This window comes from Argentina anserina, chromosome 4, assembly GCF_933775445.1.
Source record: "Argentina anserina chromosome 4, drPotAnse1.1, whole genome shotgun sequence".
NCBI classification, from domain to species: domain Eukaryota; kingdom Viridiplantae; phylum Streptophyta; class Magnoliopsida; order Rosales; family Rosaceae; genus Argentina; species Argentina anserina.
The window spans coordinates 14,714,980-14,987,757 of NC_065875.1; the positions used below are offsets into that span (position 1 = coordinate 14,714,980).

At 38.3% G+C, this 272,778-nt stretch overlaps 22 protein-coding genes and 3 pseudogenes across 32 annotated transcripts; 16 read left to right on the plus strand and 9 right to left on the minus strand.

Moving 5' to 3' along the window:
* The first annotated feature begins 410 nt into the window (after positions 1-410).
* On the plus strand, positions 411-20,677 carry LOC126792239 (endo-1,3;1,4-beta-D-glucanase-like). Its single transcript, XM_050518702.1, has 9 exons — positions 411-437; positions 522-681; positions 2,200-2,221; positions 2,768-2,900; positions 3,782-3,872; positions 4,061-4,150; positions 4,306-4,397; positions 13,546-13,554; positions 20,502-20,677. Exons 1-9 carry the CDS (start codon positions 411-413, stop codon positions 20,640-20,642), a joined length of 765 nt encoding a protein of 254 aa, XP_050374659.1. The 3' UTR covers positions 20,643-20,677.
* Positions 8,053-8,708, plus strand: LOC126790690 (uncharacterized; annotated as a pseudogene).
* A 547-nt stretch (positions 20,678-21,224) lies between the features above and the next one.
* LOC126790318 (endo-1,3;1,4-beta-D-glucanase-like) lies at positions 21,225-23,685 on the plus strand. Its single transcript, XM_050516509.1, has 7 exons — positions 21,225-21,433; positions 21,581-21,602; positions 22,159-22,297; positions 22,635-22,725; positions 22,827-22,919; positions 23,077-23,177; positions 23,430-23,685. Exons 1-7 carry the CDS (start codon positions 21,286-21,288, stop codon positions 23,568-23,570), a joined length of 735 nt encoding a protein of 244 aa, XP_050372466.1. The 5' UTR covers positions 21,225-21,285; the 3' UTR covers positions 23,571-23,685.
* Positions 23,686-24,093: 408 nt separating this feature from the next.
* Positions 24,094-27,418, plus strand: LOC126791106 (pentatricopeptide repeat-containing protein At5g19020, mitochondrial). Its single transcript, XM_050517510.1, has one exon. It carries the CDS (start codon positions 24,186-24,188, stop codon positions 26,250-26,252), a length of 2,067 nt encoding a protein of 688 aa, XP_050373467.1. The 5' UTR covers positions 24,094-24,185; the 3' UTR covers positions 26,253-27,418.
* Positions 27,419-51,727: 24,309 nt separating this feature from the next.
* LOC126790114 (mitogen-activated protein kinase 16) lies at positions 51,728-57,440 on the plus strand. Its single transcript, XM_050516252.1, has 10 exons — positions 51,728-52,352; positions 53,208-53,613; positions 53,753-53,880; positions 53,986-54,045; positions 54,769-54,918; positions 55,061-55,216; positions 55,325-55,536; positions 56,188-56,289; positions 56,419-56,576; positions 56,729-57,440. Exons 1-10 carry the CDS (start codon positions 52,329-52,331, stop codon positions 57,016-57,018), a joined length of 1,686 nt encoding a protein of 561 aa, XP_050372209.1. The 5' UTR covers positions 51,728-52,328; the 3' UTR covers positions 57,019-57,440.
* A 31,020-nt stretch (positions 57,441-88,460) lies between these two features.
* Positions 88,461-93,475, minus strand: LOC126792930 (BTB/POZ and MATH domain-containing protein 1). Its single transcript, XM_050519450.1, has 4 exons — positions 92,826-93,475; positions 91,884-92,232; positions 90,436-90,721; positions 88,461-88,905 (listed from the first exon to the last, which is right to left on the minus strand). Exons 1-4 carry the CDS (start codon positions 93,245-93,247, stop codon positions 88,724-88,726), a joined length of 1,239 nt encoding a protein of 412 aa, XP_050375407.1. The 5' UTR covers positions 93,248-93,475; the 3' UTR covers positions 88,461-88,723.
* Positions 93,476-98,356: 4,881 nt separating this feature from the next.
* Positions 98,357-101,416, plus strand: LOC126791022 (uncharacterized). Its single transcript, XM_050517413.1, has 2 exons — positions 98,357-100,549; positions 100,782-101,416. The coding sequence occupies exons 1-2, from the start codon at positions 98,453-98,455 to the stop codon at positions 101,202-101,204; spliced, it is 2,520 nt and encodes an 839-aa protein (XP_050373370.1). The 5' UTR covers positions 98,357-98,452; the 3' UTR covers positions 101,205-101,416.
* Positions 101,417-117,106: 15,690 nt separating this feature from the next.
* Positions 117,107-124,834, minus strand: LOC126790284 (uncharacterized). Of its 3 annotated transcripts, XM_050516464.1 has the most exons (16): positions 124,695-124,825; positions 124,513-124,600; positions 124,035-124,116; positions 123,711-123,814; positions 122,838-122,964; positions 121,858-121,952; positions 120,132-120,255; positions 119,909-119,989; positions 119,503-119,601; positions 119,094-119,252; positions 118,937-119,000; positions 118,762-118,835; positions 118,455-118,499; positions 118,015-118,182; positions 117,721-117,919; positions 117,107-117,636 (listed from the first exon to the last, which is right to left on the minus strand). In XM_050516464.1, the coding sequence occupies exons 2-16, from the start codon at positions 124,548-124,550 to the stop codon at positions 117,404-117,406; spliced, it is 1,692 nt and encodes a 563-aa protein (XP_050372421.1). In that variant the 5' UTR covers positions 124,551-124,600; positions 124,695-124,825; the 3' UTR covers positions 117,107-117,403. The 3 variants fall into 3 exon arrangements, with proteins under 3 accessions (XP_050372421.1, XP_050372420.1, XP_050372419.1); XM_050516463.1 differs by having other exon boundaries at positions 117,107-117,919; positions 124,513-124,576; positions 124,695-124,834; XM_050516462.1 differs by having other exon boundaries at positions 117,108-117,919; positions 124,695-124,824.
* Positions 124,835-135,331: 10,497 nt separating this feature from the next.
* On the plus strand, positions 135,332-140,311 carry LOC126792600 (glutamine synthetase leaf isozyme, chloroplastic). 3 transcript variants are annotated; one of them, XM_050519007.1, is made up of 14 exons: positions 135,332-135,422; positions 136,653-136,919; positions 137,148-137,187; positions 137,283-137,386; positions 137,474-137,522; positions 137,649-137,755; positions 137,895-137,982; positions 138,111-138,239; positions 138,323-138,397; positions 138,647-138,700; positions 138,789-138,826; positions 138,915-139,074; positions 139,208-139,268; positions 139,920-140,311. In XM_050519007.1, exons 2-14 carry the CDS (start codon positions 136,669-136,671, stop codon positions 140,057-140,059), a joined length of 1,296 nt encoding a protein of 431 aa, XP_050374964.1. In that variant the 5' UTR covers positions 135,332-135,422; positions 136,653-136,668; the 3' UTR covers positions 140,060-140,311. The 3 variants fall into 3 exon arrangements, with proteins under 3 accessions (XP_050374964.1, XP_050374965.1, XP_050374966.1); XM_050519008.1 differs by having other exon boundaries at positions 135,401-135,522; XM_050519009.1 differs by lacking the exon at positions 135,332-135,422 and adding an exon at positions 136,397-136,419.
* Positions 140,312-140,655: 344 nt separating this feature from the next.
* On the plus strand, positions 140,656-142,020 carry LOC126791774 (membrane protein PM19L). The gene is made up of 4 exons (XM_050518247.1): positions 140,656-140,961; positions 141,048-141,267; positions 141,348-141,393; positions 141,749-142,020. The coding sequence occupies exons 1-4, from the start codon at positions 140,832-140,834 to the stop codon at positions 141,869-141,871; spliced, it is 519 nt and encodes a 172-aa protein (XP_050374204.1). The 5' UTR covers positions 140,656-140,831; the 3' UTR covers positions 141,872-142,020.
* Positions 142,021-142,399: 379 nt separating this feature from the next.
* LOC126790603 (protein ABCI12, chloroplastic) lies at positions 142,400-146,358 on the plus strand. Of its 4 annotated transcripts, none has more exons than XM_050516911.1 (8): positions 142,400-142,790; positions 143,595-143,711; positions 143,863-144,099; positions 144,351-144,515; positions 144,630-144,705; positions 145,279-145,343; positions 145,640-145,811; positions 145,893-146,358. In XM_050516911.1, exons 1-7 carry the CDS (start codon positions 142,446-142,448, stop codon positions 145,790-145,792), a joined length of 1,158 nt encoding a protein of 385 aa, XP_050372868.1. In that variant the 5' UTR covers positions 142,400-142,445; the 3' UTR covers positions 145,793-145,811; positions 145,893-146,358. The 4 variants fall into 4 exon arrangements, with proteins under 4 accessions (XP_050372868.1, XP_050372869.1, XP_050372867.1 ...); XM_050516912.1 differs by having other exon boundaries at positions 145,904-146,358; XM_050516910.1 differs by having other exon boundaries at positions 145,640-146,358.
* Positions 146,359-152,026: 5,668 nt separating this feature from the next.
* Positions 152,027-153,655, minus strand: LOC126792240 (60S ribosomal protein L5-like; annotated as a pseudogene).
* Positions 153,656-154,444: 789 nt separating this feature from the next.
* On the plus strand, positions 154,445-156,437 carry LOC126792241 (uncharacterized). Its single transcript, XM_050518703.1, has 3 exons — positions 154,445-155,742; positions 155,846-155,984; positions 156,064-156,437. Exons 1-3 carry the CDS (start codon positions 154,582-154,584, stop codon positions 156,435-156,437), a joined length of 1,674 nt encoding a protein of 557 aa, XP_050374660.1. The 5' UTR covers positions 154,445-154,581.
* An 11,429-nt stretch (positions 156,438-167,866) lies between these two features.
* Positions 167,867-169,803, minus strand: LOC126791369 (pentatricopeptide repeat-containing protein At5g18950). The gene has a single exon (XM_050517815.1). It carries the CDS (start codon positions 169,565-169,567, stop codon positions 168,311-168,313), a length of 1,257 nt encoding a protein of 418 aa, XP_050373772.1. The 5' UTR covers positions 169,568-169,803; the 3' UTR covers positions 167,867-168,310.
* Positions 169,804-172,985: 3,182 nt separating this feature from the next.
* On the plus strand, positions 172,986-178,168 carry LOC126790502 (protein FAR1-RELATED SEQUENCE 7). Of its 3 annotated transcripts, none has more exons than XR_007671739.1 (3): positions 172,986-173,278; positions 174,202-176,787; positions 176,870-178,168. XR_007671739.1 is itself a non-coding variant. In XM_050516754.1 (2 exons), the coding sequence occupies exons 1-2, from the start codon at positions 173,241-173,243 to the stop codon at positions 176,528-176,530; spliced, it is 2,367 nt and encodes a 788-aa protein (XP_050372711.1). In that variant the 5' UTR covers positions 172,986-173,240; the 3' UTR covers positions 176,531-178,168. The 3 variants fall into 3 exon arrangements, 1 of the variants encoding a protein (XP_050372711.1); XR_007671738.1 differs by having other exon boundaries at positions 174,202-177,233; positions 177,875-178,166; XM_050516754.1 differs by having other exon boundaries at positions 174,202-178,168.
* Positions 178,169-179,519: 1,351 nt separating this feature from the next.
* LOC126790738 (BI1-like protein) lies at positions 179,520-181,545 on the plus strand. Its single transcript, XM_050517082.1, has 4 exons — positions 179,520-179,868; positions 180,356-180,469; positions 180,660-180,817; positions 180,934-181,545. The coding sequence occupies exons 1-4, from the start codon at positions 179,589-179,591 to the stop codon at positions 181,138-181,140; spliced, it is 759 nt and encodes a 252-aa protein (XP_050373039.1). The 5' UTR covers positions 179,520-179,588; the 3' UTR covers positions 181,141-181,545.
* A 10,611-nt stretch (positions 181,546-192,156) lies between these two features.
* On the minus strand, positions 192,157-193,926 carry LOC126790831 (protein DOS2). The gene has a single exon (XM_050517182.1). It carries the CDS (start codon positions 193,788-193,790, stop codon positions 192,624-192,626), a length of 1,167 nt encoding a protein of 388 aa, XP_050373139.1. The 5' UTR covers positions 193,791-193,926; the 3' UTR covers positions 192,157-192,623.
* A 673-nt stretch (positions 193,927-194,599) lies between these two features.
* Positions 194,600-198,415, minus strand: LOC126790117 (uncharacterized). Its single transcript, XM_050516256.1, has 11 exons — positions 198,177-198,415; positions 197,814-197,978; positions 197,612-197,730; positions 196,923-196,997; positions 196,399-196,492; positions 196,240-196,299; positions 195,867-195,932; positions 195,676-195,774; positions 195,381-195,425; positions 195,096-195,198; positions 194,600-194,976 (listed from the first exon to the last, which is right to left on the minus strand). Exons 1-11 carry the CDS (start codon positions 198,297-198,299, stop codon positions 194,888-194,890), a joined length of 1,038 nt encoding a protein of 345 aa, XP_050372213.1. The 5' UTR covers positions 198,300-198,415; the 3' UTR covers positions 194,600-194,887.
* A 2,730-nt stretch (positions 198,416-201,145) lies between these two features.
* LOC126789964 (F-box/LRR-repeat protein 4) lies at positions 201,146-205,911 on the plus strand. Of its 2 annotated transcripts, XM_050516064.1 has the most exons (8): positions 201,150-201,513; positions 201,611-201,832; positions 201,992-202,398; positions 202,661-202,846; positions 203,233-203,425; positions 204,709-204,785; positions 204,976-205,126; positions 205,446-205,908. In XM_050516064.1, exons 1-8 carry the CDS (start codon positions 201,232-201,234, stop codon positions 205,674-205,676), a joined length of 1,749 nt encoding a protein of 582 aa, XP_050372021.1. In that variant the 5' UTR covers positions 201,150-201,231; the 3' UTR covers positions 205,677-205,908. The 2 variants fall into 2 exon arrangements, with proteins under 2 accessions (XP_050372022.1, XP_050372021.1); XM_050516065.1 differs by lacking the exon at positions 202,661-202,846 and having other exon boundaries at positions 201,146-201,513; positions 205,446-205,911.
* Positions 205,912-206,655: 744 nt separating this feature from the next.
* LOC126789965 (squalene monooxygenase SE1-like) lies at positions 206,656-209,573 on the minus strand. The gene is made up of 8 exons (XM_050516066.1): positions 209,237-209,573; positions 208,759-208,870; positions 208,469-208,646; positions 208,199-208,367; positions 207,868-208,086; positions 207,505-207,780; positions 207,135-207,413; positions 206,656-207,024 (listed from the first exon to the last, which is right to left on the minus strand). Exons 1-8 carry the CDS (start codon positions 209,480-209,482, stop codon positions 206,920-206,922), a joined length of 1,584 nt encoding a protein of 527 aa, XP_050372023.1. The 5' UTR covers positions 209,483-209,573; the 3' UTR covers positions 206,656-206,919.
* Positions 209,574-210,377: 804 nt separating this feature from the next.
* On the plus strand, positions 210,378-213,276 carry LOC126792843 (squalene monooxygenase SE1-like). Its single transcript, XM_050519320.1, has 8 exons — positions 210,378-210,657; positions 211,031-211,142; positions 211,248-211,425; positions 211,562-211,730; positions 211,842-212,060; positions 212,148-212,423; positions 212,518-212,796; positions 212,911-213,276. The coding sequence occupies exons 1-8, from the start codon at positions 210,412-210,414 to the stop codon at positions 213,013-213,015; spliced, it is 1,584 nt and encodes a 527-aa protein (XP_050375277.1). The 5' UTR covers positions 210,378-210,411; the 3' UTR covers positions 213,016-213,276.
* A 6,630-nt stretch (positions 213,277-219,906) lies between these two features.
* On the minus strand, positions 219,907-220,834 carry LOC126792242 (1-aminocyclopropane-1-carboxylate oxidase homolog 12-like; annotated as a pseudogene).
* Positions 220,835-220,937: 103 nt separating this feature from the next.
* Positions 220,938-221,487, plus strand: LOC126792243 (uncharacterized). Its single transcript, XM_050518704.1, has 2 exons — positions 220,938-221,291; positions 221,443-221,487. Exons 1-2 carry the CDS (start codon positions 220,938-220,940, stop codon positions 221,485-221,487), a joined length of 399 nt encoding a protein of 132 aa, XP_050374661.1.
* A 20,082-nt stretch (positions 221,488-241,569) lies between these two features.
* LOC126791458 (AP-5 complex subunit mu) lies at positions 241,570-246,136 on the plus strand. The gene is made up of 8 exons (XM_050517911.1): positions 241,570-241,685; positions 241,938-242,075; positions 242,522-242,848; positions 243,268-243,560; positions 243,694-244,589; positions 244,773-244,829; positions 245,233-245,280; positions 245,693-246,136. Exons 1-8 carry the CDS (start codon positions 241,618-241,620, stop codon positions 245,765-245,767), a joined length of 1,902 nt encoding a protein of 633 aa, XP_050373868.1. The 5' UTR covers positions 241,570-241,617; the 3' UTR covers positions 245,768-246,136.
* Positions 246,137-246,374: 238 nt separating this feature from the next.
* LOC126791460 (probable galacturonosyltransferase-like 4) lies at positions 246,375-247,428 on the minus strand. Its single transcript, XM_050517914.1, is given in 2 exon segments — positions 246,375-246,648; positions 246,650-247,428. Coding segments are annotated over 2 exon segments (1,038 nt in total). The 5' UTR covers positions 247,414-247,428.
* Positions 247,429-272,778: the final 25,350 nt, after the last annotated feature.

Sequence of the window (272,778 nt, forward strand, 5' to 3'; positions counted from 1 at the left end):
TCCTTTATGATATATTAGTGTTGTTTTCGGTTTATTGTAAATTTCGACGGTCAGACGAGGTCCGAATTGGATGAAATTTTAACAGGGTCACTAAATACATATACCAATCCTATCGGCTGGTGTTGATCGATCCCGAGATTTTTCATTGATATACTTGCTTCATAATGCGATAGTTTTATTTTAAGTCTAATAAAATATGTATGTATAATATTTTATTATTTGGTGGGCTTTTACGGGCCGGTCCTTGCTGGCTTTTGGCAGACCGGGCCCACGGGCTGGGCTGGGTTTCACCTCTCTAATCTAAGCTCGGCCCTCTACCTACAGAAGAGGGCTTTCTCGCGCGCCGGGTCGAGTAAAAGCCCATCGGGTTTGCGGGCCTTCGCGGGATTTTCAGATCTGCGGGCTAAATGATGAGGCCTAAACGACTTCTCGTCCTCGTTTGAAGCGCAGATATATATTAGTCCTCTTCTTAAACTTGTGTTCATCGTTTAGTACTTCAGTATTGTTGTTTGTGATGAGAGAAAGACATAAGACATGTCAGGCCTCAATGCTGCTCGAACCCACCGACCCTGAACCCAACCAGTGGATTCGGCCGTGTTGAGAAGTTCGGTGGTCTCAATTCGTACCTCACTGGCTCTCCTAACTCCAAGCTTGCCGTTGTTCTTGTCTGTGACATTTTTGGTACTCACCCACCACTTAAATTTTCAATCTTTTTTCATTTGGTCTAGTTTTTTGCCTTTTTAGTTGACTATGTGATTTGGGTTCTATTCAACTATTCCTTAGAGCATCTCCCACGATAGGGTATAAAAGCCATAATTAGCTTGTAACCTGCACCCCCCATAGGCCATATACGCTGATTCCAACAAATAAAAATGGTCTTCCGTCAAAGGGAGGTAAAATTTGGCTACTCAATTTCTTAGGGTATATAGTTGGCCCCATTGTAATTATGATTTTGATTTTGATTTTGTATTATATTTTAGCATGTGGCAAATAGTTATTTTGTTATATAAATGTATTATTTATAATATCTTTAATTATAAAAATTATTATACAACAATGAGCTCATTGTGACGTTTCATATTAGTCTAATATTTGATATGTTTATAATTTTGTACTTAAATACTTTTTTTTAATGATGTATACTCATGTGTTATTGGTCAAGTAAATAAACTAATTTATTGATAATCTCGCCAAAATCATACTTGAAAATAAATTCCAAACTGAGAAAAAGAGTACTAGGAAATGAAATACAAGAACATAAACAACAACATAAAATTAACATAAACATAAACTAATATTCTAGTATATTAGCATTAGTTCTATCGTAACCATTATTTTTCTTGAATCGGCCACTCTGATTGACCTCATGGACAGATTCACCACTATTTGTTCCAAATTTTGGCGGCAAAGTTTGATTCTTCAAACATGTTTTTCTCAAACAACTCTTTTATCATAATTATATTATTTAAACTAGCTATTATTACTTTTTATTTTCAAAATAAAATTAGCCGTTTTCAGCCATTATAATGTGTGTGTCATATATATATTGTATATGCATACATAGTTAAAACGTTAAACTAGCCGTTGGTACCAAAATTAAAACTTTTAGCCTATAAAATTTGGCTTACGGTGGGAATGCTGATTTTTAGTGATAGGCTAAAATAGTATCTTAAAGGGATTATGCTGTTTTTTGTAGGCTAAAAATTTATGACGATAGCCTACGTGGGAGATGCTCTTACAGTGAATTGATGGCTTTTGTGTGCCTTTGCCTATTTGGTTTGGTGGGTTGCTTATGTCGTTATGTATGAAAAGAATCGATACTAAACAATTACGTTTTTCTTTTGCTTGTTTTCTTTTGGTGTGAAAATCAATTGATATAGCCTTGTAGTGTTTAGGGTTTAGCCTTGTAGTGTTTTGGCCGTGAAATGAGTATTTGCAACTGCTCTGTGACGTAAACTCTAGTCTGCAATATATAGCCCTGTGTCCCCTGTTCTTTCTTCTTTCTTGTTGCATGTTTTCGTGATCCTAGTTTGATTCCACTAGGAAATTTGAAATTAGGAAAGGAGCATGTAGTGGTATGAATTCATAACAATTAATAATTCGATTGTTTGAACTTTCGGTGGGTACTTTGTAATTGTTTTGCTCTTAATCCTCTTATATATACCACTTTTTAATATTGCATGTTCATTTGCCTTGCAGGGTATGAAGCTCCAATCTTGAGGTATTATTTATCCTCTTAACTTCACTCCAGTAGCTTTTAATTTATTTTTGGCCATGGTGTGATAGATAAGTAATCTAATTGTCTTAAGATCAAACAATTTTATGTTGTATATTTCTAATATCAAGTCTGGGCTCAAACACTCACTGCTGAAATTTAATGACTTGATAGATTCTTTGAATAAATTACTCAAAGCTACTATCTTTCAGGAAAAAGAATAGGTTATAAAATAGTTATATATAAGCTGAAACTTAGTTCCGGCCAATAGCTCGGGATTGTCTATTCTCTTTCAGGTTGGTTTGTTTTATGGCTTTTCCTCCTTCCTTGGAAAATCCCCACTATCTTGTGTTTACACGCTCTTTATATTATGATTTATGACAGGGTAGTTCATCCTTTGTTTCCATTCCAACAATTAATATATCTTCTAGAACAGTTGTATTATTTAGCTGAACTACTGTACAGTTTTCAATTGTGCTCACATCATTTTTGTAGGAAAGATGCATGTTGTATCATGTGCCCTTAATTAATCACACCTGTTCTTTTTTGTAGGAAGCTTGCAGATAAAATTGCAGCTGCTGGCTTTTTTGCTGTCGTCCCTGACTTTTTTTATGCAGATCCTTATGTACCTGCAGCTGATGGATCGTTCGACTCTCTACCTGCTTGGCTGAAAGTTCATGGAACGGTATAGTATTTTCTTTTATTATGATATGGAATTATGGATGTATAAGTTTGTTTATTAATTTTTTTTAATGAGATCACAAGTGTTTCTGTGGGCATATTGAATCGACATAATTTTTTTTTATACTTTTCGGGACTCTCATGCTGGGCTGTTGAAGTTGATGTTTGTTTGGTAGCTTGGTAGTCCCATTCATTTGTTTTAAACTTTGTATGTTTAGTGTGGGGGTGAGTATAAGAAACGGAAATCCCGATCCCGTTCCGAAATTTAAAGGAGCGGGACAAGACGGAGGTCTAAAAACGTTCGTCCCGTCCCGATCCCGTCCCGTTTTATAATAGTGGGATGAGACGTGAGACGAATAATTTTTATCCCACTTCGTCCCGTCTCGTCCCACTTTTAATGAAAACTTAAAAATTCTTATATATTTGTATCAAAATGAAATTAATTTATGTTCTTAATAACTCCAAAATTATATCAACTCAAATAATAATGGTAAATTATAATATTTTGAACATAATATGCATTTTTTTGTTAAAATTTCATTATTAAATGTTATTTTGTTAATGCAAAAGTAAAAATATAGGTTTTTATTTAACTTTATAAGAAAGTTGAATTTGTCCCGTCCCGATCCCGTCCCAACCGGGATTAATCCCGAGTGAGATGTTTTCTTAAAAACTTTCATCTCGTCCCGATTTAAAAGAGTGAGACGGGACGTGGGATGAGCCTCGTCTCGTCCTATCCCGTGCCCACCCCTAGTATATTACCTGCTGGGTTGTTTGGGCCGATTGTGAAAATGGTTAAATTTGAGGACACATTGGTATATAGAAGTTGAGGCATTGTTGCAGTTGTCAATTGATTTACTTTAAGCTGGTGTTCTATATTTATAGGAGAAGGGATTCGAAGATGTCAAAGTTGTTATTGAAGCTCTACAAAATAAAGGCGTTTCTGCAGTCGGTGCTGTGGGCTTCTGTTGGGGAGGTGAGTTAATGTTTCCTTCCCTAAAAAACGGGATCGTACAAGGCTCATATTTTGGATGGGATTTTGGAGAGGGGGGGGGGGGGGTGTTCAAATCTAGACAGTATTACTTTCACAATCTCACTACAAAAGTTCGACCAATATGGCAAATATTGTTTCTGTTTCGTTGAATTGTTTTGTCCTGTTTTCAGCTAAGGTTGTAGTTGAACTTTCAAAGGGTGACTCTGTACAAGCTGCTGTTCTGGCTCATCCCTCATTTGTCACTGTGGATGATATCAAGGGTAAGGGCTCTATTCAATAAACATGAAATATCTGCCTAATCAGTAATATTATTCTCTTCATATTGGAAAAGAAGAATGTATGTTCCAATTCCCGAAGTGAAATAATTAAAGATTACTAAATCTCTGTTTCTTGATTTTATTCCTGGAACTTTTAGCTGTCAAGGTTCCAATTTCTATACTTGGAGCTGAGATTGATCGGATGTCCTCGCCTGAAGTCGTGAATCAATTTGAAGAGGCTTTGGCATATGTAGGGTAGAACGAGAATCTAGAAACAAATAAAAATACAGATACGTGTACGAATAAAATGTAATTTATTGAAATATCTGCCTAATCAGTAATATTATTTTCTTCATATTGGAAAAGAAGAATGTATGTTCCAATTCCCGAAGTGAAATAATTAAAGATTACTAAATCTCTGTTTCTTGATTTATTCCTGGAACTTTTAGCTGTCAAGGTTCCAATTTCTATACTTTGAGCTGAGATTGATCGGATGTCCCCGCCTGAAGTCGTGATTCAATTTGAAGAGGCTTTGGCATATGGTAGGGTAGAACGAGAATCTAGAAACAAATAAAAATACAGATACGTGTACGAATAAAATGTAATTTATTGATAATCAAGCGTGAGGTTACAATCTTTGTGAACTCCTCTGATTCTATCTTCGTATATAATTTGACTCAAGGGTGACGTACACTTGATCTTGAGAATTTTGAGTTTTGGATTTGGATTTGATGAAGAACGAGCAATTTGATAGCTTGATGATTCTTCGTGGACTTGAATTTGAATTTAGATTTAATGAAGAACGAACAATTTAGTAGCTTGATGATTCTTCGTGGACTTAAGAGATTTTGAGATTTCTCGAGAGTGATCTCACTCTCTCTTGTGTTGAAGTCGAAATATGGGTCATTCTCTTGAGCTCCAGTACCTCTTCTCTTACTCGAGTGATTTTCTCTCTTTTTCTCAAGTCTCATTATCTTCATGTTAGAAGGGGTATTTATAGTATTAAGGCTTCTATTTTATAAAATATTTTAATGACACTAAAATAATAATATTTATTTAATTCTATAATTAAATCAATATGTATTTTCTGATTAATTTAAAAATTAGTTATTCTCATAACTAAATTAAGTATAAAATAATTGATTTAATTATATCCGTTAAGAAATTTATTAATTTAATCAAATATCCGATTACCATTTCGAATCGTCAATGATATTCAATTTCCGATTTAAGTCGGAATCACGTAGCTTCGATTATGATCATCTATTTATATGCTGACACGAGTTTTATTCAGATTCGTAGTAACTTTGTTGACTTTTGGGCCACGTATGCAATTTTATCGGGTTCTTGGTTGATTTAATCATTTAATGAATATGATTTACTTCATTAAATTTCATGTGTCTACAAATGCCCATACTTCAAGCATGTTGTAGACATGTTGTCGTCACGTGCCGAAAGCGCAGCTTGAAATATGCACTTTGAATTAGAGAATTTGTAGAGCTAGCTTCCGAGGCTCCGCAAATTTTGTAGTAATCTTTCTCTATGATTTCTGAGATTTAGTTCGATACAAAGGAAAATTATTGACATCTCCATCAATTTATTTTATTTGTAAAAAAAAAAATGTTTCCAACCCCTCTACAATTCAATTGGTTTTCTTCTTTTCTTTTCTTTTTTGGTGACTGGGAATCACTAGAAACATTTTTATTGGTCTCTCTAGATTTGTCTGGTTTTGAATGTTTTTCTCGTTTATTTTGTCTTTATTTTTTGTTGTTGTGAATCATATTTTTGTTTTCTTTCTCGTCATTGTCTGCATTACGATCTTGTTTAACTGATGCTTTCTCTTGCAAGCTTTTATAAGAAGGTGACCGTGACAAGATGCTCATGGCAGAGACTCTGGTACCTTTATGTTTTTTTTACCTTCATGGCAGACACCCAAACGGGGCATCTGGTATGGTTCAGTAGGTTGGGTTTCCATTCCAATATTTTAAGTTCACCTCCACTATCTCCTCAATCATAACTCTACTTTTGGTAGCACGTGAAGGCTGATACATGTCAAGATCACTATCATCGATCTCATAGTCATCACAACCATCATCTAATGAATCTTTTTTTTTTTTTTGTATATTTAGTGGGAGCAATCTGCTCTGGTTCAACCCCATTGTGGTCCGACGGTGTAGAGCGTTTGTCCCCGTTACCACTGTAGTGCTACAGTGGTGCGGTGAAGATTCTTTTTTACCGTAAATGGGGGAGGTCGGTTTGCGCGTGCCCGGTTTGAAGTTATTACTATTAAGATGGATCAAAATCAGAAGGGGATCTGCATAATGAGAGGCATGTCATCCACTAGAAATTCTATGATTGATCGTATTCGCCGAGTTCTTCAGGCTCATTAGCTGCTTCATCTCTCAAACTTGTCTTGATTTTTTTGTGGTCTTTCTGAATGAAAGAGTCGCCTTTCTTCTTTCGATATGTTCGACGGAGAAACAATTTGTAGATAATACTAGGAGTTCCCGCTTTCAAGGTCAAATTCTCTCAATTGGATTCCCAGATTTGGACATAGGTATGTATGTCTCTCCATAAATGTATTCTCTATATTGTTCTGATATTGCTTCACCTCGTTTCATTGCAATCATCGTATGCCTTTGTCTCACTAGTGATCTCTTACATTAGTATCAAGTATCTCACTCTTTGTTTCTCAATTTTGTTTCTGTCAATCTCACAATAGGTGTGATTCTCTGGCTTTTTTTAGTTGGAAAAGTAGCGAGGAATGAGTATTAAGTATCAGTTTGATTAAAAGACATGACTTTATCGATAGAAATCAATGGGTTTTTGGGTTGCACACCAAGTGTTCGATGAAATGCCACAGTCAATGCCTCAACACAATTCTAGACCCTCAAGTTTCATTTCGGTATTAAATTGTTCGGCTTTAGATGATATGGTAGTGTCATTTCCTACATGGTTCTTTCAGCGGTTGAAGCTAAGCAAAGAGGTAGTAAAGAGAGTTTTGAGGGGAGGACTGAGATTTTCGTGTTGTGATGATGGGTTTTGTCGTAGGATTTGGATTGGGTGAAGGAGGAGTTTTGTCGTTAGTTTGATTCGCGTTGTTGTTGTTCGTTTTAGTTTTTGGTTTTCCTTTAGCAGTTTGCAAAAGTTTGGAATGGTTTGGGATTTGTGAGTGACTTTGATATTTGAAGTTGTGTTATGTTTCGAAGATATTGTCCTCTTGTTTTTTTATGGGGTTTTGTTTTATTCATTTGAAATTGGTCTTGTGAATGTTTGATGTCTATCAATGTGTTGTGAAATAAAATTTTGATGTTTTCATTTCTTGTTGATTTTCATATATGAGTTTCACATTTGAAATCTTTGACTAGTATATGAGGAAGCATCTGCTTAGTGAACTTTGTTTTATTCTCTCCTTACACTTATTGAGAGTTTAGATTGCCTGTTGAGTTTGATTATATCTTTTAGTTTTGGTGATTCAATTTATAGTTAATGTTACTTTATCTATTTTTTTGGTGAAGGAAGTTTTTTCTTGTTTTATAACTCTATTGTTTTCAGTTTGATTCACAAAATTTTTATTGGGGTTGGTTATGTTTGTTATGCAATAAGACACATAATTCATTTTGTGTTAGGAAGATATATGGGGATTTTGGGAATTTGGGGTGGGGTAATTTTCTGGAATTTCTCAAGTTGGAGTTTTGGTAGATGTTGATTTTGTTTTGGATTTAATTTGATGAAGGTCTGTTGGGTTCTGATTCTTTTTTTATCTGAGATAATAACTGTAACTTAACAATGATTTTATTTGGGTTATTTCCTTCTTTTTTCTGAATGGATTGAAATTATGAAAGAATTAGCTCTGCATTGAAAGCTGAAAGTTTTTTTTCTTTGAATTATAGAGGCAAAGTGAGATGGCAAGTCTAAAGAGCATTTTGAGTGCGGTAGTTAATACTGGGGTAACTGAGGCGGGGCAAGGTTATTCGGGCATATGCTCAACCCCACATATTTGAAGTCTGCGCATAAGATTCTGCGTAAGAAGCTGATTGAGCTTGGACCAGTGGTACTCACATGACATCCATAAAGATGACCCCTAGTCATGGAAGTTGAGGAAAAAGAGTATGCTCTCTTGCTCATTTCATATGCTCTATTATCTATCTATTTGCTTATGTTTCATCCTCGTATAAAATTACAAAGGAACATTGTAAAATTTCATTATTAATGGCAATGCATTGTAGAAGGATGAGAATAATACATCATCACTACATTCGAGTTACAGAATAAGAGGAAGCACAATAATAGTTAGGTTATAGTTTAATGTCTTATCACTTTCATGGGTTTGCTCTATAAAGAAGAGTCAGCCTTTTGATTCTGCAACTAACTTTATATTAAGAAATCGTTTTCCTCTCTTTTTTTCCCCTCTAATTTGAATTGAATTGCTCATTTGCTTATAGTCCTGATTCTCCACTTGCTTCTCCACAGGCACACCAACAAGCAAGAAATATTAAAGCGTCGAGGAAAATGACCACCCAAGAAGGGTCAAGGAAAGCGTTCCAAACGCAAGAGCTAGTATCTTGACATGTTGAAGTTGGTTCTTGAATGGTGTTTGAAATTATAAATGAAAAAGAAAATACCACACTACAATTATTTAGAACACTTCGGCCTAAATCTTTGCCACACAAGGATTGTAGTAGTCAATCAATCATCATACAATACAATATGCACTATCAATTGTAGCCCGATGAAGAATCATTTTTACAGTAAAAGATGGGGGAGGTCGATTTGCTCGTTAAACAGTCAAACCAATCCATGCAAGTTAATGTCATCTCCAAAATTTTAAATGATAAGTTAATTCAATCAAAGTTGATGTAAACGCCTATGCTTAATTTGCTGCATGAATGGGTATATGGTAAACAGAGAACTCAATCCCATAGATAATCAAGCACACATATTCATGGTTTCCCTTTCCCAGCTACAATTGAAAGGTTAATTTGAAGTGCTCTTCCAAAATAAAGATCAAAAATAGGATAAAGTAGAAAACAAGCCCATGATTGAGGGATGAAGTTGAATCTTAACACCAGAAACCAAGTTATTTCAGATCAAATTCGAGAATTGAAGACACCCAAATATAAAAGCAAGCCAAAAACAATGTATTATTACATTAAAATTCTACTAAAATATGATGTTCTTGCAATACATTAAGTACAAGTAGATCCATTAGCTACATCACCAAAAACATACATCAACAATTCCCTACTTATAGACAACAAACAAGTACCAAATTATCTACAGAAATCACAGTAAAATCCAGCAACTCACTAAATCAAAGCCCCAAATTTCAGTTCTCCACAAAGCAAATCATAATAAAGCGTCAATTCTACAGGTCACCAAAAATAATAGAGCATCGAGATAGTAGCGTTATCGCTGACGCAAGAGAAAAGCAAAGACCAAGAATTGACCAAGAATTGACCAAGCACCATCTTTAAGAAGCTGAAACCTCCAGGAAGGTCATTGGAGTCAGAGCTGTAGTCAATGTTCTTGTACTTCTTGGTCGTATTCGGAACAGAATCCCCCATTGGCGTCACTGCCTCGCTTGCATACCAATCAGCTTATAGATGAAGACCTAAGGCAGCCCTTCAATATGGAGGTGCCCCAATAGCCCCTTGAGGTAGAGCTCCGCATAATTCGGGTCTCAGTAACGAAGACCGGAATGTCCTCCTATTCGGTGACGGCCATGGCGGAGATGACGACGTCAATCATCATGTTGAAAAGGTTCCAGTAGCGGACGCGGGTAGCCATGTTGTCGTGGGAGATGAAGGGGTGGTCCTGGAAAAGAGGAAACCCGATCAGAATCTCGCTCCGGAGGCGGTAGACGTTGTAGGGGTAGACGTTGATGAAGAAGGAGGAATTGGTGTCGCGCAAGAACTGAAGGACTGAAGGAGAGGACATACTACTGTCTGGAGCTGCGCGACGGAGGGAGCGAACGACATCTTGATGGCGTTGACGAAGGAGAAGGCGGTGGATCACGACACCGACGAACACATTTTCATTTTTGTCAATGAGCAATCAGTTTCGACTTTTGATTGCCCGTAAACATACCAACTTAGAAAACTTACCTTCCTCTGATAGTTTACCCCTCCATATATTTAACCTTAATTACTGATTCAACGAAACAAAAATTCAACAGTAACTAACGATCTAAACCGTTAATTGGATCTGTCTGAACGAATAAATTGGTGACACCTGTCCTCGACAGGGTTGGACCAGAGTGGTCTGGGACCATTCCAGAACGCTTCCGAAACGTGATAGCAAACACTTGATTCAAAGGTAAACCGTCATACCCAACATAGTCGACAACATTATAAGATTATGTGAAACGATGACACAAACTTTTCCCATCACATCAAAACAAAGACACCAAGCATCTTCCAATGGCTTGATACAAGGGTGAGACACAGCTGGGATGATCAGGCAATTTCCTGTATATCACTTTTGAACCTGAGGCTGCACCGAGGGGGCTTGCTGCTGTGCTTGGCCTTGCACTTTAGGAGGAATTTTTGCAGCCATAGCACGTAATTGGTTTGCAATCTCAGTGAAATTTAGTCTCTCATATGGCTCAGCTGCCCAACATCTCTCTCTGTCTCTTTCATTTTGATGAATGAGTCTCTCTGCAACATGATTCTCGGATATCTCTGGCATTCTAGTTCCATCTGAAATACCAAGTTTATCTTTAACTTTTTATGTGTCTTTCTCCTTATCCTTCTTTTTCTCTCCGTTATTTCTTGGAGGCAAGGGCCTACCTCTTTATATAGTGAGCATGCTACGTCATTGAGTTTCATAGAAACCTTGGGGTATTTGATATGGCTTGAGACACGGAACAAGAATTGTTGTTCTTATCAGGAGAATCCCCACATATGAGTTACAATCAAACTCTATTATTCGATAAACTTGACTGTGCAGTGGTGTGTGCTTACATGCATTCCTTCTTTCTTTCCCTTTACGCATCACATTCACCATGTTGGCTTTCAAGAGTTTCAAGAACGTAAACGACCTAATCGCTTGATTGCTCTCAATTTATAGACTTCACAGCACTCAATAAAAGTGTTTTAGGCTTTTCGCATCACATTTAACATGACGGCTTTCAGACGTTTCAAGGACGGGACGATAACTATCCTCGACGATGTTGAAGATGAGCAACATGATGGCACCACCTTAACTGTATATCCCTATCTTACTGGGCTATTCGCTTTTAAAGCTCCATTCTATGGCAGCTCAACTCCCGTCTCGCAATGGACTTACGTAGTGAATCGCCAAGTAGCCCGCTTCCAACCGCCCAAGTCAGGCAATGAGGAGTTAAGTTCAGATGTTTTGATGCTGAAGTCTGTATATCGTGACAAAGACACTCCTAAAGTGTCATTCAAGTTTCTCAACGACTCTATATCCAACAACTCTGTGTGATTGGGTGCGTTTCGAACTACCGGCGGCATTACCTATACATAGTGTGTAGAAGATGTTTTAAGCTGAAAGAAAGACCACATCAAGAAGACGGGCCTCTATCGAGCAGTGTTTGTGTCATTATTCAGCTATGATCGTGTTGTTCCCGTTGTGCGAACTTTTTGTGAATATTGGTGCCCTGCTACAAATACTATGCACACATCGCAAGGGGAGATGTCTATATCTCTTTTGAACCTTGAGCATATTGGGGTTTGCCTATCCTTGGAAAGTTTTATGACGAAGTCGTTCCACCCATTGATGAGTTTTATGCAAAGAGTAAAGAAATGGAACTTCTCATCCCAAAAAACTGTAGTTATTTGTTTCTTGCTTACCATAGAGTGTGCAAGAGAGAGCGTAGCAACGTGAAGATAACTACATGGATACAATATTGGTATAAAGACCAGATGAGATACAAGAGACCTCCCACCAAGAGTACACGAAACAAGAGGGACGCGTTCGCTAGTACTCACAATCCATCTGGCGCCATTCCAGGGATTCGCCAGCAAACTCCAGAAGACCACTCACCATTCGAAGATCTAGGCGTAGAAGAAGCAAGCATGAAATCTGTTTACCTCTTTGCCTTTTATGCGTGTTGGCTTTGTTTCTTTGTATTCTCGAAGAATAATGCAGGTTTTATTCGTCTGGAAGTTTTTAAGATCGTTCACATAATGTCCCGAGGTCGAAACTACTATCTGGCGGTTCCCGTATTGGCGAATATATATCAGGGTTTGAATGCCATATTTGTCTCTAATGATCTAGGAAGTCGTCCAAATGCGCTTCATTTTCATTACTTGTATGGGTGGTTGGGTGAGTATTTCGACATCCATTTCTTCTCTCGACATCCAGAAAGCTTCAGGCCCTCGATGGTCCATATTTCAGGGGAATTTTCAGCAAAACATTTCGAGGATGGGCAGACTCGTGCCTTGTTTACTGCTTGTGATGATGTGCAGATGGAACGATTTCCAAAGTTCCAAGTGTGTGCAAACTGATCGTTGACACCAACGGAGCCCCTCCCTCGGATTCTGCCTATCTCATTAGTCTTCGCTCCGGATTTGTGTCCTTACGGCAACATAGTTGGGGAGTAGTCGAATCCTATAGCCATCAACGATTCAGCCGACAATTAGGATATGTTCAAGGTGTTCCCGGAGGTTCCCAAGGAGATCGTCGAACTGTAACTTTGGCTCGAACATACTCGTTTTGGGATAGTTTGACGAAGCTTGGCACAAAGGGTGAGGCAATCCTGCCTATGAAAAGCGACATCATGAAGTTTATGGTGGTTCAAAGTTCATCACCATGCGTTGAAGAAGCCTATGAAGATAACCATTGTGAATTTGCCACAACAAGAGCCTGCAAAAGCTAAAGGAGATGACCGTGCGACAACTCTGCTTCAAATTTTGGTTTCCGCTAAAGCTTTGCCCCCGGTTGATAACTATCAGGTTCCACCTCCTCCAGTTTTGGAAGAAATCAGAGATTCATCCGATTTTCGCCCCAAATCGAAGGAGAAGGTTGCTACATCCAGAAGGCATAGCGGAAGCAGCAGTAATACCCATAGTGACGTGCACTTCAAACGTCAAAAGAGGGATGATGCTGATCTTGGCTCTATTTACTACAATCTCAATACCAATTTCGATCTTGACGGCAATTTTCTTGGGGATGTTCCTGGTCCTTCAACACTCGTGCCCGCGCATGTTGAGGTATTCACTTAAATTTTTTTTGTTTTTGTATTTATTATTTTTCTTTTGTACTTGTTCCATTTTGTTATGTTGAATGTATCATATCCAACAGTTCACTAATTGCCGACCTGATCCAATTTTGTTCCTCATAGCTTGAAGATATTGATTATTTCGATGAAATCTGCTCAGGTGACGACATTCAATTTCATTTTGAGGAGTTCGCAGCTAACACTCTCCCAGAAAAAAGAAGTACGTCAATAGGAGAGTGAACCACAATCAGTTGACCATAGAGGTACACGCGAACATATTTATATATTATTTTCCTGTATTTCTTCAATAATTTATGCTCATATATGCAGGTTTGTACATGGCGACGAGAAGTACAAAGCCTTCAGAAAGAACAATATTTCTTGTAGCTTCTGTGTGCGATATTGAGATAGTGGATACAAGTAAATGGATCCGCGATATCCATATGCGAGTAGCTGCGAAAGTTTGTGCAAAGATAGAAGGCTTGATAGCGACGTATTCTCTGAAGATGATTCTTGCCGGGAAGAATGAGCTTGATATGTTGACGAATGAGCTTAGCAAATACGAAGTCGACCCATCAACAATAAAAAATAAATTGGAGCAGTTGATGACAAGCGCTACCCTGTATGACTCGGCAGGACTTGCATGCACTCACAAATGTGTCATGGGCACAAGTGCCCAAAAACTGACCGAGATAGAGTCTGAAATCACGATAGCCCAAGAAATTCGACAAAGATCAACGTCAGTCTATGTTGAGTCCCTTGAGAGCTTGAAGAAAGAATAGCAGAAGCTAGAGCAGGCGTTGGACTCGCTAGATGCAGACATTTTTCTTCACGATGCAAGACTCGTTGATCTAGAACAGAAGAAGTGTCAAATCCGAGAGATTCCAGAACTGACTGCGACAGAAATTGAAGAGACAAAGAAGTGGATAGCTATTTTTGAAGAACATCGTATTAGCTTTAAGGGTTTAACCTGGATGTGATAGCTGGCTTGAATGATCAATACTTGTTTTTTTTTTCAGTCATCTTGTAATAAGTCGATTTTGAAATTCAACTTACTATCAGTGAAATAAGAATTTGCTTTATCATTTGACGGACAAACCCTGATTTTATTTTATTTTATTTTATTTTGATGTGACTGAACTTAAGATTGTTATTCTCAAACTGCCTACGTATCCTTCTAAAGAATGAATCAAGTCATCACGTAGTTCAAAGGTTTCTTTGTTTTTTTTTCTTTTTGGTGCCTTGTGTAGTTTATACTCATGCAAGCGTGGATCATACTTTGACGTTTTCAAGCATTGTACTTCTTCAAGAATTTGTCGTTAATGGGACCGATCCTCAAACCGTCTTCCGCTACAATTTTGTAAGCTCCATTGGTGTATACTTCTCTAACGACGTAAGGACTATCCCACTTTGACTTGAATTTAGGATTGGTCTTGTGCGTCATAATGATGGGTCTTTGAACAACAAAAACTAAATTATCAACTTGAAATGACCATGGTCGAACACCTTTGTTGAAGGCGTGTGACAACTGAGCTTGATAGCATTCCAGGTGTTGTTGTGCATCAAGCCTTTTCTCGTCCAAAGCTTCTAACTCTTAAAGGCGCAACTTGACATTTTCCTCATTTGTGAGACCTTCTTGCAAAGCGATTCTCAATGACAGAATTTCTTTCTCTATTGGTAACACAGCTTCGGCACCATAGACGAGAGAATAAGGTGTAGTATTTGTGGCTATCTGATACGTCGTTCTATAAGCCCAGAGAGCTTTGCCCAATTTCTCATGTCAATCCCTCTACTTCTTGCTGACAGTTTTCTTCAGAATGTTATAAATCGTTTTATTGAATGCTTCTGCTAAACCATTTGCCGGAACGTTGCTCAACTTTTCTATTGCAGTATTCGAGAAATACTTGGCGTTGTCTGTGATGATGCATCGTGGTATACCATAGCGTTGTATAATGTTTCCCGTAATGAAGTCCACAACATTTTGTTTCTTGATTTCTTTGAGCGGTATCTCCTCTGCCCACTTTGAGAAGGAATCCGTGCCTGCCAAAATGTACATATGACCAGCCGATGATTTCAAAGTGATGGTTCCGATTGCATCCACTCCCCAGACATCGAATGGGTGCGAAGCAATTGTCGGATGCAACGGCTCAGGTGGCTGATGAATGAAGTTGGCATGAAACTGACAAGCTTGGCAATTATGCGCATACTCCATACAATCCTTGACCATGGTGGGCCAATAATACCCCAGTCATCTTACTTGAAAATGTAACTTTGGTCCTGACCGATGTGCTCCACACACTCCAGAATGAAACTCTTCCATGGCTTTGATCGCTTCATCTTTTCCCAAGCATCGTAGGAGTACTCCGTCAAATGACCTATGATATAAAGTTTCTTTGTAGTAGAGGAAGCGCGGTGCTCACCGCTTAATGCTCCACTTTTGCTTCGAATCTTCAGGAAGCTTGTTGTGCTCAAGATACTCGATACAAGTATGCCTCCAATCTTCAACATGAATGGTGTAAACTGACACTACATGAGAACTGGCACACTGGAGTGAAGGCTTTGTTGTCACGACCCACCTTTGGCAAATTAGGATGTCCAAAATTTCATCTCCAAACAATGGCAAAGTCGCCGCCAAGTTTGCCAATGCGTCTGCCATTTGATTTTCTTTCCGTGGCACATGTATGAGTGTAACATTATCAAAGCCCTTCAAGAGTTGTGTGGCGAGTTGGAAATAAGGTACTAAATCTTCCTTCTTGACCTCGTAATTAGTGAGCAGTTGATTAATCACCAACTTCGAGTCTCCAAACACTTCGAGACTTTGGATTTCAATTTCTAACGATGTTTGCAATCCCATGATCAACGCTTGGTACTCTGAGACATTGTTGGAGCACAGTTCCCCAAGAGTGAAAGAATAAGGCAATATCTGTTTTTGTGGAGAGACAAATATAACATCAGCCCATGCTCTGTCTGCCCTAGATGAGCCATCGAAAAACATTTTCCAAGTAAGAAGGACCTCTGCAAGTAAGACTTCCTCGTCCGGAACATAGAGAAAGACCAGAAATGCATGACTGGTTTTTCTTTCCGCAGACGATGTTGCCGCTTCAGATGAGACTTTTTGAGACACTTCACGATGAAGCTCAATGTCTTTTGATTTGACATCATTCTCCATAACTTTAGCGGCTTTCCCCATAGAGGGTACTCCGACTGGAAGAACTTCTTTCATTGACTCCTCATCTGTGTAGAATTTAGAATCCACAAAGTATAATTCAACTTATGTGATTGATTTGGTATCTCCTACCATGGTTTTCACACCTCCGCGATAGAACTTGAAGTATTGGTGAAAAGTGGATGGCACGATGCCATTTTCATCTACCCATGGTCGTCCAAACAACAAGTTATACGAGGTATTCGCATCGATGACATTGAACAAGGTGTTTGATTTTAGCTCTCTGATGTCCATGTCTAGTCTGATCATCCATATCGCTCTTTGTCCTCCTTAGTTGAAACCTTAGATCATGAGACGACTCCTTGATAACTCATCAACGTTGATGCCGAGTTGAGACATGGTTGACTTGGGCATTATATTTACTTCTAACCCTCCATCTATGAGCATGCGATTCAACTTCCGCTCTCGCATGTACCCTATCACAAAAACATGCAGATTATGTGGCTTAGAGCTCAATTGAAGGTCATCATCTGTGAAGTGAATGACATCACAATATGCATCACACGCGCCACATTCCTTCATGCTTGTGGAGTGCTTTCCTACGTTAATGAGAAACTCCACAAGTGCGCATCTCGTTGATTTTGGCAATTGCATCCAGTCAGAGAGGCTAAGTTGGAAAGGTAGACTCTCCAATTCTTTTAACACCTCATTTCTCTTTAACACTTCACTTGCACCTATTTCTCTTGCTTCAGACTTTTCGTCTTCTTTGGAGCTGACTTCACAACTTGTGGCCATTGAAGTGACCTTCGGTTGTTTTGAAGGCAAGTGCTCTATTGACAAGTTCCGGCGAAGAGGCTTCCATAAATATGGAACGACTTTTGTCTCAAAATGTCCTCGTCCATTCTCCTCCCGTCGTGGAGGTGATTTCTTATGACTTGGTCGGGAAATTGATGAATTTGACATCATAACTTTGCGAGTTCTTCACCGGGTGACCAATATCCATCCTTCATCATCGACATTAGAGGTAACTTGGAGGATAGGCGTGAAAGCAGGACATTCTTTGATTTCTTTGGTCTTTTTATGTTTGCACGCCTCCTTTGTGAAATGGAACAGTGCTTTCATTGGGTAAAAAGGGAATGGAACTGGCTCGAAAGATCCAAATGTTACGGTAGTGCAATTGACTTCAGCAACGTCGTCAACGTTAAGCTCAATCTTCCCTTACTTGGCGAGATTCATTATCAAATCATTGAGAACAAAACACTTCTCTATAAGGCGACTAACGAGGTGATGATATTTGCAATACTTCGGATCGTTGACATGATGCATTTCTTCTGGACGCTTGCACTCCGGAAGATCTATTATCTTGTTTTCGAGCAGATTCTCTAACATGCCCGCCACATCAGAGTCTGGAAACAGGTACGCCTTTCGCACCATATCCTTCAACGTGCGTTTACTCCTATCGTAGGTTTGAGGAGATTCCACCTTATTGAACTCCTTATCCCGCGTAGAGATCTTAACCGATGAAGTATTGATGACTATTGATTCTTTAGAAGGTTTCTTCACAACCTTGTCAAATCTTCTTCTGAAGACTTTGTCTTTTCGTTGGTCAACCAGGGACTAATTCTTCCCCTATGACTTGCCAAGCTTAGCTCTATGTCGTGGGCTCAAGTAGAAAACTCTTCAAAAGAATGAGGCTTGATTCCTTGCAAGATGTATAGCAAATCAAAGTAAATACCTTGGATGCACATTTCAACGGCTGACACCTCTGATAGTCGGTCCTTGCAATCAAGGCTAAGTAAACGCCATCGATTGATGTAGTCGACCGCGGGTTCATTCTTCCGTTGCTTCGTGCTTGTTAGCTCCATCATGTTCATCGTTTGCCTTGTACTATAGAATCGATTGAGGAACTCGCACTCCATTTGGTCCCAACTATCAACATGCTTCGGGTCTAAGTCTGTCTACCACTCAAAGTCGTTTCCCTTCAACGAGTGAACAAATTGCTTGACAAGGTGATCGTCTTCTATTCCGGCGTTACTGCAAGTCTCCACAAAGTGGGCGACGTGTTACTTTGGGTTTTCTTTACCTTCAAATTATTGGAACTTTGGTGGCTGATACCCCAGCGGCATCCTTAAGCTGTCAATCCTCGTAGTGTAATGTTTGGAGTAAGTGAGGGAGTCACGAGAAATACCTCTATATTAAGTCCGAATTGAGTTGGTGATGATGTCCTGCAATTGCTGGAGTGATAAGGAACCAAGCGAGTCGTCATTCTTCTTAGACGTTTTTCCCTTTTCATTTACTTTGCTCCTGCCAGGCGACCCTTTGGTGGAGTTCTCATCAACGTGATCTTCCAACTTGCTATAAAGTTCAGCGATTTGCACGTCATTTTCTTCAACCGTTCGGGTGAGCTTTTCAACCATCTCCGACAGATTGAAGAGTTGCTCCTCGATTGTGGATGTCCCCGTCACCAAGGCCTGTGCATTGTCACAAGAGGACTCATGCGCCATAAAATGGAAGTTATCGCCATCTTCTTTGGGACTTCCATGGTATGATGCCGTGCTTGATTCATGATCAGAGAAAACGTCTTCCAAGATATGGCCATCACCATGAACGGATAGAGGAGATTGCTCCTTTGGCTCATTTTCTTTTGACACTTGCTTCTTCCCACTATGAGAGGCATGTTCTATTGCTCCCAAGCTCTCCAAGGTGATGACTGGTTGACGAGGCTTGCTAGTAAGTGCCATAAATGTCGTGGGTTGAGCTCTAGCCACGCTCCGGGTGACAGGGGTAATCGGTTCACTCTTTGAATTGGAGAATGTTTGTTTGGATTTCTTGACCGGTTCGGCCTCTCTACTTAACCTCGCAGTTGTGGATTTGGATTTCGTTGATGGAACAGCTTGGTTGTTCATGGAAGCCATCGAACAACGAATTTGAAGATTTCTTCGGACAATGAGATGAGAGGCCAAAAAAGGTCACACCGGGTGTGCCAATTTATAGAACGAGAATCTGGAAACAAATAAAAATGTAGACACGTGTACAAATAAAATGTAATTTATTGATAATTAAGCGTGAGGTTACAATTTTTGTGAACTCCTCTGATTCTATCTCCGTATGTAATTTGGCTCAAGGGTGACGTGCACTTGATCTTGAGAATTTTGAGTTTGGATTTAGATTTGATGAAGAACGAGCAATTTAATAGCTTGATGATTCTTCGTGGACTTGAATTTGGATTTGGATTTAATGAAGAACGAGCGATTTGGTAGCTTGATGATTCTTCGTGGACTTGGGAGACTTCGGGATTTCTCGAGAGTGATCTCGTTCTCTCTTGTGTTGAAGTTGAAGTAGGGGTCATTCTCTTGAGCTCTAGTAGCTCTTCTCTTGCTCGAGTGATTTTATCTCTTTTTCTCAAGTCACTTTCTCTTCATGTTAGAATGGGTATTTATAGTGTCAAGGCTTATATTTTATAGGATATTTTAATGACACTAAAATAATAATATTTCTTTAATTGTATAATTAAATCAATATGTATTTTCTGATTAATTTAAAAATTAGTTATTCTCATAACTAAATTAAGCAGAAAATAATTGATTTAATTATAACCATTAAAGAATTTATTAATTTAATCAAATGTCCGATTACCATTTAGAATCGTCAATGACATTCAATTTCCGATTTAAGTCGGAATCACGTAGCTTCGATTACGATCATCCATTTATGTGCTGACACGAGTTTTATTCGGATCCGTACTAACTTTGTTGATTTTTGGGCCACTTGTACAATTTTATCGGGTTCTTGATCGATTTAATCATTTAATAAATATGATTTACTTCATTAAATTTCATATATCTACAAGTAGTTATCTCAATTATAACACCAATACCCGATAGGAAATAGGCTTTGGCATATGGTAGTTATCTCAATTCTTGAGATTGATATGACTGTTGGTGTATGGTGTATGGTGTGTATGGTGTATGGTGTATGGTGTATGGTGTATGGAATCACAGATCAAAAGTCATGTGAAGATATTCCCAAAAGTGTCGCATGGATGGACTGTGAGGTATGATGCTTCAAACGAAGAAGCTGTGAAGCCCGCTGAGGAGGCTCATAAAGACATGTTGGAGTGGTTTGCGAACTATGTCAAGTGAATGGTATCATCATTGTAATGTTAAAATATAATGTCAGATGATAACAGTGTGGATCTTATGGTTAAATAAGGGCTACACTAATTTATCTAGCAATGTTTGTTCGTAAATTTGTTCCTTCAGTTTAATGCGATGTTTGAATTGAGTATCTTTTCTGTCTTTTAAGTTCAGAAATTTCAGTATATATATGGAATGGAGCTAATTAGCTCCACTTTTATGGTGGATTATAGAATTTGTTTTCCTTGCAGGCTCCAACTTATGACCTCAGACTTTGATAATGAATTTTTTTTTTAAGTTACATCTTTCTCATATGATATTGGTTCTTGAACATGTCAACCAGGCAATACAAAATCGCAGAATGAACATCTTAAACTCTTTTTTCTTTTTAACATTAATCTTAAACTCCTTTAGAGCGAAAAGAATATAGAAATGGTACTTAGTAGCAAAAGTCTACCATGACGTATGAGGTGACGCACATACATATGGACTTAACTGTTGTCTGACCAAAATAGAATTCCAAAATGTCGCTGGAAGGTGTGTACTTTCCCATCATTGCTGCAGCCTGCAGGTCAAACTTTTAGTTTCCCCTATAAATAGAGAAGAGAGTTCTGTGTTGGCTCACCTCTAATTCAGACAAATAGAAAGAATGTCAGGCCCCGAGTGCTGCTCAAACCCTCCAGTCCTTAACCCAGCGAGTGGTTACGGCCATGTCGAAAAGCTTGCTGGTCTGGACTCCTATGTCACTGGTTCTCCCGAATCCAAGCTTGCCATTCTTCTCATTGCTGACATTTTTGGTACTTCCCCAACATATCAATTCTCTTCCTTTCCTTTTGTTTTACTGTCAGTACTTTTGGGTTTAAGAATTGGTGGGTGCTATTTCTTCTTTTGATTGACTTTGATGAAATCGGCTTTTGACATTTAGCCTTTGCTTTGCCATTCAGGTTATGAAGCTCCACTCTTGAGGTTTGATTCATTCCCATATCGATCTGTATTTTCTACAGAGACTTCCTTTGGTTTGTTTGGTGTGATAGAGAAATGTCTCTGAATTGGTTTTTCTTTTATTTGAACCTTGCTGATGGTGAACACTTGCTCATTAAATTTGAGCTCCCGCTCGATCACTAAATACTGAAATAGTTACACTAGATTGACTTGAATATTACAACAATTACTTCATTAGTTTCAGATGGTCTATTTGATGCAGCAACCGTCAATTTAGTTCTCTACTTGTATAGTGAGCTATACTGATGAAAAGCACCACCTGCTTTTAGCTCTGAAACCTCAGTGAAAAATGACTAGAATAGTTCATGCTTCTATCTTATATCATCAGAGAATCTAGTCAACTGTGTTTCCCCTAAACTTTAACATACATCCTTCTAGCCCAAACATCAGAAATTTGTATTTTCTTCTTTAAAGAAACATTGCGTCATTTCTTATTCAACTGTATGACTATGTGGTTTGCATGTGGCCAGAGTCATATATAACCTCAAACTAATGATACTTGCCTGCCTTCTGTCTAAAGGAAGCTTGCTGATAAAGTTGCAGCTGCTGGGTTCTTCGTTGTGGTACCAGACTTCTTTTATGGAGATGCTTTTCCTGGTGACGCTGGACCAGTTGGAAACTCTTCTGCTCTACCTATATGGTTGAAGACACATATACCGGTTGGTTCTTTTATTTGATGCATAACTCTACGTTTTTCTGTTATTGCTTATCAAATTTAAAGAACATGAACAGGTAACCCATGCGCTTCACAAAATTTTTTGATATACTAATTTAAAGTTCTAGGTCTTGTTTAAAATTGAAATGCTGTGTGATTTCAGATTTGACAGTCTGTTACTGTTGTTTAGTGTATATTGTGTTCAACTGCTATACTGCTTTCACTTCCTCTGACGATTTCTTATATGAGGCTTTGATATTTGGTGTCTAAAACAATTTTTACCCAATTGTTGATCATTTGTGAAAAAGAATTAGCTTGTAAAATCGTTTGTCTGTTGATAGATCAAAGCATGTGAAGCTTCAAAACCATTACTTGAAGCTTTAAAGAGTAAAGGTGTTTCTGCAATTGGAGCTGTGGGCTTCTGTTGGGGAGGTAAGCTCTTGCATTCTTTTTTGCCCCCTTTTTTTTTCCAGAACCTATGACATATATATCATATCACTGAATTAATGTTGAATTACATGTTCTGTATTCAGCGAAGGCTGTGGTTGAACTTGCAAAGTATGATGACTTACTCCATGCTGCTGTCTTGTGTCATCCATCATTCGTCACTGTGGACGATTTCATGTGTGAGATATCTGCCTTAGAAATTTGTACCTTGTAAAGTAATCCTCTAATTCATTATAGCCTCACTTAATTTGCATTGAAAACAAAAAAACCTGAATAGTAACACCTTGTGTTGGTGTCTTGTTCTACTTATTGATATGTTGCCGGAACTAATTTCAGTGGTGAAGGTTCCCATTTCTATACTTGGAGCTGAGATTGATCCGATTTCACCACCTGACGTCGTAAAACAATTTGAGGTGGTTCTAACTGCAAAACCTGAGGTAGGAACATCTTTTATAAAAAAAATAATAATAATAATCTTACAATAACTTCATTCAAGTTTCAATCAATGAATTTCCTGGTCCTTGTGATTGAATGTCATGGATTATAGGCAAAAGACATAACCTTCAAAAAACTAACTTGTAAGAGCTTAAAGCTGTTATGGTCCAAAGCTTGTTCTTGGTCAGGTGAAAATGCTTGGCTCCTTTGATATGATTAGTCTTAATACACTTCTTGCTCTAATGAATTCACAGATCAAAAGTCATGTGAAGATATTCCCAAAAGTTCAACACGGATGGACAGTGAGGTATGACTCTAAAGATGAGGCCGCTGAGAAGTGTGCTGCGGAGGCTCATCAAGACATATTGGATTGGTTCTTCAACCATCTCAAATGAATTGTATCATCGCTCAATATCTGTTTATTGTCACTAATAATTGGGATGGGATCAATATGGACCTTATCAAATGCTTTTGTTTACCATGATTCAATAAAATGGATGTAGTACTACTGCTCAGACTGGTATTTCTAAATCCTCATGTGGCAATATACATTACTTAGAGAAGGGTTACCTTTTTTTTATTTTATTTTTTTGCGCAAAATTTGGAGAGCAAGGTCCCAGTCGGCTTTGTATTTTCATATCATAATCCAGCTCACATAAAGCGGTCAGTTTGAACCAATAGCGATTCAGAGCGGTAAGGATGTATAAATGTGTCCGAAAAGTTAGTCAGATAAGATACTACGCACGGGAAGATAATTGTATGTTATACATTTTACGTTCAATGGTTAATAACGAATATTATTTTTTTGACCCCACTCACAAAATAATATCGACCGTCGGATTTGAGATGTATAGTAGAATTTTTCGTAGTATACTGCATTTTTCAAACGTGTACACATATTTTGGCGGTCTCAAACTTCACTGGTTTTGAACAACTTCAAACCAGACGATCAAGCTCATTGAGAAGCTTTTCTTTCTCAACTCCAATTCAAACCCTTCTCTCTTCCTCCCATGCTCACATCTCTCAGACCCAAATCCCTCTCCGCCGCTTCACCTCTCAAATGTGTCTCCACAACCCCCACCCAAAACCCCGCCGACCATCTCCGTCTCTTCTTCCACCGCCCCCACACCCACACCAACCACGAGCCCCAATTAGTCTCCCTCCTTAAATCATGCGCTTCCCTTTCGGCACTCTTCCAGGGCCAACAGCTCCACTCCCTCGTCCTCAAGTCCGGCCTCCTCTCCAACACCTTCATATACAACAGCCTCATCAGTATGTACTCCAAATGCGGCTCCATTTCTGGAGCCCAATCCCTTTTCGGGTCCCGCTCCGTGCCCGACCCGGTCTCCTCTAACATAATGCTCGCCGCGTATGTGAAATCCGGCGACTTGGGCATTGCTCGCCAGGTGTTCGATGAAATGCCTGAGAAGGGCTGTGTTTCGTATACTACTATGATCATGGGGCTGTCGAGAAATGGGCTCTGGAGAGAGGCTGTGGAGGTGTTTAGGGGTATGAGGGAAGCCGGTGTGGCGCCGAATGAGCTCACAATGGGGACGGTGATATCGATGCTGTCGCAGAGCGGTGGGATTTGGAATGTTAGAATGCTGCATTGTTTGGTGGTGAAGTTGGGGATTGATGTGAAGGTGCTTGTTGCCACGAATTTGGTGAAGGTGTATTGTGGTTGTAGGAGTGTTGGGGAGGGGAGGAGATTGTTTGATTTGATGCCCGAGAGGAATGTGGTGACGTGGAATGTCATGTTGAATGGGTACTGTAAGGCTGGTATGGTGCAGAAGGGGAGAGAGGTGTTTGAGAGGATGGATGTGAAGGATGTGGTTTCGTGGGGTACGATGATTGATGGGTACGTGCAAGTGGAGTGTTTGAGTGATGCTTTGATGATGTATCACGCAATGCTGTGTGCTGGGGTGGGTCCAAATGATGTTATGCTTGTTGACTTGGTTTCGGTGTGTGGGCGGATGGGGGCAGTTCGTGAGGGTCAGCAATTTCATGGGAGGATTGTCAGGGAGGGTTTTGACTGTTATAATTTCATGCACGCGACGATCATATGTTTTTATGCAGGTTGTGGGGAAATGATCCCTGCTCGCCTTCAGTTTGAAACGTGCATCAAGGAGCATGTAGAATCTTGGAATGCTCTCATTGCAGGATACATAAGAAATCAAATGATTGACCAAGCAAGTCAGTTGTTTGATGAAATGCCTGAAAGGGATGTTTTTTCATGGAGTTCCATGATTTCTGGTTATGCACAGAACGAAAAATCTGGACTGGCTCTGGAACTTTTCCAAAGAATGGTGTCTTGTGGGATACAACCGAATGAAATTACAATGGTAAGCATTGTATCTGCAATTGCTAGTTTAGGCGCATTGAAAGAAGGAATATGGGCGCATGAATACATATATGAAAATTCCATTCCTATGAATGACAATTTGAGTGCCGCTATCATTGATATGTATGCCAAATGTGGGAGTATCAATACTGCCTTAGAGGTTTTCTATCAAATCCAAGACAAAACCTCTTCTGTGTCACCGTGGAATGCCATTATATGTGGGTTGGCCATGCACGGACATGCGCCAAGGTCTCTTGAAATATTTTTGGAGTTGCAAAGGCGTGATATTAAGCTCAATTCAATAACCTTCATTGGAGTCCTAACTGCTTGTTGCCATGCTGGTTTGGTGGAGGCCGGGGAGATGTATTTTAAAAGCATGAAGGATGTATACCACATTCAACCAAGTATCAAGCATTATGGTTGTATGGTGGATCTACTGGGTAGAGCAGGCAGAGTGGTAGATGCTGTAAAACTGATAAGAAGCATGCCCATGAAGGCTGATGTTGTGATATGGGGCACATTATTGGCCGCATGCACAACACATGGGAATCTAGAAATAGGAGCAATGGCTGAAAAGAATTTGAAACTGATTGATCCATCTCATGGGGCAAGTACAGTTCTCAAGTCCAACCTACTTGCAGATGCAGGGATGTGGGAGGCAGCCTCTTTGGAAAGGCAACTAATGCGGAGCCGGAAACTAACAAGAGCACCAGGGCACAGTGATGTTCTTTGGTAAGGGTAGATTAAATATCAACTTTGGTTTCTTAAGCTGGCAAGAGAAATCAACTCTGTTGGATGGAAGGAACCAAATTTTTCATCCAGTCAGACTACCATCGAAGTATAAAAGAAAAATTCCAACTCTGGCGATGTATCTAGCAACTCTTGCACACATTTTCAGGAAAAGTAGTCAGGGAAGGTTGATCAGCGTACTATTGATCAAGGTTCTAAAAAACGCTAGGCGTTAATCGGGCGGACAGCTAAAAACCAGCGCCCAGAGGATTAATCGGGGATTAATCGGCCCAAAATCGAGGCCGCCAAGGATCTTCCGCCTAGGCGGTCCTAGGCGGGGATTTTTAGAACATTGCTATTGATGATGATTCTGTAGCTATTCCAAATGTGTCAGAATGGGAGACCAATTAATGTGTACTACTCTGACCTTAAATGTATTTGGCAAGAGTTATACCATAGTTGTGCAACTAACATGGATTCTGCTGCTGATGGTGATAAAGTGCGCATAAATCCTTTCCCTGGTATCAACGTGATAAAGTTCGCAGTAACGTGCTGCGCATGGATCCAAAAAGGGAAAGGTATTGCAGATTTCCTCACAATCCTCCGTGGTGTTAAATACTTAAAGGTAGACCAACCTTCTACCATCGATTCTGGATCTGACATCTTTGGCTGACTCGGGTAACTTAGGTCATACTTAAAATATTTCTGCTTCTACATGTAATAGTTCTTGGATAATTGAATCTGGTGAAACGTAGCATGACTTTTTATTCCTGTCAGTTTTATACACATTCTCCATCCTAGCAGTGTTGGAAATGCCAATGGTATCCCTTCCCCTCTTATAGGGGCAGGTTTGTGTTTGTCCCATTAACTTCTTCATTATCCTTATCATCTATATATGTTCATACTCTTTCCAATAATCTGCTGTCAATTAGTCATATCGTGAAAACCTTGACATGTTGAGTTGACATTGGTCTTGTGTATCGTAAAAGGAGATAGTTGCTGCTATAATTACTGCATTATCATGCCTCAGACCGTATAGGGATCATTATCATGTTCTCAAGTTGGTTAAAACTAGCTTGTGTATCAGTATTATTGATTTTACTATGTCTTTTACTCTCATTTCATAGTCAGAATGGGTAAGGGTCAGAAAACTTTGAATCCCTGTAGAATGGCTGTCTGATACCATAACAAGCAAGTAGCTACATTTAATGCACTGGTCTGTAATATGCATTTGGACTAGGCCAACTTTGTGAGCCTGATCCATGTTTGTTTGGTAAACTATGTGTGTCTTTTACTTTGAGCAATGCCATCTAAGTTGTGATTTGCATGCTCGGAAATTAGAATAAAATGCCATCTGTAGTAGCATTTCATTGATTCTATTTCAGTTAATTTCCAATTATTTATCTCAAGATTATCTTTTGTTACTTTATGTTAGTTTAGATACCAGTTATTTCAGTTCACTTCCAATACGTTGTCTGGTTTCATCTTTTGTTACTTAATACCTACTCCTTGTGGTTGCTTTGGGAATTCCCATTGCTAGTGGGGATGAGATTGGCTCGGTCACCGAGTTGGTGAGATTCAAGTCTTCTATCTCGGTACACTATGTCCTAAGAAAACAAGAGAGCATTTAATTGCACAAACGTTCAATTCAAGTCTAGTCTTCTATCTCAGTACATGATGTGCATGTGGAGCGCCATGTCTTATTTCTTCTGCAAAAACGTTCTCCCACTTGCCGATTTGAAGTGCCCTCGAATTGTGCCCCAGTGTGCTCCTACTTGAACTGCATCACAAACCCAAAAGAGGAATGATCTTAGAGAATTGATCTTCACATTTATATATCATATGCATTAAGTGTATTTGAATTCTCTCTTGCCTGATTCCATAGAGAAATCGGAAGTTTGATAGTGTTTCACTTGCAAGGTCATAATGCAAATAGCTGATAGTATTGCAATTACTTGGACAAAGTGTGCCTATTTTTTTATTTTAGGTGATGCTTCGGCAATCTGCACATCGTGATAGTACAGGACATGAATGACTTCAAGATTCTGTCTATGCACCTATTGCAGCCTATTTACTATCTAATATTTGGTGAGTTCTGAAATTCGCATTTTATTTTATAATGAGCTCGCTGAGGTGATTGTAAAATGTTGGCTGGCATTGTTGTATTATGCAAATACAGCAACTCTTGATCGAGATGATTGTGCCACTTTGAAGATAGTGTAATTTTCTTAAATGCCACATGTCCTATCACAAAGGGTTAATTTCATAACCATTTGAGTGAATCATTATCCTATTAATGGACTTGTATATTACACTATCTTGCTTAATCACATACAACAATCATCTCTATATATACACCTATAAAGATTTCTCCACTACTCATGGTGCTCCACTATCATGGTGCTCCACTACCCGTGATTCATGCTCATACTTCCCCTCAAGTTGGCGCATATATATCAACCATGCCCAACTTGCCAAGTGAGTCATAAAAACTTTTTTTAGATATTTCTTTTGTGAGCATATCGACAAGTTGTTCTTCTGTAGGAACAAAAGGAAAACTAATAATCTTCGCATCTAGTTTTTCCTTTATAAAGTGACGATCAACCTCCACATGTTTTGTACGATCATGTTGCACATGATTCTGTGAAATATCAATAGCTGCTTTGTTGTCACAGTACAGCTGCATCGCACATTTAGGCTTAATACCCAAATCTTGTAACAAGTTTCTAAGCCATAACAATTCACATACTCCATGAGCCATACCTCTGTACTCTGCTTCAGCACTAGATCGAGCTACCACCTTTTGTTTCTTACTCTTCCATGTAACAAGAATACCCCAAACAAAGGTAAAGTACTCTGATCTGTAATATTTACAGCCCAGTCTGCATCTGTGAAGCCACAAACCTCAAAGATATTTTTGTGATTAGAAAACATTACTCCTCTTCCTGGGGCTGACTTCAAGTACCTCAAAATCCTTACAACAGCATCCATGTGGTCCACGCTGGGATTATGCATGAACTGACTCACTACACTTACTGCATATGTAACATCTGGTCTGGTATGTGATAAATAAATCAGGCGTCCAACTAGCCTCTAGTATCGAGTTTTTTTTAGTCGGTACTTGATCTGGATACTCTGCTAACCGATGGTTTTGCTCAATAGGAGTATTAATGGGAGTGCAATCCAGCATACCGGTCTCTGTTAGTAGATCAAGGATGTACTTCCTCTGACACAGATAAATACCATCACTTCTCCGGGCTACCTCAATGCCCAAGAAGTACTTGAGTGTACCTAAGTCTTTCATCTCAAATTCTGTGGCTAGCTGTTTCTGTAATCTATCCACCTCAACAGTATCATTTCCAGTAACTACCATATCATCAACATATATAATTAGGGCTGTTACATTCCCTTGCTGATGTCTGAGAAATAATGTGTGGTCTGAATTACTCTGTATGTAGCCAATTCTCCTCATGAATTGTGAGAATCTTCCAAACCAGGCACGAGGTGACTGTTTAAGACCATACAAAGATTTTCTCAATCTGCATACATAGTTACTTGGAGAAGCGGCCACATATCCCGGCGGAAGATCCATGTACACTTCTTCTGTAAGTTCTCCATGAAGGAACGCATTCTTAACATCAAACTGTCTGAGTGGCCAGTTTAAGTTAGCAGCACAAGAGAGCAATACCCGAATAGTGTTCACCTTTGCAACAGGTGAAAATGTCTCATCATAGTCTATGCCATATGTCTGGGTGAACCCTTTTGCTACTAGGCGTGCTTTATACCGGCTCACTGACCCATCTGGATTATGCTTCACTGTAAACACCCAACTGACATCCCACAGTCTTCTTGCCATGTGATGGTGATACAAGCTCCCAAGTATTGTTCTTTTGTAATGCTTCCATCTCTTCCTCCAGTGCTTTTCTCCATTTTGGATCTCTCAATGCATCCTGCACTTTGTTAGGTACTGATACAGTAGATATTTGATTCACAAATGATTCATATGACTTAGACAATCTTTTGGTAGACATAAAGTTTACCACATGATACTTAGCTTTTGCCTGAAGGGTAGGTTCATATTTTTTTGTTGGCTGACCCCGAGTAGACCTATTTGGCAAGACATATTGTCTACTATTAGCATCACTAGTATTAGTCCCAATAGAATGACTAACCTCGTATGAGTGATCTTCCGTACCAGGAGAGTTTTGGTTAGTAGTATGAGGGCAGTTGTCTTGTCATCTTCTGGTGCTTGAATCTCTGGAGTGACTATATCGGAATCACTCGGTGGTGTTTGTATAACGGACATATCGGTAATCTCAATTGATCCGGTCATCATATCTACTAGCTTATTTGTCTCCCCCTCTCCATGATACAGCTCTTCGAAGTATGAATTCTCCCCCTAAAGAGTAGTATCGGAAGAGGGAAAATAACTCATATCCTCAAAGAAAGTTACATCCATAGTGACATAGTACTTCTTGGTAGGTGGATGATAGCACCGGTTCCCTTTCTGATGTCCGCCATACCCAATAAACACACATTTAACGGCCCGAGCATCTAACTTAGATCTCTGATGTTTTGGAAGATGGACAAAAACAACACAACCGAAAACACGGGCATGAAGATTATGAAAAGAGGGTAAGGAGATATGAGATGCAAGTACCTCATATAGAACTTTTTCCTGAAGAACACGAGAGGGAAGACGATTAATGAGGTTGGCAGAAGTGAGGACAGCATCACCCCAAAGGTATTTGGGCATATGGGCACTAAAAAGAATACATCGAGCCATGTCAAGTAAATGATGATTTTTTCTTTCAGAAACTCCATTCTGCTCAGGTGTATAAGAACACGTTGTTTGATGAACAATCTCATGTGTGTTAAGGAACTCCCGAAAAACATGATTCACATATTCCCCCCATTATCAGAACGAAGAATTCGAACTGTGGCATTATATTATGTTTTAATAGTGGCATAGAAAGTTTGGAAAGCGGGAAAAACTTCATTTTTTGTTTTGAGGAGAACAATCCATGAAAGACGGGTGCAATCATCAATAAATGACACATAATACCGCATCCCGGACACAGTAGATTCTTGGGAGGGTCTCCAAACATCAGAATGAATTAATTCGAAAGGAAGAAGATGTTTATTAGAAGTACTACGGGAATAAGTAGATCGATGACTCTTATCCAAAACACATGTCTCACAACGTAAAAGGGACTCATCCACACTAAGAAACAAAGTAGGCATAGATGATTTCATAACACTAAAAGATGGATGCCCTAAGCGACGATGCCATAACCAAACTTCACTTAGCTTGTCAGAAGTGGAGATTAAAGCGGTCCGAGATGCTGCCCCTGGTTTCGCCCCCGCATATGTCTAATCCAGATGAAACAACCGGCCCCTCAGATACCCCCGACCAATTAACTCTCCTGTGAGAAGATCCTGAAAAATCACATACATAGGAAAAAATGTCACAGAGCACTTAGCGTCAGCGTTTAATTGGGGAACATAGATCAAATGATGAGATAAGGCAGGAATATATAACACATTTTGAAGCTCTATTGTGGGAGTAATACGAACCGACCCTTTTTCTAATACGGCAAATGCCTCACCATTAGCATTAGTAACATAGGGTACTGGTGGAGGAGACAATACGGTAAAATAAGATTTGTCATAAGTCATATGTTCAGACCCACCCGAATCAATAATCCAAGTATCAAAACCAACAAAGTGAGAAATATTTAAAGCCATACCAATTTTTCCACGACCAGCTATGGAGGCAGTAGGGTTTGCTCCGCCTGCGGTATGATGATCGTGTCCAACCACACCATAGATATCGGGTTCCTGGACTAGTTGAATAGCTGCTTTCGCCTTGTGATGATGATGGGGCCTCTTAGGCCGAAGATGTGGATACAGCTTCAAACATGTCGCGCGAGCATGGTTAGTATCATGACAATAAGAACAAGGAGGGCGTGGCTGATTCCCGAAGCCTGGTGGTGGTCCTCGGTAAAGTGGAGATGAAGTGGCCTGCTGAAGAGGAGGTGTGGAAGATCTAGCACGGATAGTAAGGCTGGAAACTTCAACTTGTGCCTGATGAAGGCTTTCCTGGTGAGATTCATCCTTACGAATATATGTGAAAGCTGTAATTAAGCTAGGAGGTTCGGTTTGGCAGAGCAATTCCCCTTTCGCACTGTTATGTTTAGTATCAAGACCTTTCAGGAAATGGTGAACTCGCTCAAGCTCCTTCTCACGTTGGTACCAAACAATATCCTCCTGATGTTTGATCAAGCAAGGACGTTTCATATCAATCTCAGCCCAAATATTTCTTAGTTTGGTGAAATATTGCGCCACCGGTTGCCCATCCTGTTGCATCGCCAAAGCGGTGCACATTAACTCATGAACCTGTATGAAATCAGAGTCATTAGTATATAAGCCTTCAAGTGTCAGCCATATTGCCTGCGCAGTGTCACATGCCTCCACCAGATCAATTATCTCGTCATTCATAGCTTTCCACAAGACGGACATCACAAGACTATCATCATCGTCCCACTTAGTGTAGGCAATAATATCATCTTTGCTAGGAGCATGAGTGGCTCCGGTTACATGCCCCATCTTGTGCATACCTCGAAGATGAGCCGCCATAAGTCTCTTCCAGTTACGGAAATTGATTCCATTAAGTTTAGTACCCCCAAAGGACCCACTGTCAGAATTTTTGATAGATACTTCAAATTTCGAAACATCAGCTTCGTCTCTAGAACCCATTGAAAAAAGGAATTAAAAAAATCAGGAATTATACAGGGGAAGTACCAAAAAAGGATATAAATCTGTCTTGGGTGCACGTGCACTGTCAGTGAACCTACACTGACACAAGACAACCAATTTTGGGCTGGGTCGGAACCGGGGCGGGTCTGGTCCGGGTCGAGTCTGATCCGGGTCGGGTCTGATTCTGGCCGGGCCGAATTTTCGTTCGTTCGTGTGATGTGCCGGGCGATTTGATGTTGGGCCGGGCGGGTCGAGACTGAGCCGGGCAGATCGGATCGAAATCCGGAGCTCGGCAGCGACGACTTTGAACGGCGAAGGCAACGGCGCTGTTTGGAGAGCTTGACGCGGAGGAGGAGGGGAGTGTGACGTGACGGTGCTAGTGATGGAGGAACGAAGGGAGACCGGTGGAATCGCTGGTAGCGGCGGAGGAACGAAGGGAGACCGGCGCGAGTTTTGCAGCGGTGGAGCAGGATTGTGCCGGCGTGAGAGGTGGCGACAAGATCGGAGAGCGGCGCCCCTTGAGGAAGTACCGACTGGGCTTGCAGCGAGGATGCTCGGGGATGAGCTAGGCGGAGGATTGCTCGCTGGTGACGTCGCTGGGCCGGGATCGGCTTGTTGGTGACGTCGCTGAACCGCAAGGATTGCTCGCTGACGTCGCCGACGAGCTCCAGAGAGGGTGGCTACAAGCTTGGCTGAAGTCGCCGACGAGCTTGTACCACAAATCCGCAAAACAGAAACCCAGGAAAAACAGAGCAAAGGCTCTGATACCAAATGGACTTGTATATTACACTATCTTGCTTAATCACATACAACAATCATCTCTATATATACACCTATAGAGATTTCTCCACTACTCATGGTGCTCCACTATCATGGTGCTCCACTACCCGTTAGTGCTCCACTACCTGTGATTCATGCTCATACTATTTGCCATACGAGATAAAAAAGCTATCATGAATTACCATTTATGTGAAAATCAGATACTGATCAATATCAGATACTGATGAGTTGATTATAAGTTTTTATGTTTCTATTATGAGTGTTATCTTTGCATGTGTCTTTGTTAATCTAATAGTGAAAATTTTAATTTAAATTAGTTACAACACCATTCTTCTCAAATTAACTAATTGAAAAAAATGTCTTATGTTCCAATAGTTGCTACTTAAAGCTTATGAAGTTTTCAAACAATTGATTTTATCTTTTTAACCACTCGCTTTTAGTTGTAGGTGAACCGGCAGCTGCTTGAAGAAACTTAAGAGTGGTGGATCTTTAATTTACTTAATTTCTATAATTTATGCATATTTTAGAACAATGGTTGAAATAGATCAATCTTTTATGTGTTTAATCTTCTGTGTATTACACTTTTTATCGTTATGCTCTATGAATGAAATGTTCCTTTGTATAAAACTCCGCGGTAATCATCTTTGTAATTTTTGAACATTATATCTTATTTTCAATAGTTGTTCTATTCGGCCACTATACAAGAATCCCACTGCAACGTGCAGGCTAAAAATCTAGTTCTAATTATTTCTTGTTCATACGAGGCCAGTTGGTTCCATGAACAATTAGAGTCTGGGAGTTGTTATTAGAACTCAGATGGGAGATATTGAAGAACACCAATTATAAGGTCGTTTTCTCCTTGAACAACGAAGATTGATAACAAACGCAGAAATTTGATTAGCATTTGGAACTAAAATTATCCTCTTGAAAGTAAAGATTGGACAATACCAACAATTTTAGCGATATTGTAGAACTGCTACACTATCAAGATCCAGCAGCACTCAACTTGGACATGCTGGATCATAAACCCAAACACTTGGAATGAGTACTTTCCCAGTTCAAATAGTTCAAAGAATAAAAACTCAAAATGATATTTGAAATATCGTAAAAGGTATTTTTTGGTATCTACGAATTTTTATTACCCGAAAATGATATCTCAACCAATGCACTTTTACCAAATATGGTACCTCGGTTAGTTTCTCCGTTAAATTGATAACGTGACATGTATTTAGAGTTTTTTTTTACCAAATATAGTAAAACCTCATTAAATAATACCCGATTAATTAATAACCTCGCTAAAATAAAACTTTTTTTCGGTCTCAACTCGAAGCCAACATGCTAAATTATAATTCACTAAATTTATAAAATAATAGAAATTCGAGAATTTATATAACTAGACCCCATCGAATATATAAATTATTAGTGTCATAATTTATATAATAAATTTTAAATTTATGAGGATTTTATTAAGAATTTAGTTAATATAATCATCATTAAACAGTATAATATTTTGAACAATGTAATACATAAAAAATAGTATATTTAATAAGGTATACATAATAAATTAAACAATATAAGCAAAAACTTTTTTTCTTCGACAAAATGAAATAAAATATTTATTATACGTTGATAAATTAATAAGTTACAAATTAATTAATAAATTAATAGATTATTAATTTATTAATATATCGCTAAATTAATAAATTTTATTAATCCCGAGGCTATTAATTTATAGAGGTTTTACTGTAAGTAATAGGAAAAATAATAATTTTAAAATTAATTTTGTTATTATTGCTAAACAATATATATACTAAACCTTGTGTTATGTTTTGTGATACAATAGTTGATTTTCTTCTTAAGATTACAAATTTCATAAAAAAAATATTGTAAATAAATTTTCAAATAATATAGGTATGATTTTCAAGTCCAACAATTTTCAATCAATTTGGTGAATTTGTGAGAATTTTGGAGGAAAAGAGATAGGAAATAAAAAAAACAAATTGTGTATAGACCATTTTGTCCTTTTAAATACATGCTATGTCATCAATTGAACGGAGAAACTAACAGATGTACTATATTGGGTAACGGTGCAATAGTTCATATACCATTTTGGGTAACAAAAGTTCGTAGGTACCAAAAAATGTCTTTCACGATACTTCAGGTATCATTTTGGGTTTTTACTCTAGTTCAAATTCTTTGAATATTGGTTTAGTGGGTTCGGCTAGAATCAACCAGGGTTTACTCTAACCACCTCTGTCCCCTTGACTCTAACTGACGGTCAACGATGAACAGTAACGACGGCAAAGATTTTGCCGTTACCGCTGTATTTTCAGATTTTGGTTTTTAATGGAGAACACCGAATAACATCTGCTCATTCTCTTCTTCCAAGCCCAATAGAGTGCAACGGCGAAAGGTTTCTTTCCGATCTCACACGTCTTTACCCAAGATCCGAAAGATGAGGTCGAGACAAAGAGAAGATTTTGGGATATGATTGTTGAGAACTTTGAAGATAAACAATATCCCAACAAAACTAGATTGAATGACTTGAATCTTATGAAACAAACCTGGCTCTTTAAATAGCCTTACACATTTAACAGAAAAGCTGAAATAAAGCTGATGTTTAACTTAGGATAAGCTAACACAGAAAAAACCTATACTCTCCTCTATCAGTCCTAAAGACTATGAATTATTGAAACAGAACATGACTAAGTAAATACAACTTAGTAAACTCCTAAAAACAAGTAACAACCTTTCAATCCCTCCCCTAACCTAATTGTGGTATACAATTAGTTTAGTTCAGCTGCTTTGCAAATTCCCATCTGACTTCTAAGCTCTAGGAAAGTCTCCACCTTTAATGGATTTGTCATTAAATCAGCAATCTGCTCCTTAGTTCCACAATGTTGTAATTCAATGATCTCATCTTTGACAACCTCTCTCAGAAAGTGAAAACGCACATCAATATGCTTACTCCTTCCGTGCATGACTGGATTCTTTGACAACTTGATAGTGGAGCTGTTATCACACAAAATTATAGTCCCCTTCTTTTGTCCTAATCCAATACCTAAGGCGTTAGGGAGAAACAAACTGTGAAAAAAGAATTTGAAATTTTACCCTTCTCAAATTTCAATTCACCCCAACAGTTAGAATTGTAATTACCATATCAGCCAAACAAAAACAAAAAAAGAATTTAACCTAACAGATTTTTGTCCGTATGTGTGACCTTTTTTTTTTATGGAGAAAACGCTGACACGTAGCACAGACAAAGATGGTTAGACATATTGCTGGTTGAATTCAGAATGTGCCTAGTTTAGTAGTTTAGTTATGTATATACTCAACACAATCCTAATCCGATACAAACATAACTCAATTATTCAAGAATTGGAACTGTTTTTTTTTTAAATAGAATGACCGAGTCGTCAATATATTGAAATGTAGGAGGCCAACATAAACATGGAACACTCACCTTCTGGGCACGGAATAGAGAACCATGCGAAACAAATTAAGCCTAATTGACTCAATGTCAATAACCATGGTGTGCACCTCAAAAGTAACCATGTAACCAAATGCTCTGAATGCAAGACTACTGTCACGTCCTGTTTTCGGGAGTGTCTATCGTGGGCGTCGCTGGTTATATGAGTTTCATGCACTACTACATAAAATATTTCTATGACGTTTGGAAAATGCCATGAAAAGGCTTTATGACGTTTTTCAAACGTCATCCCAAACGACATCTATATGGGTGCCATCGTAGGGGTATCCTTCGATGACTGTAGAAAAACGTCATAAAAACTTTTAATGACAGTTACAAAACGCCATGAAATGAGTTTACCATGACGTTTTCCCAATGTCTTAAACAACATTTCCATGACGTTTTCAAAATGCCATAGAAAGATTTTCTGTGACGTTTAACGAAAGTCATCTAATGTTTTTGATGATGCTTATTAGCAGTCATAGATTATTTTATGACGTTCACAAATTGGCGTAAGGATGCTTTCCATGAAATTTAAGCAACGTCATGTTATGCTTTCATGATGTTTTTAAATTGTCATTCTCTCACATTCAATTACAATGAGAAAATGTCATAAAAGGAATTAAATTTTGTAAAAAAATTCTAATAAATAATAATTAAAAACTAATATTGATTTGATTATCAGATACAATTATATAATTCAAAATAAGTAGGCACTAACGTTGTGCTAGCTACCAATGTAATAGTTCAAAATGCATTGGCATGTCCGTGCAACCTAGCTTAATAACCAATCAACAACAAAATAGTTCAAAGTTAGCATGCATTATGCTAGCATAACCAAAAGTAAATTCTCCTACAAGTATAGCAATAGTAATACAAAGTTTATCATTTGGTGCAAGGGATAATATACTTGATTGGCCAAGCAATGGTACTTCCTAATGCTACTTCCTAATGCATCTTCCATGGTAGAGAATTCCTGAGTAAAAATCAGTAGAATTCAGCATTGGAAATGATAACTTTATTTATGGCAACTCTATAGCAATCGGGTCCAAGCTTATAACCATGTACCTTTGTTGCCGGGTCTGTTGCAGATATGTGTCATTTGGCAACAATTTCACCAATGCCCTCCCAAGTGAGCAAGTCACATTTATCATCAACACTGAAGGTGCTTCCTTGTACTGACTACACAAGAAATCAGAAAATCACACTCAGACCAAGGCCTATAAACAACATGATCAAACCTTCATACATTCAGTCATTTAGTGACAATATCAAACATAAAATCAATTGGAGGAAACTGGTTAATCTGTATAGTACATTAGCATATGCTCTACTGTCAGTTTTTTTTAACCTGAATTAGAAAAACATTGAAGGCATGCTCCATAAAGAGAAATATGAACATTATACTTCCACATTTTCAATAACAAAGATCTACAAGTAACCAAAGTGCAACAATAATAGAAGAATATACATAAATGACCTAACTATCGATACAAGAAATTGTTGTTGAAATCACTAAACAATGTCCTAATTGGCTATGCACATGTTTCTCAAATTAGGATACAACATCAATATATCGAACTTAAGTTAGTTTGTGCTAATACATAATATACAGTAAGATTACCTTAGAACCAGCAGTGTCAGGGTTAGGGTTCATATTTCCTTCACCATTCACATGTCCATCCTAGATGGTTAATGTTTAGCTAAGTTAGTATTAATCATAAACTCATTTAAAAGCAAGTTATAAAATCCACAAATAACTTACTGGTTGAGCATGAAGAGAAGTACTTGGCCGCATGAAACTTCCACCATCACAACCACCACTATGCACATTACCATTACCAATAGAAGACTGCTTCTTTAAAAAATAATCCCCAACCATTTCATAATGCATATACATGCATTATTTGATCTAAAAAAAATGTGAGAGGAAAACACTAACCAGACTGAGAATGAAATCCTGAAGTATCTTGAAACGCTGATTATTCTCCTCAAATTTAGCTTCTACTGCTTCTTTCCAAGACATGTTTTGTAGTTGAGCATCAACTTTTGAAGGTGTAACACTTGCTCCCAGACCTCTAACACGACCAGGTTTGTCCTTGCTAAGAACTTGACTCAATACATCATGCTTCACAAGAATAATCTCTTCAGTATGCAGTTGTTCCTTAAGTTTCGCTTCTATCTCAGCTTAAATAAATGAATATAGAGAAATTTTTAAAACAATAAAGTCAATCATAATAATATGAAACTTAATGTGGTCATATATTTGGTGCTTACAATTTTTTGCATCACAATAGGATTTTTGGCCTTCTTTGGCGGGTGGCCTAAACAATATATTTCTGTCCGGTTCAACTTCTTTCAAGTATTTTTTTTGTTCTTTGATGAGAACAAAGTGATATGTTAGTTTATACTTTACTACTTCACAAATCAGTCCAAATAGTCAAGAGTAAAATACAAGTGAGCTTTACTTATTGTGTTATTACTTACATGTTCATGTACCATTCTTGTATAACCTTGTCGACTTATTGTGTGATGCACTATCTGCTTAGCCCTAATCTTCATTTTCTCACTCTTTTCCTACATATAAAAACACCATCATTATTCTTTTATTTTTTTGCCTATAAAATATCACAAATACTTGACCAGATTGAGTTACCAACCATGCAGGTGAGCACCATTCTGCCACAAAGGCATCCCACTCTGTTTGTGGCACATCAGCGGGTCTAAGTAAGGCAATGAGCCGTGTACGTTTTGCCTTAGTGTATCTTGCATCTATAACTACCTTGATCGATGTCGAAAGTATATTCTTGTACGCTCTCCATAGCCTTCCCATCTGTTGTAAGATGAATGTCTTATGCATAAGTTTCACTTGAAATTGTTGCTATATCAAAAAAAAAATTAAACTATTAAATCTTCAACAATTAAGGGTATTGGAAATCATAAAAACTGATAAAAATGCATAAATCAACAGTACAAATATATGGAAGCCATCATTAACAAGAAACATGGATTATAAAATGCATAGATTACAAAAGACAGTAATGAAACATGTAATCTAAAAACATTAACAGACCACAGATATATATATATATATATATATATATATATATATATATATATATATATCAGTTCAAAAGACATCATTAACATAGATGGATTACAAAATACACAAGCTGTGGCTTTGTGTCTTAATTAATACACAAATAGATACAATATACAACAATCACAGATGTATCCTGCATAAAACCTATAGTTAAGGTTCAACACCATCATCATTGTCTACATGAAGTGCATAGGACTCTTGAGCAACAAAAGATGTAAACACACTCTCATCAAATAGTTCCATATCATAAAATCCTCTTGGTGGTGCCTTCAACACCACATACCAACTTGATTGTTCATATTCTTTAGAATAAAACACTTGTTAGGCATGCGATGCTAAAATAAATGGATCTTTTTTAGTTAAATCTTCATGAAGGTTAACTAAGGTGAATCTATCTACTTTTTCACACCAGAACCCATGTTGGCCCAATCACACTGAAAAACAGCTAGGCGTACTTGTGGAAGTCCAAAACCAAAATATCTCTAATAAGGCCATAATAAGTGCATAAGTTATCTGCTACTATATGCACACCATAATCTTGCGTAGACACATTAGTTTCCATGGTATGGAAGCGTTTCCCATTGATAATAAAACCAGAGTGCGACATTGCACAATGCCTTGGCCCTTTTACAAGGTAAAACAATGTATCATCAAGATCAACACTAGTACTTTTCCCTTCAGACCTAATTTGGAAACAATTATTGAAAAGAAATGTACTTTTAGGCTAGGCATAAAATTAACAGAAACAATAGCCTACTATAGGCGATCCATAGATTAATAGATCAAACCTGAGCTTTTAACCACTCAATAAATATTTCCAAATGCACTTTTTCTAGCATTTTGGAGTCGTTTATCAAACATTGATCATCACACTTTAACTCTTCCTTATGAGCCCTATTGAAGCATAAATCGAAGACAAAACTTTAAGAAATTTAATTTCCTAAAGCTTAGAAAATTTTCTAAACAGAGGAATATTTATTTACTTACTCAATATAAGGCACAATTTGTTCACTGTTGTTAAGAACACAGAGATACACAGCCTTGTGCATTTCATCAGTAAGTTGAATAGATCGACCCTTTAGAATTGTTGTTCTTCATTAATAAACTCATTTTCATCGACATCATTTTGTTTTCGCTTACTACTAAACATAAGATATTTACTATATCGACCACAAAACCGAATACACTCATAAGCTAGGTAATTTTCTACAATATTTCTTTATGGACATGCACGATTCTTAACATAATCTTTAAGCACCTTCATGTATCTAAAAATTTACAGAATTCAGCTCAAAGTTAACAAAAACACATAAACATCACAAGAAAACTAAAAAGAACTATAATTCAAAAATATATACCTCTCAAAAGGGTACATCCATCTATAATGCACAAGACCACATAGTTTTTCTTCTCTTCCTATGTGAATTGTAAGATGAATCATTACGTCGAAAAACGATGGAGGGAAGTACCTCTCAAACAAACACAAAGTTTCAATATTCTCATCTTCTAGCTCTTCCAATCTTCTCTTATTAAGTACTCTTTGACACAACTCACGGAAAAAGGATGACATACGATATATTGTTTTTCTAAATCCTACCGGCAAAAGCCCTTTCACAGCAACTGACAAAAGTTGTTGCATTAAGACATGATGATCATGGGACTTCAGTCCCTGAAGTTTGCAATCTTTCATCTTGACATAGTTCGCTATATTGGAGCAGTATCCATCAGGAAATCTTTGCATGTATAGCCTCCAACAAAACTTCTGAAGCTCAACTTTTGTAAAGGTATAAGGTTGTGAACTATCAATCTCATCTTTTCTTTCTTCTTTAGGAACATCATCGTCCACAAGTTCCATTAACTCTAAATCTCTACGTGATAAACCTCCAATTTTAGAATTCCCCTTCTCATCAAAGATGACTCGTAAAATAGCCACAGACACATTCTTTTCACAATGCATGACATCTGTATTATAACACAAAGGCAGTTCCCAAATATAAAACAGCAAAACAGAAAACACATCAAACACATAAATCAATATCATAGTATCTAATGATAGTTAATAGCAAGGTCAAGATCAGAACCTCCCAATATGGCAGGTCATATAACACATACTTCTTCTTAAGTATCTTAGACGGATAACCTGTTTTTTTTCTTCACTTTCCCCTTTTTTCCCCACTTATTTTTAAATCCAGCTAAAGCTGCAAGTATAGCTATCCCGGTAAAAATTTTAGGCCTCATCCTTTTCTCTACATTACTATTGAACCATTTGTGCTTTCTGCGGAATTGATGGTTCTTGGAAGAAATCGCCTATGGTCCATATAAACCGTTTTTTTTTTCGCAATTAAGAGATAACCACTGAGAGGTTATATCATGACCACATACGGGACGACCAAATTCTCCTTTTACAGCCAACCCAGATAAGTTTCCATAAGCCAGAAAATCATTAATGGTCCATAATAAGATAGCTCTAAGGTTGAACATGGCTTTACTATATGCATCATACATTTCAACACCATTCCACAACTTAACTAAATCATGTAGAAGAGGCTGTAAATATATATGATTGTCGTTCCGTGGTTGCCTAGGACCTGGAATGAGTAAGATAAGCATCAAGTTTTTAGATGACATACAAACATTTGAGGGAAGATTATATATGACTAGAATCACTGGCTAGGTACTATGTTTGGTGCTTTTTTCACTGAATGGATTGAACTCATCGGTTGCAAGTCCAAATCTCAAATTTATGGGATCAGAACCAAATGTTGGCCATTTTTTATCTACAAAACTCCATTGAACCGAGTCAACGGGATGACGCATCATGCCATCTTGACTGTGATGAAACGAGTGCCATGTTAATTGTTCTCTTATGGTTGACGAAAAAAACATTCTTTAAAGTCTAGGAATTAAGGGAAAGTATCGCAAAACTTTTGCAGGAGTTCCTTCTTCTGTATTTTTAGTACGTGGGTTTACTTTCCACCTAGAACCTTTACATTCGGGACATTTTTGCAGGTCCAAGTTGTCTCCCTTGAACAAATAGCAATCATTGATGCACGCATGTATCTTCTCATAGCCCAAATCAAAATCCTTAAGTTTCTTTTTTACTGTGTACAATGAATCAGGACATGTATTCCCTTTAGGCAACATATTCTTAAATTCTTTTAAGAAATTGTCAAACTCAACATTGGAAAGACCAAAATCAGCCTTCAACTTGTACAAGTTTAAGGTGACTGATAATTTTGTGTATTTAGGGCAACCATGGTATAAAGGAACCTCAGCTTCTAAAAAACAATTTCGGTAAAAATCATCCAAATTTGTAAAATTAGAGGTTTCACCTCCATCAGGCCTAAGCAACTGAAAATATGCATCTTCATACATCTTATGTGAATCATGCATTTAAGAATCCTCATCAATATGAAGTACTTATGCAAAGTTATTGGTCCTTATGGACCTTGCTGGTCTGGTTGGCTCACCATGACCAACCCATTCCTTATGCATATGGTCAAAGTCGTATTTGACCAAATGCAACAACAATACTTCATGATTTTGTGTACTACAATTTTAACAAACAACACAAGGACATTTGACCAAATCAAGATTTCTTGCATATTTCTTAGAGTTGAAGATAAATTCTTTGGCCTTTTCTTGGTATTCTAAACTATTTGTATCCCATGATATCCGGCTTTTATCCATTCTAGACTAAAAAAACATTACACCTAGAAAATTATGAATAGACCCATCAGAATAAAATAATCTCTAGGTAGTAGGCTAGTCATCTCATGCAAGCACTTCACAATGCTTTATTAGTAGCATAGCCTACCCAACAACTCACATCCTAGATAATTAACTAACTAACAAACAATCATGCAAACTTATAATATGTAATATACAGAACATTAGTAAATAACTAAACATTAGTAAAATATATAGACCACCATCACAAACTGTCATAGTCATCTATTTCTTGCTGAGATCAAAGCACACATACCCAACTGTAATTCAAATGGAAAGCAAAAAAGCAAAGAAGACAAATAAAAAAACAAGCACATCGCAATCAAAACACCATCCAATATAATACAGTGACAATGTAAATGTAGAAAGCCAGACATAACAAACAAAACCAACCAAAACCCAAATCAAAATACAAGAATTTTTAGAAAGGAAATGATAGAACTTACCAGGATTCTCCTACAATACTAACTAGTGATGTCACCTCTTCAGTCTCCAATTCAAACTAAATGCTCTTGTTCCTTGAAGAGAGGGAGAAAAGGAAAAAAAAGTTATTGATATGTAATATTGAATATAGGTCTCTGGACATTACCCTGGTGCAAGTTGAAATCCATACATATTGCAACAATGAAACCATTTCAGAATCAATTATCTAATGCCTAGGAATACTCAAATATAAAACTCAACTCTCTCTTAGAAATGAAATTGCTACCAATAGATGATAAAGCTCGATTACTCGACATCAATATTTAACCATGTAAGCATCATTAGTAGTATAAAGCAAGAGGGTATCGTTCACAAACCGGGGATCCAGCCAGGGCATAGAATCACAAACAATTACACGAATTCATAAAAGATATAAAGAGTTTGATATATAGGATCGGATTGAAAGATAAAAACAGAAAATAAAACATAAACTAATATATACATGTGATCAACCAACCAACACACAATACATCACCAAAACAAGGCACACAAAGCCACCGAAATTGAAATTTCATTCTCCCTAAGGTTCATGCCGAAACAAACCAAGAGCAACTAAGGTTGGATCATGCAATCTAGGCTCCTACTCGACATCCTATATGCATAGACACTTAACACATTCAACTATTGCTACTCGCCATTCATTGAAGTCTAACATATTCATCTTACCATACAACTCCAAAGCCATGCATATCAAATTCATTAAGCATGTCACCTACTTAACCCTCAATCATGCAATTTCGAAAATCATATATAAAAGAATAAACATGTTCATAGCATAAGACTTTAATCCAACAACCTAAATATCATGCTACTACTCGCATACATAACATGTAGGTATCGAAATCATTCAAAGCATGTCATGGCAGAAAACCAAAATTCATAGAATCAAAAACCAAAATCGGTATCTTCATATAACTTGAAATCAATAATTAACTTCATAGACAAAGTCGAAATAAATTAACAAAACCAAATACATAATCATCTAAGAACATAAACTAAAACACGAAATCAAAGCTAGAAGGATCATGGTTACACTTTATGATGTCATACTCGGTGTCACAAAGGAGAAACAAATCTTCTAGGTAGATGGATCTTCAAGCCGAATCCGCACTTGAAGACAAAGAATGGTGAAGGTATGATGAAATCGGTTTTATGATTTTCTGAATTTGTGAGTATGGAATTCGGTAGAGCTTTGGCTAGTAATTGCACAAGGTTGATGATGATTGAATTGTGAGACCGTGCCTCTATATATAGGAGAAAATAAACCCTTCATGTCGTCCCAATTAGGAGATGGAATCCGATTGGGAAGCTGAAATCTTCTTTCATATGGACTTTGATTCATGTACTCCAAATCCAACTTGATGTAAGAAACCAAATCCAATAGGAAAATATATATGGGTTGCACGACATCTCTCATTCTTCAACTAGGAGTAGCTATGCCAGCCTCTTCTTCTCCTTCTTCAACTTGACATGATTTCCTTGTCTCACTAGGAATGCATCACGACATCACTACTTTTTGTCCAAATAAGATTTGTCTTTCCTGAAAATAATTTGACGATTAAGGAATATGAAAGAATGAAAATAGGAAAGTAGAGTCTTAGTCGAGTAAGGAATTCTAGCTCAATAAGGAGTTTAACACTTAGCACAATTTCATCATCAAATCACTTAAAATCAACATAACCCTACTAAAACTAACAAATAACAAATATGAACCTTAAACACCTAAATAAGAAGTAACAAAGCATAAGAATATGGCGAATATACATTAAAAACGTCACACTTTGTGCTCCTATCAATAGACGATATCAAGTATCATTCCAGAGCTAAAGTAATATCAATTTTTGGAAATTAAAAAATTCAAAGCTTCTACAAGGATGCAATACTTGTAATATTACAGATCACTATTCATTACGTCAATGACAAAAACTGAACTTAAAAACAACAAAGCAATAACACTAAACCATGAATCAGCTAAAAATTACTGAAGTTAGGGTCATTCAAGACAATCAGTCCTTTTCAAGCTTGTATCCCCATATGCCCATATCTTAAGTAAAGGAACCATATACCCAGTTTAAGACAATCAGTCCTTTCAAGCTTTTATCATAATTACTTTGTACTTCAACAAATTTGGCTGACATATATTCAACAACCTCTCACTTTCAAACTCCAACAGAAAATTAAATCAAGAAACCTAGAACACAACTTTAAGCATTTTTCAAATTTTGCAAGACAAGAATATTTATAGGTACATGAGTTATGGAGGGCAGAGTCAAAACTGTGACCTCTACAACATTGGTTATAATTGCAGAATAACTCTTAGTTCAAGTCTGGTGGTGCCTCACAGGCTAAATACTACAATTGATGTTGAGTGCTACTTTCTCTTAATATTACCCCAATCAAAACTATCATATAAGATCAAACATTTCAATTCCAACTCAATTCTTATTAGGTCAATCAAAATCACCACCTCCTGACCTAAACCCTATCGATTTTCCAATCCAACAACTACAAACCCAAAAACTCTAATTCATTCATCAAATCACAAAAACTAAATACTACATATCAAAGAACTCTTCTGCAATATGATATCAACTACAAAACCATTATAAGACAAAGTCAAGAAATATAAGAAGATGGGTCTCGAAGATTACCGAACGATAGGTGATGGAGATGAGTTTTCTGGTGGAGGAAGGGGTGTGATTTTGGTGACGGAAATGGGTTTTCCGGTGGAGGAAGAGGTGAGGATTCTGGTGACGGAGATGTGTTCGCCGGAGTGAGCTGTCGTGTGGGATGATGTTGGAGTCACCGGAGGAGATTGATGAATTTTGGGAAAGGAAACAAAGAACACAGTTGAGAGAAAATGAATGAGTTTAGGGAAAAAGGAAGGAGTGTTAATTGTATTGGGATATGCAAATTGGGCTAAGGCGCCAAAGTGAAAAAAAACTCGCGGGTGTTTTAATTTTGGGTCAAAATAAGTCTAACGAAAGGAAATATCATAGCCCACTGCACTACTATGTGACGATTAAAAAATGTCATGGAATGATTTTTCATGGCGGCTAGAAAACGTGGTAATATATCTTTATCATGGTATTTCAGAAACGTCATGAAAATATTTATCATGTCAACCAGAAACCGTCATTACAATCATGACATTGAGAAAACGTCATAGTAGGACTGAGAACAACAATGACGTTTTCCAAACTGTCATAAAACTAAACCCAGATTAAGATCAATGACGTTTCATAAAAAAAATGTCATTGTAAGGTCCTTTTTATGACGTTTTAAAGCAAATGTCATAAAATTAGTGTCATTAAAGGGCATATTTGTAGTACTCATATATATGTGGGATTGCTCCAAGATTAGAAGTGTGGGAAATATATGGTTGCTCCTTCTTAGGGGTTCAGGCAGGCCGACCCGGTTAAGTTTGGGGAGTTTGTCGCTATTCGGGGACTTAACGTCGAAGAAGGGAGTAGGCCGCCCTACACACTGGTCGGGGTCTGGAGCCGATCCCATGATGAGCCCAAGGTAGGGCGAAACCAGTGCATTGCCCTGTTGGATAAGGTTGGCTCCATTGGGATGGAGTGCCGCATGGACCAAGTGTGGCAGCCGAATGGCTAGGTCCGTGACAAGTGGTATCGGAGCCGTCCCGACATCGCTGTTGTTGTGTTACCAAGCGCTCACACATATCGCCGTGTTCCCCAAGATACGGGGGGCTCTATGGGGGAGTCGAGTAGGCAGGGTGCCTCTAAGGGGAGGACTAGACGAGGGTCCGTGGCAAGTCTAGAACGAGAGATCCGGCACGAAGCTTTGTTGGGCGATCTTTGGGAACTCCTTTCGTCTCTCAGGCATCGTGGGCGTACAAGAGTTACGTGTGCCACCGTGGAGATGCCGTATACGAGGATGTACACCTTGTTTGGTGGGGGAGGATGTCACGTCCCATTTTCAGAAGTGTCTATCGTGGGCGTCGCTGGATATATGGCTGCTCCTTCCTAGGGGTTCAGGCAGGCCGACCCGGTTAAGTTTGAGGAGTTTGTCGCTAGTCAGGGACTTAACATCGAAGAAGGGAGTAGGCCGCTCTACACACTGGTCGAGGTCTGGAGCCGATCCCACGATGAGCCCAAGACAGGGCGAAACCAGTGCATTGCCCAGTTAGATAAGGTTGGCTCAATGGGGATGGAGCGTCGCATGGACCAAGTGTGACAACCGAATAGCTAAGTCCGTGACACTACGCTCACTTATTCTGAAAAAGACCATAGACCCTAAAAGGAAGGTCCAAATGCTAAGGCCCAAAGGAGGGAAACACTAGCATAACGTACCCAGGCCCACACTAGCCCAAAACCAAAATGATCAACAAGAGTGAAACCCTAAAGGCCTTCACCCTATACTTGCCGCCGCCGCCAACACAGCCTCTCGCCGCTGCCGCCTTATCAACCTCATAGAGCAACACAACATAGCCGCCGAACTCTTGCTCCACCAACAGATGGGCCTTTACTACCACCGTCAGACTCCATAAGTGCTTCACCATCGCAAAGGACCGGATTTTCTCTCGGACGAAAATCATGATCACCACTAGATTGAAGAACAACTGAAACTGTGCAAGGTCCTACGTCATCCACCTACGACCAAGCACCAACTCGAATAAAACTTTGACATGAGAAAAATCCAACCCTGTTCACCCGACCATAATCGGCAAAGCCAGTAGTGCCGGCACTGTTACCCTCAACTTTTGATGCAACCACCGTACACCTCCCACCAACCAACCTCATCCAAGTGCCGATATCAGTTGAGAATTCATAGCCATATAGCCATAGCAGAAGGAATCTGAAATCCTGATCCCAAAAAATTTCCACACTACTCCATAGCCAAAGGATGGGGAGGAAGAGGAGAAAAAAAAAATAAGGGTGACCACAACCACCCTTGTGCCTGAATCCTGTCGAATCTGTCATCATTCCATGTACCGCCGCCACTCTCCTCGCACCACCCGCCCCCAAAACAGAGAAAGAGCACTAGGGTTAAGAGAGAGAGGGACATATTCGAGAATTGGAACTCTGATTTCTACTTAACCAGAACCTCTTGTATGGGTTTAAGTCTAAAATAGAAGTGTTATAAATTAATTCGAGAATGTTAATATATTTGATTATTAGAGATTTAGTTGCAACTCGGTATTTAATAGTCACTAGCATGTACCCGCATAAATTTCCACGGATTACAGTCACTTCAAAAAAATTAGTTTTGGTTTATATACTTCATATCACCCACAATCTTCACCTGATTTTAAGTCATCTCATACTTTTTAAATTTTCACTTTTTTTTCTTAATTTTACTTTAATTTTTATAAATTTCCATATTAATTTTATTTTAATTTTCACTTTTTTAAATAACATGGTCATTTTAGAGACGTTAAAACTTTGATGAAGCTGTTGACACAAAAATCACATTTCCAATTATAATAGTGGAAATTAAAAATAAATAATTATTGTCGACTTCAAGTAATTATTGATTTGAAAAAAGAACTATATATGTGGAGGTGGTGTGTGTTTTATTCTGCCGGAGGAAATGCACAGCTGGAGGCAAAGCCGTGTATGCTCATCAATCATCATGCTGGAGCAACGAGAAACCAATTGACGCTCCCCTTGAAGCACGTGCGAAACACTCTTTGGTCGCCCGCCCTGATGTGGACCCCACACCGACACTGTCACCGCAAAAGTTGAAGCGCGTGGAATAATCGAAAGCAATCATTACCTCCATGATCTTCCGAGCCAAACTTTTCCAAACTTTCCAAGCTTCGTAAACATTAATTACAGTGCTCTACTGTATTCTTATTATTACCCGCAGTGGTAAGTTCTGGGTTTCGGAGATCCCATGTTTACAATCGTTGCTTCTCTCAGTTTCAGTTCCAGTTCTAGTTGCCAAAGTAGATAAGCTTCACATCGATCACTTGGTAGTTGGTACACAACAATACCTGATACTTTTTTTTTAAGTACTGGTTGATTGAAGTGAATCCTTTACATTTTAATGTCACTGCATTAATGTTTACCTCACTGCAGAAGTTACAATACCATCAACATCTATTAATGGTGGACAAACCAATAAATTCATCCGTGTACTGAAGGCTATGATTCGTGCACGATCATTTCTCCAAAATTTTGAGGCTAAAGTCGGTAACAGTTTGTGTGTGGGTGACATAATACTCCGAATGTATCATAATCTTTATATCAGGATTAGAATAAAACTATCGTATTATGAAGCGACAATATGAATGCAACTTTTCAGAATCGATTGACACCATCCGATGTGATCGGTATATATATTTAGTGGCCATTTTAAAATTTCATCTAATTTGGACTTCGTTTGACTGTCGAAATTTCCGGTAAACTAAAAACAACACTGATATGCATAAGGGTGGACCCATTACCAAGATGCAAATGTGAAAGCTGTTTACATATTTGAAATCACCTAATTTTTGTCACCAATATTACGTGGTCGTAATAAGGAAACTCATTTAGCAAAGTCCCGGTCAATGAGGTTTTATTATATCAAAACGATTATTTTTTAATTGACCTTAGATACAGACGGTTAAACCATGTTCAAAATGGATGAAATTTTTACAGGGTCCTTAAATATATATATGGATCACATCTATTGGTGTTGATCGACAATATTTCGAAATTAGAATTTATTTGTAACTTTTTTTAGAATGTTTTTTTAATAATTCTTTTATTATTTCAAAAATTTAAATTAGAGTATAATATTTTTTTAATATAAACTCGCAAGGCCCGGCCCGTGAAATCCCGCAAACCGCTTTAAGTGAGCGGGTTTGGATATTTATATTTTTGAAAATACTCAGTCTGACCCGACTCGTTACTTATCTAAATTTACTAAGACTCGACCCGGCCGGCCGTTGAAGAGCCCTACTGATCAAGTAAAAAAATAAATGAATCAAAAGCTTAAAGTGAATGACAAATGGGTCATTTCAAAACATACACAATTATTGTCGGATAAATTCCTACTTAAACATGAAAATTCCAGTTTGTAAATAATTGCAGATATAAAATAAATAATTTTTATTTGAAGAGCATAGTACAAAAGTGCCCACATCTCTTTCCCCTTACTACTTTCTCTGTTATTTTACTTCTCTCTGTCTTTCTCTGTCTCTGTCTTCGCTTCAAAGGCTCAAACTTGAAGTGCAAAGCTGTTCTGGGATTCTCTCTCTGAGATCCAAAACCACTCTGTTCCAATCTCAAAAATCTTCAAAACCACATCCACTTCAACTCAACTCCCAAAACTCATTACTTTCTTCTCTCAAAGATTTTATCTTTTCCCCATTATTTTATATCTATATATATTTCCTAGGAAAAGGTTTGTGATTACCGCCTTCTTAGATCCCCCAAAGCTTTGTTCTTTTCGATTTCGATTACTTTGAAGAAGTTATAGAAATCTCTCTGTGATCTGTACACTCTTTGTTTCCAGCTGAATTAGATTCCATTCCAATACAAGGACTACAGCCATTTTGTTGTCCCAAGAACTCAAAGACTCCGTTACCTGTGTGAAGTTGCTTGCCTTGTTTCAAAAGTTGGAATTGGAATTGGAATTCTGGGTTTGGATCATTGCTTGGTGATATTGAGCATCTGGGTACTTGAGTTTGTGTCAAAGTTTGATTTTTTTGGTGCTTTTTGTGATCTGGGTCTGACTGAACTCAGGGTGTTAGATGCGCCAATTGGATTGTTGCTTTGAAAGTTTTTGGATGCTTTGTTACTGAGATGCAGCCTGATCAAAGAAAAAAGGTAAAGTCAATCGATTCTGATCTCTTTCGATGCTTGTACATGGTCTCTCTTAGTGACTCCTTTTCTGTGTTATTGGATGATATGTTTTGTATGTGTAACTTGTATTGTTCTATGATAACTGGAATCAAATATGTTCCTGTTTGGTGTATATTATTATGTTTACAGTTTATTGCAGTTCTCTGATTCATTGTGTGGTGCATAATTAGTAGTGGTACCGTTGGTATTATTTCTATTGGATGGGATTGAACAGTGGGTCTTGTTCATGTCTCAGTTTTATGCCATATGCTTTGGACTTTGGGTATATTGCTGTGGCAAGGGCCCACTTTATACCTTTTCATGTAAGGCTGTTAGTGTTTGGCTCTATAGCTTAATTCATGGATCAAAACTCTCTACCTGAAGTGAAATATATGACAATGCATATATTACTTCAATACTTCAAATAGCATAACCATGTATAATAGATATGTTCGAAACTATAGAGATCTCCTGTTATGCTACTATTTTACCATATCCTGCCTGGTTACCTCGATCATAATAAGATCTTGTTGTTGCTTTGGTACTCTTCAGTCAGAATTAGGAAAGTCATCCTGAAATATAATTTGTGTCTTGGTGGGTTGTTTATTTTTTATTTTTTGAGATGCTCTTATTGGCTTTGGGCCTTGTTGTTTAATTTTCCTCTGCTTACTTTTGCAAAGTTCATAACATTAGTTATTTAAGTGCCTGAAAGTAACATAATGATAATGGAAACATGAGAGTAATAGTGGCAGAGCGACAAAATGTTTCATAATGACTTCAGACTGATGGTGTGTTTGTTTGTTTTTTTTCTTTTTTTATTTCTTTTTTCCGGTCATGCAGTCTGTGGATGTGGACTTCTTCACTGAATATGGTGAGGGGAGTAGGTATAAAATAGAGGAAGTAATTGGGAAAGGAAGTTATGGAGTTGTTTGTTCTGCATTTGATACGCATACCGGAGAAAAGGTAGCTATCAAGAAAATAAATGATATTTTTGAACATGTCTCGGATGCCACCCGCATCCTTCGCGAGATTAAACTTCTTAGGCTCCTGCGTCATCCAGACATTGTGGAGATCAAGCACATTCTATTACCTCCATCCAGAAGGGAGTTTAAAGACATATATGTTGTTTTTGAACTTATGGAGTCTGATTTACATCAGGTTATTAAAGCAAATGATGATTTGACACCAGAACATTATCAGTTCTTTCTTTATCAGCTTCTCCGAGGCATGAAGTACATACATACAGGTATTGTCTTAGTCTTACTATAACTTGGTTTCCACTTTTGAGTGCATTTATTACCATTAGTTTCTGCTCAGTTTTCTTATACTTAAACTACAATGACAATATGTTGGTTCTGAATTTTTGTCATTTATTGGTCCTCTAGCAAATGTCTTTCATAGAGATCTGAAACCCAAAAACATCTTGGCAAATGCCGACTGCAAACTCAAGATCTGTGACTTTGGTCTTGCTAGAGTAGCTTTCAATGATACACCCACTGCTATATTCTGGACAGTAAGTTTCTTCTTGAGCAGCAAATGAGTTTTATCCAATATATTATTACATTTATCTTAACTAATGGAAAATTTAATTTCACTTCTCTTTAACTTATGATTGCAGGACTATGTTGCCACGAGATGGTACAGGGCTCCCGAGTTGTGTGGATCATTTTTCTCAAAGGTGCAAGAATATTATCACTTTCACTTTCTTACATGCAGATGATGTATCTGCTTCTGTACTTTTCCATTACCTTTATATTTTTCTTGCTTGGTTTTGCAATATACTGAATTATCACATTGTAATGTTTCTTCTTCCTCTCTCTTCTCTCCAAAATTCTCTGTAAACAATTCTGTGGTGAAATTTATGATTGAAGAACACATTTTTCATCTCTCTTCTACTTACTAATTACAAGTGAGTTCCAAGCTTTTTTATTTTACTCACTCTAATACTAGATCCATTTCCATGCATGTAGCCTATGATGAACTGAGATCGTACCAAATTTCTGTTAGTGATTTCAGATTTGTACTTTGACATGTGTGAAAGTGCTTCTACATTTGTATCTATTCATTTGTTAATTGTTATTAAACAGTTTGTGCATTTATACAAGAGGTAGTAGAATAAGCTGTACCTTCCTTTTCTGTCAAAGAACTTACTCTGCCTTGTGTAAATGCATTTTCATTGGGAATGACCTTACCAACTGTGATCTGATAAGATATACCTATACATCCTATAATGATACTGGGCATTAATTTCCACAAATTTACGAAGTCAGACTGTGGTACTGGGTAGTAAAAGCCATTTTGCTCTACTGCAATGAATTACTCTATGTTCTTTGTTGTTTATGTTTTTATCCTTTTTACATCAAGTGTTTCAGTCTATTGATGTGTTTCTTTATGTTTTCAGTATACACCCGCCATAGATACATGGAGCATTGGGTGCATCTTTGCAGAGCTTTTAACTGGAAAGCCTCTTTTTCCTGGCAAAAATGTTGTCCATCAGCTGGACCTCATGACTGATTTGTTGGGAACACCATCTGCTGAAGCAATTGCCAGGGTTAGTTTTTTATAATTGGTTCCAATAATCTATCTAATATATGAATGCATGTTTATGTATATGAATGTGTGTGTTTACCCATTTCTGGCTTATTTCTTTGCATGCGATGCTGTTGTCTGAGTTGAATTTTTTTTTCAAACAGGTACGCAATGAGAAGGCTCGCAGATACTTGAGCAGTATGAGAAAGAAGAGGCAGATTCCTTTTTCTCAGAAATTCCCAAATGCAGACCCACTTGCGTTGCGTTTATTAGAAAGAATGTTAGCTTTTGAACCGAAGGATAGACCTACTGCTGAAGAGGTAACAGTCTATGCAAGTTCATGGTACCTTCTAGTATGTATCGGTTATAATAGCTTGGCCTATCTCTCTTCATTTCTTCTAAGGGTGATTATATTGTTGCTCTTTTAGGCTCTTGCTGATCCATATTTCAAGGGTTTGGCAAAAGTGGAGAGAGAACCTTCGGCTCAACCAGTTACCAAGATGGAATTTGAGTTTGAGAGGCGAAGAATAACCAAAGAAGATGTTAGAGAGCTTATTTATCGTGAGACTCTCGAGTATCACCCAAAGATGTTGAAGGAATACTTAGACGGATCAGAGCCAACAGGGTTCATGTATCCAAGGTATTCTCGTATAATTTATTTTTAGTTGAGAAATGAGAATGAGAAACATTCCTCTCATATATACAAAGTGTCATAGTTCACATTTTTTAAAATTGCCTGGCCAACTTCTGTGATTTTCAATACCAGAATTTGTATGAACCTTGTTCGGTTTGACTTTATAAACCTGTTGATGTGTTTGGACAACCGTATGACATGTTTTGAAATCTTGAAGTTATATCAATTTCATTGAGAGTAAAAATGCTGGATAGTTGAAAGTTCCATAATATGATGTCTTTGCTAAACCACTTCTGATTAGTATAAACAAGGGTGGGTACAGTCCATAACTTAGTCTATATTGTTTGGAGGTTTTCCCAGTCAGTCTGAGGAACTGTAGATGTTTATTCTCAAGCTAGGAGCTGATTGAGGAAGGGATGAGCTACAACATTGGTATCCTGAGTAGGGTTAATAAGTCAGGGGTTGCAATAGTTCTTGAGCTACAATAGTGACCTACATTAGTTTTCCCAGAATATAAAAAGCAATAGATTGTCGGTTATTTGGTATATGGGTTTGGAGTCTAGACAGTCTAATTATCCATACTTCTTATGATTCCATTGTTCCTCATAAAAAAAAGCAGCTATATCATAATTGCTAATATACTTGCTTTCATTATAGTGCTGTTGACCATTTCAAGAAGCAATTTGCTTATCTTGAGGAGCACTATGGAAATGGCACAGTTGGTGCTGCGCCTGAGAGGCAACATGCATCACTACCCAGGTATACCTTGTAGCTGGTGATTCCTGAGTATCATCTGTGGTTCTGTGAATCATGATGGTGTTTCTTGTGTATTCGATCTAGTCAACATCTAACACCGACTCTGGGTTTGACTGTACTTTGTGCTTGCAGGGCATGCGTTTCATATACCAATAACTCAGTGCAGCAACCAACAGAAGTCACAGAAGACATTGCAAGATGCTGCATCAAAGAAGTTGAGAAGCCAGTGGACAGGAACTGTGGACTCCCTTCCACAAAATTTCCAATTCAAGCTCCTCAGACCATCCAAGGTATGTAACTTAGTTTTAGTGAAGTTACTTGTTACTAGATTGGTTGTGCTTTTCTTGGTCTGAAACACTGCAGCTTCTCTACATATTGTTCACTTTGGTTTTCTTACATATGATTGTCCGGTTCTGAGTGGTTGTAACCGATTTTGATGCAGGAGCTGCAAGGCCTGGTAAAGTTGTTGGCTCAGTGTTACGTTTTAATAATTGTGGGGCAGCAGCTGCAGCAGAGACTCTTGAGCAGCGAAGAATGGTTAGGAATCCAGCTGTTCAAACTCAATATATGGGTGCTGCAGGCTCTTCATATCCTAGAAGAAATGCATCCTGTAAAAATGAGAGGGAAGATAATGAAGTGGAAGGATCAAATGGATTGCTGCCAAAGCCCCCTCAATATATTCCAAGGAAAGTTGCTGCTGCACAAAGTGGATCTGGAAGTCAGTGGTATTGACTACATGATGGGTTCACATGGTGGAATCTACTGGCCACAACTAGTGTTGGTTGGGACAGTCGTGCCACATGCTAACCAGGATTAATTCGTCACTAAATAACTTCATCGACTAAACTGATACAGTTGCTGGTTCCAGGTATTGCATATTGCCGCATCAATGGAAGAAGTTTAGCTACGAAGTGATGCTTTTACATCACTATATTTTAGTGAAGGAGTTGTCTGATCTGTCTCCCCACTTATGTTTTCTGACTTGGGGATTCAAACCAAGACATAAAGGGGCATGTGAAAATTAAATGAAGGAAATGTTCAAGTAATTATTTCTAGTCTGTCATTCTTTGCAAGCTAAGTCTGAGTTCTTCTGCACGTTATTACATCAGGCATAAGATCAGAGATGGATGTTATCACTTGCGTTATTTTCTTAATGATAAAAGGGATCTCTGCTTTTGTTCCAAGTGTTTCAAGGTCTGTGATTACTAATGCTCGTAAGTAACTAAAAGAAGAAATTGCATGAACTTGTTCACCCAAAGAATTGTACTCCTAAAGTCCTTAAACTTTTTATTGGGAAAGTAATTTTCGTATAGGTGCTTCCCTTTGCTGGTGCCTGGGTTTGTATGCTTAATTTAAGCGAGTTCCAATGTCTCTCACGCTTCTATCTTTAGATGTGTATGTACTCCTAGGTCCTCTCATGTTTCTCTCCAGCTATGAGGCAACTAATTTTAGATGTGTATGTTCCCACGACTTCTTCTGATCCTATAACGTGTGTTCAAGAAATAACATCCTGTTGATGTGCATTGCCAGAGGCTCAGTGAATTTTGAAAAGAGGTTTTGGCGAGGAGGTTTCACTGCACACATCATTCATATGTTAGTCAACGGATCGCCTCATTACACATATGCCTCAGAGCTATCATTAGGCCAACACCATATGCAGTAATACGTTCGATCTTGTTTTCGTCCAACATAACAGATGACTAGATACTGGTTAAAAGACCAGCTTTAGAAAAATAGAAATGCACAATGTTGAACCAAGGAAAAAAAATTCAAAATGCCAGCATTTGGCTTGGTACTTGACTACTATAATCATACACAACGGACAGAGGATTCACAATTATATGGTAGTAAAAGCATCATAAAACTTACATAAACTGCATGCATGTGAAAAACTCGAAAGAAACAACTATTCAAGACAACATGATATCAGTTCAGAATAAGGATAACAAGGAATTAAAACAAAAAAGTACTGTAGATAACTTATAGAGCTCCTGCCACTCGTTGCAATAACAGACTTTTTTGTCTAACCCAACAAGTATGATACACTCAAAACCCAGAAATCTACACCAAATCAACCATATTCACTTGCATATTCAAGCGTAAATCAGTACTGTAACTACTGATATCATAAGACAACAAAGCTGTGTTCAATACCTGTCACTAGTTTCCGGCCTCAATGAAAGAATTTTAATGACTTTAAACTTTCCCTTATCAAGATAACAGGTTACATTAGGATCAAGTTTAGAAACATAAGAAAATGATCTCATAACTTAAACCATGTCTTCTCAGCAAAAACAAACAAACATTTTGATCCGTTACTCGCACTGGTTTAACATGAGTTAACCTTCAAACGGGAAACAATTCAGAAACCAACAGAACAATGCACTAGATTTTATAAAGCCAAAGAACAAATAAAGGAAAGCTAAAAAATCCTTTTAGCACTTCTCACCACTAGTAACTTACAGAGTTGCAGCAGCCGAGAAGCATATCACCAACTAGTTGAAACTCATTCCTTTTAAGATAAACCTCATATCATGTTTCAACAAGACAAGGAGTTCTCCAACAAAAGCTTGATCAAAGAATAACACAGTAATATGCTTTTTTCTGCAGTATTAGATTGACTACGAAAGGAATCTTCGTTTCAAATAAATAAGTTTGTTTCTCATTGTTTAAAAAAAAATCGCACGTACTGTATTCCACCTAAGATCTTCTGCTACCTTCTATTTTTCTCAGAATACTAGGTTATAGAAACTGGCTAAAAGATAATAAATTTAACACAAAAGGAACTGCTACACAAAACTGTTGACTAAATTTCATTTCAACATGTATTAACATGATTTTAAAATCATTGAAATTTTTACAGAAATTGGCATGTTTCCGTCAAAACAAAAAAGCAAAATTTCATAATTTTGAGATTTAGTAATATTGAAAAATAAACAGTACTGGTACAACAAGATATAACAATAACATCATTTTTTTTATAAAAATAAAAAGATATAACCAATAACATTAGCCATCATAACCTGATGTATCATCTTAATAATGAGTTAGTATATTTGCATTTATTGTATCAGAAGTCGTAACTGCAATTAAGGTCTACAAACTGAAAAAGAGTTAACCTGATCTGCACCCCTGGTTGCCCCAGACAATCCACGTACACTGTCGCTTACAAGCTTCATGTTGCGCGCTCTTCCACTTCTTTAGCACATCAATCTACAATCTCTATTGCACAATTGCAGCTATAACAAGATAGATTAGGAAATAGAGTAGGAAGACGGATCTGATTGTGCTGCTTGAGAATATCATCCCTGATTTGTTGCTGCGTTGACATTGGATGAACTGATATGGCTAACACATATGACAGTAGCATCATTCTCAAAAAACATTCTCAAAAAAAAATTATATGACACTAGCATGTATATTCGATAAAAGAATAACACTATTTGAATCACCACATGACATAGGCAGGGTTTTCCTTAGAGAAAGATGCAGCAGCATGGTTATACATGCAGCAATACTCTGGATTAGATAGTTTTAAACAAGAAGCACGCAGCTTATTTTCAGGAGAGACATCAGTAATTATTAGAAGTATAAACATCCAACGTGGATTAATTTTGACTGCAATTATACGTAGATTGCGATGCACGAACAATTCAGTGATATATAGTATATATCACTGATATACATAATTAATATATGCACTGGGATCCCATCAAATGATGTGGCTGACTGTTAAACAATAATGCACATTGGTGCTTTCCTAAGGTTCTCTATAATAATCCAGATTAGTCTAGAACTAAGGATGCATGTCTAGCTAGAAAATGGACAGAATGATCTAGTACTAAGTCTCTAGAATAATCATCTAAGATATTGTAAGTTGTCTAGTATGGTCTAGACTAGTCCACAAGGTCGGTGGCAATACCGACCGACTATAAATATGTAGGTGCATCTAGTATGAGTAAGTCGGTGATGTACCTCTATAAATATGTAACAAGCTCATGTAATCAATTGAGTGTATGAGAAAGAAAGCTAATTAAGCTATATATATATTAGCCTCCTCTGTTTCTATCTCCTCTAAACCTCCTCTCGCATCATAGCTCCTAAATACATCTATCTAAGCCTACCACATATATCACACACCTCCGCACCAAATCCAAACACCATCCTTACATCCTCCTATTAAAAAAACCAACACTGACTATCTGAATAGACAACAATCTGGGATCCGATGACGCAAATAAACCATAAACTCACCACTCACCACAATAATTTCCAGGCAGCAACTTTAACCATAACAACAAAAAGGTCTGTAGTTGTTCTTAGCAATTTTTCTCAGGACTTCTGAGTGAATTGCATATTTCTGTCTTGATCACTATAGCAGCTATTGCCAATGCTTGCATCAGGTAACAATATTCAGATAAATCCTATCAACCAAGAAATATCAATACCTAGTTAGACCCCTTAAATATTGAAGGGAGTATACATCTAAAATAACTAGAAGCATAAGCAGTTACGCACAAATAGAAAACAAAGCTTCTCCAATATGAAGGAAGTGAAAAAAAAAGTGCATGTGGAACACCAGAGAACAGAAAAGGATATTGAATAACTACTGACAGCAGATGTTATAGAAAACGTACTATAGATGCTGAATAGACAATTATATATGAAGAATAATTCATCATTCAAAAAATTAAAAAAAAAAAGAATCTCAAGAAAGCAGGAAGAATCTCGTAATCTCATATCAGGAAGAAAGTTCATTCAGTTGCCACCCGAGAAAGCAGTGGCACACATGCAGCTACATATATGTAAAATAGACTAGCAAACTTAACTTTGATCTGAGACCAATTAATAAGAAAACTTAACTTTGAATTCATGCATTTCAATAACAATAACATGATTCGATCTACGGAAAAACGGAAGGACTGTAAGAGCTGATTAGCAGATCATACACTTGCGATTAAGTAAATAAGATACAATCCATTAGACCAAAATTATATTATTCATTGGTAGATAACTAGAGATCATACTCCAGGGATAGATAACGTTACTTTGCATAAGCAGTTAAAATACCGCAAACCAAACGCAAGAGATATGAAAGGCTTGTAGATGTGAATTGCACACACGAGCTAGTTTCGTCAATATCAAGTTCGTCTTCTGATCTGGAGAAAAACTAAACATAAGAGTTTAGATCGAGTTGTATGACTGCATGATGCTTAAGGAAATAACGGCACAGAAAATATACGTGATAGAAGTCATAGAACGAATATGCTGTGTGAACATGACAGTAGTCATGAAGAAAGCTAGAAACATTATAATTCATTGATTGGTAACACATATCGATACATACTCATATACAACCAAATGAGCTACACATGCACAACTCAACTGAACTAAAATCTAAATTTTAATAGTGTTCATTGGTAAGATGTTTGCTTCTGGTAAATCGTTGATCCGTATGGATGGCGCGCGGGTGTCCAGTGCTTCTTCTGTTCTATCAGCTCTCTAAGTTGAAAACGTCATCCCAATAACATAGGAGCGAGGTTCTCTGTCACATTTCCGGTTGTTGTATGGAATGAAGCCAGATAGAAGCGGGTTGTTTGGCAAGAAGGAGGACACAAATCTCATGAGGCTGCAGCCAATATGTTGCCGTCTGCAGCATGCTTCAATTGGATCATGCAGCGAATGACCTCTCTTGCCTCTAACGAATCACCGCCACCTCTTACTTCTTATTTACAACTGAACACACCAAAAATTGATTAGACAACAACAATGAATAATGAGAACCCTAGCAACGTAATTTACACAGCTTATATATTCAGAAATTTAAGTTCAGAAACATATCTAGCTACCTCTGGTAGATCATAGATTCGATGAATTAAGGCTCTACTTTGCAGGAATAACCTTCTTCTTCATCATCATTATCACCGCGTTCGGATTCTGATATCTCATGAACACCTTTCACCATATTCGGAACACTAATTAAGAAGTAGACTGGGCTCTGAGAAAGAGAAGAAGAGAGCTAGGTCGAAGGTGTGATCTTCTCGGCGTCTTGAGTGGCTCTTTTATAGGGGAAGTTCAAGGGTAAATTTGTCTGGTAAAGTCTTGAATACTGTGGCTGACTGTGGTTTTTGGCGTTGAATACGTTTCTCAATTCGAGTGGTTTTGAGAGATGCATGCCCTCGACTCCTAGAGACCGAATTATGCTCTACAGAGATTTTTTCCATCCCAGACCGGCTAAGAATATTCTACCACCACAATAATGAATCATGTAGTCAATTTTAATGAATACCACCACAATAATGAATAATGTAGTCAAATTTAATGAATATATATATATATATATATATATAAATTTAGCAGAAAATTTTAGTATACATCAATACATGCGATCCGTAATTGTCATTATTTTGTGAGTGACGTAGAAAACAATATTCATTATCAAGCGCCAGATATAAGATGTATAATATGTATTAATATAATAGACAAACCTACTAAAATGAAATTGAAATGCTTGAAATCAAAGGAATGGTATGCATGCAATGCAATAAATATATGTCGTACGCGTGCTTATTATACATACAACTGGGAAGTTAATGTTTATAATTGGTAAAGTTTTGACACCAAATCCAATCTTCTAGTACTAGAAATTTACATGTAACTGAGAAGTTAATGCTTATACACGAAAGTATATGTAAAAAAGAGAAATTTTTATATGCTACCGTAATACCACGTGACAATGCCTAGTAGTTCTCCTCACTTGTTATATTTCGACACATGAATTTATTACACTAAAATTATAATTTAGCATATTTTTATTATTTGTGAAGTGACATTCATGGGTATTATGATTTTGAATTAGGATTTTGGGTTTATAGTTTAGGGTTTAAGGTTTAGAGTTTAGAGTGTAAGGTTTAAGGTATAAGGTTTCAGGGTATCAGAGTGTAGGGTGTAAGGTTTTAGAAAGAAACCAAAAATACTCTTTGACAAAATAGCTTAAATATATATTTTTTAATTAAATTTTGCATATCAAATTGTGATTAGAATAGTAGACTACTAGGCATTGACACGTGGTGCTATGGTAGTACTAAAAAATTTCTCCCGTAAAAAGGTTATCCAACCTAGCTTTATTACATATACTTTATTGGCAATAATTTGACAGTGACAATATTATTTGCAACGTACAATCATACGTTATAAAGTTATGCAATAAATTGCAATTGTTCTAGTCGTAATTACCTAGTTAGACAAGTTAGTTGTTTGTGCTCCCCAATCTACACTCAAAGCTCGAAGCTGTCAAAGCAGCACTGTGCTGCAAATGTGCAATACATAGTGGAGCATTTTACATGATGAGCCGAATGATCGATCAACTTCTAGGCACGAAAGTCGATATTCAAACTATGGTATTGCAAAAGCGATTTCGGTTGTGTTTGGTGCAGCTGAGTCTATACAAAAAGTTATCTTATGTTGATTTTTTGGAATAAGTGGCTGATAAGTAAAGTAGCTTGACTGTTTGGTAAACTGACTTATATAAATGGTTGTTAGTGGTAGAAGCTATGATAGAGCGTTTGGTAAACTCAAATTGATTTATGTTTTTAATTTGCTAAATGACCAATTTGGACATGTAAGATAATTTTGGGTCAATTTTAGTTTAAAACAATGCTTGAATGTATGACTAATACCAAGGAGCACTATGGTTAAGGAAAGCATGTACAATTACAAGTGCATGATTAATTATTGTATATCAGTATATGTATAAAGTTTATCTCTAACTTCCTCTAGTGGTATTGTTTTTTTTTTTTTGAAATGTGGTGCTCTTTTGATTTATCTATAGAGGAAACCATATTCGCATTTTTTTTATTAATGCTCCAACAATTAGCCTGGCCTGCCCCTCTTTTCTCCATATTGTCTTCATTGCCGATGTGCAGAACCTTCTTAGCAAAATGTATGCAGAAATATTCCATGTTATCAAGGTTAACATATCCGTGACTCGGATTTGGTTGCATGAATGGCGATGTGAAAGTCGTCGAGCTTAGTTGAGAAGCATGTGACCTTTTAGGTGGATTCTCTACTCTTGTTTTTCAGTTCAATTCCTCTTCGGATCTGGTTAACTGGTATTCGAGGGTGACATAGAATGATTGGTTTGCAGTTGAAACAAGTAATGATTGAAAAAGAATGTGGATCAGTGGTAATTACTATGACTTTGTACATATACAATTTCATCGGTTCGGGCAGAACAACTAATCCTAAAAGAATTCAGAACATAATTGGTTCCTTCCTAGTTTCAGCATTGTAAAGGTCTTTCTGGTTGGAACAAACGCTGCTCTTTCGATAAAATTAGGATTTCATGACACAAACTAAATAATCTGGATTACAATGTTTATCTCCACCCGTGCTTGTTTAAGTTCCTTCAGTGAACATGAGGAGATCGGTAATATGCTGGCACAGTTGCAGGAAAGAACATATGTCTAACTCCTTCGCCCTTTATAATAGGGAATATGATGCCTGATGCACTCTGAAAATAATAAACCAAGAAATATTTGTATAAGAACTCAGTTATCAGCATAGAAAATTATAATTACAATAAGTTGTAGCATGTTCTTAACATACCAAGATCAATCTAGCATCAAGCCATATGCGTTTAGGTGAAGGGAATGGAAACATCAAGTGCCCTACGTCATATATAGCAACAACAAAGAAATGGAGAAACAAGTGTAGTGGACGGGGGTTAAGACCAGAGAGAAGAGATACTGGTCCATATGAACAGATGCCTCCAAGGCTCAAATGGATGTCTCATGTTGAATGAATCACCTAACAAAAGTGCACCAGGAGTGGGAACCAGATTAGTAGCCAGCCTTTCTCTACTGCAACCATAAAAGCACTGTATAGCTGTGGGGGAATCTGAAATACAAAACATTCAATAACTAAGAAACTATGGCAAAATAAAATAATCACAACAAATGATGTTTCTATTGGCTAGGAGATTGCTCACCCTCAAGACCCAAGTCGATCAACTTGAGATATCCCCCAGGCTGCAAAAGCTCACCAACAATTCTGTCTGGCTCACTCAAATCTCTTTCGATGACATGTACACGATGCCATTCCTGAAACAAGAAGCAAAAATATGTTCAACTGCCCAAATTAAAGATGGAACAAACAACTCAGCTACTACAGCAAAATCTAAAATCTAAACGTCTCCACTTCAGAAAATGCTTATGTATTTCACATACTCCCCCTTAAGCCTTATTAAGTATCGATCATGATAGGCTAGCAATGTTACCAAGAACTCAAACACTAAACAGAACTAGAGCTACTGATTATCATGTATAAAACTACAAGTGCATTATGGACTATGCTAATCAATCTACTACCCAACAAATACAAATCAAAAGAACAAATAATAATCAACTTTGATCCATAAATTTGTGTCAAGGGTATGTTGATTCAAGAACAACGATAATTAAAGAAATAGTAGTTGTAGTCAAATTACGCCGGCTTGAATAGCGATCACAAAAGCAGTACAACAACAATGACCAAGTCTTCCACTGAACTAAAATATTTCTCATCAAAATTCAAAGAGAGATGATAAGAGTCTGACCTTGGCAAGAGTGTAAGCAAGAGCTGCACAGGCAACTCCGAAATTATTTTAACAAGATTATTAATTAATTAACAATATTTATGAAACCGGAAAAAAATATTATTTTAACAAAATTATTAATTAATCGGATATTAATTTAACGAGGTTCTATTGTAGTTTTAGTCTAATACACTAAATTGAACTTTTCCAGGAAACCCTCAATTCAAAAGAAGATTGTCCATCTTACAAATTGCAACCTAATCTGTAGGCAAAAGTACAAAGCTAGATAGCCTGAAAAAGAAAATGGGCTGATATATATAATTAAGCTAGATCTGCTATCCAACGCAATTAAGCTGGAAGAAAAGAAGGAATTGTATTTGTCTGTCTTGGGGTGCCATATATTCTCGATCAGACACTATAGTAGTCCAAAAGGCTGCTATAGCAGCTGGGAGTAGTTTGCTCATGGAGTTAATCTAATGAGTCAAGGGCTGGTTTGGAGGACGGAGACCAGTTGTACTGCATGCTGAATTTTGCAACAACTGCTAGTCTGGCTCCATTTATTGGTAACATACAAGAATCACAAACTCACATATAACCAAATGAGCAATATAAAACACGACTGCAACAAAATTTTCCTCCGGTAAGAGGTTTGTTTCGTGTAAATCAGTTGATCCATATGCATGGCAGGGTGTCCAGTGCTTCTATATATTGTTTTCATCATCTATTAATTCTTCAGGTTGGACTTCAACCCTGCTTTAGAGATTTCTATATTCAAAGCCAAGGCCAAATGCACATTCTTAAGACCTTACACAAAAATAAACTGAGAGGAAATAAGTACAACGATCTTGAGTACATATGCAACGGTATCAATACATCCCACACATTGCAAAAGCATATTAGATTAAGGAATAAAATTATTTGAACCAGAATTACTAACCAACGACATTTGTCACATAGGTATATTTTGCCTTAGGGAAAGATGTGATGATCAGCGGCATGATTAGCTGATGATATATGCAGCAATTAGTAATGATTTCAACTACAAGAATAGTGATCTTGTTTACAGGAGAAACGTACATAGATAAGATGTACGTTGAGTATGACCATCTAAAAGAAAGATCGATGTTGACTACGTACAATATTTGTGTAGATTTTGATGCCAATTCAGTGATATAAACCTACATAATATTATACATGACTACCATTGTATAGGAGAACTGGAGAAACCATCAAGCCCTCTTAAGACTCATCTACTCAACACTAACAGTAGTTTAGTTAAATCAACTATAACTAAAATCGGCACTAAAATTGTTCTCTTGTAGTAATTAGATATTTGCTTATGGTAAATCGTTGATCCGTATGGATGGCTGGGTGTCCAGTGTTTCTATTATTCTATCAACTCCTTAATTAGGAACATCATCCTTTCAAATGTTGTTCATTAATTAATTGATTTCCCTCTCTGTTGACTGAATAACTCAGAGGTCTCCAAAAGGCATATCCAGGAGCATTCGAAAAGAGGAAGCACACGAGTTTGTGAGCAAGAAGGTGGATATACATCTCGATCATGAGCAAGGCTGAATGACCCCTTTTAGATCAGGAGGGTAAATAAATATCTGAACTAGTTGCAGGTTGGGTCATCGAAGTGTAGCCGCGACGCATTTCATCTCCGTCAAAGCCAACTCCTTCCCCAAGCACACCCTATATATCCCCGGCTCCTTCCCCTCATAATCTAAAATTGACAATGAACAAAAGAAAGAAAGAAAGAAGAAAAGGTTAGAAATCCAAAATCAGAAAATGGAGATATTGAAAGCGGAACGACTTGTGTTCGTTTATGCAATTTCTCCATCTCTCTCAAGACGTTGACAACAAAGAACGTAATCAATAATAATGAATCGTGAAAAACCCGAGTTCGGATATTCTAAAAGATTATTTCAGAATGAGATCTAGCTACCTTTGGTAGATCATTGATTCGATGCATGAGGCTATCCTTTACAAGAACCATCTTCAGCATCATCATCATGTCCGGATTCGGCTTCTGATATCTCATGGTCCATCACCATATTTGAAACACTGATAAAAAGAGACGGCGCTCTGAAGGAGAGAGCAGAAGAGAGATTGAAGCTAGGTGTGATCTTCTTGGCATCTTAGGTGGTATGCTTTTATAGGGCAAGTTCGAGGGCAAATCTGTCCGCTCAAATATTGATTTATGTGTGCGAATGTGGTTCTTTGCACTTGGATACATTTCATTTTGAGTGGTTTTCATACATACATGCACCAAGTAATTAATGCCCTAAATAGCTGCCGTTTTTAGATAAGTGGTTCACAACATTACAATTAATTGATTCTAATTAATCTCAGCCACTAGTGGTCTAAAATGAGTGTACGTATATCCCAGAATGGGAATTTGGAATGTCATAGATCCGCCCTCTTACAATAATAAAGAGATCACTTATGTCTAGTTCATTGTGATGTTTGGTGTATAACTTAACATAAATTAAATAGATTGGAATTGCCGTGCAATGTCATGTTCGCTAATTTAATTTACATGAAACTGAAAAGAGTAGGTACACGAAATATATTTATAGTTAGATACTTATGGTAAAGCATATATTGACTTCGCAATAACTCGACAATAATCGAAAATTGTTGTAGGAGAATTACTCTCCATAATCTTCTGATGTATCTTGTCCTAATAAGTATAGGTTAGTCTAGATAAAGAATGATATAATCTCTGATTCTACATGATACTTGATGTAATGCCTATATAAATACTCATTTATTAATGAATAAAGATGATGTTTCTCTATATTCTAATGCGTATTACATTTTTCTGTAACACGTGATCAGCACACAGTTTTAACCCTAAGTTTCTAGGTCTAGAACCTTAAAATTCTGAAAAATCAGAAAATCCTGAAGAAAAAAAATCCTTCTGTCGAAAAAAGTTTGCAGAAGAACACGAAAAAAAATGTGTCTTTCCTAAGGGCACCCAGAAACCTTTTCTGGGCACCCCACCCCTTCTCCGATCTGCTGGGGATTCCCTCGTCACTGATACAGCCCGGCCGCACGATGATGCGACGTCTCAGAATCGAGGCCTCCGCCTTGCAGCCTGGAGCTCCGACGTCTCCATAGCCCAGCACTGACGCCCAAAAGCTCGTCGCAAGAGGACCTTGTCGACCCAGCCCTCCGCCGCTTGTCGATGGAAACCCACGACTGGAGAGATCGACGTAGCTCAACGAAGCCTTGCTTCCCAGGAGTTGACGTTGACGACCCTCGTCGAGCCCCCCTGGCGTTGTAACTCGAGCTTGACCCGGATTCGTAGGGTTTGACCCGATCGGTCTTCTCCGACCTGACCTCAACGGAAACAGATTTTTACCTTTTCTAGTAAATCTGTGAATTGGTAAAAGAGGCATGGTAACTTTATCTCCAGGTTAAAATAGTTATTTACCTCAGCAATATGAGTTTAATTTTTACTGATTTGCTATATGGTTTATGTAACTAACCATATGACTTTGTTTTCTATGAAATCACGCAATGATACAAAATGCAATGGTGAGAGTTAATTCACTGCCTATTTGTGGAAATGTGGATTTAAGCATGATCGTGGAATCAAGCAAAAGAAACACTTATACGTTGTTTATTTGGCAAACAACCAAGTATGTTTTAATTAGTGTTGTTGCTTTCATGCAAATTTGAATTCCTCTAAATTTTGTCTTTCATTGGGGATTTCAACATCCCTTTCCTTTTCAACCCGATTCTTTCGCTTTTCGGGTGATAATAGAGATATGATTCCCCTGGTACCGAGTTTTAGGAATGGCTAGGAGTGTTGTTGTAACCATCCATAGCTGTTATGTCTAGCTATATGTTTGAAAAATTGGGACAAACATCGGTTTGCGAAGTAAATTGTCTCTTATACCAATAGTTTGTGATTGAAATTGTCACTTATACCATTGTGACAGAATATGTCACGATTTATTGAATTCAGTTACCACACTTTGGGACTTGACCTACAATTCAGTACTTGGAAGTTGTATCGGATTTTGATACTAATGAATATTCCCTTTTTTTTACCGCAACATGCACCGGAATTTGACATTTTTATGTTGAATAATAACTGATTCAATAAATCGATTATATGAAGTTCCCCCAAAAATTTACTTATCTTATTATTAATCAAGAATTTCGTATATAGCTAGGTTCCCCCTTGTAATAACCCTAAATTTTAAACATTAATTGAGTTTGATTTGAATTCTATAAAATTGTGAAATTTCATTAGAATGAATGTGTTTGGTTACGACGTTTTGAAACGAGTAACGGTTACGTTCTCGGAACGTTTAATCCAAAAAAAACGTTACGTTTCCGAACGAATTTATCGACTTTTATTCCGTCGCTCTGTTGCGAAAACTTTCTTCACGAAAGTTGTAGAGCTCGTCGTTACGAGTTCGTGGATATGTGACGCGTTCGAATCGGACGTTGAATGTAAAAGTTATTATTGACGGAAGATAGTTTCCGATTTTAAGGGGGGGTATAAAAGGACATTTTGTGAAGTAGGGTTTCTATTTTCAGAAACCCTCTTCTCTCTTCTCTCTTCTCTCTCTCTTCCGCCGCCCCCCTCTCTTCTCTTTCTCTCTTTTCTTTCTTCCTTCCCGAGCTTCCTTTCTCTCTCTCTCTCTCTCTCTCTCTCTCGGTTCTCTCTCCCCTATCGTGCTCTCTCCCCGAGTCTCTCCCTCCCACCGGTTCACTCTCACCGATTCACTCCCTCACTCTCCCACTCACCGATTTACACTCTCCCTCTCACCCGAAACCTCGCGATTCTCCGTCGCCCAAACGCTCCACCGGTGAGACCAAGGCATAGGGACTGCACCACCATCACCTCTCCTCACCCCTAGTGCCACCGGTGACAAGATCGGCGATCGAAAACCGCGATAGGCACCGCCGCTTCTCAACTGCAAGGCCGCCGGCATCTCGAGCTCTTCAACGTCGTTTTGACGATCCAAAGGTCTGATCGAGGTGAGGATTGGTATAGATGGATTGTGTGATTGGTTTGTTGTTGTTTTTGTTTGATTTGTGGCGATCGGAGGAGAGTGTGGAGGTGTTGAACACCGCCGCTTAAAGCGGCGCGTGAAGGAGCGTGTGAAGGTGTGGGGTGGCTTAGGGGCGGCCTAGGATCGGAGAGAGGAAGAGGGGATAGTTTTGGGTTGGTGGTGACATCACACGCGCCGGTTTTGGGCTCGGCGCGTGGGCCCCACGCGCCACCACGTGCGGCGGTGTGACAGTGTTTTCCGATAAGGGTATTTTGGTAAATTACTTAAATGTAAATGTAAATTTTATTTACTACGGTAAATATAATTAAATTTTACCTTCGGTAAATGTAAATATAAATTACTGTCAATAAATGTAAAAAGTAATTTGTAAAAGGTAATTAGTAAATTTTATTTACTGAGATTGTATTTACATTTAAATAGTACGTATACGTACAAAAATACGTATTAATATTTATATGTACAGAAATACGTATATAATATTTATACGTACAGAAATACGTATATAATATTTATACGTACAGAAATACGTATTAATATTTATACGCACAGAAATACGTATATAATATTTATATGTACAGAAATACGTATTAATATTTATACGTACAGAAATACGTATATAATATTTATACGTACAGAAATACGTATTAATCGTATATTTGTACAGTAAACCGTGAATAGTAACAGTGAACAGTAACACTGAACAGTAATTTCGTAAAACCGAAAATTGCTGAACAGTAACCGATTATTACTGTTTCGGCATTTAAAGGTTTACGAAACGATTCTAAATTCTTTTCTTATCTTTTCAAGGTGATCATTAAATCGAGGAAATGAATTATCATCGGGAATTGTGGAATTACGCTCGAGTCGATAAGGTGAGTAAAATCTCACATATTTACGAATCTACCCTCGCGGTGATTCAAGATTTTGCAAGAGTATTTATTAATGAATTACAACATGTATACAATTTAGTGGATTACATATATACTGTATAATGGTAATAAGTACATATATATATAATTCATTATATTATATACTGTTATTAATTCATTAGAAATGGTCATTTCGATGACGGAAGTTTGTGAATTGAGCTTGTGTGGTGAAATATGACATGTATAAGATATAGGGGACTATATATATATTGTATAAATGGTAAATAAGTACGAATATATATAGTTGCTATATAATATACTGTTATGATTTTATTGTGATTATATTGAGCATGTGATTTGAATTGTACAATATGATGTGAGATTATTGTACGTGATTTTTAACATTGAGATTTGTTAAAATGTGAATTGTCTTCGGACCTGATTTTTGGTACAATATGATGTGAGATTATTGTACGTGTTTGGCAAGTCGAAACCTAGCCTTTGGCCGGGCGAAAGTTACGATACAGTTAGAGCTCTAGTCTGTCTGCCTTAGTACTGCATGTGAGGTAACGGGTGGTTATCAGCTCATGGGTACTCAGTTTATTTGGATCTATCCAATATCAGCGGTGTATTACGAGAGGGGTAACAGATGTGTACCAGCGTTCTTGGTACCCGTATTATAAATGCATTTGGGTAACCAGAAGGGTTACTTAATTTTCTCATGAGCGTTTCATTTCATATTCTTTTGGGACAACCAGATGGGTTGTCCATTGACTCATGAGGGCATTTATATTTGTTGATTTGTGATTTTCGTATATTTTGATATGCGAATTATATTTGATTTTACTCATACGAGCTATAAGCTTACCGGGTTTGTGTTTACAATCCCGGTGCACCAATTCGATGGTGTAGGGGATAATTCCGCAGGTGCTGATTAGTGGAGGTTGAGTGACGACTACAGAGTCTCGAAGTCATTCATATCCTACTGTGGTGAGGTTTTAGCGTGGATTTGTGTGCGAGAATTTGTGTAATTTTATTTGTGAGATTTGTGAGTGATTTGTGAGGATTATTACATTTCCATTTTATGTATGGATTATAAATTTGGGTTGTAATAATTGGTTGTCTGAGTTGTATTGAGAACTCAGAATTGATCCGCTGTTACACTTTAATGATTTCAATTTATTTGAGATTATTTTGTGTTTAACGACTTTAGAATTTTGAGTTTTTTTTAAGCTCGAAATTTTGGGGTCGTTACACCCTCGCTCAGTCGATCGAGCTGATGTCTGCACTGCCACCTCTGCCCATTATAAAATAAGGGATTTCGCCCGAAACAAATAAAGATTCACGCTGGGCATACTATACTTAATTAAACCACATTAACGATAAATAAATAAAAGAAAGAAAAAGTAAGGCCATTCCATTTCCACAAAAGACCCACGCCCAAATTCCATAGCTTTGGGTCCGCTATCCCGATCATGATTTTCCTACCCCCAAAGGGAAAGCTCCTTCCCTTTTTGGGCTATTTATTAAAAAAATGAGAAGTTTGCAGGTAAGGACTAAAAGACGGGTAATCTAAGAGGAAATGAATCGAAGGGGTATTGAAAAAAAGCCATTTCTCCTAATGCTATGAATAAATCTTTTTTTGTAAAATCCCGTCTACTAATCAAATCAGTTTCTAGTCCAACACCGAAAGAAAATGACTTATAAGTTTGATCAAAGATTACTAAAAAAAATATTTAAATTTAACATTGAAATTGAAAAAGTCATGTTGAAAGCAAGATAAATTGCATGACTGTTGAAAGTTTAACAAATTATCTGCGAGTATTTTCAATATACAATGTGCATTTTCACATTGTGTTAATGATCGAGATTAGAGGATATTGTATTTACATACGGTACTCTTAATATAAATTATTTTCAATAATTAAAATTATGTCGTCTCTCATACCAGGGCACAGTGGCGGAGCTAGAAATATAACATTACTAGAGGCACACAAATAACAGTAATAATTAAAACGTAAGAACTTGAAAAATCATGTGATATTTGTGTTTGAGTTGAGAGTTAGTACGTACATGTGTCTATAATACTTTCATATTTTATGAAAAATTTTGAAATACCGAAGACAATTGTAATCATTGGCGAGCTAAATTAAATGTAACGACCCCAAAATTTCGAGTATAAAAACTCAAAATTTCAAAGTCGTTAAACACCAAATAATCTCAATGAAATCGAAATCATTTAAAATGCCACAGCGGATCATCTCTGAGTTCAAAATACAACTCAGTCAAACCGATTATTACAAACCAAATTATAATTCAACATTATAACAAATGGAAATGTATAATCCTCACAACAACCTCACAAGATAGTCACACCAAATCCTCACACAAGTTGGAGATAAATAACTTCAAGTCCTCTGAGCGGTCCGTCAATTCCCGCTAATCTATACCTGCGGAGTTATCCACTACACCATCGAATTGGTGCACCGGGATTGTAAACACAAACCCGGTAAGCTTTACAGCTCGTATGAGTAAAATGAAAATATAACTCGCATAACAATATATACGAAAATCCACAAATCAAACAAATATAAATGCACTCATGAGTCAATGGACGGCCCATCTGGTTGTCAAAAAAAAAAACGAAGCGCTCATGAGAAATTAAGCAACCCTTCTGGTTACCCAAATGCATTTATAATACGGGTACTAAAGAACGTTGGTACACATCTGTTACCCCTCTCGTAGTACACCGCCGATATTGGGCAACCACCCGCTACCGAACATCCAAAAATATGAGTACTCATGAGTAAATAACCACATGTTACCTCACATGCAGTACTCCGGCAGACAGACTAGAGCTCTAACTGTATCGTAACTTTCGCCCGGCCAAAGGCTAGGTTCCGACATGCCAATCACGTACAATAATCACACCTCATATTGTACCAAAAATCAAGTCCGAAGACAAATCAACATTTTAACAATCTCCATGTTAAAATTCACGTACAATAATCACACCTCATATTGTACAAATCAAAATCACGTACAATAATCACACCTCATATTGTACAAATCAAAATCACGTACAATAATCACACCTCATATTGTACAAATCAAAATCACATACAATAATCACACCTCATATTGTACAAATCAAAATCACATGTTCTATATATAAATCTCGTCATTAAAATGACATAATCACGATAAAATCATAACAGTATATTATATAGCAAATTATATATATATGTACATATTTACCATTTATACAATATATATATAATCCACTATATCATATACATGTCTTATTTCATAAACACGTCTAAAGACAAAAACTCATTCAAAGACAAAACTCGTCCGAAGACAAAACTCATTCGAAGACAAAACTCGTCCGAAGACAAAACGTTTTAACAAATTCCATGTTAAAATCACGTACAATAATCTCACATCATATTGTACAAAAATCAAGTCCGAAGACAAATCAACATTTTAACAAACATCATGTTAAAACCACATACAATAATCACACCTCATATTGTACAATTTAAATCACATGCTCAATATAATTCTCGTCATCGAAATGACCTATTCACAATGAATTCATAACAGTATATAATATAGCAAACTATATATATAAGTACTTATTTACTATTTATACAAATATATATATATTCCACTATATCATATACATGTCGTATTTCAATATTTAAAACTCTTGCAAAAATCTTGAAATCACCGCAAGGGTATATTCATAAATATGTGAGATTTTACTCACTTTAAAATCCGGCTGCGTCTTCCACACACTTGTGAAGAATCACCGCCACCCCCACCACACCAAAACCGCCAAGTACCTAATCATATCGAGATCACAACTCAATATCCCTTGCAGTGAAAATAATGAATAAGGTTTTTTACCCCAAATGTCGTTAAACTCGAGTTAAGACACCCAAATGTACTTAACTGAATACATTAACGTCATTAGGTGAGGGAGTGAATCGACTGAGTATCGAAACTGCTCACTGACCATAACAATTTAAACTCTGTAACGCCACTGTTTCCGTAATAATCACTCAATCGTGATAAGTACATGATAATTGGCGTTCGAATTATTCTCATGGCACTACTAAGACTCGATACCACATGTGATGACACATCGCTGCCTAAAGTTACACATCCTAGGCATTTCACAACAACTACCCATCAACAATGTAAAAAAAAAATAACTATTGATACCTTAGGCAACAACATCTTGATTGGAACTGCCATTACAAGGTGCACTCTCACTTCTACCATACAAGGCTCAATCTCCAGGGACGCACTGCTTAGCCAAAGTGACATGCAAATTCGAATCAAGTCCACCACTGCTCAAATGCACTGCTCATCCATGGTGAGGTCGAATTGGACTCCTTCACTTCCATTGGAAGTTTTATTGGGAGGGGGAGGACATCATAGACCCACTGCCACGCCGAGGAAGGCCGGAAATCAAGTCAGAAGGTTGCCATAATCGCCGAAACTCCCTGCAGCAACCAAACCGATTCCAAGGAAACATCCATTCTTCCGAGCTTCGATTCTCTCAATCCGACATGAAAATGGTGCAAGCCACCGCCACAGCAAGTCTCGCACGACGGTGAAGAAGAGAACTTGACCGGTGAAGGAGCTTGAATCGCCGGAAATGAAACCGGGTCGAAACCGGGTCGTCGGGTCACTGTCAAGCTTTTGATTCGCACCACCTGATGCGAATCGATACCAACCATCACCACGAGGCATGGCGCACAGACGAGGCGAGACGATCTGGGCTGGTCGCGCGGTCGAAGGACACCGGACGGCACCAGAAATCTCGGGTCCGGGTCGGGTCAGTCTTCAGACTTTGACTCTGAAGGAGGCGCGCGCAAGGGGAAGAAGAGGGACAAAGTGTGTTTAGCAATTAATGAAACCCTAACATAAAAGTTTCTATTTATACATCCCCATTTTCGGAAATCAAACTTCCCTTGAACGTAACTTCCTCATGCGATCTTCAAATAACACATACCACGTGTCAACGAACTCGTATTGACGAGCTCTACGACTTTCATGAAAGAGATTTTCACAAACGAGCGACGGAGTAAAAGTTGATTTTTACGTCGCGGAAACGTAACGTTTTTCTAAATAAACGTTTCGATAACGTTTCCGTTTTCGATTTACCGCTTCGCTAAGCAAACAAAATTCGTTTAAATAAATTTCACAAATTTATGAACTTAAAAACAATCCAAAATTCGCTCCGAAAAATCGGGTTATTACATTAAATCATAGGTGAGACTATGATTTCTAGAGGACCTTTAAAAAGGTTGGTTTTAAATCATTGTAAATACGGAAAATTCTATGAAAAATAACAGAAAGACGGGTGTACAAAATAATATAATTTATTTATGAATTTGTGGTTTACAATTTCTGTGGGTATTCTTTTACAGGAATGTCCTCGGATTCGATCTCTGACAATGATTTAATTCAAGGGTGATAACACTTGATCTTGAATTAAATGAATTCGATTTGAACTTCTTGTCTTGTTGACGGCTTGATTTCGGTCCAACTTGAATCACGAGCAACATCACGTGGTGAATGTTCTTCGACTTTGATAGTGGATAGGGATTGGCACGTTTGCTTGGTGTTTGTTGACCCACCACAAACTTGTTGAAGAACTTGCTTTTGTTTTGTTTCGGACTTGGAGACGACGGTCGGTCAAGGGCCTTTGAGGCTTGATGTTGATCAAGTTTGGGCCACGAGCGATGTAGCGCGGGGATTTGTACTTCGTCTGAAGTTGGTTAAGAGACTTACTATTTTGCAACTTGATGGCTCTTCGGAGTTTGACAACTTCTGGACTTGAGGTTGGTGAACAAATCGGCTACTTGGGAGCTTGTTGATTCTTCGGGAATTTGATGAATTTAGAGCTTGATTTGGTAAAGGAATCGGCTATTTGGCAGCTTGTTGATCCTTCGGCAGTTTGACGACTTCGGAACTTGATTTGTGAAGAAATCAGCTATTTAGCAGCTTGTTGATTCTTCACAGACTTGGGAGGCTTCTGAGCTTTTTAATGATTTCTTATGTTTCTCCTTCGTGTCCTCGTCTACGCCTGATCGATGTCTTCCTCGTCTTTTTCTCCTCCTATTAGCTGAAGTCCCCTTTCTTGATTTTGGAGAAGGTATTTATAGTGTCAAGGCTCCTCCACGTATGGAATGTTTTTATGACACAGAATTAATTGTATTCCCTTAATCATATAATCAGATCAATTTATATTTACTAATTAATTAAAACACAGTTATTTCCATAATTAAAATCAATTAGATTTAAACCATTGACTCAATTGTGACCATTAAGGAATTTCGTCAATTTAATTAAATGTTCGACTTCCATTTTGATGATTAATATATTTTAATTGACACCAAATTGTCGAAAACATTTAATACCTTATTTTAGTCGGAATTAACTCAATTTATGTGGTGTCACGTGTCCCTCTTGGAACGTTGTTGTCTTTGTCGACTTTCGAGCTACGTATGCAATTTTTCAGACCCGTTATTAATTTAATGAATATTATTTTTATTAAATTTTCTATGTCAACAAATGCCGTCACTTCAAGGTGCATCGTAGACGTGAGGCCGGAGGCGTAGCTTGAAGTTTAGACTTTGAATTCAAAAATTTTCCGAGCTAGCTTTTGGGGCTCCGCAACGTGTGGAGGCTTCCTCAAGTTTGTAGGAACTACTGAGTTTTGTTCGTCCCAATTTTTTAAAGAAGTGAAGCCATTTAAGATGTCTAGCTTGTAGATGGCGTGATTTGAAGTCCCGTTTGACTCCTTTTTTTTTTCTCCACAATCACCTTTATTGGAGGTGTTAACTTTGGAGCCCTTGATACCATTCGTATCACTATCTCGATGCTCCTCTTTTTCTTTTGTTTATTTTTTGAGGAATTAGAATTGGATTTGGACTTGAGATCATGATGCATGACTAGCTTCCATAAGTTTGAATAAGTGAGTGATCAACATATTGATTGAATTCCAAGAATGATAGCCTTCCATGTGAGGCCTTGAATTTTCCTTTTTTTGCAACCCACCATCTTTTTAAATTGGTAGGTGTGAATTGATAAAGCGTTCTAAGACGTCTATCATAAACCCTGCAAAATGTCATCGTTAGTATAGAATAAGCAGGGATCGTTTAGTCCGGGGAATTGAAAGGAACTCAACACTCATCATATTAATGAAATAGGGGGGGGTTTGAGATTGATTGTTTAACTACTACTGAAAAGAACATCCTAAATTAATCATATACAAGTGATCGACAACTCAACATATCAAATCTTGCACGAGATTCACTCAAGGTTATGTAAAATACGCACACAATGACTAGGGGCAGCAATTAGATTTGATATACTCTAAGTCCATCTCAATTTCAATTCTAATTAGAGCCCGAAGCGGTTCATCTAATCGTTAAGACTTCACAATTATTTAGAATCAACGAAACATCTAATCCTAAACATATGCTAAAAGGTCTAACAACACGAAGCATAAAAGTTAAACACAAAGAAACACATAGCACATAAGCACAGTGAATATGCATGACGTCACTCATCATATTTAAGCATGCAAATTCTTAGAACTATAACTGCCCTAAGTAAGTAGCAATGACTGAGACAATGAAGCGTATAACTCGATCAAAGACTACTTTAGTATATGAAATCACAACCCAAGGACAACCATGACCGTGGCAGCCTCAAGCCTTGATTTAGATGCACGAGTTCAAGGAATTAATCAAAATAAAACCTAAAGACATATCAAAACTCTACTTCCCTTAACCATAATACATGAAATCAAATCATAAACAAGAGTTTATATAATCGAAACATAAAACCAAGTAAATCTGAAATCATGTTCTTCATATATAAAACCGAAATAAATCCAAGAATCATTTAATACAAATCGTATATACTGTAGAACTAGAAATTGAAATATAAGCCATAGATGAATCACACTTTAAGAATATTGGAGTATTCGTCGAAGAGTGGTGGAATCAGTTATGGAGGAAGGGAATATGTGATGCGGTTTGTGGTGGTGGTAGATGATGCTTGTGGCTTGAATTTTCTGAAAGTATTTTGGCAAAGGTTTGGTTAGGCTTTGTGTATGAGATGTGATTCTTTTCTGTGGGAATGAGGTGCTATATATAGAGGAAAAACCCTAGGGAGGCCAGCCACAAAGTTGAAACCAAATTGGTTTAGGTTTCCTAGATTTTCTCAATTCGGCAGATCTGACCTTCGTGCATTGTTTTCATCATAATTCTGGCTAGAAAAATAGCTATTGAGGTGATTCCAATTGCATGAGAAACTAGACTTCTGTATATTTCTATCCATATAGCGCACGCTATCTGAGTCATCGTGAGCTTTCTTGGGGAATCCGTCAACGGTGGATGACGTGCACTGGCAAAATTCTGATACTGATAAGGATTGGACTTTAATTGCATATCTTCTTCCTCCTTTAATCCTTTGTTGTTTTGCACGAATTTCCTCCTTTGAATTAGGGAGGTAGCTCTCTCTCTCTTATCTCATTGGTAGCCTTCTTTGAATTAGGGAGACAACCTTCTTTGACTCCCTCTTTCTTCATTTGCTGCACCTTCATTTCCTATCCTTCTTTTCAGTTGTGCATTATCCTTCAATGACTCCTTCATGCCGTGATTCTTCATTTAATTCTCCTTTATTATCTGCAAGGGTAGCACAGAATATGACTCCTTAATTCTAGCTATATTATCTCTTCTTAAAACCTGAAAATAAGAAAAGAAATGAATAAAGACAATATAATACATTAAGATAAACTTGTACTAATCTACAATTCTTCTTAAAAAGACACATATGAAATAAATAAGCTCATTTTGATTAGTAAGTTACTAGAATAGGAAAGTTCAATTAGGAAAGTTACGTAATAAGAATTTCAGTTCAAGTGAGATTTTTCCAATTGGTACGTTTTCTAGCCCAAAAAGGACTCCTAATGCAAATAGGATTCTAACATATCACAATTGTTACAGAAACGTTGAATAATGAAGACTCATAATTCCACTAGATTTCCTAGTTCAACGGAGAATCCTACTTAAATAAGACTTGACAATTTTTAAATTTTCAGCCTATTTTAGCACCAAAATGCAACCAACGTCATCCTAGACTCCTAACTCGACTCAATGACTCGTTATTACAACAATAAAGACTAAGGAAAGTACAAATGAAGGTAAAAATATGTTAAGAACGTCGCACAAAGTGCTCCTATCATGATTGAGAGATGAAAGACTCTCTTTTGTTTCTCAATCTTCCCTTAATTGACACAATTAAGTAAGACTTACCAAACTCGTTTGATATTCTACGGATAAGAAATTTGCATTATCTTGATAATGGTCGTTTAACCAATTGAGCAAGAATGTCGGAATGTAATTCTCCATCACGATTCGGTAGAGATCCTTCAAGTATACATGGCAAGAACATTGATAAAAATTTACTTTGCAATTGGAATGTTTATGCCATAAATTTAAGTCTCCAAGCAATTAGATGCCATATGACAATATGATCTTTGATTCCCCACCGTAAATTGCTAGTCTCAACCCACTAGGAAATTGCTTTACAGAGAAAACCCTAGCATTTCAATATAAATTGAGAGCCTGGTGAAAGTTGAAGCCAGCCTCTTCATTTGGTTTCGCCGCTTCAGTCTAAACATTTTGATTCCTCACTTATTCTTCTTCTTTTGTTTGGTTGACTTTGCTATTTGTAATTTTACAGTTATAGACCCATGCATCTTTGTGTTCGGTGTAGTTCAAGTACCACCACTTGACATTGAGGAAATTGAAGTTACGGTGACACCAAGTTTAATTTTCTTGATCAAATTTCGGATATGCTCGCATGCTTTTGGTTAGCCATACTAGCCTTTCTACACGCGCTATGTGCATGCAAGAAAGTCGCGGTCGCGCGTGCGTTTTTTGTTTTGTTTTTACTCTCTTGACAATAAAAATTGTACTGCTCATACGTGTGCGAAATGATGTTATTCTAGTCCTTGTCCCTCCTACCATTATGAAGAATCACATAAGCTAAATCTCTGCCATATTAAGGTACCGGGTTGTCATGTGATCTAATATATACCAAGGATGCAAGTAGTGTATGTAAAAAGCTTCAATAACGTATGTGGAGATACAAATATGCATCCTAGTGTCTATTATGAAGTGTTTTTCAATTATTTGATAGTAACAACTTACAAAACTACCAAAAACATTATAAAACCTACAAAATTAAGCAAAAGCTTGGAACAAAACGAAAGGAAGAGTTCAGAGAGCTTGGCTACTTCTGCCTAGTGTTTTTCTCAATATTTCTTTTGGCTGATTGTCATTGTTTCAACCTCGCAACCCTATAACAAACCCTTCATATGCAGAATCTGCTCGTGACATTATTCAAAAGATTATCACTTTGTTCCAACCTAGCCTGAGAAACACAATCATTCTTCAGTGTAGTCCACTCTTTCATAAACTATTAGAAAAACAAAACTTCCATAGTTCAATACATTAACCAACAAACATTGAAGTTGAGAGAAAAAGAAACCATGTGCCCTCAAAAACTTATCGGAGAGATTATTATTTCCTTAATTGTCAAATATCATCTTTGTTGCTTCTCAACTATATTTAGTTATGTTATAGGAAGAGAAAGATACAAAATCCCTTAACGATATATGGATAGTAACAATAAATTGATTGATCACTGCAATGTATTCTGATCGGTGATTACCTTGGGAGGTTTTTACCCAATTTTTATTTGCAGACTGAGCATTTCATTTACTCCCTCATTCATCAACCACGTATATTGCATACTAAACATTTAATTATCAAAAGAAGATGAACCAAAGAAAAATTGGATAGGAATCTTACCAAAAGAAGAGGGGACCTGTTTAGTTGTCTAACGTCGTAGGCTTGTAGCCTTCCATCAATCACTTCCCCTTCCGTAATATGATTCATCCATTAAGAGGTAAACAGAAGAACAGTTGAATTAACCCCCCCCCCCCCCCCCCCCCCCCCCAAACTCAAAAGAGGTATAAATATACATTTTCAATAGGCTTATATTCTGATGGATTAGCGGTTTCTGAAAGGTTAGAGTTGTTCTATATTATGCAAATCTTCAATTGTTTGTGGGTGAACGTGGGTGAAGGCGGAAGTGAATTTCAACTCGTTCTTGTTCTACTCTCCCATTTACTTTTTTTCAGTAGTTTACTAAAGTAACCCTTGTAAAATTATTTTTCTTGAAATATAATTTATCTCTGATATGGGTATTTTAGAGAGTTTCATTTATTAGTGAAGTTGTTGTCACTAAATGAGAACTTCCCATTATAGTAGTGGAGATTTATTTTTTCTCAATAGTTTACTAAAGGAACACTTGTAAAACTATTTTTCTTGGAATATATTTTATCTCTGATATGAGTATTTTGGAAAGTTCCATTTATCAGTGAAGTTGTTGACACTAAATGAGGACTTCCCATTATAGTAGCGGAGATGCGCATGGCTGGTGATCAATACACTCGTAAGTAGCCAAGAATCTCACTTTGAACCTTTCTCATTTTTTGTTTTTGTTTCAGGTGGCACAGAATTATTTGTTGACCTTGCTACAAATTGCAGCACGGTAGAGGAGATTTGTGTTACCAGCTTTGCACAACACCATCAACCATGACCCACGTGAGGTAGGTGGATCATCATTTTTTATTTATCAAAAGCACCTTCATATTTTTTTTCAGTTGCATGAAGGAATCCTTCATCCGGCCCTTTTGAGGACTGATGAGGATTAACCGCGAGTTTGGAAGACCTCTGAATGGAGGGGATAGCTCTTCTAACACCTAGTGCTACATTCACAAGGACTCGAACCCCCGAGACCTTGATTAAGCTGCACTAGCTATTATCCACTATTGCAACAAGTGTTGGTAGATGCACCATCATATTTAATTCATGTAGCCATCATTCTTGTGTTATAATATATGTATACTTTGACCAATTTAAGTACTTCACAGCCATATGCATGCTGATGATTCAGTTGGTGACACCAGTTTTGTCCATTTTTGAATTTTTTGTTTTGTCTCCAATGACGTCGCAGCAGAGTCTTAACGCAGCAACATGGCAATATTTTTTTCAAACGCCGCAGCCGCGAGATTAATCATTAAACATGTTTATTTATGCCATGTCCAATTCTAACTTACACGTTTATTAATTGCAGGATTCCGACGACGATGGAAGGACAAGATCGACTTAAAATTTTAACTGCTCTCAATTCGTAGGCTTGACAGTACTTATTTAAAGCGTTTTAGGTTTTGTGCATCATATTCAACATTTGTGCACCACCTTCAACATTTGACATCACATTCTACATTTGCCCATCACCTTCACCATTTGACATCACATTAGGCTTTTGACATCACATTTAACATTTGTGCATTACCTTCGGCATTTGACATCACATTCGGAATTTGCGCATCACCTTCGGCATTTGAGATGCGTGTACAATATTACATTTTGAAAGTTATACTAAAATATTGCTAAGTTAAGGATAGGCTACTAGACAACCAAATGGAGCAAAATCAGCTAGACTTAGAAAAAAGAGAAAACGAAAAAAGAATGATGGGAGCTGGGTTCGAAGCCTAGACTAAATACGTGCCAAAAATATGGCTCTACCATGGTACTAAACTGGGGCACTGTTACAAATTGTGCCCAAGTCAAATACAACCTCTAAAATCAATTGGGGCATGTGACCCGGTAATGCCCTATGTCCCTCCACCTTTGCCGAGGCAGTCCATATAAGATTTTCTGAAATTCTCTCTCCTCTATCACTATATTTGTCAATTAATTTTAGCATTATAGTAGGCTTGAGTTGCTCGTATTCGGCTCGTTTTTAGTTCATTCAGCTCGAGCTTGTAAAGTTAAATGAGCCGAACTTGAGTTTAATATTAAGCTCGACCTTAAAATGAGTCGAGCTTGAACAATAATTATTCGACTCGTTTAGCTTGCGAACTATCTCGGATTCGTTAAAAGCTTGGCTCATTTATTTTAATTGAGCTTAAATTATTAACTTTGATAATATATAAGTATAATTTTTATATGAGAAATAATATTAACAATATAATATTAGTTAGAAAGAGCTAAAAGACCTCTTTCTAGAATAATTAGTTAAAAACTTGAATTCAATAATGAGTTTGATTTGTTATTTAATTTATTACAAATAAAAAAAATTGTGTGATGCTTTGACATCAGATAATGAATTTTCCTTTTAGTTTTTTAATTTTAAACTTTTAATTTCATATGATTTAAACCAGCTCGATTCAAGTTCAAGTTCGTCTAATAAAATGAGTCAACTCGAGCGCAGTTCGAGAGCTTGAACATGAAGGACAAAAATCAAACTTTAACTAGGTTTGAGTTCGATCGAAGAAAAACGAGTCAAACATAAATAAACCTAATATTCGGCTCGGCTCATTTACACCCTAATTAATAACCTCAGCATTTTTTGTCAAACTATTGGATCTATGTTTTCTCAAATTAGTGATGGCATCTGGGCTTGGAGTAGTCTATAATTACTTGCAATCAATGCAATGTCGAGCAGACGTGAATAGCCATGATGAATAATTATGATTGATTGCATGTAGGCCTCATCATTTAGCTCGCGGACCCGAAAAGTCCGCGGAGGCCCGCAAGTCCGATGGGCTTTTACCCGGCCCGGTCCGCGAGAAAGCCCGTTTCCGTGTGTAGAGGGCCGGGCTTAAATTAGAGGTGTGAAACCCGGCCCGCCAAAAGCCCGCAAGGCCCGTGAGGCCCGACCCGTAAAAGCCCGCCAAATAATAAAATATTATACATACATATTTTATTAGGTTTAGAATAAAACTATTGCATTATGAAGCAACTATATTAAGGAAACTTCTTGGGATCGATCGACACCAGTAGATATGATCAGTATATATATTTAGTGACCATGTAAAAATTTCATCCAATTTGGAACTCGTTTGACCGTCGGAATTTCCGGTAAACCGAAAACAACACTAATATGTCATAAGGGAAGACCCATTACCAAAATGCGAACACCAAAAATCGTTTGCATATCTGAAATCACCTAATTTTTATCACCGATTTTGTGTGGTTGCACCAAGGAAACCAATTTGGCAAAGCCCCGGTCAATGAGGATTTTAATATGTCAAAACGCCTTTTTCTTTGTTGACCGTAGGTACGGACGATCAAACAATATCCAAAACGGACGAAATTTTTACGGGTTTCCTAAATATATATACCGATCACATCTACTGGTGTCGATCGACCATATTTCGAACTAGAGTTATTGATCGCCGAAGCGTCTACTAATGTATCATAACCTTTATATTAGGTTTATATTAAAACTAACGCATTATGAAGCGACTATATAAAAGAAACTTGTTGGGATCGATCGACACCAGCCGATGTGATTGGTATATATATTTAGTGACCCTGTAAAAATTTCATCCAATTCGGACTTCGTTTGACCGTCAGAATTTTTGGTAAATCGAAAACACCACTATTATGCCCTAAGAGATGACCTATTACAAATATGCGAATGCTAAAAGCCGTTTGCATATATGAAATCACCTAATTTTTTTTACCTATCTTACGCGGTCGAACTAAAGAAATCTATTTGGCAAAGCCCCGGTCAATGAGGTTTAAATATGTCAAACGCATCTTTTTTAGTTGAACGTTGGTACGAACGGCCAAACCATGTCCAAAATGGATGAAATTTTTACGGGTTTCCTAAATATATATACCGATCATATCTACTAGTGTTGATCGACCATATTTTGAATTTGAGTTGTCGATTGCCGAAGTGTCCACTAATGTATTATAACCTTATATTAGGTTTATAATAAAACTATCACATTATAAAGCGACTATATGAAGGAAACTTCTCGGAATCGATCGACACCATCCGATGTGATCAATATATATATATATTTAATGATCATTTTAAAATTTCATCCAATTCAGACCTCGTTTAACCGTCGAAATTTCCGGTAAACCAAAAACAACACTAATATGCCCTAAGGGGGGAACTATTACCAAGATGCGAATGTGGAAATTTGTTTACATATTTGAAATCACCTAATTTTTGTTACCTATCGTGTGCGGTCGAACTGAAGAAATCTATTTGACAAAGCCCCGGTCAATGAGGTTTAAATATGTCAAAACGCCTCTTTTTTAGTTGACCGTTGCTACGAACGGTCAAAACCATGTCCAAAACAGACGAAATTTTTACGGGTTCCCTAAATATATATACCGATCACATCTACTGGTGTCGATCGACCATATTTTGAATTTGAGTTGTCGATCGCCGAAGTGTCCACTAATGTATTATAACCTTATATTAGGTTTATAATAAAACTATCACATTATGAAGCGACTATATGAAGGAAACTTCTCGAAATTGATCGACACCATCCGATGTGATCAATATATATATATTTAATGATCATTTTAAAATTTCATCCAATTCGGACCTCGTTTAACCGTCAGAATTTCTGGTAAACCAAAAACAACATTAATATGCCCTAAGGGGGGACCAATTACCAAGATGCGAATGTGGAAATTTGTTTACATATTTGAAATCACCTAATTTTTGTTACCTATCGTGCGCGGTCGAACTGAAGAAATCTATTTGGCAAAGCCCCGGTCAATGAGGTTTAAATATGTCAAAACGCCTTTTTTTTAGTTGACCGTTGGTACGAACGGTCAAACCATGTCCAAAACGGACGAAATTTTTACGGGTTCCCTAAATATATATACTGATCACATCTACTGGTGTCGATCGACCATATTTTGAATTGGAGTTGTCGATCGCCGAAGTATCCACTCATGCATTATAACCTTTATATTAGGTTTATAATAAAACTATCACATTATGAAGTGATTATATGAAGGAAACTTCTCGGAATCAATCGACACCATCCGATGTGATCAATATATATATATTTAGTGATCATTTTAAAAGTTCATCCAATTCGGGCATCGTTTAACTGTCGGAATTTCCGGTAAACAAAAAACAACACTAATATGCCTTAAGGGGGGACCAATTACCAAGATGCAAATGTGGAAATTTGTTTATATATTTGAAATCACCTAATTTTTTTCACCGATCGTGCGTTGTCGCAACGAGAAAACCATTTGGCAAACGAGAAAACCAAAGCCCCGGTCAATTAGATTTTATCATGTGAAAACGCCACTTTTTTTTGTTGACCGAAAATTCCGACGGTTAAACAAGGTCCGAATTGGATGAAATTTTTACACGGTCCCTAAAATATATATATCGATCACATCTATTAGTGTCGATCGACAATATTTTGAAAGTAGAATTTATTTGCGACTTTTGTTTTAGAATGTTTTTTAATAATTCTTTTATTGTTTCAAACCCTTAAATTAGAGTATTATATTGTTTTTCTAATACAAGTCCGTAAGGTCCGGCCCGTAAAAACCCGACCCACAAAAGCCCGTCTTAGGTGGGCGGAACTGGATCTTCGTATTTTTGAAAATACCCGGCCCGCCAGTTATTTAAATTTATTAAAACCCGACCCGGCCCGGACCCGTCACTCATGGGCCGAGCCCAGCCCGTTGACGAGCCCTAATTGCATGTGCATAACTTCAGTCGAACTGTCGAAGAACAATATGAAGAAATAAAAATAATTCACTGCAAAACTTGCTGTCTTTCCATCAACAACCATCGGAGGGATTACAATCAGAGGTTTAGAATACAACTGACCAAAACATACATAAAAACATTTCCATAAACTCAAGTATTACATGAAAAAGGCCCAATGAACAACTAGTTTTGAACTTTAGAGGTTATTTTCAATATGAATTAGCAGCGTTAATACAATTATAGAGGTATAAACCTTGCAAGCTCCTATGTTCTTGCAGCTTATTTCCAAATCAATACAACCTTGGCTTAACCCGCCTTCCATTCATGTCACTGCCATCTAATAAGGCCCCTTTCCCGAATCCACCAGCAATAAACGAATGCTCACCAATTCTTGCAACATACTGCAGTAATTCGGTGATGACCGAAGGACAGCTTTCCGTCAAGTACTTGTAACCATCGGTCTCGATCACAGCTGAAAAGAATTTAGCAGTATCTAGTAAATTTGTGGTTTCAAATCTCCACTAACCTACAGAAAATTTACTCAACCAACTACTTAATAACATTCAACTGCAAGTTGAAAGAGATAAAATACACGAGGATCCCAACAACAAAAGAGCTTTTCTTAAAGCCTGGCCGCTCAAATTATCACATCAAATCAGATTGATATACAGAATATTCCCAACTGCAAGGAAAGATTGTTCATATGTTTGAACATTTTAATTTATCTGATCTATCATAAATTCACACACACACACACACACACACACACACACACAGGCTACATGACCCTGGTTCGGTTCACAGTCCACACAACAGGTCTATGATAAAAAAAGCGTTTCACCATATTACAAAATTATATATATTTTTTCTTATTGGAAACACAAGCTTTTAAGGAATAAAAGAGAGAGAGAGAGAGAGAGAGAGAGAGAGAGAGAGAGAGAGAGAGAGAACCATTTAATCAAAACTTATTAAAAGGACTTATGCTAGCCTAGTTGATAGGGTTCAAAGAAAACTCCTCAGATGGCAGGCTTCATACATATTCTAGGCAAAATGATCTTATTCCAAACTGTTACAGCCTCCAATACTCTGCATGCATTGCAGACAATTAATTCAAAGAAGAAAGTCCATCTTACATACTGCAACCTAATCTGAACTTCTGAAGACGAAGTACAAAGGTGGCCTGGAAAAAGAGACTCAGCAGACATTAATACGGTCCATTAGGTACGGCAAGCTGGAGGACAACTGGGAATGGACCTGTCTTTGGGATGCTATCATCCCCAAAAACAGATTTAATGAATGCCTTTCTTTTAGACATGAACAGTCCAAAATGGTGCTCTCGCACTCGGAAAAATGTTGCCAAGGTAATGAGACAAGGGCTAGTTTGGAGGACTAGAGACCAATTGTACAGCTAGTTTGGAGGACTAGAGACCAATTGTACTTTTTAATTTTGCACTAAATATTAGTCTGACAGTAGCAACTTAGTGCAAAGTTACTCATCTAGACTCAATTACAGCCAAGTAGATTGTCATTACTTAATGGCCAAGTTTGGATATCCCTATGTTAACGATTGCCTCCCAAATGACATCACTGAAAATTTGGCAACCTTAATAGTGTTATGGGTTGTGGTTATTAATTAGTTGGTCAATTCTTTGTCAACTAAGCTCACTTAGCATTTTACAAGCTGTACCTTATCCTGCAGCTTCATTTGCAGTCAACATTAATTTAAATGTTTGATTGCTTATTAGGCTTCAAGTCTAAAGCAGACTGCTGACTACTTGTCAGGGCATTTATTTGAGCTTCCAGTAAACGGAGAAACATAGTCATTGTGTACCCCTAACACCCCCCCCCCCCAAAAAAAAAAAACCACACGGGCACAGGGACATCTAGTCTCAGACCCAAATTCAATTAAATGTTTTAACTAGATATTGTTAAAAACAAGGAACATTGAGGAATCAGCTCTATACAAATAATAGAAATGAAAATACGTTCAGAGAATAATTACCTCTTAAGTTTTCAGGCACCGCAATGAACTTGAGACATACGGCTTTCAGTTGGAAACAGTGATGCTGCTCTGCCAAGGCCAATGTTGTTGCAACATTGTTTATGGCTACATTTTCACAAAGTTTAGCCTCACACAGCACTTTAAGCCTCTCGAGGGCATAACAATCTGCTGCGGCCAGAAGATGTTGGGCCATAAGTGTCGTCTGAGCAGAAGCCCAATTTGAACTTAACCCCAGAATCTCTTCCATGTCTGGTAAAGCATCCCAGTAGATGAAGTGAAGTAGAACCTGTACATGTCCAAAGCAAACACAAAGATCAGTTTAATCACCTTGAGCTCCTCATAGTACCCTTCACCTTAATTACATCAATTACTAAATTCTGTAAGTCTGGCAATTATTCTTTTGAGCCCAAAGCACTACAATTACGATACTATTTGCTATCATCAACACTAACACTACCAAGCTTTTATATAACATTATGATTATATTATCCCCAGCTAGACTTGGATCCTCCAAAACAATGAAGCTTTTTTATTCAAATTATCCCCAACCTCAAATCCAACAAAGAAAGAATACACCTAAAAGAGCCCACCCATTGAAACTTGAAGCGACTGGAACACTCTTCATAAGAAAGAAAAGATTGTTCCTTATTTATGTAGCCAGTTTTACGAACACAAACAACATCATATATGGTTAAAACATGGAATCATAAAATGATAATGCACTAAATGTAGATTCTGAAAAACATTTGAAAAGTAATGAACCCAGAGCCACAGCTGAGTAAAGTGCTGAGTATGGGAGCAGTAAAAGCTGTCTTTCCCGATTTTGAACAAGAGAAAAAACAGGATTGTTTGTACTACGTCTTTAAAGTTTCCACAAACACAGTGACAACTCAGATGTATTCCCAATAACCAAGCTCAAACACAGTCTAAAGTTATAATCTACAAACTTGGTGTTGGTGGCAGTAATTAAGCAGACATAAATTTGTGGTCCCAAAAGTTTTAAGCCTTCGAGGTGCATGCAGAACTCAAATCAATCAGAATCAAATAAATCTTTTAAAAAAATTGAAAGTATGTCGAAATGTCTAGCTTACAAAGGAAAGTATCTTTCTTTATCCTCTGTCTGGTGCTGATTTAAAATTCCAATTTGTAGAAGAGATGGTGGTTGCCCCAATCCCACCCCAACGTGCATATATAAACTCCTAAACGTGCTAAAACGCAAACCAGACTCAATTTAGCTTAATCTAATTGTTAAAATACTAGAGCTATGCAATCATTTTCTAAATGTCCCAAACGTGCTAAAACGCAAACTAGACTCAATTTAACCCACAAAGTAATAAAACTATGAAACTGTAAGTTCTCAACTGATGCAAAAGTTATATGATTGATGACATATTCTATCCAGAAGTACAACAGAGAGAGAGAGAGAGAGAGAGAGAGAGAGAGAGAACCTTAAAAACAGGAGCCTCTATGTCTTCAACCTTTATGCAACAAGAGTTCTTATCTTTCAATGGACCAAACAGTTGTGCCCTGAACACAGGTGAGCGTGCAGCAAGCACCACTTTGTGGGCAGAAAATACTTCCTGATCAACTTCAAAACTCACATCCGTCCCCTTACCACTTTCTAAAAGCTTACCAAAATGCTGACCCATATTGGAAGGTGGTACTGATATAGCGTATGTCTTGGGTCCCTCTGTATTCGTCCTAACAACACCAACGCGACACTTAATAATCAGGCAATCATCTTTAAGATGATCTGATGTCTCTAAAAGGCTTCTCCTGAAGAACCGTTTATAACCCCTGAAAAGCACCAATAACGAGCATATTCAGTAACTATTATCACCCACAACATTCCAAACAATAATTCTATCTTACATAAACCCTAACAAGCTTAACCCCCTACAATATCTGGCAGTATCTACTGGTAACACGAAGACTAAACAGTAATCAAGTTACCAGGCATGTTCCAAAATTCAAAACTACTGCTACAGACCACACAAGAGAGGATAATTTACTCCGGAATCTTATATCTAAATTGCATTCAACAAAGCATTACGATTATTATGATCATAAATCTGTCACACAAAGATAAACAAAACTACGCCTACAACACTAATCAAAGAACTAGGTTACAAACAACATAATAGAACAAGCTCTTTCACCTCCTTACTTCCATTTAAACAAAATTTACTCCAGCATCTCTATGTTCAATTTTTATTCAAGGAAGCATTACAATTGTAAACACATACAACATTCAGTATTCAACATCTCTAAACTAATTACCATTCACTAACAACTCTCCGAAATTGGCAACCAAACTTAATCCATAAACACACACACACACACACACACACATACACAACACATTCAGATAGTAGTAAACAACACCATACCACATGCTCCCCCGGTATTTAAGCGTGTAGGGACCACTCTCGAGCCTCCTGAGAAAATGGCTATGGACCTTGTGGCGCTGCCTCTCGCTCTGATCCAAAAGCGTCAGCTCAAACAAAGCCCTCACGTCGGTGCCTTCGCTGGCCAAAGCGATGAACAGCGACACGTAATTGGCGTTATCCTCGAGGCTTTTCCCGTCGGGATAGAAGTATATGGCCCACGTGTACCCGCCGACGTTGAAGTGCTCCGACCCAACGTACTTCCCGATCCCCATTCCCTTGGTCAGCGAGTACCCGCTGATCTTGAACTCGTGGCAGCCGTTGATGGTCTCCGTGCACGACGTCGAGCACGTGGTCGGCGTCGGAAGCGGCGGCGGCGGCGACGAGGGTTTTGATTTGTCGCTGCGGACCTTGATAGTGCCCATCAATGGAGGAAAGGTTCGATTTTGAGGCTCTGGGTAGGATCAGGAGGGGCGATTGGGAATTGGGTCGGAGCGAATTGAGGGTTTGGGGGTCGGATTTGGGGTTAGGGTTTTTGATCGAATTGATGAATCGGGGGAATTTGGGTTGAATTGGGGTCAAATAATTGAGGCGGTGGGGGTGGATGACGGTTGTGATTTAAAATGGTTTTGTTATCTGAGATTGCGTGGTGGAAGATGGTGTATTTATATATAGAAGGATTTATGCCCGAGGCTTGTGGAGGTGAATGGTGTGAGAAATGTGGGTTTGGCTTATCAAATATATGTATATTTGTTTTTGTGTAAACAGCTCACGAGCTCAATTTACGTCCTATGAATTTCATATGAAGTAGGAGGACTCAATAATGCCAAGGGCTGCCGGGACTCTATTCAATTAAAGTCTCAATCTTGTGATGGGGGTTCATATGTCACGGCAATTCATAACATTCCTCAACTTGTAATACCAAAAAAAAAAATTCCTCAACTTGAACGTAGGTATCTTTTGATGCAATGTATCTTACTCTAGAGGCCACTGAGGTGGAGTCAAACAAATATGTGAAGATTTATCAAAGTGACATGGGGATCGGAGAAAAGTTTTGATATAATGTAACACAGAGAATAGCGAATCGTGTTTTAGGATAGAACACCCCTAGATAACAAACACCAAATTTTATAAATGAAAGACAAATATTAAAGATAGAAGGTCCATGGTGTGAGAAGGCAGGTAATAATAACTTCTTTAGTAGCGGTCGTCATAGAAATGGATTCTTTGTGAATCTTGTCATCGTTTTTTTGATGAAAGTGAATCGTGTCATCGTTGGTACCAGCAATAGAGGCATAGACGGCGACAATGCGAAATTGCTCTAAGGCAGGTCACTAAGTTATAAAAGTGTTACAATATTTTGGTTACAATATGTATTATGGTCGTGTAATTTGCAATAGAATAGAAGAAAATGACAAATTGGTCATATTTATCCCAAGTTTGTAGCAATTGGAAAGAGACTACTAGTGAAGCTCAAACCAAGCTTCACAAACAGTTTTTTTTTTTTTTTTGTTATTCGTCCTCTTTAAGACCATATGACAATATGACATATTTTATTTACTAGACACATGTTTGAAATAAAAATATACGAGCATGTGGGTCTGAAGTGTAGAATACTTGTGGGTTTGGTTCAAGTCATGCGAACGAGAATTGTATTCAAACTATGGCTCCCAATTTCGACATTTGCCTCATACATGTTAACTGTTTAAAATTCATAATCACAGACACGGTACGACTAGACGTTGCAATCTTGTATGCACCACATACAATTACACAATTCAACTCAGTTGTCATCTGTACGTGTGTATATAATTTTATATGCAGTGCACCGAAGACCTTCCGACTTATCAAACTCGTGAGGAGTTTCTAAATAGAAGCGAGTTGAGTAGTGATTGTCGTCCCCCCCCCCCCCCCCCTTCCCCTTCCGACTTACCAAACTCGTGAGGAGTTTCTAAATAGAAGTGAGTTTCTAAATATAGTGTAGTAGTAAATGAAGCGGATTTGATGGCCTTTCTAGGGACATTGTTAGATTACTAGATACTTTGATTTTAATTTAATGAGCTGATCTAGAGTTGCTTAGGAGATAGCACTTTGAGCGAGTTGAGTTTACGACTGTTGCACTAATATATTTGACATTTTTATTTTGACTTTTCTGTTAGTACATTTGCTTTACTATCATCGTAAACTCCATACTTAAATATCGTTTGTGAATAGATTGGGATCATGCTTTTGCATTTGTTGAAATTATTGCTTGGATGTAAATGAAGAGGGACTAGAATGGGGCTTTCGTGGGGACAGTGTTAGATTACTTAGATATGGGTAAGTATCCTGATGATCTAGTAAATAAGGTGAACTTGAGTTGTTTATGGGATGGCATTTTAGCAAGTTGAGTTTAGATTAGTACAAAAGAGGCCCTTGCAGTTAGATATTTGACATTCTTATTTGATTCTGTAATCAAGGCTGACCTGCCCTTGTTGCCTTAAAAGACTTTCGCAATCTTTTATTAGCCTGAACTGGGGAAATCTGGTTTGAACTTTTTACAGTAATTTCAGTTAGAGTCTAAAGATTAGATCATATCAGTTTTTGTTATCCTGCCTATGATGGAACCTGTTATAAATAAAAGTGTTATATTGCATATATAATTTAATAGGCTGAATTATAAATAATTATAAATCAAAAACGAAGAACACGAAAAAAAATTCAACCAAAATACCGAACGATTGATGATGGAAGAACTAGTCGAGACGTGTGTGATACCACACTGTCCTTAAGACGTTTACGCCTCCTCTACCGGTGCAAGGATGTTTGGCGCTTGTCTCCTAGGATATAACGACTAAACGATTCTAGGAAGTTGCACTACTAAATAGAACCCTCAACGAACTCGAAATGTACCTCTTTCTATCACCAGAGAAAAGCTAAGAATTTTGAGAGTGAGAGAGGATTGTGTTTCGAATGGGATAATTTTACAATGAAAGGATGGTGGCTATTTATATTGTGAGGATTTGCAATCAGCAATTAATAAGATGGCTGTTATAGAAATCAAAAGATCATAACATATATGAGTTACATATGTTACAAACATTGATTTCAATTCTGTTATAATTCTCCATAACACACAATAACTCAGTTGTTACAAAAGAAGAATTTGAAAAGTCAGAACCGAATTTTCGGAAATGCAAAAAAAATCCGCGTTCCGACCCTCAATTCGGTGTTGCATTCGTGTGTTTCCCTTGCGACCTAGGATTTTCACCCCCCCCCCCCTGCGCGTGCGTGAGAGGGTATAAGGGGGCTTACACACTTTACAATCTATATACAATGGATTCTATATAAAGTCTTTTCAACAATTCTCTTTTCCAATGTGAGACAAATACATTTCCCTCATTCTAAGTAGCCATCTTTGAGTGACAATTTCTTATTCACCCACAAACCAAATTACACAAACAAACATATGATCTTGTAGCCCTCATTATGGAGAACTCAAATCTATGTTCATCTTTGATTAATTATAAGTTTAAATTAATTTAATTAATCAATTAAAATTTGGTTTTAAATGGTTTTTCCAACCATTTTCCAACAGAACCTTCGATATCTTAGTTCTCTGGGTAAATGGTCGTTTGATTTGCTTGTCACTTGGAGAATGTAAAAAGTTGTTGGAGTGATTTTGTGTACTTTGTTGTCTCATGTAGTGATTGGAAATTGTACATTGTAATGAGATCTTGTAGGAATTTAGCAATGGTGCTGCTGCTATTGTATAAATGTTCAATAACTTTGTCAAATGAATTGGTGCTTCAAATTGTATGTGCCACATGTGTACGCTTTAGAAATTGTTATCAATTTGCAACTATTACATCCCTTCTACCTGATTACAGTTGGCAACAGGTGGAGACTAAACCAGCTGCATTTGTATCTCGTTCAGTGTATGCCCCAACACACCGGCGATTAAAATTTTGTCTGCAAGTTCCCCACTCGAGATGTAGAGTAGTAGCGAAGAGGAGAACTATTCTTTGTTCCATCTAGGTCTGTTCAAATTTTTGTATTCTAATGGCTTTTTAAGTGAAGATAAATTTGTTTATAGTTGCAATTTGTTGAATTTATGTTAGATACTGTAATATAGAATGGTCATTCTGAAAGGAAGATGCATCCTGATGAGTTTAGTCGTAGTTCAGGAATGTGTGGAGTTGGGCTTAGGAACTTCATCTCCCTATACAAAGCTTAGTTATCTTACTCTACCTATCCACCTACCCTTTCTATACGTACACCACCTAAACCAGAAGACTCGTCCAAAACCCAGCACTAAATGTTGCCTCCTTTCTTTTCCATCAACCCTAAATATATGAAGTTATGAACACATATCTTTAGACTCACTGCACTCCATGGCATATAATGTTTTTCTTTATTCCTCAATCAACTTTGAGCGTGGTTCTAACCCAACGAAGATCAGTAACCTTATTGAAACAGTTTACGCGGAATGTCGATTTCCAAACAAAAGGGAGCTTCCTATCTCTTAATCATACATGTTCTCTGAGCCAATAATTAACTAAAAGACACTGACTTCTGTTTCCTTTCTCTTTGAGAGGGATTGGATCGGATCAGACTAAACACTAATCGTACACTAAAAGTCACTGGGAAAGCTCAAGTCTTTGAAGGGATACAAGTTGGAAGGACCCAGATGAGCCTTTAGCTTGACTCAAATGAAAACCATACAAAGTAAACTCTTATTATCCATTTCTGCAAAATAAAATCACCTATTTGGCCAAAATCTCAAATGATATGCTTATTTGAGTTATTTGAAAACATGGATATAATTGAAGCCTTAACTTATAAATTTAGTCATGTATTGTATAAGAGTTTTCAACTGAGAGAACTTGGATTCTGATTAATCAATAATTGATCAAATTAGCAATGGACAAGTCACAACTCACAAGTGGTTTAATTTGATAATACAATAAAATTCAATCCTGGTCATTCATATATGTTCTAATGCAAAGGCTTAGTTGGCTAAATAGAACTTAATCCCAGCTTGATCCTATTAGAAATAAAAACCGGGAAGATATTATTAATATTAACACCAGCCCTATAAAACAGTTGATGCCAAAGTCTTCCAAGGAAAGTCTGGACAGAAGTCAATGTCTCCAAGTTATAATACAGTGCAAAATAGTTGATTATAAAGAGATCAGAAATCTTCTACATCGTTTTTTTTTTCATTTAAAGTGAATAGCAAGAGAAAGTGGGAAGAAACAACATGAACAACCAAACAAAGATTTACACTTTAGGTTAGAAAGAGGATGGGCTTTTATGTCTTTAGCTTATTCATTAAGAAATTGCTGAGTAGAAGCAAGACTGAAGGAGCAAAACCATTTCCAAACAAAACGCATAACAAACCTAAAAGGAAAGTGAGCCAAAAACATAAGCAAAATATGACGTTCACTCTTTCTTTCCTCCTCATTTCCTCACAAAAACCGTGCTCCACAAGCTACTTTTCCTCGTAGCTTATAAGGCTAATTCCCCAATCAATTTCGTTAGAGTCAAAAACACCAACAACTACATACACACAGACCCAAAATCTTACATCTATTTCCACTATTCGACTCATATTTGATTGAAAGATAGAGAGAATATTTAGCAGCAGCATGGTTCTGCATAATTCTGCAGAAGGTGAAGAAAGGAGCATTCGGATGCAGATTTCTGACCTTAAGAGGCTCAGTGAGACCGGCAGTGTTGGCAACACAATGTTTCAGCCACAAACAAGTATCGAGAATATAGAGAGCAACACTTCCGCTTCCGTTGGTCCATTAAGAAAGCCAACAGTTCGTGCACCCGAAAAGAAGTTGACCCTTTTCGCTCTACGCCTAGCAGTGCTCGAAAAAGCAGCAACCGGCCTTGGAACACTCGGTTTCATATGGGCAACGGTTGTTCTTCTTGGTGGTTTTGCCATTACTTTGGACAAAACTGACTTTTGGTTCATTACCATCATTTTGTTGATCGAAGGGACTCGGATTTTCAGCAGGAGCCATGAGCTTGAGTGGCAGCATCAAGCCACATGGTCCATCACTGATGCCGGGATCAACAGCTTTCGGGCATTGAGAATGAGCTCGAGCTTCATACTTGAGAGCATCAAGGCTTTTTTCAAGCCTGTTCTCACAGTCACGAAGAGCCAACGCAGCAGACAGATTGTAGGGACTAATGATGCAAGAACCTTGAGAGCTTTCAATGTTCAAGGAAAGACTACTCGGACTTGGACAAGCTCAGAAGTCCCTCTCCTTCCATATGCTCAATGGGTTTTTCGAGCAAGACACATCAGCAAATTGCTCTATTGGCTTCAGCTTTTATCAGCTTCAGCTTGCATTGCTCTCTCACTGATGAAGCTCATCAAGCACAACTATGGCGATGTGGAGAAAGGAGATACTGACAAGAGAAACAGACAGGCTGCTCTGAGTGTCTTCTATTCCCTGGCCTTGGCAGAAGCTTTGCTGTTTCTGACGGAGAAAACTTACTGTGAGTACAAGGTGAGCTACTGTAAACTTTTGGAAGAGGTGAACAATGAGTGTGAGTTAGGCCCTTCAGGTTTACTTTCAATTAGAAGGTTCTTCTATGATGCCTACTCAAGATGTGTCAATGGAAGCATTTTTGATGGCTTAAAGATGGACATGGTATCTTTTGGCATGGACCTATTGGGTTCAAATTCCACCGATGAGCAGCTCATTGGGGCTAAAATTCTTCGCCAATTCTCTATGAGCCCTCGGTATTCAGATGACACCTTACAGAAGATAGGGATAAATATATCAGTTATAGAGAGATTGGTTGAGATACTGAATTGGAGTGATCCAGATGAAGAAGTGATTAGACAATCGGCTGCAGAAATACTGTCAAAACTTGCTGGCAAAAAGCAGAACTCCATCCGCGTTGCTGGAATTCCTGGTGCAATGGAATCAATCTCATCTCTGCTTCAATCCAGCAGAAGCTCAAGTGGTGCATGTGATGAGATAAGTGAAAAGAAGACTCATTCTGATAATGCTAACTATGGTTTGTGGACATTCAACCATTTAGGCCTGCTTATATTGAAGAAACTTGCGCGCGATCATGATAACTCTGGCAAGATTGGGAACACAAGAGGGTTACTGCCAAAGATCATAGACTTCACACATGCTGAGGAGGTGTTGCTCAAGGCAGAAAATGTTACACCAGCTCAGCTACTGACGCTGAAGCGATCCTTGCAATTGGTGAAGAGGCTTGTGAGCACAACAGGCAACACAGGAAAGAATCTCCGCAAAGAGATTTCGGAGATAGTTTTCACAATCAGCAATATCAGAGATATCTTGAGGCATGGTGAGAAGCATCCAAACCTGCAACTATTGGGCATTGAAATCTTATCTAGTCTAGCACTGGAAGAGGAAGCAACAGAGAGGATAGGAGGAACAGGCGGAGTGCTTAAGGAGTTGTTCAACATTTTCCTTAAAAAGGACAGGGAAAGCGAGGAAATCGCAGTCACTCATAGAGATTCTAGAGAGTTAACAACTAGAGCTGGGGAAGCTCTAGCAATGCTGGTCCTGGAAAGCAAGAACAACTGTCATCGTGTCTTGAAGTTGTGTATACTGGATAGCCTTGTTGTAGCTCTTGATTCTCCATTGATTCGCATCAATGCTGCTAGAGTCTTGAGGAACTTGTGCACATACAGTGGCACAAACTGTTTCAACCAGCTCAAGGGAATCGCAAATGCAGCACCAACAGTAAGTCCTTTCTTGCTACATATCCTAGCTACTCGCTACATTACCTGACATTTTGATACATTATGACGATCCGATGTCAGTCTGAATTGGATTGATCATAAGAAAATCACGTAATTGGACACTGATTCAAATTGTTAGTCTTATAAACAGTCAAACTTCTTCTAGGTAATAAATTTTGAGCATGAAACATGTACATGTTGATAACTTATGATGCATTTGATTCACAATGCAGGTGCTCAAAGAAATCATGTCAGAGGAGCACAAACTAAAGGAAGTAATGGTTGGACTAGCTCCACATGTTTTATCATTCTTGTCTCCTGAAGAATCAAGCCTCATGTTTGAGAAAGCTGGAGTTACAGAGGCAGAAGTAGTTAATGAATTAGTTGAGATTCTGAGGAAGTATAGACATCCACGCATTAAGGTTCCAAGAATAAGGAGGTTTTCCATAGAGCTGGCAATTTGGATGATGAAAGACAAACATTCAAATATTCATATATTCAAGGAACTGGGGATCGAAAAGGAGCTTGAACATGTTTTGGAGACCACAGCCGAGCTGGAAAGCTTCAACATTTTCTCTGGTACTGTGGGAATGAGCAGGCACAATACTACAATTCATTCATTAGTAGAAACTGCTTTGGAGCTGTTAACAACTTAACGGATGAATGATGTGATAGCCAGAGCTTCATGGATTTATCATTTATGGAGATGAAGTGATCCTTTATATATGGTACAGGCCAAGTTAAACATATTCTATTTCTTTTTTAAGTTATAGATTCTTTATTCGTTGTGAAGAAAGATTCTGCTTCACTGTAAGTTGACCCAGTGTACAAAGGAATTTGATTGAATTTTTAGCAATATGAGCTATGTTTTGAGGATTTGTCGTGTTTGGTCACTGTGGCATAATACTATAACCTAATACTCATGATATCTAGATTGAAATAAAAATCAGAATAAATTAATCCATAAAATTATGGTATTCGATTTAGAATAGAAATAATCATGACAAAAACCAGTTCTTGCATAAAAATTTGACCAACTGGCTACTGATTGAGTCTATTAATTCCACAAGTTGTGTAATAACCCTCGTTTTTAAACGATATTTGATTTAATTAAATTCTATTAAGTTGTGAAGTTTGATTTAAACCGAATATGATTACTTGCAAACGTTACGAAACGGGAACGGAAACGTTCCGAGAACGTTTAATAAGAAAACGTTACGTTTCCGAACGAATTTATCGACTTTTATTTCGTCGCTCGGTTGTGAAAACTTTCTTCACGGAAGTTGTAGAGCTCGTCGATACGAGTTCGTGGATATGTGACGCGTTCGAATCGGACGTCGGAGGTAAAAGTTATTAACGTCGGAAGTTAGTTTCCGATTTGGAAACAAGTATAAATAGATAATTATGGAATTAGGGTTTCCATAATCAGAAACCCTTTCTCTCTCTTCTCTCTCATCCCGCCGCTCTCTCTCTCTCTCTCTCTCTCCTTCGGTTCTCTCTTCCTTCCCCGACTCACCCTTCCCCTTCAAGAAATTTCCCTCTAAGATCGGACGAACTCCGGCTCCGTGCTGCTCACCACCGGTCGCCACTCCACCACAAGCTCGTCTACACCCTTTCCGAAGCAATACGCGCCCTCCTTTATCGCGGTGGATCGACGCCGAGCATCCCCCTTCGAAGACTCCATCGCTGACGATCTTCCTTTCCAGGCGGTCGTGACTACGCCGCTCCTCCCTACGGCATCGCGAGGCCCATCTCACCAAAACCCCTTGCTCGCCACACCGCTCCTCACCCCGAGCCGAGCACGGCCAATCCGACGAGTTTCGGTGAATCCGAGAGATCCATTAGGTGAGATTTAAGTTTATTTGGTTGTGATGATTGATTGTTATAATTTTGGAAGCGAATTGGAGTGGTTGTGGAGAAGATCGGAGGGAGGAGGGGTATGGTGAACACCGCCGCCTTAGGCGGCGCGTGTGGGAGCGTGTAGGGGTATAAAGGCGGCGTGAGGCCGGAGAGGGGGAAGGAGGAAGAAAAGGGAGGGATTTGAGGTAGCGGTGGCGTGACACGCGCCGTGGTTAGCCTCGGCGCGTGGGCCCCACGCGCGGCCCGCCGGAGGTGGCGCGTGTGCCACACGCGCCGCCACGTGCGGCTGTGTAAAAATGTTTTACGATAGGGGTATTTTGGTAATTTACTGTGTACGGTAAATGTAAATGTAATTTTTATTTACTACGGTAAATGTAATTAAATTTTACCTTCGGTAAATGTAATTATAAATTACTTTCAGTAAATGTAAAAAGTAATTTTGTAAAAGGGTAATTTAGTAAATTTTATTTACTGAATTCGTATTTACATTTAAATCGTACGTATACGTACAGAAATACGTATTAATATTTATACGTACAGAAATACGTATTAATATTTATACGTACAGAAATACGTATTAATATTTATACGTACAGAAATACGTATATATTATTTATACATACAGAAATACGTATTATTTGAGTATTGTACAGTAACCGTGAACAGTGAACAGTAACTTCGTATAAACCAAAATTGCTGAACAGTAACCGTTTATTACTGTTTTGGCATTTAAAGGTTTACGAAACGATTCTAAATTCTTTTCTTATTCTTTTAAGGTGATCATTAATCGAGGAAAGGAATTATCATCGGGAATTGAGGATTTACGCTCGAGTCGATAAGGTGAGTAAAATCTCACTGAATTTACGAATCTACTCTCGTGGTGATTCAACATTTTGCAAGTGTGTTTATCAAATGAATTATAACATGTATATGATTTAGTGGACTACATATATATAGTATAATGGTAATAGGTACATAATATATATATAGTTCATTAAATTACGTACTGTTATTAATGCATTAAAAATAGTCATTTCGGTGACGGAAAATTGAGCATGAGTATGTGAGATTATTGTACGTTTTTCTTCAGGTGTTTATGAACCATGACATGTATAGGATATAGTGGACTATGTATATATTGTATAAATGGTAATAAATACGAATATATATAGTTTGCTATATAATATACTGTTATGATTTTATTGTGGTGATATCGTGAAAGTTTTAAAGCGTACAATATGATGTGTGATTATTGTACGTGATTTTAACATTGAGATTGTTAAAATGTGATTTGTCTTCGGACGTGATTTTTGGGTACAATATGATGTGAGATTATTGTACGTGTGTGGCAAGTCGGAACCTAGCCTTTGGCCGGGCGAAAGTTACGATACAGTTAGAGCTCTAGTCTGTCTGCCTTAGTACTGCATGCGAGGTAACAGGTGGTTATCTGCTCATGGGTACTCGGTGTATTTGGATGTTGGGTAGCGGGTGGCTATCCAATATCAACGGTGTATTACGAGAGGGGTAACAGATGTGTACCAGCGTTCTTGGTACCCGTATTATAAATGCATTGAGTAACCAGAAGGGTTACTTAATTTCCTCATGAGCTTTTTATTTCATAGTTCTTTGGGTCAACCAGATGGGCTGACCATTGGCTCATGGGGGCATTTATATTTGTTGTTTTGTGATCTTTCGTATATTTTGATATGCGAACTGTATTGTGATTTTACTCATACGAGCTATAAGCTTACCGGGTTTGTGTTTACAATCCCGGTGCACCAATTCGATGGTGTATGGGATCATTCTGCAGGTGCTGATTAGTGGGAGTTGAGTGACGACTACAGAGGCTTGAAGTCGTTCTTATCCTACTTGTGGTGAGGTTTTAGCGTGGGTTTGTGTGTGAGATGTTGTGTAATTTCATTTGTGAGATTTGTGAGTGATTTGTGAGGATCATTGCATTTCCATTTTATGTATGGATTATAAATTTGGTTTGTAATAATTGGTTGACTGAGTTGTATTGAGAACTCAGAATTGATCCGCTGTTACACTTTAATGATTTCGAGTTATTTGAGATTATTCGGTGTTAAACGACTTTAGAATTTTGAGTTTTAAAGCTCGAAAATTTGGGGTCGTTACAATAGTAGCCTTAACCAAAGTCTGACAAACAGACTCACAGATAATAGGAGCCAAACAGAATTCTAAGGCCAATAAACACGCAGCTCTCGCCGCATAAGCCTCCACCATAATAGGGGTAGAAACATGACTAACCTTCCAAACAGCTGCACCCACTACAACTGAACCAGAGTCACGCACCACCACTCCAACACACCCTGCCACCGAGAGCTATCAAAAGCACCGTCAAAATTGGCCTTAAGCCAACCGGCCGGTGGGGGTGACCACGGCTTAGGGAGACACCGGGCCCATTTTGGCTCCCTAGCAGAGCCTTCAACAAAACCATATAAGATTACACCTAATAAAACACTTGAACCGGGTTACGACACTTATCATTCAACACTCTCTGGTTTCTCTCCTTCCAAACAAACCAAATAGAGATCAGAAGAAGCGAAAAATTCCACTTGGATAATGCTTTAGAGCAGAGTTGGAACCATGCCTTAGCAGAAGTAGTAATGTCACCTAAATTAAACACACCTCTAAGCTCCTGAAACTGCTTAAAAACATTCCGAGTAAAGGAACAATCACGACTAATATGTTCAATCGTTTCATCCTCATCATCACAAAAACAACAACCCGGACCAACATACACTAATAGACTCATAAGCCACAAACCAACTTGTCACGACCCGGACCGCTCCGCCGTAACACGATATTGTTCGCTTTGGGCATAGCCCTCACGGTTTTGTTTTTGGGAGCTCAGAAGCACCTTCCCAGCGGGTCACCCATCCTGGGATTGCCCTGGGCCAAACATGCTTAACTTCGGAGTTCTCCTCTCCTCCGAAGCCATTGAGCCCCCAAAAGGCCTCGCGTTAGATAGAGGTGGGCATGTACATATAAGACGCATCACCCCCTCTCCGTTGGTCGATGTGGGATATTACAATCCACCCCCCTTGGGAGTCCGACGCCCTCGTCGGCACACTCGCACCACACGGCAGAGTGGCTCTGATACCAAATGTCACGACCCGGACCGCTCCGCCGTAACACGATATTGTTCGCTTTGGGCATAGCCCTCACGGTTTTGTTTTTGGGAGCTCAGAAGCACCTTCCCAGCGGGTCACCCATCCTGGGATTGCCCTGGGCCAAACATGCTTAACTTCGGAGTTCTCCTCTCCTCTGAAGCCATTGAGCCCCCAAAAGGCCTCGCGTTAGATAGAGGTGGGCATGTACATATAAGACGCATCACCCCCTCTCCGTTGGTCGATGTGGGATATTACAACTATAGAGTTGGAGGTTGATCAGTACGACGTTGGCATTTTAGTTAAGGATGTGAAGATGTGTCTTTCTGAGTTACAGTCCTCGTACTTTGTTCATGTGTTCCATGAGTCTAATGAGTTAGCTCATAAACTTGCTAGTGTAGCTTTATAGGAGAATGTGTACTATAGGTGTTTGGTTCATTACCTACTACCTTAGAAGGTCTTTTGACCTCACACATGTAATAGGTTGGTTCTCTTTGAAATATATCGTCCAATTCTAAAATTGAAACCACCCTCCCTACCCACAAGTATACAACAGAGCCAAAGTCAGACCAGCCTGAATTAAATAATCATATGTCCCATCAGAGTTATGTATACGAGAGCTAATAACGAAGAAAATTACACATAAACTCAAGAGGAAAGTTCACCAACAGTCCCTGAACTCATGTGGTAAGGACAGTTTGATCCCTGACCTTTAAAAAGTATCAAATAGATCCCTGAACTCTTATTCTGATATCAATAAGGTACTTCTGTTAAAACTTTTGGAATATTCCGTTAAAATATTCTTTTTATGTTAATTTTGTCATTTTGTTAAAATTTTGACGGAGCATGGTGGACCTAATTCTTAAAATTTATTTTTCTAAGAAGTTTACTAATCTTTAAATCTACCCTCTATACTCAAAGGTAAACATTTATTTTATCATCATAGCAATTATCATAGCTTCTAGACTTAGGCTTTTAGCGTTTGCTAAACTGTCTTTAAAAAAACTGCAACAAGAAAAAGAAAAATATAAAAAACTAATAACAAAATAGGAAGAACCTTCCAAGAAATACCAAAAATTATTAGGATATTATCTACAGAATACAGCGTAGAATCTACGCATCCCAAGAAAATATTGAAGTTCTTTAAGAAATTTTTGAAGAAGATCATAAACCTCTTCACATTTTGAGCATCGGTTAGATTCGCCCTAGCTGGTATCAGAGCTTGTTTCGCTCAGAAACAAGTGAAGATCAGGCTTATGCCACAAAATTGGCTCATTTTATCGAATAAAAAAGAAGTCAGACATAAAAATTACCAGTCTTTTTGTACTGAAAAAGCTACTGATAAGTGACAAATGTGCTTTCATTCAAAACATATTCAAGAAAGTCAGTACTCCATAGAATACGTTTGTAGAATATTAAATGTCCTATACGACGAACATATTCATCTCCAAAAAGAGATTGGAGTAGCAGATATTGATCCGTTAAGACCTAGCCGGATTGAATTTCTAGATTATCTATATAGAGAAAAATGCAATAACAAAGTTGCAGAACAACGCGAAAGGTTTAATCTTCGATTAGATCAATTCAAATAAATAAATTCCCAACTAACAAATAACAAAATGACAAAATTAACATAAAAAGAATATTTTAACGGAATATTCCAAAAGTTTTAACAGAAGTACCTTATTGATATCAGAATAAGAGTTCAGGGATCTATTTGATACTTTTTAAAGGTCAGGGATCAAACTGTCCTTACCACATGAGTTCAGGGACTGTTGGTGAACTTTCCTCTAAACTCAATCAACCAAGCTTAGCCCCAACTAAACTTGATCTCAGAGCCAACAAAAACTATACAAGAATAAATCAAAGAAAAGCCTCCATGTAAAGCTAATTATTTTTAACTCTTTTTTAGGTTGCATTTGAGGTTGTTGTTTGTAATTTTCTTTATCTAAACTTTAAACTCTTCTTTCAGAATTTCAGTTTTGAACGGACATTCATTTGCTAAAATGAAAAGTATGACGCCATAGAGGTTTGTATTGGGGAAGGCTCATCGCATGACATCATGTTTTGGCATCAAAAAGGAGTTTTGACCATTGGAAACTGAAAAGTTTGAGGAGTATCATGATTAATATGAAAGTTGAGGGAGTGAATCGAGAAGAGACCTAAAATTGAGGTTGTTAAACTGAATTTAGTCCTTTTTATCTAAATTCTAAACTCTAAACTCTTCCTTTAAAATTTCAGTTTTGAACGGGTATCCATTAGCCAAATTTCAAAGCATATGAGCATTATTTCAAACCCAAAACAAGAAGAAGAAAAATGTGAGATGCATGAATACCTAGAGAAAACTACGCCGGAGGAAAGCAAGGGTGTCGCAGGTGTGATTACGTCATTTTCTGAGAAATTGTTAAGGATGTTGTTGAGTGAATCAGAAGCAAGATGACGGTTTTGGATAAGAAAACTAGGTTGCTATATCATTAATTAATGTTAGTACTTAATCCATCTACAATATGTGTTGGATTAAGTGCTAACATTACATTTACTAAATTGAAACACTCCTCAGCATAAAACATTAGAAGCATTATTCTTAAGCTAGGGGAACCCAATGATTAGGTAGTTCGAGATGCCTATCGATTCGTCCATATACACCTATACGCGTAACAAAACCAAAGTTCCGTTTGGCGTGTTGGTTTGCGTGAGAATCAGTCGGTTCTTCCTTCTCACTTAGAGCTTGGTTTTTTGTCTCATGTCAACCCAATCTCCATCTAAGAGTCCCGGGGTGGACATGGGTTGAGTCAACATTTCATATGGTCTCCTAAAGATTTATAGATTCAAAGAACCAAGGAACACATTGTTACTTCTGATCGAGTGACAGTGCGTCCTATTCTTGATGGCACAAACATTGTCTCCGGCGATCGCATTCCAGATAATCCTCTCGTGCTTTCTTCTCACCACTTACGGTTTCTCATATTTCCTCTCCATCCTGCATTTCAATTCGTATGGCGCATGTTAGGCGTTGCACCCTATACAGCTTAATCTCAGCTCATATCTACTCCTTGCCGGGTGGTTAGTGATGGGTAGGAAATGAGAAGTTCTACTTGGAGTTCGTGATTTCTTAATCTGTCATCACTTTTCACACATTGCCGAATCGGACATGTTTTTCAATGTATCTCCCCATCTCCTCAAAAAAGTATTTGGGGACCGCGGGAACAATTTCCCTAGTTATAAAAAAAAACCCCCAATTAACAACATCTCAAAAGCCTTCTCAACTGGTTGGCTTCTTTCTTTGTATACCTCTTAATTAAACTCTGATAGAAGCATCAGCATTGTACTAACACCAATTTTATGCACATCATATTTTCCTCCTCTCCCAGCTCGCCATCTCTATAAAAAAAAAAAAAAGGCATCGCATGGATTAAAGAGCACGTTCTACGCAGGAAATGGTGTGTCACTCACTTTGCTTCCAAAGCCATCCTTGAGGACATTTCCAATCACACACATGAGCTATTTATTCTACTTGTTTCCAATTGTTAGCGTGATTCAAGAAGAAATCGATGTCCTGTGATTTCCTCCGTAATTTGTGGGGGGATCTGATTATATATAGAGAACAATCATATGTGTAAAACATCAAATAATCAATACAGCATTTCATTTCTCTTTTTCATTTGGCATCAGAGTCAATTTTTTCTTTTTTTTTCTGGATTTGGGTTCGTGTTCTTACCTCTTACAGTAGATCGGCGCATCCCCGTCAGGAGGAGTCTTCTTCTTCATCACCCAGCGCCTCTCTCTGCCTCCGCCTCCAAGCGCCGCTTCGACCAAGCCACATCGAGATCTCCACCGCCGGCGCGCCGCATCGAGCTCTCCACCGCACCAAGGTCCGGCTCCACCGCGCCGCCCGAGCTCTCCTTTTTACCTTTTTTTCAATCGAACAGGGGATCGGGAGAAGAAGAGGCGGAAAGGGGGTGTTTCAACCCTAAATACCCGGTTAGATTTGACCCGGACCCGACACGGCAGATCCGACCCGACCCGGCCCAAATTTGATAGGTTCATATCAGTTTTTTGGTGTTTCCGCTGTATAATCCCTTATTTTTAATTTGCTTTTTCAAATGGTTTTTGGAGACGAAGTTGAGAATTTTCAAAACAATGATGTTCTGAAATTTGAAGTATCTGTCAAGAGTTCTGACAGTGGTTCATTTGGAGGAACCAAACTCAATGGGATTAATTTCCGTAAATGGAAGAGAATTATGACAGCTCATCTTCGAGGAATGCACAAGATGGGGCATGTAACCAGAATAACTAAAGCTCCTAGTGCTGATGATATTGCTGCCTACACTAAATGGGACGACGATGATGGTCTTGTAATGTCAGTCTTGTGGAAAGCTATGAATGAAGAGATAGTTGATCTGATGGAGTCATGTGTAACGACCCCAAAATTTCGAGCTTAAAAACTCAAAATTCTAAAGTCGTTAAACACAAAATAATCTCAATAAAATCGAAATCATTTAAGTGCACAGCGGATCATCACTGAGTTATCAATACAACTCAGAAAACCAATTATTACAACCCAAATTTATAATTTACATTACGTAAGTTGGAATGTAATAATCCTCACAATCTCTTACAAAATAGTCTCACAAAATCCTCACACAAGCTGGAGGTAAATCACTTCAAGTCCTCTGAGCGGTCCGTCAATTCCCGCTAATCTACACCTGCGGAGTCATCCACTACACCATCGAATTGGTGTACCGGGATTGTAAACACAAACCCGGTAAGCTTTACAGCTCGTATGAGTAAAATCAAAATATAATTCGCATATCAAAATATACGAAAGATCACAAAACAACAAATATAAATGCCCTCATGAGTCACTCGTCAGCCCATCTGGTTGACCCAAAGAAATATGAAATAAAACGTTCATGAGGAAATTAGGTAACCCTTCTGGTTACCCAATGCATTTATAATACGGGTACCAAGAACGCTGGTACACATCTGTTACCCCTCTCGTAATACACCGTTGATATTGGATAGCCACCCGCTACCCAACATCCAAAATACACCGAGTACCCATGAGCAGATAACCACCCGTTACCTCGCATGCAGTACTAAGGCAGACAGACTAGAGCTCTAACTGTATCGTAACTTTCGTCCGGCCAAAGGCTAGGTTCCGCCTTGCCAAACACGTACAATAATCTCACATCATATTGTACCAAAAATCAGGTCCGAAGACAATTCACATTTTAACAATCTCAATGTTAAAAGTCACGTACAATAATCACACATCATATTGTACCACACATCACGTCCGAAGACAAATCACAATTTTTAACATTCTCCGTGATAAATCATGTACAATAATCCCTCATCATATTGTACGTTTTAAAACTTTCACGATATCACCACAATAAAAATCATAACAGTATATTATATAGCAAACTATATATATTCGTATTTATTACCATTTATACAATATATACATAGTCCACTATATCCTATACATGTCATATTTCATAAACACCTGAAGAATTACGTACAATATTCTCACATCATATTGTACCATTCAAATCACATACTCATGCAAAATTTTCCGTCACCGAAATGACTATTGTTAATGAATTAATAACAGTACGTAATTTAATGAACTATATATATATATGTACTTATTACCATTATACGGTATATATGTAGTCCACTAAATTATATACATGTTGTAATTCATTTGATAAACACACTTGCAAAAATGTTGAATCACCACGAGGGTAGATTCGTAATTCGGTGAGATTTTACTCACCTTATTGACTTGAGTGCAATTCCACAATTCCCGATGGAAATTCTTTTCCTCGATTTGACGATCACCTTAAAAGAATAAGAAAAGAATTTAGAATCGTTTCGTAAACCATTAAATGCCAAAACAGTAATAAACGGTTACTGTTCAGCAATTTTGGTTTATACGAAGTTACTGTTCACGGTTACTATTCACGGTTACTGTACAAATACACGATTAGTACGTATTTCTGTACGTATAAGTACTATATACGTATTTCTGTATGTATAAGTATTATATACGTATTTCTGTACGTATAAATATTAATACGTATTTCTGTTCGTATACGTACGATTTAAATGTAAATACAAATTCAGTAAATAAAATTTACTAAATTACCCTTTTACAAAATTACTTTTTACATTTACTGGAAGTAATTTATAATTACATTTACCGAAGGTAAAATTTAATTACATTTACCGTAGTAAATAAAATTTACATTTACATTTAAGTAAATTACCAAAATACCCCTATCGGAAAACGTTTTCACACCGCCGCACGTGGCGGCGCGTGTGATGTCACCACCACCCCAAAATCCTCCTCCTTTCTCCCCTCTTCCTTCCCGCAGCCACAGACCCCTCCTAAACTAACCCACGCACCCCCACGCGCCGCCTCTAGGCGGCGGTATCCCCTCCTCCCCACACACCTCCGATCTCCTCAATTCGATCCCAATTTCATCAACAATTACAATCGATCCATCAATTACAATATTTCATACCTTAAACGCAGCTAAAACCTCCGATTTGACGAAGCTCGGATCGTCGGTGAAGCTTCGATTCCTTGGGGAGGTTGGGTGCCCCTGGGTCGATAGCGGAGGGTTCTAAGGGCGGAGGTCGGCGTCGTGGAGCTCTCCCCCGTGCCCTTGCGTCGCCGAAGTGGTGCTCGATGGTGGCGCGATGGTTGCGGCCTCGGGTTGGAGCGCGGTGGCTCACAACAATCGCGAGGAGATGCGTCGACCTCGGGGTCTGCAGAGATGAGCCGTGCGGTGCTCCTACGCTAGGCGGTGAAGACCACGGCCGAACGGTGATGGAGATCGCCGGCGAGGACAGTGAGTGAGAGAGAGAGAGAGAGAGCTCGGGGAGGGAGAGAATCGCGAGGGGAGAGAGAGAAAAGGGAAAAGGGAGGCGGGGTGAAGGGTTTCCGAAAATGGAAACCCTAACCCTTAAATTTTTCCTTTTATACCCTTTTCCAGATCGGAAACTAACTTCCGTCGTTAATAACCTTTTCGTACGACGTCCGGTTCGAACGCGTCACATATCCACGAACTTGTATTGACGAGTTCTACAACTTTCGTGAAGGAAGTTTTCGCAAACGATCGACAGAATAAAAGTCGATATAAACGTTACGGAAATGTAACGTTTTTCAATTCAAACGTTTTGAGAACGTTTCCGCTTCTCGTTTAATAACGTCGCCACCAAATGCATTCATTCTAATTAAAAAAATTCGAAATTTATAGAATTCAAATCAAACTAAAATGTTTGAAATTTAGGGTTATTACATCATGTGACACTGCACAGGCAATATGGAGGACACTAGTAGGCTTATATACTAATGACTTTGATTTTATACAGGTTCATGAGTTAATGTGCACAGCTTTGGTGATGCAACCGGTGGCGCAATATTTCACCAAACTAAAAAATATTTGGGCTGAGATTGATGTGAATGTCCTTACATGATCAAGAATCAAGAGGATATTGTCTGGTACCAACAAGAAAAGGAGCTTGAGCGCGTTCATCATTTCTTGAAAGGTCTTGATGCAAAGCATAACAATGCGAAAGGGGAATTGCTCAGAAAGACCGAACCCCCTAGCCTGATTACAGCTTTTACATATATCCGAAATGATGAGTCTCACCAGGAGAGTCTTCATCAGACACAAGTTGAAGTTTCCAGCCTTACTGTTCGCGCTAGATCTCCAGCACCACCCTTTCAGCAGGCCACTTCAGCTCCTCTTCATCGGCAAGGACTACCACCCAGCTTCGGGAATCAACCCCGCCCTCCTTGCTCTTATTGTCATGATACTAACCATGCTCGTGCGACCTGCTGGAAGCTGTATCCACACCTTAGGCCTACAAGGCCCAATTATCGTCCCAAGACGAAAGCAGCTATTCAATTCATCCAGGAACCAAATATCTATGGTATGGTTGGACATGCATCATACAGCAGGAGGAGCAATGCCTACCGCATCCATCGCTGGTCGTGGTAAAATTGGTATGGCTTTAAATATCTAACTTTGTTGGTTTTGATACATGGATTATTGATTATGGTGCGTCTGATCATATGACTTATGACAAATCTTATTCTACCGTATTGTCTCCTCCACCAGTATCTTATGTTACCAATGCTAATGGTGAGGCTTTTCCTGTAATCGGGAAATGATCAGTTCGTATGACTCCCACAATAGAGCTTCATAATGTGCTATATGTCCCTGCTTTATCTCATCATTTGATATTTGTTCCCCAATTGAACACTGATGCTAAGTGTTCTGTGACATTTTTTCCTATGTATGTGATCTTTCAAGATCTTCTCACCGGGGAGTTATTTGGTCGGGAGTATCTGAGGGGTAGGTTGTTTCATCTGGATCAGACATATGCGGGGGAAAAACCAGGGGCACAGTCTCGGACCGCTTTAATCTCCACTTCTAACAAGCTAAGTGAAGTTTGGTTATGACATCGTCGCTTACGGCATCCATCTTTTAGTGTTATGAAACAATCCATGCCTACTTTGTTTATTAGTGTAGATGAGTCATCTTTACGTTGTGAGACATGTGTTTTGGGTAAGAGTCATCGATCTACTTATTCCCGTAGTCATTCTCATAAACGTTTTCTTCCTTTTGAATTAATTCATTCTGATGTTTGGGGACCCTCTAAAGAGTCTACTGTGTCAGGAATGCGGTATTATGTGTCGTTTATTTATGATTGCACCCGTCTTTTCTGGATTGTTCTCCTCAAATCTAAAGACTAAGTTTATTTTTTGAAGAGCTGTATCATGGAGAAGGGGAGACAAGTAAGCCATTAAATATGCTGACAGATTCAATTGAGATTACCAATGTGTCAGCTACACAGGCACCACCAGATAATTCCAGTGTAGTAACTCCAGAGATTCAGGTACCAGAAGATGACAACAGAACTGCCCCTCATGTCTCCCGTACTATTTTTTATACACATGACCAATGCTCTCCTGGTACGGAAGATCACTTACCTAAGGTTAGTCATTCTATTGGGACTAGTACTAGTGAGGGTAATAGTAGACAATATGTCTTGCCAGATAGGTCTACTCGGGGTCAGCCAACAAAAAAATATGAACCTACCCTTCAGGCTAAAGCTAAGTATCTTGTGGCAAATTTTATGTCTACCAAAAGATTGTCTAAGTCATATGAATCATTTGTGAATCAAATATCTACTGTATCAGTACCTAAGAAAATGCATGATGCATTGAGAGATCCTAAATGGAGGAAGGCAATGGAGGAAGAGATGGAAGCATTACAGAAGAACAATACTTGGGAGCTTGTATCTCCATCACATGGCAAAAAGACTGTAGGATGTCGTTGGGTGTTTACAGTGAAGCATAATCCTGATGGGTCAGTGAGCCGATATAAAGCACGCCTAGTATTAAAGGGGTTCACCCATACATATGGCATAGATTATTATGAAACATTTGCACTTGTTGCAAAGATAAACACTATTCGGGTATTGCTCTCTTTTGCTGCTAACTTAAACTGGCCACTTAGACAATTTGATGTTAAGAATGCATTCCTTCATGGAGAACTTACAGATTGAGAAAGTCTTTGTATGGTCTTAAACAGTCACCTCGTGCTTGGTTTGGAAGATTCTTACAATTCATGAGAAAAATTGGTTACAAATAGAGTAATTCAGACCACACATTATTTCTCAGACATCAACAAGGGAAGGTAAGAGCCCTAATTATATATGTTGATGATATGGTAGTTACTGGGAATGATAATGTTGAGGTGGGTAGATTACAGAAACAGCTAGCCACAGAGTTTGAGATGAAGGACCTAGGTACACTCAAGTACTTCTTGGGCATTGAAGTAGCCCGGGGAAGTGATGGTATCTATCTGTGTCAGAGGAAGTTATTTGAGACTATATTTCGAATATAAAACACTAAGTTATTTAAGTTATTTGAGACTTTGAGTTACTTAAACTAAAAATTTGTTATTATGTTTATTTTTTGTATAATTTATATATATATATAATTTTTATTTGACGTTTCCAAAACGTACCCGCTTCTTAAAAAAATTGAAAAAAATACTTCCGCGTTTCCAAACGTTTTCGCTTCCGCGTACCCGTACCTGATTCCGTGCAGCCTAGATATTAAGCCTAAGTGTGTTATGCAGCTGTACTGTGACAACAAAATAGCTATTGATATTTCACAGGATCATGTGTAACATGATCGTACAAAACATGTGGAGGTTGATCGTCACTTTATAAAGGAGAAGGTAGATGCGAAGATCATTAGTTTTCATTTTGTTCCTACAGAGGAGGAACTTATCGATATGCTCACAAAAGGAGTATCTAAGAAGGTCTTTTATGACTCACTTAGTGATTTCCTCTATAATTTGTGGGGGAATCTGATTATATATAGAGATAGTAAAACATCAAACAATCAATACCGCATTTCATTTCTCTTTTTCACTCCGATCACTGAACCTCAACTTAACAAGAGAAGAGCTGTTCACCCACATAGCCGAGTTAGAATATCAATTCTTACCCTCTGAATATACATCGTCGTTGTTTGCAGCAAGCCTCAAGTTTGAAAAAAAATTGAAACCCAAGAAGAGAACAACATGGACATTCGGCGTATCAAAGCACCTGAGGGAAAGTTGTGTCAGTGAAGAGTATTTCCAAATCTGGGGAGTCTGGTCTCTCCCCTGCTCCAGTTCAAGTGGAGGTTATCGGTTCGGTGAATGTCGATATGCCATCATCGGTGCCCGACAGAGTTGTGAAGGTGGATGTACCATCAGTGGCTGCCGGAGTTGGGCTTGGCATTCTTAGCGCTATGGTGATGTTCAGAGCCGGAGAGATGCTTGTGAAAGCCGTTAAGGGAGGAGGCAACTCTGCCAACCGATGATCTTGTAATCAAGCGGGGTTCATTTTTTCTATTAATTTACTATTCTAACCCTAACTTATTATATTCCATACTTTTAGATTTTTAATAAATGAAGAGTAAATTTAGTATTTTTTAGTTAGGCGGTTGTGTTTGGAAAATTGCCTTAATATATAAAGATGAGATGTCGATGATTTGTTCAAAAGAAGAAAAACACATGTCAAGGATTGAATATAAAATCCCCATGAAAGTCTACATTGTTCTTCAAGTAAACGGTGCGTTGTATTTTTATTTTCCTTCTCTAAATAGATAATTTTTGTTCCACGAGATTTTATTGCTCTTTGATAAGGTTTTTATCGGAACAACACGAAAGCACCGAACAGAATTTAGTACACATCATGGATAACAGAATTTACCGAACGGTAGGAACATACCTGAATAAAAGGTTCCAGATCTCAAGGCAGGTAGGATCATCATGGATTCATGATTGACTGATGATGCAGCAACTCTATCATTATGGATCTCACTCCAAGACACAATGTCCCAATTCAAGTAAAATAACCTCAGAAGAGGATCTTCTCCAGATGATAAACTATTGATTCTAGACAAGGTAAAACCATCCCCGATTCCTCATCATACCACGCAACAACTACGTACTTTTAACATGTTGGATTTATGGTTCGAGTATTGAAATATACATCTCACATTAGAAGCTGAGAAAGAAAGAATATATATTCATTCTCTGATATGAACACAGGATTTTAGAGAATATTAACAAAGAAATCAACTTCCGAGCACCCCTTCTAGTTTCTACTCTCTTCCTATTTTCTTTTTCTATTTTGGTTTTGCTTTCAAGTCGAGCATTTTACAAATCATGGACCCTGACACTAGTTACAAGTTACAGCTCACAAATCAATACACCAATGAACTCTAAATTGAATACGAAGAAGAAGAAAAAATATAAAAAATAGTCTTCATCCTGTCAACTGTGGTTGTTCCTAAAGAAATTGAAATCCCACCGACGCATCAAACCATCCATGACATGGCTTGCAGGGTTTTTCACAACCGTCACTGTGGCTGTTGTGTTAGCTGACATGTCGGTGTCTGATGTGCTTTGGACTTTATCTGGCACATCCTTTTGAGTTGACGGGCCAGCACTTCCCAAGTCCTTTGTGGAAGTTGAAGTTTCTGATGCAGGTTTTGTGGATGGTACAGCTGCATCAGGTATTCGCTGGTCAGGTCTACAATCATCAACCTTAACAGCCGAACTGGAAATAGAATTTGTTTTTGAGGACCCACATTGCGCACTCGAAATGGGAGTTGATGCTGCCTCTACAGGTTCTCGTTGTTCTACTGGAGACAAGGCATCATGATAGTCATCTTTTTCTGATAACTTTGAAGAATCAGGGGTATTCCCTGGTGGTTGCTCCCCTGCCTCTGGGTTCGGGTGTCTCATTTCTAAGTCTTTTAGCGACAAGAGCACTGCTTCCATGAACATCTGATAATAGGGACAATTTAGATTATATTCAAAGTAAAAAAGGATTATTATAATGTTGAATCTAGGCATTTAGCTAGGACAATTAGATGGCTCACTCTTTCTTCCTCCTCCACATCACTTGGAAAACCTGCCAAGTCATCGAGTTGGTATTCTACATATTGATCATCCCCCATTGGGGCTGGAACCTGGGGATGGCCATTTGAGAATTCAAAGCTAATCATGTCAGAAGATGACGGACAAGGATCGTGATCTGCTTTTTCATCCTGCGGAACCATGCAGTGTTAGTACTTTAAAAGTTTAAATTACATTACCATCCTAGTAAATAATCAGGTAGAGGACTAGAACTATTCAGGCAGTGATACAACACAATAATTGAGATCCACCAAGCTCACAAGATTCACACTTTTATCTTCACTTGAGCAATTTATGCACTAATCAAGCATATGCCACGTGCCAACATCAACTTATTTTGGGGAGGGAGTGGGAATTGGGGATTTGAAAATTATTAAACAAGAGAAAAAATAGCAAGAAGTACCTTAGAATGAGACTCGTCATTTTGGGATGATATACCCGAAGGGACCTATAGGGAAGAAAACACATACCAAAATTAGTCATTTAGGTGGCAACAAAGAAACTCTCTTTTCTTGTATTGTTCGCAGTTAAGCAGCCAGAATAAAAGGCAACCAGCTTTAAATGTGGCCATTTTACAAAGTGTTGAAGTGGCAGCCCATTTTCATACTGTACCACCACATCAAATAAAATAGTTTAAAGTAGAAGTCTACTTTTGTATAATGTACTATTACACATGAAAAAACCAAAATAAGAAGCAACCAGTTACTAACATCTGTTCGACTCATGGGTCTTCTTGAACGGAGTTGGCTAATGGCATCCTGTGTGCTGCCACTCGTTGCTGGTTCTGCAGGATTCAATTTTAAGGTTTCAAATAAGAAGGTTGCTAAAAAAGGATGTGGTCAAAATTGGCACTTGACAAAAAAAGAATGAGGATTTTAATCATGCCTTTAGAAGAAGCAGCTACACGTCCATGGTCATAATCAACCTCATGCATAGTTCCCCAAGCACCCTGCATGTATACCAGTCAACATTCAGTAAGTGCTCCAAATGTAGAGCCCAGTAGTTATAAATGTTCGAAACTTACAGCTACAGTTTGATTTACCTTGCCAACAGTATCATGCATGCTGTCGAAAAACGTACCCCCAACCTCATCTTCTGGGGGTTGCAAAACATTGTGGAAGAAGATGTTTATAGAATCAAAATAGAATTGAGGCCGTGGAGAGTTGTGATCTCCCTCAAACTTAATGATATTTTTATCTCCCTGAAAAAGTTCACATTGCATGACGTGCCAAATATAACATTAGATTCCTCTAAAGCAAGACAACAAACAAAGAGAGTTCATTTTGCTTAACTAACAAGCTCAATCTCAGTGTTGCTAAGGTTCGCACATACTACATTTTCAGTCGTAAAAGAAAACTGAGATTTTCAGTTTGTTTAGATTTCAATTAAAAAATATATTAAACACAACGGGTGGCCATAAGATGACTGCCAGCAAGCATATAGCCACTTACCATATACGCCTCAAATATACGATCTGAATGATGGGGTTGTATAAAATCATCATCAATGGCATGTCCAAACAAAGCTGGAACAAAACAGGAGTTTGCAGCCTACAAGAAAGGGAAAAAAGTTCAACAAATGACTTGGTGATACAGTTGTATCTGATATGTCTGAGTGAAAATAGAGTTTAGCAAGTTCAACATCAAAGTAATCAACTGTCTTTGACCAAACTGCTTGAATGCAGATGATGAATTTATTAAGCAGAACTGTAACTGTTATCCTGAGGCAACTACTTTGAATGCTGAGTCACCTATTTTTGAAGGAATTGTATATTTCAATATAGTAAAATGAACTGGCACCAGAGGAACCAGTTACTTGCATCTTTTATTACTGATCAGTACAAAAAACATTGAATACCTTAATTGTATTCAGGTTCGATATGTCAAATTTCGCCTTTTTCTGGATAGCTCTTCGCATGTATTGGATAGCAAACTTCACCTAAGAATAATAAAAAATAATAATAATTAGCGAAGCTGAAGATCATATGACAGTTACAAAAAATTGATAAACTCTGAAAGGATCTGATTTACAGGATAGGTGCTAGAGTAAGCACAATTTCCCTCTATTAGCATGTACTTACAGTGAACTTGGGTAACCGAATTTTGTAGGTGTCAACAAGTTCCATCATCAAATCAACCAAATCAGAAAATGGACTGTCAAGAACAACTCCGGCGATTGAAGGGTCCTCAGCTCCATACAGGAGACTGCAAAATTGTAAACAGTTAGTGGCAGATTAACCAAGCACAACAAGTATAGGAAAATAATTTATAAGAAAAGGAAAAGTGACCAAGATGCATAATGATAACAATATTCTAATTAAATCTGCAAAGAAAGTATTTCAGATGTTTCTACAGCATGCCAGATAGCAACTAAACAGTCAGTCACACCAAGCATGAGCATATGTATGCTTGAAAGACACTTCTGAGCAATCTCTTACTTATAATTCTCAAGTCACGTCTTGGTTACCAAGATTCAATTATTTAAGTGGAGTATGAACTTCTGTTATATTTTTTTTTGTCAATATATTCTACCCGCCATCATAATCTCATCAACTGAGCTTGCTATGATTCCCAGATAACACTTATATTATGGGAGTCATGCACACCATGGTATAATGGATAGCATATCATTTTTTCATATTATATGCCGTGTCGCATAATGGTATTAAACACGCATGTGTAATTAGACAGTTGGTTGCCGCCTTCCTCAGGTCCAACACTTGTGAGACTCTTCATCAAAGAAATGAGAAACATAAATGTCAGAGTTGCCTTCTTATTTAAGCCTTCAACAAAAGCTTCAAAAACCTTCAAAACCTAATATCCTGAACGGCTAGCTAAGAAAAAAGAGGAGTGCTGCAAATATAAAGTCATATACTGGCTTCTTTTTAAAAAAAAAGGGTAAACTAGTGGCTACAAAAGATACTTATAGAAAAACCATACGGGAGTTCCCAGCAAACTGAATCACAAAAATATAGGACTAGACCAATGTAAAACAGAAATTAAAGAGAAAGACAACAATTCACAGAACATTAAACAAAAAAGTTAAATAAATTAATTGTTTGGTTACAACATTCTCACGATCTAACATTTTTCGATCCTACAAAGGGTAAACTAGTGGCTACAAAAGATACTTATAGAAAAACCATACGGGAGTTCCCAGCAAACTGAATCACAAAAATATAGGACTAGACCAATATGAAACAGAAACTAAAGAGAAAGACAACAATTCACAGAACATTAAACAAAAAAGTTAAATAAATTAATTGTTTGGTTACAACATTCTCACAATCTAACATTTTTCGATCCTACTTGCCAGCAACCGCCAAGAGTTAAGTTCATTGGGCTATATGCCTACATGGTACTTGTAATCAAGCTTACCCACGGCTTCTTAACCGTCAGACCTTTTTATAAACTTAATCGCAAATGCTTTGTTAAATAAACAAACCACGCATCACAAAAAGGAGTGATCTCCCCCAAAAAAAGGACTGATCTTACATGTTTCATATTTGGAAGCTCCAATTATACTCAAACCTAACATTTGATTGGTGAAAACAGGACAACAATCACACTTTTTTTATGTTAGGCTTGTGAGTACCTAATTATGTCTTTAAAACTTCTTTAAAAGCAACCATTTAGATTATTTAATAAGATCAGAAGAAAATTTGTGAACTAACATTAAGCACAACTAACTACAAATTACTAATATATTGAATAACAATCCCAGTGCAAGTAGCTCTGAAAGATCTATATTGGTTCATTTAATGCATGCAAGAATAATAAAAATAATGAATATATGAATCATGATACCTAGTGACAGCACCCATTGAACGGCCCCACAGGCCAATCAAAGAGACACTTCCATCTGCTCGCAAATAGTCAACAACAGTCTTCAAGTCGTCCTTCTGATAAAGTTGTTAACAAAAAGAATGTGAGATACCAATGCAATGATCCAACATAAAAGCATGTGTGTTAAAATGTCGTGATCTTTATTGACAATGAACTTCAGTCATTTATCGTCATATAAATGGTTTTGATATATGATACTGGTAATTTATTTTGTATTAATGTCTATACTAAAGGTTGTTTAGAGAGTCTAAAAGGGGTGGTTGTTTGGTAGGGGAGCACATCACCTGTGCCCATTTTGGATGCAGGATCTACTTATTTGAGGCAAAAATTGTTTAAAGCCTTATTCAGTTCTGAGCTAAATTTTTTTTTTCTGTTTTTTCAATTGAATAAAGATTAATTACAATGTTTTGGGTCCTTGGGGGAGAACAAGGATTGTGTGTTTGATTGATTTTCTCCTATTGCGTTTTAAGTTCAAATTTTGATGGCAAATTCCTTGGTGGGTCTGTGAGGATTTGCTTGGATAAGGAAAATTTAGATCAAAAATAACCATTGGGTCAGTGTCAGCTTTTTGGTGCTGTTTTGGGTGGTCAATACAACAGCAAAACTGGTTTTTATCTTCATAGGGTCACCGGCCAAAATATCACTAAAGAAGATCTTATGAAGCAGATTGAGGGGAGTTTTTACGAAGAAGAAAGAAGCTAGATCTGAATCGTTTTCTTCTGAGCTCAATCAGTCGGAAGGAAAAAGAAAAGATTATTATTTACTTTATTTTTGAGTGAGACATAACAAAGTCAGTGGGGGGTTAGGCTAGTGGTTACGTGTCAAATTCCTATTTGTGGCACATGTTTGGCACAAGGAAAATGGGCACAGGTGATGTGCTCCCGCTTGATAGCTGTCTTAGCATTTAATGTACGTGTCTTTAATGTTGTGGGAACACTTACTTCATTCCAACCCAATGTGACGTGCTCTCCACCAGAGAGCCCAGATCCTGAGAAATCAAGAGCGAAGACTGTAATATTTGAGGGCAGCAATATAATGGCCGCTTCACTTGCATCGGCCCTGCACCCGCTGTCAATAGAACATGTCGCAGTTACTTATTTAAATTCTTTAGAACAATCAACCACAATTTAACCAGCATGGACAGAATGATGAGCAATACATGCAAAAGAGTGTAGCTATGAACTATGAATTACACTTTGTAGTATAAATACTGGTTAATATTTACTGGTTTGCAAATGGATACAGGTCACACAGTCACGCACAACAAAACAAAACAGAACATTTCATGGATGTCTGATAGGTAATGCTTTAACGAGCAGTGCATTGAATCAAAGATTTGAGCTTCGATTGTTGAGGTCGCTAATATCCATACGGATAAGTTCTGGCCGGTACCATTAATAGACAACTGGCTTGTGTATGCAAAACAGTACTTTTAGTACCAGCCACAATATGATTGTCCATTGTACATCATTTCAGAAGTAAAATTGTGGTTGGATGATTCATTCAAATTTCACACCCTATATGATATGACATTTCAAGCCTTTGAAGAGCACAAGCTTGGCACATCTAAATTGGCGCATCTAAATGTTATAGATCTACTAGTAACAATTAAGCCAGCCAGCTTTCTTAGTGAAAAACTGAATCTTATGGCATTATTAGTTAGGTAACTCCAATCCAATGGAGGCTATGGAGCAGTTAAAATTTTGAATACCTTAATTGTAATAAGAAATCACACTTCTAGAGTCAGAATGAATGCAGTTATGCATAAAATAACCATCAAAACTATCGATTTTTTGATTTTCAGATATAATCACCTGTTTCCATGACAATATATGACACAGGGCAGAGGCTTTCCTTCAGGACTAACAATTGGCATGTAATGACTACACTTGAGGACATCTCCCCGACTGTTTTTAAGCTGCAAAAGAGCCCTTCATATTTAAGTATAGTACATCGCACCATCAAGTTACAAGCAGTGAACAAAAAAAAATCAAGTTACAAGCAGACAGTATATATCAGAAAGATCAAACTTTCGGAGACAAACGGTCACAGTGGTTGCACTAAAGTGACTGAACTAATAGTACAGTTAAAAAAAACTTGAAATACCTTCATCATATACACATTACGTGAAAACCTACCTCCACATCCTTCCTTTGAAACCATTTCCGCTTGAGTATGAACTCATCATCCAGTAAATCATTTTTGGGGTCGTATTCAGCCCTGAAAACAAGAAACCCGCTCAAATTTCTAATTCTAACAGGGAAAGCAATCCAGTTTGAACAGCTTAAAGTTCAGCAAATCTTCTGCCAAGAATCCAACACATCAATTAGAAACAAAAGATTCTAACTTTCATCTAGAGAGTATGAAGCACACGATTAGCAATTGACATCTATGTGAAGTACCAATCATCATATGCTTCATACCAAAAAGAGAAAAACGGCATCAGCATATAGCTGAATTCTACTATAAGCAAAAAAGTTAAGGTATGCCCAACTAAATAAAGGGTATCATTTCTAATAGACCCAGTAAGATTCAAAACTCCAAATCCCAATTTCATCAAACAAAAAACCCATCAAGGAATTGGGACAAAGCAACAAAGGGTGTGTGATGATTCACCTGGGAGGCCGAATAATGAAGTTGATAAGTGGCTCCATGGATTCAAAACCGATCTCTCTATGAGCTGGTCTTCAACAAAATTCAACTCCTTTTAGCAATATTCCAAAACAAGAAAGCATCAACATAAAAACACATGTACAATTCTGAAAACAAAACAAAAGGAACCCAGAAAGAGAACCCACCTCAAATTGGGTAAGAACAACAAGAAACAAAGAAGAAGAAGAAGAAGAAGAAGAAGAGGGGAAAGGCTTTGTTGTTAGTTGGGTGGTTGTGGTAGAACCACGGTTGTGTTTGTGTCGTGAAAAACAAAAGAGAAGAGGAGGAAAGAGCAAAAAGGTGGTTTGTTTAAGTATTAAATTACGGGTTTGGGTTGCTTGCTTCGCTCCTTCCCTCTCTCTCTCTCTCTCTCTCTCTCTCTCTCTCTCTCTCTCTCTGCCTCTCTGGCTCTTCCCCTCGCTTTTCGCCAACCTGTTCCGCACGTGTTTTTGCCACACACACACACAACGCCGTTGGCTTTGCTTCTGATGCGATTGCGAATTTGCGATCGGGTCGGGTTGAGACGACCGATCTCTTTTCAGTTCCGTTTATGTTTTTCGGAAAAGAAGAGAATTGAACTCTAATCTTGAATTTACGACGACTCACTTTTGGATATATGTAATAACCCGATTTTTCAGAACGATGTTTGGATTGTTTAATTTATGTTAAGTGGGAAATTCGTTAAAATGAAATTTGAATCGCTTGCAAAATTACGAAACTTGAACGGAAACGTTTCAGAACGTTTAGTTAGTAAAAACGTTAAATTTTCCGCAACGTATATATCGACTTTTACTCCGTAGATCGTTTGTGAAAACTTCCTTCACAAAAGTTGTAGAGCTCGTCGATACGAGTGCGTGGACATGTGACGCGTTCGAATCGGACGTCGGACGCGAAAGTTATTAATGTCGGAAGTTCGTTCCGATTTTAGAAACTAGTATAAATAGAAAAATTTTGGGATTAGGGTTTCCATTTCTGGAAACCCTTCACCCGCCTCCCTTCACTTCTCTCTCCCCCTTTGCGATTTCTCCCCGAGCTCTCTCACCCTCAGAAAACTCCCCACCGGCGATCTCGCCGTCCAGCCCGCCGTGACGAACACCGCCCCTTCCAATCGCGTCGCACGGACTCCCTCTACAAACCCCGAGGTCGACGCATCTCCTCACGATGTCGTGAGCCTCCGCTCTCCAACCCGAGGCCGCAAGCTTCATCGCCACTATCGAGCACCACTTCGGCGACGCAAGGGCACGGAGGAGAGCATCACGACGCCGATCCTCGCCCTTGGAGCCCTCTGCTATCGACTCAGGGGCAAAACCGCACGATTTCAGTCCACCCCGAGGAATCGAAGCACCACCGACGATCCGAGCTTCTCCGGTGATAAATCGAAGTTCTAAACTTCAATTAAGGTATGATTTGATGTAATTAATGGGTTGGTTGTGATTGTTGTTGGATTTTGAATGGATTGGAGGCAGATCGGAGGAGGTGAGGAGAGTGAGGTTACCGCCGCGTTAGGCGGCGCGTGGGGGAGCGTGGGAGGAGTAGGAGGTGGTCTACTACCGTAGGAAGAAAGGAGGATGGTTTTGGGGCGGCGGTGGCGTGCTATGCGCCGGCCTTAGGCTCGGCGCGTGTGCCCCACGCGCTGCCACAGTGAGTGGCGCGTGAGCGCCACGCGCGGCCTGCCGGAGGAGGCGCGTGTACCCCACGCGCCGCCACGTGCGGCAGCACGTGAACAGTAACTCCGACACAGTAAATTGTAAAATTTTATTTTTACGTACGGTGAATGTAAAAGTAATTTACGTACAGTAAAAGTAAATTTTATTTACGTATGGTAAATGTAAATGTAAATTACCTTTAGTAAATGTAAAAAGTAATTTCGGATGGATAATTCAGTAATTATTATTTACTGAGACAGTACGTACATTTGAATAGTATTTATACGTATAAAAATATGTAAACAGTATGTAATCGTACAGAAATACGTATTGGATGTGTATTTGTACAGTAATACATGAATAGTACCCAGTGAATAGTGCTCAGTGAACAGTAAATTCGTAAAACCCAAATTTGCTTAACAGTAACCGATTATTACTGTTTTGGCATTTAAAGGTTTACGAAACGTTTCTAAATTCTTTCTTATATTTTCAAGGTGATCGATAAATCAAGAAAATGAATTATCTTAGGAAATTGTGGAATTACGCTCGAATCGATAAGGTGAGTAAAATCTCACATATTTACGAATCTACCCTTGCGGTGAATTCAAGATTTTTGCAAGAGTTTTAAATATTGAAATACGACATGTATATGATATAGTGGAATATATATATTTGTATAAATGGTAAATAAGTACTTATATATATAGTTTGCTATATTATATACTGTTATGAATTCATTGGAATTGGTCATTTCGATGACGAGAATTATATGATGAGCATGTGAATTAATTTGTACAATATGATGTGTGATTATTGTACGTGATTTTAACATGGAGATTGTTAAAATGTTGATTTGTCTTCGGACTTGATTTTTGTACAATATGATGTGAGATTATTGTACGTGTTTGGCAAGTCGGAACCTAGTCTTTGGCCGGGTGAAAGTTACGATACAGTTAGAGCTCTAGTCTGTCTGCCGGAGTACTGCATATGAGGTAACGGGTGGTTATCGGCTCATGAGTACTCATATTATTTTGGATGTTGGGTAACGGGTGGTTACCAATATCGGCGGTGTACTACGTGAGGGGTAACGGATGTGTACCAGCGTTCATTAGTACTCGTATTATAAATGTTTTTGGGTAACCAGAAGGGTTGCCCGATTTCTCATGAGCACTTTCATTTCATATATTTTTGGGACAACCAGATGGGCCGTCCATTGACTCATGAGGGCATTTATATTTGTTGATTTGTGATTTTTCGTATATATTGATATGCGAATTATATTTTTCATTTTACTCATACGAGCTATAAGCTTACCGGTTTTGTGTTTACAATCCCGGTGCACCAATTCGATAGTGTAGGGGATAATTCTGCAGGTGTTGACTAGTGGAGATTGAGAGACGACTCCGTAGTCTCAAAGTTATTCATTATCCTGCTTGTGGTGTGGTTTTCATTTTCAGAATAGTGTGTGAGAATTTGTGAGGACTTATTGGTGAGTTTTGTGAGAGATTGTGAGGATTATTACATTCCCATTTTATGTAATGCCGAATTATAAATTTAGTTTTAATAATTGGTTTTTCTGAGTTGTACTGAGAACTCAGTGATGATCCGCTGTGCATTTAAAATGATTTCGATTCGTTGAGATTGTTTTGGTGTTTAACGACTTTAAATTTTGAGTTTTTATGCTCGAAATTTTAGGGTCGTTACATTTGGTATCATAGCCACTCTGTCGTGTGGTGCGAGTGTGTCGACGAGGGCGTCGGACTCCCAAGGGGGGTGGATTGTAATAACCCACATCGGCCAATGGAGAGGGAGTGATGCGTCTTATATGTACATGCCCACCTTTATCTAACACGAGGCTTTTTAGGGGTTCAACGGCTTCGGAAGAGAGGAGAACTCCGAAGTTAAGCATGCTTGGCCCAGGGCAATCCCAGGATGGGTGACCCACTGGGAAGGTGCTTCTGAGCTCCCAAAAATAAAACCGTGAGGGCTATGCCTAAAGCGGACAATATCGTGTTACGGCGGAGCGGTTCAGGTCGTGACAATATATGTCGTTAAAAGGGCGAAGCATAAAGGTGAGGCGTTTTATCAAAACCTCAAACCTTTGAAGTTTTAAGAGGCCGAAATAAAGTCTTTCGTACTTTATAAATATTCAAATTGTAATAAAATAATAAAATAAATGTGAATAAAAATATTTCTTAATTCAAATAAATAATTAAAATACTTTAAATTCATACATTTTAAATTAACAAACGCATAAATTATATTTCTCTCCATTTAATTTTTTTTCTCCATTTATCACTAGAGCTGTTGGATACATATCCACAATAATATTAAAATTATTTCAATACGTGATATATCGTGAAAGGCGCGCCAAGGCGAGCTAAAGGCGACGTCTTTCATGTAAAAAGTCTTACAAATAGAGATTTGAGGCGAAATTGACTTGTCTTGTCTCCAGAGTCAAGACTCACCTTTTTTAAACATTGATATATGTAGATACGATACTCATCACTTATCACTACGGTTAAAACCACTTGTGTATCAAACCGACTATCTTTCAATATTTCGAATTTATAAATTATGAGAGGTTGCAATTTAATTTACCGTTGAAACTCTAAAAATGTTAATTTCTTTAAAAGATTCAAGTTCTAAATTTCTTATGGTGTGGTTCCCAAGTGTTTGTCACAATAGTGCCTTTTTAAGAATTCTATCAACTTCCTATCAAAACAAAGACAATATAAAATATATAAGATTTATGTTCTAAAATTGGTATGGTTTTGGACCTCTTAAGTTTTTCATCTTGAAATAAGGGAACTAAACAAATGCATATAGCAAAGGAGTTCCAAAGAAATGGTAAGAGACCTAAGTGAGTGGGATTTAATGGCAGCCTCTCACATATAATGGGGGATGAATAAAGTAAAATGTGTTATGATAATGACTACTAGGAAGTTGGAACCCTCATGGTGTGAGGCATCACCCTCCATACCAATTTGTTGCACCAAAATATTAAGTTTGTGTCAGCAAGCAACACAAGTACCATTTATTTTCCTTGTAGTAATGATAAATATACCACCACCCTAATTCAAAGGCATTCCCCATTTCCACGATAAACGATCTTTTCCCATATTCACAAGTAAACAATGATTTAACCCCCTTCAGTCCCTTGCCACACCCAAAAGAATTGAAGGGGATTGAAAGCATTTCCAATTCATGTTTGAATTAATTATATCAATGATAACTTGACAAGAAGTTAAGAACACGTACTAGAAGAATCTCCAATAATGTTGTAATCATATATGTATGCATGCTAGGTCCTAGTTTACATGAAAATATTTTATGATGTACAATTTTTTTTTAATGAAATCACGAGCGTTTATGCATACTAGCTTTGGCATGAAACCGTAGGGGTTTAATGAATGTAATCTCACTATTTGTACTTAAGAGTAAAATCCACTCCAACGTCATTTGAGCCTAAATCTTCACAATCGTGATCGTGGTAGTTCTCTCCTTGTCTCGTGTGGAGATAATTCTGCCAATTTTATTTTCTCATAGGTTGAGTTTTTGACTTGTGTTTCTTCAATTATTACTATCTTATCCATTCGACTTTAATTAAAGAATAAATATATCTTGATAAATCATGGGTAATTTTAGCACTTTAAAAATTTAACCATTCTAATTTTCTTATGACTTTATTAATATTAATTTTTATTGTGACTTTATTAATAGAAGATTTCCCTTTCGATTTACTATTTGGCTACAATCTTTTTTTTAGGTGTGACTGTATGATAGTACGTATGGGACAAAAGGCACATCTTCACAATCTGTCGGAGTGAATTATGCAGTTTATTGATATTATAAACATTTTTCTGATGGAGACTTGTTGATAATTGAAAGAGGAAGTAGTTAAATACCCGTCACTTGCCTTCGTATCGATCATGTTCCATTGAAGTTCATGATGTCTTCATAGCCGTCTCAAAACATTTGGAGGCCATTTGCCAGAACTTGTGGCCCTAACTTTCCGCAAGGTCTTACATAAAATATATTATTAAAAAAATTAGTTATAAAACATTATTACAAATTTCGGTTATTTTATTTTATTTAAGTCTAATTATATCTTATTTTCTCATTTATTTGACAATGTAATTGTAATATTTTTTTCTTGACAAAATATCTATTAAAAACAAACTAATAGGTGAAAAAAATATAAAAAAAGAAAGATCAAGAATAAGTAGTATATCTAGCCAACAAATTAAGAAAAAAGAATGAAGGAAATTCAAAAAAAATGATGAGGGATATTTGGACAAATGTATCTACAAATTAAAGAAAAAGATGGAAGGAAATATGCCAAAAGCATGAAAGTAAAAATATATATAAATGGGGATTAAATGCACTTAAGTGATGTGTATAATTCCTAAACTAGTGGAAGATAGAAGAAAGGGAGTGAACCTCAAATTACCAACTAAACCACTTAAAATTAATATATGTACTAAGTATATATATATATATAACTCTAAAATTTAGAGCTATGTGCCGTTGCTCTTCTTGCACACGTTAAGGAGCCGGCCCTGGTTGTCATGTGCTCATAGCAATAACTCTGGCTCATCTAACACCCCATTTGACCTAGTTGAGAAGAAGAAGAAGAAGAAGAAGAAGAAGAAGAAGAAGAAGAAGAAGAAGAAGAAGAAGAAGAAGAAGAAGAAGAAGAAGAAGAAGAAGAAGAAGAAGAAGAAGAAGAGAGGTTGTTAGTTTAGATATGTCACTTTTCTCTTCCAATGACATGTCTATGAGGTCATGGAAACTTTGACCAAACAGCTAGAGCATCATGATCACCTTCAAGACAACATAGGAACAGTTCAGATTTGCAACACTTATTTTATTATGGGTGGGCATAAACAGCTTGATCTCGTGTCTCGTTTTATTATAATAGAATGAGACATGAGACAAATCATTTCTATCTTGCTTCATTCCGTTCCGCAATTAAATAATTTTTAATCTTAACCGTTGGATATCTCATCATTACTGTTGATTTACAATTCTTAGATTTGTGATAGTACAAGATGAAGAATTAGGAGATTGCTACCTCGGCATGTGTATGCCTCCATATTCATATACCACATACTAATAAAAGATGACAAAAATATATAATTAGTCCAACAAAACATCTCAAAACATTACCATATATGCATTAATGCTACTCACATGAGCTCAAAACAATTAAGGTAGCAAATGTACAATGTCAAAACTCGCATGTATAAGGTAATACGCCATTTTAAGGCAATATATAATATATCAAAACTTTATATAAAGTTTAAGGGCAGTGAAGTGAATCAATTGATACATCCTTAATGTCACAGATTATCCTACTTGCTAGCTTGATATTTCAAAATTAAGGGTACCTTATGGAATTGCTGGGTACGTACAGTAGTACTAGCTTGATATTTTGGAAATGCATGGCACATTATGATTATGCTGAGACTCAATTTGATTAATACACACAGTGCTCACAAGTTGTTGTCAACTAATCAAACCAACAGCCACTGAAACAAATCAAACCAACAACATATATGCATTAGTAGCACTGAAACAAATCAACATCATATGCACCAGTAGCCACTGAAACAGATCAAACCAACAACACAATCCCTAACAAATCCACATTAAGGTCTCTATCTACTACCAATATTTGGGACGATTATGAAGACTTAGTCATGTGACCTTCCAAACAGTAGCATATATGCATAAGAAGTTATGTATTCTAAGGTCATGGGACAGTGGGATTAGACCCGTCTTGTCCCGATCCTAACCAAAATCAATCTCGAGTGAAATACATTCTCAAAAACCTCCATCATGTCCCGCTCTCATCCCGCTCAAAAGAGTGAAATGAGATATGAGATTAACATTTTGGGTTTTTAATGAAGTTCAGCCCCAGAAGGCAGGGTATCAGTAAGGACCCAAAAGAGGAAACCCCCAAAGAAACATGGGAGCCCAAAATTGTTCGGAGTCTGGACATGGTTATGTACTTTTGTTCAATTTATGGTTAGTATCTTTCAATGCTAGCTTCTCTTGTTAGAAGCACGTACATATGATGATAATTATGTCTATGCCTTAGAAATTACACAATCTTGTCTGCAATATTTTCATTGTATTTCCAGATTATTTGATGGTCTTAAGCAAATTTAAAAGCAATATCGTTATTGAATATTTAGGTGTGACGGTAAATGCACAACAATAAAGACCAAGTAATGTTGTTCAAAAGAAATGCCTCAGTTTTAGAAGAATGTCTAGCTTCCTTATGTCAAAAGACATTGGTTCCATTGGTGATGGTAAATCTATTCACTTTTGGACCGATGCTTGGTTTTATTCTAACGTTTTATATCATCATGCCCTTCCTCATGCTATTATCGATATTACTGCTCCGATTTGTACTTTCTGGAATGACACTGGATGGAATGAAAATCTCTTGGCAACTCTTGTCCCTGAATATGTTCTTTCTGATATTATTAATATCCCTATTGGCTATGAGGAGTGCGGCAAAGATACCAGAATATGGAGTGCTTCATCTAATGGAAAATTTTCTGTAAAATCTGCCTATAATATTGGTTTTGATTTCTCTAATGTGCAGAATTCTTTATGGAGCTCTATGTGGAATTTATGCATTCCTCCTAAAATCAAAACCTTAGGTTGGTCAATGTTGCATAAAAAATTGCTTACCAATGTCCAAAGAGCCAGGAGAGGATTCACTACTCTCAAAACATGCCTCATTTGCAATTTGAAGGATGAAACTCTGCTTCATCTCTTTCGGGACTGCCCCAGATATGCAGTCATTTGGAGTGAGTTTACTAAACCTAGTGCTATTACTAACTCCTTTCATTTAGACTGGGATAGTTGGATTTTGGCTCAACTTAAGTGTCATAGCTTAGTCCAGAGAAATGTCCAATGGTGTAGCTTGTTCATGTTTATCTGTTGGTTTATTTGGAAATGGCGAAACAAGCATGTTTTTGACCCTGATTTTCACATTCCCCTTGTTCCCAAAAGTGTTATTTGGAGTTATGTTGATGAATGGTATAATGTTGCTGCAAAGAATCATGTGGATATTGTCTACAGTTACAAATTTGTTGCTTGGACAATGCATGCTGAAAATTTCTACAAGCTTAACATTGATGGTTCCAGAATCTCTCGTGCTGGTAGGATTGGTGCAGGGGGTGTCATCAGAGATCATCATGGTAATTAGATTAATGGTTTTCAAATAAATGTTGGCACTTGTGAGATTATTGAAGCTGGAACTTGGGGTTTATTCTTTGGTCTAAAACTTGCGAATAGTCTTTATATCCACAATCTTGAGGTGGAATCTGACTCGGCTATCCTTGTTCAACTGCTCTTAAAGGATGATTTCTCTTTACACCCTCTTGGGTTGTTGTTGCAGGGGTGCAAAGCTCTCATGAAGTCCATGAATGCTACCTCTATTGTCCACATATTCAGGGAAGCAAATATGACGGCTAATTCTCTAGCTAAAAGAAGCCTTAATCATGCTCAGGATTTTGTTATTTTGACAACCCTCCAGTTCATGCTGCCTAGTTCTACATAGATGATCTTGCTGCTGTTACTAGGGCTAGGAGAGTTTCGTGCTCTAGCTAGTTTTTAGTTTTTCTTTCCGCTTTGTTTAGGCTCTTTGAGCCTCGCTTGTAACAAAAAAAAAGACATTGGTTCCATAGGTTTCTGTATCGAGAAAATAGGACAAATTAGGTAATTAAGTAAGACTGCGAGTTGTATTAAGGATCTAATTATCTTTTCTAACTATTGAGAAGTAATGATTAGACATAAAACTACCTATTTCTTTCTAGTCATTGGGATTTAGTGAATACGTACTAGTGTACCACATAACTAGTGACTGCCTAATTTAGAATCACAACTACTATAGTAGGAGATGGTCCAAGTTAGAAGAGTTCTAATTGCATAATTGTATATGATGATTTATATTCTTTGATAGCCATACACCAGAATGACCAGATAGAGATAGAAGTAGTGACTCTAAGCGGATGATCAAGCATTTCAATATATGGCACATGAAATGTGCATCTCTGATCTTCCTTCTCTGCATATGACACCTTATCTCCACTGGTCCCAAAAGCACAATAAACATGTCTTTTTCTCCAACAACCATTCCCAGGCATTTTTTTCGATAACCATTCCCAACCATTCCCAGGCATTCATTGGAGAATTAGGAATAGGATTCAAGGGGGAAAGAAAAAAGATGGCTTTAGTATCAAACATGCATCATCCAACCCAATTCAAGTCCATGCAACTAAAATACCAGTATTACATCTATGTCATCAACAGATTCAATTACCTTACTGCTTAATTTAATTAACTTTGGATTTTGAGTTGGTACCTTAGGGCAGTAGAGTCTATCAGTCAACCTCAGTAGTTTATAATTCCTTGCATTGCAAAGCAAATATTGAAGATGGCTTCTTTGACTTTCTTCCACCTGTTTCTTCACTTCTTGTGATTAAAATTAAGGTCCTAAGGTTTTAAAGTCTAAATTAAAGGGGTTTAGGGTCCGGCCTCACAGGTACACTCAGCGGCGTTAATGAGTCCATGTTAATGCTTTTTGATATTTGGGATTTTTGTTAGTAATTGAGATCTCTCTCTAACTTTATAAAAATTAATCATAATAAATTAAAAATCAAATGAATTGAAATTTTTATAATATGAACAAAATTTAGAGAATACATTGAGTTTGATACACTTATCATACATAATCTGAATGTAAAATATAACATGACATATCAGTAAAATGAAACACTTTGAACTAATTTACACATTCGGAATCAAAATGTTAGATCAAAACACAAATTAGTAAAATTACTCTTACTTGATAACCCAACTTTGATGTTATATTTATTCTTATAAGTAACTTAATTTCATTGTATGGAGCTGGGGAAGAAAGAATAGAAAAATATTGCCAACCTTATATCTCAAATATACTAATCCAAACTTCTCTTGGAGTCTCCTAAGGGTCCAAAAACTATTTTCCTCCACTCATCCACACCCCTATCTGCTAAGGAAAAGGCAACAAATCTGATGCCCATCAACCACTATTTTATATAAAAACCTCACACAACTTACCTCATCTAGTTTCTCTCTCACTCTACAAAGCACATCCAAACTCCCCAACTGAAGTCGCAGAACCAACCCAGTTCCATCCAAGTTCAGCCATTTTTGCACCTTCAGGTCAGTTTTTGTGCTGGTGCCACCCCTCTCCATCATTTGCCTCTGTAAACTTGTATGGGAGAAACAGTAAATGAATGCTGGGTTAGTTATCAGTTCAGTTGTAAGTAACAATGTCTGACCAAATTAGCTACATTCTTGCCTGAATCTGATAGTGGTGTTTAAACATTAAAGTTCGAGTCTTTGACACATGGATGATTCATAACTACTATATTTTCTTTTTCTGTGTTTGCTTGTTCTTTCTTTGAAATGCCAAAATCGGCAACTTTAACTACCCGACTTCTTTGAGAAATAAAAAACTTCTGTTTTGCCATTTTGGTGCTACACTGCTATGGCTTTAGGGGGTGGATCATGACTACATAAATTGTAGTTGAGATAATACTATGATTACACCATTGGAATATAGAACTATTGGTTGAGAAACACTATACCATATCACTTTCGGATCAGTCATTTTTATGTAAATAACGGAGTTCTGTACGTCATTTTCCTCTCAAAGGCCTTTTTGAGGTTTTTGTTTTTTAGATCTTTATCTTTTTACTGCTAGTAATACAAATTTATGACATACCAGTTATTAGTTACCATGTCAACTTTCCCTCATTTTTGTCCTAATGGTTCTTTAACTTATCCTAAACAATTCTGATATCCAAAATATGCTGTTAGTCTTCTGCTAAGCAATGCGTACCAAATTGTACACTATAATTGCATATGTACATGTATTTGTCAACCACAAAGAGAATAATTTCTAGAAAAGAAGTCATGTGTATACAAACAAGGGCTCAACATTGGGTTGACAATAGCAAGAATAGATGATTTAGTAGTCATTACTCAAAAAAGACAAAAAAAACTACATTGATCGATGAAATCAATTTCACACGCTTGCATATAAGTATACAATTCAAAAACTCTTGGTATATTACATTATTACATAAATTAGAGATTAATTTATAAGACAGAGGTAAACCAATCACTCAGTGTGTAGGCTACAGCAGAAGTTTTAGTAAGTGAACAAAATGGTTTTTTTAGTTTTGCTTAATTACTTATCTCATCTGTGATTTTCAATGTTGGAGTTTCTGTGGGTGATAAGATTCCCTCTACTTTCAAAACCTTTGTCAGTGGTTGTAAATTGGAGCGAGTTATTGGACATACACCAGATTAGATCGGAGTGTTTAACAGACACTTGGAATTTGGCTGAATTCTGACCCCAATACTATGTCTTTCTATGTTTCTCAGTGAGGTGTAGGCCAAAATGGCACAGATTTTGGCACCAACTTCACAATGGCAGATGAGAATTACAAAGAGCTCAATCCCTTCTAGCCCTATGACAGGAAAGATGTGGAGTTCTCTAGTGTTGAAACAGAATAAGAGAGGAGTTGTTAAAAGCTCCAAGTTCAGAGTTTCTGCGTCCCAGTATTCAGACTATACCATAAACAGGGTCGAGGATTTACTAAATTTGGACATTACTCCATACTCAGACAAGATTATTGCCGAGTACATTTGGTATATCTCTTCTTCTTCTAACATCTGATAACAATAATAAAGTTTTTAGCTGATTTCTCACTGGATTGAATCTGGAGTTTGAATATTAAGCATGAAATTTAGCTAAGTTAGGCAACTTATTTCATAGAAGTTATATATCATGGTAAGGAGTGACACTTGCATTTTGTTCCTACAAGTTTACCACCAAAATGTTGTCTTGATCATATGATTCATATCATATTGAAACAGGATCGGAGGGTCTGGTATTGATGTGCGTAGCAAGTCAAGGGTATGATGAATGTTAATATATACCTTCAATAGTATATATAAAAAAGTTATGTCTACTCTTGTTCTAATGTATTTTTTTTGTTTTCAAACTTTCAGACGATATCAAAGCCTGTTGAACATCCTTCTGAGCTTCCAAAGTGGAACTATGATGGATCAAGTACCGGACAGGCACCCGGTGAAGACAGTGAAGTGATCTTATAGTAAGATCCTTATTACAGATTTACGTATATATTTGATTGTACCTCCCCATTCTTTCACGAACTTGACTTTTAGCTTCTATTTCCCAGTCCTCAAGCGATATTCAAGGACCCTTTTCGTGGTGGCAACAATATATTGGTATGCATCATACTAATACTTAGATACATTAATATTACATTGTAAGCTGATATCTTAAAATATATAGGTATTACAGAACATCGTCAACCAAAATTTTATATATATCATTCCATGTGTTTTATATAGGTAATTTGTGACTCATACACGCCCCAAGGCGAGCCTATCCCAACAAACAAACGGCACAAGGCCGCTCAGGTTTTCAGCAACCAGAAGGTTATAGATGAAGTTCCATGGTAATTTTTTTTAAAGCTTTTGTCTTACTTCCAAGTTCCATAACGATTTTAGTCTGGTAGCTGATATCAACTGGAAATAGCCTCGTCTGCAAATTTCATATATGAATTGATAAATTACTGATCTTGACACTCTTCTCAGGTATGGGATTGAGCAAGAGTACACATTACTTCAATCCACTGTGAAATGGCCTTTGGGTTGGCCAGTCGGAGGTTATCCAGGTCCTCAGGTTGTTATTCAATTCGATCTTATGCCTGTTCAGCTCACATGTTCATGTTTTTAGTAACTGCTAGTGTCCAAAAAGAGATAATTAACATGCATATGTACTGACCAACAATGCAATTTTGTTTATCTTAGGGTCCCTATTACTGTGGTGCTGGTGCAGACAAGTCGTTTGGCCGTGACATTTCAGATGCTCATTACAAGGCTTGCCTATATGCTGGAATTAACATCAGTGGAACCAATGGGGAAGTTATGCCTGGCCAGGTATACGTCTTGCCATCTCTCTTGATTTCTGAATTCAATTATCTTAACCTGTTTTGTCAGTAATAGTTCTTATCATCATGCAGTGGGAGTATCAAGTTGGTCCTAGTGTGGGAATTGAAGCTGGAGACCATATCTGGGCTTCAAGATACATTCTTGAGGTAACTCATCTCTCCCATCTATTATTAACCATGTATAGTTTAAAATTCAATAAAGAAAGAGAACAATGGTCTAGAATGATCTCCACCAGATGCAGTCTGTTGATTTATTTGTACAAATTGCACTCGTCCTAAACTTGATGCCAGAGTTGCAACTGAATAGTATCTTTGAACTGGTATTGCTTGGGTGCTTTCTGCCATTTACTCAGCTATTGTGTGTGTTGTTTTTCTTTTGTTGCCTTGCCATTACAGAGGATAACTGAACAAGCTGGTGTTGTACTCAGTCTTGATCCAAAACCAATAGAGGTAATATAGCTTTTGAGTTCTCCTATGTACCTAGGTTACTGTATATATACATGGATGAATGAATCAAACCTCCAATTTTCATTGATAGGGTGACTGGAATGGTGCTGGATGCCACACCAATTACAGGTATTTGGACAACACAACATCATCAAATCAAAGTATGTTCAATTGGAAAATGTCCTACATAATGTCTTATTATAATTGCCTTTTACAGTACAAAGAGCATGAGGGAAGAAGGAGGCTTTGAAGTTATTAAAAAGGCAATATTGAATCTGTCTCTTCGCCACACAGAGCATATTAGTGCCTATGGGGAAGGAAATGAAAGAAGATTGACAGGATTGCATGAAACACAGAACATCAATAAATTTTCTTGGGTATGCATAAATTTGGTGTTTTTTTTATAAATTTTTTATCTCTTTTTATTTTATATAATGACCTTTTGATTGAGGAGCAGAAATGGTGTCCTTTGTTAGCTTGCTAATAAGTACCTCTCACTTAATATGATAGGGAGTGGCTAATCGCGGTGCCTCAATCCGTGTTGGTCGTGACACTGAGAAGGAAGGAAAAGGTATGACTTTCAGCAACATGTTTTAAACATTTTCAAAGATGTCTTATACATCATGTAAGTGTTCTTTAAAATTTCTAGAATTATTTCTTGGATTCAGTTCCCTTGACAACGAGTACGTTGTTGCACCAAATTTAAGATTAGACCATTCATTCTAAACAAAAAGTCCATAAAGATTGAAAAAAAAGTTTTTAATTCTTTCATCAATGCCACATAATGCATGATCTTGGATTATATGCATGAATTTTCGGTGCTTGCTTGGATCAGTCCTAGTCCTTCATTTCAATTCCAACAGAGGTGGTACATGGTTCTGCATAATGAATTTTCCGTTTGCCCTTGCATCTTGGATTTGTAATGAAGGACTGGGGATTATTCCAACTGATAAAGTGATATGAGGTTCACATCCAAAACCAATTGGCAATAGATGGAGTGACCCAAACCCTTATAAACCCACAGGCTAGGTCTCATTTTCCCATGTGAGATGTATACTCTCAACACCAACCATAATTAAGCTTCATGAAAAAGAAAAACATTTTATACGTGTATGGGGTACTCGTATGGAATTCACATGCTCTAAAGATAAACAAGCTCAACTGCAATTTGTACATGACTGGATTGCTGAGTATTTTTGATATTGCTTCACTGTTGTATTAGGTTATCTGGAGGACCGCCGTCCAGCTTCAAACATGGACCCTTACACTGTGACCGCACTGCTGGCAGAAACTACACTATTGTGGGAGCCAACACTTGAGGCTGAAGCTCTTGCTGCTCAAAAACTGGCATTGAATGTCTGAGTGACCAAAGTTGAAAGTAATTCATGGGGCCTAAAGTACTGTTTCAATTGGAATAATGCTAAGTGAAAGGAAGTGCTTTCTCTCTATCTTTAAATGCTTTGAGGAGATCCTCTGTAAATAAAGGTCTCATTTCAATGGTCCTTTCATGCTTAGAATGGTTTTCTCATATTGAGAGAACCTTGTAGATTGATCGGATAGCCGTAATGAATTATGAGACAGTTCATTGGAAATTTCAGTTGGCATATGAACTCTATTGCATTGTTGACAGGATGATCCTGACATTTTGTTGACTGTTTTTTCTTTATGAGCTAGCTTCACTTTGATCATTTCTTTACTAAGACTAGGGAGAAATGTGGAAGAAATGAGAATCAAGTTATTCTATTACAGGAAGAATGTGAAAAAGAGATTTCAATTACTCATTTGCTTTGTGTAAAGAAATTTCTAAAAAAAGATAAGGGAAACTTTATTCTTTGTTTAGTGTGTTTAGCAGGCCAACTTTATTCCAGTGAAATGCTTGCCTTGCAAAAACTGATATATATGAAGAAAGAACCCAAATTTCTTCTATGATTTATAATAGACGAGGATTCTTTGCCCTTCTATGAGACAATTCCAATGATGAAAAGAAATGTAGAGCCATTTCTTTGAATAAGCTAACGCTTTAAAACGAGCAAGAAAACATCCATCAAACTTCTTGATTGTAAACATTTCTCTCCTCTGGAAGCTTGACAGTATTCAGTTTTCTTCTACCTATCTCCAAGCTTAATCTATAGCCATGGCTACTGGTGGAGGGCCAAAACCAGCAGCCTATGTTCTCTTATTTGTTAATCTTGTTCTCTTCTTCATTGTGACTGTCATAGCTGCATGGGCTATGAACCATGGGATGGAAAGGTCTCGTGAAACAGGTAACCTTGACTCTCTACATTTGACAAGATAACGAATTGCACATCAAGGTTCTAACCCTTTTTGGCCTATTTGTTGCATAATGCAGCATCTGTTTTGTCCATACCATTGCGCATTTTTCCGATATACTTTCCTATGGGAAATATGGCCACCGGTTTCTTTGTGATCTTCTCCCTCATTGCCGGTGTTGTTGGAATTGCCACCTCTCTTACCGGACTTCATAACGTTTTCCAGTGGGATGTCCCCAGTTTACACACAGCTGCTGCCTCGTCTCTTGTGTCTTGGTGCCTCACTCTTCTTGCCATGGGGTAATTTATGAAGTTTCTACCTTTTGTTTTCCTCTGGTCTTTTTTTTGTCTGACTAAATTCTTAAATGTTTCTGTTTCAGATTGGCGTGTAAAGAGATTGAACTTGGTTGGACAAGTGGGAACTTGGTAAGATCTTGTTCTTTCCTTTTTATTTTCCATTTTGTGAAACTCTGAATATAGCTCATGTTTTGAACCTACAACCAATTCAAACCATGGCTTATACTATTCTCCAAAGTGCCAAACTATATCAGACAAAAGGAAGATGAATATGTTTGAAATCAAACATACAAGCATACTATACGATGTTAAGGTTCGTGACAATGTGTGCATGCTGAAGCAAACTGCTTACATATTTAAGTGTCAAAATCCATTGCCATATTTGGAGAAGTATTGTAGTTCAACCACTGATTTCTTAAAACAAACTTCACATTATTTGCATGAAGTGATTAACTACCTACGGTCTTATTTTATTGATACACAGCGAACTTTGGAGATCATGACAATAATTGTGAGTGCAACTCAATTGTTTTCGACCTGTGCCATCCAAGCTGCAGTTGAAGAGGCTATTGCAGAAGAAATTGATCGGACTAGAGGAAGATATTAATCCCCAGTGCCCATCGTCGTTATCTACATAGTACTTGATTAATTAATGTGTTATTGTTAATTATATCCGTCCATACTTGCAGAATGTGTAACTTTTCAAATATTTATAATAAACATGCTGGAGACTTTTACAAATACCTGAAATACAATAAGTAAGCAATTTGTACAAATATGTTTTCAACTAGGCACCAACTAATAACAAAGAGTCATACTTGAATGATGACTATATTTGCTTTCAAGCAGAGGTAATCTATTAGAAAGATCAATAAATATATAACAACATCTAACACATTCTGTTTTCGGAAGACATATCAAACGACACTTAGTTTCACCGTATCTCTAAATGTCAATGACTATTTGATGAAAGAATGACTTAAAGTTATTTGCATTATTCTTACTCAATCCAACTGTCATAAGGATTCCATTGAAATCCAAGCTTATATAATTAAAAATTACAAAACGAGATAAATAGATATATATCTGTGTCACATTTGTGTGTATATCATTACGTTCCCGCCAGTTGGGAGAACAGAACAAAACAACAGAGAATCATTCATTCTTGGTGAGCTTAAGGTATGAGCTTCATACATCGCTCCATCGCAACTGTAACATTTCCCTATTTCCCATTAAACCCTTCTCCCAAAACCCCAACCTACTTCACTCCCCTACCTTCTCTCCCCAACAAAAACCACAAACCCCTTATTTCTGCAAACCCTAATTCCAGCCTCCGCTTCCGCATTAGAGCTTCCGCCGCCGCCGACAGTAACCAGACGCCGTGGTGGGTGAATCTGGTGCCGGCCCAAGGTTTGGGAGCCGATAAAGTTTTCAGATTGATTTCCGGCGCCACCGCTAGCCCCATTGGCCAGTACGTGTCGGAACCTGTCACTTTTCTTCATTCTCTCGACCCCAGAGTCAAATTGGTATGCTCAATTTTTATGGGTTGTGATTGTATTTTGGCGGGCTTGCTTCAATTTTGGTTTAGGTTTTGGTGATTTTGGTGCTGTAGAAAAGAGAAAGGAGCTGTTGTTTTACATTTTAAGGTTTTGTATGCATAGACAGTTGTCTCAAATTTAAAACTTTTCTGTGGGGTTCAGAAATAGTAAGGAAAATCCAGTAGTATATACTTGTTTTGAGAAATGAATTAATTCTTAAGAAAGTGAAGTTATTGTTTTCATGTTTTGGTGAAGTTGAGATAGAGTTACTGAACGTTTTAATGGCTTCCTTAGCATCCTAGCTTTCGGTTGAGCGATGAACTTGGTGAAGTTTAAGGAGGTCTTATTATCGTTATTATTTGAATACAGTGATGTCTTATTAGCATGTTGCAGGTGTTGCGTATAATTTAAGATGATAGAGTTACATTGGTTCTTCCCTATACCACTTCAGATTACCAAAGATAAGTTATTTTTTGATTTGCTGACACTCAGACCTTGGGGTCCTTCTCTGTTAAACTATACAGTGACTTATTATTAGGTAGAACATCAAACTAAAGAAAATTGTCAGTTGAGCTAATATAAAGTTATTGCAATCCCTTGATAGTGATAAGGTCATGCATGCTAGAAAATTTGTCTGTTCTTGAATGCTATTTATTCCGAGTTGTGACATTTCCTTTTAGGTACACTTGCTTGGCAAGAATTTTATTTAAATTGTATGCATCTTTACTTTGTATATTCTGTTATATTACACTTTAAATAAAGTATTGATATCCTGTCATCTTAATCGTTAAGGTATGGCTTTTGGCTCTAGTTGTTTTACCAGCGAGGTCACACATAATACTTCGTTTTGGATTGGTTATTTACCTGGCCATTTTGTCTATATGGGTTTTGCCGAGGTATGCGTGGATGGTAAGTAACTAAGCACCATCATTGGATCAGGATCTAATTCTGATTTAGTCTAACTTTCATTTGAATTATATTGATAGGGCCATGGTATCTCTTTTTGATATTTATGAATAAACAGTCTTATTCTAACGCAGTAAATTTTTCTTGGTTGCAGGATCAATTGGGAAGAGTCTCTTTAATTTCTGGACTTTTATTCATTATGTTGGGGCTGGGTGCAGATGGCGCTCCGTCCCTTGTTCAATTAAGAACCCCTCCTCCTGCAATCACAGGACTATCAAATCTTCCTACTTCTCTGGCAGGATACTCATATCTAATATTTAAGCTAGGGCCAATACAGTTTACACGGAAGGGCTTGTCTGTAGCAAGCACAGCTGCTTGTTTAACCTTCACAGTAAGTTGTTTCTATGGCACATTGTTTTGCCTTTCATTTATTAAGGACATTCGTAGATGCTGATTGATATATTAAAATGGCCTTTGCTATGTAGCATATAGCAAAACAATAGGTGGAGTGGTGGCATGTATATTGTTATTTTAATCATACAATTCAGCAGAAGCTTGTTGATACCAGATACATATGTAGTTATTTAAATCGGATAGGAGCTTTTGATTATTCTGAGAACTAGGGCTTACTTTTCGTGAAAGGTTTTCCAAAGTGCGAGCCTTTGCCTAACAACCACAACCCCTGAAGAACTTGCTTTTGCCTTGCGGTGGTTTATGCTCCCTTTGACAAACCTTGGAGTTCCAGTGGCTGAAATTATTCTTACACTCATGCTTTCATTGAGGTTCATCAGTCTAGTGTTTGATGAGGTATGATAATTGGCAGTCTTTATTTTAATCTATTAGGTGATTTGAATTTTTTGGTAGAATACACTCAATTGGTATATCCCTGTCTCCAATATACTTGCAACAATTTGTTGGCAGGTCCGTAATGTTGCGTTGGGGATTGTATCTCGCAGGGTAGACTGGGAACAGTTAACAATGGTGGAGACAATCGATGGTAAGCCTCTATTGCATTTGTATGGGGAGATTTTCCTGTTCGTTTATTCTTACTTCATGAATTCAGCAATAAAAATAATTTCAGAGCTAGGGTCCTTCTAACTGGAATAGTTTCCGCTGGCTCAATTTCATCAGTAAGTTTATGCTAGACTGCCGGTACATCTTACAAGCGCTTTCTCGTCTTTTTATTTTATTTTTTATAATTAAACATGCAAATAGTGGCATATATCAAAATTTATTTAGCTCCTTAGTCTGAAACCTTTTATTCAATTTACTGTGTGTTCTGTTAGATATGTGTCATTTAGTTACACCATATTAGAAGTTCTAATCACATTTGTTGGAAAGCTTTGTGGAAATATTGCTGTTCTGTTGGTAAGATGCTCAAAAGCATCTGAATCTGCTATTACATCCTGTAATTAAGGTGTTGTGTTAATTTGGCATTGAAGTTATGATGTAATTTCATTATGAAGACGGTTCCATCTATTTTATTAAGCTTATCTTTATGAATTCATCATATCTTCTTTTTATTGGATAAGATTCTTCTGTATGATTCGCTTCTGTTCTCATTTTGCAGTTTTCTTTGCCTTCTTCCGTAGGATCTTCAAAAATATTTTTAGCCACGCAGAGCAGATTTCTCAGGTTTGTTCCTCGTTTTCTCTCTTCCCAATAATCTGATCTAGCAATTTGTATATGTTGTTTGAAGTGTCCCCAAGTCCCCCAACCGCGTCCAATAAAAGCATCAAGTTTGCTGTATGTTACATGCTAGTATGCAAATTGCTTTTTAAAAAAAAGATGTTCGTACTGTGGTCCTTATGAATAATCACTATGATGACAAGGGTTGAACTTGCTTTGCTTTGACGGGTGTCATACCAATAAATTAGCAGAGGACAAAGCCATTCCAGCTTAACACCTTTTCCATGTTTGTGGCTTTTTAGGCAATGATTGCAAGAGGTTTCAGAGGGGACTGCAACACACATAAAATGTACTTGTTATCAGATCCATCCATTGGCATAGCAGATGTTGTTTCATTGCTCTGCCTGGTTGGTATTATAGGTACTGCGGTTTGGTCGGACTATTTTCTTGTTTGATAAGCAGTGCAATTCCTGGGTAAAACTTCTTTCGTCCCTCTTTTTGGTGTATGACAATTCCCGAGAATATTGCTTCACACTTTTGCCCTGGCTGAACAAGCTTATTGACAGGGACATAGAAAAAATGTATATGATATGGTTCCATAAACCTGTTCAAGTCGTCTGTTGTAGAAACTCTGTTGAAGGCATTTAATCTTTGCTACCTAATGGGAGATGATTAGTCATCCATTAGAAATTCCTGCAAAGAAGTATGAGAGGTGCTACCTAGCTTGACTGTAGTGAAAGCCAAGAATGCTACACCAAAAAGATTGGAGACATGGCTGTATTCTTGACCTCTAGCGTTCAGGCTATGCTGGCTAATGCAGAACAAGCCTCCCCAATAACAGTGGGGTCGTCGATAGTTGAAGCGATTACTGTACTTGGTAAAGGAAGATGAACATTTGGAACTATAATTCTGGCAATCTTAGAAAAGACTGAATCTCTCTCGCTCAACATAAGGAGTTGAGGAAGAGTGTACCATGGCATTCTCTATCATTATTGTTTCATACTGTTATCACACTACTACACTAGCTAAGAATTTATCTCGATATATGGAAGTAGTCCAATAACTCTTCCGCACATAAACTTGAAACACATTGATATGTTCGAGTCCTATATATAGGCTCCCATTAGAAATCAAGCCATCAAGGGGATTTGATCAGTGTGAGAATAAAGCAAGGTTGTATACCCAAGCATAGCTGATGTAAGAGAAGATGGAGACATCACGGAATCGGATGTGCTTCCTGCGGCTGGAGCTAGAATTAATACTCCAGCTCTTGCACTCCGTATACCACCGCCACCTATACCACCGCCACCTATACCACCGCCACCCCATTTGCCATAACTTCCGCCTTTGGCAACCGCTGAGGTGACAATCGTGAACAACAAAAATAGCACCTTCCAAAGCATCATAACGAAAATTTGAGGCCTGAAACATTTGTAACAGTCGTTGAATCTAAGTACAGAGACGAACACAGATTTCTAGCTAACCAATCTTAACACAGCTGAAAGAAAAATTAAACTAAGAAAACATTACAACTTGGAGTAAGCAAGCTTTTCTCTTTTCTGTTCTCATTATTCTGAGAACTTGCATAGCCACCTTCACCTTATGTACCTGTTGCGAGTACAAATCCGGGGGTTTTGTTCACGTAGTTTGTATTCAACCTCTAGTTCGTTCAACCTGCACAAAACCGGGGTTAAGGTCAAAGGCCAGTGGTGTGCCGGCCTACGACTCTCCGAAGCTTAAGTTAGAATCCGGAGCAACTTAAGTTCGTAGGTTAAGGACTTAGGAATACATTACCATTTTTAAGAGGTTTCTGGTTGTTTTTATAGGCGCATTGGGGAAAGCGTTGCTTCCTTTTCATTGGGGAAAGCGCCTGAGCTAGGGCGGGGTGGCCTACCCTGCCAGCTCAGTGCCTCGCCTTGCTGTGTTGACTCCGGCTAGCCTGGCGGCCGGAATGAGAGGGAATCCTACCGGGAATTACCCCGTCCAAGGAGAGGTGTTAACAGTACCTATTAGCCTTAATGTTTCGGAACATCTTGTGGAGCTATTCCACCATGACAAGAGCCTGAGACTTGTAGATGGATTATATCTACATATGCTAATGCTACTCGAACAGTCTCAAATAAGTTTTCAGTTTTTAAATGTACTAGATACGCATCAGCTACTGCCATTACCAAACAATAGAAATTAGAGCTTATAAGCAACGTACTCTGATAAAACTAAAATGCAGACATAATTCGATCTATAAATTACTAGCAAGCGTAACGTGATATTTGTTTTGCAATGCATTCGAGAACATAAATTGCAACAAATCCAAAGACTGAAGCATATACAGAAAACGTAAAAAAGGCACAGAGAAGTGACCTAATAAGGTTTGATTTTCTTTCTAAACCTTTGAATCTTGAATAAATTGCATGAACGTGCGAAGGAACGACATTATATAAATGCCACGGATGGATTTGGTTTAGGGACGAATGACAACGTAGAGAGAGATCTGGCTCTTATCTTTTGATATATTAGATTCAAAGAAATGGAGAAGGTTCTCTGTTGCATGCATGTACAAAACTAGAATTGTACATATGACAAGCATCTCGATCGTATACAATTATTTGGCAAAAGCCCCAGTTAGATAGGTTCCCATTTGACATGAAATAAAACACGATTAATTTCGCCCTAATATTGTGTTCTTCGCCCTAAAAATAAACACGCTGAAGATTACATAGAAGGAGAATTACATGGACACCTAGAATATAAGAAATACAATCTACTACAAAAATTAAACAAAATCCTGAAAGCACAGTGATCGACTTCTGAAACAATGGGGATTTGATCACGCAAAGTATTGCAAGGTCATGTTACAAAGCACCGCTACTACTGAAGCAAGAGCGCCTGAGGACGTCAAAGTTTGGGATGCACTACTAATTTGTCCATTAAAGAAACCATCGATACAAGCATCTGTTCTTGTGAACATGACGATCAACATGAACAATCCGAACATGACTTTTGCTACAGTTGAAGAAAGCTGACGAGGCATGGTGGAGACTAAAATGGTGAAATCCAAGGGGTGAAGCTCTTGATCAGGACTTGGAAGTCGGAGAAGGCCGGAGAGATTGTATTCTTGTAAGGGTGTTGAGAGGGATCGGAGTGAAGAAATCGGAAAAAGGAAGGTTTTGCTTTCATAACATATATAGTAGAGTTGCTCCACTTAGGCCTCATCATTTAGCCCGCGGATCCGATAAGCACACAGAGACCTACAAACCCGATGAGCTTTTATCCAGTCCGACCCGCGAGAAAGCCCATCAAAGCCCACTTCTGTGGGTAGAGGACCGAGCTTAGTTTTGAGGTGTGAAACTTGGCCATGCCGTAAACCCGCCAAGTAATAAAATATTACATACATATTCTATTAGGTTTAGAATAAAACTATCGCATTATGAAACAACTATATGAAGAAAACTTCTCGGAATCGATTGACATCAACCCATATGATTGGTATATATATTTAGTAATTTTGTAAAAATTTCATCCAATTCGGACCTTGTCTGACCGTCAGAATTTCCGATAAACCTAAAACAACATTAATATGCCATAAGGGATGACCCATTACCAAGATGCGAACGTGATATGAGTACTTTGTGCGACGTTCTTAACATGTTTTTACCTCCATTTGTAGTTTGCTTAGCCCTTATTGTTGTATTATTGAGTCATTAAGTCGTAGTAAGAGTCTTTGGCGGTATATGATGCATTTTTGTGCTTACATGAGTTAAAAACGCAGAATTAGTCTAGAGTCCCATTTGACGAAGACCCAGTCAATGAGGTTTTAATATGTTAAAATACCTGTTTATTTGTTTACCGTAGGTACGAATGGTTAAACTATGTCCAAAACGGACGAAATTTTTAGGGGATCCCTAAATATATACACTGATCACATCTGCTGGTGTTGATCGACCATATTTCGAACTGGAGTTGTCCATCGCCGAAGTGTCCACTAATGTATCATAACATGTATATTAGGTTTAGAATAAAACTATCGCATTATGAAGCGACTATATGAAAGAAACTTACCCGGGATCGATCGACACCAGCCGATGTGATCGGTATTTAGTGATCTTGTAACAATTTCAGCCAATTTAGACCTTGTTTCACCATTGGAATTTCCGGTAAACCAAAAAATATGCCCTAAGGGAAGACCTATTACCAAGATGTGAACACTGAAAACCGTTTGCATATCTGAAATCACCTAAATTTTTGTCACCGATCGTGCACGAACACAACGAGGAAACCCATTTGGTAAAGTCTCGGTCAATGAGATTTTATTATATCAAAACGCTTCTTTTTTTTATTGTTGACCGTAGGAATAGACGGTCAAACCATGTCCAAAACGGACAAAATTTTTACGAGTTCCCTAAATATATATACTGATCACATCTGCTGGTGTCGATCGACCATATTTTGAACTGGAGTTGTCGATTACCGAAGTATTTACTAATGTATCATAACCTTTTATATTAGGTTTAGAATAAAAGTATCGCATTATGAAACGACTATATGAAGCAAACTTTTTGGGATTGATTGACACCAGCCGATGTGATCAGTATATATATTTAGTGACCAAGTAAAAATTTCATTAAATTCAGATCTCGTTTGACCGTCAGAATTTCCAGTAAATAAAAAACACCACTAATATGCCCTAAGAGAAGACCCATTACGAAGAGGCGAACACTGAAAACTGTTTGCATATCTAAAATCACTAGTTTTTGTCACCGATCATGCGTGGTCGCACCAAGGAAACCCATTTGGCAAAGTCTCAGTCAATAGAGGTTAAAATATGTCAAAACGCCTATTGTTTGGTTGACCGTAGGTCCGGACGGTCAAACTAATACTCAATAGGTAAATGACTAACATAAGGACCATAGATGATCGTGAATGATTACTATACAAGTGAACTGTAACTTGTTACATTAACACGAGAAGTAACTGATGCCATGGAGTGGGCGTGGGTATTCAAAGAAGAAGAAAAAAGTTCCAAAGTGAAAATTGTGTGGGATTAGACAGTCTCAAGTGTCCCAACTTCTGACTGGAAAAAATAGTGTCACTCCCTTGGTAGAGAGCTAGTTTCCATTATTCAGGAGTTTTACTTGAAACGCACAATGTAAGAATCATCTAATTCAAAGAAGAATGACTGTAGAACGCGAATCTGAAAACCAATAAGAGAATGCAGACACGTGTACAAATAAATGTAATTTATTGAATATCAAGCGCGGGGTTACAATCTTTGGTGAACTCCTCTGATTCTATCTCCGTATGTGATTTGGCTCAAGGGTGACATGCACTTGATCTTGAGGATTTGAGTTTGATTTGGATTTGATTTGATGAAGAACGAGCGATTTAGCCGCTTGATGATTCTTCGTAGACTTGAGGTTGGATTTGGATTTGATGAAGAACGAGCGATTTGGTGGCTTTTTTTTCATCTCTCTCCACAACTCTCTGTCTTCTCTATATATCTCTCTCTCATCTAGATTTTCCTGATATCACTTCCCCATATTTCTGACACATATTAGATTGATTGATGTTATTCATCTTTAACCGCTTAACGAAATAAATAAGAAGATGAGACGACAAGAAGAGTCTCAAGACATTGATTGATGAAATAGAGGTAGAGAAGGAATCACCCTTCCAATTTGGAAGTCAACGCTTCCGCCGCGCTTCCAATTTGGAAGCCAACGCTTCCGTCGCGCTTCCAATTTGGAAGCCAACGCTTCCGCCGTGCTTCCAAACCCACATTTTTCGGAATCGCGCTTCCGTCGCGCTTCCCCGCGCTTCCGAGCGCTTCCGCTCCCGCTTCCGCTTCCGAAGCGGGAATCGGTCGTCCAACCAAGCTTCCGTGCTATGTAAGTATTTATAGTGTCAAGGTTTCTATTTTGTAGAATATTTTAATGACACTAAAATAATAAATTCTTTAATTGTATAATTAAACCAATATGTATTTTCCGATTAATTTAAAATTAGTTATTCTCATAACTAAATTAAACAGAAAATAATTGATTTAATTATGACCGTTAAGAAATTAATTAATTTAATCAAATGTCTGATTACCATTTCGAATCGTCAATGACATTCAATTTTCTGATGCAATTCGGAATCACGTAGCTTCGATTACGATCATCCGTTTATGTGCTGACACGAATTTTATTCATATCCACACTAACTTGGTTGACTTTTGGCCACGTGTGCAATTTTGTCGGGCTCTTGGTTAATTTAATTTTTTTTTAACGAATATAATTTACTTCATTAAATTTCATGTGTCTACAAATGCCCTCACTTCAAGTTGCGCTGCAGGTATGTCGTCATCACGTACCGAAGACGTAGCTTGAAGTATGCATTTTGATTTGAAAAATTTGTGGAACTACTTTTCGAGACTCCGCGGATTTTACAGTAATTTTTTTTACCTCCACTTTTATCATAGGATGTGACAACAAATATTCCTTCATTGTGAGCTTGATTAACATCTTTTTTCCTCTTTTTTTATTCCTTCTTAAAGGTGGGCAATGATGAAGACCAACCGGTGGGATTAGAATACATGCGCATTTTTCTCTATATATATTTAGTAGTTGCGCTTTTCTAGCATCCCATCCTTCCGGCATTTTTTGTGACCTTTGCCTTTTGCCCGAGAAATGTGTTCACTGTTCAGAACATGACCAATTAAAGGACCAAAAGAAATGTTTGCCATGATATCATGATATAGATGTTCGATCTATTATATTCCCACCCATGAGAAATGTGTCCCGTATGTAATGTATGTGTTCAGAACAGGACGAAAGGACCAAAAGAGATGTTTGCCATGATATCATGATATAGATATTTGATATCACATGCTATTAACTTCCACATGCTATCATGTTTCATGCAATCACCTTTTCTGTCTCAAAGTGGGAATATAATGTCGGCAGGAAAGGGGTGATCCAGTTTCTTCTTTAACTTGGAAATGATTCAAACCCAGCATCCCATCGTGATCTCTGACAGCTTGAATTGCTTCCCACCTCACATCATTCGCCTTGTGGGGCTTGTACATGTTATTGCTCAAACTACTGGAGCTGCTCTCATCACTAACATCACTTCCAGTGCTGCCTCTATATATACTGGTCTTTCTTCTCTTCATAAGCATCCTGCTCGGTACTAACTCCTTTCATCTTCATGCAGTTATCATTGAGCAGCTGGCCAGGATCTTCGGGAAGCATATATCTCCTCTCCCCGTGAATTGCGGACTGTTGTTGCTGCTGGCGCATGTTTGGTGATCCACTCGAAGGTAGGTTGGGCTGTAGAAGAAGGTTGAACCCTAGCTTTCTTAACTGCCCCCACTAGTTGCACTGTTGTTACACTCGGAGCTGGATCGTCACTGTGGTGGATGCATGCACTTTCTTGTAAACCTCTTCGATATTATCAGCTTCAATTCCCTTCTTAATATATTCACTGAAATGACAAATGAGTCTGATACTTTTCTGGTTCATCCTCCATCAAAGTCCTCATATATGCAGCAACATGGCCACCATAGGTATATTTGCGATGGACCTCAGCATCAAGCTGCTTGTTGTCCTTGGAGAAACCAGCAAACCCCTTCTCACTGTGTGGAATATCAAACCACCATCCAAAGCTCCCAAGGCACCAAAAACACGATTTCCAGTAGTTGTCCTAATTAAACCAACATCAAGAAGAGCACGGAATGGTCTTCTACTCTCAGTTGGCTCAACAGAGAAATCCTCACTTGTAGCCTTGACATTACCTTCATAGAGAAGGCCAGTGCAGTACGGGGAATACCTGTAGCATAGTTTGTGAGGCCAACTTCAAGTCCAGTGTGGCAGCTCATGAGCATAGGCTGATGCAAGGGACCAAATCGCCAGAGGGAGTGAGTAGAGACACAGCTATGATAATCAATCAATGAATCATTGATTAATCGAGTGTGGTCATGCTTTCATGCAATTAGTTTTTTTTTCCAAGACTGACTTTTGACTTTTGATATTTTTGTCTCACTTTGACTTGTTTTTTTTGCTGACTTTGACTTTTGATTTTTTTTACTGATCCGATTTTAACTTTTGAAATTTTTTGGACTGATTTTGATTTTTTTTTGAATGATACTGACTTTTTTTAAGGATTTTGACAACAATTCGAGCGCCGCGGTCAATCAAACCAACCGACTCCTTTCGAAACGCATTGATTTCTGACGGATTTGAAGAACGTAAACGACCTAATCGCTTGAATGCTCTCAATTCATAAACTTGACGGCAGTCAACAAAAGCGGATTAGGCTTTACGTATCACATTCACCATGGTGGCTTTCAAGAGTTTGAAGAACAGGACGATCACTATCCTCGACGATATTGAAGATCAGCAACAAGAAGGCACCACTTTAACCGTATATCCCTCTCTTACTGGGCCATTCGCTTTAAAAACTCCATCCTATGGCAGTTCCATTCCCGTCTCGCAGTGGACTCACGCAGTGAACCGTCAAGTAGCCAGCTTTCGACCGTCTAAGTTAGGCAATGAGGAGTTAAGTTCAGACGTTTTGATGCTGAAGTCTGCACATTGTGACGAAGAGGCTCCCTCGGTGTCATTCAAGCTTCTCAACGACTCTATATCCAACAACTCTGCGCGATGGGGTACCTTTCGAACTACCGGCGATTTTACCTACACAGAGTGCTACTGGGAGTGGGTAGAGGACGTTTTAAGCCGAAACAAAGACCTCATCAAGAAAACGGGCCTCTATCGAGCAGTGTTTGCGTCATTGTTCAGCTATGATCGTTTTCCTCCTGTCGTGCGAGCTTTTTGTGAGTATTGGTGTCCTGCTACAAATACTCTGCACACATCGCAAGGGGAGATGTTTATATCTCTCTGGGATCTTGAGCATATTGGAGGCTTGCCTATCATTGGAAGGTTTTATGATGAAGTTGTTCCGCCCATTGCCGAGTTTTCTGCAAAGAGTAAAGAAGGGGTGCTTCTCATCCCAAAAAGCTGTCGTTATTTGTTCCTTGCTTACCATAGATTGTGCGCAAGAGGGAGCGTGGCGATGTGAAGATAGCTACATGGATACGGTACAAAGGCGAGATGAGATACAAGAGGCCTCCTACCAAGAATACACGAAATAAGAGGGACGCGCCCACTAATACTTACGATCCATCGGGCGTCATTCCGGGGATTCGCCGGCAAACTCCGGAAGATCTTTTACCATTCGAGACTTAAGCGTAGAAGAAGCAAGCATGGAATCTGTTTACCTCTCTGCCTTTTATGTGTGCTGGCTTTGTTTATTCGTATTCCGGAAGACTGATCCAGGTTTTATTCGTCCGGGAGTTTTTAAGATCGCTCACAAAATGGCGCGAGGTCAACAATACTGTCTGCCAGTTCCCGTATTGGCGAATATATATCAGGGTTTAAATGCCATATCCGTCTCAAGTGATCCAGGAAGTTGTCCAACTGTGCTCCCTTTTCATTACCTGTATGAGTGGTTGGGCGAGTATTTCAGCACTCATTTCTTCTCTCGACATCCAGAAAACTTCAGGCCTTTAATGGTTCATATTTCAGGGGAATTGTCGGCAAGAAATTTTAATGATGAACGGGCCCGTGCCTTGTTTACCGCTTGTGATAATGTTCGAATGAGACGATTTGCCAGAGTTTCAAGTGCGCGCAAACTGATCGTTGACACTCACGGAGCCCTTCCTTCAGATTCCGCCTATCTCATTAGCCTTTGCTCTGGATTTGTGTCCCTACGGCAAGATAGTTGGCGAGTAGTCGAACCCTATAACCCTCAGCGATTCAGTCGACAATTCGGATATGTTCAGGGTGTTCCCGGAGATTTCCAAAGAGATAGTCGATCCATACCTTTGACTCGGACATACTCGTTTTGGGATAGCTTGACGAAGCTTGGCACAAAAGGTGAGGTAATTTTGCCTATGAAAAGTGACATCACCAAGTTTATGGTTACTCAGGACTACATCGAATGGTGGTTCAAAGTTCATCACTCTGCGTTGAAGAGGCCTATGAAAATAACCATTGTAAATTTGCCACAACAAGAGCCTCCAAAGGCTAAAGGAGACGATCGTGCGACAACTCCTCTCCAGATTTTGGTTTCCGCCGAAGCTTTGCCCCCGGTTGATAACTATCAGATTCCACCTCCTCCAGTTTTGGAAGGAATCAGAGATTCAGCAGATTTCTGTCCCAAGTCGAAGGAGAAGGTTGCTACATCCAGAAGGCATAGTAGAAGCAGCAGTAGTACCCATAGTGACGTGCACTTCAAACGTCGAAAAAGGGGTGACGATGATCTCAGACCTATTTACTTCAATCCTAATGCCGACTTTGATCTTGGCGGAAACTTTCTTGGGGATGTTCCTGGTCCTTCAAAACTCGTGCATGCGCATGTTGAGGTATTTAATTTGTTGTATTTGCTTTTGTGCTCGTCCCTTTTAGCTATGTATCATATTCAACAGTTCACTTATTCCTAACTTGATCCAATTTTGTTCCTCCCAGCTTGAAGATATCGGTTATTTTGATGAAGTCTGCTCAGGTGACGGCGTTCAATTTCCTTTTGAGGAGTGTGCAGCTAACATTTTCCCAGAAAAGGACATACGTCGAAATGAGAGTGAACCACAGCCAGTTGACCAGAGAGGTACACACAAATTTGTTTATATATTATTTTCCCGTATTTCTTCAATAATTTATGCTCATTTTCATTCTCATATACACAGGTTTGTCCATAGCGACGGGAAGTACAAAGCCTTCAGAAAAAGCAATATTTCCTGAAGTTTCTGTGTGCGATATTGAGGTAGTGGACACAAGTCAATGGCTCTGCAATATCCGCATGCGAGCAGCTGTAGAATTTTGTGCAAAGATAGAAGGCGTGATAGCGACGTATTCTCTGAAAATGATTATTGCGGGGAGGAATGAGCTTGATATGTTGACCAATGAACTTGGAAAATATGGAGTCGACCCATCAGCAATAAAAAACAAATTGGAGCAGTTGATGACAAGCGCTACCCTATATGACTCGGTAAGGCTTTGCATGTGCTCACAAATGTGCCATGGGCACAAGCGCCCAAAAATTGGTGGAGACAGAGTCTGAAATCACGACAGCCCAAGAAATTCGACAAAATAGTTTTGATCAGCGTCAGTCTACACTTGAGTCCCTTGAGAACTTAAAGAAGGAACAACAGAAGCTGGAGTAGACGTTGGACTTGCTAGATGCAGACCTTTTTCTTCACGATGCAAGACTTGCTAATCTAAAACAGAAGAAGTGTCAAATCTGAGAGATTCCAGAACTGACCGCAGCAGAGATTGAAGAGGCAAAGAAGTTGCGAGCCAATTTTGAAGAACATCGTAGGAGCTTCAAGGGTTTGACCTGGATATGATAACTGACTTGAATGATCAGGACTTGGTCTCTCTTTTTTTTCAATCATCTTGTAATCAATCGATTTTGCAATTCAACTTATTGTCGGTGAAATAAGAATTTGTTTTATGATTGGCAGACAAAACCCTTTTTTTATGTGTCTGAACTTAAGATTGTTATTCTCAAGCTGCCTACGTATCCTTTTAAAGAAGAAATCAAGTCATCACGTAGTTCAAAGATTTTTTTTTGTTGTCTTATGCAGTTTAGGCTCGTGTAGACTTGGAGCATTTTTTTTGTTTTTTTTGGTGTCATATGCAGTTTATGCTCGTGCGGACTTAGAGCATTTTCTTTTGTTTTAAAGCATAATACTTCTTCAAGAACTTCCCGTTGATGGGACCGATCCTCAAACCATCTTCCGCCACAATTTTGTAAGCTCCATTGGTGTAAACTTCTCTGACGACGTAAGGACCATCCCACTTTGACTTGAATTTGGAGCTAGACTTGTGCGTCATAATGATGGGTCTTCGAACAACAAGGACTAAATCATCAACTTGAAATGACCTTGGTCGAACACCTTTGTTGAAGGCGTGTGACATCCGAGCTTGGTAGCATTCCAGATGTTGTTGTGCGTCAAGCCTCTTCTCGTCCAAAGCTTCTAACTCTTGCAGGCGCAACTTGACATTTTCTTCATTTGTGAGACCTTCTTGCAAAGCGATTCTCAATGACGGGATTTGTTTCTCTAATGGTAACACGGCTTCGACACCATAGACGAGAGAATAAGGTGTAGCATTTGTGGCTGTCCGATACGTCGTTCTGTAAGCCCAGAGAGCTTCGCCTAATTTCTCATGCCAATCCCTCTGCTTCTTGCTGACAGTTTTCTTCAAAATGTTACATAGCGTTTTATTGAATGCTTCTGCCAATCCATTCGCCGGGGCGTTATACATCGAAGAGAAGTGAAGTCTGAAGTGAAATTTCTTACTCAAATTTTCTGTTGCTGTATTCGAGAAGTACTTGGCGTTGTCCGTGATGATGCATCGCGGTATACCATAGCGTTGTATAATGCTCCCAGAAATGAAGTCCACAACATTTTCTTTCTTTATTTCTTTCAGCGGTATCGCTTTTGCCCACTTTGAGAATGAATCTGTGGCTGGTAGAATGTACATATGACCAGCCGATGATTTCGGAGTGATGGGTCCGATTGCATCCATTCCCCAGACATCGAACGGGTGCGAAGCAATTGTCGGATGCAACGGCTCAGGTGGCTGATGAATGAAGTTGGCATGAAACTGACAAGCTTGGCATTTTTGTGCATACTCCATACAATCCTTGACCATGGCAGGCCAATAATACCCTAGTCGTCTTACTTGGAAATGTAACTTTGGCCCTGACTGATGTGCTCCACACACTCCAGAATGAACCTCTTCCATGACTTTCACCGCTTCATCCTTTCCCAAGCATCGAAGGAGTACTCCGTCAAACGACCTCCGATATAAAGTTTCTTTGTAGTAGAGGAAGCGCGGTGCTCGTCGCTTGATGCTCCACTTTTGCTTCGAATCTTCGGGAAGCTTGTTGTGCTCAAGATAGTCGATAAAAGGATGCCTCCAGTCTTCAACATCAATGGTGTGAACTGACACTACATGAGAACTGGCACACTGGAGTGAAGGTTTTGTTGTCACGACCCACCTTTGGCAAATTGGGATGTCCAAAATTTTGTCTCCAGACAATGCCAAGGTCGCCGCCAAGTTTGCCAATGCGTCTGCCATTTGATTTTCTTTCCGTGGCACATATATGAGTGTAACATTATCAAAGCCCTTCAAGAGTTGTGTGGCAAGTTGGAAATAAGGTACCAAATCTTCCTTCTTGACCTCGTAATTAGTGAGCAGTTGATCAATCACCAACTTCGAGTCTCCATATACTTCGAGACTTTGGATTTCAATTTCTAACGTTGTTTGTAATCCCATGATCAAGGCTTGGTACTCTGCGACATTGTTGGAACACAATTCCCCAAGAGTGAAAGAATAACGCAATATCTGCTTTTGTGGAGAGACAAAGATAACTCCAGCCCCTGCTCCGTCTGCCCTAGATGAGCCATCGAAAAACATCTTCCAAGTAGGGAGGACCTCTGCAAGGAAGACTTCCTCATCCGGGAATTCATCTGAGATTTTCCAATCCGCTGGAATAGGGTGGTCTGCCAGGAAGTCAGCCAGCGCCTGTCCTTTCACTGCTTTAGCGGGCACATATACGATGTCGTATTGGTTCAATAATAATGCCCACTTAGCCATGCGCCCGGTTAGAACTGGTTTAGATAATATGAACTTAACTGGATCGGCTCGCGCCACCAAGTGTATTGTGTAAGCTTGCATGGAATGCCTCAACTTTTGAATGGCGAAGACGAGTGCAAGACACATCTTCTCTATCGGTGGATAATTTAGCTCAGGTCCAGTGAGAGTCCGACTTAAGTAGTACAAGTCTTTTTCCTTTTTGACTTCATTTTCTTGGGCAAGAAGGGCCCCAAGTGATCTCTCTTGAGCCGCGATGTAAAAGATAAGAGGATTCCCGGCGATAGGTGCACCCAACACCGGAGGATTCGCCAAGTATTTCTTTATGCTCTCAAAGGCATTGCGACAAGCTTCATCCCATACAAATGGAACATCTTTTTTCATGAGTCGACTGAATGGTTGGCAGCGGCCCGCCAGGTTCGATATGAACCGTCTGATGAAGGCAAGTCGTCCTTGGAGGCTTTTCAACTCGCGCAAATTTCTTGGCTCTGGCATTTCCTAGATGGCTTTAATTTTGGATTGGTCTACCTCGATGCCTCGGTGCTTCATGATGAATCCAAGAAATTTTCCAGAACTGACGCCGAATGCACATTTCAAAGGATTCATTTTTAACTGGTACTTGCGTAACCTGTCAAACACTCTTCGTAGATCTTGCAGGTGATCACTTATTTTCTTTGTTTTGACAACCAAATCATCAACATAGCATTTTACATACTTGTGCAGCATGTCACCGAAAATTTTCTGCATAGCGCGTTGATACGTTGCACCGGCATTTTTAAACCCGAATGGCATGACCTTATAGCAATAAATTCCTTTGGGAGTTCGGAATGCAGTGAGTTCCTCATCCTCTAATGCCATCTTTATCTGATTGTAACCTGATGATTCGTCCATGAATGACAAAACCTCATGCCCTGTTGTCGCATCCACCATGAGCTCTATGATTGGTAGAGGGAAATCATCTTTTGGACATGCCTCATTTAGGTCACGAAAATCTACACAAACGCGGGTTTGTCCATTCTTCTTCTTGACAGGAACAATGTTTGCGATCCACTTCGGATATTGAACCTCTCTAATGAAGCCTGCGGCAATCAACTTATCAACTTCTGCTTCAATTTGAGGAGTAAGCTCTGTTCGAAAGCGTCTTTGTGTTTGCTTGGTTGGCCGAGCCTCCGGTTTGACAGCAAGTTGATGAACTGCTACCTTTGGATCCAGGCCAGGCATTTCTTTGTACGTCCAAGCAAGACATCTTTGTACTCGAGCAACAGATCAAGATATTCTTTTTCTTCTTCGGAACTTAAAGACGCACTCACAAAAATAGGTCTTGGATCTTCCTCTGTTCCCAAGTTAATCTTCTTAAGTTCGTCCATAGTGGCTTGCCCCCCGTCTTCAAGTTCTGGAGGAGCTTCGTCTACTTCAATTTCAAAATCTTCATGATCGTCTTCCTCTACGGCATCTGCTTCTGCCACTGTGACATGATAAGAGGTTTGGACAATGTCATCATCACCATCATTATCGAGGTTGCTATCTCTTTTTTGGGCGGTGAATATGATGGTATGTTGCTTCACTTTGAGTTGATCCGTGGAATCCACTTCCAACACATAATCCCTCTTCATGCGTGACGGGATAAGACTTCGGATTTCCTTGCTCTCCGCTTGACCACAAGTCGTCTTCCTCTTGCATATCTGTCGTTCCTCAGGTGCTTGGATCCTTTCCAACGCAGGCTTTCGCGGAATGAGGTTTGACTTTTTCTTATCTTTGTCTGAACTTGACATCCTTTTGAATACGGAAGGTCGAGTGGTTGTACTACCGATGCGATTGAAGAGTGAACCTCTACTTGCTGTCATGTTCACACGGTCAAGAACCGAAACCCTTGTGATTGATCCTTCAATACGTTCAGATGTTGCTCTTCGGGAATTTGGACGAATGCGATCGAACGATGAAATGGGGGGAGTTGACTGAACCTCTTGACTCTTCTCTTCAACTACCTCGATACTGATATGTTGCACATTGGCTCACTGCACCCTTCTTCTTCCTGAAATTCTGATTGGCTTGCTCGAAGTGAAACCGAGACCAGCTTTAGAAGAATCAATTGTTGCCCCTTGCTCTCTTAACTTCTTTTGTGACTCATCGAGCTCATGCGTCATCTTTGCTGCAGCTTGGTCGTCCTTTTTGCTTGATGAACCAAAGTTGTAACCAGCCTTTTCTAACAGCTTGTATGCGTTAGGATCGAACCCTTCACTTGTTCTTTTCTTGGGCAGCGATCTATGTTCCGTCTTACCTTGAATTGGTTTGACAAACCCCTTTAATGGTTGTTTTGTGGGATTTCGGTTACTCACCTTTATTAATGGCAATGTTGACTCCTCCTTCAACAATTTCACATCATCCTCTTCTAATTCTCGTGGGCACTCTTGTGACTTTGTCCCCACAAATGGAGATTCCCCCTCCCTTCTTCTAGACTTCGGAACATAGCGAAGGACCCGAAATGCATGGCTGGCTTTTATTTCTGTAGACGACGTTGCCACTTCAGATGAGACTTTTTGTGACACTTCACCATGAAGCTCAATGTCTTTTGATTTGACATCATTCTCCCTAACTTTAGCGTCTTTCCCCGTGGAAAGTACTCCGACCGGAAGGACCTCTTTCATTGATTCCTCATCTGTGTAGAATTTAGAATCCGCAAAGTATGATTCGGCTTCTGTGAAAGGTTTGGTATCTCCTACCACGGTTTTCACACCTCCGCGATAGAAATTGAAGCATTGATGCAAAGTGGATGGCACGATGCCATTTTCATGTACCCATGGCCGTCCCAACAACAAGTTGTACGAGGTCTTGGCATCGATGACATGAAACAAGGTGTTTGATTTTAGCTCTCCAATGTACATGTCTAGTCTGATCATCCCTATCGCTCTTTGTCCTCCTTGGTTGAAACCTTGGATCATGAGACGACTCCTTGATAATTCATCAACATTGATGCCGAGTTGAGACATGTTTGACTTGGGCATGATATTTACTGTTGATCCTCCGTCTATGAGCATGCGATTCAACTTCCGCTCTCGCATGTACCTTGTCACAAAAAGAGGCCGATTATGTGGCTTAGAGCCCAATTGGAGGTCATCATCCGTGAAGTGAATGGTATCACAATATGCATCACACACGCCACATTCCTTTATGCTTGTGGAGTGTTTTCCCACGTCGATAAGCAACTCCACAAGTGCGCATCTCGTTGATTTTGGCAATTGTATTAAGTCAGAGAGGCTAAGTTAGAAAAGTAGACTCTCCAATTGTTTCAACACCTCATTCTTCTTTAACACTTGACTTGCACCTGTTTCTCTTGCTTCACGCTTCTCGTCTTCTTTGGAGCTAACTTCACAACTTGTGGCCATTGAAGTGACATTCGGTTGTTTTGTTGGCAAGTGTTCTTTTGACAAGTTCCGGCGAAGAGGCTTCCACAAATATAGAACAACTTTCCTCTCAAAACGTCCTCGTCCGTTCTCCACCCGTCGTGGAGGTGATTTCTTATGGCTTGGTTGGGCGATCGGTGAATTTAACATCATACCTTTGCGAGTTATTCTTCGGGTGACCAATATCCATCCTTCATCATCGGCATTAGAGGCAACTTGAAGGGTAGGCGTGGAAGCATGACATTCTTTAACTTCTTTGGTCTTCTTATGTTCACGCGCCTCCTTTATGAAACAGAACGGTGTTTTCATCGGGTGAAAAGGGAGTGGAACCGGCTCGAACGACCGGAATGTTACGGTAGTGCAATTGACTTCAGCAATGTCGCCAACGTCCTGCTCAATCTTCCCTTGCTTGGCGAGGTTCATTATCAAATCTTTGAGAACAAAGCATTTCTCTATAGGGTGACTAACGAGGCGATGATATTTGCAATACTTCGGATCATTGACTTGATGCATTTCTTCTGGGCGTTTGCACTCCGGAAGCTCTATTATCTTGTTTTTGAGCAGATCCTCTAACATGCCCGCCACATCAGAGTCTGGGAACGGGTACGTCTTTCGCTCCATCTCCTTTAACGTGCGTTTACTCCTATCGTAGGTTCGAGGAGGTTCCACCTTATTGAACTCTTTCTTATCCCGCATAGAGATCTTAACCGGTGCAGTATTGATGACCATTGATTCTTTGGAAGGCTTCTTCACAACCTTGTCAAATCTGCTTCCGAATGCTTTGTCTTTTCATTGGTCGACCAGGGTTTCATTCTTTCCCTTATGACTTGCCAAGCTTAGCTCCATGTCGTGGGCTCGAGTAGCCAACTCTTCGAAAGAACGAGGCTTGATTCCTTGCAAGATGTATAGCAAATCAAAGTGCATGCCTTAGATGCACATTTCAACGGCTGACACCTCTGACAATCGATCCTTGCAATCAAGGCTAAGTGTGCGCCATCTATTGATGTAGCCGATCCCGGGTTCATCCTTCCGTTGCTTCGTGTTAGTTAGTTTCATCATGCTCACCGTCCGCCTTGTACTATAGAATCGATTAAGGAACTCGCGCTCCATTTGGTCCCAACTGTCAACATACTCCGGCTCTAAGTCTGTATACCACTCGAAGGCATTTCCTTTCAACGAGCGAACAAACTGCTTGACAAGGTGATCGCCTTCTGTCCCGGCGTTACTGCAAGTTTCCACAAAGTGGGCGACGTGTTGCTTTGGGTTCCCTTTACCTTCAAATTGTTGGAAATTTGGTGGCTGATACCCCAACGACATCCTTAAGCTGTCGATCCTCTTCGTGTAAGGTTTGGAGTAAGTGAGGGAGTCACGAGAAGGACCTCCATATTGAGCCCGAATGGAGTTGGTGATGATGTCTTGCAATTGCTGGAGTGATAAGGAACCAAGCGAGTCGCCATCGTTCTTGGACGTTTCTCCCTTTTCATTTACTTTGCTCTTGCCAGGTGACCCTTTGGTGGAGTTCTCATCATTGTGATCTTCCAACTTGCTATAGAGCTCAGCGATTTGCACATCCTTTTCTTCAATCGTTCGGGTGAGCTTTTCAACCATCTCCAACAGATTGGAGAGTTGCTCCTCGACTGTGGATGCCCCCGTCACCAAGACCTGCGCATTGTCAGAAGAGGATTCATGTGTCATAGAATGAAAGTTATCGCCATTTTCTTTGGGACTTCCATGGTATGATGTTGTGCTTGATTCGTCATCAGAGAAAGCGCCTTCCAGGATAGGGCCATCACCATGAACGGATAGAGGAGATTGCTCCTTTCGCTCGTTCTCCTTTGACACTTGCTTCTTCCCACTTTGAGAGGCATGCTTTATTGCTCCCAAGCTCTCCAAGGTGATGACTGGTTGACGAGGCTTGCTAGCAAGTGCCAGAAATGTTGTGGGTTTAGCTCTAGCCACGCTCCGGGTGACAAGGGCAATCGGTTCACTCTTTGATTTGGAGGATGTTTGCTTGGACTTCTTGATCAGCCCGGCCTCTCCGTTTGACCTCGCGGTTGTGGACTTCGATTTATTCGTTGGAACGGCTTGGTTGTTCTTGGAAGACATTGCACAAACGGATTTGAAGATTTCTTCGGAGAAGGAGATGAGAGGCCAAAAATGTCCCACCGGGTGTGCCAATTTGTAGAACGCGAATCTGAAAACCAATAAGAGAATGCAGACACGTGTACAAATAAATGTAATTTATTGAATATCAAGCGCGGGGTTACAATCTTTGGTGAACTCCTCTGATTCTATCTCCGTATGTGATTTGGCTCAAGGGTGACATGCACTTGATCTTGAGGATTTGAGTTTGATTTGGATTTGATTTGATGAAGAACGAGCGATTTGGCCGCTTGATGATTCTTCGTAGACTTGAGGTTGGATTTGGATTTGATGAAGAACGAGCGATTTGGTGGCTTGACGATTCTTCGTGGATTTGATGATCTTCGTAGACTTGAGAGACTTCGGGATTTGTCGAGAGTGATTCTTGCTCAAGTGATTTCTCTCCTTCTTCTCCAAGTCTAAAATCCCCCTCTCTTCATGTTGAAGGGGTGTATTTATAGTGTCAAGGTTTCTATGTTGTAGAATATTTTAATGACACAAAAATAATAAATTCTTTAATTGTATAATTAAATCAATATGTATTTTCCGATTAATTTAAAATTAGTTATTCTCATAATTAAATTAAACAGAAAATAATTGATTTAATTATGACCGTTAAGAAATTTATTAATTTAATCAAATATCTGATTACCATTACGAATCGTCAGACATTCAATTTTCTGATGCAATTCAGAATCACGTAGCTTCGATTACGATCATCCGTTTATGTGATGACACGAATTTTTTTCAGATCCACACTAACTTGGTTGACTTTTGGCCACGTGTGCAATTTTGCCGGGCTCTTGGTCAATTTAATTTTTTTTAACGAAGATAATTTACTTCATTAAATTTCATGTGTCTACAATGACAAGGTAAACAGGTGAAACGAATTGACCCAAAATTTGGGTCAAAACATTGTAAACTATCGACGAAGCAACTAACGGAAATAGTTTGAAAAGAAGATCAACTAAATCAGAAAAGAAGAACCTTCAAATAGTAATATTACAATCCAAAATAACATGGCTCTGGTTAAAAATGAAAGCAATAAACAAAAAGAAATTCTCCACTACCCCAAACTCTTTTGAACAAAATTCAAAGTGACCTGCAAACAGAAGTCCAGTGAGCAAAAAGCACGCTCTGTGAGTGACAAACAAGAGCACAGTGACCAGGGTATCAACAAATAACAACTCAAAAGCTGAAGAATAACAAAACTAATTCACGGCAAGGATTCACATCATAACCATCATGTAGTCATGTTCCACCCTCTAAATTGAACACCTTGCAATCTCAGTCAACAAACCCCTACTGCATCCTGTTAACTAATACATATGAGAATTGCCACCGCAAAACTCATTAGCTAATCGGGCTACCACAGCCCCATGATCGTGCCACCATTCACGGTCACATCACAATACTAACGTGCACATTGCCGGTACCACATTCCTACCTGCTAGAGGATTCCAAATATATATAATGGTAGTGCTCCCATTGTACAAATCGGGAAATCACACTAGACAAATCACGTTGAAGCAATCAAATAAACTCTACCGAGTAGAAACCAAAGGCATGTTTAGAAATCTAGGCACATCTAGAAGCTACACAGGATTCACAATTTTTCCACAAATATGAAAAGAAAAGAAAGAAAAGCAGGGTTCAGCAACAACTGACTTGATCCAACTGTCAGATCAGATGGAAAATAACATGATGGAAACTAACCCAAATCAAGATTCATAATTGAATTATCCAGATAATATAAGGTAACATCACAATTTACACAACCTGCTAATAACAACAGAATAATAGACAAAAACTGAAAATCAAGAAAAGAAACAGAAGTTCACAACATAGTAAGTCACTCACTATTACACCCCATTCCGCTGCTGCACAACAACAATCAGAGTCAACTCAGCCCATTCTCTGCTTCTCAAAACCAAATTCCATCATAAAGGGATCACTCCAGAACTCCTCGTAGAAAATCTCAGCTGCCCTCCCTCCCTCCCAAAACCAAAATCTATTCTCATCTCTTCCCAAAAGACATGACCATAATTTGAAAATAAATAAATATGTATCTATACTCTAATAACCAGAACCCACTTTGTCAACCAAAATGAGTGTGAAATCACATAAATAACCTTAGACCATAGGGTAGTTCAAAACATTTTTTTAATATATAAAGGCTATAACAGTAATTAATAAAATGATATGTACAAATATAAATTGAAAAGAAAAAAAAAACTGAAAAACTGGTGGATAACTTCCCCATAACTTCCCACAATCCCACATCATATTTTTCCTCCACTAAAATGAAACAAAAAATTAAAGAAGACTCCTACACATGCGATGTGTGTGTATATTATATATACAACAGAATTTAAACCTGACAAGACTATCTCAAAGATAATAACAGTAAGCTTCATAATCCAGGGCGAGATGTCACAAACAGACTCCTAAGATGAATGCATAAAACAGATGACAACAAATCTTACAATCAAAATAATAAAACACTAAATCTCGGTTTAACAAAGCCAAAAAAAAACCAGAAATATTTGAAGTGTTCATGATTAGATTCAAGAAAGAGTAGTGTCCAAATCACTCTGAATTTGACTCCCAGGGAGTTGCATATAACCATAATAGTCACATTTCACATGATACCGTATGAACCTATACACACAAGTACAAAGTTTAAGTTTCTTCAGAGCTTCAGATAATCAAATCTCATTTTATAAATGGAACAGTAGTTGATGATGTTCTCAGGGAGGAGATTGAAATTGAACCAGTTTAATGGGCTCTCCATGGAATCAACTTGTCAACATTGCTTCAAACATAACTGATCATACCCTAAACATGACAGTTCTCTGAACACTTATCAGTTGGATTAAACAACAGAACGAAGCAAAATGTTGCAGAAGACCCCAGATAGAGTGATACGTAAATCACCATATTTTGTAAATAGAATTTCATAAGAATATAAATACATTTGTGTTAAGCATTCTAAACAGTAAGAGTGTTCTTGAAAGATATTAAGTGCAGACACCAAAACCAAAGTGATAAATTTGAAGAAAATCCTAATTCAAATAACATGTTAGAATCTGTATGAAGCTTAATAAAACAGACAAAAAAAGAATCTGACAAGTCTTCTTGAAGAATTACGGGACACTTTAACTCTGCAGCTCATCAATTTCGCATGATTTTCAACCATTGCACAGGATATCATATATAAAAATGGGAATGCAATGCAGTAGATGACTGACTATGGTCATAGAAATACTGAAAGAAAACCAAACATCCTTTTTGCAATTCTCACTACTATTAAGTTACATGAGTTGCATGGAACATATATCAAACAGGCAGCTACAATATCAGTTCCTTTTAAGATATTCCCTAGACATGATTCAACAAAATGGGCATCCCTTGAGCGAAGCTTATTGACAGAAGTATAAAATACAACTTAAGTAAACATGAAGTCCAAACCAAGTAAAGACTTATCCAACCTATCTTTCTGTGACAGACAACAAAGAAATTTCAAAAAGGTTATTTGCTTTGTTTTTTGCTTATGCTAACTTTGCAACCAACCAATTCATTCTGTTAGCAACATTTCCTTGATTGCACAATCCACTAATTATAATCAAGAGTTTTGGAAACTTAACTCTTCATTACATTCTACACACTTTTTGCTTCTTTTCTACTCTTCCCGCCTGGCAAAGTGCTTCAATAAGTGGGGCATAAGATCGAGTTGATGACTGTAAGCACCTCACCTTCTTTGCATAAATCTCGGATTAGAGTTTTGTCACTGATACAAATCCCATGAATCAACTGTGGTTTCTTCATCACATGTCTCCTTGTGAATGATCTTGGTCTGTTCTAAATTTTCACTCATACAAATCCCATGAATCATGGTATTAGTAGTGTACTTGTCTGGACGATATCCTTTATCACCCATCTCCTTGTACAAGATCCAGGCCTCTTCTATATAACCACTTTTACAAAACCCATGAATCATGGTACTGTAAGTGTCCTCGTTTGGACCAAGTCCCTTATCTATCATCTCAAACCATAGCTTCCTAGCATCTCCTACCCAGTTCATCGAACAAAGACCACCAATCATGGTTGTGTACATGGAAATATCAGGAGCATAGCCTCTACTCTTTAGATCATTAAAAATCCGAAAAGCCTCAGACCGCCTTTGATTCTCACACAACCAACGGATAATCTTCCGATAAGTATCATTATCCGGGGCACAGTTCATTGCTATCATCACATGGAGGAGTTCAGACATTTTAGTATACCCCCTCACCTTACAAAACTCTGATATCAACCTGTCAAAAGTAGCTTTATCAGGGACTACTCCATCTTCCACAACCTGACGAAGCAGCGCATAACCTTTCAAAACCTCATTATCATCACAAAACCCTCTAACTAAACACCCAACAGTCTCAACATCAGCTACAACACCATACTCCATCATTTCTTGATACAGCTTCCAAACCATATCTGTCCTCTTAGCCTTAATGCACCCGGACAATGCCGCATTCCAAGTACTAATCGAAGGGCACACTCCGGCCTCTATCAACCTCTCAAACACCTCACCACCATCCTCAACTCTCCCAGCCTCCCACAGACACCTTGCATAACTCTCCAAGGCAACCGGCTCCGGCTCAAACCGGGTTTTCTCAAGGAAAACTTGAGCTGCCATGCAGGCATTGCCCTCCACCAGAGCATTGAAAACGGCACTACATGAAATGGAGTCAGGGGAAAAGTGTTCCTGAGAGCTCAACCACAAGAAGAACCGAACTGAGAGGAGCACACTGCTCTGCTGATTCAAGACCTCACGAATAAGCTTAGGATCAGAGAAGTTAAGAGAAGGGTACTCGGAGGACAGAGTGGTCTCCCATCTGGGTTTTGTTCTAATGATGTTACAAATCTGTTGAGCAACTTGTGTGGAAGAATCAGAGTCTTTTGTGGTGGTTTCTACGGAAAAGTATCGGATTTGGGTGGTGGGTTTTTGACGGAGGAATGATAGGATTGAAGATGAAGCTCTACCCATTGAGACTATATGGTTGTTAAATCTAGTTAATAGAGTTTCAGAGTTAATTGAACGAACGGTGGAAAGAAAGAGGTTGAAAGATTGAAGATTTACTCACAGTTTGATCGAGTTTAAGGTCTGGCGGTCGGGAAGCGAATCGGAGAGTTGAATTCTGAAACGAGGTTCCCTGCTACTCCGACGACACTGACACTTTGGATTGAGTTTGAGTTTGGTGGTCGTTTCGGCGAGTCCTTGGGTTTTGCTGGTAATCTGGGCAGGGTTAAAAAGTACTGGATGACTGGTAATTTTCAAAAAAAAAAAGTAAATATTGTGGCTTCTAAATTTCATCTACACTAGCCTAATACTCAGAGGTGGTGAGATCATAGTCTGACAGTTTACTTCAATTGGTGTTGAGATCATGGTTTGGCAGTCAATGGCGGAACCTGAAAATTAATCTCGGATGAGCCAATTTTTTTGTCGGAGGGACAATTTATACTAAACATATCACTAACTATGTAATTAAAACCTAATTAAGGGGATAATTAATTTTCGCCGGAGGGGCCGTGGCCCTCTCTGGCCTCCAAAGAGATCCGCTACTGCTGGCAGTTCCTTTCAATTATGGAGATTGTGGGTGAACAAGTCGGCAACCGATAAAAAAAATTATTTTTTTGTTTATTCTTTTTCAAATTATACTTTTATCCCTCATAAGAATATACCTACATATGGTAATTAATAAACTCTAGGCAAATTAAACAATTCAAAAATTTAACTATTTGATTTTTTAAACTTCTCTTTTAACTTTATTAATAGAAAATATAAGGGCAAATAACTTCAAAAATCGTATGAAAACATATGCAATTATTAGTCACAAATATAATTGAGGATTATTTTGAAGAATGTGATTATCACCATATCAATCGAAATAGCTAAGTGATGTGCTACTTGGTTTGGTTGCTTGTATAAGATAATGAAATTATAAAGTCATAATGTTCCAAGACAAGTTCTCATTATAAATTGAATCAGTTGCACACTTTGATATTTAGAAGACCGTATAATAAAATGATTACATCCTCCTGTCGTATGGTATTTATGGAGTTAAAACACGTGTTCTCTAAGAGGCAGCTTTCAATTTTTAATTTTTTTTGTCAACATCATTTTAATTTGTTCAAGAGTGAAACATTTTGTTATATCGGCTTACCTTATATACTTCTCTCCTAAAAGTATAAACATTAGACTAGTAGAATTACTACCACATACTCATGATGCTATCTAAATATCGTTTTAAGATAAATATATGGTTGCGTCTATTGTCACCCTATTGTCTTATTTGTTCACTTCACAATCATATTTAAACTCAAATATTACATCTTTACTCTTATAAAAAAATCATAAATATTGTAAAATTACACGATTAAAATAATATCAAATTGAAATGAATATCTCTTACATTTTTCTTTTAATTTGTCCAACTGTCCAATGTTATTTTCTCTATTCAAATTTCTTTTACAACCTCTTCTTTTTTATATAACTTTCATTCTTTTTGCTTGATGTTTTCGAACTATATATATATATATATATATACACACACGGCTCGGATCAGAAGCGAATGTCTATAAAGTTGCAAAAGTGCGGACTTCCATCTTCACAGCCTTGATCAGTGTAGATGGCGGCAATGTTGTTGTCGACGCGGAACCAAAACTTCATTAGAGCCTCTTCTTGCTGCATGGACTTATCGGTGAAGACTTCAAACTCAACCTTGATGGTGCTTGAGGTTTCAGGAGAGCTTGCCGCTCATACATTCGACTCCGATCATGTGAGCCTTCATCTTGATGTGAACGTCGTTTGGGATGTCCAAACTCTTCATCTAGTAACCCCATGCTGCCATCAAACACTTGATCGAGACCTAAGTAGCATGGACACGCTGCATTGATCATGTATCGCGTATCCGACACGGACACGCGTGGACACGCTAAAATACAATCGGACACGCGAATTCAATTTCGGACACGCCTAGAACACACGAATTCAACTTCGGACACTGATGTATCCGCAGAGGACACGGCTTGTTATCCTTGCGTCTTCTCTATCAGAAACTCAGAATCGCTATGCCGACAAGTTTGACCCTCGACCTCCGACCTCCAACTTCGACTCCACCCCCGTCGTTGCCGAGTCTCTTTCACCACCGCCAACACCAATCTCATCAAGTTAAGTCTCTCTCTTCTTTCTCTTTCTAATTTCTACCTTACTTGAATCAAATGCCGATTTATGGATCTGGGTTAATTTGGTGTTGAGGAATGAAGAAACGATGGTGGTGAGGTCGATTTGGGATCTTGTTGGTGAGGTTGATGTGGGATCTAGATGAGGCCGAAAAGGGATTTGGTGTTGAGGAATGAAGAAATGATGGTGGTGAGGTTGATCTTGGATCTTGTTGGTAAGGTCGATCTGGGATCTTATTGGTGAGGTTGATGTGGGATCTGCTGGATAAAAGATTAAGAAATTGACTTCAGTAAAAATAATTATTAAAGTTTGACCACATATTATATGCTTCATTCTTACGTAAAAAGTATAGAGAATTATATCATTTATATGCAATGGCTCCTTGTATATACCTATGACATATTAATAAGTGTAGCACAATTTTTTTAATTATTAAATATATCTAAATATTAAAAATAATAGTTAATTAACGTGTCCACCACGTGTCCGTGTCCAAAAAAATTTGATTTGCCGTGTCCTCGTATCTTATTGTGTCGAATACGGACACTTGTATCCGTATCCGTGCTACTTAGATTGAGACTATGAAAATAGATGTCCACATTTTTGCATATGTGCGGACGTCCTCTCCTTAACGGCCCTTTATATATATATGGTGACAATATTGAAGATTAAGAACAAAGACCTTAATTAGAATATGCATGAAAATGGTACCAAACGGTCATATGACTAGCTGTTGGAGGTGTTGCATGTGTTTAATACTAAAATTTAAATAATTATTTAATATTATTTATTGTTAAATATGTTTTATTTTATTATAATTTTTTAATTTCAAGGATAGAAATGAAATATTTAAGTTGAAATATGATTGTAGGGTGAACATAGAAAACTGTGGGGTGACAATAGCCGTACCCTAAATATATTTCATAATTTTAGTGCGAGCTATAAGTCTATAACAGTGAAAACACCCTATAGTAAAGGTTGCAACATATTCCTTATTTTCTAGGTACAAAGACTGTCATTTCCTACAAGCATTTCACTCTACATTTTAAACATTATCTCATATTCTTTGATAAAATAAAAATAAAAATAAAAAACATTATCTCATACTCGAATTTTGACATAAACAAAATTGAAACAACAATGGATCAATGAAGAAAGATATATTTAAAAAAAATTGGTGGTGATGTCAGTGTACCCTTTATGGGATCCAAATTACAATCAACAGTGGTCAACCTCGATCAATTTAACACCCAACATGAACAAGAGAGCAGAGCAGCAGAAGAGAAGAGCCAAATAGGAAACATAGTGGTGAAACAAAATTTGCAGCATATCCCAAAATCAAATCTTTGTGATTTCATCATTCTTATTACTCAGATTAGATTCTACCCCCATTGATTTCCCGCCAAAAATGTAATAGAAATCCCCCGTCTAAGCGTCGCCGGCAACCGCCAGTGTTCTCTGTTCTGCATCTACGCCCATGGAATCCAGCTCCGCCCACTTCACAGATAGGAGAAGGTGAGTTAAGGATACCCACAAGCTTAAATTAATAGTCAAGTCTTTATCTTGTTAGTTTTGAATTGATTATGAATCGTTGTTAGTTCTAGTGAAAGACATGAGCTTCTTGTATTCCAAATTATGTGTCTTTGGTTTTCTGCTTTTTGGGTCTTGTTCCGTTTTTAATACTATGCTGTATTCCTGTCATGTCATGGTGTTTGTTTGCTGTAGAAAATGGGGGACAATTATGACAGATTGATATGGAAGTTATTTTTTGTTCTCACAGTTTTCGTAATCACTGTAATTGTTAACTTTGATATTTTCATTGAAATTTGTTGTGGATTGTTGATTAGATGGTTACTATGGTTGACCTTCAATTCACCATTCCCAGCAGAATCATATTAAAGAGAGAAACCAACGTGTTTCGGAATTGCTTTTCTGTGAATGTAATACCAAATTTAATTGTTTCTCCTGAGAGAAGTCCTTGCGTAGGAGACAGTGTAGTTGCAAACTTTCATACTATAGATTTCTAATCCTTGTGATCATTAGACAAACTTTGATCATTAAGAAGTATATAGGTATCTTACTCTTTCAAAAGTAATGAAATTTCATCTTAGGGAGCGGGCAAGCTAATATAAGTCAACTTTATTTATATATAAGATTTGTGCAACTGATTTTATACAGAGTAACAGGTAGCTTAAGGTTTGGTTGGTGCTATAGCCTGTACCGACCAAAAAGGGAAGTTAGGAGAAATATATGGCCGGGAGTTAGAAAAGTTTTCACCAAACCACAGAATCTGCCCTAGTTCAAATATACTTTTCAGTTGCCATATGGGTTTCAAAGAACTTTAGGCTGAGTACAATTATTATTATGTATGAAACCAAGCTAGCAACAGACACTGAGCTTGAAGTGATTTTCTGTTGTTTTGTTTTGTGTGGACACAGCTCGGATACTGATTCTAAGATTGAAGAATGCGTGAACAATGCATACCCTCTAAGAATGTTGATGCCTGTGATGAATGTTGCTAGCACAGATAATGGAGAGTCGATTCTTGAACCATATGTGGGGTTAGCTTTTGATTCAGCAGACGGTGCGCGTGAGTTTTATACTATTTATGCTGCAAGAATGGGATTTAAAGTTCGGATTGGTCAGTTGTATCGGTCAAGAACAGATGGTTCAGTATCTGCTCGGAGATTTGTTTGCTCCAAGGAGGGATTTCAGACTAGTACACGGACAGGCTGTGCAGCATTGATAAGGGTGCAAAGACGCGATTCTGGGAAGTGGGTTATAGACCTTTTCCTGAAGAATCACAATCATGATCTTGGACCTACAGAGGGAAACCATTCTCTAATTTCCCAGCAGAAGATTCTGATAGCTAAACCTGATGGAGTGTTCCAAAGGCCAAGAAGCAAGTTGATTGAGGAAGTTGAGGATGGACGACCTTGCCCATCTGGTGAAATTACTGCCAAACGCTCTAAACTGAATGGGGATGCCAAACTGAATGGGGATGAAATGCATTGCGAAATTGAATTATCTGCAGGTCGAGAGTTCAATTCAGCCAACGAAGCATACCAATTTTATCATGCATATGCAGAAAACTCTGGATTCAGGATCAGGATTGGTCAACTGTTTCGTTCAAAGGTTGATGGATCAATTACTTCCCGACGTTTTGTATGCTCAAGGGAAGGTTTTCAGCACCCATCAAGAGTTGGATGTGGAGCTTTTATGAGGATTAAGAGACACGAATCTGGAAGGTGGGTGGTGGATCGTCTTGAAAAACAGCATAACCATGAGCATGAGTCTCGGCAGGAAGTTCAAAAGAAAAATCTTTCTGCTTCAAAAAAGTTCATAGAGGAGGAGAATGGCGGGCTGGATGATGAAGATATTGTTGACATAAACAATGAGAACCTTGTTAACAGACGTCGAGACAATCACATTGGAAGCGACTGGTACAGTGTGCTATTCGAATATTTTCAAACCAAACAAGCTGAAGATGCAGGATTCTTTTATGCAGTAGAAGTAGATAATGGTACTTGCATGAGTATTTTCTGGGCTGATGGGAGGTCTAGATTTTCATGCACTCAGTTTGGTGATGCCATAGTTTTTGACACCTCATATCGTAAAAGTATATATTTGGTTCCATTTGCCACTTTCATTGGAATCAACCACAACAGGCAACCGGTGCTTCTTGCTTGTGCCCTAATAGCTGATGAATCTGAAAAGTCTTTCACTTGGTTGTTTCAAACATGGCTCAATGCAATGTCAGGGTGCCGTCCTCGGTCAATAATAGCGGATCAAGATAATTTTATCCAGCAAGCCATCATCCAGGTCTTTCCAGGAGCCCATCATCGTTTCTCCATGTGGCAGATAAAGGCAAAAGAATGTGAACATCTAAGTTTGGTGCACAGTTATTTTCAATTTGAATATGAAAAATGCATCAATCAGTCTCAAACAACTGATGAATTTGATACAGCATGGAATGCACTCATCTGCAGGTATGGGTTGAAGGACAATACTTGGTTGAAAGGCATGTATGACAAGCGTGAATGTTGGGTCCCTTTATACTTAAGAGCTATATTCTTTGCTGGCATCCCCTTGAATGGAAAAATAGAATCATTCTTTGGTACACGTCTGAATGGGCAAACACCACTTATGGAGTTTGTTCCACGATATGAAAAAGGTCTTGAACGACGTCGTGAAGAAGAACTAAAAGAGAATTTTAACTGTTCCATCTTGAATGCCTACTTGCAGACAAAAGAACCAGTAGAAGAACAATGCAGAAGGCTGTATACACTGAACATCTTCAGGATATTTCAGAAAGAACTTCTACAATCCTTTAGTTACCTAGGATTTAAGATTTATGAAGAAGTGGATATTGTAAGGTATTTGGTCCGCAAATGTGGGAATGGCGATGATGACAAATCCACAGTCACCATAAGTGCATCCAATCACAATGTGAGGTGTAGCTGTCAAATGTTTGAATTTGAAGGTGTACTCTGTCGTCATGTGTTGAGAGTCTTTCAAATAATGGAGATTAAGGAAGTTCCATCTCACTATATCTTATGCCGCTGGAGAAAAAATGCTGAATATGGCCTGCCTTCTTATTCTGAATCAGGTGGCAACCCTCAAGAAGTTAATGCCTCAATAATATGGAGTTTGAGGGAAGAAGCCTGTAAATACATAGACGCCGGGGCAACATCTCTTGAGAAGCACAAAGTTGCGTTTGAAATTTTGCATGAAGGTAGATTAAAACTTGGTTGCCCCCCAAGGTGAGTGCCTGAAACAAAGGTCAGTCAGTCCTATTGATAAATTTTGTAGTGCTTCTTTGATTTTATTATTAGTTGGTCTCGGTTGTGTAATGAAAGACTATTGAGGCTTGGATAATTTTACAGTTGGCTGTGATATCAAAACTTAGTAAATATTGTATTATGCAGATTACCATTGTTCCTTTTTGCTAAGTAATTTATTCCAAGAACACTCATTTTGAACAGGCTGGAGACAGTAATTTTGAAATTACGAAGTTGAATATTGTATCCTGATTTGGTGGTGCTTAGTTGTTAATTTTCGTTCTTAAAAATTTTGGCACTTTTTGAACTTCTTTATCATCAATAGAGTAAGGAAGGGAGAAGGAAAAATAAATAAAGAGAGGAGATAGAGAAAGAAAGGAGGATGACAATTTGGCCATTGCTACAAGTTTGGGAATTGAAGATAAAAGATAGACAAAAGCATCTCACAATTGTTTCTACATGAGATTCGAGAAGCTTGGGTAGATTGGGCTTGAAGAAAAGCAATATTTTACATGAATAGAGTAGAAGAGGCTTGAATTTGAGGAGGCAAAGTAATGGAGAAGAGGGAGTAGTGATATATGCTGGGCTGTGGTTCTGCGGTTTTGACTTGGATTACTGCGGAATATCTTCAGGTCTATGACACAACTCCATACATAAGTGCTCACTTGTATATTGATTTCATATCAGATGTAAGCCTACGATACTCTGCATCCATAAATCCTCATTTGTTCACCTTTTAATCTTTTGTAAGTGCATGGTTTGGTTCCCATACAAGGAAAAGTGAAGAAAATATAATCATCTATTTTTCTTGAGATTTATTTTCTTTTATGATTCTTAGCATTGATTTTATAGACTTGGAAAATTACGACCATGGATCAGAATCCATTTTCATAGTAATGCTGGAATATGATGTTTCTAGCTGGGAATTTCCAGGGAAATTTCTTTCCATTTTTCTTATGGATCAGTTCAATGGTAGGTGTAGTTATTTTGGAAGGCCTGTTCTGTCAAGATTCATGTATACACTTGATATGTATTTACTTCGGTTCACTACCTTAAGTGGCCAAGTACAATGTAACTTCTGGTGTTTGCTAGGTTTATGTGCAACCAAGCTAGTAATTAAACAAGTCGATGCATATCTGAATCCTTGTTTTCATAATTTATTTCAATTGTCAGGCTATATTTTCCTTCACATTTCCAGAATTGTTTGTTGTTCAATCATATTCGCAACTGAGTTGTACGATTCCTGTCTTTTGTATAATCGAGTCCTGAAGTTTTGGCAAGGATGCTTGGGAAAGTTCTGTCATTTTGTTCTTGATCATTACCTCCACAGCTGCCATAGGTGGAGGTGGAGAACGTGGCGGAGATGAAGGTGGAGGAAGTGGAAGCGGAGGTGCAATGGAATCTGTAGGAGCTGGAGGTGGAGGCGGAGGACGCAGTGGTGGCCGTGGAAATGCATACGTGAGCAGCTCTTCCGAAATGACGACGTCTTTTACAAGTATTCTGACTTCAACAGTGTTTGGTTACATGACCTTACTTTACTTGCTGATCAGAGCCCCTTGAGGCCTTGATTCATACAAGAACCCAAACGATCAAATAATGCATCTTAAGAATGTTAATCATCAGTTTATGTGTTTCTCAAATCTCCTTGATATATTAGTTGAGATTCGATGTGTCCTAGTTAATACGTATATTGGTGCACAAAATATATCCGTAATTCTACGTACTCATGAATATAATACGTATTATCGTACTCATATCATTGTAATACAAATGCGTTTCTGATTTCTCTTTCCGATTGGAAACCCTTTTTGATAGAGAAATCAGAAACTTCGAAGGATTTCCAAATCAAAGTGGGATAGAATTTGTAGTCAGTCGACAACTATAAAAGTCATACGCTGGAATCACAAGAGTAGTACGTACCCTTACAAGAACAATATCTCTCCGGCCTTCTCCGACTTTCAAGTCCTAATCAAGAGCTTCACATTCAATTTCACCATTTTAGTCACCACCATGCCTCGTCAGGTTTCTTCAACAGTAGCCAAAGTCTTGTTCGGATTGTTTCTGTTGATCGCCATGCTCGCCGCAACGGATGCTAGAGGCTACCGCCGTGGTCGCCAATGGTACCCTCACCACTACCACCACCACCACCATCACCATCACCATGTCTTTAGTAGTGCATCATTGACATCTTCAGGCACTCTTGCTTCAGCAGCCGTTGTGCTTTTTCACGTGGTCTTCCAATACATGATGTGATCAAATTTCGAATATTAGCTAGTGGAGTGCCTGAATTGCACAATACTGACAGAAAATATAATTTAACTGTAGTATAACTAGATATTTATATGCAATATGTATAGCTTTCACTTAATCTACTCTTATAATTTAAGGAATTTGAATGTGGAAATGGGAATGAGCATATTCTATTAGTTTTGACAAAGAGAAGGCCTTGTTAGCATGTGACTTACCCATGAATCTTAATCAACGGAGCCATATGCAATTTTTCTATTTCAATATAATTTGGACTATACATCAAAACGAAAATAATTTAACCTTTTTTGCATTTAAAGAACTATCTTGACACACAAATACTCTTTTTGGTTATTCGAACTACAAAATCTTACATAATACGACGTGTATGATACACATGCAGTCTTAACTAATGAAAATAATTTTTATTTAAAACTTACCGCATATGTATATAATTTCTTCTACTCTAGACCGTTAATAAAATTAACATACATTCATGGATTACATTATAGTGAAAATTTTCAAAATTTATCGGGTACCATTCTTAAAATTTTCACTACATTATAAGTAAAAAAAAAAAAACATTGTAAAGGTCAACACTAAGGTATTCAGATCCAACGCTCGGTAAAAGCCGTGACGCGACAATCCACCCAGACTTACCCGTCATTCTAGCACTTGCCGCCATAAAAAGCAAATTCCCAATAACACCACCACAATCCCAACAACCCCAAAACCATTCTCATTCTCTTTCTTCCCCAAAATTTCACCTCTCAATTTTCCGGAGAGAAACCGAAGCCATGAACACGATGCACTACGCGGAGGTCAGCACCGCCGGCGCCGGCACCGGAAAGCACGAGGAGATGGACATCGAGTCCGGCGAGCTCCTGTACCCGGGCCTCAGCAAAGGCGAGAATCAGCTCCGCTGGGGCTTCATCCGCAAGGTCTACGGCATCTTATCCGCTCAGCTTCTCCTCACCACCGCCATCTCCTTCGTCACCGTCCTCTACACTCCGGTCAACGACCTCCTCAAGGGCAGCCCCGGCCTTCTCATCTTCTTCGCATTCCTTCCTTTCGTCTGTAAGTTCCCTTCAAACCCTAGCCGGTTGGCCATTTTAGCGATTCGGTGTGTGAATGTTGTTCTGGATTGTTCGAATTAGATCGGATGTTGTTTTGGTTGATGATAGAAATTCAGATCTGGATGAATAGGTTTGCGATTTCAATCGGTGACTATAAGCTTTGATTAGATTATACTGCAAGATCGAATGTACTGTTTTCCTTACAAAGAATTTGATATTCTCGAAGAGATTGATACCTTGCTTGTTTGGTGATGTAGGATTGGATTTTGTGGCTACGGTTATATTGTTCTGTGATAGTATGATTGATATATGCCTTCTGGAAGATGCTTTGATTTGATATGAAACTCAAGAATGGCTAGTTCGGCATAAATTTATGTTATAATAGTGATGAATTGTACCGGATTCGCTAGTTGTGTTATCGATTGTATTCTGGCGGTGGTGTTAGTTCTGCGTTTTATCTTATGTCCTTGTGTTTGGTTTGTTCGCAGTGTTGTGGCCCCTGCATGTTTACCAGCAAAGGCATCCTCTGAACTTTGTCTTCCTTGGACTTTTCACTCTGAGTCTGAGTGTCACTGTTGGTGTAGCGGTTGCTAATACTGATGGTGAGTTTTATTTCTCTATATTGTGAAAATTCTAGCACTATGTTCTTATTTGCTTAAAGCTAGGTTTTGTTTGGTGTTAATGTTGTAGGCTTTGTGTATATTTGTATGTTATGGCGTGAATGGGTTGTGGGATTTGTTTTTCTTTAACATATTTGTCAGCTGATTATGTATGCGCATTGGTTGCTTGCAGGAGCAATAGTGCTTGAAGCCTTGATTCTGACATCGGGTGTGGTTGCATCCTTGACTGCTTACACCTTCTGGGCTTCAAAGAAGGGCAAGGACTTCAGCTTCCTTGGACCAGTCTTGTTTACTGGCCTCATGGTTCTCGTCTTGACCAGCTTCATGCAGGTTAGATTTCTTCGATAAATTTAGGCCTGTTTATTAGTTTGTTTGACGCGAATGTTTACCATAATTTAAACACATGGAACTATTTGTCTGATTTGGCGATCTTCTGTTCTTTGTAGATGTTCTTCCCTCTTGGGCCTACATCGAATGCTGTCATTGGTGCCGCTGGTGCTATCCTCTTCTCTGGCTATATCGTCTACGATACCGAGAATCTTATCAAGCGGTTTACTTATGACGAGTACATCTGGGCCTCCATCACTCTTTACCTTGACATTCTGAATCTATTTCTTACAATCTTGCGGATGCTGAGGTCGAGCGACTCTTAGTCTGCAGGTGGACCAACCGAAACACTGCAGTCTGGTTTTGGCAAAAAAAAAAAACTCAATTGTGGACATAGTATATGTAGTCCAATGCTGAAAATACCATTGTGGATGTAGTATAAAGATGCTCCACACTTTACTTTTATTGGCTCTTTTGGCTGAGATTGCTGTGGGATGTCATGCAACTTCTTAGTAGTACAGTAATACGTTTGCATGACTTATGTGTGCTTACATCAGGTCGATTATGTGAATGGTCTTCTTATTTGCTCATGTTCCTACATGTTTTCTCATTGCTTGAGATATATCGGTCTTTTAAGACACTGCAATATTTGACAAATGATAATATTGCAGTTTAAAGTTGTTATGTAAGGGCATTAGCCTGTAAATAAATTTGTTATCCAATTTACCGCAGACCATGTGTTTTTCTTCTTTTTTTTTTGGTTAAAAACCGCAGACCTTGTTGCTCTGTTATTGAAGTGGAGATTCTGTTTCATACCCGCATTAGATATCTCAATCTATTAAAAGGTTTAGCCTCAACCTCTTTCACAGGTGACCACCTTCGCTTCAACGCCGCCCCGCAACTCAATCTGGTTCCCTCAGATGATGGCATAGTAAATTTCGTGACCAGATTTGATGGAGATGAAGAAGATGGAGATTGTGCTGGTGGTGGGGACCTGGAAGGCATCATTGTCTCTAACTATAGATGCCACACAATAACGAAAATAAACACTATACAGAGTTAATTTTGGATAATTGTTTCAAACTTTAGTGTCATTTCCTAAACAAAAACATATATAATCCTCATCATGAAGTTTAAGTTTTAGAAATCGTCACTATAATTCCACCCATTCAAGAAAGCGCGCAGTATTGTGACAAAATGTTAGCTATAGAAATTACACCACATCTCTACTACTATAAAACGAGCACGAGAGTACTACCAAATTATGAACTCACAGATTTACTCTTATGTCATCAGTTTTTCAGAAACAAACATATAGGTTGTAATGTAAAAAGTAATATAGATAAAATTAAAGATAATTGAGGAAAAAAAACAGTGGGTAGTGAGAAATTATGATCAAAATTAACTTCTGTGAAAATATTTAGGAATAAAGGTTAGTACTATTTAAAATGTAAAATCCGTTAAAACCTTTATTTTTATTTTTATAAAAGTAAAGTTTTATAAGATATAATTCAAGATTACAAACAAGGGAGGACGATGGAGGAAAACATCCACACTCTCATTCCCATCAAAACAAACCAACAATTGCATTGAACAAGAAACCTAAAAAGATTTAAATGTAACCCAACTAATTCTAAAAGGCTCGATACCTCCTCACACATCCAACCTCCATTAAGCACTATATACCAAAACCTTCATCATACATGCATGCATAGACAATCCTTCCTATTACTTTGTTGTCAAAAATTGACTGTCTGTAATACCATTCAAGCTCACTTAACAAAATAAGAAAAGCTCCAAGTCCCTAAGCTCGCATTTATTTCACTTGTCTAAAAGAAATAAATGGATAAAAGGTAGTCATTCCACCTTCTAACAAACACGTGTATGCAATATTGGATATACAGTATGCTTTAAATCAGGTATGGATTCTGATTTTGTATCTCAATTCTGGAAAGTCATCATATTTAGAAGTATGACAATTGATGTCCATACAAAACAGATAGTGAATCCCTCCATTTTCCTCATGATTTATTTTCCTTTGTGATTTTTATCATTAGTTAAATTTTCCTTTAGGCATTGATTACAGTCTTTTTATAATCTTAGTATAATCATAGCAATTCTAAGAGTTCAAAATTCTAAACTATTTTCGTAATTCATTATTTTAGAATCGTTATTGTAATCATAGCAATTCTGAGTTCAACTTACAGAATACTAGCTAGTTGCATTTATTCTTAGTTGTTGTTGCATGGAGATTCTTTATAAACGCTACGAACCGATATTGCATCCCAATTAATTCTTAGCTAATGTAGACCCTAACTCGTTAATTTATTTCTAGTCATTCCACTACCAGAAAAAAAAAGAGTCTTAAACGACCAAAATAATTCATCATTTAAGAACAATAGTTCGTCGCATAAGTACTTAACTGACGAAAACTTCATCGTTTAAACTTCGTCGCCTAAGAGCCGTGGCTTAAGTACTTATATGACGAAATCACTGCGTATGTCGTTTTAGTTGTAACATATATGACGAAACTATTTCTTCTCTTAATTACTAAAGCAACAAAGAATGATTCACTTAGGCCAGAAACACATCGTTGGTTAAGTGTTTAGACATTATTAAAAAAAAGATTTTTTAGTCATTCAATTTCCAAAACTTTTTTTTGCTTCTAATTTTATGAAATTTTCATTTTGCAATTAACTTTTCTTTTTCATTTTTAATCATTCAACCTCCGCGCCTTTTTCCCAATCTCTGTCGAGTCCATCGCCGTCAAGATCATCGACAAAACCCTCCTCACCGACCACGCCTGTCTCGAGAAAGAACCCAAGATCATGACTCTCATGTCTCCTCACCCCAACATTCTCCAAATCCACAACGTCTTCGAAATAGAGGACTCCATGGCCATGGTCCTCGAGCTCTGCAACTTCGAGACTCTCTAGGACAAGATCGCCCACCGCATGTTGCCGGAGCCCGAAGCCCTATTTTGACCATCTACATTTCTTAGAACACTAAATAACCCACCAAGCACCACCACCAAAACCACATGCCGCCACCAAGCTCATAGCAAAATCTTCGATCTTAAGCAAGATAAAGACTCAATCAAAACCACCACCATCAATTAAGACTAGGTATCATACTTCAAACGTGTGAGGTTTTAAACAAATCAAAGAAACCAAATGTGAAATTGAGTCGGGGTATGAACAGGAGAGGATAAACTCACCACTAACCATCGAAGAAAGTCGCCGTAATCCACAAAGCTATCCGTCTGCATCCAAAATCGATCTCACATAACACTAGTTTCACCGGTATGACATAAGAAAGTGAGCCGCATGAGGGAGAGAGAAGGTGAAGATGAGAAGAAAAGATTACATATGAAGGAAGAAGAAAGAAGGAGATCTGGTTTCATGGAATGAAATCTAGAAAAACATTACAGAAAGAAGATAAAGAAAGAGAAAAGAATGAAGGAGAGAAATGGCATTCTAAAAAAAAAGGAGTATGGGTTATGCTAATGAAGAGCCAAACCATTTGGATCTGGCGAATCTGACGGTCTATGAGTTTATCCGCGCCTTATGGTTTAATTGGACACAATGTCGATCCGCGTCTTATTAATATTATTTTTCCATTTCGTTTTCCGTTTCTTAACTCTTAATGAGTTAATGGTGGTGCATATATATCTTAATATTATTCATCACTATTATCAGTAATACTACATACTATGTCAATGTATAACATGATATTAACTACTACAAATATTTATATATACTAGCTATTTTATACTATGTACAGTACAAAGAAATAACATTAGTTATATCCATTTAATATTAATTTTTTCAATGGAAATTCCTTAAATGTTTTTTGCTAAATTTGGGTAACATATCATTTTTCTTACTTTTTCTTAATCTAATCTCCATATCTGATCGTATTGTCACTATTGTGTTATACTCTCCATATATATATATATAGTATATCTAATTATGTATACCTAATTATTAGATTTGAGAGACTTAAGGGATTTCTCTATTTGTCGACCTTCGGGTGAGTTTTCTCTTGTACTGCTTACTGAGCATAAATATATTTTAACCAACGATTCAAAAAATTATTTATATAATAAGAATAATTTCAATGTTTCCTTATTGATCGCTCCATTGATACATATTTAAGATTGATTTTTGTTGTATACTAAATCAAAGTAATTGAAATTTATTTTTCTATCTAAATCATTAAGATCATCTGTAGATCGCTAATGAACAGAAATTAAATAACATGAGAAAGTCAAATCGCAATCCTTAATTACTGTTAAATTATCAAGTTTGATATAATATCATAAATAGTTTTTATTATACTTGATTTAAGTATATAATTTTGTTGGCTAGGAGGACTAACTTAGGCGAGAAAAGAGAATTTCGTGGTTTAAGTGCTATTTCGTCAATCAATTGAAAACATAATATATATATATATATATGGAATAACAATGCAACTCTATTTTAGGAATAATTGAAGGTCCATAATTGAATTATATTTATATAAATCTATTCTATCTGAAAGAAAATATAAAATAAATAATAGATACCTATAAAATAATTAGGAAATATCATGTTTGATAAAAAAAATTCGTGCATAAGGGTATAAACTATGCAAAATAATTGAAAGCAATTTAGTTACATTTATTTCCTACAATAAGAATATAATTATGATTTTAGTTATACGATAATTTTTTTGTCACATAAGTTAAAAATCCATCAGCCAAGTTGACTTATATGACCAATTGTTTAGCGTCGCACATGCTTTAACCTAAACGACGAATATAGAACGATGAATTGGTTTCGTCGCTTAAGTACTTTCTAGGGCGAGGAAATTACATTTTTTCTCGTGTAAGAAACATCTTAAATGACGAAAAAGATTCTAACACTATTCGTCACTTAAAGGATTACCTAAGCGACTAAACTTTTTGGCTGAAAGATTTTTCATCGCTTAGGACTTTTTTTCTGGTAGTGTTCTGGATAAATGGATAGTTACGTTATTTTCAATATCGGTTGTGAATGTCTAATCATTGCTTAAAAGTTGTTAATATAGCATCTTTACATATGGTATTTTAGTTATGATTGAAATCTATGTTATTTTCTTCTCTCGTATGAAAACCTTAAAATTTTAGGTATGCGTACGTAAATTATAATTAGTAATAAGGATATTTTGCATGCATCTCAAATTTTCAATTCACATTAGCTACACCTAAACATTAGCATTAGATAAAGAAAAATGGTGGTAGGGAAGGTTAGATAATAGATACTTTGTATTTGTCCTAGTAGCTTAGCCCATTGTAATTGTAACACGATTGAAAAAGAAAATGTACCCTAGCTAGGGCAAATGTAACAGTCTGTCATTACTCATTCGTGCATGCATCTATGAATACCACTCTAATTGAAACAGTCGCCCACAGTTTTCACAGAGTTGAGAGACAAATTTACCCTTGAAGTTAGCCTATAAAAGCACCACCTCATAAGCCAAAGAAGATCACACCTTCAGTCTCTCTTGTCTTTTCTCTTTCAGAACTACGTCTCTTCTTACTAGTTTGAATATGGTGGAACTGTGGAAGATGAAGGTGAAAATGAAAATGGTTTGGGTAGAGGAGATTCTCATCAATTCATCGAATCAATGATTTACCAAAGGTAGATCCCTTTTTGAAACCATCTCCGCCAGCAATCCATTTAAATATATAAACATGCGTTGCTAGGGTTGTAAAGGATCCATTGTTATTTAATGTATAATTGTTCTTTGATCAACTGTGCAATATAATTGTTCTTTTGTGTGCAGTTTGAAGTGTGGATCCGGGTGTGGGAGGAGATCAAGTAGGAACGCATTGGCGGGCAGGAGTGAAACGAGAGGGAAAAGATCAAAACCAGGAGCAAAACAATTCCCCTGAATTGCTTTGCATCTGAGTAACTTGGAATCTTTTATCCTCCATGCTTCAAGAGTTCAACGGTCCAGTCGGCCTCTTGACTCCGTTGTCTTAGATAGGTGCTAGGACTAGGAGCATTCTTCTTAGCTGATGGTGGCTGTGGTTTCTTTGGCTCGCTCCTGATCTTGATTTTGTTGTCATTTACAGTCCCTAACTGACAAACAAAGACGTTTGCTATGAAAGAACTGAAACAGCAATTATGGAGGATTTGCTGACCGAAACAAAGATTATACAAAAAACACAACCTCCTGGTCGAGTCAATGATCTACCAAAACTATATATAGATTTTAGGGTTAGTTTTAGGGCTGATTATATGAGTCTCAGTTTGCTGTTTGTAAGTATGTGATTGTAATATATCCAATACTGAATCACCAAATAGCTTTTCTTATTTCGCTGGCACTGTTCACTCAACATTTTCCCTATCTTTGAACATTGCCAGTAGATCTTCAAGTATCATCAACTCTTTTGTGTTAGTCTTGTGCGTTATAGATAATAATCATAATTAATATATGGTGTTCAATGAAATCACATATTTCACTAAAGAACAACAGCAAAAGAGTTCATTACTATCATATGTTCCAATCACAGAGCTGCATGAAGATTGAAGACATATATCATCCTGTCTTTTGGAGTAATCTTCATATATAACCACGCGTGGAGTCAGAATCGCGAAAGCCATGCGTCGACAAAAGGAAGGAGAGAGAGAGAGATTGGGGTACGGACCGTACGGTAGATACGGCGCGTGGGGGTAGATCGATCTAAGGGTCAAACTATCATTTTGCACTTAGAACAAACTATCAGTTGTTTGTCGGAGCGTTCTGCTGAGAGCCTTCGCTCCAGTTTTGTTTTAGCAAAACAGTAGCTGTGGTGAAATTAGATGCATGCTATAAAGAGGTGGATCTAAGATCCGGACACAATTTTTTTTTTTTGAGGTTTAGAACCTAATTGGAGGCTTATCTTCACTTTTTTTTTTCATTTTCAATAAAAACATACAACATGACATAAATCCGAACTCCGTGATTTGAAAACAACAAGCATAGATATGCTGAACACTGAACTATCTAAATTGTACCCTACGAGGCCAACTTAGTTCGAACTATGCAATTATAAAATCATTGTTAATGCTATCGGCAAGATCATGTTCAATGTTCAGAACCATCAGATCATCAAGAAACTCATCTTTCATCTTGTTTCGAAGTCTGTTCTTTATGAAGTTCATAGATGAAAATGCTCTCTATGTTGTTGCTGTAGAGACTGGTAAAATAAGCACAAGACAAATCAATCTATAGATCATAGGAAAGAATGCTGTTTTTCTTGATTCAACTAATTGCCGACATAAATCACGCACTGATGTTAGATTGGCAAATCTTGATCCATCTGAATATCTGCTAGAAAATACCCACACTCCATATCTAGAGCTTACAACTCATATGATGTAAAATCCTCAGAATAAAACCTTGAAGCAAGATTGCAAACATCTTCACATTTAAATGAAGCAAAGTTATCACGTGGATCCAATGTAGCACTAAGAATAAGAAGTTCCAAGGAATCATCTGGAAATCTATTATCCAACTCTGCCAACTGAAAATCTATCACAACATTAAGTATATTGAATCGGTAGTAATGCTCATTTGTGATATTTTGTTCACAAGACCTTATCCCTTTTCTTGTAAAGAGCAGACATATCCGGCACAACTATATCATACTTGCAACAAAATGATATAACTTTCGTAATCAAAGCATCCCAACCATTTTCTCTCATATCTTGAAGTTTTGATTTTGTGAGTAAAAGAAAATGAAGAGCATTCAATACGTCTATGGCCTTTTTTTGAAGTGCTTCAAAGAAAATCAGTAATCTTCATCATATCATGCATCAAATGCAAGCAAAAAACATAAAAATCAAACACAACTCAATCTACAAGACTTAAATTATGCTCTTTCCTAAATTAATAAACTAAATACGTCCACTATAAGATATTAAGATCAGGATGATTATGTATAGGCAGTCAAGCAACTATATCAAAATTGGATATAATGGTTTTCTTATTCAAAGCTCCACATATATCTAATTTCTCTACCAAAATATTAAATTAGGCAACAATCGAAATTAATCAACTCGTAATTCTCAAATTCCATATCTCATTTCAATTGAAAACCCTAAATAGACCAATTTCATCAAAAGTTCACAACCTAAAATTGAAGAAGCGAGAGAGATGAAACGTGAACGTACCTTACGTATCTTACGTACGGGCAATAGGATTTAGAGAAGATAGCATAGCAATCTTATTGGAGTGATAACATTCTGCACAAACGCCGACGACGACTTCGAACCCCCAACGATGTTGTTCTCGACTTCTCGAGCAGCGACAACTGCAACAAGTACTCTTGCTGATAATTTGGTTCTAGGTTTTGCTCACTAACACTACTAATCTATGGATCTACTCATCTACCATCAATCTGAGTTTTACTCTTGCCGTTCCCAACTTTATACACAATTAAGGTCAGAGAGAGAGAGAGAGAGTTACAAACTTACAATCAATTAAGGTAAGAGAGAGTGAGAGTTACATGCCTGGTAGTCTACGGAGGCGGATGACGCGGATTCAGGGAAGGAAGCAAATTTGGTTGGAGCCTGGAGGCTTGCAGTAGAGAGCTCTTGTCGTAAGAGACTGAGAGCTTAGACTGCTTAGTTTTTTTTTGAATGGTTGTATGCTATTGTGTTTGTATATATGCGTTCTTGGCGACAGAGGCCCGGACCGTCTAGATTCGCCGTTTCCGGCGACGACATGCTGCAACGACGGGGCGGACCACGACAACGACATTACTCACCTCCTAGCGATCTCGTTTGTGCCGACCGGAGCCCCATCGGCGACCTACGGCGGCCGAAATATGCAAAAATCAAGTTTCTGGGCAAATTCCGGCGATTTCGCCATTCTGACCGATGTAGGTCGCCGATGGAGCTCCGGCCGGCACAGACGGGATCGCCGGGAGGGGGGAGCACGGCTGGCACCATACGCGTCGTCGTTGCACATCACCGGTGGCTGGAATGGCCGAATCAGGACGGTCCGGACCTCCAGACTTGAGAAAATCTATATATGTAGGGTTTTTTTTTGTCAAAATAGTGTATGGGCTGCAGCCCAACTGACCCTTCATATGGATCCACCTCTGATGCTATACATCACACAACCGACGGTTGATGACATATATTATTTTTCTGATTCCACTCACAAAACAATATCAACTGTCAGATGTAAGATGTATACCATGCATCAATGTATGTTAGAATTTTCCGTAAAATTATACGAGTGACAGTCACCGTCTTTAACTACCCGTACGCGTGGACCATCGAGAAGCACGAACAACACATCTGTGTTTTCACAGGGCTTCTCATTCCCATCAAGGCCCTCCTTCAAAATCTCCACCAACTTAGAAGGAGGGACAGAAACTTGGATCAGATGGGTGCTTATTTTACCTGTGCCCGATCAGTATTCTTCTTCAAGTATTGTTTTGCAACTTAGGTCGTTTACTAAAGCCATCAACCTTGCCTAGGTCTGCATGATTAATATTGTTGTTCTTGGATTCATGATCAGAACCAGTAGAGCAATTGGAGCTAGGTTTCTTTTCCTTCACAACTACTTTTTCTTGATCCGCTTCCTTTGGAGGCTGCGTACAATCCGCAGGTGGTGGCAAGAGACATGTCCATGAAACTTTAAATTTTGGTTTTGCATTCATTTTTGAATGCAGATATATTTCTCTGGTGGCTTGAATTGGTTGGTCATCATGCATGGGACAAAAAGGTTTTTAGGTAAATGGTGCAAGCTGAGGGAGGACAATCAATAGGTAACAAACAGAGAGATTCAAGTACAGAAGCCAGCTGTGCGATTGGTTGTAGTCTCTAATGAAGAGGTAATATATATCAAAGTCTTCGGTATCAATCTGCACTTCTGCAGTGATTAGGTTCTGGTTGCCAGTTCATTCAATCTTGTCTAAAACTCTATCAGAATGTAGTAGCCATTTTATTTAGATTTCATCTCAAAGGGTTTTCCGTTCGTTCGCCTCATCGATCCAACTTTGGTGGAGGATTCCCATCGTGTCGCTCCATATCACCCCCACGAGCTCCGATTCTACGTCACAGGTGGAGAGGAACTGCCAGAAATGTTTCCTGCAAACTTTGTGAATAAGTGATAATGATGATATGCTTACAGATTTTTCGGCTGGGATCAGTTTCCTAATCAAACTAAAGGGAGATTCCCTACTGGATTTTGATGCGAGTCTTCTAATTAGTAGGAAATCTAATTCCTCGTGATGCAGTTGTGATACTCCATAAATAGCGGTCTGATATCTTTCCGGCCTCCCAATTCTCTCTGTTTTCTCAATAACATCAGTAGCCTCTTTTACATATTTCAGTCGTGAAACTTTGGTGAGGATGATGGGGAAAGTTGTGTTTGTGTTGTTATTACTCATTACCTCAGCAGCTGCCAAAGGTGGAGGCGGGGGACACGGAGGACACGGAGGTGGAGGTGGGCGTGGTGGTGGTGGAGGACGTGGAAGTGGCTTTGGAAGACGTGGAGGCGCAGGTGGACACTACAGGGGCAACTCATCCAGTATCATGCTGTCTACATCGACTCTGGCTTCAACCGTGCTCGGTTACATGACCTTGCATTACTTGCTGATCCGAGCCCCTTGATTTCCATGGATCATAGCTAGGCAGGTTTAATTGAAACAATGTGGGTTTTCGCATGTGTTATAAGATACTTCTATTTGAAAATTGTTTATGGTAAGATGCATTTACTTTCGCATTCGTGTTTCCTGGGTGGCAGTACTGCTACTATGTCTTTGGGGAACTCGACCACTTTGTTTAGTCGGCTTTGTTTCAATTTGCTTTTTGAGGGCTAGAGGCACTTCTGCAGTTATTATTTACACACTGAAATGTACATTGCAACAAGTACTGTAAGATTAGGGCTTCTTCAATTGGATTATGCAGTGAAAATGGTCTTCACACGGTTTTCACTTGATCTGGTTCAAAGGTCCACAAGTCGATCATATCAAGATTGTCACTGGTATGTGGTATCGGATCAAGGTCCTCCCTCTTATTAGATACTTCAGCTCTCTCTCTCTCTCTCTCTCTCTCTCTCTCTCTCTCTCTCAAAGTCCATGCTCATTGCTCAGTGAGAAAACGTAGTCACACACAACAGAGCCAAAACTTTTGTGCTATCCCATCTCAAATATCATCCAACCATGAAACTCCCTCTCAAATATCCGCAGGGATGTAACGAAAGGCAACTAGCAGCATGCAGTTGCAATCTCATCATGCATGAGTTCAAAACTCTTGTATATACATTCATCTCCAAAATTAAAATCCAATTACAGGCAGCATAATGCAAGCTTATCTTCAGATATTCAGCACCCCATGAAGGGGGAGTGCCAACACGGTGATGAGCTTTTCAACTTGAATTTCAAAGAGCAAAACACACTTTAAAAACTAAATGAGCTTACCTGAATATGGCAGAGGTACTCATCCACAAATGAAGTGCTTTCACCATGATCAGAGCAAAGAATCGATTGACATAATCTTTTCCATTGCTTTCACTGAAAGTCTATTTATCAGAGAGGAACATTGGCAAAACATCTCGACTTAGTTTAAGAATCATAAAACCAACATGTTCTGCAAAAAGATACACATAAGGGTGCAAGGACTGCTTCAGGATGAACTCAAACGAAAAACCAAATTTTCTATATTGAACTATAATATGTGTCATTCATGTGAATGCAATCACTTATGTACTGTAAAGAACATATGTTGAGAACAATTATGTACATACTATACGAACAACAATTATCATAGAGAACATTGTTTTATCATGATTTAGTAGCACCATCTTCATCATCATCTTCAATATCCCAGCTCAAATCCTCCTCTTCCTCTGCAGCACTAAGCCTCTTATGCAAATCAACTCTACTTGTGCTCCCAACAGCCTCCCCTTTCTTCTCATCACTGCTTCCAATATCTTCAATCTCATCCCACCCCAGATCCTCTTCCCCCGGCATCGAAGGCTGGCTGGAAACAATCGAAATATCGCTCTCTTTGCACGAATCCGACTTCGCCTCCGACTTGTCACTGCTCACAGACTGCCTCGGCACAATTTCAGCACCCACAGCATCATCCGACTCCTTAACTACTTCACAACTCCGGTCCCCCTCATCCAACTCCACACTCCCACTAGTACCAGCCTTCTCCTCCTCATCGAAATCCCAACTCAAATCCTCCTCATCACCGGAAATGGCGCGCTTCACAAGCTTAGCTCTAGCATCCTCCAATTCCTTCAACTTATGCACTCTATAAAAATACCTACTCCAAAAGCTCCCATCATCAACCTTCCCGGGCACAATTTCCTCACGAATCTCCCCAATCACTCCGTTCTCCCTCACCAAACTCTCGATTTCCTCGGCTTTTTCCTCCAACACAAACCCTAATTTCCACTCCCTATAGCTCTCCAAATCCTCAACTTCCTCCAAGTAAGTACTCATACTCCCCTGAATGGCCCTAACCTGAGCTTCAAACCTACTGTACCTCCTCAAATCACTACCACTACTACTCAACCTCCTATCATTATCTTCACAATTGTTATTATCAGATTCACTTTCATCAGGCAAAATAGCTTCCCTACCGTGGGAGATGATCTCCGCCGTCGACTTCCAGACGGTGCTTCCGATGTCGTCGATCGCCTGCCCCACCGACTCCAGCGAGACCTGAGCCACCGACGCGCCAACCTCGAGCGAAGCAGGAAGCTCCTTGACGGCGCGTGAGGCCACCTCTCGGATCACCGCCGTCTCCTTCTTGAGGCCGGATCCGAGCTCGGCGAGATCGCGGCGGTAGGTCTGCAGCACCGACTCGGATTTTGTCGCCAGGGTGGTCATCAGACCTCCGAAGCTCCACGCGCCGGTGGTAGGGGAGTTCGGGTCGGGTTGGGGGAGGGAGGTGGAGTCGTCGTCGTCGTCGGAGAAGACGGACTTGAAGAAATCCATGTGGCCGGCGGCGGGGAGTGAAGGAGAGAATAGAGAATTTGTATATTGAAGAAGAATCTCAGGAGAGAGCAAATCGGAGAGTCCAAGATGAGTCGGGAGTCCTCGTTTTCCTTATCAGTTGTATATAAATGATGATAGGCACCTTTTGGTGGCGTAACATTTTTTTTTCTTTCCATCTTTACATTTAAATCCGAATCAAAAAAAGAAATTAATTATGTTAAGACCATATTCAATACATATCTTTGTGTATGTGTCAATAACATGTCAATGGCACCTTTCTTTTTTGTGGGGCAAAGAATTGATATTTTTTAAAAATAATAAATTTAATATGAACTGTTTTCATAAATTTCGGTAATGTAACGTGTAAAGTCAAATCATCCTCTAAATAGTCATAACTCATAAAGCATCCAAAATCATCGGACACAATGGATGTCAATTCGATTAGAGTCAATAAGCAAGGGAAGTTGTCTATTCGCATTGTTTAGATATTTAGAGATCTACTACAAAACGTTTACAATACTTAAAGAAAACTGTTTCGATTCCTTAAAAGCAATGTGCTTGTCATCATCCATCGAATGCTACTAAACATATTTGGCGACCAATTCGCCGTGAAAATGGCCTCCGGTGGAAGTCAAGTAGATTTGCTGATACACCTTTCGTCGTCTTCCGGTAAATCTCATTCCCATAACCCTATAGATTGTTGCCACCTGCAAGAACCAGCCTTTGACGTAGACGTGTAGTCCAAATCACATCAAAGTAATGACAAATTTTCAACATGAAAAACCTGTAGAACAAGTAAATACAGGATATAACTCATACCGTGATCTTAATCACCGGATAAACAACAACTGCTTTTACAATAGCTTCTGTATCGAATCAAATTTCCTTCTTTTCTTTTTGGAAATCAATAAGATTACAAAGGGAAACAGATCTTGATACATCCACACCTGCTACTGCACTGAAACCATCCCTGTTCCATGAATTTCTTTTTTCCTTTCTTCATTTTTGGCATACAGCGTTTGTGAGAAGATCATTACCATAAACGAACTAGAATCCGAATGCAGGAATTCGGCTCAAAGGCAACTAGGACAAGCAAACTAGTATTTAAGATTAGGCTGTTGGGTTACTAATTCAATTTCCTTTATGATCAGCTCCTTTTCCTCTTCAAATTGGTCATCTTCATCACCTGCTCAAAAAGCCAATAACCATAAATCAACAAGGACATGAGAATTAGATTTTCATGATCTTTTTTGGTGCTCAAATATATTTTACTACAGCTGATTTACATGGCCAGAAAAGTACCACCTTTTCCGGCAGAAAGATTCTGGAGCAACTCCGTCAACTTTTCATGGTTCTTAGCCAAAATAACCTTGACTTCCTGGGGCTTATTCGGATTAGCAACAAAAACCTGGAAAAAGAAAATTAGAAAACTGAGAAACATGAGGAAACTAAGAGATTCAACACAAACGCGACATTCTCATGGCGGTTCTAAAGAGAGCCTACAGAAAGAACTCCATATTATAACCACACCCATTCAAACATACAAAATGCACAAAAAGATATTGAGACATTCAAATGACCGGCAAGCACCTTGAAAATGTGAAAGGCAGCAATCTGTATATTTTTGCTGGAATCCTGCTCGTATTGAATAACAACAACAATAACAAAATGTGAGATCACAAAAGAAATAATAGAAAATCCACATTTCACATGGTCAAAAGCTGGTTTTTATGGGGTGTAAGTTCCTATTTGCAACAAGTGAATGTATAGCAATATAGCATCACCCAGAGGTTGAAACTGTAATATGACAGTGATTTTTTTTTTAAAATATAAATAATATAACAATGATAAGGAGTCATAGAATAACTTAAAGAGAAGTCAATACCCTCAGCAGCATCATCATAACTTTCAAGAACCGAACTTCTAATATGTAGCGTTTCATTATATGAGAATTTGGAGGCTCCAATAGGAAATCCGTAAGAAGCTAAATCAACAAACAATTTATATCATTAGCAAATGTAATGGATCAAAAAAATTAAAGAGCAAACTAAAAATTTTTGCATAACCATAACTGACCTTTAAAGACTGCCTCCTAGTCACGTAGTTAGGAGATGTCAACAGTTTTTCATACAGGTCGAAGAACTGGCACAGGAAGTTGTTATTAGACAATTGAAATATAATGCAATACATAGTTACCAAGACAATGGTGAAGAAAACCATCTCCATTGCCTACGCCATGCAGCGGGTGGAAGAATTAGGGTCTTACATGTATTTTGTCCCCAGACTATCACATATTCAGATTATCATACTGTTCACCAAGATCTCTTGGCCAAGGAAATATCTCAGGTCTAGAATATTCAATCAAGAACAACATAATATAAAGCCATGCAGCAGCACTCGCCACCGGCTAAACTATAACTGAATAAATTACGAGAAAGTGTGACCATACCTCATCATAGTGAGCGGTCAAAAATTCAGATACCACCATTCCATGTTTAGTAAGTAAATCCTGCCAAAAACTAGGTGAGGGATGTGTGAACAAAGATTGGAACCGAAAAGCTCAGTCACATTCAGATAGGTACACCACATAGAAGCTCATAATTCTTACCTTAAAAGTAGAGAATGCATCAGAAGCTACATCAAAGTTAGGCAACTCCACATATTTGAAGAACAAAACAAAGCTTGCAGACTGCAATATGTATCTGAAAAATACTACAAAAATCAAAAGTGTGAATAAAAGAAACTGCTCACCAACTACAACGAACATAAACTATAAAAGAGAATAGGACAGTATTAGCTATTGTTAAATCTGTTTATAGACGAAATAACAAATTTGAGAGGGGACTTGGTTGGTTGGTCAAATTTGGATGATGTGTTTGGATCAACTTGGATGATTCCAACATCTTTTTGTTGTTTTTGTTTTTTTTTGAGGGGAAATGATTCCAACATCTTTGTATAGCTGAAACATGTACTTTTCGGCAATCATTCAAATCTTCTTCTCTTTTTGAACCTAACTTAATGAGTTCTTCTTCTAGAAAAAAAAACAGAATGAGTTCTTTTACAAAGTAGAATGTAATGACATCCCACAACCACGACGACTGTGGGGAATGTAGAAATGATGAAATGTCTTACTTTGCAAGAACAGGGAATCTGATGCAATCCCTCAACATAGCTCCAGAATTCAAGGCAATTTCCTTGTTATCATAGCTGCTTCAAAAAGAATCATTAAGTTCTGTTCAAAGTTAAACCAAATGAAAAAGAATGATGACAAGTATACATCACTGAACCAATTTTCTGTGTCATGGCTGCTGGTTAAACTATAGTAAGATGCATGCTACAGTCCATCATTTTGAACTCAATGAAACTATGAAAGCATTAAACTTCAACAAAAAAAAAAGTAAATAACTAATACAGACACAGATTCTAGAATTTGGACGACATCACTCTCTAGTTGACCCGAAGGAATATCTCCGTTTACTCTGTTGCTTGATACTGTAATATTTACTTCCAGTGTCCTATACTTGAAACTCATGTTCCATCAGCTTTCTTGCAAGACCTTATAATCATAACCTCATCTTTCTAATACAAACAACAACATAATTGCTTTACGGGTCACAAAATGGCCTTCTGATTGCAATACCTCAGGGTAACTCTAAAATAAACATAGCCATGACAATTCTCCACACATTTGAGAGAGACATACACACATACATATGGAGAGAGAGAGAGAGAGAGAGAGAGAGAGAGAGCTCAAACCTAAAGACATGGATTTATAGAAAATGCTTCAACAGCAATACTGCCAAAACCAATACCAAACTCACCTCGCAACGAGAAAGTCCAGCAATTCATAATGATTCTCAATGTACTGTTGGCAACAATAAGTATCCTCAACCTTTTGCTTCAACAATATGGACCAACAATGGACCAAATCCTTTCTCGCCTGCATCGAACACACTATGTCACCTTCTGCAACAAATGTTCCATATATGCCAGACAGTACTGAGACAAATGACCACAGCTTACTTCCCATCCCAGTATCGGCAACTTGTGAATTAGAAGAGCAAGAACATCCTCCTTGCATATCTCACACACAAGCTGCGAAACTTGTTCCATATTAGCTTCTGTCTCACCGTCTCCCACAAGCATGCATCTCATAATCCCAAAATTCTTCTCCACCTCTTCCAATGCCTGCTACAAAGTAAATCACATTGATGGATGAAAACACGCAAGGCTGAACTAACTTGCTTCACAATCTCTATAAGCTAAACCACACTTGACTTTACCCCAATTGTATATGATGAAGCAACAGAGTCGTCAGCAAAGGTTATAACTTTAGGCAATCACAAGTGTAGAATTGAGATTGAGAAAGGGAAAGAGGGTAAGGACCTTTTCGAGGGATTTAACTTCGGCGACGGTCTGGGAGTCGAGGGCAGTGAGGCTGTCGCTAATGGCCTTGGCGACCTCCTGTGGGGTTTTGGGCCTCGACGGCTTGAAGAAGGAGAATGACATGATGATGATCAGATGGGAATCCAATTCCCTATCTCGATCTCCTTCTTTCTCTCTGACTCGAAGAAAATGACAGCGAAGCTTTTGGATTTGGTGAAGCACAGTTGTGAAGAGAGTCGGACTTTGCAGCTTCAATCTCAGTTTATACTCCTGGGTTTGTAGATGAAAGGTGAAAGTGACACAAATGGTAATTTTTCTTTTCTGGAGTTTTCTGATTTGAAGATCAGATTTCTTTCTTTCTTTCGACTAATATAGAAAGACGATGAAATTGGAAAATTACACTTTGTTTTTTATATGAGCTAGTGACAAAAATAAACACGGGTTGATTTTGAAGGAGTATGACTAGTCTAATCCAAATGAGAATTTGTCATATTGTAAGCATATAACTGAGATTAAAGGGCAGTTGTTATTTTCTCAACTATACAAATAAATGAAGATTTGTCAATTGTGTACATTTCAACGAATAAGATAGGGTCTATATAGATCAAAACCCCTATTGAAAATGGAAAAATGGTGCTATTTTCGGTGTACTTCAATTATCTTTTTCAGTTATAATTACACTTTTAGATAATATAATTAATATCGGAGTCTCAAAAAGAGGGCACATGCAATTTACTATATTAAGATCAACTTAAGTGGATATTGTGTCTCTCAAAACAATTTTTTTAATGCTACCGGCCTAGAACAAATATTTGTATTGATAAAAGAGTAACATGGATTAGTTAACCAATTTAGTGTTGGATGTTCTTTTGAGTCAGGGCCGGTTCTGAGATTTCTGGGGCTCGAAGCGACGAGAAAAATTGGGGTCTCTTGTCAAAAAAAATTGAAACAATAAATTTTTTGAAACAACAAAACATAGTAATAAAACTTTCAATAATAATAAAATGTTATAATGTTTGAAACAAAAATATAAAAGTTACAAATATCAGTACATTTTTACTCAAAAATTGTCATTCTTGCATTTTTGGAAGCAAAAGTGTCAATTAAGCATGAACACTCAAGCTTTTCCGCCAACTCATTTTCAATCGATAACATAGCCAACTCATTCAGTCTTTCTTGAGACATAGTTGATCGAAGATAAGATTTGATCAACTTTAACTTCGAAAAGCTTCTCTGAGCACATGCAACAGTAACAAGTATGGTTAACAAAAGTTTGTAAGCAATCCAAGCATGTAATAATTGTTATCTTTACTCATTTCAAAGTGCTTACAAATTGTTGTTCTACATAATGTAAGATATAGTTCCATCATAACTGTTAGTAAAAGTAATATAACAACAAATATAAATACAAGTAATTGTTGTATTATATTGCAAAATTGCTCAGGTAATACATTGTCTCAACCAACAAGGTTTTGTATTGACTTACATTGTCAATATATTTTGTCCACAAAGTCAAAAGATATTGACTTACTGATATCCTTGAAAGATCAATACATTCTTAGAGGGGTCTCACACATAGAAGATTGTTAAATTTTCCTACTGGTGCTAAAGAAAATCAGCACTAGATACATACAAAAAAAAATAGAAAATGACAGTTACGACACACATTACATTACCCAAGACACAGTCTAATCTTCACCCAAGCCAATGGTCCTCTTGTAGTTGCTCCAAAACTTCAATAACTGAAACAGAATCACCATTTTTTTCGTATACATATATAAATCAGCAAAGCATATTCATAATCAAGCTAAGCTATATACTTGATGAAATGAGCCAATTCAAATCTACTTTCTTAAATCAAGATCTAAATTGATACCGCAAAGAAAATTAGATCCTAAACTATGACAAGCACGCACTAACATTTTGTTTTGGGGACTTGGCGTGGCTATCCAGCAACGAGACTGGGTACCATGACAATTTCTCTCCAATCTCACATAGATAAAAACGGTCAACAATTACTAGTGATCTAAATTAAAATTAATAAATAGAAACCCTAACTCCCAATTTCACATTCTAATAACCCATATCCAAATTAATTATCCAAACTCTTAAAGTTTTTATTATCTAACGAAATTGAAATTAAACTAAAATTGAGAGGATAGATAAAGAGACCGTCGCTGAGTTAGAGAAGACTCAGAAGAGGACATAGGTTTCTAACACTAAGATTGGGAGTATAAACTGTGAAAGCTAGATGATAGATAAGAGAAAGTTTGAAAAAGCAAGAGAACTCACCTAGAGGAATGCTTGGATGAAGAACGAAGACTGATGAGAAAAGATCTAGGAGACTGAAGGGATCCTAAAAAATAGTTTTTATTTTACAAAGGTGAGAGAAGTGGCGTTCTAAATTTTGGAATCCCGTTCTTTATTTTGGTATTTTGAAGTCCGGCCTTTTTTTTTTCATAGCGTTTACCGTAAAAAACGCTGTCACAGTTTTTTTCTGACCCAGTTTTTTTTTAATTATGTGTATATAATTAAGGAGACCCTTAAAATTGGGGGCCCAAAGCTATTGCTTTAGTGGCTTTAACCCAAGGCCGGCCTTGTTTTCAGTATGCCATTTTTAGTATCAGTCAATAAGACAAGTTACCTCCTAATACAACCATGATTACCAAACTGAAGTAAAAAAAGGAACCATGATCACCAAGTCCGTTATTTACCAAAACAATCATGCTCAACATAACTCCGATCAGATAAATATTAACGCTAATCCGACATGTTTAGTAGATTCTTTCCCGGACAGTCAACACCTGCCCGCCAAAATAAACCCGACCCGATTCACGCCCGCCAAAACCTCACCTGAGTGTCAATTTCAGTGTCAAAAGTAAAAAGAAAGTGAAAAGGTCGTTGCCCTCACGAAAAGCGGCAGTTACTCACAAACCTTAGGGGCATTCCGAACAATTCACACTCCTAGATCCTCACTATAAAACCCCAAACCGCATTTCCTTCCCTTCCAATTTTTCCAATCAAAATTAAAAAAACAAAATCTCCGATCAGTCAAATGCGACCGATGCGAGGCGGAGGCCACGACCGGATCAACACGTGTCTCCCCGACGAGCTCATCGTCGAGGTCTTCCGGCGCCTCGACTCCAAGCCCAGCCACGACTCCTCCTCCCTCGTCTGCAAGCGCTGGCTCGCCCTCGAGCGCCGCAGCCGCACCAGCCTCCGTATCGGCGCCACCGGTAACCCCGACCTCTTCGTCGACCTCCTCTCCCGCCGCTTCGTCAACGTCCGCCACGTCCACATTGACGAGCGCCTCAACATTTCTCTCCCCGTCCACCTCGTAATCCCAAATCCCTAATATTGTAATCTCAATTTTCAATTCAATCCAATCCAATCATTTCTAACGAAACGTCGTCGTTTCTTGTGTGTTTTTGAAGGGAAGCGCGGCGAGGTGGCGCGGCGGGAGCTCGTCGAGCTATAATAAGAGCGAGGAGGATGGAGTTGAGACTAATAGCTTATCCGACGCCGGCATGGTTGCGCTGGGCCATGGCTTTCTGAAGCTCGAAAGGCTCAGCCTCGTCTGGTGCTCTAGTGTCTCCAGCGCCGGATTGACTTCGCTTGCCGACAAGTGTAGGTTGCTCAAATCATTGGATTTGCAGGTACATTGGTGTCAGCATTGTTATGTTACATAGTTTAGAGCTTAATTCCAATGCTTATCGCCTTTTGCCCTGTTTTAAAAGTTCGATTTTTGCTTGAAGATTTACTAAATTTTGCAGTAGCCGAGCTGTTTTTTTTTTTGATGTTATTATTGAGTGCAGGGTTGCTATGTGGGAGATCAGGGAGTGGCGGCTGTGGGACAGTGTTGCAAGCAGCTCGAAGATTTGAACTTGCGGTTTTGCGAGGGGTTGACGGACGTTTGTTTGGTAGAGCTGGCTAGTGGAGTTGGGAAGTCGTTAAAGTCGCTTGGCATTGCGGCTTGTGTGAAGATAACTGATACTGCGTTGGAAGCGGTGAGGTTGCACTGCAAGTCGCTAGAGAGCATGTCGTTGGATGCAGAGTCCATCCACAACAAAGGGGTGCTTGCTGTGGTTCAAGGATGTCCTGGTTTGAAAGTTTTGAAGCTACAATGCATAAATGTCACGGATGAGGTTTTGATAGCTGTGGGAAATTGTTGTTCGTACGTGGAGATTTTGGCTCTATATACCTTCCAGCGGTTTTCTGATAAGTTAGTACTCCTTGAAACTTGTGATTTAAACTTTAGTTGGTCATTGCGATATGATGCAATTATGAAAATTAAACATGAGTTTGGAATAAGAAGGTTGGTTTTCAAATGGGTGGTGGAGTCCTACTTAAGTTTATATTAATTGAGCTAAATGCATTCGAAAAGAAGTAGTAAAGAACTAACGTGAACTGGGAAATTTGGAGATTTCATTTTCATTTTGTTTTTGTTCTCTCGTCACTTATGTGACTCTGTTTCTGCAATGCAGAGGGTTACATGCTATTGGGAATGGATGTAAGAAGTTAAAAAATCTTACTCTAAGTGACTGCTACTTTCTAAGTGATAAGGCTTTGGAATCAATTGCAATTGGCTGCAAAGAACTCACACATCTTGAAGTGAACGGGTGCCACAATATCGGAACTTTGGGTCTAGAATCCATAGGGAAATCTTGCCCGTATGTTCCTCTCACAACTGAACTTAAATTGGTAATTTAGGTGGTAATATAGAGATGCTTGAATTAGTTTTCATTGGTTATGTCATATGGAGATGTGTAATGACCATTCAATAGTTGGTTAAGCAGAGATTATATCTTAAAGTTGAATCTATATGTTCGATTCAGTTGGGAAATTTATTGGTTGTGTTTCTAGGTAAAATGAGGTCAACATGGTTTCATTTATGTGCCGGGTAAATTGCCAGACCATACCTTCTATTAGCAAGGGTTATAGACTCATTTGTATGTTCTTGAATTTTATGTTAGGTTATGCAATATCCTGCTTGATCTCCCTTTTTCTGTTTCCTGCTGGAATGGCTGGTTAATGTACAACTCTTGAATGTGTGCAGGCGTCTCACTGAATTAGCATTGTTGTACTGCCAAAGGATAGGCAAATTTGTACTTGCTGAGATCGGAAAAGGCTGTAAGTTCTTGCAAGCTCTTCACTTGGTAGATTGCTCAAGTATTGGGGATGAAGCCATTTGCAGTATTGCTATGGGATGCAGGAATTTGAAGAAACTTCATATTCGTCGATGTTATGAGGTATCTCTCCCTTTCACTCTTTATGTGCTTATACTCATGCAGCATATACATTTTGCCCATCATTGACTTTTTGAATTGCTTTGCTCATACTCAACCAAACTGATATCACTGACATTTTTATCCATTCATTTTTTCCTGATATACTATTAACCTATGTTGCACGGACACGGCACTTGGAGGCGTGTCGCCGTGTCCGACACGTCCGGACACGGCGATACGACACGATACACATTTTTTCCGTATCGGACACACCACGTGGCGTATCTGAAAATATTGACTTTTCTGATGCGTTGACAGACGCGCCACATCAGCATCGGATGGCGGTCAACGGCGGAGGAACGGTGGCGATGAAAAGCAAAAAAGAGGAAATCCAATCATGCTCCAATTTTGAAGAGTTGAGAGTATAATTGAACTAGAAATTGAAGGAGATGACTGGGTTTACCAATTTGGGACTGAAAACCTTATCGGAGTTTGAGAACTCGCCGGAGCTCCAAGGATGCTCCACTGTGCTAATTCCGATTTGTCTAATATCGGGGTTGTTGGAGAAGTTTCTGGTATGGATAGATAGATAATGAGATGGTGAATAAAGTGATTTGGTTGCATGTGTTTGAATCGCCGGACGGTGGCGGTGTGAGGAGGAGAAGGTGGTGGCGTTCAGTGGTGAAGAGGTGAGAGCGATGCTCTCTGTTGCGTTATCGCACAAGTGAAGAAGAAGAAGAGTGTGTCATTCTTTTTTTGGGCTTAATGAAAATGGGCTCGGGCCTTGGGCTCGGGTCATGGGTTTTTAAGAGAGGCTGGGCTGACCCTTAAGGCCTAAATTAAATTAAAAACCCAAACTGAAAAACATTTTTAAAACAAAGTAAAACGTTAGAAATTCGTAAAAACTAATTCGAGCGTCGAAAAAATATTCCGAAGACATTTTTTTGGCGACGTGTAGTTTAATATTAATGTATTAAACTACATTTTTCGACATTTCAAGAAAATGTCAATTAATTAGTCATAATGTGTCGGTAATCGAGATTAAAAATCTATGGTATTACAATTTGTGTAGATTATTTAGTTCAGTTTCTTGCCCTTTTGGTTGAGGGTGAAAGTTCTAATCTATAATTGAATAATACTTTTGAAATAAGATTTACTGAGTTAGGTTTTATGTAACCAATTCTTTTTAGATATGTTGTGCAACCTTTTGAGCCGTATAATTTTGAATTTTAATGTGTGTGTGTGTATTATAGAGGCTTTTCTGCTTGATTGCTCGCTGTTGACATTTTATTTTTCTGGTCTAGATTGGAAACAAGGGTGTTGTAGCAATTGGAGAGAACTGTAGGTCTTTAACCAACCTTAGCCTCCGATTTTGTGACAGGTAATAATTTTTGGCAACTTTTTTATATTCTGTCTAGTTCGTTATAACACATTATCCCATTACTCTCAGGTTGATCCTTATTTAGAATGTTAGAGAATTTGCTGTTTTAAAGTCTTTGTATTAATCTGTTGAATGTTAGTGTTTCTAACATTATATTAATATATTATATTCACTTTTGTTCTACTATTAGAGTGGGGGATGAGGCCCTTATTGCTGTTAGTCAGTGTAGCTCTCTACAATATCTGAATGTCAGTGGCTGCCACCAAATTGGCAATGCTGGATTGATAGCTATTGCAAGAGGTTGTGCGGAAATCACTTACCTGGATGTAAGTGTCCTGCAGGTGTGTTTCCCCTCTCTCTCTATACATGTGCCACAAAAGCTATATTTTGGTCTTCTTGTGCTGTATATTTGGCAAGATCTTGCTTTTCATGCTATTAGTGGTTTGGAATGCCCAACAATATGAGACTTAGAATTTCTTTTGGAGGAGAAGTATTATTTAGTTAAATTGTTATTGAGGCCGCAAAAGCATCTCTAGGTAGGTAGTAGCAAATGAAGTTTCCATCATTTATCGATGCACACAATACCTATGCAAGATATGTACTTTGTACATGTGTTGTAGTATCCTCTTTAAACCTGACACATTATTCCTGATTTGCAAGAATTTGGGGGATTTGTCATTGGCTGAATTAGGTGAAGGCTGTCCAAACCTGAAGGAGATTGTGCTGTCACATTGCCGTCAAATAACTGATGTTGGTTTAAACCATCTTGTCAAAAACTGCACAATGCTCACATCCTGTCACATGGTTTATTGCCAAGGTATCACTTCTGCTGGGGTTGCCACTGTGGTTTCGAGCTGTCCCAACATAAAAAAGGTCCTGGTTGAGAAGTGAAAGGTTAGCCAGAGGACCAAAAGGAGGGCCGGCTCCATAATATCTTATCTTTGTGTGGAACTATGAAGTCCGCTTAAGAGTTATATATGTACATTCACTGGATCTGAGTAAGCTTGCTTGGTTGTCTGTATAAATTATAGTTCTTGTTTCCTTTTCCATTTTCCCTTTCTTTTGGATTTTCCTGTAAATCAAAATAAATGTTTGGAAGTGTAAGAATTATCAGTTGGCATGAATAAAATCATATCTGTTCAGCTATGAAAGTCAAAAAGCTTGTTAGACACAGTTTCCTCTTGATTTGTTTCGTAGTCTCTGAACACAAGACTGATTGATCAGGCAGCTGATAGGGTATCAATGAATTATATAAGTTTCCTTTTTGAATGCTGTAGCTAAACTGTCCATTGCTCAGTGTAGAGACTCAACGGAATGGAAAGAACATCAATACATATGTTGTTTTCCGATCGGTTTTTACGTTGTTTTTGTAAGAAATTGGCCTTTGCTGATGGATTGCTCAGAAGTCAGAACATCATATGGGTCGGCAAATTGAAATGACACTGAACTGTTAGATTCAACTTAAGCTGGACTGATCTCAGCTGAACTCACTCAGTTCAAGGCTTGTGGTGTGGTGCAGCCGTGAATTTCATAGTTGCTCACTGGCTTTTTCGGGCAGTAATGGAGGGTGGGAATTCAACAACAGCTTTGTAGCTCTGTTCAGGACAATTTGTCTTCACTGGAAGGTTGTATGGTGACAATGGAAATCCGCTTGCATTCGACCGAAATTCCAGTTTTACACAGGCCGTAAAGGCAATGATGCTGCTCATCAGCTCACTGCTTTTGGTGTTGGCTTGGAGCCGGAACAATTTCTTTGTCCTGCACCCTTGTTTCTTCAAGCTGCAATTGCAGCTGATATTGGTTCCTTTGTAAACTCTTAATATTTCAATAAATGGTTGTTTGATTCAAAACTGAAAATGCCAACCTTGGATTATATGAAGTATTGCATTTGCATTATATAGTTTCAATAGAAACTGGAAGGGTTTACAAAGTATCATATGAAACTCAAGAAATTCCTATTACAGAACAGGAAACAAATCCTAAAAGAATCAAGAACATATGTTGCTATCTATCAATATTAGCACTGATCCCCCATCTTGATCTATACTGTTTGGGTGGAACTGGTGCTGTAATAAAGTAAAGAACCTGGCTAACATTTCTCCTCTAGAATAGTCACAGTACTATTTCCATTTCTTCAATAGACAGGAGGAGATCTGTAATATGCTGGTACTGTGGCAGGAAAGAACATCTGTCGAACTCCTTCACCATTTATAATGGGAAATATGATGCCGGATGCACTCTGAAAATAGAAAACAAGAAAGATCTCTATAAGCGGCCGGTTATGTGTACATGAATGTAATTGACAAGAATGTTAATAAGCTAGTGGTGGAAATGTTTTTATTGCCATACCAAGATCAATCGAAACCCAAGCCACATGCGTTTAGGTGAAGGGAACGGTAGCATTAAGCGGCCGACACCATAGATGGCAACAGCAAAGAAATGGAGAAACAAGTGCAGCGGACGTGGGTTGAGACCAGAGAGAAGAGATACTGGTCCATACGAACAAATGCCTCCAAAGCTCAAATAGCCAAAACATGCTTCACGCATTTCCTGTCTTGCCGGATCCGGTGATGCACAAAAAACCTTGTACAAAGCACCTGCCAATGTGTTTATGGTAGATGACACAGGCTGCAAATTTAAGCACACTATCAGCAAAGAGGAAACAAAAAACTTGGCTACATTGTAACAGAAAATGGCATAAAAAAGACATTTTAGTTACCTTGCGCAGTGTGTAGAAGGATTCCAGGTAATTACACAGAGCCGGTGCATCATTGAGATCGCGTAGGGGTCTAAGAAGATTGCGGAGAAGAACAATGTCTGAAAGAGCAACAGTCATTCCTCCTCCTGTTAAAGGATGCCTCATGTTGAATGCATCCCCTAATAAAATTGCACCAGGAGTAGGGACAGGATTAGCAGCCATGCTTCTGTTTTGCATTGTTCTGATGTTTCCCTTCTCTACTGCAGCCATAAAAGCATTGTGCAGCTGTGGTGGAATCTGAAATACACGTACTCTTCAGATTAGTTAAATTCAGGTTGGTATGTGTATCAAACTAATTAATTCAAGAAAGTTATTGAAAGATACCTGAGGAGCCACCACAGTTTTCAAATAGTTGGCCATTTCACCACTAGCTACTGAAGGCACTTTTGTTCCAGGTACATCCACCAAACAACGAACCTCGGTGCTACTGATAGGATAAAACAGGATAGGTGAAGGGTCTCCCAAAATTACATGTCCGTGATTTGCGTGTGGAAGGTCACAGTTCTCCAAGATCAAACCAACAAAACACGAGGGACTTTCAACCTGCAACAATAACAAATAACACTGTGGTCTCACAATAGAACAAATCGACATACATTCTGATAAATTTATGCTCAATACAGTAAAATTACCCAAGCTGGTAGCATGTTGTTACCTTTGTTGCACTAAGAGACTTGCGTAGATTCGAGAAGCAGCCATCACATACTATAGTTAGTGGAGCATATGTTCTCATCTCCTCTCCACTCTTGTTCTTGTAAATGACCCCTTTGACAATGCCCTTTTCCTCAATTAGTGTTGTCACAGATCCTTGTTCCAGTTTTACACTGCAATGTTAAAATCCGCGTGACATGAATTTCAGATTGAAAGAGAATAATTTTGCCAAGAATCCATAAAATTTAGAACATGGAGGGAAATGAGGATTTACTTTGAAAGAGTCATAGCCTTTTCTCGCATTCTTTGGATGAAACGCCCATTGTGGAAACTTCTCCCAGCCACATCTGAACTATATTGTTCCAAGGGATAACTCAGCTTTGTATCCTTGCCATCCTTGTAAAGAGCATAACCGAACACCTTCTGTGCATCAATTGACTCGTTTGCACAATCTGCAGCCACAGATAGATATTGGTTATTACTTAAAACTAAATGTAACCATTAGTACTAAGCATTCCATAAACAAAGAAAGGAGGTTTAAACAGGCTAGGAGAGAACGCTCACCCTCGAGACCCAACTCAATCAATTTGAGATAACCCCCAGGCTGCAACAGCTCACCAACAATTCTATCTGGCTCAGTCAAGTCTCTTTCGATGACATGTACACGACGACCTTCCTGTAACAAGAAGCAAACATATGCTCAGCTCAAAGTCCCAAATTTAAAGACAACAACATCAGCATGCGCAACAGTCGATGTATATGTATTTCACACGTTCTACTCCTTAAGCCTTCTAAAATATTACTTGTAATCAGGTGCAAGATCTTAACAACAGCTCAAATTCTCAGGCTCTATCTTACTACTAATTAATTGTCTAGTATGAGACTTCCAAGTTTTGGGCTACACATGCTACTCAAATTAGTACCCAGCATAAGAAAATATATGAAACAAAAGCCTCATCAGTACAGCTTCATCTATTGAGAATCAAGTATAATCTTGCCAAGATAACAAGCCTCATCTATTGAGAATCAAGTATAATCTGACCTTGGCAAGAGTGTAAGCAAGAGCTGCACCAGCAACTCCAGCCCCGACAATAACAACGTCGGTACTTCTCTCCTCCTCCATTTCCTGCCGAAACGAACCGTTTGCAAACTCATCATATCTCTTAGCTTCTCCATTTGAAGCCTTGCATGGTTTTTTTCCACCCAAAGTAGTGCTGATGATCATGAAGAAAACAGACCCCAGCAATGAAACCAAGACCCCACCAAAAACATACTCGTAAGACACCATCTTCAACAACAAAAATGTTAAAGTTTGTTTGAAGAATGATACTGCAGTATCCTCAGTATTGCTTTGTGATTATTGTTTTCAGGTATAGGAATGTGAAGAACTTATGGTTTGTTGGAGAGTTGTGGAACTTGAATGGGTTTATATAGATAGAAGAAACCCACAACTTCCCCGAAGCTGTCGATCACTCCAAGTCCAAGCCATGCCAGTAGTCAGTTGGGATTGGTGTGGTCGTTGTAATCATATTATATGATTATTTGACTACGTACGTTTATGCATTTGTATGAAAGCTCAGGAAGAAGAAGACGAAAATGCATAAATAAATTGTAGCTGCTTGCTTGGAAATGGAAGGAAGACGTATGCATCAATGGTTTCTTTGACCAAAACTTGGTCTCAATTGGAGAGCTGAACAAGTAGTGAACTTAGTGATCACTTGACTAATTCGCATGTGTTTTATATTGAACACATTGATCAACTCGATCTGTTTGGATTGAAATATAACAAGAAATATTAAAATGTATTATCAGATTGTTCTGAAGTAAGCTTTTGACAGATGCAGAGGAATGGGATTGAATAATAAAACATATTATTTCAAAATTTACTAAACATATATTCAATATTTCAATTTAAAAATAAAATGTTTCTTGGTTTTCTTGATGGTGAAACCTTGATTGCCAAAGATGTGATCCTATCCTTGTCTCTTCCATTAGGCTCGTACACAAGCCATTTTTGGCAGTTGTCTTCTTTTTTAAATCCCCAAGTTAACAGACACTGACCAGAAAAAACTACCCACCTTCTTGACAGCTTCCAAAGACAGCTTATATATAAACCGTTCAAGTTCCTCAACTGTCCATAACTACCTTCACTTCACAAGCAAAACCCAGAAACTAAAACGCATAGCTACGCAGAACACAGTACTCCTAGTCAGAAAGATGGTGTCTTATGAGTATATTTTTGGTGGGTTGTTAGCTTCTTTGCTGGGCTCTGTTTTCTTCATGATCATCAGTACTACTCTTGGTGGCGACAAAAAGGTCAAGTCTTTAAGTGGAAGAGTTAAGAGTGATGATGAGTTTGGGAACTGTGCGTTTCAGCCGGAGATGGAGGAGGAGAAAAGTACCGACGTCGTCATTGTCGGTGCCGGAGTTGCCGGTGCAGCTCTTGCTTACACTCTTGCCAAGGTCAGATTATACTTGATTCTCTCAAAAACTTGGTCTCATTTTTGGTACAGATGATGCTTTTTCAATAGTTGATATGGCCGGAAGTTACATACTTTTCTATATATGTTGGGTAGTAATTGGAGTAGTGTAGCCCAAAATGTACTCAAAGTTTCATACTTGACAATTAGTAAGACAGAACCTGAGAATTGTAGCTTTTGTTAAGATATTATACCTGACTGTAAGTAATGTATGAGAAGGATTAAGGAGTGAAATATGTGAACTACATAGGCATTGACTGTTTCAAATGTTGCTGTTGTGGCTAGTGGCTACGCTATAAGCTCAATCTTTTAGTTGGGATTTTTGGAGTTGAGCATTTGTATGTTTCATGTAACAGGAAGGTCGTCGAGTACATGTCATTGAAAGAGACTTGACCGAGCCCGATAGAATTGTTGGCGAGCTGTTGCAGCCTGGGGGTTATCTCAAGTTGATCGAGTTGGGTCTCGAGGGTGAGCAAATCTCCTACCCTATTTAGACTCCTTTGATTGTTTATTGAATGTTTAGTTATAATTCAGTAGACATTGGTTTTAATCAATATCTGTTTGTATCTGCAGATTGTGCAAATGAGTCAATTGATGCACAGAAGGTGTTTGGATATGCTCTTTACAAAGATGGCAAGGATACAAAACTGAGTTATCCCTTGGAACAATACAGTTCAGATGTGGCTGGGAGAAGTTTCCACAATGGGCGTTTCATCCAAAGAATGCGTGAAAAGGCTATGATTCTTTCAAAGTAAATCCTCATTTCTCTTGAACCATATCACAAGATTTATATTTTATGAATTCTTGTGTGTGTTCAGTGTTTACTTTGGTGGAATCTGCTTCATGTTTCAATCTTTTAATCATGTCCCATGGTACTTCTATTGCAGTGTAAAATTGGAACAAGGATCAGTGACGACATTAATTGAGGAAAAAGGCATTGTCAAAGGGGTGATTTACAAGAACAAAGCTGGAGAGGAAATGAGAACATATGCTCCACTAACAATTGTGTGTGATGGCTGCTTCTCGAATCTGCGCAAGTCTCTTAGTGCACCTAAGGTAACAATGGGGTACCAACTAAGAAACTCAAAAAATTTTAATTGAAATATTATCACAATAGTATGTTCTTCAGCCGTGAGACCAACATATAGTCATTTGTTATTGTTGCAGGTTGAAAGTCCCTCATGTTTTGTTGGCTTGATCTTGGAGAACTGTGACCTTCCACACGCAAATTACGGACATGTGATTTTGGGAGACCCTTCACCTATCCTGTTTTATCCTATCAGTAGCACCGAGGTTCGTTGTTTGGTGGATGTACCTGGAACAAAAGTGCCTTCAGTAGCTAGTGGTGAAATGGCCAACTATTTGAAAACTGTGGTGGCTCCTCAGGTATCTTTCAATAACCTTCTTGACTTAATTAGTTTGATACCCATACCAACCTGAATTTAACTAATATGAGGACTACGTGTATTTCAGATTCCTCTGCAGCTGCACAATTCTTTTATGGCCGCAGTAGAGAAGGGAAACATCAGAACAATGCAAAACAGAAGCATGGCTGCTAATCCTGTCCCTACTCCTGGTGCAATTTTATTAGGGGATGCATTCAACATGAGGCATCCTTTAACAGGAGGAGGAATGACTGTTGCTCTTTCAGACATTGTTCTTCTCCGCAATCTTCTTAGACCCCTACGCGATCTCAATGATGCACCGGCTCTGTGTAATTACCTGGAATCTTTCTACACATTGCGCAAGGTAACTTAAATGTCTTTTTTATGCCATTTTCTGTTACAATGTAGCCAAGTTTTTTGTTTCCTCTTTGCTGATAGTAGTGTGCTTAAATTTGCAGCCTGTGTCATCTACCATAAACACATTGGCAGGTGCTTTGTACAAGGTTTTTTGTGCATCACCGGATCCGGCAAGACAGGAAATGCGTGAAGCATGTTTTGGCTATTTGAGCTTTGGAGGCATTTGTTCATATGGACCAGTATCTCTTCTCTCTGGTCTCAACCCACGTCCGCTGCACTTGTTTCTCCATTTCTTTGCTGTTGCCATCTATGGTGTCAGCCGCTTAATGCTACCTTTCCCTTCACCTAAACGCATGTGGCTTGGGTTTCGATTGATCTTGGTATGTCAACAATAATATTTCCACTACTTTCTTATCACATGCTTGTTAGTTATACAATTTCTATGCACACATAACTTGCTGCTGATACAAATCTTTCTGGTTCGCCTATTTCAGAGTGCATCAGGCATCATATCCCCTATTATAAAGGGTGAAGGAGTTAGACAAATGTTCTTTCCTGCCACAGTGCCAGCATATTACAGATCTCCTCCTGTCTACTAAGGAAATGGCAAATGTTGAAGTGTACTTAGACTACTTGGAGAAGGAAATTTTACCAGATACTTATATATTCAATTGTTATATACAATCGTCCAATCTGTAGCAGCATTTGTTCCACCTAGAAAGTAAACATCAAGATAGTGGTCGATGCTAAAATTAGAAAGAGGAAATTCTTTTATGATTTGTTGTTTTGCCATGGTAACAAGTTACAAACCATGAACTTACTCTTGTACAAAGCTAGAGCAGTGGTAAATTATCCAGATGATTTTTCGGTCATTGGCTTATCTAGTTTCAAGTGCACACCAGTGAGTAACTGAACAGTTTATAATGTTAGCAATGTATGTGCTGTTGGTCATCAAGATTACAATAATTCTCTGAGAAGAACTACCCATGAATTTTGTAAGAAAAATACAAATACTGAAATCAATCATACTGACAAAGGGGGTAGTCGATTCTTGTAAAACCATGTATGAAATTTTCGCAAAATATGGGGTGATGTAGTTACCAGAACGATAAAAATATGGGGTGGATTCAGTTAAATAGATTAGACGGGCTATGGAGAAATTCATCAATACACACCGTCTAATTAACATCGATTAACATGTCTTGCAATTTCGCATAAACTCGAGATATGAGCACATGCTCTCCTAGGCACAAGGTGAAAACCAGTACTCAAGTAGAACCTACACATTTCTAAAAGTTTAATCGAAAGGCTGTAACAAGTCCATGTCTGTAGAAGTAATAGAACCATACGAATTACTGCTAGATAAATAAGGCCTTTGTCCATTGACATTCGGGGGCTACCCTGTGTCTATCGTGTAGCTCACAAGCACAGCCGAAAACTCCCTAGTTCTGAAATATGGATGAAGAAGAAAAAAGAGAATCAGGTAAATAAAATCACAGGATAAATTCAAAACGACATAATAAACCAAAAAACAGCACAAGGAAATCGATAATATAATATATGCACAAAGATACCTCACAGATGAACGTATTGCTCTATTTGGAAGACCATCCCCGAATGCAGTTTGGCCAGAGCCTGATCAGACTTGCTGGAACCAGCATATCTGTAGCTCCCTTGTTCAAGTTTGTAACTGTTGCTTACCCTACAGTGGATGCTGAAATGAGTTCAACAATATCAAAATATCATGGAATTCTCTAGCAAGCAATTTTCTGAAAAGCATAGGCTTTGACCATGAAGGAATTTTTTTTTGAAACCAATACATTTCGAAAGGCTCAATGGTGCTCTGCAGTTCATCAGGACACACACAAATACAAGCTGAACACATCTGTAGAACGAGAATCTGAAAACAAATAAGTGTGCAGACACGTGTACAAGTAAAATGTAATTTATTGATAATCAAGCGCGAGGTTACAATCTTTGTAAACTCTTCTGATTCTATCTCCGCATGTAACTTGGCTCAAGGGTGACATGCACTTGATCTTGAGAATTTGAGTTTGGATTCGGATTTGATGAAGAACGAGCGATTTGATAGCTTGATGATTCTTTGTGGACTTGAGTTTGATTTGGATTTGATGAAGAACGAGCGATTTGGTAGCTTGATGATTCTTCGTGGACTTGAGTTTGAATTTAGATTTGATGAAGAACGAGCGATTTGGTAGCTTAATGATTCTTCGTGGACTTAAGAGACTTCGGGATTTCTCGAGAGTGATCTTACTTAAGTGATTTCTCTCTTCTTCTCCAGTCTCATTATCTTCATGTTGGAAGGGGTATTTATAGTATCAATGCTTCTATTTTATAGAATATTTTAATGACACTAAAATAATAGTATTTATTTAATTGTATAATTAAATCAATATGTATTTTCTGATTAATTTAAAATTAGTTATTCTCATAACTAAATTAAGCAAAAAATAAATGATTTAATTATAACTGTTAAATTTTTTTAATTAATTTAATAAAATGTCTCATTACCATTTCGAATCGTCAATGACATTCAATTTCCGATTTAAGTCGGAATCACGTAGTTTCGATTACGATCATTCATTTATGTGCTGACACGAGTTTTATTCGGATATGCACTAACTTTTTGACTTTTGGGTCACGTGTGCAATTTTGTCGGGTTTTTGGTCGAGTTAATCATTTAATGAAGATGATTTACTTCATTAAATTTCATGTGTCTACAAATGTCCCCACTTCAAGTCGTGATGCAGACATGTCGTTGTCACGTGCCGAAAGTGCAGCTTGAAGTATGCACTTTGATTTGGAGAATTTATGGAATTAGCTTCTGAGGCTCCGTAAAATTTGTAGTAATCTTTCCATGATATAGTTGTTTGATGCTTAAAAGTATATAATATATTTCTTTGTTTAATTGCATAGAGATTCCACCGCCGAAAACATGTTTTGCTTTAAATTATTTTGTGTTTTCTCTTTACTTTCAATTGTGATGTATAACCCGGCTATGATTCTGGTGATTTCATGTCGGTACATGGTTGGAATATTTTGAGTGGAGGACTGCCAGCTCCTTCTGACCTTCTGATCTACCCATAATTTCACAAAGTCTTCACCCATTACTTTTATTCTCTATGCTTTATCAATCAATAGCCAAGCCATCATTGTATCATTCTTTGGCATGTGCTCACGACAGAAAAATCTCATCATCACCTTCCAAGACAATAATTGGAGCTCAAAACGATAGTATAACTTCAGTTCCTTGTGCAACTAGTGGAGTTACTATTTGAACAGTTCTAACTTCATAGTTCATAGTACTTCTGTCTGAAGTGAGCATACTCACAGTGAAAAGTTTATACTCAAATCTTTCCTAATGCAAGGATGCTATTTCTCCACACTAACCTCTAACTTAGGCATGCGCACAGATTCTAAATGGTACACAAACTGTAACTTCCACTTTGTCCCTAACTTTTGTGGGCCATCAAACAAGACTGGAATAATTGCTGGTGAAAGGAAAAGCTTGCATACTATTGAAGCCTATGCAGAGGCAAGATGATAAAGATACTCACTTCCAGGTAGACAAGTTGATCTCAAAAGTATATACAGCTTCAGCACAGTGAGACTTCACTAGTGCAAGAGCTATGTAGCGATGAGAAATCTTGTTCTTTTCTTCTTTTGACATCTCGGCATAGGTTTTATCATAACCTTCTTTGGCATGTGCTCATTCTTTGACATGTGCTCACGACAAAACAATCTAGGAATACCAAGCCAGAAAACTCGAGTAACATGTGACGACAACATGATTCTGACGAGGCTAGGAAAATCTGGTGGTCGGTTCAAATTTGTGCTTCCCAAAGCGTGGGGGACATGACTTAGACTTTTCCTTTTTGGCAACAACATGTCGAAGATGTCTTTTTTGCTTCTCCTTATCCACATGACTTAGACAAGTGTGGGAGAGAATGTTTTAACATGGCCACATATGGTTAAGCACATGGAGGCATCATGAAGTTAAGGTGGAAGCTGTGGAGCTACCACATTCTTTAAATACTTGGCCATTTCCGAAAATTCTTACCTCCACTGGGTGAAGGCTCACCTCGCTTACGTGGTATAATAACAACCACTTCTTTCGGTCAGTGTATGTATTGACGTTAGTCAATTTAGGTCCGTCAGTTACCGTTTGCTTCAAAACAGGTGGGGGTAAAAACAATCAAAAAGTTGATGTGTTGTTGTACACTTGTACTCTCATTGAAACCCAGAAAGTCAGAAACGGTAGAACTCTCTCTCTCTCACTGAACTTCTGAAGATGTAATAATGTAATCTTTCCTTTTTTTTTACTTCAGCATTAGAAATCTTAATAACAAGATTGAAATTGTAGAAACTAGATCAACAAAAACTCATAGTTTCCAATTCCTCTTATAAATTAGCTGATTTGAAGTTGGTATTCATGTTCATATTAATCATTCTTTTCATCAAAATTAGTACCCAAATAATCAATCTTTAAGCTTTTGATCCATGACGTCTCCAATTCAGCTTCGAACATTGTATTTGAATTCTTTCTCTCATCGACACCCAACCCCGAGTGAATATTAAGCTTTTATATTCTTTCTCTAAGATTCCTTTGAGGTGCGAATTGTTTCTGGTGGGTTTGATTCTTTTTAGTTTTTTGGTCAAATCTTCTGGGGTTGGTTGGAGAGATGGTGTTAATTAACATTTGCTTGCTGTGATTATTAGCAATTGGACATGAAATCATTTTTGTGCAACTATTGATTCAAATCATGGAAAGCTTTTTCTACGATCTTCCCTTTACATCAATCATGGTTGGAGGCTCTGTGTGTTCTCCAATGATGGGCATTTCCGATCATGGAAAGTTGAGAATATGGGATTGAAGTGGGACTTGAAGGAGAGGAGGGCGACAACGTCGAAGGAGGGTTGCGGAGATGAGGAGGAAGGTGATGAGGAGAGTAGTGATGGCCATTCTTTGATAGGGGTAAGGTTGTAACTTTTTAATGGGTTTAGTGGTTTGGAGCAGGGAGAAGGGTGATGGATGAGGGTGGCGGTGGATGGCAACAAATCGAAGATAAACAAATCAAAAGGTCGATACATATGGAGAAATAGAGGCAGAGGTCGATACTAGTTTAGGTTTCTTTTTTGTTATTTCTTTTCTTTTTTGGTTTTGGAGTCACAGTAATTTAACATCACAAAATATTATGTGGTTGAAAACACGCCATGTGTCTATAATTTGACTTTATATTAATTATTAATATTTTTGTAACATTTAGAATATCATAGAAAATTGCTCCTGTACTCAAAAAAATTCCCAAAAAATTTACGCTCTCTAGCTAATGCACTGAATCCACATATGTAATTTTTTGACTTATTTTTTACATGAGTGATACGGCTGTCCTTAGGGAATAAGTAGGTTATATAAGGTTGACCACGCGAATCAAAACCTAATTAACGACCAAAATCGGAGAGTTTTGTACCACATTCATATTTCAGTTTCGTAATTACATTTAACGGTCGAAATTTCTTTTATGAGTTTTAATATTTCAAGTCACAATATGCTTAGTAACATAGTATAACTTGTGCAAATGAGTATGTTTATAAACCAACTATACTTATGAAAGAAATTTGAAAAAACCAACCGTAAGATATATTTTCGATAACGTATGGATTTCGATCGACTCGGTAAACTCTAAAATCTCCTTTACCTCCCCAATGACAACTGTATATAGGAATTGAATTTCGGGAAAACAGACCGTCGGATGTGGTCACTACATGAAAATATGGTCACGATTAAATATTCACCTATATTGAATCTCGTTTGGGTCTTGATCTTCTCGGTCAACCCCAAGTGTCATTCATCCTCCATAAAGGTAGTTATGTCACGAAGGCATGTATTTTTTAAAATGTTTACATGGATGGGTAAAGTGCATCATCGTGAGGGCATCATAAATTTTTGGGATCTTTTTGGGCAATGACACTATTTTAAAAGAATTTTTGAAGTTGTGAAATAATTTTACAAAGTCAAAACTTCAATTAGATTGACACATGCATGGTGAGAAACACCAAGTGTAAAATCTTTTGAAAATCATATAAATAGCTCTGGTACTCAAACAAATCTCCAAAAAACTGTACACATTCCCGATAATGCACTATATCTACCCATCCAAACTTTTGGACATATTTTTCACATGGTTGTATAGCTACCTCTTAAAGATGTAGTATGTTATATAGGATTAACAACAAGGATGGAAACCCAATCGTTCATGAAATTAGGTGAATTTCCTATCGTAGCACTGCTTTCACTACAAACCTACAATGATAATATCTTGATGTTGATTTTTTTCAAAAATTGATTTCTTGGATAGAGTTAGTTTGAAATCATATTCTTTCCCAAATAATATATGAAAAAATTATGTCATTTTATAAAGTACAATGGGACTCATGTAATTAAACTTAAGTATTTGATAAATTGAAAATTAACCGTTAGATATGATTGTTATAGTGAAATGTGGATATGTTTTGAAATTTACTTATTTTCATCAATTTATGGGCCTTGATCATGAGATAGATATGAATGAATCATCATACTTCCATAAGACCACCTATCTCCTTATGTGATAAATTTTCCGAATTTTTATATAAGTGAATATAGCTTATTATTCTAAGAGCGTGTTAATTTTAATAAATCATTTTTTATATTTAATTTTTAAAGGTTTTAAAGATCAGATAGCCTAAAAATTAATATAAATCCTAAATTGACCATTATGGTGGCAACTTATTCTCTCACTTAATTTATTATTTACAGAAAATATTTTCTGATATTATTATTTTAAATGGCTATGGAGTATTGATTAAAGTGATTATTAAATCCCTCATTAGATCTAATCTGTATTTGTGTTGATATATCTAGGAGAGTTGGATAAGGTTGAGAAGCAGGGGAACACCCAAGCAAGGGAGCTCATAATTTGTGTGTATCTCATTTCTTTTCCATTCTGCAAAACCCATATCCCCGTCACCTGATTCTCCAATTTTTCCACGACCACGACCACGACGACTTCCATCTCCATCTCGGGAAGCGAGTGTTGATCTCTTCAGCAGTCCGCATATATGACATGAGTTGCAATGGGATTAGCTTCGAGAATGGAGGAGTGGAACATTCCTTGACTTGGAGGAATTCTCAACTCTAGGCTTTTTGGATATGCTCGGGGACATTTTAAATTTCTGGGTCATGCTCTGATGAAGGCTCTTCAGCTCAGGTTGTGGAGGCCTGCAGGAGCTGTTCTTCTACTCTAGTTGTATCGCGGAAACAAAGACACGCATGTCATGCACGTGCTAGTAAACCCAATTGTTACTGCAGTGTTTGATTTCTTTCCCTGAATTGAATTGGCCGTTAGCGCGTGTATTCCACACGCCGTTAATAGAACAGAAGTGAAGGTTCACTAGGTGAATGGAAGAACCTCCGGGCCATTTCACCATTAGCAATATAAGGTACTTTTTGGCCTCAAAATTCGAAGCTTTAGTCATTTTCTTTTCCTTAGTTTCTGCATCATGTCACCAAGATTGGCTAGCAAAGCTCCCTTCACCGGAGGAACATCGATCCAAACATCTTGATGAAGTACTTGTAGGCCGCCAACACTGTCTTGAGAAGCAAAGTGAGAAAGCCGAGATCTGTATGCTCGGTTCCTCCCATAGTCAAATGAGGTTCTGGGCATTTTGGGAAATAGTGGCACGCCAATGACCTCACCGTGAAGCACTTTGTGCTTGCAAAATAATCACTATTAAGACCTAAAGCTTCTGAAAATAACTGGGATATCGTCTCTACCACTCCATCCATGTGTTTCATGTACTCACTCACTTCTCGTATGCACACTTGCGGTATTGCTTCAAAGCTTTTCGGGTCTTCTAGAATCTTGCATGACAAGGTATCCCTCCAGTCAGCTGGCGTCGTCGCCTTCAAATCTCCATGAAAGCTGAAGAAGTTAACCTTCTCCTTGAAATCACGGGAGTACCACTTCGCCTTCTCGTCCTGGGGAAGTTCATGAAACTCGCGTATACTTTTTTGGATCCCCTCCATAGCTTCAAGTGGAATTCCATGGTTCACCAACTGAAAGAATCCCCACGACTCGGCTGCTTTGTATATGTCGTTGATGATCTCTTTTCGCTTCTCACTGTTATTAAAGCCGCTGAGATCAATCACCGGAAACTGAAGTTTGCGAATCTTCGCCTGATATTGCTCATCATCTATTGGGACAGCTGAGTTGAGAAGATCCTCTGGAGGGTGTATGAACATGCCTGGGAGCTTCGTCACCCCAGCGTCTGAAATTCCTTTGACGCCGGCTTTGCTTTTGTCAAATGCTTTCAGCTCCTTCTCACGCAGGGCTCGTAATCCACAACTGCTGCCATTATTGTGTTTTGGATATTTTTAAGCCAAGAACAAGTTTGCAAGTTCAACGTCTATGTCCCCGACTTCGTCTTCTTCGGGGGGTCCACCACCACGTCAGCCGACATGGCCGAGACGTTTCAGGCGGCCTCGGTGGCGAAGCTGCTGGAGAAGCTGGGCGTGGAGAGGTTCAGCGTGGTGGGGACCAGCCACGGCGGGTTCGTGGCGTACCACTTGGCCAGAATGTGGCCGGAGATAGTTGAGAAGGTGGTGATCGCCAGCTCGGGGGTCAACATGAGAGGGAGAGATAGCGAGGCGTTGCTCAAGAGAGCTGACGTCTACAAAATCGAAGAACTCATGCTTCCGGCCACCGCTGCGCAGCTCCACAAGTCCATCGACATCGGCCGAAGACTTGACCGTGAGTGGCGTCGGCGCCCAATAAACCTCCTCATGCGCTTCTTCTTCCACTTGGCCCTCATGGTGTGGCTAAGATGAAATTGGCTTCAGAAATCCTAGATTTGCAAAGAAGGCAAAGGAGAGAGGAAGTGATAGCGGCTTTGGGAGACGGGTCTCAGTTTTTTTTTTTTTAATCATGGTCTGATTTTGACCTTTTTTATAATTTTTTTTTCAGGATTTTGACAATAATTTGAGAGTCACGCTCAATCTAAGCATTTGACTGCTTTCGACATGCGTTGATTTCTGGCGGATTTGAAGAACGTAAACGACCTAATCGCTTAACTGCTCTCATTTCATAGACTTCACAGCACTCAATAAAAGCGTTTTAGGCTTTACGCATCACATTTACCACAGTGGCTTTCAAGAGTTTGAAGAACGTAAAAGACCCAATCGCTTGAATGCTCTCAATTAATAGATTTGACAACACTCAATAAAATCATTTTAAGCTTTACACATCACATCTACCACAGTGACTTACAAGAATTTGAAGAACGTAAACGACCTAATCGCTTGGCTGCTCTGAATTGATAAACTTGACAACACTCAATAAAAGCATTTTAGTCTTTACGCATCACATTCACCACGGTGGCTTTCAAGGGTTTGAAGAACGTAAACGACCTAATCGCTTGACTGTCTCAATTCATAGACTTGACAGCACTCAATAAAAGCGTTTTAGGCTTTACGCATTACATTCAGCATGACTGCTTTCAGGAGTTTCAAGGACATAAACGACCTAATCGCTTGACTGCTCTCAATTCATAGACTTGACAATACTTAATAAAAGCGTTTTAGGCTTTACGCATTACATTCAGCATGACGGCTTTCAAGAGTTTCAAGGATTTGACCTGGATGTGATAGTTGACTTGAATGATCAGGACTTGCTTTCTTTTTCTTTTTTACGGACTTGTTTTTTTTTTTTTGAAATTCAATCGTCTTGTAATAAGTCGATTTTGAAATTCAACTTACTATCACTGAAAAAAGACATTTGCTCTATCATTTGACGGACAAACCCTTATTTTTATTTTGATGTGACTAAACTTAAAATTGTTATTCTCAAGCTGCCTACGTATCCTTCTGTATTCCGCCACAATTATGTAAGCTTCATTGATGTATATGTCACGACCTCAAAGTCATGAAACTCAAATTTCGAAGTCATGAAAAACTCTAAAACAATCTCAATAAATCAAAATCATTTTAATGTCACAGCGGATCATTACTGAGTTAATAGTACAACTCAGTCAAATTGATTATCACAAACCAAATTTATAATTCAATATTATATCCAATGGAAATGTAAAAATCATCTCAAATGCTCACCACAAGATCAAATAAAACAACTTCAAGTCTTCAGAGTTGTCCGTCGATTTCCGCTAATCCACACCTGTGGAATTATCCCTTACACTATCAAATAGGTGCACTAGGATTGTAAACACAAACCCGGTAAGCTTTGCAGCTCGTATGAGTAAAACAATAATATAACTTGCATAAAAATATATACGAAAATCCACAAAACATCAATTATAAATGCACTCATGAGTCATTGGACGATCCATCTGGTTGTCCAATATTGACAGAAAATATATATGCTCATGAGAAATCGGGCAACTCCTCTGTTTACCCACATGCATTTATAATACGGTTACTCATGAGCGCTGGTACACCTCTGTTACCCCTCATGTTAGTACGCCGCCCGACATTGGGCAACCACTTGCTACCCAATATCCAAAAATCTAGGTACTCATAAGCACTGGTACATCACTGTTACCCCTCATGTTAATACCCGGCAGACAGACTAGAGCTCTAACTAAATCGTAACTATCGCCCGGCCAAGGCTAGGTTCCGACTGGCCAACACGTCCAAAGACAGGTCCACAGACCACAAAAACGTTTTGACATCACTCACGTTAAAACCACGTACAAACAATCATCACATGATATTGTACAAATAAATCAACATGCTCAATAAATAAACATCACCACTATAATGAACTTACTCACAACGGAAATTATGACAGTATATAATATAGCAAACCATATATATGTTCTTATTTTACCAATTATACACATACACAATCCACTATATCATATACATATCATAGTTTATTCTTTTAAATTTGGCGTATTCCTAAATCTCTGCAAGGGTAGATTCGTCAACTGTGAGATTTTACTCACTTTATAATCCCCAGCGTAATTTCCACGATTCCCGAAAGTGAATCCTTTACTTAATGTATCGATCACCTAGAATAGATAAGAAATGAATTTATTATCGTTACGTAAAACCTTAAATGCCGAAACAGTAATAATGTTTTCCTGTTCAGCAATTTCTGGTTTTTACGAAATTACTGTTCACGTAAATACTATTCACATATTACTATACAAATACATATTAATTACGTATTCTTGTATGAGTACATACTATTTACGTATTTTCTGTATGAGTACATACTATTTACGTATTCATGTACGTCCATGTACTATTTCATCGTAAATATTGTCTCAGTAAATAATAATTACCGTATTACCTTTTAGAAATTATTTTTACAATTACGGTTCGTTAAATAATTTTACATTCACCGTACGTAAAATAAATTTACATTCATTGTACATAAATTACTTTTTACATTCACCGTACGTAAAAATAATTTTACAAAAATTACTGTTTGAAAATCACAGTGCCAGCGCGTGGGGCCCACGCCCCTCTCCTGAAATCAGCGCGTAGCTCGCCACCGCCACCGCCACCGCCGCCCCCAAACCCCTCCATTTCCTCTCCTCTTCCCCTCCACGGCCCATGGCCACCCAATGCACTCCTCAACTTCCCTCACGCGCTGCCTAAGGCGGCGATATCCTCACCACCTCCTCCTCCTCCGAACCTTCCCCAAATCAACCCAAAATCCAACAAACAATCAATCTCAACCATCATTTACATCAAATCATACCTAGATCGTACGTTGGAGCCACCAGAACGTCGTCGGAGAGGGATGGATCGCCGATCGTGGTCGATTTCTCGAAGGAAGAAGAGCGGTGCGATTTCGAGTTCCAATCTCCTAGCAGACGGCTTCGCGACGAGGATAGGTGGTGGTGAGTCGGTCTCCGTGCTCTGGTCTCGCCGGAAATGAAGCTAGCATGGCGGAGGGAGTCGCGCGAGCCTCGGGTTGTCGTGCGAGCTTCACGGCGGTGAGGGGGACCGCGTCGAGTTCGGGGTTTGGAGTGGAGAGCCTTGCGAAGCTTTTGGGTGAGGCGGTGAGAGCCACAACGGCCCAGTGGTGAGAGAGAGGGTTTCCGAAAATGGAAACCCTAAATCTAAAAATCTCATTTTTATACCCACTTCCAAAATCGGAAACTAACTTCCGTCGTTAATAACTTTTACTTACGACTTCCGATTAGAACGCGTGACATGTCCACGAACTCGTATCGACGAGCTCTACAATTTTCATGAAGGAAGTTTTTGCAAACGAGAAACGGAGTAAAAGTCTATTCTCGCGTCGTGGAAACGTAACGTTTTCCTAATTAGAAATTCTGATAACGGTTCTGTTTTCGATTTACAATGTCGCGAGGCGAAACATTGCGGTTTATTAATCATACAAAGTTGATAAATTCCTACAAATTCAAATAAATCGATCCCGAAAAATCGGGTCATTACAATCTACCCCCCCTCCTAAGGGAATTTCGTCCCGAAATTCAGGTTCTCTACTCAAGAAACAGTTGTGGATAACTTGCCTTCATAACAGACTCTAGTTCCCAAGAGGCATCGCCCTCATCATGATGACTCCACAACATTTTGACTAACTGCGTTTCTTTCCTCCGGAGCTTCTTGGTGGATCTATCCAGAATACGAACCGGCTCAGTAACGAACGTGGTACATACCTCCTCAACATGGAAATGTGGAAGACGTTGTGAACTCCTGACATGCTAGTAGGCAAGGCTAGTCGATATGCTAGTTCTCCTACCTTTTCGAGAATCTCAAAGGGCCCAACATACCTCGGAGCCAACTTTCCTTTCTTGCCAAATCTCACTACACCCCTCATAGGTGAGACTTTTAAGAACACATGATCGCCGATCTCGAATTCCACTTGTCTCCTCTTTAAGTCTGCATAGCTCTTCGGTCTACTCTGTGCGGTCCGATCCTATCTCGAATGATCAAGATCTTCTCTGTGGTTTCTTGAACCACCTATAGGCCCATTAATGCTTCATCACCAACTTCAGCCCAACATATAGGTGTAATGTCGATGCTAGAATGGTAACTGTTGTTGTAGACAAACTCAATCAACCTCAAATGATCCTCCCAGCTACCTTTAAAATCTAACATACAAGCTCTCAACATATCCTCCATCACCTGATTCACCCGTTTTGTTTGTCCATCAGTTTGAGGATGAAAAGCAGTCTTCAAATCCAAGGTAGTTCCTATAGCCTTGTGCAAACCACCCCATAATTTCGAAGTGAAATGTTCATCTCAATCAGAAACAATAGAAACTGGAGCTCCATGAAGTCTCACTATCTTATCCACATATAGTTTCCCTAGCACGTCCACAGAATACTTCATTGACACTGGAAGAAAATGTGCCGACTTCGTCAATCAATCGACAATCACTCATATCGCATCGTGACTATTCTTGGACCTAGGCAGTCCAGTCACAAAATCCATTGATATTTGTTCCCACTTCTAAAGAGGAATAGTCAATGGCTTCAACATGCCAGCTAGTCGTTGATGTTCTGCTTTCACTTGCTGACACGTAAGACACTTCGATACAAATTCAGCCACATCTTTCTTCATCCCGTTCCACCAGAATTGCATGCATAGGTCCTTGTACATTTTGGTGTTCCCTGGATGAACGGTATAACGAGATCGGCGTGCCATGCAGAGGACCTCCTCCTTGAGATTAGTACAATCTGGAACACACAATCTTGTCCCAAACCTCAACCCTCCATTGGGTCCAACTCTCCACTCGGAAGGACATTCATCAAGCGTATCTACTACAAGGTTAGCTTATGAGAATTTATCTTGTGCCTGACCCTGTATGATCCTTATGATTAATGTAGGTTGCATAAAGACACTACCAAGAAAGACCTTTGGTTCTCCTCCCGATGGTACCAAGTCGAATTTTGATGCAGTTTCGAACATAAACCATTCTTAAACCATAAGAGAAGCGATCACACCTCTCGGTTTCTTGCTCAAGGCATCGCCCACCACATTTGTTTCCATGGGGATATTACAGTATACATCTCTGACGACGTAAGGACAATCTCACTTTGACTTGAATTTGGAGCCAGTCTTGTGCGTCATAATGATGGGTCTTCGAACATCAAGAACTAAATCATCAACTTGAAATGATCGTGGTCGAACACCTTTGTTGAAGGCGTGTGACATCCGAGCTTGGTAGCATTCCAGGTGTTGTTGTGCATCAAGCCTCTTCTCATCCAAAGCTTTTAACTCTTGATGGCGCAACTTGACATTTTCCTCATTTGTGAGACATTCTTGCAAAGCGATTCTCAATGACGGGATTTCTTTCTCTAATGGTAACATGGCTTCGACACCATAGACGACAGAGTAAGGTGTATCATTTGTGGCTGTTCGATACGTCATTCTATAAGCCCAGAGAGCTTCGCCAAATTTCTCATGCCAATCCCTCTGCTTCTTGAAGTGGAATTTCTTGGCGTTGCGATATTCGAGAAATACTTGGCGTTGTCTGTGATGATGCACCGTGGTATACCATAACGTTGTATAATGCTTCATGTAATGAAATCCATAACATTTTGTTTCTTTATTTCTTTGAGCTGTATCGCCTCTGCCCACTTTGAGAAGGAATCTGTGGCTGCCAGAATGTACATATCACCAGATGATGATTTCGTAGATGGGTCCGATTGCATCCATTCCCCAGACATCGAATGGGTGCGAAGCAATTGTCGGATGCAACAGCTCATGTGGCTGATGAATGAAGTTGGCATGAAATTGACAAGCTTGGCATTTCCGTGCATACTCCATACAATCCCTGACCATTGTGGGCCAATAATACCCTAGTCATCTTACTTGAAAATGTAACTTTGGTCCTGACTGATGTGCTCCACACACTCCAGAATGAACCTCTTCCATGGATTTATCTTTTCTCAAGCATCGAATGAGTACTCCGTCAAATGACTTCCGATATAAAGTTTCTTTGTAGTAGAGGAAGCGCGGTGCTCGCCGCTTGATGCTCCACCTTTGCTTCGAATATTCGGGAATCTTGTTGTGCTCAAGATAGTCGATAAAATGATGCCTATAATCTTTAACATCAATGGTGTAAACTGACACTACATGAGAACTGACACACTGGAGTGAAGGCTTTGTTGTCACAACCCACCTTTGGCAAATTGGGATGTCCAAATTTTGTCTCCAGACAATGCCAAAGTCGCCACCAAGTTTGCCAATGCGTCTGCCATTTGAATTTCTTTCCGTGGCACATGTATGAGTGTAATATTATCAAAGCCCTTCAAGAGTTATGTGGCGAGTTGGAAATAAGGTACCAAATCTTCCTTCTTGACCTCGTAATTAGTGAGCAGTTGATCAATCACTAACTTCGAGTCTCCATACACTTCGAGACTTTGGATTTCATTTCTAACGCTGTTTGCAATCCCATGATCAAGACTTGGTACTCTGCGATATTGTTGGAGCACAGTTCCCCAAGAGTGAAAGAATAAAGAAATATATGTTTTTATGGAGAGACAAAAATAACACCAGCCCCTGCTCCATCTGCCCTAGATGAGCCATCAAAAAACATCTTCCAAGTAGAGAGGACCTCTGCAAGGAAGACTTCCTCATCTGGGAAGTCATCTGAGATTTCCCAATCCACTAGAATAGGGTGGTCTGCCAGGAAGCCAGCCAACACCTGTCTTTTCACTGCTTTAGCGGGCACATATATGATGTCGTATTGGTTCAATAGTTACTCCCACTTAGCCATGCGCCCGGTTAGAACTGGTTTAAATAATATGAACTTAACTAGATCGGCTCACGCCATCAAGTGCATTGTGTAAACTTGCATGTAATGCCTTAACTTTTGAATGGCGAATACGAGTACAAGACATCTTCTCTATCGGCGGATAATTTAGCTCAGGTTCGGTAAGGGTCCGACTTAAGTAGTACAAGGATTTCTCCTTTTTGGCTTCATTTTCTTGGGCAAGAAAGGCCCCAAGTGATCTCTCTTGAGCCGCGATGTAAAGGATAAGAGGTTTCCCAGCGATAGGTGCACCCAACACTGGAGGATTCGCCAGGTATTTATTTATGCTCTCAAAGGCATTGCGACAAGCTTTATCCCATAAAATGAAACATCTTTCTTCATAAGTGAGCTGAATGGTTGGCAACGGCCCGCCAGGTTCGATATGAACCGTCTGATGAAGGCAAGTCATCCTTGGAGGCTTTTCAACTCGTGCAAATCTCTTGGCCATGGCATTTCCTGGATGGCTTTAATTTTTGATTGGTCTACCTCGATGCCTCGGTGCTTCACGATGAATCTAAGAAATTTTCCAGAACTGACGCCGAAGGCACACTTTAAATGATTCATTTTTAACTGGTATTTGCGTAACTTGTCAAACACTCTTCGTAGATCTTGCAAGTGATCACTTCATTTCTTTGTTTTGACAACCAAATCATCAACATAGCACTCTACATACTTGTGCAACATGTCACCGAAAATTTTCTGCATAGCACGTTGGTACGTTGCACCGGCATTTTTTAACCCGAATGACATGACCTTATAGCAATAAATTCCTTTGGGAGTTTGAAATGCAGTGAGTTCCTCATCCTCTAAGACCATCCTTATCTAGTTGTAACCTGATGACCTGTCCATGAATGACAAAACCTCATGCCCGGTTGTCGCATCCACCATGAGCTCTATGATTGGCAGAGGGAAATCATCTTTTGGATACACCTCATTTAAGTCACGAAAATCTACACAAACGCAGATTTGTCTGTTCTTCTTCTTGACATGAACAATGTTTGCGATCCACTTGGGATACTGAACCTCTGTAATGAAGCATGCGTCAATCAACTTATCAACTTCTGCTTCAATTTGAGGAATAAGTTTTATTCGAAAGCGTCTTTGTGTTTGCTTGGTTGGCCGAGCCTCTGGTTTGACAGCAAGTCGATGAACTGCTACCTTTGGATTCAGGCCGGGCATTTCTTTGTACGTCCAAGCAAAGACATCTTTGTACTCGAGGAACATATCAAGATATTCTTTTTCTTCTTCGGAACTTAAAGACGCACTCACAAAAATAGGTCTTGGGTCTCCTTCTGTTCCCAAGTTAATCTCCTTAAGTTCGTCCCTAGTGGCTTGCCCCCCGTCTTCAAGTTCTGGAGGAGCTTCGTCTACTTCAATTTCAAAATCTTCATGATCGACTTCCTCTACAACATCTTTTTCTACCACCATGATATGATAAGAGGTTTGGACAATGTTATCCTCATCGCCATTGTCGAGGTTGCTTTCTCCTTTTTGGCCAGTGAATATGATGGTATGTTGCTTTACTTTGAGTTGATCCGTGGAATCCACTTCCAACACACAATGCCTCTTCATGCGTGATGGGATAAGACTTCAGATTTCTTTGCTCTCCGCTTGACTACAAGTCGTTTTCCTCTTGCTTATTTGTCGTTCCTTAGGAGTTTGGATCCTTTCCAATGTAGGCTTTCGCAGAATGAGGTTTGACTCTTTCTTATCTTTGTCTGAACTTGACATCCTTTTGAATACGGAAAGCCCGAGTGGTTGTACTACCGATGCGATTGAAGACTGAACCTCTACTTGTTGTCATGTTCACACGGTCAATAATTAACACACTTGTGATTGATCCTTCAATATGTTCAGATGTTGTTCTTCGAGAACCTGGACGAATGCGATCGAACGACGAAATGTGAGGAGTTGACTGAACCTCTTGACTCTTCTCTGCAACTACCTCGACACTGATATGTTGCACATTGGCTCGCTCCGCCCTTCTTCTTCCTGAAATTCAGATTGGCTTGCTGAAAGTGAAACCTAGACCAGCTTTAAAAGAATCAATTGTTTCCCCTTGCTTCTTAACTTCTTTTGTGGCTCATCGAGCTCATGAGCCATTTTTGCTGCAATTGGTTATCTTTTTTGCTTGATGAACCAAAGTCATATCCAACCTTTTCTAACAACTTATATACTTTAGGATTGAACCCTTCACTTGTTCTTTTCTTGGGCAGCAATCCATGTTCCGTCTTACCTTGAATTCATTTGACAAACCAGTTTAATGGCTGCTTTGTAGGATTTCGGTTGCTCACCTTTATTAATGGCCATGTTGATTCCTCCCTCAACAATTTCACATCATCCTCTTCTAATTTTCGTGGGCACTCTTGTGACTTTGTCCCCACAAATGGAGACTCCCCCTCCCTTCGTCTAGACTTCGAAACATAGCGAATGACCGGAAAAACATAGCTAGTTTTTCTTTCCGCAGACGATGTTGCCACTTCAGATGAGACTTTTTGCGACACTTCACCATGAAGCTCAATGTATTTTGATTTGGCATCATTCTCCATAACTTTAGCATCTTTCCCCGTAAAGGGTATTCTGACCGAAAGGACTTCTTTCATTGACTCCTCATCTGTGTAGAATTTAGAATCCGTAAAGTATGATTTAGCTTCTGTGAATAGTTTGGTATCTACTACCACAGTTTTCACACCTCCGGGATAGAACTTGAAGCATTGGTGTAAAGTGGATGGCACGATGTCATTTTTATGTACCCATGGTCGTCCCAACAACAAGTTGTACGAGGTCTTCGCATCGATGACATGTAACAAGGTGTTTGATTTTAGCTTTCCGATGTCCATGTCTAATCTGATCATCCTTATCGTTCTTTGTCCTCCTTGGTTGAAACCTTGGATCATGAGACGACTCCTTGATAACTCATCAACGTTGATGCCGAGTTGAGACATGGTTGACTTGGGCATGATAGTTACTACTGACCTTTCGTCTATGAGCATGCGATTCAACTTCCATTCTCGCATGTACCCTATCACAAAAAGAGGCCGATTATGTGGCTTAGAGCCCCATTGAAGGTCATCATATGTGAAGTGAATGTTATCACAATATGCATCACACACGCCACATTCCTTCATGCTAGTAGAGTATTTTTCTACGTCAATGAGCAACTCCACAAGTGCGCATCTCGTTGATTTTGGCAATTGCATCAAGTCAGAGAGGCTAAGTTGGAAAGGTAGACTCTCCAATTATTTCAACACCTCTTTCTTCTTTAACACTTGACTTGCACCTATTTCTCTTGCTTCGGGCTTCTCGTCTTCTTTGGAGCTGACTTCACAACTTGTGGCCATTGAAGTGACATTTGGTTGTTTTGTATGCAAGTGTTCTTTTGACAAGTTTTGGCAAAGAGCTTCCACAAATATGGAATGACTTTCATCTCAAAATGTCCTCGTCGGTTCTCCTCTCGTCGTGGAGGTGATTTCTTATGCCTTGGTTGGGCAACCGGTGAATTTGACATCATACCTTTACGAGTTCTTCTCCGGGTGACCAATATCCATCCTTCATCATCGGCATTAGAGGCAACTTGGAGGATAGGCGTGGAAGCATGACATTCTTTAACTTCTTTGGTCTTCTTATATTCGCGCGCCTCCTTTGTGAAACAGAACGGTGTTTTCATCAGGTGAAAAAATGAATGGAACTAGCTTGAACGACCCAAATGTTACGGTAGTGCAATTGACTTCAGCAACGTCGAGCTCAATCTTCCTTTTCTTGGCGAGATTTATTATTAAATCTTGAGAACAAAGCACTTCTCTATAGGGTGACTAATGAGGCGATGATATTTGCAATACTTTGAATCTTTGACTCGATGCATTTCTTCTGGACGCTTGCACTCCAGAAGATCTATTATCTTGTTTTCGAGCAGATCCTCTAACATCTCCACATTTCATTCCATCTTCCAATCCTGATGAATTCCATTCACGAAGAGTTTCATTCCAAGTTAGTAAATATGCCATAATAATGAGAAATTTTGTTAATTTATATGAGAAATTTTTAATTTATGAGGATTTTATTAAAGAATTTTGTTATTATTATCATCATCAAACAATATAATACTAGCATCAGCCCACACACAACATGTGTAGAAAATCTTTTTTTATAATTCAACTGTAGAGAGGATAATTACCTACTTAATCCATGATCTTGAAAGTTATGTAGGGTGAGTTATCTGAAATAAATTTTTTTCTATTTTTATTTTGACTTTTACTTTCTCGTCCCTAAATTATATAATTTAATTTTATAACACATGGTGCAAAGATGTTTATGACCATCTAGATTTTTATAATCTCTTACATATATGTTTATTTTGGTATGATTTTGAGTGTTGATAATTGCATTTATTTTATGCTTATATAATTACAAAAATTATATGTGTGTATATAAATAAACCTTATGTTGTATTTTATCTATTTGAGGTTAGAAATATCCAGTCACCACCACACAAAAAAAGGGGAGATGATCACGTGTGGTCTCTGCATCATTCTCTCTTTCTTCTCCTTTTGTTCTATGTTCTCTTTTGCTCAAGGAAATGAGCTTCTTACTTACCCAAAGATTTGAATCTCTACTGTGAGAATTCTCAAGGAAATTGCTGGAAACATGTGTTATACTTGTGGCTATCTCCTGTAAATTGGATGTTCGATTTTCTCCAATTCATTCGTTCTGTTGAACCTTCCCTAAAGCTTTCATACCAATTTCTCTGTAAACTCCATTCAGGTGGCTGGATTAGTGCTATATATATACTGGGTGCTAGCTTTCGAGTTGGGTTTGTTGTTGGTACCAATCCTTTGATCTTATTTTCTGTTGGGAATTTAAAATTTGAGGTAGAGAAAGTGAATTTTCTCTATGGCTTTGATTCTGATTTGGTTTGTGTTTGGTGTATTTGTGTTGGGATGATTCTTATGATATTTTCTTTTAATAAGTTATACATGATCAATTAAACAATATAATGCATAACAAAGTAGAAACTTTTTTTTTCTTCATAAAAGTGAACTTTTATGATTAATCGATAATTAATAATATATTAATATATTAATATCTCGTTAAATTAATAAATTTCAACAGTCTCGACACTATTAATTTATAGAGGTATTGTAGTAGTTGTAGACACATGAAATTTAATGAAGTAAATCATCTTCATTAAATGATTAAGCCGACCAAGAGCCCGACAAAATTGCACACGTGGCCAAAAGTCAACAAAGTTGGTGCGGATCCGAATAAAACTCGTATCAGCACAATAAACGGATGATCGTAATCAAAGCTACGTAATTCCGATTTAAATCGAAAATTGAATGTCATTGACGATTTAAAATGGTAAATCGGACATTTGATTAAATTAATAAATTTCTTAATATTTATAATTAAGTCAATTATTTTCTGTTTAATTTAGTTATGAGAATAACTAATTTTAAATAAATCGGAAGATACATATTGATTTAATTATACAATTAAAGAAATTTATTATTTTAGTGTCATTAAAATATTCTACAAAACAGAAACCTTGACACTATAAATACCCCCTTCAAAATGAAGAGGAGGGGGGATTTTCCAGACTTGGAGAAGAAGGATAGAAATCACTTGAGCAAGAATCACTCTCGACAAATCCCGAAGTCTCTCAAGTCCACGAAGATCATCAAATCCACGAAGAATCATCAAGCGGCCAAATCGCTCGTTCTTCATCAAATCCAAATTCAACCTCAAGTCCACGAAGAATCATCAAGCGGCCAAATCGCTCGTTCTTCATCAAATCCAAATCCAACCTCAAGTCCACGAAGAATCATCAAGCGGCCAAATCGCTCATTCTTCATCAAGTCCAAATCCAACCTCAAGTCCACGAAGAATCATCAAGCGGCCAAATCGCTCGTTCTTCATCAAATCCAAATCCAATCCAAACTCAAGTCCACGAAGAATCATCAAGCGGCCAAATCGCTCGTTCTTCATCAAATCCAAATCCAATCCAAACTCAAGTCCACGAAGAATCATCAAGCGGCCAAATCGCTCGTTCTTCATCAAGTCAAATCCAAATCAAACTCAAATCCTCAAGATCAAGTGCATGTCACCCTTGAGACAAATCACATACGGAGATAGAATCAGAGGAGTTCACCAAAGATTGTAACCCCGCGCTTGATATTCAATAAATTACATTTATTTGTACACGTGTCTGCATTCTCTTGCTTGTTTTCAGATTCTCGTTCTACAAATTGGCACGCCCAGTGGGACTTTTTTGGCCTCTCATCTCCTTCTCCGAAGAAATCTTCAATCCGTTGGTGCGATGGTTTCCAAGAACAACCAAGCCGTCCTAACGAAGAAATCCAAGTCCACAACCGCGAGGTCAAGCGGAGAGGCCGAGCCGGTCAGGAAGTCCAAACAAACATCATCAAAATCAAAGAGTGAACCGATTGCCCTTGTCACCCGGAGCGTGGCCAGAGCTCAACCCACGACGTTCATGGCACTTGCTAGCAAGCCTCGTCAACCAGTCATCACTTTGGAAAGCTTGGGAGCAATGAAGCATGCCTCTCAAAGTGGAAAGAAGCAAGTGTCAAAGGAGAAAGAGCCAAATGAGCAATTTCCTCTACCCGTTCATGGTGACGGCCCTATCTTGGAAGACGTTTTCTCTGATGACGAATCAAGCACGGCGTCATACCATGGAAGTCCCAAAGAAGATGGCGATAACTTTCATCCCATGCCGCATGAATCCTCTTCTGACAATGCGCAGGTCTTGGTGACGGGGGCATCCACAATCGAGGAACAACTCTCCAATCTATTGGAGATGGTCGAAAAGCTCACCCAGACGGTTGAAGAAAAGGATGTGCAAATCGCTGAGCTCTATACCAGGTTGGAAGATCACAATGATGAGAACTCCACCAAAGGGTCGCCTGTTAGGAGGAAAGTAAATGAAAAGGGAGAAACATCCAAGAACGATGGCGACTCGCTTGGTTCCTTATCACTCCGGCAATTACAGGACATCATCACCAACTCAATTCGGGCTCAATATGGAGGTCCTTCTCGTGACTCCCTCACTTATTCCAAACCTTACACTAAGAGGATTGACAGCTTAAGGATGCCGCGGGGGTATCAGCCACCAAATTTCCAACAATTTGAAGGTAAAGGGAACCCAAAACAACATGTCGCCCACTTTGTGGAGACTTGCAGTAACGCCGGGACAGAAGGCGATCACCTTGTCAAGCAGTTTGTTCGCTCGTTGAAGGGAAATGCATTCGAGTGGTATACAGATTTAGAGCCGGAGTATGTTGACAGTTGGGACCAAATGGAGCGCGAGTTCCTTAATCAATTCTATAGTACAAGGCGAACGGTGAGCATGATGGAGCTAACTAACACGAAGCAACGAAATGATGAACCCGCGATCGGCTACATCAATAGATGGCGCTCACTTAGCCTTGATTGCAAGGACCGACTGTTAGAGGTTTCAGCCGTTGAAATGTGCATCCAAGGCATGCATTTTGATTTGCTATACATCTTGCAAGGAATCAAGCCTCGTTCTTTCGAAGAGTTGGCTACTCGAGCCCACGACATGGAGCTAAGCTTGGCAAGTCATAAAAGAAAGAATGAGTCCCTGGTTGACCAACGAACATATAAAGTTTTCGGAAGCAGATTTGACGAGGTTGTGAAGAAGCCTTCCCAAGAATCAATGGTCATCAATACTGCACCATTTAAGATCTCTACGCGGGATAAGAAGGAGTTCAATAAGGTGGAACCTCCTCGAACCTACGATAGGAGTAAACGCACGTTGAAAGAAATGGAGCGAAAGACATACCCGTTCCCAGACTCTGATGTGGCAAGCATGTTAGAGGATCTACTCGAAAACAAGATAATAGATCTTCCGGAGTGCAAGCGTCCAGAAGAAATGCATCGAGTCAACAATCCGAAGTATTGCAAATATCATCGCCTCGTTAGTCACCCTATAGAGAAATGCTTTGTTCTCAAGGATTTGATCATGAATCTCGCCAAGCAAGGGAGGATTGAGTTGGATGTTGACGACGTTGCTGAAGTCAGTTGCACTACCGTAACATTCGGGTCGTTCGAGCCAGTTCCACTCTATTTTCACCCAATAAAAGCATCGTCCTATTTCACAAAAGAGGTGCGCGAACATAAGGAACAACAAATAAGCAAGAAGAAAATGACTTGTAGTCAAGTGAAGAGCAAAGAAATCCGAAGTCTTATCCCGTCGCGCATGAGGAGGCAGTGTGTGTTGGAAGTGAATTCCACGGATCAACTCAAAGTGAAGCGACATACCATCATATTCACTGGCCAAAAAGGAGATACCAACCTCGGTAATGGCGATGAGGATAACATTATCCAAACCTCTTATCATATCACGGTGGCAGAAGCATATGCCGTAGAGGAAGACGATCATGAAGATGTTGAAATTGAAGTAGACGAAGCTCCTCCAGAACTTGAAGACGGGGGGCAAGCCACAAATGCTACACCTTATTCTCTCGTCTATGGTGACGAAGTCGTGTTACCATTAGAGAAAGAAATCTCGTCATTGAGAATCGCTTTGCAAGAAGGTCTCACAAATGAAGAAAATGTCAAGTTGCGCCTGCAAGAGTTAGAAGCTTTGGACGAGAAGAGGCTTGACGCACAACAACACCTAGAATGCTACCAAGCTCGGATGTCACACGCTTTCAACAAAGGTGTTCGACCACGGTCATTTCAAGTTGATGATTTAGTCCTTGCTGTTCGAAGACCCATCATTATGACGCACAAGTCTGGCTCCAAATTCAAGTCAAAGTGGGATGGTCCTTACGTCGTCAGAGAAGTTTACACCAATGGAGCTTACAAAATTGTGGTGGAAGACGGTTTGAGAATCGGTCCCATCAACGGCAAGTTCTTGAAGAAGTATTATGCTTGAAAAAAAAAAGAAAATGCTCCAAGTCCGCACGAGCCTAAACTGCACAAGACACCAAAAAAAAAAAACAAAGTATGCTCCAAGTCCGCACGAGCCTAAACTGCATAAGACACCAAAAAAAAAAACAAAGTATGCTCCAAGTCCGCACGAGCCTAAACTGCACAAGACACAAAAAAAAAAAACAAAGTATGCTCCAAGTCCGCACGAGCCTAAACTGCACAAGACACCAAAAAAAAAAACAAAGTATGCTCCAAGTCCGCACGAGCCTAAACTGCATAAGACACCAAAAAAAAACAAAGTATGCTCCAAGTCCGCACGAGCCTAAACTGCACAAGACACAAAAAACAACAACAACAAAGTACGCTCCAAGTCTGCACGAGCCTAAACTGCATAAGACACAGAAAAAAAAACGCTCCACGCCTGCATGAGCTTAAACTGCACAAGGCACCAAAAAAAACCTTTGAACTACGTGATGACTTGATTCTTTCTTTAGAATGATACGTAGGCAGCTTGAGAATAACAATCTTAAGTTCAGTCACATCAAAAAAAATATAAGGGTTTGATTGAAAGAAAAAAAAAGGAGAAGAAAGGAGCAAATCTTGATCATTCAAGTTTGTCACATCCAGGTCAAACCCTTGAAGTTGCTCCGACGTTCTTCAAAGCTGGCTCTCAGTTCTGAAATCTCTCGGATTGGACACTTTTTCTTTGACTTGAAGCTGTTCCGACGTTCTTCAAAGCTGGCTCTCAGTTCTGAAATCTCTCGGATTGGACACTTCTTCTTTGACTTGAAGCTGCTCCGACGTTCTTCAAAGCTGGCTCTCAGTTCTGGAATCTCTCGAATTTGACACTTCTTCTTTGACTTGAAGCTGCTCCGACGTTCTTCAAAACCGGCTCTCAGTTCTGGAATTTCTCGGATTTGGGCACTTCTTCTGTTCCGGATCAACAAGTTTTGCATCGTGAAGAAAACTCTTGAAAGCCGCATGTTGAATGTGATGCGTAAAGCCTAAAACGCTTTTATTGACTGCTGTCAAGTCTATGAAATGAGAGCAGTCAAGCGATTAGGTCGTTTACGTTCTTCAAACTCTTGAAAGCCTCCATGTTGAATGTGGTGCGTAAAGTCTAATCCGCTTTTGTTGACTGCCGTCAAGTCTATGAATTGAGAGCAGTCAAGCGATTAGGTCGTTTACGTTCTTCAAACTCTTGAAAGCCACCATGGTGAATGTGATGCGTAAAGCCTAAAACGCTTTTATTGAGTGCTGTCAAGTCTATGAAATGAGAGCAGTCAAGCGATTAGGTCATTTACGTTCTTCAAATCCGCCAGAAATGAACGCGTTTCGAAAACAGTCAAATGGCTAGATCGATCACGACTCTCAAATTGTTGTCATAATCCTACAAAAAAGAAAGAGCATTAAAAAAGGAGCCGCAGCCGATCTGGAGCCGAGCCGAGCTGGAGCCGAGCAGACCTCACCACGTGACTTTGCAACCAAAACATCATCATCCTCTTTGTCATGCTTACAGAGCTGTTAATTTCACATTTGTTGACCAGATGACATCTTTACCAGTAGGCCACCTTAGAGGAATCTTGTAGTTCTAGAACTAAACAATTTTGCCTCATTGCTGGCCCACACTTCCGGTCATACTCATTACCATCAGAAAAACCCAAGGCAAGATTCTCCAAAACATTAAAGCAGGGGACATGATTTTCAAAATCATGTGGGAATCAAAATCATTGCTCCCACCTAAGATCCGTGCCCCATTTTTTTCACTTCAAATATCTTACTTCCCTCACAAATAGAACCATCTGCAGGAGAGTAATTTATTAGCACATAAAATACAGGAAGTTGGAGAGAGAGATATTGAAGGTGGGAGGTATTGGTGCATCTAATTGATGAGCATAGGAAGTAATATTGCAGGTCTGGAATTAGAATGAGTAGAGTAGTGACGAACGAACCGTCGTCTTCTCTGGCTCAGTCACAGTCGCATCAACACCGCCAGAAGCTTCAGGTCTACAATGAGGTTCTTCACCGCCTCAAGGACTCAGAAAACGACGAGGCGCTTCTCCCTGGCTTTGATGAAGACCTCTGGGCTCACTTCAATCGTCCCCCCCCACTCGGTATACGTTAGATGTGAATGTGGAGAGGGCAGAAGATGTCCTGCTGCCTAAAAGGTTGATGCATTTGGAGCATGATCCAGCTCAAAGACCAGCGATCGAAATCCGGCTTGTACAGGTTTATCCAACCTCATATGGAAATATAGATTCTCCGGGTAAAGATGCCGCCCAAAGTTCAAAGTTATCTAGCAGAAAAAGCGTACATCCATGGCCTCCTGTTGTTGGAAAGTTGAAAATAAAGATGAAAACTGAACAGCTTGTGTTGAATGAAATACCTGTGTGTTGAACTAGAAGATTACTGGAGATTAAATAAGCAAGTATGCAGCTCATTAATGCAGGCAGAGAAAAAAAAGCCAACATTGCTGAGCAATCAATGCAACTCATTAATGCAGGTAGAAGAAAAAAAAAGCCAACACTGCTGAGCAATAAATGCTAGAGATGAATTGTCAATGATCATCAATAAATGCTCAAATCATGCCAAGTCAACACCAAATCAAATAAATTGACAGGAAAATCAGTAATTTTCTTTTGTGACGAACTAAATCTCAGAAGTCATAAGGAAAATTACTACAAAATTTGCGGAGTCCTAGAAGCTAGCTCCACAAATTTTCCAAATTAAAGTACATACTTCAAGCTGCACTTTCGGCACGTGACGGCGACATGTCTGCAGCACGACTTGAAGTTGGGGCATTTGTAGACACATGAAATTTAATGAAGTAAATCATCTTCATTAAATGATTAAGCCGACCAAGAGCCCGACAAAATTGCACACGTGGCCAAAAGTCAACAAAGTTGGTGCGGATCCGAATAAAACTCGTATCAGCACAATAAACGGATGATCGTAATCAAAGCTACGTAATTCCGATTTAAATCGAAAATTGAATGTCATTGACGATTTAAAATGGTAAATCGGACATTTGATTAAATTAATAAATTTCTTAATATTTATAATTAAGTCAATTATTTTCTGTTTAATTTAGTTATGAGAATAACTAATTTTAAATAAATCGGAAGATACATATTGATTTAATTATACAATTAAAGAAATTTATTATTTTAGTGTCATTAAAATATTCTACAAAACAGAAACCTTGACACTATAAATACTCCCTTCAAAATGAAGAGAAGGGGGGATTTTCCAGACTTGGAGAAGAAGGATAGAAATCACTTGAGCAAGAATCACTCTCGACAAATCCCGAAGTCTCTCAAGTCCACGAAGATCATCAAATCCACGAAGAATCATCAAGCGGCCAAATCGCTCGTTCTTCATCAAATCCAAATTCAACCTCAAGTCCACGAAGAATCATCAAGCGGCCAAATCGCTCGTTCTTCATCAAATCCAAATCCAACCTCAAGTCCACGAAGAATCATCAAGCGGCCAAATCGCTCATTCTTCATCAAGTCCAAATCCAACCTCAAGTCCACGAAGAATCATCAAGCGGCCAAATCGCTCGTTCTTCATCAAATCCAAATCCAATCCAAACTCAAGTCCACGAAGAATCATCAAGCGGCCAAATCGCTCGTTCTTCATCAAATCCAAATCCAATCCAAACTCAAGTCCACGAAGAATCATCAAGCGGCCAAATCGCTCGTTCTTCATCAAGTCAAATCCAAATCAAACTCAAATCCTCAAGATCAAGTGCATGTCACCCTTGAGACAAATCACATACGGAGATAGAATCAGAGGAGTTCACCAAAGATTGTAACCCCGCGCTTGATATTCAATAAATTACATTTATTTGTACACGTGTCTGCATTCTCTTGCTTGTTTTCAGATTCTCGTTCTACAGTAGTGATCAACAAAAATTAAACTACATGTTTGATAACACAGTTAACATCATGTGATTATAAATGAATTTAAGAAAAACATTTGACGAGATCGCGGCCACTACCACAATTAGGTCTACGAAAGCACAAAACTAGAATGTCGGAAAACGGCACAATCTATTGACAATTGGGGCTCAAAATTGAAGCATGGAGTTTAGAATTCAGGGTCGCTCGCTCGAATAACACCAAGGGTTATATAAATTTACACACGGTTTCATGCTACTTTGTTCGATTCTTTGATGAATGAATCTTACTCAGTACCGTATCACACCATTTTGTCTGACTCATTCTTAGGAAAATATGAATGTGGTAAACGGAAGTGATCCAAAATCTAACTCCAGTGCAGAGTTGTAAATTATTAATTCTTCTTTGGTTTTTTTTTTTGTATGAGAAAAAGGGATTATTGTTTTGGTCACACATGGTAAAAACAAAATAGAAATAAGGGGTTAAACGACAGCGCATCGAGCACTTCAACATTTACACATCCCTCAGAGCTCTCTCTCTCTCGTTTCTCAGAGAAGCAAGCAAAGCGATGCCCCAAGGTAGTAGCATCAGAGCCATCTGGATCCTCAACGGCCTCGACGCCGTCGCCTTCTCCAGGTCCCCCTCCTCCCTCTCTCTCTCTCTCTCTCTCTCTCTCTCTCTCACACACACAGACACACCTTCTCTCTGATTCTATTCACTAACTTCTTCTCCGCTCGTTCAATTTCGACTCGTTTTGGCCTATTTTACTTGTTACTGTTTCTGTCGCCTTAAACCTAAGCTCCGATTTGATGAATTTCAATCGTTTCTGTGCTAAAATTTCATTTACTTGTTTGTGAGAATCTGATTGTGTGTTTTTGTGCCGCGCAGGAGGTTTCCGGTGGTGGAGAAGCGGTGGCGGGGAGCTTGCCAGACCGAGAAGGAGAGCTCTACTGATACTGACACTGTGTATCCTCTACTTCCTAGTGATTCCGAGCTTGCTGCTGCATTTGTGGACAGAAAGAGCAGGTCAGATCATCAGCTTTATCTTCTGTTTCGATTTTTCGGATGTATTTGCTAAGATTCATGTAGCTTCGATTTTTTTTAGTATTGCATTATATGTACATGCCGTAATCTTGATTAGCCCAGCTGATTGACTTATTAGGAATTACTATGATAGCTCCGCTTTTGTTTCGAAAAAGTTATTTGTGAGCTATGCCTTAATATCTACCGTCCTAACTGAATGACTGAATCAGAAATGTGCTAAAAAAAGGTGTATATATTTGTTCAAACAAGTTCATGATTGCATATTTGCTTCCTCATCTGACATTCACTGACGAACTAAATAGATTTGGGGTTCATGTGGATATGATGATAAACAAGTGACTTGGTCATTTGAACTCTTGTCGCCCTTTTAGTTTTCTTAAAGTAATTGTTTTTTTAGCAAGTTTTAGTAATGTTTCTTTTGTGTGCAGAGAAGGCTCTATTCGTGGATGTGGAATACGTGTAAGTCAGTCGGCTAAAGGCTCAGATTCATGGGTTGATGATCCAATTACACGTCATATAATTGGAGTTTACATAAGCGAAGAAGAGGGAGGGGATGGCAATAACGATGTTAATAATCTGCTGTGGCCTTTAGTCTTGCACACAAAGGGCCATTTTTGCATCCTGGTATTGCCTTTGGTAGAGCCAAGGCATGTGAAGGCATTTGCAAGATTATGTTATAGATCTGATTGTGGCAATGTTGTTGGTGTGGAGGACAGTATATCTTCCATACTGCTTGATCTTCCGTCCATCACAGGGTATGGTAAGTTACTTGCTGTGTTTTTCTAAAAGGATAAAAGGCTGCAACATGTTTGAAGTGTTGTCCATATTTTTCTCCTTCGATATACTTTGTTTCTCCTTCCCACATCATCAAACTGATCTTAGAAACTATCAGCAAACTTTTCAGCTTAGCAGTGTTGTGAAGCCCATGTATATTGGGATTAGTGTAGCCCTGATGTTTCGTGTAAACTAATAATGATCTTGGTCTCATGTGTGTCTTCCTTTGAATTTTTGCGATGAAGAGTCTCTCTTTCTACTTTCTTTGACTAAATTTTTATTCCTCAATATATAAGAGGGAATAGACTTGAATGTTCGTGATATGGGCTTTGACCGTGCAAATGGAATGCATGAGTTTTCTGAAGACATTAATAAGTCATTCGTGTATTTCTTTTCTTAGTGCATTCATGGCAGCACAAACAATTGGTGACATAATAACCGGAGAAGTGGTGGAACCTGAGGTTGTTGTCAATGCATCTCCATCTGTAGGAGGTTTATTAGATTCACTAACTGGAAGCATAGGAATATCAAGCATTTCCTCGAGGGCAAAGCCTGTAGTTGCACCAGTTGCATCATCGAGCCCTGCCAGCAGTGCTGTGACTGGAACTGTGACATCAGATGCTAACAAGACTGGTTCTAGGCCATTAGATAAAGATGTTCTTCGAACTTTCATAAGTAGTTCAATGCCATTTGGTTCGTACTTTATATTATGGTATTTCTCATCGTGTTTTCTCTATTATCATTGCTGCTGTTGCAAATTAGTGGATCAGCTTACTGAAACCTTTTTCTTCCTAGCCTCTTATGTGCTTGTGTATTGTACATACAGGAACACTGTTGGATTTGAACTTCCCCAATATCATTTCCATTAAGGCTAATGGCTTTTCGTCATCAGATCTTCCTCCTTCAGACCTCAAGCAACCAGCATGGAAGCCTTACCTTTACAAAGGAAGGCAGAGGATTCTATTCTCTATTCATGAGACTGTCCATGCGGCTATGTACGACCGAGATGAGATTCCAGATAGTATATCAATTTCTGGACAAGTAAATTGCCGGGCAGAGTTAGAAGGACTACCTGATGTGTCATTCCCCTTGATAGGGCTGAACTCAGATAAGATTGAGGTTTTATCATTTCATCCATGCGCTCAAGTTCCAGAACAAGGTGTTGATAAGCAGGCTGTGATGTTTTCACCACCATTAGGTAATTTTGCTCTAATGCGTTACCAAGCAGTTTGTGGTGTTGGTCCACCCATAAAGGGATTTTACCAATTGTCTATGGTTTCCGAGGATAAAGGTGATTTCTTATTCAAACTACGGCTATTGGATGGTTACAAGTCTCCTCTCACAATGGAGTTTTGTACTGTAACTATGCCTTTTCCGAGGAGAAGGGTTGTATCTTTTGATGGGACTCCCTCAGTTGGAATCGTTTCAACTACAGAACATTCTGTTGAATGGAAGATTATAGTGGGTGGGAGGGGTCTTAGTGGGAAAAGTATTGAGGCAACTTTCCCGGGTAAAGTTCAGTTTGCACCATGGAAACCCCAAATGTCACCTCCTAGTTTGGCGTTTGGAAGCATAAGTGATGAAGATTGTGATTTTGAGACAGATGGTAATAATAATAGTATGGTCAATATAGAGGAGTTCTTAATGGAGAAAATGACCAAGGATCTTCATCCTGCTGATCTGGAGGAGCCATTTTGCTGGCATGCTTACAACTACGCCAATGTATATTCTTTTTCTTTGCTTTCTCAAATTTAGTTGGAAATGTTGTGAATTGTGATCTGAATGTCACCTCAGCCCATAATTAGCTATAAGGATTTGTGTATCTTAAACTGTCCACAAATTCATTGAAGAGCTATAATTATTTAACAAAGGCACGGCCTAAACCCTCATGTTTATGCCTTGCAGGTGTCCTTCAAAATTGTTGGAGCATCATTGTCTGGGATGTCAATTGATCAGAAATCTGTAAGTTTTGACTGTATTGTCACCTTTATTTTGACTCTCATGGCATTACAGCAACCCGGAGATAAGAAAGAATAGGCGGGTTCTTGTTGCATTTGCTTTTCCTTATTATGGTTCTTAGATGCTGTTCAACACCCTATACAATCTGAAGCTCCTATTTTTTAACTAATATTTACTTAGTAAAAACTGTCATCATTTTTAACTTATATTTCCAGAGCAAAAACTGTCGTAATTTTCATTTTGCGTGCATGCTTTATGACGTACATCAGAAATATTCAATTTGTCATATTCTAATATCTCAACCTGCACAGCTCACATTATCAGTTTTTTATTTCATCTTTTGTGCAACACTTAACGGCATTGCATTTTGGTTGTTTGCTGACCCACTAATCTTTCGTGCATGCAGGTTAGCATTTACCCAGCTGTCAAAGCACCGGTGGAATCCTCTACTCAGGTAGGTTTCACTAGATTTTTTTTCTTCAAAGCTTGTGTACTTTTGGGTCTGGTGGCAGAGAAAGCACTGTAGTAATGATATGCACACCATGGAAATATTCTGTAGAAAAGTCCTCACTTCTTCTGAAATCAGTGGTTTTCTGAAATGAGTGAAATCAGTGGTTTTTCTGAAGTCACTGTTTATATTATTTAGTGTTGCATCATTTTAGGAAATTGTAAGAATTTGTCAATCAGATATAATACTCAATTACTATTGATATTATTTGTAATAATAGCAATGTCACACACTTTGATATCTTGTTCTACCAAAGAGAATTCAAATCCTTACAAGAAATTTCCTTGTTTACATGATTTCCAGACCTCCATTGTATCTGTACTTGTTGATCAATTTATTCATCCGTTTCGCTAAACAGGTTACTTCTGGGGAGTACATCTTGTGGAATACATTGGGTAGATGCCCATTTTCTGTAGCAGCTACAAAAGTATAGGAGAAAAATATTGGCAGGTCAGGAATGCCAGAAGCAAATTTGGGGATGAGGGGGAAGTGTTTTTGTTGTCTTACATACAAACCACATCCGTATATCATGTCAAAGTCTGATGCAGGTAACATATTATTTTCTATATATGGGCTGGCCACAGTTTGAACAGATGGATTTATGTAGCAATTCGTGATAAATGGCTATCAGACATTGTAGTTATTCAGGGGACTTCATTCATGTAACTCCATTTGTGATTGTAAAATGAGCAAAAAAAATCTTGCTGGAAATCTGCTTATCGCTTGCTTTTCTTTATTGACTTTGCTAGTGTAGTCTATTATTTGATACCGTTGCTATGAAATATCTGCAATTTCTTTTTGTTCCTTTAAATTTGGGCATTTGGGACCCATGATAACAGGTTCAAATGGCATTTGAACATAGTGAGGTGGTAAATACCTGTGGAATATTTACAAATCTAAAGCGAATTAGTCAGGAACTGTTTGGTTGATTGTGTATAAACATATATATGTGGAACATTTACGGCATGGAGATCATACTTTTGGTTAAACAACTTGAATCTGTTTCCATCTCTCTTCTTTCTTCCCGAGTCACTGTCTTTCTATTCTTCCAGGAAGCGTTTCGAAGAATGGTAGAGATCATATGGTGCCCGAAGATGATGAGCAGTGCATGGTTTCGTGGAATCCAACCGCAACCATGGCTTACCCTTTCCACTCCAATGAAGAAGGCTAATGGGACCCGGGTGAAGTCTCCTGCACCTTCCTTCAAGGTTGTCACCACCAAGTCCATGTTGGTTCCACCTGTGGTCTACAGCCTTGATGTTCCCAGCCAAAACCAGTAAAAATGGCGGCAGGGACCCCAAATTGTATAGCCTCTCTTTTCAGGGCCATCCACCCTCCTACTTTCTTTGTATACCCTCATTTTCTCCATTTTTCCACATCCACCACCATCACTTCTGTGTTAAAATTGCATGGCTTTCTTCCTCGGAATGTCTTTGACAGATCCGGGTCGGACCATAATGCATCTGTGAAGTATTGCGTGAAGTTTGCTTGGCAATTTTCTGATGCAGCCACCACCTTGTCTTCCATGTCTACTTCCCATAGCTTTGCAATGTCGTCGACCACAACGAGGTCCAAATCCAAGTAAATAACACGTCTCATGTCACTTGGAAGAATATGAGCGAGGTAAATTCTCGCATAGTTCATAGGTTGATCCAATGCTCGTCTTATGGACCTTGATATCTTCCCACGAACTCTATTTGAATCAAAGGCGTAAGTCTTGAAGCTCAAGTAAGGGAAGGTGGACTTAATTCTCGAAAAGAGCTCCGGGGCAGTGCGGGCTGATAGAAAATGGAACTTGAGGTTTTCAGGGCAGGTGAAATGTTGCAGCATAGAGAAGACAGCAGCCACTGTGCCCCGGAGGTAGTTGGCGTCAAGGGTCATGGCTACATGGATGTTATCAGTGTTTTCCGATCCGCATTGCTCACCGTTTTGAAAAGCTGGGGCTTCATGAAATTCGGGCATGTCCGGGGAGGGGCGAGGGACAATGCTGAGGCGAATGCCCACGTTGGGGTGAATGAGGAGGACAGACAGGAGGCCAAGGAGTAGAAGGTGGGGAGATAAAGCACCCCACAAGGCCATCCTGCCTAGGTGTTTGATGACTTTGATCTGTTCTTGCTCGGGATTTCTCTACAGACATGGAAGCCATTGGGATGCATTAGAAATGAGGGTTATGCACGGGGAGGGGAGTCAGGGAGGATAGGTAAGAGAGGATGAATGGTTAAATGTATGTGAGGAAGAGAAAAAAGGTCGGGATTACGTTGGACTAAGGACATGAAACCAAAATAGACAAAGGAAGAATCTTCTTCGTTCCTAATATATGTCCAAGTATTTTGTGTTACCGAAAAGCCATGGATGGTTTGTTACTTTGGTGCTTCTAATTTTCTTGTTAGTGTATAGTTCTCAATCTCTAGACTTCCATTGGTCTGAGAAGGGATATCACATCGCATAGCACCACTAGAATGGGCATTCTGAAATCTAAATGTTCCGAGCAAAAGTTGTTCGTTCTACACCCGGCAGTTTGGTTTGGTAAATTAAGTTTTATAAACCATAAAGCTGCAGATGATCATGATACATAGTATCTCTTTCCACCTTGAAACCCAAAACGTTCAAGCTTCATTGTAATTGTTAGATGTCCTCTGTAAAATAACATTAGTTTCATCACTTGCTTCTGCCATCTTATGGTAAACGAGAGAGACCATGCATCCAGCCACAGATTTCATGTATAGAGGCAAAGGACGAAGCATTGCCGCAAAAATAATGAAGCCCTGTGGCGATCAATTAGAATGTGGCTCAAGTTGCTAGTTGCTAGTATTTACACGTTTTTTTTTTTGATACAACGAGTAATATGAGATTATTGCAAATTTGCAATTATGTGGAAACTGAACATAAGCCATCGAGTAGCATCAACTCCAATTCCATTACCACATGAATCTTACTCATAAAAATGCAGAGAAAGAGTAAGAGGAAAAATGAGATCAAATCTTCATCATGTTAAACATAACAAGCAAATGAGAAACACAAGAGTTTGAAATCAAAAACCCACAACAAGGTACCACTCACGGTTCCTCTTTCTGAGTTGGTATCGATCGCCTTCTCATAACGTTGCGCTAAACTTGGCAACCTGCCCGAGGTTCTCAGCCATTTGGCGCCCTGCCTTCAAGTGAAACCGACATGGTGTATCTTGGTCATCATAACGTGCATCAATCTCCCACTCTGTCACATTAAACACTATCTGAGGGTGCAAACCTTTCTTCATCTCCTAACAATCTTGGATTTGAACTTAAATGAATGCTTTCTTCTATACCTTCGGACTTCCAGTACAGCTGTGGATGACCCTGCGGTTGAAATGGAGCCCCTTCCATCTTTTTTATTTTTCTCCCTTCTGCCCAACGAGCTAATCCCCAACACTTGGTCATTTTCAAAGCCTCTATGTTCGGCACTGCCAGTAATCAGAGTGAGTTGTGGGTATTACGAACGCCCGTGTTTTTGCAAAAGGGAAGACGATTTTGAGAATGGGACTACATTTACACGGCTTGTTTTTCGAGAACACTACATACAAATCCTTATGAATAATAGTTTTATCAAACAAATAACTTAAATGTCACAACGAGTCTATTGAGTTAACGTCAAATCTGCCATCAAAGTCAAATTGCTACCATATTGCTGCTAAGGGTTCATCCTACCTCATTAACTATTAATCAAGTCTTCAGTGTAGCCGTATCAGCTTTGACTAGCTTAAGACATAAAACAAAGGACATCAATATGGAGACTCGTGTTGTTACCTAGCTTAGGCTTTAAAAGTCTGAGGACTTGTTTTGGGTTAAATTCACTAATGCTAGATTGGTTAAGTGGTCTTAAAGCAAGAGATTGACGTGCTGCAACATGTTCTGTAACAACAGAGTCGGCAAATGATAACATTAGGTTGAGAAACATATAGAGGTAAATGCATTTAAATTCAAGTATAGTAATGATTTAGAGTGGTCACAGAAATTCATGCACATTTCTCATTCAATCAAACACTTCGGCGGATAAAACATTCGCTGTGTTTTAGAGATGATCGAGTTGTTGCCATGGATCACTAACATGATTCATCATTAAAAAAAAGTTTGTTAAATTCAAATACGAAAGTTGATGCATGGATTACTAGTTTTAATCAACTTTTTTTATTTATACACTGCTTGAAAGAACATTAAAAAGAGACCTTAGTTGAGTTTTTAAATTTATGACTGGAGTTCAAACCTCATTGACATATGTAAGGTCTTGACTTTTGAGAGTGTGTAAGTTATTAATAATTTTTAAATCATGAGAAATCATGAGATCTCAATATATTTAAATAGCATGCTTGTGAGCACCTGAAATTTTTCGTCAATTATTTATATATAGAATACGCTAGCTGACATTTTTCTGAGATGTCAACTTTTTAGTTTACTATTTTGTGTTAAACTATGCGTTGTTGCGAGTGCGGAAGTATTCGTGAAATATTTTTCTGACGCTCGATTCAATTCATACGAATTTTTAAAGTTTTCGTGTATTAGAAAATTTTCCCATTTTAAAATCCGAAATCGTCAATATCAAATCGACTGATCTCAGCAGTTGGATTGGATCTACTTAAGGGCCTAAGCCCATTTATCACGGGCTCTCTCTCTCTCTCTCTCTCTCTCTCTCTCTCTCTAAAAAAAACGGCCGACCCAGGCCTCACCGCTACCATCAAAATGTTCCACTTCTTTTCCTCTTCCTCACGCACCAATTGCATGTGAGATCCAAGCCGGATCTCTGCCAAATCGAAAATTGGGCAGATTGTACCCTAAAGCTCACTGGCGAGATTCCAAACTTCGGCGAGCTTTCCGCCCTTCGTGTTGGTAAGTCGAGTCTCTTCTCCTCATACCCAACTCGCGTCTACCCTTGATTTCATTATTTTGATACTAATTTGAGGATTTTCGTTCCCGATTTCCCTGTCCTCCTCCGCTGTAACCTTGCGAGCTCCAGCGATATCAACCTTTGAAACTAGGTGACGGGACAAGCGTGATGAGCACCTAGCAGCAGACGCCTTGGTTTGGCAGCAGCAGCTCGAGGCCAAGCTCGGGGGAGTGCAAAAGCTCCAACTTCATATCGGTGACTTTTAGAGGTAGCAATCCTACTTCGTTTACTTTGATTCCTCTGATTTTGAACTGTTGAAGATGTTGTGATCCTTATTTTGGTTGTGTATGTTGGATTTGATTGCCTAGAAACTAGATTCCAAGTCGGAATCCTTGATCAGAGATGTAAGGGTAACTCCCTGGTTTTTACCATTTTAGATTAACCTTTTACCGGTTTTTGTTGCATATGTGAAATTACCGAAATGTCCCTGACAAAATTACTGTCTTCAAATTATCGCTTTATTGTGCTCCCCATTTTTACTGTCAGTGGGTATATTTTTATTCAGCCTTGTTGCTTCGAGTTGATTGGTAGTCGACATGTCGGCGGCCGACGTGTCGGCTGCTTATTAATTCGGGGATATGGCGAATATTGTTGCATTCTGGTATCGGAAAAGGTCCCGGGGTGTCACAATGATGCTCTATATATCTAAGATGTGACATATTACACTGTATGAATTCTAATTAATTAAATATATGTGGCTCTTTGTCCAAATAATATACTACCCTTTTTTTTCGATGGAGTACTATCGAGTTCAGATTGAGATCCTGCTTACATTGCATTAATTTATGTTTATGTCACGTTAGGAACGTATTCCACTTATAGCATATCAACATTGGAATGATTGTGTTACAGTATAGGTAGCTAAATTAATACATTCTTTTTGCCTAATCTCATCTTCAAGCCATGCAGCCTTAATTGATTGAATATAAGAATTTTCTTTCTAAATTAGTGTACGTAGTGAATGTTATTTTAGATAGTTTCTTTCTTTCCATTTCTTTCAAATCTATTAAATGGTGAAAAAAAATGATGTTAAAAAAAGATACTTACTTAACCTGAGATGCATGTACTCACACCATGCAAAGTGGTTTTATTATTTCATAGGTGAGATAAACAGACTACGTACGATCTTTGTTACATCATTAAACATCTTGACAAGGCAAAGAATTAATAATTTTAAGATGTAATAAAATACCATTGGATTTGTTACCTTCTTTCCTAGACCTCCAATGAAAATGGAGGGAAATCTTTTCTCTGTAAAATCCAACTGGGTTTTCGAACCAGGGAGGGAGAGTCGGAATTGGGGTAAACAAAAGCTTAATGATGATAGGAACTTTTGGAGAGGACAGAGGGTTTGGAGCAGAGGGAACATGATGGCCTCCATGCTTGCTTGCATTCATCTCCATGCCTCAGCCTGACTGTGTAGTTATAGTGCCTTACTGATTGATCCTCCCCATCTAGCTAGCTTACTCAGACAGTCACAAAGTCACAATTATTATCAATGGCTTCATTGGGTAGTTCTGTATCCTATATCCTCTAGGGAATGGGGTCTCTCAATTACATGAATCTCTCTTGGAACTCTCCCCCCACTACCCTTTCTCTTAAGGGTCTCCAGTCCGCCCTACCCTGCCATTTCAGTGACTCCATCATTAATTTTGTCGTTCGATGGTTTTTCTTAATTTTATGCGTAAATCTTCTTAGAATTAGGATACGTGACTCGATGATTTGTCTCAAATATATTATTACGATAACTTCATCACTTAACTAAAATTAACATATCACATATTTGAAGAGTTTTAGTTAGAGGCTGCTAGGCCGATAATTTAAAGGGAATATGCTCAACCACCCAGTTTTCAACAAACTGAGAATTTCTCATCTGTCTGATTTAAATCGTTAAATTTTTGTCAACTTTTTTAAAACATCATGATATGCTTTACTACATCTCCAAAGTTAATATCAAAACAAATTGAAGTTAATACGGCCCTTAGATACGTACGCAAAACTATACACTGAACTAGGAAAGCATAGCCCTAATTTACCATGATCTGCCATCCAAATTGGATAAGAAGAACTCTTTTTCTTTTTTTGATACGTAAGAAGAACTCTTTTGCTTCTGTTATGAATCATGGAGCTTTGAAAAGGAAGCGAATACGACAGCAGAGAGGCAAAGACAAGGAAGCAAAAAAACAAGTGAATGAAAGGGAACAAGTCACGCAGCAGATCAATGATGCTTCATGCTTGCCTGGGGTTAGCAGCAATTGAGAGAGATTCGATTTCTAGGCTTTGTGAAAAATAAGAAAGCATGAGAGGAATGATGTGGCGTGTTTTCGGATTAGTATATTTCAAATATCATTATTCTCTCTCTAACTCCACCTCCCATCCTTCGAGTCCTCTTGCAGTCTGGTCTGGACGAAGGGCTCGAGAACTGGAATATTGTGTATGTGCCAAACAAACTTTAGAGTAATATTGTGCTGGTCACCTTTGTTATTTTGGTCGGAATCGTACTTTCTGGTCACTTGGGTGAGATTAGAATATCTTCCCGCCCACTTAAATTAGGAAAAATTATTATATGTACCTCGTACATAGTTTACGTGACGTATCTTTTTAATATTATTGGTCTATTTTTTACTGTGTTTGTTACTGATTGGGTACTCATATTTAAATAATTTTTTTCTCTTTCACCGCATGCATGTTTATTACACTATGGAGTAATATAATTGGCTGAGTACATCACATGATAATATCACGTGATGTTCCGAGTACACAAAATAATTACTCATTAAATTACTACCAAAATTTATATTCCAAAAAATTAGCGGAGTAAAAACTTTATAAGCATACGCGGACTTGCACATTATTAGTGCATGTAAACCTTAGTGATGGAATCTACTCTTTGAGTTGGGTACTAAATAGGCGATTTGAACACATGGTAGTGATACGACCGCCTAACTTATCTATTTTCTCAACTTGAGTGCTATATTTTTTTGTGACCATGTGGGAGCAAAATGTGGCTTTGGGACATAATAGCCACTGAAAACTTCATAACACGCCTTGTTTGCTTCAAGATCTTTAACACCTAGGATGAGTCATATCATTCAATTATTTTTTGTGGGAGCCATTCCCTTATACACTAGGATTGGGGTTTGGGACAATTTCTTTTTCATTTCCAAGAGTATGACGGGTTTTAATTCGATTGTAAATGAAAATCTAGAAAATGAAATGTATTGTAACGCTCTAAACTTCATCTCACCAGCTTAAGTACGTCACAGTGCCGCAAATCGATAAAACATAAACTGGAAACCTGATTTACATTTAAAAAAAAAGGCATTTTGTAAAAGAAAATTTCCGATTAAGAAAGCAAAAGTTTAAAATAATTTTGAGATGAAAATCATTATTCTTAAAATACATTTGTCCGTCTAGAACTTGATATAACTGATATTCTGAAATAATAAACTGAAAGAAAGAAATACCAACAAAGCTAAATAAGAAACTAGCTTTAATTAAGTTCTAAAGATTACGAACAAAGAAATAAAATTTACAATGAAAACCAAGAAACAATTTAACGAACCTGAACCACACACCATACTCCATCCTCCACGATCCCGTACTAGTGCACAGTACCTACAGACACACTGATTTATGGTTTCTCGATTAGCTTTGAAAATATTGTTTGGCATGCCAATGTAAAACCAATTTAAAGGAAGAATGAATGACAAACTGTAATAAACATCTTGACTCAAGAATTGGTGCATGGATTCTCAATACGGCTAGCCAAAACGGAATGTCACCTGATGGCCAGTCCAATAGACCCACTATACGACTTTACCTCAAATCCATATAAAACAGGTGAGCGTAGCGAGAACGTCCACTATCTAGCTACACACACGTTTCAAGTCCGTTCATAAGATCAGAACTCGCACAAACCGGTGTAACTAAATCCTCCGGATATTTGGGGGATCGAACCCAAGAAAATCAGTGCCCCCCTCACTCTCAAGCCATCACAATCACTCACGATTCGGTCGATACATGAAGTATTAAAACAATCAAACCACAACATGCACCATTTTATAAATAAAATTATGGAAAGCTCTAATCGAGATAAATAATGAACCCCTACTTAGATTCTAATATTTTCCCTCGTTCTTTGTGAGTCACAAACTTTCCACTTCCGTTCATTAGGTAACTGGAGTCTCTAGTCCAACATAATAGTCATTAACAACTTGACTACAAATGTATATACTCACGACGATTAATCAATCATCAAATCCGAGAATTAATCATCATTGACCAAATCAAAGCGGAAACACGCTTTCAATGAATACAAATTGATAATAAGATACGACCAATATTCATATTCAATGAATAGTACAACAAGGACATGAAAATCATGTCAAACTTATGGCCATCATATCCTCCATTTTAACACCGAAGCATACTTGCACAATTTCAGTCATGCACTGTATTCAAGGGCATAATTCTAGTTCATAGCTTACACCGTACACTTGATCTTACAACAATTCCTTCATGAAAAGGAAATTTAATTAGTACCCAAAGCAGCCATACATTATATTGGGTGTGCCCAAAACTACTAAGGACACCAAATCCTTATTTTTTTTCAAACCAAACTGACCAAAGCTGAAATGTACGATTATAATCCCATATACAATTATACGAATTGAAATGAGCATATGTTTCACCTTCCAATTCTTCTCTCATTACAACAATAGCCAACTTTGGTTCCAATTGAACAATCAAAACTATTTTCACATAACCCAACATGTTCCACCAAATTCTTTTCACTCCAATTTAATTGAACTGAACAGAAGTATGCTCAACTTCCACCACCTCTTATTCTGTAATTATATCCATAAAACTTAAATACTTCTCAACCTTAACAAAGCCATTTTCACATCAGAGTCTAAAAATCTTCACCAATTTCTATAATTCCAGAAGCATGGAATCAACCAAACTTTACATAAAATAATTAAAGAGTTTCCAATTCAAAATACTACCATTTATTACGGTAGAACTTTCAGGGAATTTTCTGGGTTATTGAGTTATTTATATGATTTTCCGAAGTTTGGAATAGAAATAAATTATTGGAAAATTTGAAAGTTATTACGGTGCCGTCTGGGCCATAGGATTTTGATCAATTGATCATTAAGTGGGTTGTGGATATGTAAATATGGGTGAGATCAAAGTTCAAAATATCGGTATCGGTAGATATATCGTTTTTTAAAGTAAGATATTAGATATATCGGGGATATTGGAAAAATAATATCGTTCCTATTTCGAAATTATTTATTATTAAATTACATGCAAACATTTACAATTATTAACTTTATCTAGTACCAGAAAATGTTATATATGCTTGAAAAGACTCACGTTTGCAACAAAACTACAATACTCTGCCCAAGACATACGAGCCATATAGTACGAATTGTAATGGTTAACATGATAGACATATATCTCTTTCAAGCTGCCGATAATTTCTCCAATAAGTGGATAGTAAGGATAAATCCAACTTGATAATTGATCATATACTTATCCAGACTGATCATAATCGTAAATAGGATAACTAAATTGATAGTTTGATCTCATGCGATTCGTTTGACGTCCCACTATGCTCTGTGCTCTATCAATATAGAATCAAAACTTAAGGCAACTAAAGTAACATCAGATGGAATACTTTCATCATCAATGACTCATCTTCTCCTCCTCCCACACTTATTCTGTTGTTGCTCACCATGACCACCTGCTCTAGATCCATGATCCTCATCTTGGGTAGCATGATCAAAATTATTTTCACATGTAAACTACTCAAAAATCCCCCACCTACATAAGATTGTCCATATTCAAACCTTGTATCTCCACCACCTTGTCGACTTCCACCACTACCATCACCATTACCATTACCACCACCACCACCATCATCATCTGAACTATATGGAGTTGCTACGCTGCCCCACACACTAGCATTATCAGAATCATTTTCTGGGTCTCCAACTTCATCAGATAATACATTGTTTACATCAATTCTAAAATCAGTTTCCTTTTTTACGACGAGTGAAGTAGGTTGTCATTTTCATCATCGAGATCAAGGAGAGCACTTGTCACTGATATAGCTTGACTCTTAAGAGTTAAGACTTGAACCTTCACTACTGATCCAAATTTCTTTTACGAAAAATTAAAAATTAGCCGATTGAGAGACTGCTCTTCTAGTTTTCTTTTTTGAATCTCTCGAGGCTCGAGGTGATTAATTAATTAAAAACTCATCTTCGAAAGTCTGAGACATCCTCAAGTTGAGATTAAAAAAATTAAATTAAACTTTTCAGATATTTCTCAAAAATATCAAAGATATATCGGATATATCATAAATATCAGAGAAATATTAGAAATATTTAATATTATCGAAGAAAAATCGCAGATACAGGAAAAAAATAAAATATTTACTCCTAAAATATATCACTTTTTAAATAGTGATATCGGATGATATATCAGAAATATCAGGGAGATTTTGAATTTCAGGATTAAGCATTTTTTCCCAAAAATCCATCGTGTTCGACTTGTTTCTTCTGCTCTTTCACCCGCGCGTAGACCAGGCGTCATTCTGCCGTCATCAGGCCAGCTCCACTAGGCGCACCAGCCCCATCATGTTCGCCACCTCATTGTCGTTCTCCCTACGGCCGTGGTTCTTCCTATCTCCAACGGAGAAGAGAGAATCGAATAAGAGAAGACCGACTATTCTGGATTTCCTTCCGGCAAATTCGTAGTGTTTTCCGACGTCTTCGACCACTGATTTATGTTCTTAGTCTATCGAATTGATGAAGTTTTGACGGATTTGAGTTCTGGGTTTTTCATGTTTTTCGATGTTGGGACTAGATTTGGATCTCTCGGCTTGAATCCTACCTTCACTACACCAATTATATATATTAGTGACAATGAGAAAATGTCTCTACAAAATATATTAGTGACAAAAGTATACATAATTGTGTCTCTAATAGAAGGAGTGATGAAATAAACTTCTGTCACTAATTGTTCCGTTTCTAAAACCTATTAGAGACACTTTGATAATAAGTTTCATCACTATTACATTTTCATGCCACATGGACAATAAATACCAATGACAATTAAAAGTGTCTCTATTACTTATAGAGATGGATGATTAACTGTCCCTAACATTGATATATATAATTAACATTACATTTTTATATTCGTAAATATTTTGATTTTGATTTTGATTTTTACAAATTGTTTTATTATATATCAGTTTTATATGCGTTATAAACAAATTATATTATAAAAATTAATTTCTTAGGCAACAGAAAAGAGAGTTTACACAAAGGAAAATAGGTAGCAAACTTCATAGTTTAATTTTCGGACAACTAGAACTGATAGTTTACTGCAAGGAAAATAGGTAGCAAATATTCATAGATACAAATCCACAAAATACCTGTTACTCAAAAGGTCATCAAATTATATTTTTGTCCTTTTCGATGTGTAGAATTCTTCTCAGAAATTCCCTTTATTCAAAAGAGAACAACATCACAATTAATTTAAAAACACAAAACAAAAACCTGCAGAGGAACATTTACTCTTGTCTTTTCTTTATCCCAATGCCTGACCATTTCACGCCATTGACTTGCATCTACATCTTTATCCCCACACACCCAACGTTCCCTTGTGCCAATCTTGTTCTTATAATACTTTGTCTTAAGTCTGTTTTTGTAACTCCTCCAGGATCTAGCGACTCTCTCCATTATGTTGAACTTTATGAGAGGCATACAAGGAAGATCTTCAGGTTTCCATTCGATAGTTGCCTACACCCACGGTATGTTAGTGAAGCAGCATCAAATTGTGTATTGAAATTAAATAGTACAATAACTAGTCATACATGTATCCTGCCCCACAAAGTATCCTTTTCAGCATCTGAGAGAACTTTCTGCCAAGTGTTTTCGACCAGCGGAATAATGTTCTTGTCTCGAGCTAACCCACCCAAGTACCGAGCAAATCTGCCATCATTAGAGCCAACACTAACACCCTTTTCATTGAATTCGAGAGTTTCTTTTATGTTGTTGTCCATCCAGGTGCACGTTCCTTTTCCACGTACATTAGTAGTGCTACCTACAAGACACATCATAATGATTCTATTCAGTATAAAATGTTACGTATATCAGTAAATTTAATAACACCTTAAAAAACATTTACAACAAACCTGTGCCATTAACAACATCACTTAGTCCTTCTAAATCAGCTTCCGATGAACTATCTCCCAAACTCATCTACAAAATTAGTAATTAATACGTATACCATTGAACATGTATCACTTAACAAAGTTTGTTTGATCTCACATAGAGATTACATGCAGAATTATAAAAATAAAAAACAAAATGCACACATTTAATTAGATAACAAAACACACAAATAACAACAGAAAGATAATAATGAAATTATAACATATAGAAAAGTTATATTGGTAGATAAAGTTCTCTTTTCTTTTGCTCATATCAGAAAGCAATAAAAAGGAATAACTATAAAGAAAAGATGTTCAACTTAGAAACACTGTTTAGTATTCTAAGTCGTCATAAAGGTCATTTTCATCCTCAGTAGAAAAATCATCATCATCATTGTCAAGCTCCTCATCTGTTTCAAGCTGCACCATGTCTGAAGGAATAGGTAAAGACTCATTTACATGAGTCCCGTCAACGTCCAGTCTAGTATCAAAATCCTCGGTATCCATAAATCGGTCATCAAGATCTGGTATTGCATAATGATCAGTAGCACTTAATGGGTTTTCGATATTTACAGAGACACCATTTTCAGCAACTACATCATAAAAGTCTCTAGGCTGCGTGACAACTGCAACATGCCAATTTGGGTCAACTGGATCCTTCACGTAAAAAGCTTGTATTGCTGATGAAGCTAATACAAACGTGTCCTCCGTGTGCAATACTTCATTAAAATTCACCAATATAAAACCATATTGATCGATCTTTTTTCCTCTTTCTCTAGTGCTATCAACCCATTCACAGTTAAATAACACTACGTTACGACCCACATCATCATCTTCAACATGACCGCCATAATGCAGTTCATATATATCCTTAATGATACCATAATAATCGACATTACTAAGATGTGGATTGGAATCTCTTGCACTAGAATAACAAGGAGTGGCAGCTGTGTAGAAGACACCACAATTTTGATTCTTCTTATTGTCGTCAACAGACTTCACTCTGAATCTGAATCCATTAACAATATGATTCTTATATCTAGTGACGGTTTTCATAGGGCCATTTGCTAACCAACGCAAATCTTCTGATATCAAAGGATCTTTGGCTTCATACAAATCGTTTACCTAAAATAATCATAAATATTGATAATGAATATAAAAATTTTGAAATAAAACAACCCAAAGCAACCAACATTAAAGATAAGTTATTAAAGTAAAGGCGTACTCGCTTCTTAAACCAAGTTGGAAAGATCTTGTTTCTTATATTCTCCAGCTCTCTCATTGGCTTACGTCGATTGTTTTGTTTTACTTCATCAAGACATTCTCTGTTAATAAACAAAAAGAACAACTAGGATGTAAATTAAAGGGTTCTTGAGCAAGCAGCAATTCAGAATATAAGCAAATTCAGAAGGCAACTTACTGTAGGAACGACTGACATTCTTTGCAATTGAACAAGATAGCTCTGTGACATTGCTCCTAATGTTTTTGATTTAGCCTGATCTGTTTCTTTTTGCCTTTGGAATGTCCCAATGAGGCAAAAATACTTAGCCCCCCATCGACACAACGACCATTAGAATATGCATTTCTAGCTTCTCGATTGCGTCGAGTCTCAATATCTTCAAGGTACATTGAGCAGAATGCTAAAGCTTCATCAATGATATATCCCTCTACGATACATCCCTCAGGATGATTTGTATTTCGTACGTACCTTTTTAGCGTGCCCAAATACCTTCAGGTTAAACACAGGAAAGAAGCTTGAATATTAAAACAATTCAAAGCTTGTTTCTTTCTTATATTCATCAGCTCAAGGTCAGCACGAGCCTTAATTCCATCCTTTGTCTTCCCATTGATGGCCAGTAGTGTCGATAGGATGCTATCACAAATGTTCTTCTCTATGTGCATCACATCTAGGTTGTGTCGTATCAATAGATTTTTCCAATATGGTAACTCAAAAAATTTGCTCTTTCTCTTCCATTGAGTAGTGTTTGTGTTTTCGTGGCCACTGTTTCTTGAATTAACTGAACGTCATTTTCTTTTTCGTCCAACAGCAAGTTTCACAGGTTTCCCAACTTTAAATGACAAATTTGACAATTCTGCCAAACATTGCATTCCAATCAATTGTTTCGGTGCAACACGATCCTCACGTTGCCCATTGAATGCTGCTTTTAATCTTCGAAATCTATGGTCACCAGGCAGAAATCTCCGATTACCTAAAAAGCAAAGCTTACAACTGCATTTCAAGGTATGTGAATCTGTGTTGTGCATACAGTGAGGACATGCTTTAAACCCCTTCGTACTCCATCCTGAGAGATTTCCATATGCGGGAAAATCATTTATGGTCCATAATAAAGCAGCCTTCATTGTGAACCTTTCATTACTTGACACATCATAAGTGGTAGTACCAGCCTCCCACAACTCCTTCAACTCATCAATTAAAGGTTCTAAATATACATGGATATCATTTCCGGGCGCTCGAGGTCCTGGAATCAGCATTGACAAAATTAAATTGGACTGCTTCATACACATCCATGGAGGGAGATGATAGACTGAAAGAACAACATGCCAAGTGCTATAACCAGTAGACATATTTCCAAATGGATTAAATCCATCGCTCGCCAACTCTAACCGTACATTGCGGCTCTCAGACCCAAATTCAGGGTACAAAGAATCCAAATGCTTCCAAGCAGGAGAATCTGATGGGTGCCTCATGAATTCATCCTTGGGACATTCGGTTGCATGCCATCTCATATGTGAGGCAGTATGTTTGGACATATACAACCTCTGCAGTCTTGGTTTCAAGGGAAAATAACGAAGAACCTTAGCTAAGACTTCCTTAGAACTTTCAGGTCCTTCCAGCTTATATCCTGAGGCACCACAATGTTTGCAAACTTGCAGCGCAGCATCCGTACCTTTGTAGAACAACATACAATCATTAGGACAAGCATCAATCTTCTCATATGTGAGACCCAGATCAGTTATGAGCTTCTTGGTGTAATAAGAAGAATCTGGCAAACACTCCCCTTCAGGCAACAATTCTTTAATGAAATCCAAAAACATAGAGAAAATGTTGTCACTCACACCCCCTAAACACTTTATTTGGTACAATCTCACAACAACCTCCAACTTCTTAAACTTTTTACATCCAGGGTACACCTCTTTATTTGCCTCTTCAAGTAACTTAAAATACTTTTCAGACCCAGGTGTCGGTCCCTCAAATATATGTGGTTCACTTGATGACCCAATATTTTCTCCAATTGTTGGCTACACAAAGGTTTCATTAAGGAACTCTTGCATGCCAGTTATCTCTGCTCCTCTATCATTCTGTAATCCCACCTGATCCATATATTCAACATAAGATTCTCCATGATGCTTCCACCTAGTATTTATATAGTAGGGCCACATTCCTTTCACAACAAGATGCTCCTCAACAATTCTTCTATCAAATCTGTCCCGATTTTTACATTTTATACATGGACAAATTATCTCATTGTCAGGGACACTTTTGGGTGCATTATCTAAAAACACTTTCAAATCAGCAATGTATTCTGGACTGTGGCGATCCAGATGAACCCAGCTTTTGTCTATACTGCCAAGAACTATCTTTTACTTAAAATTTAGAAACAGACACAAAAAAGAAGCATCATACGAAATGTGGTTCTAAACATTCATAAAAGAAAAAAGAAAAAAAAACAAAAGAGCGCTACTTAATACAAAAAGAAATAATAATCACTATAATCTGTCAAATAGAGCAACACAATACCAAAATGCTACCACGTAACTCTACAAATGTAACAGAGGTCATCTAGAAAACAAGCAAATTATGACACCAATAGTATTATATAGAAGTGTAAAGTTCCATAGAAATATAATACAAGATGTATTAGACTTCTATGTCTTACTAGCACCAACAAAATCCAAACACCACCAAACATACACATGGATACATAAAGATATAACTGACCGTATCAGGTAATGACTGATTCATGTATTCTAGAAAACAACTTGGCAAAGAACTTTTCAGTGTGCAGTGTTTGTTTGGCACAACACCAAAATTAGACAAAATTGTACTCTTGGTTTCAATACTCAAGCACCCAATTGCATTTGACAAATTAGACCATCAAAGAGCAATAAACTAACCAGAACAAAGAACTAACCTCTGTGAGCTTTCAAGAAGATGTTTCCTCAACAATAACTCTCGGGGGTAGCACTCTCTCTCTTACAACTACCTGCACATGATACATTTAATCACTGTAAATAGCTATGATTTCTCTCTTACGCTCTACATGCACATGACATTGTATAATAATAGAATTAAACCATAACAACTGAACTTGAAAAGAATGAAGAAACATAAATCTATTTAAGGGCGATCTAATCAAGTTAAAAAAAAAATTCAAGGAAAGATGACAATTAGAAGCAAGCCCCATACCCATCAGTAATCCTATCCCTCTTTATATCCTCTTTCTCGCCGGAATCAACATCGGCGAGGGTTTGGGGGTTTGGGATTTTTGAGCTCCTCGTGACGCCGTTGAAGAAGATGAGAAAGGAAGAGTGAGCGACAGGGATTGGGTTGCAGCAGCATGATTTGGGAGACAAACGAAGATGATTTTGGGTGAAAGAGGAAAACGGTTTCGGGAGCAAGGAGATGGAGACTTCGAGCAGCTCGCAGAGAGAGAAGAGTCGGGCGCCGTTGAAGGAGGTTGTATCGGAATGCATGAAACGGTGGTTCAAGGATGCTCTCAAAGAGGCGATATAAATATGTACTATAGCGGATATGGTGTCCCAAGAGATGCACATTCACTTTTAAGCCATTGTTTTAACCACAAACATAAAAAGGGGATGCGAACAAAGATAGTAGACTCCAAACCACATACAGTATTACAGTATAGAATTCAATTAAGCCTAATTAAGAAGGAGGAGAAGATACATACTCAATTAAATTTGTCTGGATGTCTTCTCCTTTAGCTCCAATCTCATAATCACCATTGGAGGAAGGAGAAGTTAGCAGTTGCAGGCATGCTTTTTCACAAAAACTAACGTCAAGTAAAAGAGACTGAAAAATATAGGTGTTTTATTTCTCTTTTCTATTTTTTTATTGTTAAAAACACATTAAAAAAAAGGCTTATCTCTTATCAGAAAAAAATTGAAACAAACTTATCTGTCACTATTGGTAAAATTTTGATAAACTGGTGCCAAAGATACCCGGGGCTTGAAAAATTTTTACCTCCAAAATTTTAGTTTGGCGCCTAATCATGTAGTGGGGATTACATCCGTCACTATCAGTATTAGAGATAGAATTTAGTTCATCTCTATTATTATTAGAGACACACAATAAAAACTGTTGCTAATGAAAAGCAGTAGAGACAGTTTTTACAATATGTCTCTAGAATCTGTCTCTAAAGGCTATGATTGGTGTAGTGCTTCTTCGCATTTTGTGGTGGAAGATTGAGTCAACTAGGAGCTATTTGGGTTGAGTTGAACACCCAACTTCAACTTAATGGATTATGCTGCCTTGAGTTCCTGAGAAAGCTTATGCTATTGGGGGAATTGAAATTAGGCTACGAACTCTTCAAATTTAAGGGTAAATTGCAGCTTTGGCAATTCAGAGTCAGATTGGATTAAATTGTGGTGGTGCTGTGATATTGTTTCTGAAATGGAATTCCTACGCTAGAGAATTTTGTGGAGTTGATTTCCCTGTACTACTTGCTTGGTGGCTTCATGTTTGGAAGTGATTGTACGCAGGAAGCTCTTTGGTCATTGTTTCTGTCGAATTGATATGGCTGGTATAACAATGGCTGAAATTGGATTATATATATTGGAAGCTTTCTGGTTGTATCTTTTGCCAAGTTAAATTGACGTATATTTTTTGTTTATGTGTTAGAAGATATATTAGACATGAGAACACTTGTGTATTGTACAACATGCATGTTGCTGTGAGAAAACATGGAAAGGGAATTGAGGATAATTTCATGTCGAATTGTGCAAGTGTGTACTGATATTGGCACGAAAGATAAGATGAAGTCAGTATATGTTTTGGGTGCCCATAGTATATTTATGGGTACAAAATGAATTGAATTTTAGTAAGAGAAAAAGGGAACATAAGGTTTAGTAATGAAGTTTAATTTAATTGTTAGTGAGGCCATGATCAGGTCTAGGAAGTTAATATATTTCTTATATATACATACATCTTCCTTGCTTATCTACCTTTGTGGTGAAATGGTAGAATGGAAATGGGTATCCATAGTAATTTTGTATAATTACTATGTGACAAATTCTCGAGTCAAGATGTTTATTACAAATTGTCATTCATTCTTCCTTTAAATTGGTTTTACACCAGCATGCCAAGCAATGTGTTCAAAGCTAATCGAGAAACCCTACATCGGTGTGTCTGTAGGTACTTGCACTGGTACGAGATAGTGGAGGATGAAGTAGGGTGTGTGGTTCAGGTTCGTTAAACCGTTTTTCAGTTTTTTGTTGCAAATTTTATATTTTTGTTTGTAGTCTTCAGAACTTAGTTGAAGTTAGTTTCTTATTTAGTTTTGTTGCTATTCCTTTTTTCAGTTCATTATTCTAGAATATCAGTTATATCAAGTTCTGGACGGAAAAATGTAATTTAAGAATAATAATTTTCTCTCAAAATTATTTTAAGTTTTCGTTGTGTTAATTGAAAATTTTCTTTTACAAAATGCCTTGCGTTACTTTTAAATATAAATCAGGTTTCTGGTTTATGTTTTATTGACTCGCGACACTGTACCGTATTATGGTGAGGTGTAGTTTGGGGCATTACATAAAGTGGATACCATTGGATAGTGGAGGATGGAGCAGGGTGTGTAGTTCAGGTTCACTAAACCGTTGTTGTAAATCTTATTTTCTTGTTCGTCGTCTTCAGAACTTAGTTGAAGTTACTTTCTTTTATAGCTTTTTTTTTTTGAGAAAAAATAGTTACCATAACCAAGGCCCTGAAGGCTACATATATCATGAATTATATTGCCCTACGACATCAAGTAGTAATCTAAGATCACCCGGTACAATGCAATCTACGACAAGTAATCCTCATTATAGACCCTTATAGCAAATAATTTGGTAGATTTTGATTCCTATATATCCACTCATGTGGTACTTCATTTTATGATATAAGACCGCAATTGGTGTACGACACATAATACCCAGATTAAACGGAAGGATCTACCAGTCGGAATAGTTCAAGTGATGCGCCAAAAATCCACACGATCCCCTTGCCCTTACCAGGGAAAATCTCCTTTCCATTAGAGCCCAGAGGTAGCTTCACACATGGAGCCGAATGACCCGGCTTCTTTCTTGGCTTGGAGGCTTTGTTCTTGCTACCCAAAAGTCTCCCACCCTTCTTCGTCTTAATCGAGGCAATAGACGGCTATGTAGGTCCCAAAGCTCTAGAAACGAGTCATGTACAATGAAAATGCTTGAAGAAAGCCATCGGATCTATAGTACGCCGTGTCTGAGGACGAACAAGAAGGAAAAACTTATTTGCTCGGCAAACAGAGTAGCCCCCAAGCTTCCCAGATTTGTAGCAGGACCACCACTCTTTTCTGATGCAAGAGCGAGAGTCCGGACAAAACTTGCTGTCATGGCAATGATGGCATCAATGGATGCCATGACAAGAAAAAGGATATGAGCAGATCAAATGAGATTGCAACTGAGATGGAAATGAGAGGGAGGCTGTGAAGCCATGATGGAAGCGGCGAGAGGTTGTGACTAAGAAGGTGCAAGCTACCGCCGTGTAGAGAGAGAGAGAGAGAGAGAGATAGAGAGAGAGAGAGAATATAATTATTTTAAGATTTTGTTATGTTACTCGAAAATTTTCTTATACAAAATGTCTTGTGTTTCTTTAAGATGTAAATTAAGTTTCCGATTTATGTTTTATTGACTTGCAACACTGTGACGTGTTTAAGCTGACGAGGTGTAATTTGGAGTGTTACACACATAATTCTTTTTCCTTTTTTGGCTCGCTAGGGCCTTGAAGGTCATGATTCATGAGTTAAGAGACTAACCTAGGATAAACCTTGATGAAATGCCAACAACTTGATAATACTGATTTCTTTACTAGTATATGAAAGGCTTAGTTAGGCTAAGCATGCATGTCCACCACTTGGGAATTTGATTGTCCTTTTGGAAGCTCTATTAATCATCAAGGTTCCTCTAACTCGCCCTCTAACATGTGGTTGACTTGTTATTTGCAGATTTCGTATAGTCTCTCCACACTTCACAATATAAAATGGCCCTGGGTGAATAATTGAGATTTAACTAGTACATTTTTATTTGAAAGAGAAGAAACTTTACATTAGTGACAACTTTTCAATTAAACTACTTGAGTGTTGTCCTTTTTTTGTTTTTTTTTATTTAAACGGAAAGAGTTGGCTTATCAAGAATTACATATGTTCCTAGCCCTTCTAACCCCCCCCCCCCCCCCCCCCCCCCCCCCCGGCAAAGTCTAGTGGTTGGGCGTCAAGTAGAAATACTCGATGATTGACGAAACTGTAAAGTGGCCGGTCATACTGCATAATTGAAGCATCCCACGAAGCTGGTAAAATGGCCATACTATATTGTAATGCATAGTTGAAGCACCATTCACCAGAGGATTAAGATTGGCCCTAAGAAGACTTTGGGTTACACTAACTCCAAAAAAAAAACAATAGCTCAGGCATTTATGAAATATATTTCTAGTGATAGGTTGATATATTGTGCAAAAACAAGATCAATTTCCATGTAGATACAATGTGCATTATTGTAGTACTCACTGATCAAGATTGGAGAGTTGGTTGTATACATGCATTTCGTGTAAGTCTTACCTATTAGCTAGAGAGAAATATATGGTTAGAAATTTGATTCAGTAATGTAGCTAGCTTAGATACATGAGAAAAACATGCTACCCGTATGTCCTATTGGGTTAAGTGGCAAGACATATTGATTATGAAAGAAGAAAAGTCATAGAAGGTCTTATCGGGATCAGACCACACACATCAATGTTCTACAAGTGCTTAATTTCCATTTACACAAGGAATCAAAGCTAGCTTGAGAGTGAAAACTCATCAACAAGTTCATATGTAGACACATGAAATTTAATGACATAAATTATTTTTGTTAAATAATTAAATCGATCAAGAGCTCGACAAAATTGCACACGTGGCCAAAAATCAACAAAATTAGTGCGGAACTGAATAAAACTCATGTCAGCACATAAACAGATGATCGTAATCGAAGCTACGTGATTCCGACGTAAATCGAAAAATCGAATGTCATTGACAGTTCGAAATGGTAATCGGACATTTGATTAAATTAATAAATTCCTTAACAGATATAATTAAGTCAATTATTTTCTGTTTAATTTAGTTATGAGAATAACTAATTTTAAATTAATCGGAAAATACATATTGATTTAATTATACAATTAAAGAATTTATTATTTTAGTGTCATTAAAATATTCTACAAAATAGAAAACTTGACACTATAAATACCCCCCTTCAACATGAAGAGAGAGGACTTGAGAAGAAAAGAGAAAATCACTTTAGCAAGATCACTCTCGAGAAATCCTAAATTCTCTCAAGTCCACGAAGAATCATCAAGCTACTAAATCGCTTGTTCTTCATCAAATACAAATCCAAACTCAAGTCCACGAAGAACCATCAAGCTACCAAATCGCTCGTTCTTCATCAAATTCAAATTCAAACCCAAGTCCACGAAGAATCATCAAGCTACCAAATCGCTCGTTCTTCATCAAATCCAAATCCAAACTCAAGTCCACGAAGAATCATCAAGCTACCAAATCGCTCGTTCTTCATCAAATCCAAATTCAAACTCAAGTCTACGAAGAATCATCAAGCTACCAAATCGCTCGTTCTTCATCAAATCTAAACTCAAATTCTCAAGATCAAGTGCATGTCACCCTTGAACCAAGTCATATACGGAGATAGAATCAGAGAAGTTCACAAAGATTGTAACTCCGTGCTTGATTATAGATATATTATATTTTATTTGTACACGTGTCTGCATTCTTATTTATTTTCAGATTATCGTTCTATATCATCATGAAACATTAGAACCAAAAACTTAGATATCTTACATTTTTTTACTTATGCTGCTTTCAGCTGTGCACTGAGTCACTATTAGAAACACTACTCTCTCAGACATGGTGGGTTCCATTCATATAGGCAATATTTCTGCGCGCGTGGTACAGTGGCATTCACGGATGCTCCTCAGTGCTTCAGAAAAAACACGCGCGCGCACACTGTTCTCAACACAATCTTAGTACGCCGAAGTGTTTGCGAAAATGCTCGAGTGAAAAGCATGACAATGACATGGCGGCTAAACCCTAGCTCCCTTTTCCATTCCATGATTTATCTATTCCACTCCCACCAATACAATTGTCGTCCGGCGGAGACTACTACAGTTATCAATTTTGCTTGATTAACAAGAAATTAGGAGGTTTGCATTCTCTGTAAGACAACTTTCTTAGCTCGTCTGGTTACTTTACTATCGTTATTGGCATTTCAACAACCAATTTATCTATTTATAGACTAATATGATTGTCATCCGGCTGAAATTATACTGCTTACTAAATTTGATTAATAAGAAAGGAGTTAGGCACTCTTTATTTTTTTTTTAATTCACGGCAAAGACTTGTCCCTTTTGGGACCTTCAATGCTTATGGGCACTCAAGTACGCGAGCGGAGAGAAGTTCACAACCGGAGTTGCAAGGCATTCCCACAGTCGAAGGTAATATCTCTGGAATGAGATTAATCCCTAAATGGGCTCATGTGAAATAGTCTCAGCCTGTTATTGCACTCTTTATATATAAGATGATTGATTTTTTAAACTCTTCGGTTACTTTGACATCATTTAATTTGAGACATTTCAACGATCAGCTTATCGTTCATATATCTAGTAACAGAATTTCTGGACTATCATCTAGTGAATAAAATCGATGACTAAAAAGAGTTACCGGCATTGTTGTTCCAAACGGATGGTTTGGTGGGACATAATATGTCTTGAGATTGGAATACAATGAGGGCCAAGACAAGGATGGACCGAGTGTGCCATGGAGTTGGGATACATGGTAGATGATGTGTATAGGCTTGCGGGGTCGTTCATGGTGGTTGTCGGAGGGTGCACAGGGTGCACAGGGCAAAATTGAGTGGGACCAATTATATATATATATATATATAGGGTTGGAGATGATGCATGCAAATGCATATGATTTCATTGATTTGGTTTGGGTTGGCGTTGGGGTTGGGGAGAACCTATAGAAGAGAATGTGGTCAGATTTATAGGGTTTAAATTAAAGGTGGGTTTAGTCATTAGTGGGACCATGTAAGGATTATGAGTTAAGTCTTTTTAAATGCATGTTAAATACTAGTAAAGTGTGGTTGGAAGTGTTGCTAAGCATGATTTTGTAGTTTGTTGATATAAGATTTTGAAGAAAAATAGCGAGATCGGAGTCACAATCTCAGCAGCATATTAGCAGTAACAGAAATCGCAAGAACAAATCAGCTAAAAAAGCGACTACCAGCGTACGTGACTTGCACACGCACTATTGGAGCTTATGTGCGTAATATAATATGATTTACCTGTGTATACTGTACCAATAAACCATATCAACACATCTTTTTATCACTTGAACTCACCATGTTTTTCAAAGAATGAATCAAACCTTAGTTGAAAGCCGGAGGAAGATTTTGGACACATCAACTTTGGGCTCTTGTAAAAGGTGATGGGAGGGACTTTTTGTTGATGGGGGGTTTTGGCTTGGTTGAGACTTTTAAGGAAATACTTGAATGAGTTGAATTTAAATCGAAACAAAGTGATTGACCATTGGGTGAAGGTGAGGTATGTCTTAAGCCAAACAGAATAAGAAAGATGGATAAATACTGAGGTTGCGTGCAGCAGAAAGAGTGAGAGGGAGGCCTTGTGGGTTTAGATCGAGATAGATACTAGATAGTGTGTTGAGTTTGGTGTGATGCGCGTGCAGCACAAAGAGGTGGGATTGTGGTCATAATGGGGGGCTCTGCCAGCTACATCTCCATAAGATTTATTCATGACTCCATACACTTCTGCATCATTCCCTCTCTTCTTCAAACTGCAAATATTTGATTCTAAACTCACATTTCTCCATCATTGCTCTCCCAAACCTTCCTCTCTAATATTTCAAATCAAGTACCTCGACGAACTCGATTTATATATGTATTCAACTACTCTACGCATACGACTATACTTATAAGTAGGCTAGGGATTACTTTGTCAAACTAATTGAATTGCATGTATGATTAAGCTAGCTAGAGTAATTGACACAATGACACAAGCCGAACAAAGAAGATCGAGAGATACATATCAACACAATTGGATGATAAGTATTAAGTAATATCGATTGGAGTCATCGGACTTAAAAATAGGAACCTCGATCTATCACTCTACTAAAACTAACATAGACCGGTAGCTAACACCAGAAAGATCAACGCTAGCTAGCTGAGGGAATAAGTCGCAAAAGAGCAACCGAGTTAGGTCACGGATGAATTAACACGGGAATTGTCGCATGCATGGCGTGCAACTACACAATGCTATCTTATATCATCTATATTCTTTTATTACCATGCATCTCGACTGGCACGATTCTTCTAAGTTTTACCGTAAGTAATACTACAGTAGCTCACTAGCTCCCCCGCGCATTAAAGGTTGGCTCGCAGAAACAACACTTGCGATTTTTATTCATGAATGCATATGAAGGTTGATTGTTAATACAACTTTCTAATTCGTTTTTAAACTTGGGAAAAAATGACAAATTCATACAAATTTGGGCCCTTTATTGACCATTTGAATGATAAAACTCAAAATATAACCATTCACTCTAAGAGTATTAACAATTATTTGACCAAATAATACAAATAATGGTCTAAATAGCGGTTATCGGCATCGTATCAGTTTTGTAAAATAAAGATATAACGGGAATATAACGAGATATATTGGATTATATAGGATTTATTATTTTTGCTAATTTTAAATTAAATTTAATATATTTATTAACATATACTTCAAAATATACCAAATGAAATTGAGAAATTAAAACTTATAGTTCAAAATGTACCAATAAACTTCATAAAAGAAAAACATTTGATTTTTTTTACAATTAAAATACATAAATAATTTTAATTAATCAAAATAAGTGCCTAAAAGATAAATTGAGTTGATTATTCATCATAAACTCACTTGTCATTGAATGTTATTAATGACTCTTTCCTTTATTTTAATTTTTTTTTTCAAAACGACATGGTTTAAAAAAAAGTATTGATATATCGCTTTTTGACTTGATTTATCGGGTTGACCGATATAAATGACTTATCGTATCGTTTTATAAAAAGCAGAGATATATCGCCGATATATCCCGATATTTAGAACATTGAATACAAAAACTATGAACTTGTATATTTTTAGACTATTTTACCCTCATCTATCTAAATACTTATAGAGAAATAAAGTTGATGAGAGAGATCAATTTACCGAAAACTTTGCCGGACTCCGAGCTCCGATCACCGAACTCCAGTCACCAGTCGCCGGAATAAATTACTAACACCCAATAATTATGTTACTAACTCCCAGTAACTCATAATAGTAAATTACTGAATCCTAGTATTCATGTTACAAACACTCAGTAACTCATAATAATAAAGTACTGATGCCCAATAACTCCAGTAATTATGTTATTGACCCATAATAACTTCAGTAATTATGTTACTGCCTGTCAGTAATTATATTACTGACTACCATTAATACATCAGAAATGCTGACTTTATGGAATACCTGCAACTTTAACCAAATTCCACTATTCTGACCATTATCTGCCTCAAGTACGTTCATCCTAAAATTGACATAAACAAAACAAACAACTGCACTATGTGTTGAATCGTGGAGCCAAATCACCAGACCACACAAAATCAGATTCGTAATTTATAAATTTGTAGATCTAGAGCACGACAAGGCTGTAATTTAATTTAAGAAGTTAGAGAATACAGCCTTGGATGGGTGGCGAGACTCCAACGACTTGGAACAGCGAAAGCTGCAAGTGTTGAAGTGGTTCGTCCGGAGCCAATGTTCTCTACCTTTGGCAGCACCTCCCAGTGCTTTGTCCTTAGCGACGCGGCTTGCAGCTCGTGTTGCGTCGACGACCATTAAAAAAAGAGTAAAGTTGGTATTTTTGTAATTAACATTAAAATGGGCACACAAAATTGAATTGGCCGAGTTTTAGGGTGTTTTTGTCCATTTGGTCATTTCC

Excerpts from the sequence above, each read along its gene's own strand:
- LOC126791458 (XM_050517911.1), top strand. The coding sequence starts at position 241,618 with ATGCCCCAAGGTAGTAGCATCAGAGCCATCTGGATCCTCAACGGCCTC. Across the intron at positions 241,686-241,937 it reads GACGCCGTCGCCTTCTCCAG|GAGGTTTCCGGTGGTGGAGA; the intron begins GTCCCCCTCCTC and ends TGTGCCGCGCAG. Across the intron at positions 243,561-243,693 it reads AAGTAGTTCAATGCCATTTG|GAACACTGTTGGATTTGAAC; the intron begins GTTCGTACTTTA and ends TTGTACATACAG.
- LOC126792239 (XM_050518702.1), top strand. The coding sequence starts at position 411 with ATGAGGCCTAAACGACTTCTCGTCCTC. Across the intron at positions 3,873-4,060 it reads TGTGGGCTTCTGTTGGGGAG|CTAAGGTTGTAGTTGAACTT; the intron begins GTGAGTTAATGT and ends TCCTGTTTTCAG. Across the intron at positions 4,151-4,305 it reads CACTGTGGATGATATCAAGG|CTGTCAAGGTTCCAATTTCT; the intron begins GTAAGGGCTCTA and ends TGGAACTTTTAG.
- LOC126791774 (XM_050518247.1), top strand. The coding sequence starts at position 140,832 with ATGGCTACTGGTGGAGGGCCAAAACCAGCAGCCTATGTTCTCTTATTT. Across the intron at positions 140,962-141,047 it reads GGAAAGGTCTCGTGAAACAG|CATCTGTTTTGTCCATACCA; the intron begins GTAACCTTGACT and ends TGCATAATGCAG. Across the intron at positions 141,394-141,748 it reads GTTGGACAAGTGGGAACTTG|CGAACTTTGGAGATCATGAC; the intron begins GTAAGATCTTGT and ends ATTGATACACAG.
- LOC126791106 (XM_050517510.1), top strand. The coding sequence starts at position 24,186 with ATGCTCACATCTCTCAGACCCAAATCCCTCTCCGCCGCTTCACCTCTC.
- LOC126791369 (XM_050517815.1), bottom strand. The coding sequence starts at position 169,567 with ATGGGTAGAGCTTCATCTTCAATCCTATCATTCCTCCGTCAAAAACCC.
- LOC126789965 (XM_050516066.1), bottom strand. The coding sequence starts at position 209,482 with ATGGTGTCTTACGAGTATGTTTTTGGTGGGGTCTTGGTTTCATTGCTG. Across the intron at positions 208,871-209,236 it reads TTGCTTACACTCTTGCCAAG|GAAGGTCGTCGTGTACATGT; the intron begins GTCAGATTATAC and ends TTCTTGTTACAG. Across the intron at positions 207,414-207,504 it reads CCTTCTACACACTGCGCAAG|CCTGTGTCATCTACCATAAA; the intron begins GTAACTAAAATG and ends TTAAATTTGCAG.
- LOC126790318 (XM_050516509.1), top strand. The coding sequence starts at position 21,286 with ATGTCAGGCCCCGAGTGCTGCTCAAACCCTCCAGTCCTTAACCCAGCG. Across the intron at positions 21,434-21,580 it reads TCTCATTGCTGACATTTTTG|GTTATGAAGCTCCACTCTTG; the intron begins GTACTTCCCCAA and ends TTTGCCATTCAG. Across the intron at positions 22,726-22,826 it reads TGTGGGCTTCTGTTGGGGAG|CGAAGGCTGTGGTTGAACTT; the intron begins GTAAGCTCTTGC and ends TTCTGTATTCAG.
- LOC126792243 (XM_050518704.1), top strand. The coding sequence starts at position 220,938 with ATGGCCGAGACGTTTCAGGCGGCCTCGGTGGCGAAGCTGCTGGAGAAG. Across the intron at positions 221,292-221,442 it reads TCTTCCACTTGGCCCTCATG|GATTTTGACAATAATTTGAG; the intron begins GTGTGGCTAAGA and ends TTTTTTTTTCAG.
- LOC126790831 (XM_050517182.1), bottom strand. The coding sequence starts at position 193,790 with ATGGATTTCTTCAAGTCCGTCTTCTCCGACGACGACGACGACTCCACC.
- LOC126790502 (XM_050516754.1), top strand. The coding sequence starts at position 173,241 with ATGGAATCCAGCTCCGCCCACTTCACAGATAGGAGAAG. Across the intron at positions 173,279-174,201 it reads CACTTCACAGATAGGAGAAG|CTCGGATACTGATTCTAAGA; the intron begins GTGAGTTAAGGA and ends GTGTGGACACAG.
- LOC126792843 (XM_050519320.1), top strand. The coding sequence starts at position 210,412 with ATGGTGTCTTATGAGTATATTTTTGGTGGGTTGTTAGCTTCTTTGCTG. Across the intron at positions 211,426-211,561 it reads AAGGCTATGATTCTTTCAAA|TGTAAAATTGGAACAAGGAT; the intron begins GTAAATCCTCAT and ends CTTCTATTGCAG. Across the intron at positions 212,061-212,147 it reads AAACTGTGGTGGCTCCTCAG|ATTCCTCTGCAGCTGCACAA; the intron begins GTATCTTTCAAT and ends CGTGTATTTCAG.
- LOC126790117 (XM_050516256.1), bottom strand. The coding sequence starts at position 198,299 with ATGTCATTCTCCTTCTTCAAGCCGTCGAGGCCCAAAACCCCACAGGAG. Across the intron at positions 196,300-196,398 it reads ATGCATTCTCTACTTTTAAG|GATTTACTTACTAAACATGG; the intron begins GTAAGAATTATG and ends AGTTTTTGGCAG. Across the intron at positions 195,775-195,866 it reads CTAGGAGGCAGTCTTTAAAG|CTTCTTACGGATTTCCTATT; the intron begins GTCAGTTATGGT and ends TTGTTGATTTAG.
- LOC126790284 (XM_050516463.1), bottom strand. The coding sequence starts at position 124,550 with ATGGAGCCACTTATCAACTTCATTATTCGGCCTCCCAG. Across the intron at positions 121,953-122,837 it reads TCACATTGGGTTGGAATGAA|AAGGACGACTTGAAGACTGT; the intron begins GTAAGTGTTCCC and ends CAACTTTATCAG. Across the intron at positions 117,920-118,014 it reads ATGTGGAGGAGGAAGAAAGA|ATGTTCATGGAAGCAGTGCT; the intron begins GTGAGCCATCTA and ends CCCTATTATCAG.
- LOC126790738 (XM_050517082.1), top strand. The coding sequence starts at position 179,589 with ATGAACACGATGCACTACGCGGAGGTCAGCACCGCCGGCGCCGGCACC. Across the intron at positions 180,470-180,659 it reads AGCGGTTGCTAATACTGATG|GAGCAATAGTGCTTGAAGCC; the intron begins GTGAGTTTTATT and ends GGTTGCTTGCAG. Across the intron at positions 180,818-180,933 it reads TCTTGACCAGCTTCATGCAG|ATGTTCTTCCCTCTTGGGCC; the intron begins GTTAGATTTCTT and ends TGTTCTTTGTAG.
- LOC126791022 (XM_050517413.1), top strand. The coding sequence starts at position 98,453 with ATGGTTCTGCATAATTCTGCAGAAGGTGAAGAAAGGAGCATTCGGATG. Across the intron at positions 100,550-100,781 it reads TCGCAAATGCAGCACCAACA|GTGCTCAAAGAAATCATGTC; the intron begins GTAAGTCCTTTC and ends TTCACAATGCAG.
- LOC126790114 (XM_050516252.1), top strand. The coding sequence starts at position 52,329 with ATGCAGCCTGATCAAAGAAAAAAG. Across the intron at positions 54,919-55,060 it reads CTGCTGAAGCAATTGCCAGG|GTACGCAATGAGAAGGCTCG; the intron begins GTTAGTTTTTTA and ends TTTTTCAAACAG. Across the intron at positions 55,217-55,324 it reads ATAGACCTACTGCTGAAGAG|GCTCTTGCTGATCCATATTT; the intron begins GTAACAGTCTAT and ends TTGCTCTTTTAG.
- LOC126792600 (XM_050519007.1), top strand. The coding sequence starts at position 136,669 with ATGGCACAGATTTTGGCACCAACTTCACAATGGCAGATGAGAATTACA. Across the intron at positions 136,920-137,147 it reads ATTATTGCCGAGTACATTTG|GATCGGAGGGTCTGGTATTG; the intron begins GTATATCTCTTC and ends ATATTGAAACAG. Across the intron at positions 138,827-138,914 it reads GGATGCCACACCAATTACAG|TACAAAGAGCATGAGGGAAG; the intron begins GTATTTGGACAA and ends TGCCTTTTACAG.
- LOC126792241 (XM_050518703.1), top strand. The coding sequence starts at position 154,582 with ATGGAATCTGTTTACCTCTCTGCCTTTTATGTGTGCTGGCTTTGTTTA. Across the intron at positions 155,743-155,845 it reads TCGTGCATGCGCATGTTGAG|CTTGAAGATATCGGTTATTT; the intron begins GTATTTAATTTG and ends TGTTCCTCCCAG. Across the intron at positions 155,985-156,063 it reads ACAGCCAGTTGACCAGAGAG|GTTTGTCCATAGCGACGGGA; the intron begins GTACACACAAAT and ends TCATATACACAG.
- LOC126792930 (XM_050519450.1), bottom strand. The coding sequence starts at position 93,247 with ATGGGCACTATCAAGGTCCGCAGCGACAAATCAAAACCCTCGTCGCCG. Across the intron at positions 90,722-91,883 it reads TAGAGGCTCCTGTTTTTAAG|GTTCTACTTCACTTCATCTA; the intron begins GTTCTCTCTCTC and ends GGACATGTACAG. Across the intron at positions 88,906-90,435 it reads GGTGCCTGAAAACTTAAGAG|CTGTGATCGAGACCGATGGT; the intron begins GTAATTATTCTC and ends AATTCTTTTCAG.
- LOC126790603 (XM_050516910.1), top strand. The coding sequence starts at position 142,446 with ATGAGCTTCATACATCGCTCCATCGCAACTGTAACATTTCCCTATTTC. Across the intron at positions 144,706-145,278 it reads AATGGTGGAGACAATCGATG|TTTTCTTTGCCTTCTTCCGT; the intron begins GTAAGCCTCTAT and ends CTCATTTTGCAG. Across the intron at positions 145,344-145,639 it reads ACGCAGAGCAGATTTCTCAG|GCAATGATTGCAAGAGGTTT; the intron begins GTTTGTTCCTCG and ends GTGGCTTTTTAG.
- LOC126789964 (XM_050516064.1), top strand. The coding sequence starts at position 201,232 with ATGCGACCGATGCGAGGCGGAGGCCACGACCGGATCAACACGTGTCTC. Across the intron at positions 202,847-203,232 it reads TCCATAGGGAAATCTTGCCC|GCGTCTCACTGAATTAGCAT; the intron begins GTATGTTCCTCT and ends GAATGTGTGCAG. Across the intron at positions 204,786-204,975 it reads AGCCTCCGATTTTGTGACAG|AGTGGGGGATGAGGCCCTTA; the intron begins GTAATAATTTTT and ends TTCTACTATTAG.